General features: G+C 39.7%; 15 protein-coding genes and 6 non-coding genes across 30 annotated transcripts; 12 read left to right on the top strand and 9 right to left on the bottom strand.

The window, feature by feature from the left end:
- Nucleotides 1-284: 284 nt before the first annotated feature.
- ppm1e (protein phosphatase, Mg2+/Mn2+ dependent, 1E) lies at nucleotides 285-42,142 on the bottom strand. Of its 2 annotated transcripts, XM_020640518.3 has the most exons (8): nucleotides 41,627-42,142; nucleotides 41,301-41,494; nucleotides 13,286-13,407; nucleotides 10,920-11,119; nucleotides 10,357-10,545; nucleotides 8,713-8,856; nucleotides 8,378-8,471; nucleotides 285-8,277 (listed from the first exon to the last, which is right to left on the bottom strand). In XM_020640518.3, the coding sequence occupies exons 2-8, from the start codon at nucleotides 41,483-41,485 to the stop codon at nucleotides 7,346-7,348; spliced, it is 1,866 nt and encodes a 621-aa protein (XP_020496174.1). In that variant the 5' UTR covers nucleotides 41,486-41,494; nucleotides 41,627-42,142; the 3' UTR covers nucleotides 285-7,345. The 2 variants fall into 2 exon arrangements, with proteins under 2 accessions (XP_020496174.1, XP_029134427.1); XM_029278594.2 differs by having other exon boundaries at nucleotides 41,301-42,142.
- Nucleotides 42,143-44,565: 2,423 nt separating this feature from the next.
- Nucleotides 44,566-53,613, top strand: smg8 (SMG8 nonsense mediated mRNA decay factor). The gene is made up of 5 exons (XM_020640558.3): nucleotides 44,566-45,262; nucleotides 47,487-48,387; nucleotides 48,656-48,801; nucleotides 49,291-50,178; nucleotides 51,880-53,613. The coding sequence occupies exons 1-5, from the start codon at nucleotides 44,639-44,641 to the stop codon at nucleotides 52,090-52,092; spliced, it is 2,772 nt and encodes a 923-aa protein (XP_020496214.2). The 5' UTR covers nucleotides 44,566-44,638; the 3' UTR covers nucleotides 52,093-53,613.
- Nucleotides 53,614-57,232: 3,619 nt separating this feature from the next.
- On the top strand, nucleotides 57,233-60,440 carry kcnj15 (potassium inwardly rectifying channel subfamily J member 15). 3 transcript variants are annotated; one of them, XM_065962912.1, is made up of 2 exons: nucleotides 57,233-57,448; nucleotides 58,857-60,440. In XM_065962912.1, exon 2 carries the CDS (start codon nucleotides 58,878-58,880, stop codon nucleotides 59,898-59,900), a length of 1,023 nt encoding a protein of 340 aa, XP_065818984.1. In that variant the 5' UTR covers nucleotides 57,233-57,448; nucleotides 58,857-58,877; the 3' UTR covers nucleotides 59,901-60,440. The 3 variants fall into 3 exon arrangements, with proteins under 3 accessions (XP_065818984.1, XP_065818985.1, XP_065818983.1); XM_065962913.1 differs by having other exon boundaries at nucleotides 58,872-60,440; XM_065962911.1 differs by having other exon boundaries at nucleotides 57,235-57,448; nucleotides 58,847-60,440.
- Nucleotides 60,441-61,361: 921 nt separating this feature from the next.
- vps26c (VPS26 endosomal protein sorting factor C) lies at nucleotides 61,362-65,734 on the top strand. The gene is made up of 8 exons (XM_020640534.3): nucleotides 61,362-61,570; nucleotides 63,086-63,229; nucleotides 63,675-63,824; nucleotides 64,234-64,314; nucleotides 64,459-64,533; nucleotides 64,611-64,761; nucleotides 64,856-65,008; nucleotides 65,400-65,734. Exons 1-8 carry the CDS (start codon nucleotides 61,514-61,516, stop codon nucleotides 65,480-65,482), a joined length of 894 nt encoding a protein of 297 aa, XP_020496190.1. The 5' UTR covers nucleotides 61,362-61,513; the 3' UTR covers nucleotides 65,483-65,734.
- An 834-nt stretch (nucleotides 65,735-66,568) lies between these two features.
- On the bottom strand, nucleotides 66,569-97,339 carry ttc3 (tetratricopeptide repeat domain 3). The gene is made up of 46 exons (XM_020640545.3): nucleotides 97,200-97,339; nucleotides 92,683-92,759; nucleotides 92,555-92,600; nucleotides 92,253-92,412; nucleotides 92,076-92,151; nucleotides 89,771-89,824; nucleotides 89,074-89,206; nucleotides 88,850-88,935; nucleotides 87,789-87,883; nucleotides 87,315-87,377; nucleotides 87,146-87,200; nucleotides 86,639-86,795; nucleotides 85,506-85,533; nucleotides 85,316-85,406; nucleotides 84,469-84,523; nucleotides 82,237-82,297; nucleotides 81,759-81,846; nucleotides 80,895-81,047; nucleotides 80,666-80,746; nucleotides 80,170-80,279; nucleotides 79,519-79,645; nucleotides 79,056-79,178; nucleotides 78,848-78,949; nucleotides 78,628-78,720; nucleotides 78,453-78,517; nucleotides 76,875-77,011; nucleotides 74,527-74,853; nucleotides 74,154-74,429; nucleotides 74,021-74,064; nucleotides 73,064-73,114; nucleotides 72,895-72,971; nucleotides 72,655-72,810; nucleotides 71,858-72,515; nucleotides 71,700-71,768; nucleotides 70,791-70,940; nucleotides 70,557-70,696; nucleotides 70,306-70,374; nucleotides 70,121-70,217; nucleotides 69,092-69,195; nucleotides 68,710-68,794; nucleotides 68,331-68,432; nucleotides 67,935-68,131; nucleotides 67,605-67,719; nucleotides 67,298-67,432; nucleotides 67,009-67,101; nucleotides 66,569-66,914 (listed from the first exon to the last, which is right to left on the bottom strand). Exons 2-46 carry the CDS (start codon nucleotides 92,746-92,748, stop codon nucleotides 66,810-66,812), a joined length of 5,355 nt encoding a protein of 1,784 aa, XP_020496201.2. The 5' UTR covers nucleotides 92,749-92,759; nucleotides 97,200-97,339; the 3' UTR covers nucleotides 66,569-66,809.
- Nucleotides 97,340-98,385: 1,046 nt separating this feature from the next.
- Nucleotides 98,386-101,667, bottom strand: LOC136182403 (uncharacterized). Its single transcript, XM_065962973.1, has 3 exons — nucleotides 101,037-101,667; nucleotides 100,491-100,793; nucleotides 98,386-100,131 (listed from the first exon to the last, which is right to left on the bottom strand). The coding sequence occupies exons 1-3, from the start codon at nucleotides 101,481-101,483 to the stop codon at nucleotides 99,490-99,492; spliced, it is 1,392 nt and encodes a 463-aa protein (XP_065819045.1). The 5' UTR covers nucleotides 101,484-101,667; the 3' UTR covers nucleotides 98,386-99,489.
- Nucleotides 101,668-103,777: 2,110 nt separating this feature from the next.
- Nucleotides 103,778-114,623, top strand: rabgef1 (RAB guanine nucleotide exchange factor (GEF) 1). Of its 2 annotated transcripts, none has more exons than XM_020627491.3 (9): nucleotides 103,778-103,923; nucleotides 106,844-107,035; nucleotides 107,234-107,445; nucleotides 107,769-107,935; nucleotides 108,020-108,101; nucleotides 108,931-109,063; nucleotides 109,258-109,349; nucleotides 110,565-110,821; nucleotides 111,994-114,623. In XM_020627491.3, the coding sequence occupies exons 2-9, from the start codon at nucleotides 106,857-106,859 to the stop codon at nucleotides 112,411-112,413; spliced, it is 1,542 nt and encodes a 513-aa protein (XP_020483147.1). In that variant the 5' UTR covers nucleotides 103,778-103,923; nucleotides 106,844-106,856; the 3' UTR covers nucleotides 112,414-114,623. The 2 variants fall into 2 exon arrangements, with proteins under 2 accessions (XP_020483147.1, XP_029131964.1); XM_029276131.2 differs by lacking the exon at nucleotides 103,778-103,923 and adding an exon at nucleotides 104,031-104,051.
- A 427-nt stretch (nucleotides 114,624-115,050) lies between these two features.
- Nucleotides 115,051-129,285, bottom strand: kcnj6 (potassium inwardly rectifying channel subfamily J member 6). Its single transcript, XM_020640557.3, has 4 exons — nucleotides 129,133-129,285; nucleotides 128,455-128,658; nucleotides 118,038-118,958; nucleotides 115,051-116,253 (listed from the first exon to the last, which is right to left on the bottom strand). Exons 3-4 carry the CDS (start codon nucleotides 118,933-118,935, stop codon nucleotides 115,901-115,903), a joined length of 1,251 nt encoding a protein of 416 aa, XP_020496213.2. The 5' UTR covers nucleotides 118,936-118,958; nucleotides 128,455-128,658; nucleotides 129,133-129,285; the 3' UTR covers nucleotides 115,051-115,900.
- Nucleotides 129,286-131,190: 1,905 nt separating this feature from the next.
- On the bottom strand, nucleotides 131,191-142,456 carry kctd7 (potassium channel tetramerization domain containing 7). Its single transcript, XM_065963055.1, has 4 exons — nucleotides 141,898-142,456; nucleotides 139,388-139,557; nucleotides 135,746-135,924; nucleotides 131,191-134,278 (listed from the first exon to the last, which is right to left on the bottom strand). The coding sequence occupies exons 1-4, from the start codon at nucleotides 142,222-142,224 to the stop codon at nucleotides 133,902-133,904; spliced, it is 1,053 nt and encodes a 350-aa protein (XP_065819127.1). The 5' UTR covers nucleotides 142,225-142,456; the 3' UTR covers nucleotides 131,191-133,901.
- Nucleotides 142,423-156,485, top strand: si:dkey-183i3.6 (LAT2 domain-containing protein). Of its 4 annotated transcripts, none has more exons than XM_065963057.1 (13): nucleotides 142,423-142,560; nucleotides 144,984-145,122; nucleotides 148,888-148,992; nucleotides 151,559-151,601; nucleotides 152,660-152,703; nucleotides 152,820-152,853; nucleotides 153,891-153,925; nucleotides 154,039-154,080; nucleotides 154,213-154,243; nucleotides 155,452-155,498; nucleotides 155,615-155,656; nucleotides 155,761-155,814; nucleotides 156,265-156,485. In XM_065963057.1, the coding sequence occupies exons 2-13, from the start codon at nucleotides 144,993-144,995 to the stop codon at nucleotides 156,300-156,302; spliced, it is 645 nt and encodes a 214-aa protein (XP_065819129.1). In that variant the 5' UTR covers nucleotides 142,423-142,560; nucleotides 144,984-144,992; the 3' UTR covers nucleotides 156,303-156,485. The 4 variants fall into 4 exon arrangements, with proteins under 4 accessions (XP_065819129.1, XP_065819130.1, XP_065819128.1 ...); XM_065963059.1 differs by lacking the exon at nucleotides 142,423-142,560 and adding an exon at nucleotides 148,658-148,731 and having other exon boundaries at nucleotides 145,007-145,122; XM_065963056.1 differs by lacking the exon at nucleotides 142,423-142,560 and having other exon boundaries at nucleotides 144,939-145,122.
- A 267-nt stretch (nucleotides 156,486-156,752) lies between these two features.
- pgk1 (phosphoglycerate kinase 1) lies at nucleotides 156,753-169,326 on the bottom strand. Its single transcript, XM_020640527.3, has 11 exons — nucleotides 169,167-169,326; nucleotides 166,192-166,242; nucleotides 165,908-166,063; nucleotides 165,494-165,638; nucleotides 162,142-162,245; nucleotides 161,918-162,037; nucleotides 160,224-160,338; nucleotides 158,423-158,602; nucleotides 158,138-158,315; nucleotides 157,777-157,875; nucleotides 156,753-157,638 (listed from the first exon to the last, which is right to left on the bottom strand). The coding sequence occupies exons 1-11, from the start codon at nucleotides 169,229-169,231 to the stop codon at nucleotides 157,598-157,600; spliced, it is 1,254 nt and encodes a 417-aa protein (XP_020496183.1). The 5' UTR covers nucleotides 169,232-169,326; the 3' UTR covers nucleotides 156,753-157,597.
- Nucleotides 169,327-170,704: 1,378 nt separating this feature from the next.
- Nucleotides 170,705-173,323, bottom strand: cox7b (cytochrome c oxidase subunit 7B). Its single transcript, XM_020640543.3, has 3 exons — nucleotides 173,166-173,323; nucleotides 171,511-171,626; nucleotides 170,705-170,940 (listed from the first exon to the last, which is right to left on the bottom strand). The coding sequence occupies exons 1-3, from the start codon at nucleotides 173,200-173,202 to the stop codon at nucleotides 170,851-170,853; spliced, it is 243 nt and encodes an 80-aa protein (XP_020496199.1). The 5' UTR covers nucleotides 173,203-173,323; the 3' UTR covers nucleotides 170,705-170,850.
- A 172-nt stretch (nucleotides 173,324-173,495) lies between these two features.
- trnal-caa (transfer RNA leucine (anticodon CAA)) lies at nucleotides 173,496-173,606 on the top strand. The gene is made up of 2 exons: nucleotides 173,496-173,533; nucleotides 173,561-173,606. It is a non-coding gene; the product is annotated as a tRNA-Leu (tRNA).
- A 1,197-nt stretch (nucleotides 173,607-174,803) lies between these two features.
- On the bottom strand, nucleotides 174,804-180,052 carry pgrmc1 (progesterone receptor membrane component 1). The gene is made up of 3 exons (XM_020640528.3): nucleotides 179,714-180,052; nucleotides 177,960-178,115; nucleotides 174,804-177,497 (listed from the first exon to the last, which is right to left on the bottom strand). Exons 1-3 carry the CDS (start codon nucleotides 180,006-180,008, stop codon nucleotides 177,403-177,405), a joined length of 546 nt encoding a protein of 181 aa, XP_020496184.1. The 5' UTR covers nucleotides 180,009-180,052; the 3' UTR covers nucleotides 174,804-177,402.
- Nucleotides 180,053-181,771: 1,719 nt separating this feature from the next.
- Nucleotides 181,772-192,655, top strand: rab24 (RAB24, member RAS oncogene family). 3 transcript variants are annotated; one of them, XM_065963051.1, is made up of 10 exons: nucleotides 181,772-182,313; nucleotides 182,608-182,634; nucleotides 184,155-184,276; nucleotides 185,585-185,653; nucleotides 186,287-186,365; nucleotides 187,260-187,327; nucleotides 188,056-188,155; nucleotides 188,917-188,967; nucleotides 190,382-190,441; nucleotides 190,714-192,655. In XM_065963051.1, exons 3-10 carry the CDS (start codon nucleotides 184,160-184,162, stop codon nucleotides 190,782-190,784), a joined length of 615 nt encoding a protein of 204 aa, XP_065819123.1. In that variant the 5' UTR covers nucleotides 181,772-182,313; nucleotides 182,608-182,634; nucleotides 184,155-184,159; the 3' UTR covers nucleotides 190,785-192,655. The 3 variants fall into 3 exon arrangements, with proteins under 3 accessions (XP_065819123.1, XP_020496207.1, XP_020496206.1); XM_020640551.3 differs by lacking the exon at nucleotides 182,608-182,634 and having other exon boundaries at nucleotides 181,782-182,313; nucleotides 190,717-192,655; XM_020640550.3 differs by lacking the exon at nucleotides 182,608-182,634 and having other exon boundaries at nucleotides 181,785-182,313.
- Nucleotides 192,656-194,430: 1,775 nt separating this feature from the next.
- nsd1b (nuclear receptor binding SET domain protein 1b) lies at nucleotides 194,431-219,696 on the bottom strand. The gene is made up of 24 exons (XM_065963050.1): nucleotides 219,394-219,696; nucleotides 217,441-218,324; nucleotides 214,294-214,432; nucleotides 213,513-213,685; nucleotides 210,248-213,290; nucleotides 208,645-208,757; nucleotides 208,230-208,485; nucleotides 205,899-205,999; nucleotides 205,282-205,324; nucleotides 204,770-205,032; nucleotides 203,635-203,772; nucleotides 203,111-203,234; nucleotides 202,531-202,731; nucleotides 202,248-202,427; nucleotides 201,464-201,620; nucleotides 201,016-201,221; nucleotides 200,718-200,830; nucleotides 200,352-200,498; nucleotides 199,207-199,329; nucleotides 198,986-199,102; nucleotides 198,109-198,250; nucleotides 197,622-197,728; nucleotides 197,296-197,497; nucleotides 194,431-197,054 (listed from the first exon to the last, which is right to left on the bottom strand). The coding sequence occupies exons 2-24, from the start codon at nucleotides 218,305-218,307 to the stop codon at nucleotides 196,288-196,290; spliced, it is 7,722 nt and encodes a 2,573-aa protein (XP_065819122.1). The 5' UTR covers nucleotides 218,308-218,324; nucleotides 219,394-219,696; the 3' UTR covers nucleotides 194,431-196,287.
- Nucleotides 219,697-225,716: 6,020 nt separating this feature from the next.
- On the top strand, nucleotides 225,717-225,789 carry trnav-uac (transfer RNA valine (anticodon UAC)). Its single transcript has one exon. It is a non-coding gene; the product is annotated as a tRNA-Val (tRNA).
- A 341-nt stretch (nucleotides 225,790-226,130) lies between these two features.
- trnav-uac (transfer RNA valine (anticodon UAC)) lies at nucleotides 226,131-226,203 on the top strand. Its single transcript has one exon. It is a non-coding gene; the product is annotated as a tRNA-Val (tRNA).
- A 335-nt stretch (nucleotides 226,204-226,538) lies between these two features.
- Nucleotides 226,539-226,611, top strand: trnav-uac (transfer RNA valine (anticodon UAC)). The gene has a single exon. It is a non-coding gene; the product is annotated as a tRNA-Val (tRNA).
- Nucleotides 226,612-227,135: 524 nt separating this feature from the next.
- Nucleotides 227,136-227,208, top strand: trnav-uac (transfer RNA valine (anticodon UAC)). The gene has a single exon. It is a non-coding gene; the product is annotated as a tRNA-Ala (tRNA).
- Nucleotides 227,209-227,524: 316 nt separating this feature from the next.
- On the top strand, nucleotides 227,525-227,597 carry trnav-uac (transfer RNA valine (anticodon UAC)). Its single transcript has one exon. It is a non-coding gene; the product is annotated as a tRNA-Val (tRNA).
- The last annotated feature ends 59,297 nt before the right edge of the window (nucleotides 227,598-286,894 follow it).

The raw sequence follows: 286,894 nt of genomic DNA on the forward strand, positions 1-286,894 counted from the left end.
GATGAAAGATACAACAGAAAACTCAAAAGTACTTGGTCTTTTTTTCGATTCTCAGATTTTTTTTAAATTTTCAAAATCCCTGCATAAGTCGGAGCTCCAGTTTAGCCAACCCAGAAAAAAAAATGTAATGAAAATGTGATATTTTGAAACTAGAACAGGTTTAACGACCATAATAGCGAAATACATTCTTAGTACATATATTGGTAAGATGGAGTTGTTTTGTTTTAAGATGCAGCGACTTCACCTGAAGGGGGGAAAAACAAAAGACAAGGCAACATCCGACAACTTGTTCTAATCTTTATATACATGATAATTAGTCACCAGTTACATTACACATATTTATATACTACAGGAACACAGATATTACAGGTACTCAACGAGTGTTTTACTGTTTTTTTTGTCCGTTTTTTTTGTTACCTAACCTGCATGTTGAAGAAGAGCCAATCGTGGGGTTTGTCTTTTTGTCCTGTGTACATTTGAACTAATGTGAGCCGATCGTTTCAAATGTTACAAACCTGCTGAGGAATGCAGAGAGAACTGAAATGTCCTGCCTCTTATCACAAGTCTGCTTTATTGAAAAGAAGACAGCGTCTCATTCATTTTCCCTGGATGTGAAGATCATTCGGCATTTGAACAAAAAAAAAAATGTGTGTCTGAAGTGAACCTTACCACAGGCAGCACATTACCACTCCTAATCTAATCCTCTATGGGAGAGGTGGATGAGACGCTGACTTCAGGACCTCATTATTGATGCTCTGTGACCTTTCAAGTATGGCTGACAGAACAACTATTTTCATTGCATCCTCCAGCAGAAGACAAACCCTCAGAGAGTCTTTTAATATAACGTCATTATTGCTTACAGAGAGAAAGAAAAAGCTTTTTTTTTGTGTACATAGACACACAGTGCAGATTCATGGAGGGCTCTATAGTTAGACAGTGATTATGGGAGAGCAGAGCTGAACTTCTGCTTTGCTTTCGTCATCAGGGGAGGGAAACATCGGACTCAGAGGAACCTTAAGTGCAAGCAGAGCGTGAGTGAAGGGGGGGGGGACGTGGGTTTCACGAGCTTAGGTAGATGATTTACCACAAAGAATGATGGTAAATATTTTTTTTTTTATTGCTCATACAGTGACAACTTCTAGCGGTTCTGCAATAAGATGAGTAACACTGTATAGAACTATTTCACAGGGATTTGGTGAAAGCAACCCCCATGATGTCACACTCGTCACTGAGCAATGCTGACGACCCGCTGTGACACTACATCCGTGAGGTGACGCGATCGACAGTGAATCACAGAGGACAGAGAGCTACTGCTGCACTCACTGCACAGCTGCTCTCAGGTGTGGACACAAGTACAACATGCTTCAGTCTCTACAGAGCACATCTCTACAGTGTGAAAGCCAACATTTACAAAAAAAAAAAACAATCACAGATCTTGTTATGATGACAAATCGTCAAACTGTAAGAAGAAACACATTTTATTTTTTTTGTCGTCAAACAACCTCAGGGGACATTTATGTCGGTCAGGCCGCCGCTTTGTCCTGATTGAAAAAACTCATCAACTATACTTGATGGATTTGTACCAATTTAAAGATATAATATGCAACATTTTAAACATAAATAAAGCTGATTCCAAATATATCCTAATTAAAAATATCATTGAGTAATGACTTTCTAAAGGAGTGAAGTCAAACTCCCTCTGGGTTTGTTGTTGTCAGCTCTGTGTTCACACTCAGGCTCGCCGTTTGGAGAAGCATAATGACAGAGCGCCATCGCTTTAGTACAACTGAGGGAGAACCAACAGGCCGAAGAGAAGACTTTGTTTGGTCCAAAATACTTGAAAGAAATAAGAATTGTCTTTTGGCTTCATATGAGAAAACATCAGGCGTAGAAACGACAGCACTCAATTGGATCACAGAGTGAGGGGGGCAGTGGAGGAGGGGAAGCTGTGCACTAAGGGGACAGCTTTGTTTTGGTCTGACAGACTGGTGTCAGTGCAAAATCTAATGGATATCAGCTCTGAAAGTCACATATTACACCTTTAAGTCAATCTTCTCTTTGTGTCTAATAAGGGTCAGACTTTATGTTTGACCTAGAGGCTAATCTGTTTTAACCGGATTTTGATTTTGTTGTATTTTTTGTTGGCAGGGAATAGGATGACAACAACTCTCTCCGATGTTAAATTCAGAATCGTTTTACCCTAAAGCATCCATCCCAACATCTCGAGATTTTAAAGTCTGTAAAACAGCAGCATGGTACTTTCAAAGCTTCTCCATAGACCAGATGAACAAAAAGGAGAACCAAAGAAGTCCTGAGATTTACACCACTTGGTCCATCATTGACTTTTGTGGAATTTTTTTTTATGTAAACGAGATAACTTACATAAACAACCTAAGTTGTTTATAACTATGGCTTAAGACTATAAGCAAAGCTTTGTCATTAAAACAAGATCCTGAATGAATTGTCTGTTTCCCTGTGGCATCACTGCTTAAGATTACTATTCTTCATGATCCGTGCTAAAGATCAAATCTGTCATTTACGCCGTTCAGTCACTCGTGTGTTCCTCGTCTCTACGCTAATCCTCTAACATCTGTAGAGTTGGAATGAAAACCTACAAGCTACTGATATCATTTGATTGGCAAAATGTTTTCGTTTTAAGGCTGGTACTGATACACAAAATTAAAATGGAAGCTGCAAATTGGAGGTACAGTATCTTAAGCCGATATTTATGATCTTTATGTTTATTCTCCCCAGATTTGTATTCACATCAGGGCACGAAAGCAGTGTTTAACAGCAGCTAGACCACGATAGGACACTATAACTCTCCAGTGAAAGCCAGACTGGTTCAACACCTTTTATATACTTTAGCAGCTCTTAATGGCAGAGGCAGGGTTAATAGACTGATGCCCCCCAAAGCAGTTCAACAACATCACATCTCCACCTCTTGCTGGTGGGAGATTTGGGACAGTCCAACATCTGACCGTTTAAAGTCATTATCTTCCAACAACCAGGCCTTGTTGAGCATGGATTAAAACCACAGATTTACAAGACAGAATTATTATATGTACACTTCTCCAGCACTCGCTCAACTCACAATAATGACTCATAATATACATACGCTTCCGTGCCTTAGTGAATATATGAAATGACAGTGATTCCATTGTTCTTAATGCTTCATCTTCTTCTGGTATCAACAAGCACTTTTAGAGATAGTGAGGCGTGTTACTTCCACGAATGGATCCAGTGGCTTTAGTTATTCGAGTGTCTCGACGGTAGGCTACATTCCTCTTTGATAGAAGCCCCCGAAATAAAAAGGTAAAATCTCCCAAAGAAAACGCCTCCTCATGTCGACCCACTTCACTGAGTCTCCGAGGACGCTCTGGGACACGGGGTACATTCTGCTCCACTGGCAGTCTGATGCTCTTCACTCGTCGGTCCACAGGATGGTTAACAGGGTGGGCTGAGGTTGGGGGGGGGGGCGTTGATGAGTCTTCATAACTAGTGGGGTGGGGTTTGGAAAGGTTTTGACCTCACACCTCGTGGGTGTTTCATCGGGAAGAGATCAGGGCTGGAGAATGGAGGAATGAATATCAGAACCCAGCCGTAAACATAACTTCTGATATTTGGAAATGTATTGCATCATCAAGACTACATCACTGCATCTCCAACAATGGCATCATCGATGTCATAACGTATAGGAATGTTGGGAACAATTCAAAGGCCTGTTCAGTAAACCCAACCCCCCAAAACAACTGTCCAATTACATTTACAAATGAAGCTAAGCACAGCAGTTATGTAATACTTTAAAAGAATGGTATATAATGAGTTTTGAGGGTCTTTCAAACTCCAAAATACCACATAAAAGGGTAAAAAGGTAAATTTTTTGGTTGAACAGTGTTTGTCTGCTTTAATATAATTCGCAAAAACCCCTCAATTTCCAGCTAACTGGCTAACTGCACTAAGGAGCCAACCAGAATATCATTACTACAATGTTCGTGAAATTCAAGTAGTGTTTAAAAACGCCCCCAAATTAAACTCATCCATAAACTGTGTAGTATTTATCTACAGCATGGAAGCCAATCCTATATCCTAATGTTATCCACTGAAAGGTTAGCTTCTCTGTTCGGATTTGTGAAGTTTACATTTTAGAAACCTCAGCCTAGTGTTTTCTTTGCTGCTTGTCAAAGCAAAAAAAAAAAAAAGCTAACACCATTTGTTTCCTTTAGCTTAGCGTCCAAACTGGGTTATGACAAAGCTGAATCTGTTCTTGTATTTTTCCTTTCCATACCGTGAAGTTTGAAGTACTGATGATAACTAGCTCTACCTTCATTAAAAGACAATGCTACGCCTTCCTCGTCGTCTGTGAATCATTAGCTAGTAAGGATGCTAGCTTTTAAACTAACCTTGATGTTTTGCCTCTGTTGTTCAGCCTTATTTCAAGTATGTAGCATGAACCGTGTATTCAGCATATCTAAGATACGTTAAAAAGGTCATCTTGTTTAAAAATCACAGATCTTTTACCAACTCTTTGAGCTTCGGTCAATCAGCCAGCTAGCTAATTTGATCAAGTATGCTAACGACAGGGGAAATGTGAGGCTACTTTGATGGACATGGTGTGAATAGTTAACACGTCGAAGGTGAAATTCATTTGACGTTTGAGTCCCAAATTTGTCAAAATTTTGTTGCAAACGTGAAATGTGCTGCGCAAGAACGGAATCTAAGATCTGCATAGCAACCGTAAGTGGGCGGGGCTTAGAGAACAGTCATTGAATATTAGATAAACAAAAGAGTAACGGGGTAGCTCAAGAAGTTTCAACACATTGATTGATAAAGGGCAATTGTGTTACTTTAAGAACGTACGTAAAGTGAGGGGACTTTGGGGAATAGGGGTCAGGGGTACTTATGATTCATTTATGTGGCACCGTTGGTTAATAATCATTAAGTATGGTTAGATACAGTAATGTTATTATGTTACACATTCAAAAGTAATGTCTTTTCAAATCAGTCTCACAACGTTAACTAGGATATTTTATCACATACATTAGTAAGAGGATAAATATTTGATTATTACACAGTTGTTATTATAGAAACACTTCATTTGGGACTATCTTCCATATTTGGTGTCGGATTCATTAAACCTATAACTATCAACGTCAAACAGTTTTTTTTATGGCTAGGTGTTTTTAGTGAATGCAGTTTGAGTATAAAGAGGATTTTAAACATTCCTGTGACTTTCTTACATAACTAACACTATCAGCAACGTGTTAGACAACATAACGGGAGCACGCCATTGGAAAATCTGGATCATATCAGTGAAAGATTCAATTATAAAACACTTTGAGGCCATTAGAGCCCGCTTCAGTGGATTACTCTGACAGAGGGTGCTATCATGTGTTTGGTGATGATGGGATGATTTGCTTTGTTTTAGACAGTTGTTGAACCACAACTTTTTTACAGACAGATAATAAGCCTGCTGTTTTACGTCAGGCTTTTGTTTTGTTTTTAATCCCAATAGACAATGATTCTTAAAGGACATTTTTACAATTAATCTAACTCACTTTCTGCAAGAGAAGGTTGGTATCATTTTCATGTAAATAGCTCGTTAGCTTAGCTTAGCACAAAGACTGAAAACAGTCTTTATGCTAAGCTAAACTATCAAGCTCTGCCCAACGGTACTAACGAGAGAGTGTGCGTGAGATCATGAGGGTGTTGTCAATCTCCTCAGCTTACTCTTGGTATAAAACACATTTAAATTAATAATCAAAACTGTCTATTCTAATAAAATTCATGTAATAAATGTCAGAGAGTGATACTAATTTGACCTGACTGAAAACACAATCTAGACTTGTCCTTTATGGAGATATTTAAAAAGAATTGCATACTTAATAATTATATTGTATTTAGGAGGGAGGCTTTGGAAACACATATGTGATGCAATTTACTTGTTTTACTCATCAAGCCTTCTGGAATAAATACCTCTGTTCAGTGAGTTTTAAGACAACTTAAATACACGTGGAATTCCTTCAGTACAGTATGTGGTCAAACTATCAACTATAACAATTTTTAATACCCCTCCTTCCAAACAAAACGTTATTAAGGAGAGTCTCCATCTGGATGCTGGACTACATGATGCATTTATTCAGGTAAGTGACTGCTAATCTTTTATAATCCGATGGTAAGTGCTTTTATCTGAAGACAAATTGTGGCTGTGTAATGGCTGGGGCATTGACTGTATGAGACGGAGAAGAACAGCATGTGCCTTCAGTCTTACAAAAAAACAGGAGCCGACTATTGTTCAGGCCTCCTCCATGAACCTTATTCATCTGTTACCGAAGGATTTGTCAGGGGGCAAAGAAGCAAGCTATAGTCCATTAGCGTTTTATCTAATGCTTGGTCGTTCCACATTCTCACAGCAAGACAAACGATGGTGTGTGTAACCTCACCCTGAACCTGGTCAACATTCAATGCAAGAAAAGAGGGCTGTCCATTTTCTTGGACATGCAGAACATGTATGTAACTGCATTTTTCCAGTGATGATACACACAAGTAGTTTGTGTACTTCTGGTTAAGGGGAGTTTTTGAGGTTTAGTCTGGGACCTTTAACTCCATTAAAAATTCCACCTCTGTGCTGAAACCTCACAAATTACTACCAGTTCTACCCTTTAAACCAAACTTACTAACACTGTTGTGGCTAAAAAGGTGATGCCAAGTTCTAATGTCTAAATGAAAACCATCAAGAAGAGAATAGGCTGTTATTTCACCACATTCAATCATGTTCAGATGTCACATTTGGGTGCAATGTTCAGCGGTCCTGATAGTTTTGTTTCTGCAGATTCTCGAGAGCAACAATTTTGCTCTACAACACCTCTTTGTCTTTCACAAAAACATAATGTGTGTGGAACAACCAAGCATTAGAATGAAACATGGGTTCAGACTGAAATCAACTGAACTTTTTCCTTCCTCTCAACTAAAGATCTTCCGTTGTCCAACAGAGACTCAGTGCTGGAAGTGCAGGTTGATAAATTATGGTCATTACTGAAAACATCGCATCAACCTGCACATTCAGCTCACATGGTCACAATGGAGAGGATGCAGTTTTACACTTTACCTAAAACATTAAGGAGCAGGGCGTGTGTTTAGTGGGCCAGCTTACATTTGGAAACACTTTGGCTTAGGACAGAGAGCATCATTCCTCCAACAGAGAATCAATAATAACGTAAGGACTGCAGGAACGACCTACTATCAAAGAAATATGTGTTGTTGAAGGCAGAGGTTGTCGAGTGGGATGAGGGGCAGGGAGCAGGACTGAAATAATGAAGGGGGTGGTTTGGTCTGGGTCACCTCTTCAGATGGTGGCATTGTTGGGCAGGTGAGGCACTGCCACCCCAGGCCTGCAGTTGGAGTAGCGCTGCATTTGCGGCACTAAGTAGCCAGATGGCAACAGGCCTAACAGCTCCTTGGTTGTGCCTGGCCACCTCCGGCTCCGTCGGCGGCTACCATGATCGGGCCTGTGGCTTTGCCTCACTGCAGGGCCTAACAGCATGGCTGTCTGAGGCCACAGCGGGTCCGTGAAGCTAGACGTGTTGAGCTCATGAAAGGGGATACAGGACCTGTGCCTCAGTGGGCGTTTCCCTCGGTAGATATGGGAGGTTGTGAAGATGTTGGAGCTAAAGAAGGAGCTGAGCTGACGTGAGCTGCTGGTCAGGGAGATGCGGCCCTCCAGAGACGGCCCCAGCAGGCTGAGGCTGGTTCTGTCCGTGAACGAGTCTGTTCGGTCTTCGTAGGCCAGGTCAGCGGGGGCGGAGCACTGCTGCAGGGGCCAGCCGCCGCGATTCTTACCCCCGATGTCCGCAGTGCTGCCTGCCTCACCAGCCTCACGCTCTACCCTGACTGCCTCATCCTCCTCTTCCTCCTCCCCTTCCTGTCCCTCTTCTTCCACCTCAGCCCCCTCCTCCTCCACCTCACCTTCCATCACACCCTCCTCCTCATCTGTGCTGGTGGGGAGTGGGGAGCGCGGGTCCCGTAAGAACACCACTATGACAGTGATGTTATCACTAGAGCCTGCGTCTCGGGCAGACGCCACCAGCTTGTGGGCAACCATGGTGGTGTCCCCGCTGTTCTCCTGGAGGTGATCGCTGACCACCCGCACCGCCTCGTCTGGATTTACTGTGTCCCAGAAGCCATCACAGGCCAGAATGAGGTAGTCCTCTGTACCGTCGAATGGGAAGATACCGTGGTCTGCATCACCACAGATGTAGGGTTTATGCTCCGAGTCACCTGTCAACAGCAGGAACAGGTTATTCTGTGAGATCCTGCTCATACTGTTTACTGTAAGAGAGATATATACTACATCTGGTGGTCTGAGCGTCTAGTTTACCTATTGCTCTGGATACAGACAGACTGCCGTTAACCCTCCATGTGCCAAACCAGATCACACAGCCTCCCAGAGCCTCGATCCTCTGCTTCTCATCCTGCAGACAAACAATTAAGAGAAGTTGGCTGTCACATGCTACAGACAATGTAATACTGCCATTCCCTAAAAACCAGATTAAGTCCCTGACCTGCCTGTGAATGTAAAGTGATAGTACTCTCATGTCTGCTATATATGTACATATGCTGTGTTTGGGTTCACAGGGCTGCAGATGAAATTTCCAGCAAATTCTGAACACAACAGGAAAGGGAAGCAGTAGTGGGCATGTGTAAGAGTGTTACCTCTCGGTCTGGTTTATGTGGTTTCATGAGCTCCACAACTTGTTCTTTTCTGACCAGAATGACCTGCGAGTCTCCCAGCCACGCCACATACAACGTCCGGCCCCGCAGGAACGTCACCACACCGGTCGTGCCACAACGTAGGTGCTGCCAAACACAGTGAAGTAACAGTATTCATAGCATTAGAGTACTACTAAATATTGATTCATTAGGGAAAGAATAAACACAGATAAAACCAACAGGAAGTAGGAACATTAGATGTTGTTTGATGTAAGATTGGTAGCATTAGTAGCAGTGATAATAGATGTAGCATCGGTATTTAGTGACAGCTGTTTTGGTAGTAGCTGTGTAAGTAGCAGTAGGAGTACTGGGAACAACACAGCAGTAATAATGACATGAGTTGTGGTAGTGTTACTTTGTAGTGTGTAGTACGTCAGCAGTAGCAGAAACAGAAACAGTAACAGAGGACGCTGAAGCTGCAATACAAGTTAAACTACAAGTCACAGCAGTAGCAGAAACATCTGTACCGACAGTCCCATATTAGTTACCACTTACTGTACACAAATCAGTACTGTAGCAGTCTGAGCAGTGGTAGTAGTAGTAGTAGCACAAGTAGATGACAGTAGAAATGTAGCAGTATTAGTACTGATGCCCAAGAAATGCTTCTAGCATTATTAGCAGCTTTCAGACCGCTTTTCCATAGTTCTAGGAACTGTTGGAACCCTTCCCCTTTTTTATCGACTCCGCACCACAGGAACTATGAACTATTTTAGGTACTAGAGGAATACTTTAGCTCCTACCTCAGAGTAGTTACTATAGCGGTGTGAATGCAGACAGAAAGAAGTCCCTGTGATGTGTAGTTCTCAGGGAACTCCTTAGTGGATAGTTCCTCTTCAAAAAGTCCCCAGAACTGTTTGATCTGAAAACACCTATGGTAACTATATCATAAAGAACTGTTTAGTTCTGGAGCTTTATCAGCAATAGTGTGACTAATAGTTGCTATAGATAAAGTAGACAGTTCTGTCTTTACCACTATCAAATAACTCATCAAATGATACGATACAATGGACGATGAGATGAACGATAAGAATAGCGATACATGGCCCATGATAACCATAACAACATAATAACGGACAATCCTGTGATAATTGATATATTGTAAGATATTCATATAATAATTCATCATGATATCTGATTATCTGGAGAATATAAAATTACCCTGAAAAAGTAAAGTGCAGGATTTATGGATTTATTTACTGCAATTTGGTGTGAGTTTCTCCTCTTCACAGCTGTTCTGCATTATACCACTGTCTTCTTCTTCTTCTTCTTCTTCTTCCTTTACTCTGCTGTCAACTTCTTCTTCGGTCATTTAATTTCTGCTCACGTCACACTCATTCATTTCATAAGTACCAAAGTGAGGAGTCATAAAGTAGGAACATGGGGAGTCAAATTGGCAGTGAAATCTGCTAAGTGCCAGTTTGTTTTATGAGAGTATCGATATTTGGCACCAGTGATTCGATAATTGTATCACACGAGTCAGGTTGGTGATAAATTGCTGTATTGATATTTTGTCCCGCCCCTATTTACCACCGTCAATAACTATGAATGTGTTTGTTTGTTTGTTTGTTTGTCTGCAGGTGGGGTTACCTCTCTGGAGGCCTTCTTCACAAAACGCTCGTCTGTGACCTTGAACGCTTTGCAGAGCGCCTCGATCGGGTCCTGGTTGAAGGACTCCTGCTTAACTAAGTTGACGTGAAGATGGTTGGCGGCATAAATAGCAGCGTCAACGCCGCCATGGCCGTCAAACACAGCAAAGTAAGCCTGTTCCTCCAGATCCTGAGAGACAGCAACAGTCATGCAGTAACTTCAGCAACACTACAAGAGTAATTCATTTAAAAACTTTGATATATAATATTCAACACATGAACACCAAAGATCTGCAGTTAGTGAAGAAAGCGATGAAAAATGTGAATCCGTCTTAAAACGAGATTTCAATGCATTCCTGAAATAAGAGACTGAAGATAAATAATACAAATTATAATCCACAGATAATCGATGATGCATTCTGAAGGATAAAAGTCAGACATTATTGACCCCACAGGAGTTTACCAGCTGTGGTTTTTACCGTCTATTATCTGTACCACTTACCCTGTTAATGGACGAGGGGGGGGGGGAGCTATCATTGGCTGAGAGGAAAAGTCTGTGTCTACCTGAATGTTGAAGAGGGAGTTGAAGTCGGGGATGATGACGTGCTTGTCCTCCATCTTGCGCCTCATGTTCTTGATGGCGTGTATCGACGTTTCGTAGTACGGCTGTGGGCGGCGGCGGTAGGGCAGATCCTTCAGCCACAGACAGCACATATCAAACAGTCTGTTGAAGACCAGGCGGGCCAGCTTCACAGACTCGATCTCTAACACACACAAACACACAGAATCAGTGTACAGATTAACTAAGTCATAGCAGCACTTTGTAGGTTGCTGCCAATTGTCTATTTAATTGAATGTTTTGTTGTATTTCATACAGCTGCATGCTTTAAAACCGGGACCTGAGTACCTTATTTTGTTCCTTCACATGTTTCTACATGGAAGAATAAAAATAAATCGATAAAATTCACAAATACATTTTTCTATCAACCGACTGATTCATTTGATTATAGTTGAAAATTATAGTTATTTTAAGTTTGATTTCTATTAATTCCACTTTGTCTTCTGTTCATTTGGAAGGTGGTTTTATGGGGTTAACTTTTAGGTTTCAGGAGGAAGAGGATTTTTCTGCTGCGTCAAAAATCAGAAATGTGAAAAGTCCCCTTGCCCGCCATAGTTTTGTCCCTGAGGATTGTAAAACCAACAGGGACGTGTTTTACTTTTCCAGAAAGGCAGATGTCATTAAGAGTAAGTGGAACAGAGGCAAACCCAGAAGTGGCTTCCACTCTCTGTTATAAAAAAACACAAAGAGGTGTGTGTGTGTGTGTGTGTGTGTGTGTGTGTGTGTACATGGGCTTGACCCACTAATGTTCGCTGCAGGATAAAAAGTCTATCCTGCCTTTGTCAACTTCCAATCTCTCACTCTGTTCTCCCAAATATTGTACCTGTGAGGTAGAGACCGACCTGCCTGTCTCATCCCCTCCCTTCATCTTTCACCACAAACACTAAACTTCACCGTGTGTTCACACTGTGCCGCCCCTCCCCCTCTGAATCCTAATGATGTTTCAACACTGTGTGTCTGCGATCAAGGACTACCCATAAGACCTCGAGATATAAAACGAACAGTAGAGTGCAGTGAAGCAACATCAAACAGGATGCGATCAGCTGTTACACAACACAAGACGCTCTTACTTTGAGAGAGAGAGAAAACACAGGGAGGTGCAGAACAGTTTTAGCTTCCATCCAAGTCCATCAAAATTAAAACAGACTGCACAACAGCATGATTTATTCAGCAGGTATTTTTTTTTTTAATTACACCAAACTGAGAAATGCAAGATAACCAAAGATGTTTGTGGTTTAAAAATGGATTCAACAGATGTCATCAGTTCATGATGACGTGCACAATCCAAGCAGATTCATTATTTATTCATCTGTTATTGTAATTCTTTATATTCTGGGATAAACCAGTCATCCCTGTCCCGCCTGCAGCTGGTCCAAAACCGACAACACGGCTACTGACTAAGAGGGAGCATATCAGTCCTGTCCTAGCATTCCTTCATTGGCTCCCAATATTTCAGAATCCACTTTAAGGTAGCGCTGTTTGTTTTTAAAGCCCTGACTGGCTTCGCTCCCCTGGACATTACCGACCTCCTTAGCCCTTATCCCCCCATTATCTTGGCCCCTTAACATCGTCCGACATGGGCCTCCTGGTTGTCCCTCTCTCACGGCTCAAAGGTGACCGTTCCTTTGCAGTCAAAGCCACTAAACGGTGGAACAGTCTCCGCCTTCAGGTCTGCCCCCTCTGTCGACTCTTTGCCCCAAAACATATTTTTAATATGTTGGCATAAGAGTCCTGTGGTCCTGACTAGGCCGCTTCTATCATGTTTTTTCTTATACATGTTGTAAACTCCTGTTAATAGTTTCTTTAATGCATTGTACAGCACAGTCAGCTGCTCCTGTTTTTAAATGTGCTCAATAAAGAAATGTGACTTGACTAATCTCTGGCAATAAACCTAGCACTGATTTTAACTCGTGTGTATTTAAAGTAACAAACATAGCTGTACTAAGGCATCACTATGATACAAACATGTTCCTGTTGACTATCGTAATAAGTGTACCCTTGCCCGTGGCAGATGAATTTCCAGTACATCCTGGCTTTTAGCTGTGAGTACATCTGTGAGTCGACTTCCTGCCCTCTAGCGGTCAAACACCACTTAATGCAGCTTTGCGTGGGAGAACTGGGACAAAGCCCTGGTGGTTTTGTGGCTGTGTATGTGTGGGATGAAGCGAGTGAGAGAGAGACCTAATTTGTCTGTTCCTCTATATATACTACATATATGTGTGTGTGTGTGTGTGTGTGTGTGTGTGTGTGTGTGTGTGTGTGTGTGTGTGGGAGAGGGAGAGCAGTCTCGTGGGCTCCCTAGGGGACTCACGTGGTAATGGGTCAGCTCCATCTTCCACGGTCTTGGTGAGGTGGTGGATGGAGAGGTCAGTCTGCAGGAGGCTGTCTGCTGTGGCTCTGGCGAGGGCTGCGGCCAGGGAGCATGGACAGTTACTGTGGAGACGAGACACCGCACAGTTATGAATGGTTCGGAAAGAAAATCACATCACAGCCATCCTCTGTGGAGATCAACAATGCCTTTTGTTTAGCCAGTTTATTTGATTATGTTAAATGCTATTCTTAGAGCATCATCAGAAGACATGGCAGTTTTCACCTCCGCCAAGGAGGTTTTGTTTTAGCGGCCTTTCGCCTCTTTGTCTGCAGGATTATGAAAAAATACTGGGCACATAAAACTTAGTAAAAGGGAGTCATTGCCCTAAGGAGGGAAGTATTGAATTCTGGCACAGATCTTACAAACAAACAAAAAAATGCACTTCACTGATGTCTTCATTAAAGTTTACGATGCGGTGCGGGTGTGGAGTAAACACCTCTAAAGATAAATGCACAGGTGAGATGATGACTCTTCAGCATGGCACAGCCGTATCCACTTGTATGTGATGATGACTTTTCTATTTGGACGTTAAAGAAGCCTGGATTATCAGCCTTAATGGCGGTTTGCCCTCTTGGAGCGACCTCTCGTTTGTTGGTTGTAAGAATGTTTGCTAATAACTAATAAATGCATCACACAAGCACCGAAGCAAAGAGGTGTGAACAGCTCTACTATTCGCACCTCTCTCGTGTGTGTTAGCATGCTAACTATCTAATTAGTAATGCACACAAAGTAGAGCTTTAACGTGGTGGATTTACATCAGCTGTGAAGGTATTGAAATAATAAATGAAATATAAGAAAAGTGAAAAACTGCCAATAACTATCAGTCCAATCGCCCCCTTAAGAATGCGTCATTCTCTGAGACATGGAAAATGTAAATGAGCCCTCCCACCAACATTTTAAACATTTTTTACTGCTTTGTTTTTAGGACTTCCTGTGAACGTGCAGATCTCCCGTCAGCTGGAGGGAGCTGGTGCCAGTGTTCCCTTGAAGAGTGTTAAACTGTGATATAACGGCTCTGTCTGAGCGCAGCGGCACATCACTACATCTGGCCAGAGCTGCCGTGTGCCGGGGGAGGAGGCGTGTCTATTCTTAAGGTTAACGACAGTGTTGGGGAGGAGGAGGAGGAGGAGGAGGAGGAGGAGGAGGAGGAGGAGGGGGAGGAGGGGGAGAAAGAAAAAAAAAGAGGAAGAGGGGGGTCATTTGAAGGACTGTAAGCTTGCCGGTACATGAGTCACCAACATAACTAGGTCACCTCCAGATGCAGGTAACCATGGTAACCAAACTTCTAGATGTTCTCCCTCACATTCAAATTAAGTTGAAAATAAACCAGAACTGAACTGATCGTGTCTTTATTAAAGAGTGAGGGCCAACGCTCCCTTCACTGATGAAATCTAATAAAAGACCGTCAAATATTTATTCATGCTGCCCTGGATAAATATAATAATCTGCAGCTAGTCATACTTAAAATCCTTTTTCTTCATGCATTTATGAATTTAAAACTTCAGACTGGAGAAATGCGGTTTTATTGAAAAGCTTGATGCCAGGCAGCAGTTCTGTCCTGCGCCGCGTTTACAGAGGTTATAGTCTTCAAAGAAGGCGGCCAGGGCTGCATCTTATTCCCCTCTCTCTCTCTCTCTCTCTCTCTCTCTCTCTCAACCTAGTTTCCAACTGATCTGCTGCCCGATCCTCTACTAAATAAAGGCATTCAAAAAAATCACAAAAAAGCTTGTTTGCTCATGTTTGAAATATTTGAAACAACAGTTCATAATGTAGATTCATGTCAGGAGAGAACATGAATCTTTGAGTCTCACCTTTTTGCATGGCAGAGTTTTCAGGCATTATAATAACTAAATAAATTGAAATAGTCAATCTGGGTGTATTTTTTGCTTTTATAGGTCAGAAGGAGACATCAATAAAAATAAGTCATTTTCATCATGAGCTAAAACATCCTCACCGAGGCTAAAGGGGGAAACAACACAAGTAAGTCGAGCTGCTTTGAGTTTGAAGCTGCTATTTTTTATGTTATTAAATGTTTACACGCTCATGTTAAGTAGATTAGTATTGTTTTAGCTTAGCATGGTAGCACACCCCTTTTATAATCAGCACTACACTAAATGCAAAGTTTAGCTGAGGCTGATGGGAATGTCAATAGGACCGCTTTTTAATGTTCTCCTGATGGTGCGAGATCCAAGAGTTGCAGGGTTACCAAAATAATTGTGGCCTAGTTGTTAAGTTCTCACGCCCCATGTACAGAGGGAGGGAAGCCCAGATTTGAATCCGACCTGATGGTCATTTGCCGCATGTTTGCCCCCCCCCCTCCACTGTCCTGTCTCTCTAATAAAACGCCCTAAAATAAATGGAAAAAATTATAAATTGGCCCGCAGCAAAATATGAATGCCTGCACTAAATGTCCAGTAGCTGGTTCTACTTATAGTGACATGAATGAATGCTAACCACATAGTCCCACAAGGGGAACCAGTCAGGGAATTTCCAAAGTCACAGGGATTAATCTTCCATTCAGTCATCGGTGAAACATTTCCATCTTTACCAAAAATGCAGCAACAACAGATTCACCAACAGCCTGACCCGTGCATCGAGCTACATTATTGTAACAGAACAGATAAAAACCTGGACATGATTTATAATGATGAAAAAAAAACGGTCCCAACCCCCACCTAACACAATTTCAGTGGATGTTATAAACTATTTTAAACACACCCTCCATTCTGAAATAAGAACCACAACTTCCTTCAACTGTGCCGTTCATAGATTTGAACACAACACAACCTTTTAATACTTCCTCATGCAGCTCCATATTCATTTACACGCAGCAGTGTTGCAGCTTAATCCTCGAGGATAAACCGAGTAACAAGCCAGTTAGCATGATGTTTCATATTGGAACAGTCTCTGCTCGGCATTTAATTTAACTGAATAAATGAACAGGGATTGTCTGAGTGCAACACAGGGACACACTGAACAATTAAATACTTAGTGTTAAGTGGGAGAGGGCTTCAGTGACTCCTCAGTGAAATGAGATGAGTTTAATCAATTAAAAAGCAAAAACCAACAGCAGCCAGCGTTAATATCTTTAATGAACACCGCTCTTCTCTGACTGAGACGCCCACACTACACGAGGGTGGATTCTAAATCATTTCTAAACATGTGGACAGACACTGACACATTTCTGACACATATGAGAGACGTTAATGTTTACACAAGCATCAGAGACTGCTTTAAGTTATTAGTGTTGTTGGACAAACTAATTATTCACTCATTAAATCATTCTTGCATAAATGCTCTCTGTGCTTTTCCATTAGAAGTCCAAACTAAAAAGAGGAAGTCACAATCAGCCCACACAATCATGTGACATAATACAGTCTCTAAACTTGTTTTTGTTACCGAACACTCCTCTTTATGGAAAGAAAAAAACACAACTTAAAGCATATCTACATCTTTAAAGAGAGAACAGAAACACTTCAGGGAGCAAAACTTCTCTTTAAAAGAACATTTTCATCCCAACAGAATCAGTTAAAAAGACCATATATACAAACCAAATATAAGATACATGAATACAGTAAAAGACAAGAATGTCATGTAATTCACCAAAAATATAGATACTTTGACAAAGTTATCTTTTATTTAGTTTATATCTTTATTATTTGGGAGAGATTTTACTGAAAGACAATTAAGTGCTTTGACATCATTTTGAAAATGATTTTTTTTTAACTGGAACGATTTTCCTCGACTGAATATGCTAATGAGAGACACAACAAAGCTGAAGATTGACCTTCAAACTGTCACAAAATTATTTTCATTTGTACAAAATAAAGATTTACATATGACATTAACAAACTCCCCGCCTCCCTTTTTTTAAATTTTTTTTACACAGAACCAGGACCGGATTAGCGATCGACTAATTAAGGCCACCAAAGTGATTGAATGTATCTTGTTCAAAGAAATGTGTTTCCTTTTAGATGCATAGTAAAACTAGCTCTCTGTATACGACATCATACTGTATGGAGGAGTGGAAGGGAGAGCTCGAGCTAAATATCTGGGAGAGAGAAAAGAGATGTGATCAAGTGATGCAGGAGGGGGAGGGTCTAATATTTGGGTTTATTCATCTCAAGAGTCCTCTCCTCCATGTTTCCATTCATAGAAACTATTTTGCTCCTTCTCTCTCTCTCTCTCTCTCTCTCTCCTCACTCGTTTTACCACTGGCTGCCCTGTGGGGGTGGATGCTGAGCTGAGGCGCTCTGATTGGCTGCAGGTCACACAGGAGAACGCGCCGTGCACCAATGGCAGCTCCTCGTGGCTTGTGCATCACGGTGAGGTCATGTGGAGCGGAGGAGGATTAAAAGGGAGCTTAATCTTGGTTCACACTATCACACTGCAACAACACGACTGACGGCCAAGATGCACAACCAGCACTGGTTTGACTGGAACGACTGGGCCTCAAATCAAGAATTAGGGCTTACGTTCTTTTTATATCCTCATTTGAAGGCTTCTTAAGCCCTATGTCATTATGAATAATATAAATAACCATATAGTGAAAATGAATGTAGACTTATGCAAATTATGCAGCATCATAAAACCACAAAGAAAGACCTCAAATCAACCAAAGAAATATTTGTAATTTTTCCATCCATGAGGGGACAAATGTGACGCTGCATGAAGGTGTTTCTGTTTTGTAGTTTCCATCTCTTGTATGCTTCTTATGATGGACGACCTCTAAACTTTTCAAAGGACAAACTGGTTTACACACTGTATGTGTTAATGTGCGTTACACGTACAGATGCTAGAGATGTCACAGCTCCTGCAGTTTAGCCACTAACGTCACCTGCAGGAGCTCAGTGTTAAAGACTTAGTTTTCTTTACATAGCCAAATTGTGAGCGTGCCTTTTAGGGCTTTCCATATTTCCGACTTGAGAATAATTCTGTTAGGGTGTCACTGTGTGTCCTTGTGGTGTATTTTTTTTAGGGTGTCACTGTGTGTCCTTGTGGTCTATTTTTTTTAGGGTGTCACTGTGTGTCCTTGCTGTCTTTTTTGTAAGGGTACCAGAGGTATCCTGACCAGGTCTGAAGTGATAAAAAGTGAAAATGAAAACTGTCATTTAGGTAAATAAACCATTTCTTCAACATAATAAATACAGTAATTGTAGCCTGACAGCATTCCCTAAGGTAATAAGTTGGCATCAATCAGTTGTCATGGTAACCAACTGCAATGACAAACACGCCAATGTACAATTTACATATGGAAGCAAAACTATCCTCTCTGTGTGGAGTCTGTATGTTCTCCCTATGAATGCATGTTTTCTGTATGCGTGGGTACTCCTGCTTCCTCCCACAGTCCAAAGATTTGTTCGTTAGGTTAATTGGCGACTCTAAATTGATTCTGTGATTGACTGGCGACCAGTCCAGGGTGTTCCATGCTTCTCGCCTGACAGCTTAGATCAGCTCCAGCCACCCCCGCGCCCCCGAACAGGACAAATGGTAAAGATAATGGATAGCCAAAACTCTCGATTTGTATTCACAGATTACAGATCAGCAGCAGTCTTCTTGGTGGTTTATAAAACCCGGCTCCTTACATAATGAACAGTTGTGGTCCGAACTAATGAGGGTGACATTTTGAACCAGACTGGCTGACTGGTGTGAAAAAAATGGAGAAAGGCTAAAAATCCTCACATTCAGAAAACAAAAAAAACCTTCAAGAAATTTTGATTTATTTGCCTTAAAAAAAAAAACCTCATGTTGATTATCAGATAATTTGTGATTCATTGCCTATTTTGTGTTGGCTCTTGACGGGATGTTTTCCCTCTAATTATCACAACATTGCCCTCATCCCCTGCACTAGCTGCATCTTTGACAGTGGAGAGGCATTTTGTAGTTGAATATAGCGGCATGTTTGAGTCAGAGGCGATTACTGCCTTCTCCCTCGGTCTTTAGCACAGTCTGGTGTTGCTTTTGTTCTCTCCTGTGGTCTCTGCAGCGCCTGTGTTTAGCTACAATCGTGCGGGGAGCTTTGACAGGCTGCTCGCTGTGATAAAACTGGAGAGCTCTGAGTGTATGTGTTAGTAGATGACTCATGCATGCAGCCATGTTTTTTTTTTTTTTTTTTTAAATCTTTTTGTACCATTGCTCTCTACAAGCGTTTTCTTTTCTACAGAATTAGCCCCGGAGTGGAGCAACAAGGTTGTTTCCATGGTAACACAGAAGCAAGTGACTGACAGTCAATGGTGTCAGTTGTGTTGCTGCCAAACCCACAGAACTAAATCCCACTTCATTATTCCAAATATTGAATCTTTTCCTTGCCAAGTGGAGTTGAGAGTGTAGATGCACTGGAACTCGTACAGCTCGATTGATACGCTCCGTTTGGGCAGCGCTCCCTTGTATAACGGGCATTCCTCGCATTGAACCAGGAAGACAGCTGAGCATCGACAAGCAGCAGGAGAGAAAATCCTCCAGCTATTTCCATTCTTACTTTAAAAAAAAAAAAAAATCAATTTCTCCAAAAAAACGTGGTCAGAAACAAATTTCAGTGTGTTTCTAGCAACCCCCTGTTATGTGAACACGGTCCTCTCAAGAGGGCATAACAGGATTACATAACACGCAGAGCGCCAGTCACCCTTAAATCATAGCATTTTGCTGCTGCTTCTCCCTCAAGACGGCTTTCAAATGACTTTGATGAATTAATTTGTGTCCTCAGTCCACTCACACCATGTGGCGCCTTTAGTCTGTTGCTCGGCTTTCTGGCAGCTAATGGTGAGTGGCAGGAGTCCACTGATGCTGCGTCTGAAGCGCTTTCAATCGAGGGAACAAGTCTTTATTTATTGAATCTTTGTGTGTAAACCCTTTCGTTCTCATTTCTACTAATCAGACAGTTTAATGCAATAAAAGAAAAATCTCTGGATAAAAATGCACGTCATGTAATCCTGCAGATCCTACCTACTTCAAACCGGGTCATAAGTTAGCTTTGTTGTACTTCCCTGCCCTTTTAAATAAAAGTTTTAAATGTTTTGAAGACCTCTGAAATAAGGTCTTGAGTCATAAAGAACCAGAGACATTTATACATGTTGTTCTTCCTCATTTTAATACATTTTTAATATGTCTGTGTGACGGATTTAAGCTTCTGCTTGTCTTGAGAAAAGCAGTTGCCAACAAGTGGCTGAATAGCAGTAAAATGACGGGCTCACTGGTGATGTTGAAGTCATGTCTCCTTATTTATAGCAATTTATATTCAAACTGAGGTAAAGGCTGGTTTTGTTTGGGACTATATTCAGCCGTGGATTACGGCTCACTCGCTGCTCTGCTGAGTATTTAAGGCAGCAGAGCAGATGCCAGATACATTTACGTTACATACAAATTTATCACACACATGATGAGTATTAAAACATGTACTCTGAGATCGTGTGTGACAGACCTTCATACACATGCTTCTTAGAGCAATGCCGGGTGATGTGAGGTTGTTTCTGATCGGATTCAACTGTAGATAGACAACAAACTGCATAAGCATAGTGTTGGGGTGAAGTAAATACTTAAGCAGAGAGCATTTCAGCCATGGTCACAATCGTAAATGCATGATTCAGATTAGCATATTTGGTTAACAGATACTGTAGCTAACACATTCATTCAGAGCTCATCCTGCTTTAGCTTTCCTCCATGAGTCATACGTTCTGTGGTTTCTAAAGTTTTTATCATCTGAGTATGCAAATATGTTTGGAAAAGTAAAAGGGAGTTTCTACAGCAATTGCTCATCTTTCTAAATCAGGCTAATACAGTTCCATAGATTTATAAAACAGAAGGCTTTTTTTAAATAGTGACCAGAATAGTGACTTTAAGTATTTCTGTCAGGTCAAAGGTTTCTGCATCGAGCAGCAGAGGGACTCTTAATGTGGGATGGACTCATCAAACACAGTTTGTGTGTTTATGGTAATAAAGTAAGGTTGCACAGAGCGTAACAGTGAGGCTCATTGATGTGTGTTTGGACAACAATGGAGCTCTGTGGCACAGAGGAGTCACAAGGCTACAGAAAAGACTTGTTTGTAGCACCACATCATTGTTTGGTTTGTTTCTTTTCTTTGGATTTATCTCCATAAAGTAAAGTAAAGATTATCAAAAGGCCTTTTGACCGCTCATGCTTGACTAACAGAGCTGTTGATGTTGATCCTTCAAATAAATGTTTTAGAGAAACACAGCGCCTGGGCGTGAGAGTGAGAGAGGCTGTGGATGAAAAGTGGCTCTGCACAGATGTGTTTCCTCTCTGCTTGGGCGACAGCTGAAGATAACAGCAGATGTCAACATTAGGTGAGTGGCGGGGTTTTGCCCCCCTCAGCACTTCTTCTACCTTACAACCTGAGTACACTCCTGGATATTTTTTCGAGCCTCTGCTGATGTAACACCCCGCGTCGCCAACAGTGTGGAAATGATGGAGCAACTGTGACTGCGGACGTCACAGAGTGCTGCCGTATGCATTCGCAATGCCTCGTTCCACTTACGATGACATGCACAATGTTGGCTGCAGAGAGGCGTGTCTAATCTGACATTACATTAGAAAAAAACCTCCACTGCCACAAAGACAGTACATCCAAGGCTGTTGTGTGGGCAGAGAGTCTGCTATTTCAGCCGCGCACGACAGCAATTGTAGATTTAAAGGTGACACACTGCAAGGACAATGAGGTGTAAAGCTTTGGATGTATTGGAAATGGTTGTGTTTGGGTCGTATAGCGTAGTGTAGTCAGTTTCCTGATAAGCCTCCAGCCTCAGCTCTGTCTCCACTGATAGACTGGGGAAGTTGCATGTAATTCCTTCTGAGGTTTTTGAGCAGGCCAAGTGCTGCTCTGCACAGAGCCTTAAGGCAGTATTATGTAATGTACCAGCTGGATCATTGGTGGAGCGGTGAGAGCCTATAGGGGAGCAACATCATGTCCTAGACTGAACTATCTCTGGAAGCTATTTTAATTGAACCACTTTCACATAAACAAATGGTGCTGTCAGTGTGAATGATGAGGGTAATAAAAACATTAATGTTGCCACACCATGACTAGTTTAAGTGTCCTGAGTTATTTACCAACACTGCAGTAAACTCTCCAGATTATAAACTATCCGTCAACACTGATACACATCAAATCAACTGCTATTTATCTGCAAAACTCAACTTATACTCTCTCATACTTAGTCTGTTTGACATCAGATTTAGAATCAGTGTGAACTTTAGTGTTACTATACCAATATTCAATCAGAAAGAGTATAAAAATATAAATATATATATCAGTAAGTAAACTATAAAAATGTAGAAAACAACAAAAATGACTAATGTGCAGATGTAGGATAAAAAAACAAAGGTAAGGTGTTTCAGAACTGCTCCAATAGCTTGTATATTCTGAAGTGACAGATATGTATATGTCAGCATTTCTAAGTCCTAGCCTTAAATATAGGTTCAATATGAAGTCAATGAGCCTAGCTTTGCATAAAGACTGAAAGCAGAGGGGACACAGCTAGTTCCCTGATACTCAAAAATCCACCCACCAACCCCTCTAAATTCACTTAGTAGAACTAAAGCCAAACTTCCACCAAACACTTTCCTCGAGCTGCCTTGAACCCAGTGCAGAACCAGTACCTACGTTAACCTGAGGATCTAATGTAAGTGTTCATGGAGTCATTACAATGACCTACTGCCTGGTTGACTATTTTAGTAGCATAACATCACAATATAACGACGCAGTCAAAAGGTTTGCAACCTAATAATCATCCTCCAAAATGGAGTTGGTTGCCATCATGTAAATTGTTAAGAGTCTTTGTTGCCGTTGTCAAGATATGTTATGTTGTTGTTTTGGTAGTTTTTTTTTTTGTGTGTGACATTTTGACATTTAAAAAAATGACACCTTATCAAGATTTATAACCCTATCGTGCAGGAATTATAAAATCAGGTAGCCAGATTTTTTCTTTCTTTACTTCTCAGGACATGCAAAGTTTTTTTTTTTATATATTCATAATTCTGAAGAAGTTACTGAAAGTGTCCACCAATTGGACAAGGGTCTTCCAGAATAACAGGATTTGCAAGATATTCCTGAACCACCTGGCATTTGTTAATTACATCGGCCATCTTCATTTTGAATTTTTGGTACACTAACAGCCACTGGCCAATGGATGACAGTGTACGGGCTGACTTGATATATTCCACTGGAGTGGCTGATGTGAAACCACTCCATCAAAACCATTGCATTTAGTAGAAAATTGCTTTTTAATGGCTGTCCAGTCCACTGTAGTGACCAGTAAGTTATAAACATATTGAAAACCTTGTAAATCGTGCCCTTTGCTACTTCATCTTCTCTGGTGCGGCCATGTTGAAAACACAACCAGGATTCAAACACTCTCTCTCTCTCTCTCTGACTCATTTATCTTTCATCATACGTGGATACTACACGACATGGTCCAGCACACAAAATGTCTTTCAGGGCTGTCAAAAGGGAAATGTTCCGTATAGAAAAAAGTCACTTCAAGCCTCGACGTGCTGACTTGATCCTCACCATCTGTTTGAACGCAGTATTAAATTGCTCAGAGGATGAAATGCTGGTGATTGTGAAACACGTCCCGCACACTGGCTTAGAAAACAGCTGTTGTGAAACCTCACTTAAATAAATGCACCCTCAATGCCGTAATACTTAACAAAGTTTAATTACATTTAAAATCCGTGTTTGATCATTTTAATCATAGAAAGCGGCTCATTCATGATGTAATATTGTATTTCAGAGATGATCAGAGGATCATTAGATCGTCTCATAATTAAGCTTTCTGAAATATTGCTTTAGTCGTGCTTCTCCGTTGAAAGTCGTTGTAATTATTGTCATCATTTCATTTATTCTTTTTTCTTGAACGCAGCTAAGATAATGTTGCATATCTTACCACCGCCCGTCTGCTTATAAAAAATAAATGAATATACTGATCAGAACTACAAAGGAGGAATATTACAGCTATATTTATCATGGTGATGGACTATCTAACACATTTTTTTTTTTAAAGTAATTTCCATAAAATGAGCTGTTCACAGTTCACAGAGAGTCATTCTTGCTGTCTTTATCGTTGGTGAAATATCCGGTTTGGAGAAAGTCGTATCAAACTCTGAGACGTGATCTGTTCCCACTTGTAACATAACGTTCCCCAAGAGGATGATCCCTCCTCATCGTGCCACTGGTCTAAATGCCACACAACATGTTTCTGCATGTTTAATGTCATCAAATAATCATTCTTAATTCTTAAATTCTTTTATCAAGTCACTTTTTATCTTCCATCAACTGGAATATTAAGTTTTAAGTGTTTCTCTGCTTCATAGGGTTGTTCATGAAATATCAAACATGCTTTTTATGCTTTAAGAACTAAACATGATGTTTATGGCATATGACTGTTAGGAAGAACCCGAAACAGGAGTGCAGGACCAACAAGGTCAACAGGTGTATTATGATGTTGGATTGTGACATTTGCTTGGTTGGTTTTGTGATGATTTTGGATGATGTGTTCGCTGATACCGTCCTGTGAAGGCGCTAGTACTATGCTCTAATGAAAAACACAAAACAAAAATATTCTCCTGCTGTCTTTTCATTGATAAACGTCTTTGTTCTGCACCAGGACTTGAACCTGCAACCCTTCGATTCCCTACCGACTCAGCTTCTGCCCTGCCCCCCAGTTTTACATTTCAACAAACTTTAAAAGAAGAATTCTTCCTCATACATCTTTGAATAAATCTATATTTATACAACAATCATCAAGATTCTACCTGTATGAAATCTAACATCATAATACGACTTTTTTGACCCTAATTTGTCTTTCTTTTGTGCAGCTTCTCATTTCTAAAATTCATTGTATCATCATATTTCTGCTTTAAGCTCGATCTGCCCCTCTCGTCTCTTCATTCAGCAGCTCTCAAAGACATTTCTCAAGGTCACACAGGTAGGGATTCTGGACCATAACGTGAGCTGAACTGCTTTGCATTCAGTTCATCTGCCACAAACACATGACTCATCATTTGAATCATGGGCACTCTGTGTGAAGAGAAAGCCCGGCGCTGTGGAGCAGCAGCAGCAGCAGCAGCAGACCGTAAAAGCTGCTGCTAAAGTGTCGATCCATAAAGCTGAAAGCGGAAAGGAGGACACTGCACACTTTTGAAGGTCATTGCACTTCCAAAAATGGGGCCTCTCCAGAGCTGGAATTAATGAAGGCGCCTGTTTTAGAGACATCCGAGTGAGCAGCAGCTGGAAAGTCGAGTGATTTTTGATACTTTATGGTCAAGTGTTTCAAAAAATCAAAACCTTAATGAACCAAAAAACAAGCTTTCAAACTGCACCGTAAAAACAGATCCTCCTGCAGCTGTCTCACTGTCAACAGGAAACATCTTGATCTTCATTGTTCTTGTCAACATGTTTTTAATCTTTTAAAAACAGTTAGAGTGCTATAGATCATCAAACCACAGAGGTTTATGTCTACTTTATAACAACTGCTGTAGTGGATGCAGCTTTGTTCTTAAATTTGGATAAAGTCAACCTGAAGACGATGCTCCATTTTTTCACCAAGGCCAATAAAAACACCTGACTTACAAGAGCTGATGGAACAAGTCAGGCTCTATATCCCAGACTCTCTATATACGAGAGTTTATTTTCTCACATTATTTAAATAGTTACTCAGGCTTGACTTAAAGGTACAAATCAGTGGTGTCTGTGTGCTCCCTCACAGCAGTGAGAATGTGTTAAACGTATCAAAGCAGCACATGATGCCGTGTGTACAGTAGCACGTGACCTGAGCGCTGTAGATTTCCTGTCTGTGTGGAGTTTGCATGTTCTCTCTGTATTTGCATGGAAAGCCTCTGGGTGCTTTGCTTTCCTCCCACAGCTGCGGTGAAGTGGAGATCTTAAAATACTCCTGACTATGAGTGTGTCGGCCTGTGATGGACTGTCACCAATGTTTCCTTGTATGACAGATGATTGAGCAGTACAGCTCACTACACAACAACCAGACAGTATATGTTAAATGTGTTCTCCCAAAAAGAATGACGAGAGTAACAGACTGAGAAAACCTGACAGCCGAAATGGGTTTGCATTGTGTTAACTTCTACATTTTGACCTGGAGTCAGCCAAGTTAACCTTGGATGTGCACAATCAGTCGACTAAATGATTAAAAGGTTGGCGCCCTCGCTAGTGGGAACCAGTATGAGTATTAATTTAAACTAAGCTCTGGTTAGATGGTGTGCTCTCCCCTCTCTACTGCCTGGATGTAAACAGTGGGTGGATGGCATCTCGTAAGAGCAGCGCAGGTAATCTGGCATGTAACCATTGGAGCGAAGCAAAGCGTAACCACATTCAGCGCAGGCATGAGGGCATTAATCGAAAGCTGGTGGTGCTAGCTTACATTAGAAACTGTTCATCTGCAGAGTAAAGCACCTCCCCACTCCCCAGTGACCCACCTTTTTGGGCGCAAATAAAACAATGTGATGAACTGTTTTTCCTAGAAACTGATCAATTAGAATTCGTTTTTTTGGTTCTGCTTTTAACACGATTACTAATATCTAACAGTGGTGAATAAATCAAATCAACAGAATTACTTAATAAAGGAAGCTGTAGTCTGACTGCCAATGGCGCAGTGTTTATTAAAGTGACCTTTCATCCGGCGAGGTCACATTACTTCATATTAATCACCATGATTGTTTGTTTCATGGCTGCAACCCGTTGGCCGATGCCGTGTAAATCAGACACTGCAGGCTCAACAATTGCCAGTGGTGGTGGAGGGCATGTAACTGAGGCTGGCCTCTGTGGTAATCCCAGCGAGACGCACTGATTAAAGGATTACTGCTGCAACTAATTTCAAAGGCTGGGATAGCCCAGGCCGGAGCTAGAAGGCAAAAGAGGAGAGGAAACTGGACCGGATGACTCAACCGAGGAAAAACTGCCAAAAACAAAAATGGATGAAGTTTAAACACCAACAAAAAATGTTTTGAAGATAAGCACTGGTCACTCTTGCAAAGGCCTCCAGCACTGACTTTTTTTTTGTTTTGAATGCATTCCCAGGTCTGAAAGTCACAGAAAACCCCCTTTATGAGGAATCAGAGCCTTACGGGGAAATCAAACCGCTTCAATTTTCAGAGAGCTGCTCCACAAAGCCATACAGTTACTTCCCAGAAGCCTCAGAGGATCTACATCTCCAGGGGGATCAACTCTCCTGGCTTCGCATTGCTCTGATTAAACAGTGAAAAGCCAGTGGACGGACAGATGGTAGCGTGAAAAAGTAGGACTTTCAAAAAGTACCGTGCAAACGCGCTTTCTCTGCTGCTGTGTGTGTGTGTGTGTGTGTGTGTGCGTGTGTTGACTTTAATTTAAAGCTCAGGCTGCTCACAGTATTGTTCTTTGTTCATGATTAGAGAAGCTATCAAAAGACAGAAGTGGTGGCGGATATGCGTGCGATGCTGTTTTATATAAACCGAATGTGATGAAAGCTGTAAAGCGTTGTCTTTGAAACTAGTTCAGCTCAAAAAGGAGGCCACTTCGTTCTGAGACAGTACATGTGGGACTTCAGCGGATGGTCTGATTCGTCTGCTGTAGAGTGACAAAATCGTCCCAACATTTCCTCACTGCAGATCCATTTTGAGGTCCGGACTGCAGCTTGATTCGAGACCGTTGCTACCTTTATACACATTATTCCTCTATTGCTGAGAAACCTTTGGTCTGCTGGGTCTGCTCTGTGACCTTAAATGTTCTAATTAAACCAGAAAGAGGAACTTATTTTTGGATATGCTCTGGAGTCTAACCCATGAATACAGCTCCACGCTGCTAGTGGACGGCTAACGGACATCTTTTAGTAAATGAAAAGCTCAGGAGGCCCTACTATTAATGTCAGAGGAGCTTGTTTCATTAAAATCGCTCCTGTCTCATCACGAGATTCAGTCTTGTTTCTACTGTCAAATCTCCAGCAAAGACATAAAACATACCAAAAAGTATTTTTCATGAAAGAAAAACTTCGCCAAGTCGAAACCTTGCAGAAATCACATATTTGATTGAGAAAGCTTACCAAGATCAATCACAACCATCTTCAATCTAATCTGCGGTATTAATTGAATCCTAAGAAGGTAACTACATCCTTGAATTCCACTTTAACCATCCCTCAAAGCAGTTTCATAACAACGCAAAAGAGAAGCAACAACTTGGGAAGACCTGGAGAAATGCCGAGCTGAATCTGAATCAGCACCACAATCGAAATCAGGTTTATTGTTTACACATTTAGAATGTATTTTTGTGTTTTGGTGCAAAAGAGTGAACATGTAAAAAGCACAGGAACAAAAATACAGTACAGTATGTTCATACAGCCATGGGAAGCTGTTGTCAGACTCTTTGTGTCTTTGCTGCACATATTGAGTCAAGTGAAGCTGTGACAGTCACTTACAAAAGCATTACTGTCCCTTTAAGAGAGTAACTGTGTGTGGGACGCCATCAGGTGTGTGTTTAATGACTAACTTCTCTGATATCGGCTAGGGTAGGGACCATCACTAGTCGGCACCAGAATCATAAGTCAGTTAACTAATTATTAATATTTGATTTCATGTTTAGGTCCACAATCCAGGTTAAATGTTGTGTCTAAGCTGCAACGAGCCACACACCACTAGCTGGAGCTGTAGCCATTGCCTGGCTCTGGTTAACGGGTCTCTACTGCCTACATGTAATCCAGCAGAGTGGACAGATGATATCTCTTAGCAGCAGCACGGTTGAGCATTATTTACATATATCTAGAAAATGGAGAACACGTTTTATGCAGTCTGTGTCAGGCTAAAGTGGCATATGGAACCGGAGCATTACGTAACCTACAAGAAGGATTGACACTAGACACTAAACAATGTTGGACAGACTCTACAAACCAATTTGACATCGTCTATATACCGGAAAGATAACACAACTCATCACAACAACGACTGCACAAGATCCTGAGTTTCTATTTTACTCTGGGACATTATTCCCTAGGAACATCTCTAAAATTAGTCTGATTACATGTTGTGTTAAATGCCACCTAAAACGATGATCAATCATGTACAATGCTGTCTTCACCAGTGTTTCAAAGCTTGCTGGTGCTAACGCTAGTGGCAGCAATTTCATCCAATATACTTCTGAACTTATGCTGACAATACAGCGGCTGCATGTTCAGAGCCAGGAGTGCTATTTAGCCTAACACAAAGTCTAGGAATTGGGGATTCCCCTCCATTTTGTCTCTGTACATTATGGTTACACTGCTGCTCTTTTAGACTGTGACTTTTTTTGTTGTATATTGATGCCATATCATATGAGTTTGGGTGTTTATCTTCCTATCTGGGCAGGTTTGTGTTAACTATTTAGATTGTCTGCAGGTCTATTCAGATCAGGTCGTTCTTAAAGTTCCTTTGTGCTCTGGTTCTGGAAGATTTTCCAGAACCATCGTTTATATCAGGACAAACCTAATTATGAAGAATACAGGCCATTTTCTCTTCTGCTAATAAAACCTCATAAAGTCCCCCCCCCCCCCCCCCCCCCATGCAGCTTGAGCAGTCCTTCTATTCGTCTGGAGGGAGACGATGATTTGTGACGATCTTCACTCTTTACTACAGTGCTCTCCCACACAGAACCAACTGTGATCACAACAGAATCATAAATAATGACGAAGAGGTCCACTAGTGGGACATCATCAGACGTGATTAATACTGTAGTCCAGGAGGATGCGAGTGATAAAACACGTTCCTCTGTGACTAAGGCGTGTCAGCCAACTCATAACAAGAGATGGTTCATAAGAGAGAAAAAAGTCCCTGGCCTGCTATCCATACAACCAAAATCTAAACTCTAAGACTGTATTCTTTCAGTGAACTTCACTTTCCCAGTAAAGGAAGTGAACATGCAAATACAAAAATGCCTCTAAAAAAAACAGCTTTCTGCCTGTACATAACAAAAAACAAACTAAAGCAAGTGTGCTAAAACAACAGGAGGTATTTCAGTCTGTCATTATGAGGTAGAAGGACAAGCAGAGGATTAAAATCCCTACATAGCAAACATAATAAAAAAAACCACTCTTATATCCAAAACCAAAATAAATCTCTCATTCCCATTAAAATCGTGTTTTATTCATTAGTGAGCATTTCATCATTAATCAGCATCCGCTTTGTACAAAATGTCTCCGTTTGCCATCATCACATTTAATGCTGTTATATGGCTCAAAGTGCATTTACTGCTCATTAATTAGGATGTCTTTATTCTGTTCAGATTACTCTCTACTCTTGCCTTTGAATTGGTCACTTAGATGTTTGGGCTTGATGTGAACACGGCCCCAGGAGTGTGGGAGTGATAAGAGTGCGTGGGCAGGTGGACATTAATGCTGCTACACGCTCCTGTGTTGGCAGTATTTCCTCTCTCCTGTGCAGCATCCTACTTCTGCAGGACGGCCTGAGGGAAGTCCTCATTAATAAAGCCCTTTAGGGGGGTTTGCTTGTTCCAAACAAAGCATGCTCGACCTTGAACTGGAGGACACGACTACTGTTCCCACAGTCAATGAATATCCAAGTGGTTGATCATCTTAATAAATAAAAAAAAACATCTCAGCAAGGGGAGCAGGGTTTACTTTACAGCTGTGATGTCTCTTCAAGTCCGACTAAATACAATTAGCTAAGCAGTCAAGCATTTGTTTCAAGGTGATTTCTAACAACAATAACGTACAGGTCGGGGGACAGGCAAATGTTTATAAGCAGTGGTATTAAAGGGCACAAAAAAACAGCTGCAGTCTGCATCTAAAGCTGCTCATTTAGATTTTTGCAAGTTCCATTTCACTTCATCGACCCGCTCACTTCTGTACATTATCCTGCTTACGTCACAGCTGCTCACAAAAGATTTAAATAAGTGGAAACAAATCTTTGACTTGGAAATGATCTTACCGATCCCAAAGGATTTTTTTTTCTCAGTCTCTTTGGTTTTACAGTTAAATGGTTGACTCTGAAACCGTCTTTAAATGAGCCTTCTTTGCTTTTATTCTTTTCTACTGATGGTGAAGCGAGACGCGGTGAGCGAGGTCGCACAAATCGACAAGTCATATCGCTGTGCTTCAGTTCATCATTGATTAAATAGAATGGTTTCTTTTTAGGCCAAGTAATCAATAAGTCTTTTATACAAATTGCTCTAAACAAAACTACCTAACATGATAAAGAGGTGAAAAAGCGTCTGTCATGATGTCATGCTGAACACATCCACAGCATCATTGATGTCATAGTTTTACAGTCTGTGGTTGTTCCCTTAATTCCATCACCAGCAGCTCCTCTAACACCACCTACTCTTCTAATTGTGTGTGTGTGTGTGTGTGTGTGTGTGTGTGTGTGTGTGTGTGTGTGTGTGTGTGTGTGTGTGTGTGTGTGTGTGTGTGTGTGTGTGTGTGTGTGTTGAATGTGTCATGTGTGCCGGAGGAAGCCGGATCTACCCCCTAGATCTTTACAGCTGCGGGAGACATTTCTGTTTAATGAGGTCTAGAAAGGCTCTCCCCTCAATTACTATCCATCAGCTCTAAGTGTGTGTGTTTGTGTGTGTGTGTGTGTGTGTGCATGTCTCTGTGTGAGTTAAGGGTCATTTAACTCCTCCACTTACTCCTCTTCAAGTCATCATCAATTCATCAGCAGTCAGGACAAACACCGGGAGGTCGGACTACTGCACAAGACGTATTGTATAATTTATTATATTTATATAATCAAAATGTAATTACAGTTTATTTCAGTGTGATTGAATACAGGATGCTGGACACTGATCAAAGTCATTTTATCAGAATTAAACAATCTAAACAGATCATTTCTCTTAGCATACTTCAACCTCTAACACCGTCAGAACACCTGCTGTTAAATAAACTTAAAGGTGTCCTGTGGAGGTGAAAACGCCCCTTCACTTTCTGTCTATAAACACTTTGTGGGATGACTTGCGGTGCGACAGATGTGTTTAATTCATGTCTTTCTACATCAAACACTTGAAAAACCATGTTTTGTTATATTTTGAAGAAAGCAGGATATGCAGTTCATCCATGTTGACTTGCAAACAGTTTTCTTTTGCTCTGCTTTGATAAGCGCATTGCATCGTTATTCTCCCCGTTAGAGCTCTCACTGTTCATCAGTGAACAACATTAAACCTATTCTAAATCCCATGTCCTCACGTTAGAAAAAAAGATACTACTAGCAGTAAAAAATAATCCACAAGGTCCCTTTAGTTTAGTTTAAAATTACACAATGTCAAGTTTGCAGTTTCACCTGGCTTTGGTAATGCCAACTTGTGACCAATGGTTTAAAAAAAAAGCATATAAATGTAACGTCTGGAATATGAGTTTCACCAATATATAAGTATATATAAGTTTTGAAAGAAAACTGTTATCGCCAGGTGGAGATTTTAACCTGCTAGCTACTGGTGCGGTTGTTGAGCGCTTAGCCTACAGTGATAACGAAGTGAAGTACGGCCCAGGAGTCGGGATGCTCAGTTCCACTGGTCACCTGCTGTCTCTAGTTGAGGAGTCTTTACAATCAAACCATCACTGCTCAAGGTTTCTTTACCTATCCTGTACCACCTTTTGTCTTAAATGCATTATTATGAGCTAATGAAGATGAAAGCTTTTAAAAGTAGCAGCCTGATCTATGTGTTTATGTATCCCAGCTTGTTTTGAGCAGGGAAGCTGCCACATGTTTTACCTGTGTGGGGTTCATTTTCCAATGCGTCAGGTCATGCTTAGTGTATTGATGCGGGTTAGGGTTAGTGCATGTGTCCGCATTTTAATACTGGCATACTGGTCTCACTGTAACTTTTCATAGGATGTAGCTAATTTTTCAGAATAAATAATCAGTATTAAAAGTGCATTTTTATTCATTGGATTTTATGGTATGACCTTGAAAGTAGAAGTAAGTACAGTGGCTACACAGCAGCACATACGTTTTTACATGAATGACCAATGAAAAGTACATATTTTAATTAACATAAACATCTTAGTTTAAACTATTCAACTTGAACTTTTGGTTTACGAATAAGACAAACATGAGCCTTATAACTGAAAGTCTTGTGTTTGCCACTTTCCAAATCAGACTTTGCATTCTTTACACAAAACAGCTTGCCTCTTCCGTTGCTACCATCATACAACTTGAGGTTGTCACAACACCAGTAGAAGAAGATATGGGTCATAATAAGCAGCTAATGCAGACGCCATGAGTTCCCACTAGTATGTTAGCTTAAACATCACAAGACTTGACTGCACAAGAGGATATTCTGACAAGTTTTTGAAAGAGCCAAAACCCCTTCAACATTGCCTTCTCTCTGTTAGCTCGATAGTTATCTCAGGGTTAGGGTCAGGTCACGGGGCCTTAGTCCCACCAGGCAGCCGAGCACAGATACTATCAGCCTGCCAAATCATGTCAGGCTGTCATAACTTCCTTGGGACAGATTGAATATTATGTTAGCTCTTTATCCCTGAGTCATTGTACACGGAGGAGGACAGAAAAGGGGCATGGCTACAAATATGTCAACCATTACTTTGTGATAAACTGTCCAGTAAAGACAATGAATAACCGTAAAGATGAACAGCCCCGTACTGGTGGGCAGAACAATTCTGCTCATAAAGGAATGTAAGATATTGTTGAAAACGCAATAATTACAATGTCAAAAAATATATTTCTGGGGTACAGATGGCCTAGCGGTTAGACCGTGCCACATATACGGAGGCTATAGCCCACCAAGCAGGTGGTCTGGGTTCCCGCATGTTGTTCCCAACTGTCCCTCCTTGGTTTCCTACCCCGACCCATTGTCTTATCGAAAACAAAGGCCAAAATAAAATATAGAATAGAATAGAATTACTTTATTGATCCCAAACTGAGAAATTGTGGAAATAGAAATAGATAGAATGTTGCAATTGGAAATACTTCCAATCATGATAAATAATGTATGTTTTTTCTGGTCATTTCTATAAAAACAAATAGCATCAATTAACATTAGCTAACCAAACTGTACCTCCCCCTCTGACTGTGACCAGTGATCAAACTCCACGATCTGTTGGTTTGTCATTTAGTGGCAGTTCACTTTGACGCCATGTATACGAAACGATCAGTCTTTCACAACATCTTTTTGTCCCTTTGTCTGCAGACATCTGACTGCATCAAAAGCTAAGGAATGACTGATAACGGAGTAAAAGTTGTCCAGTGCTAGCTCAAAGTTAAAACCTTTAAAATGTCATTAAAAGTTTGAATTTTGTTGCTCATAAGCTTTATTTAAGAAGTAATGTACGGCTCAGTTTTCATCATGAACAGTTCAACAGGGTTTAATGTGTGAAAAATGGGAAATCTGTGTATTATAGTCTTACTTTATAAACGAGGTTAAACTCAGGAAGTGGAGGCTTCTTCACGTCCTACGACAACATTACTCTGCTTGTTTTATTCATACTGAAGCATAATTTAAGTCATACACACACACACACACACACACACACTCACACACGCACTAAATCCCATGTGTTCAGGAGGAGTAGACTGCATCCTCTTCTTTTCAGATGTGACTCCCAGCTGCCTGGAGGAAAACTGGATTAAAACCTAACTGGCGTCATCACACACACACACACACACACACACACACACTCTCACACACACACTCTCACACACACACACACACACACACGCTCTGTCCACACCCCCAAACTCATCCTAGTGCCTCGCCCGCCCCTTATTAACACTCCCTCTCACACAGAGGGGATCTCTCTTCTTGCAGAAGTCTATTATTAGCTGTTCAACCCAGAGACAAACTAATGACACGTTGGGATGAATCACCCGAGCTGCTGCCTCCGACTATCATTACACTCACGGTGCGGCTACTGTAGACATCCATGTAGGATGCTGGACACCACACAAACACGCGCATACCATCAAGTCTGCGACACGAACTGCAGTAAAAGTTCTGTTGGGTGAGCCGTAGAGGCACTCAAGCGTCTGCAGGTTTTTCCATCTGACACGTACCAAAACCTGATTCCACAAACACCTCGCTATCGGAGGTTCATCTCTTGCCACTGAAACGTGTCGCTGGCAAGAAGTTCACATTCCTCTGTTCTGTGATCTTTGTTATGGTTTAACATTCCTAGAATCACCCATGCATGTTCTTGCTGTTTTGTGCCTCTTTTATATGCGAATTAATTGAAATGCTTTGTTTTGTCTTCCAATATTTTGACGAGTTTAATCAATCTGTTAGTTTTTTCTCCTGTTCTTTACTTAATTGTGAAGCTCTTTAAACTGACAGGTGCTACAATAAGGTGCATCATTGTACTGTTAAGTAAGTAACATACATATGTTTGGACAAAGTCACAATCCAGTCACCTTATTCTTTGTAATGTTAGGTGTTAAAACCTGCATGATTCTCCAGAATAACTTAGAGAGTAAGCGTCTGTATCAAGGTGAACTTTTAAGTCAGACAGGATAAATAAATGTTGGAGGACTACAAGTTGAAAGGAAATCATTTAAACATTGAAAAAAGGGCATGTCACAATAAAGAAAGAACGTGAGGCCCTGGACGTGAACAGTGACGGGATTGTTGAGGAGAGATGAAGACTGATGAAGCACAAGATGAAGAAGTTTGTTGCAAAATGCCTTCCACATAATCTGGAATCTGACATTCACCACTTTACACAAACTGACTCATTCCCTGTCTCTCTAGTGATGACAAGAAAACAGTATAAAAAGAGTTTGTCGGTTATTTTATTCACTGCTTAAAGAAAGGTATCAGAACTCAAACTGAGGTATCACCGGTCCTTCTCACTGTTAAGAAACATTACGGCCACATGAAGCCAAATCTCTGATGGGTAGTTTAACATCATCTCCCAGTGTTCATTTCCATGTTTTTGTTTTTTTTATCTCTTCTGTGCACATGTAAGCAGTAAATTAAAACATTATCCACAGAACCCGGTCCACTGCTGCTCTCTAAAGAAATGTTATTAACCTGCCTGTGTGACTGAAACCTGGCCAGCCTGGCGCCCGCCGCATTCAGTCTGTACAACAAAAACACCATTATTATTACTCTGTGCAAGGACGCCTAGGCTGTTGTTACTATGACAACTGATGTACGTATATGTAAAGAAATGTCAAAGACACACAAGGATCAGAAAAAAAATGTTCCTGCAGACGTTGAGCAGAAAGAACATGGCTTTACCTGCTAGCAGACCGACGCTAATGGAAGCATAAGCGATGCATTAGATCGAGTATCGGCTCTGAATACGGGCTGATACATGAGCCGTGATCCCTGTTTCTCTTGTGTCAGGGGGAAGGAGGCTGCATGTTTTGACTCCAACCAAATACTGACGGCTCATTTTATTAATGTCAAAACACTTTAAACGGGCAACACTGATATCTGGAAGAACAGCTGCTGAAGTGATGAGATTTAAATCACAGTATGTCTTTTAATGTGATAAAAGTCTGTCTGTTTTTGTCCATTCAAGATTCAATCGTTTTTTATTGTCACCGTGGTTACACAAGTACGATCTTCTTTAACAGGGAGGCTCCATTTATTAAAGAGTATATCTTAAATACATGAGGTAAGAGATTATAACTAAATGAAAGCAGTAGTAATAAAACAAACAATAATTATACACATTAGGAATTATATGCAGTACATATTGCACAAAGGAGTTGGATTGCACTCGTGTGTTTATGAAGTTTTATTCATTTAAAAGTCTTATTGCTGTTCCTCGCACTCTTTGAATATGCAATGTGACTTTTCCCAGACTGGGACATCGATATTAAGACATTGTGGATCAATATGAATGTACAAAGACGTAATGACGATGGAGCTGCGTTACGGCACTATTCCTACTTCTCTCCAGACAGACAAAAGTCACACTTTCTACAGCTTCTTTGTTTTATGGGGAGTAAATCGTGGGGGTTTCAAAGATCTAAGAAGATGATTCCTTGTTATGTTGTTAAATTTTTCACCTTTCTTCTTGGCCTGTATTGAAAAACCTTCCTGATTAAAAAAACGTGCATAAAACAGCCTAAAAAGTTGTGTCCTTCTTGACCTTGGGAGCAGCTGGAGCAGCTAGCTCCTGGTAGGGTCTCTTAAGATAAATGACTCGGTGGACCGGGTCCAAAGAGTGAATCATAGACACCAACCAGCCAAATGTACTGTTTATGATGCTAGCCAGAAAAGAGAGAGGGAGGGGTAAATTACAAAGCTTGCTTAAGTGGTTTGCTGCAGATATTTTGGTATGTCTTGGGGAGATGGTTTCTTTAAATCTTTTTAAAATTAGATTGGAGGTGTTGGAGGACGATGCTTCAGGTTGTAGATGTTTTGACTAATGACCTTCTGCTCTGTGACGCAGGACATGTTGCTCTGTGTTTGTAACTCTGTGTTTTATGTCTATAACTTTGTGTTGTACCGCTGCCCCTCTTGGCCAGGGCCCACTTGTAAATGAGATTATTAATATAAAAGAGGTTTCTCCTGGTTAAATACATTCTACACAGCCAGACTGGATGGACTCCATTTAAAATGACTGTAGCAACTTCAGGTTTCAGCCAAAACCTGACCAGCAGCAGGAGCAACACTGACATCAGAAATCACACACTCATGTGGATTTGGAGAGCTGTCCACTAACAAAAAAAGATTACAACACCCAGTCATCGTGCAATCACACATTTTTTCCTTGTTTCAGCTTTGTTCAATATCAAAAGGACTGTAGTTGTCAGTGCGCCCGGAGAGCTGTTGAAAAATTAGCTTTTCTTTTTAGATTTTCCTGTGGTAATAAAAGAAGTACTCAGATCCTTTATTTGAGCACACTGAAAAGAGAAATGTAAAATAAACTCCATCACAAGCATGAGTCCTGAATGAAGCACTATCAGCAATTTACATATTGTAGGTATCAAAAGTACCTATTATGATACAGTATATGCCACTTTAATGACAAAACATTGTGTATTATATCATTTATGGATCACTATGATCATTAAGGATGATGTATATTGTTGGCAACGCTTGACTGAAAGACCTGGCTTGGTCTGCAAAGCGACAAGTTACAACTTCTGTCAGAAAAAGGTACTAAATCAAACAGTAATACATTTTATTCGGTAGTGGAGAAGGAGAAAGATAATGGAGAATAAGGATTAAGTAGCTAAAAATAAGTACGTCTGAGTTGTATAAGAGGAAAACAGTTGAGTAGAGGAACTTGTTGAAGTTCATACATGGTATTTACCTTACATGAGTCATGAGTTAATGCTCGTCAGAGTTGGACTAATTGGATGAAATCTACGATCATGGTTAATAAATTTATAACACATCAGCATTTGAGACACCAGAATATAAACTATAGGTGCCACTTGTAGAGCGCAGGTGTCCTCCAAGGCTTTGCCCCATGTGAGAGACTTGCTAATATTGTTATTGCTCATCTGTACAATGGATCTGCTCCCAGATTCAATGTCTTCCGCTTTGGCCTCTGCTACAACTGTCCACCAAGTCTGATGAAAATTGAGCCTGAAGTTTTTTCTTCTTCCATTATCTTCCTGACAAATAGACCCAGCTCATTTTAAAGTCAAGTCTTCCATTACTGATATTGGATCTGGACCTGCTCCAAAACTGAGTGAATACTTCCCATAGACATTCCTCTGAAGGCTTTATATACTTCTAATCTGAAGCCTTGTGTTTGGTGTTTTGTACAGCACCTTCTCGTTTTGGAGCCAGAAGTGACGATACTCATTGCCAAGCCTCTTACCTGGTTAACAGGTTGTCATGTTAGCGACTTGTCAATCAACAAGCCTGAAAGACCACCCTGCTTTGTTTTTGATTTCACTTTTAATAGGATCATAAAAAATCTAAGAACAATTGTGATTAAAAACATAAACTCATTAGGAACCTGCTTCCTGAGGTAATAAATCAAGTGATAAATAGGGTAATCTTCTGATAAGCATCTCCAGTCACCTCAGAATGAATGTAGATTTAAGGCAATTCTTCATTTGTCTCACTTTTAAAACAAAGACGACCACTTTTTATATAATATTGTTCCAGTACTTTTACTATAATCCTGCTGACAAACAAACAAAAGACACAGAAACTATCATGTAATAAAATACCTCCCAGGTGGATGTCTGTCTTGGCTGATGCCGTGAATCAAACACTCAGATATGCCAGACAGTCCCGTTGAGTCTTGGACACAGACACAATATCGAAACATCATGGGAGCTGTGTTAGTTGGATGAGTTTATAACAATGAATGGCCAAAACATGTTTCGGTACATAACCTAAAAAAAATCTCTTCCCATTTTTTCCATCACCAGGGAATAGGCATGTGTGTGTGCATGCTGTCAGCACATAATTAGAGGGGGAAGGGAGGCTAAGCTGTGCAAGATGTTGAGTGTTGGATGCTCAATGACCTTATATTCACTGGCCAATCAAGCCTGGGCATCGTGACAAAGGCAATATGGGTGTGTTGATCTGATCTGCTCCAACAGGTCGAATGTGTGTGAACGCATCCTCCTCTCCAGCTCGGTGAAAACACCTGACAGCACTACTGGCTGCATGAGATCCATCCTGCCATCAACATATGCTCTCTGTCACGGCTGGAAAGCAGCCTGACCTTCTGAGAGGCGCTGCATATAATGTGCCTATAGGTGGGTGGGTGGGGGCGGCAGGGTCTGCAGTCAAAGTGGGCAGTAAAGTCACTCTTTTTTTTTTCCTGGGACATACGTACATGCCTGCAGCAGCCCCCTTGCCACTGGTTGCCCTAGATGAATCCTTCCACCCTGTTCTTCCCAGCACAGTTTCTGCACCTATTTTGGATTCAAAACCAGGACAGGCAGCAGAGCTCAGGGCAGAACACTCTCAGCACCAACTCTTCACAGTGTGACTGTTTGTGCACATGTCCATCCATGTCTTAAAAAGATTAGGTCGTGCAGAATTTAGTTTAGTTTCAGCCAAAATGAAGTCATTGGCGCTTAGTCTTAAAAATGCATTTAGAGTGATTTTTTTTTTTTTTTTTTTGCCATAGCAGCCCCCTTTTTTTTTTTTTTTTTTTTTTAAGGAATAGACTATTTGTTAATTCACAAAAATGATCCATGTCATACAAACACTGTTTTTTCAGGGTTTTATTCAGTTGCTTTCAATGTGTCCTCATCTTTGCAGAGGTATTTTTTTTTGTAAGGAACACAATGATATTTTTTGTATCCAGGTTTGCACACGTCTTAAAAATTGTATTTTGCAGAATGCTTTTCATTTCCTATCAAATTTAAAGGATGAGTGCCCTTTAGGCTGATGATCTAGAAACGTGTTATTCTCATTTTTTTACAGGAACACACTGAGATCTCTTTGCAAAATGTCACGAGCAATTACTTCCAGAAATCAGCATCTCGATCCGTGACATTTCGATCTATCGTGTCTTGGATTTATATTTAAGAGCAGTAACGACCAGTCTAACGATTGAGGCTAATAACGTAACCGGTGATTCTATTTTTAGCCTGCATGAAGATGCGCTCAGCAGTGATGGCGATGGCTTCCTTCCCCCCCCCCCCCGCTTCTACACCATGATGACGTCGTACTGTTACGCAAATCCAGGGGTTCACCTTTTTGTGGACCTCCAGCACTGTCACCACTGGCGCAAAAAAAAATGTGTGGCACGACATGCACAGATATATGAAACAGTGTGTGATGCGACACAGACCTGGTGTAAGATCTTCACTTATGCATTTTTTTTTATTATTATTATCTAATTCCTTCAACATTTCAGTAAAGACACTTGTCCAAACTTGGTTTTGGACACACCCAGAGTGGAGTGAAGCAGGTGGAGGTTTGATATAAAGGGGACCCAGCTGGGGTCGCAACCTCCACTCAGCTCCTCACATAGTTACTGTCGGTCAAAACACACGACCGATAAGCCACCGCAGGGAGTTTAATTTCTTACACACACGGAAATAACAGCATGCAATGACAGAAAGTGTTCACTCAACTATTTGTAGAGGTGTTGGAGACACAGGTCGAGACATTCCCCCTCTACCTCGTCCTCCGTCACCAGGTCCGACAAGGGGCGCATCGGCACCGGGTCGCTCTCCTGCAGAGGCATTCTCATCTCCCGGAGGAAGAGCTCCAGGAACCGTCGGAAGGTTTTCTCCTCTGCTGTAGAGCCGGCCATCATTTATCATTCCTGGACAGACAGAAGACAGCTCCGCCCGTCAGTATAGCTGCTACTAAAACTTGCCGGGTTAAGAAGAGAAGAAAAAAAAAAAAAAGAGTCTAACCGAAGTAACTTCTCAAGAGGCAGTAGTGCAAGGCTAACCTGAATGAGTGTGAACTACCGGGAAGAGCGGAGTCGTTGACAACCGGTGTGTCAGAAAAAACAACCAGCGGGTCCTGACGGGATGGAGGGGACTGTGGCGTCTGCGGTTGCACTACCGGAGTCGGCTCGCTGTCAGATGCTGGACTGAGACCCCATTCAGAGCGGAGCGGGAGCGCGCGTCACGTTATCAGGGGATTTCGGATGATCAGACGGCGGTGACGTCAAAGAGGACGCAGCAGGGTCGAGGACGCGCACGCAGCGTCGTCTGACGTCTGACCTTTAAAGACAGGGCTATTAATGAACGCGGCCTATTTTCATGTCTGCGGTCCTAAACTAAAACACAATAAATTAATAAAAAGATGCAAAAGTGTTTTACGGTCGAACCTTGATTTAATAAAACACACGAATTCAATGAAGTTAATCAAATCATCCAGTTGGAATAAATCAATATAGCCTAACCTTTACTTTTTTTTGTTTTCTTCTTTTTTGAATAAATACCATCTTGTGCTTTTGACCATTTGTAATTTCAGTTTAATATATTTTTATCCTGCACTTTTTTAAACATCTAAATTACCTTTATGTATAGGCCTACCTAACGCTTAGATGTACAAGTGGAAATTCAGATAGACTAGGCCTGTATGTTTGTGAAATGCAGTAAATACTAGTCAGTGTGTGGCCTCCTCCTCAGCCTCCTTTCTGAGTCTTAACAATTGAGCAGCCTTCATTAGTGCAGGGCGATATATATAGTAAGTGATCATGTGACCTGTCTCAGAGGCTTTTAGCTGCAGCATTGGAAGTCTTGAATAACTAATGAAGGAGAATGATTAGGCTACTTCTTATCAAGTGAATAAACAAGGAGACGAGGTTCTACTTTTCTACTGTATTTTAGTTATTTTCACAGTTTCTGTCTTTACACATGGTACATGTTTACAAAATATTCATGCCTTTCTTTCTATTCAAGTGTTTGCATATGTAAAGAGGGGAGGGGTTTGTTCTGAACAAAATCAAACAGCCACTCTTTATACTGGTATATATATATATATATGTATATGTCTCTGTTAACTAATGTACAGTATATGTTGTTGTTTTGTCATTACTTGTTGTATTGGTTTTATTGTGGTTTTATGTAACCCAATTTACGTGTTTACCACCAACCTGCCAAGGGACTATAGATGGAAATTAGCCCATGGCTATAATCTGGCAGATTAACATGTTAATGTTCATTCATGTGCACCCCCTATTTTAAATAAATAACTAGACTTGAACTGAAAAAGGAGGCTCCCTTGTATGGAGATCCAGCTCAGTTACAGTTTAAAAATATGAATTAAAATGCCATTATTAGAACCCTAAATATCCATTAAGACTAAAGACTAAATCATCAGGATCCTGTTGGGATAGTTCAGGGCTTGTGTCCTTTTCTATCCATAGGGTGGTGGGGGGGGGGGGGTTCAGTTATGTCAGCTGAGGAGGCAGGAGGCAGAGGACTTGAGGTATACAGGGCACATGCAGACCAAGGCACCAAAATTAATAAAAATAAATAAATAAAACAAACAAACAAACAAAAAGGAAATGTGCTTTGTGTCTTTGTAAAATGTATGTTGTCAGTTTGTCTGGGTGTGTGCATGATGTGTGATATATGTTCAGGCAGCATCGGCTGGGAGGAAACTAGGTTATGGGGGGTTGAGTTGCTGGGGTTTCTTTGGTCTGTTGCAGGATAAATGACAGAGGGGTGTTGACTGTTTGTTGTGCTTCCATGATGGTTTTCCGGAGGGCGGGGTTGTTCCTGGCAGATGATAGATACTTGAGGGCTATTGCTTGGTGTCTTTGTGTAATGGTTTTCATGCCAGATAAGGAATGGACGTAGGGGTTGTTGATGTAGAATGGAAGTCTATGGGCCAGTTTCAGTGCTTAAATATCCAGTATGAGCATTAGCCTATTTATAGCTGGTAAAATGTGCAATACAGTGATTATGTCTGTTTTGTAATTGCATAGCTGTTATTAGATTATATGGCATACAAATGATCCTGGCTATTCTGCATACATTTTTTTTTCTTGTATACATTTTAAACAAAGACTATATTTTCCCACTACAGTAAGTAGGAAGCCTTAGTAGCCTAAGTAAAACTTTATTTATATAGCACTTTTAAAACATACTGTAAGAGAAAATGTACATAAATAAAACACATTTATTATAATTATTCTAAATTATTCTAAATTATTCTATTATAATTATTCTACAATTATTCTATTATTGTATTTTTTCTCCCTTTATTAAACTGATGTACATATGTTTGATTTCTAACTTCTTGTTATGTTTTATAATTATATTCCTGTTTCCTGTTTTCTTGAGCTGTTGTAATGAAAACATTTCCCCCATGGGGATCAATAAAGTTTATCTTTATCTTTATCTTTAATGTCAAACAGGGCAAAATAAAAATCATGCAAACAGAAACAAACACTGTTTGTTTGACTATTTTAGGCCAACTCTGCTTGGTTAACAGTTCACGGTCTTACTCTCACGTTATAAATGGTATTATAATGAAATGTGCTTACACTGTGTAGTTTGAATGTGTTAATGAAAAGATGTATCAGCCTTTTAGAAACATGTAGATCAGGGATGGGCAACTTTGATCACAGCAAGGAGCCACATTCATTTAACTCTCACTGCCAAGGGGCCAAATTGTAGTACATAACAACGATTAAAATCAATGATGTCTGAAATTTAACTCAACATACACAAGTGATCTAATATTATTATGGACATATTTCTGGTTTTCATGATAGATTTTGTCATATTTTCTTTATGTTTCCAATTAATTGATGTGTAAAAGTTGACCTGAGGGCCACGCTGAGGGCTGATGGGGGCCGCATGTGGCCCCACGGGCCGCCAGTTGCCCCACCCCTGAGGAACTGAAGTACTAATGCTGCATCCAGTCGGAGGTTTTAGCTCACGGACCCGGAAGCACACCAGGAAACGTCTGCATCGTTGTTTTCATCCCCCTGATTGTCACCATGAAGGAAGCGAACATGGATCTCCCTGTCAGCATGGGGGCCCTGCTGCAGGCGGACTTCACAGAGGACGCTGCTTACCGGGAGGACGGCCTGTGCGTCGTCGGTATCTTCGGTAAAAGCACCATGCAGCCCGGCCCGCTGAAGGAGTCTCTCCTCAACAATCTGTCGGACAAACACATCTTCTCTCTGTTCAGCGGGGCGGAGGACGGCGGCACCGCGGACAGCCACATCCAGGCGCTGTACCAGCAGGAGAGCAGGGTGCTGTACCTGATGCTGTCCTCCGTGTACGACAGCCAGCAGCTCCTGCGGGCCTGCCAGGCTCTGAGCGCCGCGGCGGGACACTCCGACGCGCACGATTTCTGGAAAGGTCTGGACCGACAGCACTGCCTCCACCTGCTCTACATGTTCTCCGTGTGCCACGTCCTCTTGCTCGTCAACCCGAACCAGACCTTCGATGTGACTTACGACCGGCTTTTTAGAGCCCTGGATGCCCTGAGACAGAAGGTGCTGCCTCTGATCCGGGCTGCCATCAAAGACTGCCCGGTGTCCAAAGAGTGGAAGGTGAACTGTCGGCCCTGTCCTCCACGCCTGCTCTTTGTCTTCCAGATGAACGGCACTCTGAAGGTCTCGGTTTTTATCAACTTTTTATTTATTTAATTAATCACATGTGGTAACGCTTTTTGCTGCTTTGGGGCCACGGACACTCAGGGGCCCCAACATCCTCATTTCAGCTTACTTATCTGACAGGGCCTCCAACAGATACATAATGTGTTTTTATTTATAAAGAACCAAATCTCAACAAAATGAACGTCATTCTATTTTAAATATTCACCACATAGCGCTGGGCGATATGGACCAAAACTCATATCTTGATATTTTTTCACTGAATGGCGATACTCGATATATATCGATATGTCTTTTATTAACAGTCAGTTGCACAAGTTCAACATGTGCATGAAAACAAACCACCTGTTTGTGAAATTAATCAATTTTCTGCATAACAAAATGAACACAGTTGTGTGTTTTGTTATCCATTTGGACTTAAGCTTAGTTTAGCGTTTAGTTTTTTGAGTTTGGCTCAGAGAGAGAGAGAGAGAGAGGAGCAGGGTGAAGAGAGAGAGACAGTGAGAGAGAGAGGAGCAGGGTGAAGAGAGAGAGAGTGAGGAGCAGGGTGAAGAGAGAGGAGCAGGGTGAAGAGAGAGAGAGAGAGAGAGGAGCAGGGTGAAGAGAGAGAGAGAGGAGCAGGGTGAAGAGAGAGAGGGAGAGAGGAGCAGGGTGAAGAGGGAGAGAGAGAGAGAGAGAGAAGCAGGGTGAAGAGAGAGAGAGAGAGAGGAGCAGGGTGAAGAGAGAGAGGGAGAGAGGAGCAGGGTGAAGAGAGAGAGAGAGGAGCAGGGTGAAGAGAGAGAGAGAGGAGCAGGGTGAAGGGAGAGAGGAGCAGGGTGAAGAGAGAGAGAGGAGCAGGGTGAAGAGAGAGAGGGAGAGAGAGACTGAGAGAGAGAGAGAGAGAGGGAGAGAGGAGCAGGGTGAAGAGAGAGAGAGAGAGAGAGGAGCAGGGTGAAGAGAGAGAGGGAGAGAGGAGCAGGGTGAAGAGAGAGAGAGAGAGGAGCAGGGTGAAGAGAGAGAGAGGAGCAGGGTGAAGAGAGAGAGAGAGAGAGAGGAGCAGGGTGAAGAGAGAGAGAGAGAGGAGCAGGGTGAAGAGAGAGAGAGAGAGAGAAGCAGGGTGAAGAGAGAGAGAGAGAGAGGAGCAGGGTGAAGAGAGAGAGAGAGAGAGGAGCAGGGTGAAGAGAGAGAGAGAGAGAGAGAGAGAGAAACAGGTGAACTGGCAGCTCTGCAGAAGAAACGTGTAACGTTATTTTAATGCAACATGAACTATATCGATATTAACGATGTAGTCCTATCCTATATCTGGATTGAAAATATATCGATATATCTTAAAAACTCGATATATCGCCCAGCCCTAAAAGACAATAACATTTGTAATATTATTTACAAAGATCCAAGTTCTACTAATGAGCACTTGGCTGCAGTCTCATGGACAAACTTCAGTTCAACAGGCAGAAACCTCAAGCAGCAATCTGCAGCAACCATGAGAGGTGATGACATAACATGGATTTCAAATAATGTTCAGGTCTATATCGTCAAGTGGTAGTTTTTTTATACATACAAACACACATGTTACGTCTTCTTAATTACATTAGTACTCAATCAAATAATTACTGACTATGGCAAACATTTCATAAATGATCAATTTATTTTTTCAAGCAAAAGTGCCAAAACAGTTCATTCTTTCATCCAAAATGACTAGCCATTTTTGGCTGGTGATGAATGAAGCAAATGTCACTGTGTCTGTTTGAATCGGCAGGCTGCAGAAATGATGCGACAAGTCAGTGTTGCCAGATTGGGCAAATTTGGCTGGTAGAAAATCTGGTTGGCTGGTAACTTTAAAAATCGACTTGCCATGTTGCCTGGTGATTAAAAAAAAAGTACATTTAAATTCCTGCTTACAATAAATTCTGCTGGAAAAGTACACAAAAGATCCTGGTCGCCTGGAAACACAAATAGGACCTCAGATTAAACTGGAATCACAAGTAAGAATAAGCAAAACCTGAAAACAGTTAAGATCCTCATAAATGAATTTACTGTAACAAAAACAAGCTACGAGTTGATCCTCATCTAACTCTTTGTTTCTGAGTCAACAGACTTCATCCCCAAAATGCTTTTTACTTTCAGTAACACATGTTATGATATAACAGCATTGGTTAAAGCTATGCAGTCACAGAATAGTCGAGTAAACTATAAGAAGTCACATAAACTCATCTGATGTTTATCTTGTTTTTTCGTCCTAAAGGTCTCCAATGGCTCCGACTCTGGAGGAAATCTGGACAAACCGAAGAAGCACTCTCCTCGGAGGAGGCTGCAGCACGCGCTGGAGGACCAAATCTATCGCATCTTCCGTAAAAGCAGAGTCCTGACCAACCAGAGCAGCAACTGTTTGTTCACCGTCCCCGCCAACCAGGCGTTTGTGTACGTGATACCGGCCATGGACGAGGACCCTGTGGGCACCTTGATCAGTCAGCTGCGATCCAACTGCATCCTGGGTGACCAGGAGTCCACCACGCTGGTGTCGGGGCCGAGGCGTTACCAGCAGATGCGGCGTTCGGCTCGGCAGGCCAGCTTCGGTTGTGAATCTTTCAGCGGCTCGATGGGCGGCCAGCTGGTGGACTGCAGCTTGAAGGAATTCCTCTGGCAGCACGTAGAGCTGGTCCTGACCAAGAAAGGCTTCGACGACAGCGTCGGCCGAAACCCGCAGCCTTCACATTTCGAACTGCCGACGTACTCCAAGTGGGTCCAGGTTGCCGGCAGACTCCACCAAGTCCTGATCAAAAACACAGAAGAAGAAATCGCAGAGCTAGCTACTAAAGTGCAAAGCCAGTTGAAGGTGTTGGAGGGTTTTCTGGACGCAGACACAAAGTTCTCTGAAAACAGATGTCAGAAAGCTCTGCCTCTGGCTCACAGCACGTACCAGTCCAACCTCCCCCACAACTACACCACCACAGTGCACAAAAATCAGCTGGCACAGGCGCTGCGGGTGTACAGCCAGCATGCCCGAGGCGTGGCGTTCCAGCGGTACGCACTGCAGCTTCACGAAGACTGCTACAAGTTCTGGAGCAACGGGCACCAGCTGTGTGAGGAGCGAAGTCTGACCGACCAACACTGTGTTCACAAGTTCCACCTGCTGCCTCAGCAAGGTGCACTTACATTTTACACTTTTGTTTCTGCATCAAGTTAAAGCCCGGTGAAAATGAAATTCAGAATGAATAAAACAGAAGCAACATGCCCGCTGGAATCTTCTTTGTACTTTTATTAACAGTGATCTCATAATAATGAGTGTTACACTTAAAGTTGAGAGTTTCAACAACGAGCAGACACTTCTAAAAGTTTGATTAGCACGCATGGATATATATTTATATTCAAAAGAAGTAACACAAGCATTTAATCTGACCTTTGTTTCTTTAGGAGAGAAGCCTGACATTGACCGCAACCCTCCCATCCTGAACCACAACAGCAGGGGGCGCTCCACCAGCTCCTGCAACTGTGGCAGGAAACAGGCTCCTCGAGAGGATCCGTTTGACGTCCAGGCGGCCAACTATGACTTCTACCAGGTCAGGATTCATGCTAATCCCAATCACAGCTTTTAAAAGAACGTGTCAAGCCTAGCAAAGGGGTTCGACCCCGTCCACTCATTGAGATCAAAGTTTATGACACGCTCAGAGGTGCTCTGAGGATATTCCCAAATCACTCCTTGCCCTGTTTTCTAAAGCTAAACTAGACGCTCTTTTAGAGAAATCTTAGAATATTTGTGAGCACAGAAACAAAGTATTAAGAGTCCTGATCACAGCAATGACATTCATAGTGAGTTAATAAAGAAAATTTGATTTAGGGATGAACCTCAAGATATTTTGGCCACTTTTGTTTGCAGAAAAACTTGTCAGTAATGATAATGCATTGGGGGGTTTAGAGCTTGTTTGTAGATCTTTTGTTATCAGCCTCTTAAATAAAAAACATTTTAAACACTACATGTCATTACATCTCTTAATCTCAAATATATTTTTCACATATATTTGTTGCTCACGTTCTGTAACGCTGTGTAGATACTGGACGAGAAATGCTGCGGGAAGCTGGAGCGGATCGAGTTTCCCGTGTTCCAGCCGAGCACTCCGGACCCGGCTCCAGCCTCCAACCAACAAGTTCAGAAAGTCCCATGTGAGGCGCCGGGGTCTGGTGAGACCGAGAAGCTGAAGGAGACGAGCACGGCCCAGAGCCACACCCCTGGAGACCCCAGCCTCAGCCTGGCTCTCAGCCTGGGCCAGTCCACCGACAGCCTGGGGCCATACGGGGACGGAGACGGAAACGAATCTCAAGTCCAGCAGAAGAGGCCGAGCCTTGTGGACCGCCAGCCCTCCACTGTGGAGTACCTCCCTGGTATGATGCACTCCGGCTGCGCCAAAGGCCTGCTGCCCAAGTTTTCCAGCTGGTCTCTGGTCAAACTGGGTCCAGCCAAGTCCTACAACTGCCACACGGGTCTGGAGCATCCAGGCTTCCTCCCCGGCTCCTCATTCCTCTTGCCGTGGGACTTGGTGATCCGCTCTCGGTCGGAGGAGGACACGGGACTGACGGAGCCTTTAGACGGGAGCACCTCGTCATGGCCGGCTCCTAACAAGACCCTGGTGGGGAAGCGAGGAAGCACCGGGGGGCTGGGTAGGAGTCGCAGGAGGGACGACACGGCTCGGGTCTTTGTTGGGTTCGAGTACGAGGACAGCAGGGGGAGGCGCTTCATCAGCTGCGGCCCTGATAAGATAGTGAAGGTTCTGGGACCGGGGGGCACCAAAGACCCCGCCACCAGGGTGTTAAACACAGACATGCCGCTGTACGTCCCCTCACCATCACAGGGACGCGGTGTGAAAGCTCACTTTGCCCAGCTCGCCCGCCTTTATATCGTGGTGCCTGACGCCCCGCTGGAGGTCACTCTCAACCCACAGGTAAGCAAGTGGCTACAAGTATTCACTGTATCACCTCTTTCGACACTTTGAAAAACCCATAATGAACTACACGATATCTTTAGCAAGTTTAGCTTATAAATTCAAATAATCAAAACAAAACTATCAGAATAACTAATAAACATTACTGGAATAAAAAGCGGTTCAAAAAGGAGAACATATGCAGAGATGATTAGAATTTTGTCTTGAAAAAGTCAAGCAGAGAAATTTAGCATCCCATTCTTTAAACCCAGATTATTCTCTTTGTTCATAGGAATATACAAATCTTTAAAGTCCCTGAAGAACATTTGATTTGAAAAGTTTCCACTTAAAAAGCCTCAGAGGTTATCCACAAGTTTCTACACCATTTCCTAAAAAGTTGTGTAAAATAAAAACAGAACGTGATGATTTGCAAAAAAGACTGAAACCCAATATTTATTTGAAAATAGCACAAAGGGATAGTGTCAGTGTTCTCAGAAAAGCAGACGCTCCATTTCAATTTGATGCTGACAACATGTTCAGTAACAGTTGGGATAGTGGCAACAAAAGCAGAGTAGTTTCAGATGACGAGGGACTGCTGTTTTATCAACCACGGATCAGACATGTCATTTTGATTCACTTTAAACACTTCAAACGCACGAATCAGAATTGGTATTCATTTGTTAAATGCAATTCATTTGGGTGTTTTGTTCATTTTTAGTGTTAATCCTAAAAAATAAGAAAACACTCAAATAAATTGCATTCAACAAATGAATACAGAAATGTACAACTTCACCAACTACCAAGCTGCACGGAGAGTGAAAGGCTTGAAGAGGTCAAAAAAAGCTCCAGCAACACTTACAGTGAAGATCAATTTGAATAACTTTATTGAACAGTACGCATTTCGATCTGTGGCCTTTATGACCCCGATGAAGGCCGGGTGGGACATCTCAGTAAGTTTAACTAGCAAACAGGTTGGTTACATGATTGGGTATTTTAAAAAAGAGTCCCAGAGGGCTCTGAGTCTTAACGAGGTAAAGATGTGGAGGGATTCAACACGCTGTGAAAGACTGCGAGGGAAAACTGTACCGCAGAGGATTTAATCGTTCACGGTTCATAAATAAAATTTAATACAACACCCCAAACTGTGAGGAAACGGTGTTAGGTTAAGTCTTAAATACTTCCTCTTGTCTGCCTCTTATATGGTGAGAAAATATTTTGGTCACGTCTGAATAGAGATATTAAACACTTGAGCTCTAAACATTTTTGAAAGATTTTTTCTGACATTAGATTTTGGAAGCAGGAGGCGGTTCGTTCTTTTAACGGGGGCTTTGAGTCAGAAAACACCGTCAGTGATGCTTCAGAAGCTTCAGAGCGGAGGGACTCGTCATGAATCTACAAGGACAAAGTGAACTTGAAGAATTCAGTATTTATCCATCCGTTTATCTGCAGCGATAAATTGTAGGTATTCAGGTAAACGCTGGTCCAGCCGAGGTGACAGAGATGTTTTGGCGCAGGTAAAGAAACTTGTTTATTTGAGAGAGCGACGCTGTCTTTACACGTTCTCACATTTTCTTGATTCTGAGCACAGCTCTGAAGCTCGGTTGTGTAAGTGTTCTTATATCATACTTTATGTGATCACTCCAGATATTGCTCAGGAATCATCACATTTTGAAGGTTGTGTCAAACTTCTTCTTATAACTTGTTCTTTATTTTGTTTTCCAGGTCCAGCCTGGTCCTCCTCCCTGCCCAGTTTTCCACCCGGAGCAGACAGATTTGGTGTTACCGTCCGACGGTCTTTGGGTGCTGCGGTTTCCTTACTCGTACGCGACCGATCGAGGCCCCTGTTACCCCCCCAAAGAGAACCAGCCACTCAACAACTACAAGGTGCTGCGGGGCATCCTGAAGGCCAGCACTGCTAACCCTCCACCACAGTGAGCTGTAACCTTTACAGTGAGGAAGACTTCATGATCCTGGACTGAGGACCCGAGACCAGCTGATGACCAACAGACCTCTTTAGATCCTCATCGGCGTCTGGCCTTGACCCACACTTTAGTCCATGACAAGTGTGTGTGAATTGAATGATTTGGCTTCTGTGTTCATGGTCCAACCTTTGAATGTACGTAAATATGAACGTCAAGTCGCCATCTCCTTCTGTTGTACAAATTTGAAGCCAAAATACCCCTGCAATGGGCGCTGATATTTTACGCTGGTGATGTCGTTTTTGAGGCAAGACATGCGCAGAGGGCGGGGGATCTGGCTGATGACATCACAGCAAACAAAGATCCTATCAGATCAGTACAGTCCTCGGCAGAACGGATTCCTTGAAGAGACACTCAGTAATGGAAGAAAAATGACTCTTGTGTTTGTATTGGTCACATCTTCTCCTTTACTCTGCCTATACGAGAAAGAACGCCGCAGGAGCCACAGAGCTGTCAATCATGATGTTGCGTCCTCTCTTCTTCGCGTCAAATGACGTATTAAAACTAAAGCTCTCAGAAACACATCGCTGGTTTGAGAAACATTTATTTGATGTTTATTTTGAGTTTACACTTTGACCCCTGTCCCATCTGATAACTTAAGTCCTTTTCAGACTGCCGGTGATATCTCTCATTTAATATGAATGTCACAGAGGCCTAATGTGAGGAGTGAGTGATCCCCCTCTGTGCCGCACTTTGGAGGTAGTAACACAGGGGTGAGATGAGACGTTGTGATGTGACACCAATATTCAGCCATTTGGGGAATGTACCAGAACTTAATGATGGAGGAGCTTTGTTTTACGGCGCTGTTGAAGAAAGTGGCTATAGAGGAGGCGGGTTTATGTCATACACTGCAGCCAGCCAGTAGGGGGAGCGCTTTTTGTTTCGTCCTTTTTTATATTGAACCCTGTTTACTAACAGAATAAATCAACACTTTTTATGCTCCCCTAAGGAAGGAGTCATCCAGCAGGGCCATCTTTTGTGTTCTTTTGAATGATAAATAGTTCTGGAGGAGTTCTGATGGACACTGTAACACAGCTTCAGGCTGCCTGCGTCTTCAGGACTGCCACTCTGTGTCCGTGTTCAACCGTTTCTGTAACTTTCTGAAACAAACTCTGATTTTCACACCGACTTCACACTGTGATTGGACAGCTGTGCGGCGGAGGCGTCGAGTCGAGCGGTATGTGAGCTTCTTTATTCAGTTCTTCAAACCACCACCGGTATGTCTGTCACTTTTCTCGTCAACAATTCGTCCAACCCCATTCACTATAAATCATAAATGTAAAATTAAAGAATGTGCAAGCTGCGTAGAAATGCAAAATAAGGCTCTCTGTAGTAAAGTGTTCCCTATACTGTGTGTGGTGTGGAACAGCGTTACAACACTTATTAAATACTGTACACAGAACTATGCTCTCCTGAAACACAGGGCACTGGAAGGTAACCTCATGTTTGTTTGTAAATAAAAAATATATGTTTGTCATGTGTTGTCAGGTGGTTTTTATTTACAGTTTGAGAGAGTAAAGCAGTAAGTCTTTCAAGTGTTGCATTTAATAAAAACTGAATCACTTCCACTTCACCAGAGTACATGAAGTTTATACTTTGAACTGTTATACAATCCAAAGGAAAAGGCTCTACTTCTCTCTTCACTGTATTTATTTTATAATTTGAAAACATGATTAAAGTATTAACTTTGGATATGTTGAGGGCTTCATAAATAAACACTCTGAAATGGGTCATGGTGCATTTGAGTATTTTTGATTTGAATACTCTGTGTTCATCCTGGGGCCTTTCTTCAGTACTGATGTGCAAGTAGAAATGTGAATGCAGAGTTTTTAATCTTTACAGAGTGTTTTTTATGTTGTTATGAAAGATTTGGAAAAAAATGACACAACATAGTTATACTTTAAGAGGTGATTCTGTTTTTCATGCTATCTTCATAGAAGCATTTCATTGTTATTTGTTGCTCCACTAGATGGGGTTAGAGTCGTTCATCTTTTGGTGAACCAACACGACAGCAAGCAAAGAAATAACCAAACTGAAACTGAAGAAGAGAGATAAAGTCTGCTGCTGATGAAGCGTGTTGTGCTCTTTAAAGTGACCATCAAAAGTAACTCATTCCATTCATACACCACCTATAGAGCAATGAGAGCAGATCTGTGGGAGGGGCAGTGGGGAAGGACATGCGGGAGAGTAGCCACAGGCCGGACCTGAACCTGGGTCGTCCGCCTCGAGGACTAGGCATCGTACATGTGGCTCGCACACTTACCACTAGGCGTCTCGGAATCGCACCTTCAATTCATTGGATACTCTGCACTTTAGTGATCTCTATGTCCCTTTTATTCCACATTATATGTATATGTATATATTTCCTATTGCTACATGGTGTATTTGAGTGACTGTAAGGAGAACATTTCCCCCCGGGATCAATAAAAGTATTTCTGGTTCTGACTCCAAACTTGTTCAGTAAAGTCTAATCTTTCTGTACAGTGAAATATTTCTCCTTATGATATATTTGCAGGACACAAACAATGATTCAAACTGCATCAATCAGCTTTTTGACATACTTCAATTTCCCCTACAAGAGAGCAGACACAGACTCATTCACTGATCAAAGTTAGTTAGTTTCTGTTCTCTGTCAGGTAGAACAGAGAGCGATCTGTATCTCTGGAGAAAATGAGAATCTGTCACATCGAGCTCAAAGCTCTCTCTCTCTCTCTCTCTCTCTCTCTCTCTCTCTCTCTCTCTCTGTCTCTCTCTCTCTCTCTCTCTCTCTCTCTCTCTCTCTCTCTCTCTGTCTCTCTCTCTCTCTCTCTCGCTCTCTGTCTGTCTGTCTCTCTCTCTCTCTCTCTCTCTCTCTCTCTCTCTCTCTCTCTCTCTCTCTCTCTCTCTCTGTCTCTCTCTCTGTCTCTCTCTCTTTCTCTCTCTCTTTCTCTCTCTCTGTCTCTCTCTCTGTCTCTCTGTCTCTCTCTGTCTCTCTCTCTGTCTCTCTCTCTGTCTCTCTCTGTCTCTCTCTCTGTCTCTCTCTCTTTCTCTCTGTCTCTCTCTCTGTCTCTCTCTCTGTCTCTCTCTCTCTCTCTGTCTCTCTCTCTCTCTTTCTCTCTCTCTGTCTCTCTCTCTTTCTCTCTGTCTCTCTCTCTGTCTCTCTCTCTCTCTCTCTCTCTCTCTGTCTCTCTCTCTTTCTCTCTCTCTTTCTCTCTCTGTCTCTCTCTCTGTCTCTCTGTGTCTCTCTCTGTCTCTCTGTCTCTCTCTCTCTCTCTCTGTCTCTCTCTCTCTCTCTCTCTCTCTCTCTCTCTCTCTCTGTCTCTCTCTCTCTCTCTCTCTCTCTCTCTCTCTCTCTCTCTCTCTCTGTCTCTCTCTCTCTCTCTCCTGTGATACCTCTGTAGCTCCATCTGTTATCTGTCATGAGGAAACAGAGAATCCTGTGTGAAGAACAGTTTATATCCTTCCTTAAGAAATCAGTTGGTGGTTCATATCTTCATACACATACACACACACACACACACACACACACACACACACACACACACACACACACACACACACACACACACACACACACACACACACACACACACACACACACACACACCACACACACACAATTTCCACAATTTCCCAGTTTGGGATCAATAAAGTAATTCTATTCTATTTACACACACACTGAGCCTTCAGGAATGTGGGTAACAACAATGAGGTTAATAACAAAGCTGAGTAGTGCGACTCAAGGTCATAAAACGGAACAACCATTGGTCAAGATTTAAAGAAACATTCAACATAAACTGTTGCTGTCATAGTCAAAATCAATCTTTGTGTGACGTGGACATTTTCGCTTAGTACAACAGTTAGCTTTGTTAAGTGATTGAACAACATGCACTTCTTGTTGTAAGCCACACTAACCTCATTTTTACACCCAAAGTTACATTAAAGAGCCATTAGACTTCATATTCCCCAACAATTCTTCCTGAATGTCAACACTTAAACTTCTGAATTGCTTCACCCTAAACATTGCTTTAACTGATTTTAGTTTTTATGTTTATCTGACACTAGAATCTAAAAGGGACCTGGCTTCTTGTTATTTAGCCCTTTAAAGATAGAGTCAGTTCGTTTCTTCCTAAAAAATTTAATATAGACCTATACAAAAGAAATGCCGCTCAATCATCACTCTTCAACCTCCATACATGTGTGGTGGTGACTGAGTCTACAGAGAGCCTGTCCTCTGACTGTATTTGGATGTTTTGGTTTGTTTTGGTTGACATGGGATGTTTCTGGGCGGGGAGCTGGTATGTTTCTCTCAGCCAATGACAGCTCGCAGGAGAGTTTAGGAGTAAATACAGGCTGATCATAGTGAGGAGAAACGCCACCTGGATAAAGCTCGTTCTAAAATGAGGGTGAACCTTGTGTCGGCTTTTACCCTCGGCCGCGCAGTTGGCCTTCTTTCTGATGGACAGGCAGGTGCTAACATCTGACTCCACCTTTAATGTGTGCCAAATGAAAGCAACTAATTCACCTGGAGTTGTGCCGCCCACTCCCCTAAACCACTTATCTTAAATTGAAAAAAAAAACCTCACAAATTATATTTTCTTAACAGAATGTCACAGTTATTTTAAAACACTAATGCATGTACAAAATCAGCAAAGAGCGAAATACTCCCGCTTTGTCCACAGGGGGCGCCAAAATTAACACAAACTGAAAATTCCTCACAGGAGCTTTAATTCCACCTAGTTTTTGTTTATAATGTGTTTAATGATTTAAAACAGTTTCTATTTTACATTTAGTTATCTTTGCTTTACTTTAAGAAATTGGATGGTAGATTTTCAAACGACACTTTAACTGACATCTAATTCCTGCCTTTGTACTTCAACTTATAGCAGTTCTTTTCAGGAATTCGATTTCAACTTTAGCGGCAATTTTTATAAACAGAGTCTGACCAGAAATTTGTCACCCCATATTTATTTGTCCCAATGATGTCATAATGTCCTTCAGAGAACAATCATAGAAGCAGTAAATGTGGGCGTGTGTGTTGAGCAACAACAACCTTAAATGGAACACAACAAACTTCAGCTGTTCATGGTTGTTGTTCCTACCTGTGGACAGGTGAGGGGGGAAGGCGGAGGGATAAAAGCCGACCCACATGCAGATCAGACTTTACAGCTTCGGCTTTTGTCTCTCATTTATGCTCTACCCTGAATACGACTGTGCCAAAGTTCAGTGTTCACACGCTGTGACAAAAGGAGAAAGAAGACACTGAACTAGATGTTCCCCAGCAGCTTCATCTTACAGATTGTGTGTGGAAACACCTGAGACTATTCGACGAAGTGAGTAAAATACACACTTTCAGATTTATCAAGGAATCAATAATTGTTAGGAGTTAGGAGTTCTCAGGCTCCTGTAATGGTTTACTTCAAGGTTAACTTTCAACCTTTGTCTTTGTTTGAACCCTCAGAGTAAAGGTAGGAACAGTTTGTTATTTAGACATGTATGTTTTGATGTTCATGTATTTTTGTGAAATGTTTCATTGTGCTAATATTTATTGTTTCGGGTTATTTCTGTTCGCTGATTTTCTCACCTTGAGAGGACAAACCACGATCAACTTGAAGGAACATTAAACTTTTTTTTTGCAGTTTTAGCCTTAATGGAATAACTGAGTACGGACATTGCATGTGTTGGTATTCTATTGAAGCATTTCAAATCTTTTACTTGTAACTTCTATTTATTTAACTGACACACAGAAAAAAAATGATTTTTTTATGTTTTTACTACATTTTTAAAAATCTGATTTTAGAGATTTCTCTCTGCCTGTATACTTATGTTAATGTCTCCAACACTGTGGAGATTGTTTATGTAACATGTTCAGTAACTTTATGACATTTGTCTTTGTAAAACTGAAGGAAGTAGTAATAGGCTTTAGTCATTGTGTCTGGTCCTTATGTAAAGCTACACTGACAGGAGTCTGGCTTTTGCTTGTATTGATCATAACGAAGAAGGATCCTTTTTTTGGGTTGATGCATAAAGTAGTGCCACTAAAAACCTCATAATTTGGTCTGTGGATTATCCAGAGTAAAAATGACAATTATTCTGGGAAAAGCACTGAATGTCATTCATAGGTTTTTCTGATTTGCCTCATTCAACATATATATAATATACAAATCAAAGCTGGACATTGAAGAGTTGCAGTCTCCCAGCAGAACACAGACTTTAGCACAAAATAAGCGCACAATAGTCTTTGAAATTATCCTTTGCATAGTATAAGAATATAAGTATAGGTATTGATTGATTGATTGATTGATTGATTGATTGATTGATTGATTGATTAAATGTATCTCAGACATATCAAATAAAATCAAACATATCAAAAATACAAAACAAAATGAAAAGCATGAAAATACAATAAACAAAAAACAATGTTCAAATTATTTCACAAAAAAAGAAAAAGAAAAAGCAAATTACATATATTCAGTTGATATGCCTGAAAAGGAGGAGGAAGAAGTATAAAACTTATTTAATCCTACTCCTTTTCCACAGCTCAATAATTAATATTTATTCAATTAAATTAATAAATGATGTGAGCAAAGGACATGACTGACAGTGTGATTAGTGTACATATGTTTATGTGTTGATAAGGGGGTTTGGGGGAACCACTGCTTTAGATGATATTTATTTTTTTGTCTGTTGTCTGTCTCTCCATTGGTGATGCCATTCTGAAACCTCTGAAGTCTTCCACAGTTTTATTTGACGCAGATCAACATGGCCACCAGGAAGACCGAGGTGCAGCGAAGGATCGTGTCCAAGGACGGCCACAACAACGTGCGCATTGACAACGTGGAGGGCATGATGAAGCTGTACCTGCACGACATCTGGACCACCGTGGTGGACATGAAATGGCGCTACAAGCTCACTCTGTTTGCCTCCACCTTCGTCATCACCTGGTTCATCTTCGGGGTCATCTTCTACTTCATCAGCATGGGTAACGGAGACTTTGAGGCCGGTCTGAGCTCCAACCACACACCTTGCTTAAAGAACGTGGCGAGCCTCACTGGGGCCTTCCTGTTCTCTCTGGAGTCACAGACCACCATCGGTTACGGTTATCGTTATATATCAGAGGAGTGTCCGCTGGCTATCTTCACCCTGGTGGCTCAGCTCGTCATCACGGGCCTGGCTGAGATCTTCGTCACTGGAGCCTTTCTGGCCAAACTGGCTCGACCCAAGAAACGAGCAGAGACCATCAAGTTCAGCCAGTTGGCGGTGATCTGCAGACGACAGGGAAAGCTGTGCCTGATGGTGAGGGTGGCTAACATGAGGAAGAGTCTTCTGATCCAGTGTCAGCTGACAGGAAAGCTCCTCCAGTCCAATGTGACCGAGGAGGGCGAGAAGACACAGGTCCACCAGAGCGCTGTGGACTTCAACATGGACTCCAGCAGCGAATGCCCCTTTCTCATCCTCCCTCTCACCTTCTACCACGTCCTGGACGAGCGCAGCCCGCTGGCAGGACTGAACGCAGAAAACCTTCACACTCGAGACTTTGAGCTCCTGGTGACCCTCAACGCCACCATGGAGTCCACTGCAGCCACGTGCCAGAGCCGCACTTCCTACGTCCCTCAGGAGATCCTCTGGGGCTACGAGTTCAAGCCGGTTCTGTTCAGCACCACAGGGGGGCGTTACGTGGCAGATTTTAACTTTTTCGACAAGGTTCAAGTGAGCAACGACCCCGCCTTCCTCAGCAACGACACCGAGAAGCTCAAACTGGAGGAGGACTACAAGAAAGAATAGAGGATAAACGTTTCATTACTGATGATGACTGTGAGGCCTGGACCTGTGAGCTACCTGCTGACATATTGTGACAGTAAAGTCACAGCCATGGTTCCATCATCTCACACAGTTTATAAATTAATTTTATCACTGTCTTTTTTTTTAAATATTCATTTTAAATACATCATTAGAAAAGAAAGCGGGTTGCAGAGTGGTTGTTTTAATAAGATTTTATTACATACTTTCAAACTAAATGGATCCCTTTAGATTCAAAAGCAGTCGCTCAAAGTAATTCAGATGAATGTTAGTGTCTACTTATAGTACGATGGTTCTGTTAGGTCACTGAATATGTATTTTACTTCCTTTATTAAAATCAATCAGAATATTTATGATAGGATTCTTTAAAACAAATGTAAAGCTTTCCCATGTTGTGTTGTTAAGAGATAAGTTGTGATGGTGTGATAAGAGACTCATCATGAGGCTTTATTATGTAGATTTATATGGTTAGTCAAATGTATTTGTTTTTTGTAAATTAATGTTTCTTTATTTGTTCAAGAAATGTGTTTTTTTTTGTTTTTTTTGCAAAAATAAATGTCTCCCAGTGTATACGGGGAGAACCTCCAGTCACCTTTGAGCCTGAAAAGGATTAACAGGTTATAGAAGAGAAAACTAAATGGGTCGAGCCTTTTTGAAGGACAAAACAGGTTCAGCCTGAAGAAACCGCCTCAGTTGTCGGTAGCTACGTTTAGCTTTTGTTGTGACAACACTGAGGAACAATCAGCCGCTCGAGCTGTTGTTGACTGTATCAGGTCCAAACAATCTTTCAATCCAACAACTCGTGCTGATGAAGAGGGGAAATGTATCCCTTTGCTGATTTTGTCCTGTACGTCTGTAACTACAGTTTTCTGACAAAAATCTCATCCTTCTTTATTTCAATGTCTTACGTACAATTCGACAATCGCCTATCTCATAATTTGGACTTTTTATTTTATAATTTGGACTTTTTATCTAATTATTATGACTTTTTATCTCATAATTTGGACTTTTTATCTAATTATTATGACTTTTTATCCCATAATTTGGACTTTTTATCTAATTATTATGACTTTCTATCTCATTATTATGACTTTATTATCTCATAATTTCGAAAAAAAAATCACAACAAAGCCAAATTGTCAATTTTTATTTTTCTAACTGGCGGAAATGGGCTTCCATAGCTTCTATATTATTATTATTATTATTATTATTATTATTATTAATAATAAAAAAAAGTAACATTATTATTATTATTATTATTATTATTATAATTATAAAAAATGTAACATTATTATTATTAAAGCATAAATATTTAACAGCCTTCAGTGGATTGAGGCGGGAGCAGAAACTGTAAAGGGCAAAGAGCACAAGACTCGAACTTTTTGCATCTATCAAGGCTCTTACTTTGAAGGGACAAGCTGACACTTTTATTGAGTCGGCCTCGAACCGGAAGTCATATCGTCGTTAAACTACGGAAGCCGAGCGGAAACACAGAAGAGAAGTACTTTTAGAAAGAAAAAAAACCCTATTTGTTTTTTTGTTTTTAATACGCCTGTCATCCGTTCTTTAAATGTGTGATTAATGGTTCATGAGCAGAGATGAGCGTCACTTTGGATATAAGACTGAAAAGAGCGAACAAAGTTTACCATGAAGGGGTGAGTACGTTAGCTACAACCAACTAGCTAACATGCTGCTTTAATTGTATCTCTCTGTTTATGTTTTAAATGTAAATGTCAATATTTATAGTTACATGTGTCGACACTAGATTCATTAAAAGACACAAACAAGGATAAAAACCTTGGAAGGAGGCGTCGTCCTCTCCACACATGACCAGCAGCTGATCAGTGGGTGTTACGCCAAAATCTGTCACCCTTTCAAAATGTAGGCCAGTTACTGTTATTAAATCAACATCAGAAAACAACCAACAGTTTGATGTTATCACCTTATTATTTACACTTTATGGTGATATTTTAAATGAAAGCATGTTGGGTCTTTACAGATTGAGATTTACTCTGATAAAATATGTTCCACAGAGAAACCTGATTTTAAAGTTAATACTATTAAAACTTGTTAAAATCGTAGATATACATGACATTCATATCATATTTAAAAATATATATTTTAGTCAAAACCAGCAGTTGGATGGTTTTGTTCATTTCCCGAAAAATACATTATATCCTGTTCAATTTATTGAAAATAATGTTATACATTTTATTTATATTTATCATAACTATAATAATAATAATAATAATAATAATAATCAATAATATAACTAAATACCCAAAGACAATTTACACAGTAACATTTTAGACAAAGACAATTTTAAAATAAAAAAAAAACAACATAGATTCACAAAACATAAAAAAAAGTTAATGTTGCTTTTTATGACATTTTAAAAATGTTTTGTTCTTTAATTTGCTCCGTCTTAATGTGGCAGGTTAGTGCAGTCTCAGATGTGTTTATGTTAAAATACAAGCTGAACTATATGCAATAATATCTTATTCATTTTAAATGATTTATTTTATTCAATGTTATTTTATTCCTAAATTCATTTTAAATGATTTATTTTATTCAATGTTATTTTATAAATTAAATTAAATTAAATTAAATTCCTAGGTAAATGAAAACTGAAATACTAATCTAAAGTATTTATAAGTGTTTCTGACAGAGATGACTCAAATCAAAATATAATGTCCATAAAAGTCACATTTTGGAAAACAAAACCTGTTCCTTTACACAGTTGTTAGTTGAGACTGTGACCTCCACATTTAACCATTTCAAATGAATCAATCAATGAGCTATAAAGTATTTGTACTGGCATTTAAAGCTACAGCACTTCTTTATTTAACATACATTTACAGCAATGCTAATACCACACATTATAATACTTATATTAATTTAGCTAGAAATGCTAATGCTGCCACTGTTGCTACTCTTAACTTCTTAAATTATAACATGATCTCTGGTAATAAAACTTTGATCATGACTTCTACTGCTGCTGTTTTTACACCGACACTGACTACAACAAGTGCTGCTGTCTTCATGCTGTCGATAAAATGGAGCGAAGGCAGATGCGTACGTTGTTTGTGTAGTCTAACACTGAATCTGTTTTAATAATAACAGTTAACAATATTTATATGGTGACCTCAGCTGTGTTGTTTTATGTTCAGGAAGTGGTGGCTGGAGTCATCCTGCTGGTGTGTAAGGAGGCTCTGCAGCATCATGGCATCTCTCTGAGCATGGAGGGACTGGTCAACCTGCAGCTCAGCTCCAAGAGTGTCGGCGTCTTTGAGGCTTTCTACAACTCTGTCAAGGTGAGCTATGAAGAAACGTTCACCTTTTAAATCATCAGATGTTCTGCCCTCCTAATGAAACGCTCTAAGAGAGATTAATCAGCATAAAGACAGATTAACAGAGCAATAGTCATCTATTTTGAGCTTCTCCACTGTGACATTTTTCTCTTTGACTTTATTCTAATCTTACAGACTTCTTCCTGTGCTCAGCATTAAAGTGATGGACTTTAGACCAAACAATTAATTCATGTTTACAACTCATTATAAACAATCATTTATGGAAATGATTAACCACTGTTTGACTTCAGCTGGTCAGCAGTGAGAGAGTCCCTGAATGAATGAATTAGAACATGATGAATCAACAGAAGCAGAGAGGAAATGAAGGCGGCTAGCAGCCTCAGTCTACAACATTTCCCAAACTCGAACACAAAGCGTCATGATCTAACCTTTCTGCCTCACGTCGCAGCCCATCCAGCTGATCAGCAGCAACATCGAGGTGGCCAAGGCGGGAAAAGTCCCAGGAGGCAAGACGGAGATCCCCTTTGAGTTCCCTTTGAACACTAAGGGCAACAAGATGCTGTATGAGACCTACCATGGGGTCTTTGTCAACATCCAGGTGAGAAAGGCTCACAGAAAAAATAGACAAAAAGACATTTATGACGTAAATAATGGATCATAACTTCATTTTCGCCTTTCAGGGTAAATCTGAAGAGGACTTTCTTATCACACATAAGCCGTTTTCATGTATTCACTCCTCAAAATATCTAGATCATTAAAGGAGATCAACATACTGACGAACAGATGACGTAATGCAGCCGTTAAATCACATGCACAGCGATCGAGCTGAATTCTCCAGATAATATCCTGCTGCGTTCTCACATCAGCTCAACCGGACATGCTGCAGAAAAAAAAAAAAGAAGAAACTGAAGAAATTAAATCTTAAAGTACATGTTGAGGATGTTGTGATGCAACTTCTTTCAAATCAGTTTCCTGTCAGTAAACCGTCCTGTGTGTCTTCTCTTTAGTACACTCTCCGCTGTGACATGAAGCGCTCTCTGCTGGCCAAAGACCTGAGCAGGAACTGTGAGTTCATCGTTCACTGTCAGGTGAGTCGCACTGATCTGGTTTGTATAACGGTTATGATATGAATAAGACGTTGTAATGTTGTAAGACGGTCTTTGTTTTTTTCCAAACAAGACTAATGAACTGAGATTTCTTTTTTTTTTTTTTTTGTGCGTTCTGATTTTCAGCCGCAGAAAGCTAAAGTCGTCCCCACACCAGTGAACTTCACCATCACTCCAGACACCCTGCAGAACATCCGCGAGGTGAGAAACACTTGGCAGCTTTATTTTGTATTTCCTGAAATATGGGCTGATGTGAAAAATTCGCTTTGTGTCTTCAGAGGAGTGCGCTGCCGAAGTTTCTGATCAGAGGAAATTTAGACGCCACCAACTGTGTGATCAGCCAGCCGCTGACCGGAGAGGTGGTGGTGGAGAACTCAGACGTTCCCATTAAGAGTATTGAGCTGCAGCTTGTGCGGGTAGAGACCTGTGGTGAGTTCTTGCTGTGAGATGATCAAAAAAGTGTTTCTGTCGTCAGGGCAGAGTCCTTTAAAAAAATAAAAAAAATGCCTGCTGCTGTGTTCAGGTTGTGCCGAAGGTTACGCCAGAGATGCCACAGAGATCCAGAACATCCAGATAGCTGAAGGAGACGTCTGCCACAGCCTCCCTATCCCCATCTACATGGTGTTTCCCCGACTCTTCACCTGCCCCACTCTGGAGACAACCAACTTTAAAGTCGGTCAGTAAATCAGCTCTTTGTACACTTCACATACATCGGCATTCTTGTAGTTTTCCTTTAGCTTTATTTCTATTTGAAAATCTTATCCAGGGGTTATACATCCAGCTAGCTAGATAGCTGTTTTTGGGACACGGTCGGTGGATCAGCAGCCAGTGAAGCTCCAGGAAGTTGTGATCATTTTTAGTTTGCAGGATTTTAATGTAATAAATAACATACATCATCAGTGAGGTTTAGAGTCGCTTCCTGTCAGGTTAAGGTGCTTTTGGTCAGAACTAGGCTAGTTGTTTCTCTCTATCTTCCTTATTCATGCTAATCTAAAAAACGATATTAGAAAATCAAGCCCTGCAAAAAAAACAGCTGTTGTTTTGTTGTGCTCTATTTTTTCTTTTAGAGTTTGAAGTCAACATCGTCATCGTGCTTCATGACGATCATCTGATCACAGAGAACTTCCCTCTGAAGCTGTGCCGAGTCTGAACCTGGACGACACGTCAAGCACTGAAACATGTTCTATATATCACGACTCTTCTGTTCACTGTTGGAGATCTTAACTCTGCACAATGTAAAAACATTTTCTCTTCAGCCAGAGAAGAGATCATGCTAACCTAGTGCAATTACAGGAGACTCCATTACTAAAATACACCTTAGTGTTTTCATACAGAGAACGACCAAACGTTCAATGAGATCATTCCATTTCTTTGTTAATAAATGTCATATTTTTGATGAGAATTTTGAGATTCTTTATTTTTGTTTATCAGGAACTTGAGCTGTGATTTAAGATTTTGAGCTCTCAGATTTCACATAAATGCCACAGGCTAAAGTATATTATCAAAATCTGTGTATTTGACATATTTAACCACCTCAGTTATTTATTTAACCTGTACAAAAACTCAATAGTAAAATCAGCATGTAGCCTGTAGAGACTTTTTCTCATCTAACTATTCCCCAAAGTTAAAATGTTTCAGAGGAGACTCAAGAAAAAAAATAGTGCCTACAAGTGTATTTCACAAAAACGTCAAACTATTCCTTTAGGTTATGGCAAATTGGGGCTAATTGCAAAAAAGGGCTCGACTCTGTCAGTTTCTTTAGCCCCGTCTCTGCCAAGCGCTTCAGTTCAGTTCAGTATGCATTTTATTGGCGATTCCAATATCAAAAGTGGGAATAACAACAAAATAACCGATCTGTATGTCCTACTTTTTGGCCTTCTGTTGGGGTGCCAAGCATACCAATCAGACCCTGAAGAGTGGAGCGAGACACACTGAAAAAAATGGCACCTCCTTGTGACAGCAGGAGTAAAGGAGAAACACAACATGTGCCATGTTACACACCAAGTAGGAGAACGGTTGGCTGTGAAAAAGCAAAGCAAGGTCAGAGTTTACCGAACTGTCCTGAACACAACCACTTGGAATTTTGTCTGTGGGGAGTTTCAGTTTGGGCTTTTGAGTTGAGACGACTCCATCTTCAGTTACAAACTTGTTTCAAATTCTTTCCCAGCTTTTGACTTCTGAAAATCCTAATTTCTAACCCTGAAATGTGACAAGTAAACATCACCCACACACAAGCTCAAACACAAGTCCTTTTGTTTATTCAAAGTAAAAATGGATGTCTTTCTTCACTTTGGAACATTTTAAGGATACAAATGACTTTTAAGATTTTAATCAAACTTGTGCTTACAACAATAAAACACGCTAAAAGCAGGCAGAATGAAAGCTGGGTATGAGGGGAGGGTTTTAATCAAACAAGTGGTTAAGATAATAATGATAAAAACATGCATGCAAGAAAAGAAGGGGGGAGGGGTTTATCATTATGGACGTCTCCGGCCGGTCAGCGCAGGGAATTCCTCCGGCAGCAGAGCGTGGTCTCTGCAGGTGGGACAGGTGCTCTGCTCCTTCAGCCACGACCGGATACACTGAACACAAACAGACGACAAACAAACCGCACATTAATCCAGAGAGCCAGAAAGAAGTTCTTCAAGGTTCTGTAGACACAGTTTCTTCACTCACCTCATTATGGAAGCTGTGTCTGCACTCCAGCACACAGATGTCGTCAGGACTCATGTCATCATGGCAGATGATACAAGGATCCTCAACATTCAGCTGCAATCAAAAAACACAATTTAAACTGGAGGAGTGGCAGACCACAGACTTGTTTCCATTTTGAATGTTTTATTCTAACCTGTGTTAATTTAGCAAATGTCAGCACACAATAGGTTTTAAATTTGTCTTGCTTCAGGTCAAACTCTTGCTCTAATGTCAGTGCAGTTCAGACTATGGGGGGATTCTTTTGACTTACAGCGCTGGACTGTGCGCTTCTCGGGGGTCCAGTTGTCTGCCAGACTGGGACTGAATATGTCAGAGGAGGGGTGACAGACTGAGCCGGAGTCCTTCGTCCTGTGTGGCTCGATATGGGAGCTGAATGAAGCTGCTCCTGAGAGGAAACAAAAACGAATAATGTTACACATTTATAGATGACAGTCAAGGCGAGTCAAGTTTATTGGATCACTCCAAATTAGAACAGTAGACGGTGGTCTGAGTCAAACCAGGTAAAAAATGATCTCAACATTAAATATTGTTTTTATTATCAACTATGAGGGACCTACTTGATGGTCCAGGATGAGCTGGCTCACTCCACCGACCATATCCTGTAAGGCCATGCTGCTCAGGGTTCCTCCGTTGGATGATCGTAACTCCTGAAAAAACTTCATCAACTCTGACCTGAAAACACAGAAACAGTTTGACGAGATCATTATTTGTGTCTGACAGAAAAGAAAAACTCCCAGATAACCCTTTAAGTGAGAACAAACATGAGAGGCCACAAAGATGTCTATGTGTACAGGAAAGCCAACACAAAGAATAACACAACAATCAAACTACAGAGCACAAATCAGATATGTGCAGACATTAAAACTAATGTGAAGACCAGTGGTTACCTTGTGTAGTCAGGGAACATGCTGGCCAGGTGCTCTATGGCTTTATTAAACACAGTGTTGCTGTGTGGAGGCCCCATCGTCCTGGTTGGAGGTTTGTTCTGCGCCTTTGGCGGAGCAGCTGAAGCCTCAGCCTGTTGGCCGAGAGGAGGAGAGCTGCTGGAGGCCTGGGCTGAGGGCAGGCCGGCTGCACCAGGCGTCTGCAAAAATAACAGAAAACAAGTATTTATAATTTGTGTGATATTCTGATTATGGAGATACATTTGTTCTGCAAAGGTGAAAATATTATCTTTTAGTTTTATATTTTAAATGACCAATAAGGAAAACGCAGCATATTTAGAAGTCTGAGGAGATTGAATAATTGCAACATGCGTGCTGAACCGGTACGACTGGTCTTACTGGTGCAGCTGGAGGTCCATTCTGCTTGCTGACGTTGACTGGAAGAAGCTCGTGGACTTTTCTGCCGTTCTTCACCTGATCCATCTGCTCCTTGAACTGAGTCTGAGGAACACACAGAGCAGCGTCTTTACTCTCCTGAGTCGAGTCGTCACACATCTCTCGACGAGCTCATCATTTCAGCTCTGACTGACACCAGCTCAATAGATCAGTCTAAATGAGAGACTTGTGATCTACTCATCATGATGAACACTCATCAAGACTGAGTTCTTTGATTTTATTGTTGATTCAATAAGCATCATATATTTAACAGCATTAACAGGAGCCTCTCAGTTAGAGATGATCTACATGTGCTTCTGTCATTCTGTAATAGTTCTTTTACCTCAAGGGTGGAGATTTTCTTTTCGATATCTTGCACGTTGGCTCTGCGTGTGTTCCTGATTACTTCCAGGTCTTGGTTTGGGTATCTGGATAAAAGAAAAACGTATGAAACCATCGTTTTTTTAAGGTCTATTTTAGGCTTTTTCTGCCCTCACTGAGAGGTAGGACATTAGATAAGAGCCAGAAATCCAGCAGAGAGAGAGTGGGAAGTGACATGCAGGAAAGGAGCTACAGGTCGGACCCTAACATGGGCCGCCCGCCTGGAGGACCATGGCCCCTGAACACTGGGCTCACCAACCACTATTCCACCGACGCCCCCCATTAAACCTGAATCTGAAGGTGGTCTATCTAAAAGCAGACTGATTTAAGTTGCGTCTTCTTACCTGTGTACGGCCTCGTCCAGTTTGGTCAGAAAAGCCTTGTTGTCCGCCAGCTCTCTCTGGAGGCTGTACAGACTCTGATCCTGACTGCTCTCCACCACAGACAACTGGAGATGCAAAACAAGTTCAGTTAACCTCACAAGCTTGAAAAAAAACAAGCCTTTATAATCAAAACTATTGTAACCTTTAGTCCATGTGATATTCAGAATTTCTGACTGAGAATACAGCAAACTCATAAAAAAAAATTAACATCACCACCTCTTCTACATCGATGGCTCAAAGCTACAAGGGCTGGACTTAAATGGTAGACTATATGTAAAGTTGTGATCAGGTTATCAGAGGAGGGGAAAACTGAACAACTGGATAATCAATGCAAGTGAAAGATATCATGTTCATGTTGAAACAGAAAGTCGGGATTTGGTTGGAGAAGAGCGTTCCTAAGATGATATGAAAATGCATTCAAGGTCATGAGGGTGTGTGTGATTCAGTTCTGGACTCTGCAGACCTCAGTCCTCATTGTTTAACTATTTGTTCAAAGTATTCAAAAATGTATCCCTGCAACGAAGAAGGCCGTCTCCTCGATGTCGCTGAAGATACCACGCTAACTTTGTCCCAGAGTTGTGTAATACTGGCAGCTTACCATCTGCAGAATACAGCGAGGGATAAAGTCGTGAAGTAACCGCCAGCTGGTACTGGCAGAGTAAATGCTGATCATAATTAAAACAGTCCGAAAGAAACTGCCAATAAGCTGGAGTCATTTCCTAAACCACCCTTGTGAGTGACAAATTACAAAAATACAGAAATAATTATGTTATAAGTTTTTTTTAAGAAGGGATTTTAAGGATTCATCAAGCAGATTTTGTGACCAGTTTTAGTGAAAAGGGTTCTTAAAAACCATACGTAACAAATATGATGGACTTTTCTTGGTTTGCAAAGTTTAAATAAATAAATAAATAAATCACACAGTAGGTTGCTTTCCCCACATTTCAGACGAGATCTCAGTACAGTAAATAAGTAAGAATTATGACCAACCTGAGCATTTTTAGACCTCCTGCTAGCCAAGGTTAATGAGGCCTTGCAGCGTTTGATCTCATCCTCCAGACTCATCTTCTCAGCTGCTGACTGGTTGCTGAAGGAACAAAAGGAAAGAAGTGAGGAATAAGGGGAGGGGTGCGTTCAGTTTATGCATCTACCTTCATCCTGAAACCAAAACTTACTTCAGCTCCAAGAAATCCTTCAACTGTGCGTCAAAGCTGCCTTTGCTCCCTCGGATATTTCGGGTAAGACTTCAGACGGAGAAAAAAAGAAGAGATGAATAAACAAAACAGTCAGGGATCACATAACGGACTGTTTTTATTTTATTACAGGTGAAACTCTCATTCATACAAACAGCAGGGAGAACCTTCTACAATAAATCTTCCCATAACGTTCTGATGTTTCAATAAACAGATGAAAAAGGTGACCATACCCCCTCTGCTCCTCCACCAGGTTTTCTATCTCCACTTTGAGGGACTTCAGCGCCTCCTGGTTGGCTTTCTTCTCGTTCTGGTCTTTCTTCACCTCCTCTTCAAGTTTCTGCTGGAACAGTGCCAGCTCTGTGTTCGTCACCTTAATGAGTGAAAACAAACAACAACAGAGGATTTAGTCAGATTCAGCTGATGAACTTGAAATCCACTCACACTGTTAATGGTTTAGGACCTACCTGTATGTTTACAGTGACCTTCTGAATGTCTTCCTCCAGGACAGCGAGGTCTTCTTTGTGCCTCAGTTCCACTTTGTCACGGCTGTTGGAGATTTTCTTGATCTGCAGCTCCAACATTTTGTTTCGCTTTTGTTTTTTGTTGAGGTCACCCTGGAGCAGTAAATAAAACCATCATCATCACCATCAACAAAACTGATTAAAGATGACTTAAACCTCCAGAGCAGCAAGGAAAGAGAAGCCGGTCCATTTTAGACAATGATGTAAAATGTTAGAGCTGCAACTATGGTAATGATTATTTGAATTATCAATTAACCGGTTGATTATTTTTTTGATTTATCCAATAAAAGAAAGGTTTTTATTTCCATCCCTTTATTCAAAACAGAACTTTTCTTTAAACTGGCATCAGTGCAAAAAAGTACACAAAAAGGTTGTTGCTAAAACATCCTTGAGCTGTTAAAATTATATTTATAATGTAAATAATGATTTTTAAACAACATCACAATCTACATTTTCGGAGGTTTTGGCTTTTTTTTTTTTTTTTTTTACCTTTCTGAAATTTAAAAATGAACAGACAGAAAACATAATACGAGAATAAAAGGGAAACACTCTTAAAACCTAGACAGGTTTCAAAACTTCTTTGTGATACTTTAACAAAGTGTCAAAATGTGTCTCAACACACACCTTATCCAGGTACATTTCTACTCTGATATTTTAGAATTGCATCTTGAGGCGCACTCGGGTGAAAGTTGTCCCATACCGCACTTGTCCCGCCTCCTCATTCCCCCGCTGGCCTGCACTCACACTGCTCCAGGACTAACCGGGCCTGAGCACGGTTACCTCTTGTACATGACCCAGTATGTGTCACACTCTCTCACTTTCAGATAAAACTGGAACCTGCAAGAAACTCACCTGACAGCTCTCGAAACGCTCATGAAGCTCTGTATTTACTGCTACACTCCTCATGGACTCCTGACTCGTCTGAAAGAGGAACAAATGGATAAGGACAATGCAAACTCGCACGTCATTTCTCATGCAAATATCTTAAGTTTTAAAACCTGCGTATTCACCTGAACTGCGACATGTTTCTTCAGAAGGCTTTCCTCACTCGACACTGAAGTGACTCCACCTGAAGATGAATCCGTTTCTGTGAGTCCACCTTCACCGTCACTGCAATATAGCTCCGGCTCTTCATTGCCGTTAGGAACAAAATAAGGAGCCTGCTGTTGACTGTCACCATTACTCCACTGAGAAAGGCAATCATAACCCACTGTTACACCACCAACTGACGGTACAAGTGGAAGAGGCTGGTGGCCAAAAACAAACAGTCCATATGGATTTGGGAGGATGGGATACACTTGAGTCTGTGAGGATGAAATACCATCTGGATACCCCGTAAAAGCAGCTTCATGACCAGTGTTTGAATCAAAATATGGATTTCTTGTCTGAGGATCCATTAATTCGTCTAGCTCATCCAGGTTATTCAGGTCATCCAGGTCGTCCAGGCTGGCTCTGTGTCCGACCTCCTGCAGGGAGACAGCGTGCTTAGTCAGGCCGATACACCTCCCCATCTGTATGAAGCGAAGGGACTCCAAGAGGAACGACTTGAAGCCGCCAGCTTCTTGGATCTTCTCCTGAGCCACAGGAGGGAAATTGTCCAGTTCACCCACCAACAAACGGTCCTCAGCTTCCAGCGGGCCGTGCTCCTCCAAGATCTGAGCAAAGTAGCTGCAGCAGGAAGGAGACATCCAATTAAAAAGAAAAAAAAAAGGATCACACTTATCCCTCATTTACAGCCACATGACTAATCTGATATATCCGACTAAGAGGGAATCACATTTCTCCACAATCTGAAGCTCTGACTTACTCATACAAACTCTCTTTAGTCGGGTCTGGGTTGTTGTCCAAAATATTTTTATAGTGACTTCCGTGTCGAGTGCTGTTGTACTGCTCCTCAAAATCTGCCACCTGCTCCCGAAGATGACTGGGCACACTGAAGGGATCAGCAGGGTGAAGAAATGATCTGTTGGATACACAATCTCTGTCTTATAAACCCTCATAGACACAAACAAACAAACACTGTTTTCATGTGGACAATGCAACTTACAAAGAGTCATCTTCAAAATAGTCTTGATCAAACTCATCTCTTGGCGTTAGACTTCTTGTAGGGAAAACAAAAACACCCTGAGAGGAGAGAGATGAGAGTCAGAGTGATGCTTCATGTCCAGTTTTCTCGCAATAAAACATTTGTGGAACATAAAACGACTTCTTCTTACCATTGGCTCTCTGTGCTTTTTTTTTCGACGTCGACTCTTCAAAGGAGAATTCTGAAAAAACATGACGGAGAGGTTAAAACCAACTTCAAGGGCATCGGAGGGCTTTATACAGAGTTACAAGGTTTAAAGCACATTAAAGGAACAACTCAACATTTTGGGAAATGTGCTTGTTTGCAAGTTGTGGTGGTAGTGAAGGCAATTCAGCTCTCTAATCTAAGAAGACCATCACTAAGCTGCAGTATGTTACGGGCCAGATGAAGGTAGCTTCCTATCCATCGCAGAAACCCCTCACTATCGTAACCCTCTGGGACACATGGCCGACCTCTCTGGGCCTCTGGATGGACTTCAGGCCAAGACTTCATTTTTCGTTGTTAACAGTCGGACTACTAAAGTGATAGACTTCATCTGAGAGAAATTATTTTACACTCCTGCACTAAACAGAGCAGAGCTGCACACAGTAGACAGCGGTTTAAGTACCAGTACAGTTACCATTGTTTCCGTTTGAACATGAGGTGCAGTGAGTGCAGTAATTAATTTCAGCGGTTATTTACTCATTTTCAGTTTTAATGTATTTAACTGATTACTGTTATTTACTCTGTCACTCATGCTTCATTCTCATGTGCAGTAAGAGGTCAATGGGTTGGGTAGAGGTAGGGTGAGATGGGGGGGAGTTAATGAAGAAAACAGGTATGGGGTTAAGATATTTGTCAAAATTCAAAACACTGACTACTTCATGTTTTAAATTTCCACCATGGAATTGCTTCAGTAACTAAAATACACAATGATTATCTTCCTCTTCACTATATAACCCAGACACTAGTATCTATTTTCTAATCCGTCTTGCTGTATGGAGGCACACTTCCCAAAATGTTGAATACGTTCTGAGGCTTTCATTTGCATTTGAACCTCGATTTCATCAAAGCAAGGAAACAACAGTCAGGTTTTCTGAAGACTTACATTTTCATTTTCATCAGACTTTTTTAAGACTGAACAATGTCCTTCTGAAAAACAAAGACGCTGAAATCAACTCTGAGCAGCAACAAGTGAACAGAACTTAAAATGAAAATGCTTAACAGTGTCACATACGTACCCATCATATCAAAATATTCATCCAGCATAGAGTGGCAAGAGACATAGTCGTCTCTATGCTCCTCCAGAGTCCAGATAAACAGTCTCATGTCATGAGGCGGAGCTTGTTTTAGGTACTCAGTCACTGTCAAGCCAATGCTTGAAAAAGGTTCCGGCCTAGTGCCGAACTTCTCTATAATCACCTCCTGCAACGGACTAAAGTTGAGCAAAAAAGCCAAGTCCAGTTGCTCCAGGTGTCCTGCGTAGCGTTCGATGAAGGATTTGGCAGCATTCAGACCTGAAGAAAGACAACAGTCAACATTTGTGACACGAGTTCTGTAGGTGCAGTGAAAGTCATATGACACACATTTAAGGAAAACCTAAAAAATGCTGACCTGCATCATTTAGATGGCACGCCCAGTTGTTGAGTTTAGGATTCAGGTCTTCACAGCTGCTCAGCACTTCAACAAAGACTCGCGCCCAAACCCGATTCTTTCTCTCCAGCAGAAGCTCAACCGTGTGACCCAGAGTCAGGTCAGGTTGCTCCTCCTGCTGCAAGTTCAGTATCCGCTGTGCGATCTGGTTTCCCTTCGACAAGTCCAGCTCCAGCCACGGCTTCAGAGTGCCGGTCAGGGTCGACACGTGGAGACCTTTCTCCTCCCTCAGCAGCTCCATGTTCTGGCTGATCTGCAGAAGAACTCGATCCCTGTACAGCAGCCAGGCTGAGAACAGGAAACAAGAGTCAGAACCATCTATCATCTGCCAGATGTTTGTCCTATAAAAGTACTGTGACTTAAATCTTACAGTAGTAACTCAACTTTCATTTTTTAGTCCTCGAGGGAAAATTTGATTTGCATCCAAAATGAGAATCATATATTATAAAGGTTTATAGACTCAGACAACAACATAAAACATTAAATACATCAATACAAGAGCAGATCAAGTGACAACAGGACTGACTGAGTGTGTGTGTGTGTGTGTGTGTGTGTGTGTGTGTGTGTGTGTGTGTGTGTGTGTGTGTGTGTGTGTGTGTGTGTGTGTGTGTGTGTGCTAAACCTGAAAAGACCTGACACTACAGAGCAGCACTCATGGTATATCTCAGACTGTACCGATACACCTCCCAATCTTTATGAAGCGAAGTGACTCCAAGAGGACAACATACATGTCCCTGTCCTTTTAAGGTTTATTTTTGGGCTTTATTTAGAGATAGGACAGTGGATACTAGGGAGAAAGAGAGTGAGGACAGACATGCAGGAAAGGAGCCACAGGTCAGATTTGAACCCAGGTCGCCTGCTTGGAGGACGTCAGCCTCCGCACATGAGGCGTGCGCACTAGGGGTGCAAACAAGTACTTGGGTACCCGAGTTCATTAAATAATAATCGGTTACAAAAAAAATGTAATCGATAATCGTTTTGTAGTCCACATTTTTGTAAATGTTTCTTGTTGCATTGTGGGTTCTAGGATAGGCCTAATTCAAAACAGAAAAAAAGGAGCACACTCGAACAGAAATAAAACTTCAGGTGCACGAGCGCAAAAAGAAAATAGATGACAAACCAAGCGCTGATAAAGGCTCTGTGCTAAAACACGTCCGTTATTGATCCGTACGCTGCTACCCTAACAAAAATAAAATGTACCCCTTTATGAATTCACAATAAACAAAAAGTCCCAAACAAATGAAATATGCAATATGATCTACAAAAGTACAGTTCAAATTGTCTTTTTAGTCCACAGAAAAAGAAGGACTTTCACTTTGCGATTACCGCTTTACCTCGCCAAACCAATGACGTTTGATCGTCCAGGACAGAGCAGCATAACTAGATGTTTTCCTTAATTTTGGAATTTTAGATGATTATTTCAAAATCTTTTAATAACTACAAAACGGAACAAACATATAGGGAGAAATAGCGGACGGACGAGCGAGATTGAGCGAGTGTGTCATTATGCACAGAGGAGAAAGATGAAACAGACAGACGCTTAAATCGTTCACCTGTTCTATTGTAACTTAATTTACCAGAGTAAAGTGTGCTCTACACTGCAGACTGTAGTCTTTGTTAACAGAATGCTGCTGTTAAAACAGCTTCAACGTGCGATGAGTGTGCATTGATGTCTGCACGTCCGCTCACCACACTCACTGCTCTAATATAATAAAGTGTTAAAACGGTCATAACACATCTGTGTGAATTTTTATTTGAGGTTTGCTGTCTGCTGAAGTAAGACATTTCACATTTGAACGTTAATACAAAGGCCTATTACTTACAATTATTAAAATCCCGAATATTCAAATTAATCAATAGATACAGTCGGCATCGTGTCATACTTGGGGGCGGGGCCTCCCGTGGGGGAAAAGAATCACAGAAAAAAAATAAAGAACTACAAAAGGATTACTCGAGTACTCACTTTAACAATGGGAAGAGTAATCGATTAGAGAAAATTTTGCATTCCTGCACCCCTAGTGCGCACCAACCACTAGGCTACAGGCACTCCTATTGTACCAGAATTTTAACAATATTAGCCCAAACATTGGTTACTGAAGGAGCTTTGTCTGCTGTAAATTCACTTTTAGATCAAGGAAGAAGCATCAAATCTCTAGATCCTGCAGCATGTAGAAATGTCATTATGATCTATTACTAGCACAGAAATGACAGATTACACTCTGAAGGTCCTTCTTACTGTGAAATTAAAAAGCCGACCTCTCGAGGACGAGCGCTGTCAGAGAGACAGTTCAGTGCGATTGAGGTTTTACCTTTCTGTTGACTCTGAGACGTTGAGTCTTCTTTCTTCTGCGGACTCTCTTCGTTGATCACCTGATTATTTTGGAAAGACTGCTTGAACTGCCTCCTCTTCTGTCGATGCTGCTCTTTAGATTTGAGCTTCTTCAGACTTTGAATCAAACATAAAAAAACAAGAGAAGCAGTTAATAAGAGTGAGTATGTTTCAATGAGCATGTGATCCAGTATAACGTCTCATTGATGCCGTGCCTCACAGAACAATCAGTCATTTGATAATAGTGTCATTGAACTAAATACAAGTATGATTTTAGATTTTGAATCATATTTAAACAGTGTTACTTTTCCTTTTTTTTTTTTTTTTATCTATTTTTTATCTATTTCCCAAAAACCTGTGGAGTTTATTTTCCCTCAACTTCAACATCATCTCCAGAGCTATAGGAAGTTTAACCAATGACATGGTTCGGAGAGCCTATAGGTGCCTAAAGCAGATTGTACGCACGATTTACACACAATTTTTGAGTCACATGACTAATTCTGAAATTTCAGCCCGATTGCACGTAGTTAGTCTTGCAGTATAGAGAGATGCATCAAGACATGGTCAGCTGCTCCCTACCGGTCAGAAGATTTTCTGGCATGTTTGAAATTTTGATTCTGCTCACAAATGCACAGTGAGAACAGAGCCATGACCTGAAGAAACAGTAGCTGCTGTGCACATGTTTCCAGTGGGCAATACTCTGTTTTGGTCCATTGCAGGATGAGATTAAAGTGTTTCACGGTGAATTGCCCTTTAAAGCAGAAAGCTCCTCAGCATAACCCTGCTTCAACATCTCTTTTCCCACGCGTCTCGAGAATTAAGATTTCAGCATATGTGAGGCATCTTCCAGTATCTGAACTTCTGCTATCAGTAAATGTTCCACTTCCTGTAATAAGCCTGTTTATCTTTTCAACTGGAGGTCACACAGTTAAAATCAGGCTCTGGCAATCTGTACCGTGCCGTACTCAAGCACGATTGGCCCCCCGCTGCACCATTCCCCAGCTGGCCAGCACGGTCACACTGCACCAGGACTTACCGTGCCTATAAGCATGATTACCTCTTGTACATTATGTCGTAATAAAACACATACATGTCTTATGTTATTATGAAACATGCAGAGTTTACAAACAGGTGGACTCAAGGAAAATATATATATATTTTTTTTAAAAGGACGTGCAGTCGAGTCTCAATGAACTGGACTTTAGGGGTGAAGCGTGCTTGGGCACGGTACGGATTACCAGGGAGGTAGTGGCTGCTCCCTTAGTGTGATTTCTCACCGGCCTTGCCTAAGTGTGTGTGCTAGTCTCAAGCCCAGAGACGATTGTGTGTGCAGCTCACTCATCTGAAGTTTGACTGAACTGTGTAAATAATCACGTATTCTGTTATTTGAATGGTATAAAAAGTAGCTTCTACAAAGCCTTGTTCAGTTTCTTTGCAGATAAATTCATTTGAATCTGCAGATCACAGGGTGCCTTTTCTCCACAGCTGAGCTTGACACACTCCATCTCCACCACAAACCGACTGAAGCTCCACCCATCCCACCTTCACACAGCCTCACCTTGTACATTTCTGGTTCACTTTTGGCTTCTTTGGCGTCTTAGGTCTGGGGACATCTGCTTCAAACTGAAGAGAGAAAAGGCATGGTGTAAAACAAAGAGGTAAAAACAATAATCCTGTGATAAATAAGCACAGTGGCTCTGAAATCTCACTTCACCTGGAGAGGTTCATCTTACCTTACATTTCAGCAGGCCTGTTGGACCATAGATTTTGATATTACAGATTTTACCGACACAGTCTGGAGTAAAACAGGACTCTAGCAGGAAATCCTGCAAAAAACAGAAAGAATACAAAAATAAGAAATGTACACATGGAGAAAGAAACATCTATTCTGGGAGTTTAAGCTTTGTGCTTCTTTAAGGACCCTCTCCTTTAAGTTAAAACATCTAGATTTACCTTCTCACTCTTTTCAAAAACTGGTGATGTCTTGAGTGTCTTCCAACAGGCGATGTGGTATTCAATAGTGCAGCTCTGACAGCAGCTTATTTCAATGAAGCCCTACAAAAAGAGGAAAATACATTTTCTTATACTCAAGTGTTTTTATATATAAATATATATATTTGAACCCCCTTCAAAAATAGATTTTTCATGGCTGGTTTCTTACCTTAAAATTTGGGTCTGTAATGTAGATTTCTGTTTTAGAATGACCGAGGCATTTGACGAGTCGACAAACGGCGTCAGGAGCAGGCGGAAATCTGCACAACTCTAAATTATTCTCCAGAATATCCTAAAAGAAAGAAAAGAAAGAACAAGCATTAAGACCCAAAAATTTTATCGTGCCTCATTGTTGAGTTTTAGTTTCGTGCAGTAACTCCATTATTCATTATTATTCGACCAGAGGAACAACTTGTCTTATCCGTGCAAAGCTTAACAGGAACCTTTTAGCTGCTTTGAAAGAGTAAATGGGAGTAACAGTTCTAGTGCTTTGGTTGGGAATGCAACTCAATGTTTCATTTAAGATGAGTAATTATGCGCTGTTTCCTTCTTCTGTTCATTATTCCTAGAAAGCTGATTACAGTCAGAACAATAAGTTTATTGAAATTCATTTCTTTAAGGCAACAACAAACCTTGAAATAGTCGGGCTGTGTTTCTTTGACGATCTCTTTGGTCAAAGGCCAGGTGAGTTTTCCAGGTGTGATTTGATTCTTCACCATCTGCAGGGAATCTGAAAACTGCTCCAGAGCAACTGCAAACCTGTTCCCAAGAGAAGATGAGTATATGTCGATTTAAAAACGGGGTGAAAAAAAAGGTACCAATTAGGGCAGTTAGCAGTAACTACCTAATCGCTTAAGGTCTAAAATTAATACAATTAGCCACATGCTATTTTGTCTCTTTCGGCACTTACGCTGAAAAGCCTCCGCAGTGTCTCCCTGTAGTGACAATGACGGAAAAGAAGGACACTGCTGCATCTTTCAATGTCTCATTTCACTTTAAAAAAAACTCTGACAGCTCAGCTGACGAGTCCAAAGTAATATCCACCTAATAACATCGCACTTTAACCTTTGTTACTGTGCCTTTGAGCTGTTTTACTTTGGTTTATGATCCGTAAAAGGTTTTGTAAATTCAACAAATGTCATTACCTTTATTTCAAAATAAAAGCAGGTTTGAATTTTACTTTATTTTAATTAAAAATGCAAATGTGATTAATTCAAAGTTTTAAAGTTTGACAGCCAAAATACAAATAAATGAAACTAGCTCTACTAGCTCTTGAAGTGTACCTGTTCTCTCTGAGATACACCCTCCCGATGGCGTAGAAAACCAGACACTGAAACGTCCTTTCCTCATATGATTTGATCTTCTGCAGAAGTCTTTGTGCTTCTCCAAGTTCCTGTTTGCACGAGGGGACCAAACATGATGAATGTAACACGGAAAACTGACAATCCTTTCAAGTCTTGAAATATATATATATATAAATGCAGAAAAAATCCTTTCAAAATAAAACCAACTCGATTTGAATCAAACTTGGTCTAAAGAAAAACATCAAACTTAACCATGGCTTCCTTCAGAGTTTTATAATTATTAATTCTTAGGAAATAAAATGTTTGTCTAACAGGAAACATTTTGTGGAGTTAGATCAAGAGATGAAATTGTGTTGCATTTCAAATGCCTTAAATACAGGTAAAGGTGAGGGTATGCACAGGAGAGTGTTTGGTCATTAAAAAGCTTAAACCTGATTATTGCTTCAGTTAGAAGAAGTCAAATAATCTGAGTTACCTCAGGCTGACCGATCTCTGTCAGGGCAGACGCTCGGCCGTACAGCAACAACAGCACATCGAGGGTGGAAAGTCCAAGTTCCTGATAAAGAAAAGAAAATGTTATCCTCTCATCTCTCACAGCACAGAGAACATTTCATAACGCATAGCACAAAGCTTTAGGTTTGTGTGTGTATGTGTGGTGAGGGTTGAAGATGACTAGGAGGATTGGAGATCAGTCACATGATTACCTTGGGGTTGTTGGCCTCCACAGTAACCAGAGCCTGGCTGAAGGCCTGCTCTGCGTTGCGGCTGCGGAGGTCGGTGAGAGCAGTGTGAGCATCATGCACCACCGATTTCAACTCTTTACACACGGCCGCTTTAACATTGACCACTTCAGGTTTCTGAAAGACAACAACAAACAAACATTAAAGACGGACATTTCAAACGATGATGCTGTTATGTTCACAGTTTGTTAAACTCTGATGTTAAGTGCATCTCTTTTAGCCACAGAAGAGTGCACATCCATCCGCTGCAGAAACCACACACTTCCTCACACTTCCTGCCATGCTACTGGTGGCAGTTTTCACATGTTCTGTTTAATAACTAGTTGTATTTGAACCATCATATATAATGACAGTATATTAGGAAGAGGCATGTCTCTGACACAAACTGAGGGAACCTTTAAATTCAGAGATCGTCATTGGAAGATAAAAATGATTAAATATCAGAACAAATATGAAAGATATTAGGCGACTCATTTCAAAGCTTATTAAATTATTATTTCCTGACAGCTTCAGCAATAAAGGGATTAAAAACCTGGTTATAATCAGTTTGCAAAACTGCAGGTCAGTGCAGAGGGTGATGGGGAGGTTGGGGGGGTAAGGGATATAATTTAAAGAACGATATTCAGAACAAAAAAAAAAAAAAAAAAAAAATCAGCTCATTTCCACTCGTCAGGTTTTTAATAATACACTGTTCTAGGAAAAGCTTTACATGTCCTCACAGCTCACCAATAAGATGAGGTAGTTTCAACATCAAATCAATCAAATCAAAGAAATGAAACTTCAAACAGGACTCAGTTACAGTTTCATTTCATGTAAACACGGCCTCACCTCATTCTGAGCCTGAGAGGGTTTGTTCTTTGCTTTCTTGGCTGCAGCTGTGCCCGACTCTCCTTGTGCACTCTTTGAAGGTAACTCACTGAAAACACAGACACTGAATCAGACACACACTCCCTGATGTTTCTCTAGTTTTGAAACTAAACACACTGAAGAATGAAAGGGAAAGCTCCTTTATGCTCCAGCTGTTTTTACCTCTTAGAGAGACAAATTCAAATTATCAGAGAGCAGGATGTAAAAAATCGTTCATCACATGAAACAACAACCAAAAGATACAAATACTTCACTGGTTATATTTTCTCATCTTTTGGACAAATAATCTCACATGAACTTATATTGTTGTGAAGAAAATGCATAATCATCAAAGGCTCCTAAACATCTGTTAACCTGCTTTATTTCAACACTACGAAAGAGCATTTTTACGAGCTGACATGTTATTTTTATGAGCACTAGTGTGAGGACTTCCACTCACCTTTTGGCTGCTTTAGAGCCTTTAGCTGCGCTCTCTGCCTGTGTCGTCTTCTCATTTTTACCTGAAGGGAGAAAAATCGACATAAAGTTTTGTAATGTCATAGGAATTATCTTTTTATTGTAGCGGTTTTAAAGATGAAGCTAATCGATTGATTAATCCAGAGGTTGGTTGGAGATTCTGGCTGGTTGATTCTCACTTGTGCTCAGAAAAACAACGTGAAAGAGGCACAGAGACAATGAAGACCCCGTTTTAGATACTGTTGAGTCGAGGAACTCAATGTGACCACAACATGGTCACAACACCGTGACCATATATGGCAAACCAGGCAGGGTGAAAATGGGTTCTTCTTCTGGTTTGTCTTCAGCTAACCGGAGAAAACCTTTTTCCTCCGGTTAGATAATTTAGGTACTAAGTAGGTAATAAGAGAAAAAGCATCATCCATATTTTATCTAATGCAATCATAGAAATAAAAGCTTCTCTCTCATTTTGACTGATGAGTCAACATTTTGGTTTTTCAGACTCACTTCACACACAAAAAAAAACTACAATCCGCCTCGTATGAAGAGAAAACTGAGCAACAGAAGATAAGATCTTTCCACATAATAAGCCCTGTCTCCTAATTGGGATGGGATCTTTCTGATTGGTCATGAGCAGGATTTTTGTTTTTCCTGTTTTCACCAAACGTTCAGTGAATATATGACACCAGCTGCAGAGACTGCCTCTCCTGAAATAACAATCAAAGCGACCCAAGTGTTCTGATATCTACAGGACAAGCTGGTGTTAGTCTGAATTCTCATGTATTCATTTATCTCTGTAACTGAAGGTTTTATTTTAAATCTGTCCATCATCTGAGTGTCATTCTTCCTTTAGGTCTGTGTAACTCTGTAACCTGCATTTGTGTGACAAGCCTTTCTGTAGCAGATCTATTTTTGGATCGATGGTCAGGCTCATGCTAGGAGCTTAAAAAAAAGGAAACTTGAAGCTGGGGCTTAAGAAATTCGATATGCCCGACATATTCAAGTGAAGGTAAAGCCCTCCTTCCAACCAATCAGAAGAGTACACAAGAGGAAAGGAATTTGTAGGCGAACGCCCGCTAACAGAATCTAATCAAAGGCTGTAAACAAACTATGTCACACATGCGCTGAATAAATCCGAAGATAATTTACAGTCTGTCTAATGATTTCATTATTTAATAATTAAAAAAGAAACACCTCAGCCTAACTGCCAATTAAACTCAGTGCATGCCGCGCTACACTGCTGTCTGCTGCCACTCTAGACAGCGCTCTTGTTTTCACAGCGAGCACTGCGCTACATCAGTGTGGTAGCAAGGCCACTACACTTACACGCTGCGTTTCAAATACGCTGCAGGTCAACTGAGCATGCATCAAGCTGGACAGAATAGAAAGACCACCACCAGAAGTCAGACAAGGAAACGCAGAGAGAGTCTGGTTAATTTCAAAATAAAACACTCACCATCGTATTTCACAAATTACACAAACACATGGGCGATGTTCGGTACCAATGTTGCCGTTGTGTTTGTGTAATGTAGTTAGTGCTCTCTTTCTTTCACTCGCATAGCTTTTAGTTAAAATATGTTTATATGATTTTACTAGAGCTTCAGTACCACTTGAGATTACCATTCTTAAAGTACTGTGGATTGTATAGTTTCATAAAAAAAAGGTTTGAATATCATAGACTTCACACTCTTATTTCAAACCTTGGGCTCGAGTACAGTGTGATATCTTTATCGTTTCTCCTTCTGGTGTGGAAATGTTTTAGTCCCAATCAGAGAAATGTTATCAAAAGCAGAGCAGAGAGATTTGGCCTTCAGCCTTGAATTCTCAGCAAAAGAAAGACTGAGAAAGACACTCTTTGGAAGAAAAAATAAGAGTACTATGTAACAATTGTAACAAATGGGCTGCATGTTTAAAAAAACAAATCACTGAACTCGGTATAGTTCTTCTCAGCCCAAAAGCTCAAAGATCCATTTGAAAAGAGCCGCCTGAATACTAAACTAGACTTTTAGCAGACTTATCCATTTTTACAGTTATCACAGAAGTGGTCCTGTTATACCTGATCCTTTTTGGTTTCTATAAACAACCCACCAAATCTACCCACCACCTTGACAGATGGGTCAAAAATCGAACGTGTGACCCTGCTGACAACAAAGAGACAATGGTTCTTACTGTACAAACATTCAGAAAAATTGAAGAAATGTTCAAACAAACTCACCAGGTTGCTTGTTGGTTTTAACGTCTGGTTTCTTGCTGGTTTTGACCTCTGGAGCCTGTCGAGAAAACACAAGTTAATTTACTAATAGATCAACGATGAATGACATCACACCAACAAACAAGATCAGCATAATAGACCGGTTAGCCGACGCATAATGACATAATGTGCACTAGAGCTGGGTGTTGTTCACAACCTTACAATTCTATTCCAATTCTTTTGGTCGCGATTCGATTCAATAATGATTCGATATTGGTTCAATATTACAGAAAGATGAGAGAAATACCCAGATAACTACTCATATTAGCTTCTTATGTTTGTTAAATAATGATGTGTTTGTATTTGTTTAAAACAAACTGAATCAAAAATGCATTTTATCGTTGCATTATTCTTTAATAAATAAAGAATAAAACATGAAAGTACAGTATGATCTAAAGTGCAACATTGTGCCTGACCTGAATTCACAGCCCCCACAGTGCCCCCAGTGGAGAGGGGTGTTATTACAACGAAGAAAAAAGATCTCTCAGGATTTCCATGAATCAATACGGAATTGGGAAAATAATAATTGCAATGCATTGATCAATCGATTTCTCTAACCAGCCCTAACGTGCACATTATGAAGGTAACACAAAACAAAACTTATGATTTAAAGGCAGAATGTGCCACATTTTACAAATAAATACAGCAGAAATCCTCCTTAAAGTTTATCCTCTTTAAATGTCTCTCTGATTCATGACTGTTGTTGTCAGAGACGTGTTTACATGGTCAGGACGGCCGACTCCTCCCCTTAGGTATAAAGCTGCTTTAGTCATGGACTCCTGAAATGCAAAATGAGTGGAGAGACACTAACCTTAGTCTGTTGAGGTATCTTAATAACTGCTCCCATCGTAAACGTCTGTGGTTTCGACTCAGCTACATTTGTTTTCTTAGAGCCGTCTGGTCTGCAGGAAAAAGCACAACCGGTTACTTGTAAAGTTTCTCAGCATTTAAAAAGAAAAAAATCATGTTTGACAATGTGAATACAGGAGAGTCACACTTACTGTTTATTCTGTGTTAAAGGTCGCTCAACTGAAAGTTAAGAAAATAAACAAGTTTTAGTCATGAGTGATGATGGCAATTTAACCAGTTTTTCTTATTTTCAAGACAAGAACAATTGAAGAAGGGAGGCCGCCATCGTTTATTAATTATACTCAACACAAATCAATAACATGACTTTCCCACTTCATGTGCAAATTAAACAGATTTTATCGTTGAAACATAAGAACTGAGTCTCGTTGAACAGTAGACACAAGCTTCTTTTTACCATGAAAACACACAAACATTAACACACAGAGGCCCCTCTATTAAACATCTGTCTGCTCAGCACCCTGCATTAGCTATATCTGTACGTCAAATCTCTCAATCAAGACATTCACAGCATTTGGAGACGTAGTCTATGAATTTTAAAGGGGGCAATGTGATCGTCTCTTTCATTCTTAGGCAGCCATTTTCAGCAAAACCTAAAAACACTTTTGGATTCAAGTTGAATGCAGCAAGTAAAATTGTGCAGAGTGAGAATGCAGGTCTATGAGTGGTTCCTGTGTTTGCATCCTTAGTGCTGCGTGACGAGCGCCTCTGTATGCAAAGTGTTGTTAACCAAGAGCTGGAAGACGTCAGGTTGTTTTGCCTGGACCACAGGGGCGGAGCAAGGGGGATGCTGCGGCAGTCTGGGCCCCCACTTAAATTATGATGTACCAGCCAAAACTCCCAAATCATCTATGTGGGCTTGAGCCACAGCAGACTACTAGTAGATCTCCTTGCATTTCGATGCGGCACAATACAATATGTAAAAAGTAAATACGTTCCAAGTTAATTTGTGATTAATCTCAGCCTTTACTGGGAATAATCACAATGACAATTGAGAGCACCGCTAAAAATAAAAGTGCTAAATGTAAGGTTTTCCATTTATCTTCGGATGTTTCTTGTTTTTCTTACACTTTCTTCTTTCCTTTTTTGATTCTTGAGTTTTATTTTACTGAGAGTATGTAGAGGCAGTAATGAGGCTGCTTACTGACACTAATGTGACTCTGTGAGGTGAATCCAGTGTGTTCTTAAATACTGATTAAATTCAAAACTAACCATTTCCAAAAACAAAGCTCAAACCAGTTTTAAAGAAAGTGTATTATTATAATACCTTCTCCCATTTCAGTGACAAACTTCTGGTATTGTTGTTCAAGGTCTTTGTACCCCTCTTGGTCACTCCCGCACAAATGCCGGCCTAATTTGTTTGCTTCAATTGCCAGTTTGCGCTCTCCCAACAAGGACAAGGCTTCACAGAAGCGGTAATGACCCTGCAAACAAACCACGAGAGAAAATGTAAGATAACACTGCGTCACAGTAATCAGCTCCACAGACATTAGAATTCACAACACTGACAGATAAGATGGATAAGTATCCACTGACTGAAACTAAGGAAATCTTATGTGTTTTTGTAGAGGCTGCAGGTTACAGCATGACTCTTTAGAGGCAGCGAGGTTTCAGGAGGAAATTTGTTTTTGGAGCGTCATACACTGAACAATCAGTTCAAACCATAATCTGTTTTTATGTCTAGGATTTTCAGTCTTTTCAAATTTAAAGACTTCCGACACATTTGAACTCATTCCCTTAGTTTCATTGTTTTGCTTTAATGAGACTCAATCACCTTTGGCCAGAGTGGGTCGATAAGAATGGCACGTTTCCCGTCACACATGGCTTTACTGAAAAAACAAGAAAAAGATCATGTTTGAGTCAGAACATTTCTTAAACTCAGGAACATCAGGAAGTGTTAAGTGTTTTAAAATGAAAGGTGCTCCAGAGTCTGTGATACTTACTGATAGTTCTTACAGCGGATGAAGCACAGGGCTCTGTTTCCATAAACCATGTGATTTTCCGGGCTGGAGGGAGAAGAAATTATTTTCAGTTACAACAGATTAACGTTGTTGAAGTTATTTCAGTTACACCGATACAATCTATTACAACGGCCCTGTGATGAAATGTGTCTGTGAATCTGTGGTATTTTTGGAGAAGACTCCTCATCCCGGGGAGAGCATCATACAACAAAACAAAAAGGAATGACAAACATAAGCGTCCTAAAAAGATTAACATAAAATCTGGTGTATGAGACGCACTCTTAATACCTATTTTTTCACATTAAAAGTTGGCTGCGTCTGATACACCGATTGAAAGTGTAAAAAGTAAACTAGTTACTCGTAAGAAAATGTGCAGTCTGATATATATTCAAATAAGAACATTAAAAGTGTTTAATAAAAGAAAAAGAGTCTGAAATATATTAAACGACTACTTACTTAAGTTTGATGGCTTTGGAATAAAACTTTACAGCTTCTTCATACTCCTGGCTCTGAAATTTCTCATTTCCTTTCTTCTTCATTTCTTCACATTTCTGAAAAGTGAAAGAAAAACATTAAAACTTGTCCAAAACCCTGAGGATAGTTTTTGTCTTTTTATCAATACTATGTCACTCTGAATGTTTTAATTTTAAACGAGGGATGGCAGGAAAACGTCTGTGTGACACATACAAATCTTCTTGGAAATTTGTGAAAGCATTGAAGGGTTTTAATGACTTAAGCGAGCAGAGGTGTCCTCTGGGAGCAGGACAGAGCAGTAGTAGTGACAATAATAATAAACGTTATTTATATGGTACATCTCTCTTCGCCAATTCAATCCTGTACATTTTTAACAGATGATATCCTGCTTTATTTTAATAGCTAAAAATATCACTGACTGATCTCTTATTCTCATTTTCCCTCTTCAGGGTGTGAACAGTCTTTTAACATCTTCCTCACTTAATAATTACAAACACTACAAATCTGTATTTTCATGCCCTAATGCATAAAGTATGTCCACACATGTTGGAATGACACGAGAGATCTGAAAATAACTTTTTAATCCTTTGATGTGAGGGAAGAGTGCTCTGTAACTCTGTGATCGTAGCTGAGGATAACGGGAATCCTGTGTACACACTACCAGATCACTGTGGACAAATGTGTCCCAAACTTCCTGCGTATGTGGCCTGAGAGCGATTGGATCTCATTGGATCGCGGGCCGGGATTTTTATTATTTTCTTTCAGATTTATTTTTGGGCTTTTTGTGCCTTTATTGTCGAGATAGGATAGTGGATAGAGTCAGAAATCAGGGAAAGAAATAATAATAATAAGGATACCTTTCCGATAGAACAGGACAGCTGTCATTAAAATTAACACATGAACACCAAGATTTCTTCCAAGTGTTTGTGTCGGCGTCCGTCTGCCCCCACCCCCCCCAAAACTGTATACCTAGGGTAAACACTGAAGTACAAACAGGGAGCTAATTCTTATCAGAGGGGATGTTCGGGTTTCATGTGTCTTACGTCTTTAGAATGTCCAGATGGTTGAACCAGCAGTGCGTTCATTGTCCTCTCAAAGTTGGTTCCCATTTTGTAAATAAACCGAGCAACTGATAAGAAGCAGAAGGAGGAGAGTTATTAGTTAACTATCTACATGTTGAACAGGCTTCAGTGTTTGCACAGCTCATCAAAACATTTACATTTCTGTGCTGTAAAAAAAATTATTGAGTGTGTGGACCGTATCTTACATTCTGTGAAGAGGCCCAGCAGGACACTGTAGCCCGTGCTAACAAGTCCAAAATCCTGTATATGCTGGCGAGCCAAAGGTTCTCCTGCACGCTCCAACCATCGTATGGCATCTTCGAACGCCTCAGGGGAGCGCTGTGAGGACACATTGCACACTTGGGTTAGGGTTTCAAGTGGAGAAGCATTCAACATCTATACTGACCAGTACAAAGAGCAGGGACTCCCACAGTGTTGCCCGCTGACTGGACAGTGAGGGTACTGCCAAACATTCTCAGCTCGCACTTTAAAGACGTTCAAACTGAATTCTAAGAAGTGTCCACAAAATGCAAAACCTTCTATATGATCAACAGTACAATTCCTAAACTTCAGTTTAAAAGATTTAATTTGAAAAACCTGATAGTATGCTGCTTTCTATTTGTATGTGAAGCCAGCACAATGCAATGCAATGCTGGGTTTACTACAGCATTGTGTAGCCTGAAACTTAATACCAACAAAAACAGTAAGACTGTTAGTTATGATGTGAAAATATAGAAATCAGTATCGGTATATGTATCGGAATCTGATCAGAACAAAAAAAAAAAGAGGATCGGTGCATCTCCAGTTTATAACCTTCTAAACAGAGAGTATGCATGATTAATTATTCAAAAAGGAACACCACTCTTGAGATATTCTCGTCTTTCTTTTTCTGTTCAGACTTACCAAGCAAAACCTTCTGCTGATCCAGAACACGTGCTTTGTTTGATCCTTTTTCAGCTGGAACAGAGAAACACAGACGTTTAAAAATCAGAATGTGTTATACATCATACCAGATAACTTAGCACACTTTGGCTGTGGGCTTTCCTTCATTTCTAAACCTAAATATACATTAACCTTAACTTCTTTATGATGTGAGAGCAACGACGGGGCCGTACACTGCTTCAACCATGATGTCTGACCCAAAAAGAAACATTTCCTCAAGTGATTTACAAACCGTTTAAACAGTAATACATTTCAAGTCAAGTCTTATTCTAACAGTTGATCAAAGCGTTATAACAAAATAGCAACACATCATGAAATCTTATCAAAAGAAACTCTCAGCAGCTTTAGTTTGTAAATCAAGCAGCAGTCAAAAGAACAAAGTGGTAGAATAACAAATAATGAGATCTTTAAATCACCGGTTATCCTGTGCACTTTGCCCATTTCTGCACTCTTCATTGATTTTATGCTGCAACAGACTTTAAGGCTCTGTTAACACCATCAGCTTCTTCAAGATGTCTCCTCACAGTCTTTAGTGTCAGTCTGAATACTTAAGCCTCTGTGGAGAGCTTAGACTCAGAAATATAAAAAGGCACATATCGTACCCAGCATATTAACTAGTTTAAAGAAAAGGGACAGACTAAGATTTCAGATTCCAGACTTTTAAATTTGATTGGAGTTCACAACTTTTCTGAAAGATTTTTTAGTTCTCAGTTGATTCTGGTCAAAACATCTTTTATTTTTTGTTACCCAACAGTTTTTTGTCTCCCGTTTTCATACAAAAACAAACAAAAGTGCTTCATATTTTAGATTTAAAAAAGCTATTTAGCTAAAAAAAAAAAAATAGCATGTGTGATATTCATTATACTACATTACTTGCATAGTACTATGCCTGGAGGTTTTCCTTCATTTTTATACATAAATACACATCTCATTCTCTGCATTCTTGATTTTATCGAAACGCTGACTTAAAGGGCGCACTCACACTAGGCAATCTGTACCTTACCTAAGTACTCTTCACCCCTAAAGTCCAGTTTGTTTGACCAGCGCTCTGATCCATGCTCAAGCACGGAACAAAAACTCCTCACAGCATCTTTTAGACTCTAGAAGTTGATTTAATTGAATTAGGGGTGCAAGTACCCGAGTACTCGTTCATTAAATAATAATCGGTTACAAAATAAATGTAATCGAAAATCGTTTTGTAGTCCACATTTTTGTAAATGTTTCTTGTTGCATTGTGGGTTCTAGGATAGGCCTAATTCAAAACAGAAAAAAAGGAGCACACTCAAACAGAAATAAAACTTCAGGTGCACGGGTGCAAAAAGAAAATAGATGACAAACCAAGCGCTGATAAAGGCTCTGTGCTAAAACACGTCCGTTATTGATCCGTACGCTGCTACCCTAACAAAAATAACCCTTTAATTAACCCCTTTATGAATACACAATAAACAAAAAGTCCCAAACAAATGAAATATGCAATATGATCTACAAAAGTACAGTTCAAATTGTCTTTTTAGTCCACAGAAAAAGAAGGACTTTGCGATTACCGCTTTACCTCGCCAAACCAATGACGTTTGATCGTCCAGGACAGAGCAGCATAACTAGATGTTTTCCTTAATTTTGGAATTTTAGATGATTATTTGAAAATCTTTTAATAACTACAAAACGGAACAAACATATAGGGAGAAATAGCGGACGGACGAGCGAGATTGAGCGAGTGTGTCATTAGAGGAGAAAGATGAAACAGACAGACGCTTAAATCGTTCACCTGTTCTATTGTAACTTAATTTACCAGAGTAAAGTGTGCTCTACACTGCAGACTGTAGTCTTTGTTAACAGAATGTTGCTGTTAAAACAGCTTCAACGTGCGATGAGTGCGCATTGATGCACGTCCGCTCACCACACTCACTACCCTAATTATAATTAAGTGTTAAAACGGTCATAACACTTGTGAGAATCTTTATTTGAGGTTGCTGTCTTAACGTAACGTAGTAACGTTCATATTTGAACGTTAATACAAAAAGGCCTATTACTTACAATTCCCGAAGATTCAAATTAATCAATAGATACAGTCGGCATCATGTCATAGTTGGGAACTAAAAAAAAACTACAAAAGGATTACTCGAGTACTCGATTTAACAATGGGAAGAGTAATCGATTAGAGAAAATTTTGCATTTCTGCACCCCTAAATTGAATACTTTCTGGAACTTAAAAGGTAAAAAAAAGGCTTCAAGGCTGAATTAACACTGAAGTACATTGTAAACTTACCGTTCCATTCTCCAGGGCTCTGAACACGGCTTCCACTATTTCTATCTTTTTCAGTTGCTTCATGCTGATATCATGACTGTAGGAAGAACGACACAGTTATACATCACAACAATGACATCTTTTAAGAAGGTTGTTTGAAATGTTTCTGAGTGCACATATAATAATAATTGTACCTACTTTGAGTTGATGAGACCGATTTCTAAAGCCCACTGGGCTATAGAGCTGGATTGGTTACGCTTCAGCAGCATGGGAAGCCAGTAGGCACAAAGCTTCATCCGCAGTAGAGCCAACATTCTCATATCGAACGGGATATTTATCCATCGTTCAATAACTTCATCTAAAGAACAGATCATAAACATACAATAGTTTCATTCAGCGGAGAGGAGAAGAGATTGTTTACAGTCTAAGTATGTTGGTCATTCTGTAAACACTTTTATCTGGTTTAAACTTTGGTTTATTAACACTTAAGAGCTCCTCACCTGGGGGATTGTAGGTGGTCATTCTATCTTGTGGAGCAAGATGTTTCTGAGGGGGACAAAAGAAGAGTTGGTCAGTGACATGAAGATAACAAGTCGGCTCAATTCTTGTTGATTGATGATTTACTCACAGATTTCATTTGTACATATTCAAAATGGTCCTCGCAACAGTCACTGTCCGAGTCTGAATCCCACATCTTGACAAACTCTGTGAACAAAGAAACATAAATAACTTAGTTTCACATAGCAGAGCAGGCTGTGGTGATTGGATGTTCATGTTGCTGGGAGCTGGTTTGGATTAACTTCCTTGTATTCACAAATATCAACATGCAAGAACTCCTGAGATCTTAAAGTTCATTTTTGGCCTTTGCCTTTATTAGATAGGTCAAACAAAGACAAACAGGAAAAGAGAGAGAGGGGGGGATGACATGCACCAAACGGTCACAGACAGGGTCAGACCTGGGGGTGGGGAGGGGGGAGGCGCTACCAACTGAGCTAAACCAACATCTTGGAATCCTCATGTCTGTTTTATGGCTTTTAAAGATTCATTGTTAACGTATGGTGAGGTTGTAAAATGTAATCTCTACAAATCACTAGTAAAAAGTAGGCATAGCTTTCACACTGACGGACAACTGAACAATCTGGTTTTGAGATACCAGGAAATGAAACGAGTCGCTGCAGACATTCAGTGTCCTCAAAGCTTTGTATAACGTTACTGAAGCAGCTATTTATGATGCAGTGTTTCCCACAGCACTTCAACATGTGCCCTCCATCTTAACTACAGTGATCAATTAAATCCTCCTGTGTCGCTATGTGAGATCAAACGAGGTCATTAATAGAACGCCGCACAAACACCCTTTCTTAGACCTTCCTCGGCAAAGATTCACTGACACATTTGACTCTTAGAAGACAACAGCAGTGTTTCCCCTACCATTCACTGGGGGCGGTTGACATTTGACACTGACCCATCACCCCAACAAGACCGTAAAATCCAAAAAATAAGACGCAGTCTGTTTTTGAGGGCCTCTCAGTTAGAGAAAAGTTTAAACTGTCTTCCTGTGTGATAATTTCCACTGTGTAAGGCAAACTCTACAAAGTGCAATTGTTCTTTTAGTGTCTGTTGTTTTTCACCTTGTAGAGTTCGCACTCCTACTAGCTACAGTACGGGAGTTGAGCTCTCGGCCTACTGTAAAAGTTCTTAAGTACCGACAGCTCGCGAATTGAAGAGTCTTTCAATCAGTCCAGCACTCTATCTGCCATTCTTTATGTTTCACACAATTCCTCTTTTCAACAAGTTTCTCTTGAATCCAAAGTAAATTCTAAAAGCTTTTTTTCCCCCACCAGTTAATTGGCACCGATTCATCCAAGTGTAGCAGATTGCTAGCTTGGGCTGCATCTAACTTCATCAAAAGGGTGAGAAAACATGGCCATGAAGCCCAGACTGCCATCCAATATACAAAAATCACGATACAGAAAGAATTGCTCATTTAAAAAAAATTGTGTTAAGTTCAAACATACAGCCTGTATTGTGAATGCCCACATAGGAAGATATAGATTATATTGCAATTAATTGAGCAGCCCTATTGGTCAACACACCGCCATACAGCATGATTCTGCTTAGGTTGTCTGTTAGAAGCGTTTTCTGCAGTGCCACTGCCAAAGCAATTATTTCAGTTAAACAAATTTGGTCTCTCACAAAGCATTATGTGTCACAACAAATAATGAATGCAGGGCCAACCCTTCACTGTCTCAACCCTAAAAGAAACACCTGGAAACCACACCCAGAGCTCCACATACACACACAGTCAGTCATGCACACACAGCGCTCTCCCTGTGGTTCTGGTAATACTGTCTCACCTAAAAAAATATATTTTTTAAGCCATACACAACTTTTACTCTGCTCTGTTTAAAACCATGAGACTTCACTGACAAAAACAATCCTATTAAACTTACAGAGCACAGCAGCTGCTGGTCAACCGCTGCCTCCATTGGTCAGTTTGTTTGTATAAATGTACGACTATCGTATTTTAAAGGTTTAGTTTGGTTTCAATTCAACAGAATATCTAGTTTTTAAACTGGTAAGGTGTTAAAGAGAGTTAAGAGTGTTAATAAATGAGTGTGATCCAGATGTTATCAAATTTGCGAGCAAGTAGAGGAGTTTAAGAATCGTGATCTCAATATCAATCGGAATAATCGTGATTATGATTTCTGCCATAATTGAGCAGCCCTTTTTCAGGTGAGTCTTAAAAATACCATTAAAGGGTGAGAGACAGATGTTGGGAGAAATTTTGGTCCAGCAAAAGAAAAAGCCAGATCCCCGTAACAGCTTGTCCTGGATCTATAGGCATGGACAAAAGGTCTGCGTCAGACGACCTTTGATCTCTTCCCGGCTGATCTGGGGACAGGAGGTCTGAAAGGTAAGTGGTCCATTTAGCACCTTGAACACAATCAACCATTTTTTAAAAATCAGATCTCAACCTGAAGGGTAGCCAGTGTATAAATTAGGCCTGTGGGCATGTGTTTTATTTGCAGCCAACATTATGCAAAGAGCAAGCAAAGTAACATGTCTTGACATGCCTTTGACAATGTTGTGGGTCTTGCTGATGCTTGTCTAGTGTATAAAGTTATTAATGGTCCTTCCCCACTAAAGGAGTTCATATCACCGCGTGCAGATGGAGGAAGAACAACTAGGAGCGCCAACAGAGGGGATTGTGTTCCACAGTACAGATCCTCTGAGTTTGGCAAATCAGCCGTCTCTATTAGAGCTACACACTTTTGGAACTCCATACCGGCTAAAATCAGAGAGTGCCGTAGCTTTGCTGAATTTAAATTTAAAATCATATCATGGCAATCAACTCAATCATGTCCTCATCACACATAAACACTTTGTCATGAACTATGTTTGATAATGTTGTAGTGTATTGGAGATATACAGTATGTTGCGGTATAGCTGTGTTTTTTTTGTGTAGTTTTTAAAGTTAAAGTGCTCTTAGCCTATTATTGTTTTAATATAATGTATGAATTTCACTGTGGACTAGTGTAATGCCATTGTTCAGTGGTTGTGTACTGTGTTACTGTTGTGAAGATGTTGTTAGTGTATGTTTTGTTTCTTCACAGAGACATTGTCTCTGTCTCCTGCCCAGGGACTACAGATGTAAATTAGCTTATAGCTAACTCTGGCACAGCTAATTGGCTGTACACTGTCCCTGTCAAATAAACAAATAAATAAATAAATAAAAAATGTAAATGAATGAAAAAGCTGTTTACAGAAAGGAGAAATATAGAATGAAATGTTGAAAGGACATCCTGGGAAACATAGTCTTGCACAACAGGTGCTCCTTCTAAACCGGATCAGCAACTATACACCTTTCATCCAGTTTATGAACTTGGTATTAGGGCTGGGCGCTATGGACCAAAACTCATATCTTGATATTAATTCGCTGAATGGCGATACTCGATATATATTGATGTGCCTTTTATTAACAGTGAAAAAACATGGAAAATAAAGAACCTGTTTGTGAAAAAGTAATATTATAAAATAAGAATGTTCCTTGAATACAATAAAAGAGAGAGAGGGGGAGGAGGGTTAAGAGGGACAGTCAGTCATCATCAGTGAGATGAGAAAAAAGGTGACCTGGCACCTCTGTAACGTTATTTTAATGCAAAAAAACCCTATATCGATATTAACGATATTGTCTTACCCTATATCTTGTTTGAAAATATATCGATATATCTTAAAAACTTGATATATTTCCCAGCCCTACATGGTATTGCAGGATATATATTTATTTTAAAATCATTCACACCACAAATTTAATCTTTACACAAGTTTCCCTTCAAATATTTGGAAACCATGCCTGACCAAGTCTAGATATGGTTTGATTTTAGTAGATGGTGATTTCTTACACTACATAACATAACATACTCTTACACTACATAACATAACATACTCTTACACTACATAACATAACATACTCTTACACTACATAACATATTCTTACACTACATAACATAACATACTCTTACACTACATAACATATTCTTACACTACATAACATAACATACTCTTACACTACATAACATAACATACTCTTACACTACATAACATAACAGTGACCTCCTACTTTGATTGTTACTGGAGGTAAAACAAAGTGAAGAGTTAGAGAACCTGTACTTATGGATACCTGTGGATACCTGTGGATACTCTATTTACAAAGCAACCGTGTTCACATCATGTTTTGGTTGTTAAGTTATTACAAGCATAGTCTTGCCTTCTAGAAATTACCAGGAATGAATCACGGTCTAGGTTTCGTTTGTTTGTCTAAACGTCATCAGGTCATCAAGCTGACGCCCCTCCTTGATTGGTTACATTTGTGTTAGCATGTTAGCCTGCGAGCTAACCTACGTAGTACGGTACAAACCCGGACTGTACTACGATTTATAATGCAATATTAACCGAAAGTACAATGTTTAGGTATATAAGCTTTGTCGGTGTTTGTTCTCCAGTAGCTGTCATCGCTTAATGACTTTTAACAAACGCTCCGAGACATCTTTTCGGTTTTTGTTTTCGCGCGAAACAACAAAGCAGCAGAGCAGCGCAGCTTGTTACTGTATCTGAACAAAGTAGCTTTTAATGAAAACCACTTACCTTTTGTCACTATTGCGTGAACGCTAATAGTAGTCTCAGCTTGCCCTGTTCATATCAGTGAAGTTACGGAAGTTAAAACTGAGACGTGCCCACGCACATCGCTCCGTGTCGTCAACACGCGTGAAAAGAAGGCGGCGGTTGAAAACTCTTCTTCGTCCCTTTTTTACATTTCTGGCAGACTTACGGCTGCTTGGCGTTTTATCGCCCCCTACGGTCTGACATGTTGTTTTCAATTTTAAAGTTCCTAATTATTGTACTGTACTTTTAATTTAATATTCCTTTTTCACGAGCCAAACCATTAACAACTTTTAAGTAGGAACACTCACACATTAATGGAAATAACTCTTTCTAGTGTAGATACTTATTATCCATTATTGTATTTTTTTATTTAACTGATGTAAATATGTTTGATTTTTAACTTCTATTTTTATTTTAAATAATTATATTCCCATCTCCTGTTTTCTTGACCCCCATGGGGGGATCAATAAAGTTTATCTTATCTTATCTTATCTTACATTAATTACAGCAATATTGTATGGTTTACATTTACATGTATGAGGATTAATTATCAAATGATATACAATATAAACTGTCATTCTGCAGGATGAGAACTACTTTGATTCTTCAACTACTTTTTGAACAAGATAATTATGTGTTATTATACGTTTAGACACAAACATTTTTTAAATTTATTAATATAAAACTTTAACAGGTATAGCATGAAAGAGATGTCCACAATAATGCATCACTGTAAATAATAGGGGCTTTATACTTTTGTATTGAGTCATTTTTCTGGATGAGCAGCTTTTTCTTTTGTACTTTGAGCAATCGAGCTTTGAATGCATAACTTAACTTGTACCAGACTAATGTAAAACTGTGCTTTTGTTTCTTTTCTTTCAAGTTAATTTCTTCACTACTTATGGAGAAATATAAGTGGTCTTTGGAAATACAGAATACTGTGTTTTTAGCATTTACACATACCTGTTACAAGTTTCCACAACTAGGGGGTAATGTTGCACTTTTAAGGCTTTAGAGACTTTAGTGTTTAGACTTTTTAAGTGTTTTAAGTTTAAATGTTAAAGTAATCTTTTTAAAGTATCTTGTTCTACAAAAAGGTGCATGATTTAATTTACTTTTCTTGTAATAAATCAACTGATTAATTAAATGATGAACGTGTCAGTTCAAGCAGTTTAGAAAGTTTTATATCATAACAGTACCATTTGGTTTACTCCAAGAAGGCAACATCGATAGTTTAAACAGTTTACAAAAGATTCAACAGAATAGTTTGAAGTAAGCATTGGAGAACATAGTTAGAATATCATACATTTCTTTAAAGGCAAATATGAGCAGAAACACAAAGCAATAAATGCAATTCATACTGATGAAATCGCTGTTAGCTAACTCCTTTCAAATCTTCCATTAATTTCATGGGATGTAACACTCTTTGAGCTTCTATCAGTTTGTTAGTCATGTTTCTAGTCTTTATGCAAAGCAAAGCTAAATGTTGTTTCAGTCGAAACGAGTGACCCAGTTAACAGCTCTGTGTTGTTGTAGTTGCAACAGATGTTGAAGATGGAAAGTGTCCTAAGAAATGCCTCTTTGTTTTTTATTATAGTCAAAATATACTCATATATGCTCATATATGTCTTTAATTCAAAACTCAACAAAGAGGCATGTGTTAGGACTCTTTCTGTCTGCAACATCTTTTTGTATAACCGCATAAACATTTGTCTGAAAGTCTTTAGTTAACATGATCACCTGTTCAATTTGTTTTGTTTTTGCTACCAGTGAAGTCGTATGGCCATTAAAGCTCTGGTGAGGAGTTTTAAACTGGTTATGAAACAGATTAAATTAATACTCAATGTCTCTTTATGACCTACAAAAGCAATCCATGCCGTCAGGGAGAAGATTACTCTGAACTTATTTCTAAAACTTGTAACCAATTGGAGTAGGTATCAGACAATCTAAATAACATTTTCCACAGCAAAGACTAACACTAAGTGACACTTTTGATAGTTAAAAAAAAAGTAGGATGTGATTTTTCATTAGAAAACATTGCTATCCAAGGATGGGACAAGATTAGCAAATAGATACGAGGTATCACTTTGTCCATAGGGGCGTCAAAATTGAAACCAAACCAAATTTTTCGAAAAACAGTTTCTGTTTATCTGCAATGGCTACACTGAACTCTTTCAGTAAGTCTTTGCTGATAAGCTGTCAATTTCCTAAAGTTAAAAGCAAATATTCTGTTAATTTATGGTACTTTTAAGAATATTTTATTTATGACTGTCTAATTTATCCTGAACTCAAAGTCTTCCCTCTGCTTGAGCAGACTGTGAAAGACGTTGTCAGGACAAAAAAAGAAGATTCTGTTTCGCTCCAGGTCCTGAGCGTTCATAATGCGCGTCACCAAAGCTTGTTGAATGACTGGAGACTCACAGGGATGGTGCAGCACGTTGTGACTCACATTCCTATACGGCTCGATCACTAACAGACCCTGCTTGTTGATTTCTTCACCCCTGCTGTATTCAGCAGAACTGTTAAGTGACTTCCTGTTTACCACACCCACAGCAGAATCGTTGCTTCTTTTTGTCACATTGAGTCCAAAGTCTTCACTGGGAGCAGATATTTTACAACTATTGATTACACCAGCTGTTGAGTTGGGTGTAGTCTTGTTATCAGGTGAGATACTTGGACTATCCAGGCTAACATTAAAGAGGCGATGACTTGAGCAGGTTATGTTTGTGATGCTAAACGTCTTAGTTCTTCTCAGTCCAGAGGCTGTCCTGGTTTTGGGTATTCCAGGTCTTGGAGTCTCCTGGATGTTTCTGTGCAGATAGGTTGTGAAGCCCTGAACCAGGCGACCCAGCCCTGACTTATAAGACCGACGCAGTGACTCAGCCGATCCTAATGGTACAGAGTGCAGACGGACCTGTTGGGAATAAAAATAACTTTTAGATCAGCCCAGTATCCCCCAGGCATCCATAACGGATGACTCAGCAGCTAATGATTTATGCCCTGGCCCAACAGTCAGTGCCAACAATGCAGGAAAGGAATGGGTGTGTACTAGCATATCTGACTTTCATGCAGGAGGCCAGAGTCTGCTCCCATCACAGGTCTGAAATCAAAATAAGCCTTTTTTAAGAAGGCCTCATTCTTTCCCTAAGCTTAACAACTCAAGAACTAATGTTTTCAGGTACAGTTTTTTCAGAGGACAGACAAACTATGTGCACTGTAGCATCAATATTACGATTCAGAATTTATGGACTATGTATGTTTGTGTGTCCTGACCTGGTGAATTCTCATGTGCAGATGAACTGCAGCTCCCACCAACCACTGCTGCATGGACACTGAGCTCATTCTCTTCTTCGTGGTCATTCTCTCATAATGGTCAATGAGCTCCAGTTTGAGCCAGGAGTCAAAGACCTCTGTGGTCTCAGCCATCTTTTCTGGGTTGTTGGCAATGCTGGGGATCAGGCAGAGGTAGCTGTGCACAAGCCAGCCAATTCGTGAAGAACTGCTGATGCCAAAAATCCTCTTAGCCTGGGGTCTCTGAGTCGACACGTCACCCTCTGTTGATCCATGCGCCCGGACCTGGCAGGGTGACAGAAAATGTGAAAGTCTGGGTTTCACTTCTGTTTAGCATTCTTTGTGAAATGGTAAGCCTTAGCTACTGCCATTTTACAACATTTAAAGGAATGTTTAGGTTGGGAAGCGTAAATGCTGTTACAGTGCCATACTACGAAAGTAAGAACAAGCTTTATGCATGCATAGGAAAATATGAAATGAAATCCAAAATACAAACAATAGACAAAGCAAAAAAAAGTTTAAACCCACTTGTTGGGCAACCTGGTCGAAAAGCATGGACAGAGCCAGAGCAACGAGCCCGACTCCTCCATGTGTGACCCGGCTGCTGCCTCCAAGCTCTCCGCTCAGACTGAGGCTGAAAGCAGTCTGCTGCTCGCTGCTCATGCCCCGCTGCAAAAAGGCATATTGATGCTGCAGTGCTGCCGACGAGTCCAGAGAGAGGAAAGTAGAGATGACAGGATCTAAGGAGATATCTGGGATGATGCTGGCATCTCGAGCCACAGAGAAAAGCTCCTGGACAGTGGCTGGAGAGGGGAGACACAAACTACGACCCATCAGGATCATGGCGACATCTGCCAGTCTAGACAGAGTGTGGTGGTGTATGTGTGTGTATGTGTGGGTGTTTGCAGGTCTGCTTGTTATCTGTGCTTCTGACCCTCTGTGTATATAGTTGAGTCCAAGAGGTGTTATCTGCATTACCGATCTACCAAAGCATTCATAAACAGAAATACATAACCCACATGTTTCAAGTTATTGCAAAACAGACATTTCAGGAATATTAGCCTCATTTTGTGGCTGTTTGTGCATTTTCATAAAGGTAATTTACTTTTTTTTGTGTGTTTGGTAAGAGACACAGCTGAGACGGTAAACTTACATTTCAATGCTTATTTGATATTAAATTGTAGTTGCATGTTTTTCTCGTTCTGTCAGCCTCTCATTTCAGACCCGAGCCAAAATTTGTATCCTTAGAAAGGGGACTGAGCTGCATGTGTTAAGGCAGCATTATACTTCAAAACCTGTATTTAGGTTTCGAGAGTGATTCATATCAGAAGTGCACTCTGTAGCATCTGAAAACACATCCAAAACCAGCATGTTTTCTGTGTCATTCTTTCTCACTCTGTTAAATATTCCCTCTCCTGCCAAAGGCTGAGAGTGAAGGATTTATCCGAGTGGCTCAAAGCATTAAACACATTCCTATGAAAAAACAACAACATAAAAAGTGTGACAGGGTTTTTGATTGGGCTTTATCAACTGGTGCTTGGTGTATTAATTACCTGTTTAGTGTAAAGGATAAATTGAACCAAATCACAGCACTTTTTGTGGTCCGAAAGGCGTTTTAAACCGAGACACAACCACTGATCATTAACCTTAAAGTCAACAAGCAAGCAGTCAGCTCACTGTGAGAATATTTACTCTGTTTGCCGTTCAGTCCACTTATCAAAGATCAAAATGAATTTTAAATTAAACCAAGTCAAACTGAAAAATAGGGAAAAAATGAATGAAAACAAAAAAACACCAAATGTAAAAGTTATTAACTTCCATATTTTCCAAAACTTGCCAAGTTTGATTTTTTAAATATTACTTAAAGTAATTCCTTTCAACCTTTGGGAAATTCCTCAGGATGTTTGTTTCTTCCATTAAGTTATGCATTGTTTGAGCAGAGACTGTAAACATTATTTAACACCCATCAGAGTAGATATTTAGAGTACACAGTGACACAAAATACAGTGAAATAGATAAATAAGCAAATTTAAACAAACTTGATAAAGAATCTTATTAATTGAGTCATTCTTAAATGACTAATATGAGAACTGCGAACTCCCACTTAGTTTCTGAACTGTAGTGAGGAAGTATAATGTAAAGAGACAAGAGATTAAAATACTGAGTTAAAAAAAAACAAAAAAACATCAAAGTAGTGATTGAGTGCATGTATTAAAATTCAACCACAATCCAAAACAGAATCATCTGTTAACATTCATGAACTATGTGTTATGAAGGGACGATGAAGGAATGATTTATCATTATTGTTATTATTACAACAACTTTTAGTGTTATTATTATTATTATCATAACAACTTTTAGTATTATTATTATTATTATTATCATAACAACTTTTAGTATTATTATTATAACAACTTTTAGTGTTATTATTATTATTATCATAACAACTTTTAGTATTATTATTATTATTATCATAACAACTTTTAGTATTATTATTATTATTATTATTATTATTATTATCATAACAACTTTTAGTATTATTATTATAACAACTTTTAGTGTTATTATTATTATTATCATAACAACTTTTAGTATTATTATTATTATTATTATAACAACCTTTAGTATTATTATTATAACAACTTTTAGTGTTATTATTATTATTATTACTACAACTATTATTATTATTATAACAACCTTTAGTATTATTATCATAACAACTTTTAGTATTATTATTATTATTATTATTATTATCATAACAACCTTTAGTATTATTATTATAACAACTTTTAGTGTTATTATTATTATTATTACTACAACTATTATTATTATTATTACTACTACAAATATTATTATTATTATCGTTATTATTATTATTATCATTACTACTACAACTATTATTATTATCGTTATTATTATTATTACTACTACTACAACTATTATTATTATTATTGTTATCGTTATTATTATTATTATTATTACTACAACTATTATCATTATTATTGTTGTTGTTTTTGTTGCATGTCTGATGTCTTTCGTGTCTCGCCGTACGGTCACTTGAAACTGTCGTTCGCTACATGACGACATGCGACACCGACTGATCCTTGAAAATTAGTCCTTGATGCGGATGTAAAATAGCCTGTTGACGTTAACTAGCCTTCCTGCCCACAACTATCCTTTTCGCTTGAAAGTTTCGCTTGAAAGTTTGTCCATACAACAACAACAACAACAACAACAACAACTGTGTTCCCTCTTTGAGTTAAAAGAAAAAGAAAGTGAGGAAATGTTCCCAGACTTCCGGGTCGTCATTATGATACGTCACGGTCTTGACCCTGCAAAAAGCTTCGTCATCTCACAGAACAGCAGCGAAGAGGAGGTCTCCTGTCCGTGCTTGTGATCGGTGAAAACACAATAGGTGAGTAACTAAGCAGCGCGTGTGTGAACATAGCATGTTTAATGTTAACATTAAACGAGTGTGCATTGTTTTACTCTCCAAACTAACTCTGTAGCTGTAGCTATGGAAACCAGCTAACTAACCTACAGGTAGGGTGACGAATCACAGAAACATGAAATAAAGGAGGAGAGATTCATATCGAGGGGTTGTTTACGGGTCAGGCGCCCTTCATACAAAGCAGGTTGTCACACCTGCGTGGGCACAATCCTGTGCATGGTATGTTTAGTTCTCTCGGAAGGTGTTAGCATTACACTGCTTTGTATGAATGAGGGACTATCTCTTTGATAAGAAACGTGTTTACCCTTCACCTGGAGACTGAACGACCTGACAGGTAGCACACCTGGGCTGAGCTGCAGGCTTGATGTAGAGCAGGGATGGGGCAACTTTGGTGACAGCAAGGGGCCACATTCATTTAACTCTCACTGCCAGAGGGGCCAAATTGTAGGATACAAAAACGATTACAGTCGATTATGTCTCAAATTTAACTCAACATGTAAAAGTGATCAAATATTATTATGGACATATTTCTGGTTTTCATGATTTCATGGCAGATTTCGTCATGTTTTCTTCATGTTTCCAATTAATTGATATGTAAAAATTGACCTGAGGGCCACGTTGAGGGTTGATGGCCCCCGGGGCCGCCAGTTGCCCACCCCTGATGTAGAGTAACACCTTTATTACACACTTTATGTTGTGTTTTCCTTTGCATTGTTAAAGCCATATGACGACGGAGACCTAGATAAATTACCCAACCGCTGCTAACTGTTCAATATTACATGTGCGATAACTTTGTAATTCACTGCTTTACAATTGTCTATTTATTTACTCAGTCATTGCACTTTAACTTTAACTGTCTATTTATTTATTCATTCATCCAGTCACTGCAAAATAATAACTGTGTATACTCTGTCACTGCACTATAACTATAACTTCACTTATTTGCAGTATATCTCTATATTTATATTTGTTTAATTAATCAGTCACTGCAAAATAATAACTGTATATATTCTTTCAGTCACCATGACTGTCTATTTATTTATTATTATTATTAATATTATTATTATTATTATTATTCATTCACTGAACAGCAACGGCTCTGGACACTTTTTACATGCTTCTCTTTCATATCACCACAAATATATTTTTGTTGTTGTTTTTGTAAACGCTGCTGTTTAGGATTGCTGCTAACGAAGTTTCGTTGTGTCCTTTTTTATACAATGATAATAAAGATTCTATCTATCTATCTATCTAAAGTAATTGATAGATTAATAGTTAATTAAATCCTTCCCCCAACACTCTGATCCACACTGGATTGTTTTGACTAAGCTGGATCAGGGTCCAAACACTCTCACGTTATCTGCTGGCATTTCTTACTAAGAACTTCTAAGAAATTACTTTGTGGTGATTAAATGTGTATGGATTTAAGCGTCTGCTAAGTGAACCACTTAGTGGGTTTCTAGGTAATATTGAGGTGAATAAGTGATTAGTTACGACCCAGTAGTTAGAGACTCTCTGGACTTGGACTGGTTCATTCCTTTGTTGTATACTACAGCGTATCTGTTAGATAAATAACATTGTAGTGTAAACTATGTGTCTGTAATTTATGTGATATATCCATTGTTATACAGCTGTACTACACAACATGTTGTGTTGCAATTCACCTCTACATGTCAGCTTTATATGATGTGTGCAGGATACATCATATAGTATAATCTAATACAGTATCCCGGACTGTGTTATGATTTTTCCAAGTTGTTTTAATTTGATTATATGATCTTATTAAATTTGTTATATTGCTTTATTAATACAGACAGAGGTATCATAATCTAATTAAATCCTATGATTCTGGTGTAAAACTGTTTACATAGACCAGTGGTTCTCAACTGGTCTAGCCTCAGGACCCACCACCAACTCCTTCATGAAAACCCGCAACACAGATTTCTGATATTCTTCAACCAATCAGATTCATTTAATGAATAAGTGAACAGTTTGGACCTCAAACAGTACAAAACATGTGACAGAATAAAGCTAACGTAGACTTTTTGACACAACTTTTCGCGCCCCACTGAAAACGGCTCCGGGACCCACTTTTGAGTCATGACCCACCAGTTGGTAAACACTTTTCTAGACTACCTGAATTACCACTGTCATTTTGCATCATAGTTTTGTCTTGAGTAGCTCTTCTAAAGCATCTTCTTTTTTCTTGTTTCCTTGTTTTATCTTATTTCCTTCTTAATTGTTTAGCACCGATACAACAAGTCAAATTCCTTGTGTAAATGTACTTGGCAATAAACCCTGATTCTGATTCTGATTTTTTTTTAACCATTTTTTTTTTCTTATTTCCTTTTCACATTCCACTTTATGTATTCTTTTTTGTTTTTAATATTATTTAACATCATTTTTAATATCTATATCTTGCCCTGGTGCAACCTCCACATTTTAACCCTACACTCACTTTTATCTCTGCTTTTGGTCTCCACCAGCTTCTGCTGTGTATTTCTGGCCTTTTAGCTTCTACTCGCTCCACTATGTGCACCAGTGAGTTTTTTGAGTTTCCCTGTCCGCTCTCTAGTGTTTTGTTAGTTTGTCGAGTCATTTTTGGGATGTATTTCTCTTTGAACACTTTAAGCTTTACCATCTATAAATGTTTTGCAAACAACTGCAATTAAATGTAAATTCCAGACAACATGACATGTGACATGTTTAGGCCTTCCTTTGTCCAAGATGTAAGATTTTTGCATATGAGATAGGGCGAGTAAACTGTAATAATCTAAAAATATCACGCTCTCACCGGGCAGACAGCAGTGTGGGCGGTACCTCAGTGCATACAAACAAAACTAACATCCACCACAACGACTAGAAGATTATTTCTTCATTCCAGGTTGTTCAGCATCATGAGTCAGCGGACGGAGCGACGGGGTATACATGTGGACCAATCAGACCTACTGTGCAAAAAGGGATGCGGTTACTATGGTAACGCAGCATGGCAGGGCCTGTGCTCCAAGTGCTGGAGGGAGGAGTACCAGCGGGTACGGCAGAAACAGATCCAGGACGACTGGGCCTTGGCAGAGAAGTAAGACCGTCTGTTGCATGAATGCATTTACCGTCTGGGTAGAAAAGAAGTTACATTTTATATTTTTTTGGGGGTAATTTTCACCACAGCATATTATTAGGATAAGATACATTTGTGATGAGTGAGTTTTCCTCTGTAAGATAAAGACGTTGGTACAATCATGATAATTTTTTTCTATGTAAATGTCCTTGGCTTCAGGTTGCAGCGAGAGGAGGAGGCAGCGTATGCAAGCAGTCACGGAGCACAGACGCAGTCTCAGCCTCAGTCCGCAGCTCCGCAACCTCACCCAGGACACGCCTCGCTGGGACCCTTCTCCAAGTTCGAGGAGAAGAAAACCAATGAGAAGACTCGGAAAGTGACCACCGTTAAGAAGTTCTTCAGCCCTTCGTCACGCACTGCCCCCAAAAAAGGTGACAGATTTACAGAAAAACAACATTTATTGATTGGACTTTGTTGTCTGAAGTTCGACCTGCGTCACAGCAGCTCCATTCACAACATTCCCCTGTCAGTCTGTGTTCAATGATAACGTTTCACACACATTATAAATAATAAAACTAGAAATTACCAAATTTCATTTAGCTACATCAGTTTTCATTTAAGCTCATGGTCACACCATCATGATGAAAAAAAAGCTCAATTTTTAACATCTTTGATCTTTTTTGAAGTCTGATTTGGCTCGTCGGCTTTGCCACATGTTGCAGATGTTATTAAAACGTTGATTTTTCCTCAACAGATTCCCAAGAAGGCAGGACACCCAGTCCGTCTCTTAGCCGCCATGCTAGCTTCGAAACAGACCAAGTGTCCAAGGACTTTATGGACTTCTTGAAAAACCTCCAGAAGCCGGGTCGGGAGATCCACAAGCAGTCCCGAGCGTTTATTGTGAACATGTTGAGCAAAAAGGTCTGTTGTGCTTTAAAATAAAAAGGTTAAGTGTTGAATGTTGATCATGACCTGATCAGCACTTCGAACTCTCGTTCTTTTCAGGACCTGAGTGCTGACGAGCTGTCCGAGTGTGTTCAGGATTTCTACCAGAACATGGCCGACCGCTTGATGAGCCACTTTAAAGGTTGGTTTGCAGAACTCGCCGGCTTTTAATAACATTCAACAATCATTTCCACTCCTCAGGTCCTATTTTATCGGACTTTTTAGGAACCACATCAAGTATTTTCCGCTGAGTATGGAGGCTGGATTACACATAAAGTCAGTTGACAGATAGGCATCACCCTGAGCGGATTAATGTATTCACTCGAGCTGACTAAAATGAAGTTGCAGAAAAAGAATCTGCATGATGTTTTCTTTGCTATGATCTAGCATTTTTAAGCTCGCATTAGAAAAGTTAGATCTGAACTCCAAATAACAACAAAAGCATTTTAAACTTAAATGAATACTTTTCAGAGTGCTCATGATGTTATCAGTTCGGACATTTTGTCCCCATGTCATGAATAATGATTCATTAGGCTGTGTGGGTTGTGCAATAGCGTCAAGGTGTTCCTATATGTTTTATATTCTTTTATCTTTGTTGTCTTATCCCTCATGCTGGTTTTTTTTCACATCTTGTGCAATCATGGGTAATGTGAAATATATGTTGTGTTGTTTTGCATTGGTATGTGTCTTTCTGTTTACTTGTGGAGGTGTTTCTCTTAATGTTTTTTTTAATTATTGATTTGAGTGGAAGCAGCTGAGTGTTTGGCAGCACTTTGAGTCCAAGATAAAATTCCCCAAGGGGACGATAAAGTGTATCGTACCCTACCGTATCGTATCCCTTTTAAAAGTTCATGCAGTCAAAAATCACAGCAAAACCTTTTCATATTTACCCACATTCAGGCAATGATTCAACTTTAAAAAAAAAACTGCAGCTTTAACTGATGCTGTCTGTTAAACCCTTTACTCACCAGGCTCTTCAGAGTCTGTGGAGCAGGTGATGGACCAGGTGGAGAAGTTCATCATGACTCGACTGTATAAGAGCGTGTTCTGTCCTGAAACCACCGACGATGAGAAGAAGGACTTGGCCACACAGAAGAGGATCAGGTGGGCCTCACAGGATTCAATGACATTGTTTAGATGAGTGTGATGGTTGTGGCTCAGTGGAGGTACAGGAGGGGTTTCTTTTTTCCCCTCACTGAGTGCAGTGAAAAGCCTTTTGAGTCGTGCAACTTATTAAATACCATCCCTTTGTTTTCCAGGGTAAACAAAGAGTAACTTTTAATCCCTTTGTATTTCAGGGCCTTACACTGGGTGACCATCCAGATGCTCTGTGTTTCTATGGATGAAGAAATCCCAGAAGTGTCCGAGAATGTGGTCAAAGCAATAACAGGTCAGAGTCAACACTTTAACCTACTGTTTCACTGCATTTCATAAGTCCAACTAAAAATAAACTGCATGTTTTTTTTTCTGCCGCGGCAAAGATGTTTGTTCTGTAAACCAGATGTACTGTGTTCTGTTTTACATTTTCGAAACCAAAAGGGATTGATTAATATTCCATATTAGTCACAAAGTTAGTTTTCTGAGTATGTAGAGGAAAAGATACCATACTGGCATGAAGCTGTCATGTGAGTCTATGATGAGCGGAACAGATGGTCACACTGAGCCGGAGAGCAGCTTGTTAGACTAAACAACACTCTGAACAACAAACCGCAGTGTGCTGAAGTTTCCTTCTTTTCAGACTTAAAAACATGAACAACTTTGTGTGCTGTAGCTGAGGTTGTTGAACAAACAAACAAACAAACAAACAAACAAACATCAATGTACTCAGCTGAAGCACATTGAAAGGAACATGCACGTTGCTAAGATAAGATAAGATAATCCTTTATTGGTGCAGTAAAAGACAAGAAGAAGAGCGTACTACATACAGTACTACAGTGTGGAATTACACTGATGTGAACCTTGCTGATCAAAACTAAAGCTAACAACATACTATCTTCTAACGACACTCCCCTCCAGATTGTTGTGATGAAAGGTAGCATCTCTTATATTTCCCTAAATACCTCTATTCTGCATTTGAAGTAAAAACAAGTGTTGAAGAAAATTACATTTTTACTCTGCTTAAAGGAACATTGTGTAGCTGCCATGTGGTGCGTGTTACGACTGAAGATAAATTATTCATTGATTGGATGCAAACTGTGAATAGGCATATTTACATTTTTACATATTTACACATATTTACATTTTAACTTTGACATGGAACCACAAACACACAAAAAGCCATTGAGGTGGTGGCAGTAATAGATGTTATACAGACGAGTAAATAGCTTGAAAAGAAGGTGAGCAGGGCTGCATGTACCAGCAGTGATGAGCCGGATATTTTGTGCATCATCAATTTGTCTTTAAAAAATCAGCATCAAAGTTTTTAACAAAGCCAGAGGAAACATTTTTAATCAAACAGTAAAAGCTTAAAAAGTCTTAAATCTACGCCCGCAGAGGAAAAAGAAAACCTCCGAGCAGCTGAGAACTTTTTTTAACAGGACATTAAGTTGTGATTTGTTTAACCTATCAAACTCATGAATTGTTTGTATATTTATTTGTGTTTCAGATATCATTGAGATGGACTCAAAGAGGGTTCCTCGGGACAAACTTACCTGCATCACAAGCTGCAGTAAACAAATCTTCAGCGCCATCAGGACTACAAAGAACGAGCCGGCCTCTGCAGACGATTTCCTCCCTGCACTCATTTACATCGTACTGAAGGCCAACCCTCCACGGCTTCAGTCCAACATCCAGTACATTACCCGCTTCTGTAACCCCAGCAGGCTGATGACCGGGGAGGACGGATACTACTTCACCAACCTGGTCTGTGTCTTTTTTTTTTTAGAGCTACATTTCAAAAGTTAATCACGATTAATCACATTTTAACTTGTATGTTTAAAATTCTATTATTTCACATTTAAAAATTAAAATTGTTTGACTTTTATTTTGAATGTTTTTCCTGTCTTAAGCTAAGAGTACGTTACCTGCTGTTTGAATTCAACCCTGCTTTTATTTTGAAATAAAGTAAGGAACTTCTGGTAGATCGAAGGTTACGACATTCACTTAACAACAGAAAAAGAAACTCATTTTGGATCAAGAACTAAATGAAAAAAGCTCAAAGGAACAGTACAAAGTAAAATGTCTGATGTCATGAGATGGATATTACTTTTGACTCGTCGACTGAGCTGAGCTTTTGAAAATAGAACTCCAATGATCCAACTTGTGCAAAATAATTCCCCTGACATGCATTAAAGCTAAAGTCTCCTAACTCAAATTTGAGAAGTAGAAAGCGGAGGTATTTGTGTAAACATGTAGGGAGTAGAAAATTAAACATTTTCGCTAGAGAAACCGGAAAACTACTTAAGTACAGCTAAGGGGTATTTTGACTTGATAACTTCCCTCGACAGTAGAAAAGTAGAAAATAATAAAATAATTTAACTTCACTTTTCAGGGGCTTTTAAATGGAAATGTGTGAATGGGTTTACAGTCAAACTGGGAAAATTTAAAGCTACCAGTCCCAACGATCTTAGTCAGACACGTAACCCCCATTAAACACTTACATTTTCTCATAAATGTTAAAAAACAAGATTTTACATGGAAATATTGAGCTGTAGATGTATTGGCCAGTATAAAAGTCTACTTTCCCCTACATGAAAATGCATGACCTGACTTAGCACCAGTTCCAGAGCTAAAACGATCCTTTGTGGGAAAGCATTTTTTTTTTTTTACCTTTGGAAGAGCCAGGTTAGCTGGATCCAGTTTTTATACTAATCCAGGCAAACAGGTTTCAGGACTACGCTTTGTTTAAATGAACAGATACGATATCCAAGATCTTTTTATCAAACTAATTGCTATGTAGTACGTACATAAGCATGTAGTTCAAAATGTCAAACTATTGATTTAATATGGAGGTTGTCCGTCTCAGTATGACTCAGGTGGATGCAAATATGCTTTCAGAGTCCTCATGTCTATCTATTGCTTTTTTTGTTTTTCAGTGCTGTGCTGCGGCATTTATTGAGAAGTTGGACGCTCAGTCACTAAACCTTTCCCCAGAGGAATTTGAGCGCTACATGTCTGGGCAAGCCTCTCCGCGTATCAACAGCTCTGACGGTGAGTGGCCCGGCGCTGGCACTGCACAAGATGTGGCTGCCACTAACCCAGTCCTGGCTCAGCTCAATCACAACCTGGAGCTGCTGTCGGGCCTCAGCAGCCGGCAGGAGTCGGTGATGGAGGCTGCTCAGAGCCTGCAGGCTGACCTCCTCGCCTGGCCTGTGGCTGTGCAGAAGGAGGTGCACGACATCCTGGAGAAATACCCTCTCGAGATTCTGCCTCGTAAGGTTTCCGCCATCGATGCCAACAACATGGACAATGACAACCTGCCACCGCCACTCACACCCCAGGTGTTTGCTGGGTAGTGGAGTTCTAACTTCATTTTAAATACAGAAAGGGTACTTTTCTGCCGTCTAGAGTCAGCTCATTTCCTGGTATTTCATTTTAACGGTAACACTAATCCTGAATAGTTTGGAGCCTTTTCTTGCTGAGCTTGTTTTGCACCTCAAACACACACCAGTATTTATTTCAGGAAAATCAGAGCATGATGGAGATTAGTATGCAGGGTTAAAATACGCCGCCTCGTTCTGTCCCTGGTTTATTTTGACCTTCAGATTTGGGCCTGGACTTGCAAAAATAGCAAACCATCCTGGGCTATGAAAAACTTAAAAAGTCTAAAAAAAACAAAAAACAAATCAAACTAAAAATTAAATAAAATAGAATACAAATTGTTCCACTCATTTAATTTCAATTTATACATAAATAATGTGTGCAAACATAAACAAATAACATGAAATAATGCTTTCTTTTACTCAGTATGTATTTATTAAATAGTATTTTATGCTACTTTTATTTACTTTTTAGAACTTTACATAACTAATCTTTGCTCAGCTTTGACATGTTTTTAAAGAACTTCCAGTCATGGATCCCATGAACTGGTCCCACTCGTACACACACTATGCACTGACTGGTCCGTTGACTTTTCTCAAGTTTTGACTAATTATAGTGCTTATCGTTTAATAGAAGAAGTTCTGTACTTTCCTCTACTGTAGCTGTTTTTGTTTGACGTGTTTATAGCATTATGGCATTTTAAATGGTCCGTACCGTAGATTTGAAGCTATCGTAGCTTATTTAATTTTATAGCTCCTATTCCATTTTTATTTAAACTTTTTCTGTTGAAGTAAAACTGCTTTAAAGTGGTTTGTTTTGTAGACAGTTTAAACCTTCGGTCCTATTAGCAACCACACTGACAAGTCGGCTAACTGACTGTTGTATGACAGCATAGCTAGCTACTTTGGGTGCTTCATTCAGCTTATAGTTTAGTAAGCATATGAATTATGCTAGCAGGGTTTCCCGCCTTTTAGATGTTAGATGTTACTTGCTAGCTGAGGACCTATTGTCCCAAAAGCAGTCTAAATAAATGTATGTATGTTGTCAGAAAAGGAAAACACGTTTTTTTTTATACTGTGTTAGTTGTAAAATAAACACTGCGCTTAATAATCAAATGTAACCTGCTTACAACACATGAACTGCAGCTGATGTTAGCCTGCTGAAAAAACTGTGTTAGCCTTTAAAAGCATGAGGAACTGATAACAATATAGATCCTCTCAAATAAAACATAAACCTCTCTTTTGTTGTTGGCAACACGTTTGAGGTTAAAGAGAATTTTGTCAGCCTAAACTCTTGATTTTCAAAAGTAAAAGATGAGAAAATAAACAAGTTTTTTATTTATTTTTTTAAACTAATGCAGTACAATAATAATAATAAAATACACAACACCCTCTAATGCATAAAGTTCATATTAACCAGCTAATGTTTAGTATCAGCATTAGGCTAGATGCATTATTGTGTCCCCTGTTGTCTGTGAAAATGATAATGTAGGTTGCAGATGTCTTTAAAAAAAGACTGAAGATAAAGTTTTTTCCAGTAATACTTGAAAACATTCATATATTTCACTACTTGTGTGACTTTTTTGAATTTTCATATCATGTGTTTTCTTTCACAAACCACATTTCATGTTTTGTGCAGATGCAGGTAACCCACAAAGAAATAACAGGTTTTTACAACAGTTATAAACTTGTACTGTATATTTATAAAGCGTTTGAGTTTCTGTTTGAGTTATAGAAACATTATTCCATTTCTTGTTATGCCTTATACTTTATGCAACGCTCTTTATGTGTTTTTTTTTTGTCCAGCTGTAACGAATCTAGAGATAAAACACTGAACCACTCCTGAACAACTTAACATTTTTCTCACTCTCACCATCACTTCAACTTGAAAAGCCTTTTTGTTTTCACTGTACTGTATTTTGCGGCGTGTTTAAGGAGGCTTTCTGTATGTTTACTTACATAATAAATCACAATGTTATACCCAAGGTATGTCAAACATTAATAAGAAAAATGTATTCTTTGTCATTTTCTGCTCTATTGTATAAAATTAGTTTGAAAAAATATGATTGCCTGCTGAAGCACTGCTGCCCTACTCCTGTTTTTTGTACGTGTGTACGTAGATGCTGTGTGTTAATTCATTAAATGACTAAAAGGAAAAAGGGTGTTTGACTGAAGAGAGAACCATGGCCCTGTTTGGTATATTTATTATGACTTATCCAAACAAACCTGACATTAAGGTTGACTCTGTATTCAAAATAATTTGAATATGCTTCACCTAAAGCTGATTCATCAGTAAAATCTTACACATCTCAGAATTTACAATCTAAAAATGTTATATATGAGAATATAAATTACTCATAGAGGAACATTTGAATGCTGAATGAGTATTTTGACTTTGCTATTCTGAGACTCAGGCATCCGTTGAGTGTACATTAGATTTTTGTCTCCTTGGTTTTTCATTTGAGGACTTGGCCTTGTATTAAATTATTTTAACTCTGAGTGAAGGCTCTCAGAATCTATTCTAACGCTGAAAAATAACAAATGCCATCAGAGAGATTTCACATAAGCATAAAAGTCACATTTATAAAATAATGTAGTCAGGAAAAAAACAGGTTCATGATCTGCAATTATCAGTTTATTTATTTTTGATACTGTTAGGTGACATGTGAGAGATTCCTGGAGAGCGAAAACTGCGACTTCCTTTCTCCACCAGAGGCCTCCAATGTGCAAAAGTGACGAGATGCAGTTTTAAAGGGCCGTTGTCGGAAGTCACTCAGCTGTAAACAGCAAGTCATGGCTTCTGGAGGAACGGTGTTGAAGACGTGTGGTTCTACCTTAAACAAACATTTATCATTTGGGGAAGTTTTTGTCATTGGTTTCAACTAGAGCTTGCATCCATTGAGATGTACGTGTTCCTTATTACATTATCATCATACAGTATATACACAATACAAGATAAATTAACAGCAGATAATGTTTATACATGCTAATATAGTTCTGAAATATCAAATAATCAAGGCTTTTTACATACAGTAAGGCATAGAATATATATGTACAGAACTAACCTAAAGGTATTAGTATCAAACATATGTCAAATATTCACACTGCAACAAAACAAAGAATTCAAAACATTTTAGAGTATATACAAAAATACTTATGCAAATGCCCCTAGGAATATCTTATAGAAAAAATAACAGGAATCTCATCAGGAGGACATCACATCATGTATGAAACATGCACTTTCCGCAGAGGGTTTCAGTTCAGCGGTGGGTCACATGTCTAGATGTTATGGGGTGACTGTGAATCACTGAGAAAAAAAGCATTTCTTGGTGCAGGGATACTTGGTCTACTGTGCTCATTGGTCCTCGTTTAGTACCTCAAACTCTCACCTGTGCTCTGAGATCTTGTTTGGTGAGTCCTACAGTACTCAGTAATAATCTCACATGGATCTCTATCGTACTCGCTACACTTTGGACTCGCTCTCTATGTTGGCAATGTCCCCGTTCCTCTCAGTCTGCTCGCTCTTCCCCTCTTTGTCCTCACTGGTTTTTGTCACTGGAGCCTCCTGCTCAGACTCCGGCAGTCCCTGCTGGCTCAGTTTACTGGCCAGAGACCAGGTGAGGGGCAGGCGGGTGCGGTTGGTCATATCAGCCAGCTCTTTGGCACTACAGGCGGGTGTGTTCGTCTCGTAGATATCATGGAAGCTGTTGTAGTCCACCTCGTAGAAGCCGTCCTCCAGCGTCAGGACCGGTGTGAAGCGGTAGCCCCACTTGATCTCGCTGCTGATGTAAGAGCTCCTAGCCTGGCACGTCATGCCTGGAGACATAATATAACAATTGGGATTGAAATGTGTAGATTTAGAGGGGAAACACGGGTTTGAATACACATTTACTAAATACCATAATACGAGTTTTATTTAGTCAGACTTTGGGTTTCTCTCACATTTCTGATTTTCCCAAAGTACAACAAGCACGAATGACTTTTCTTCCCATAATTCTATGTGAGATGTAAAGTATAACATATATTTAAGGCGGCTGTGGGTTACTTTCATTTAGTCGATTTTGGTGGCCCTATGTGTACAGAGCTCTTTGTCTTTACATTTATTTGACACACTTATAAACTCATAAACAATCATCGAAACAATAATTGAAATCACACTCATTCCACACTCATTCCCTACTCCCCATAGGGAGGTATGTGGTATACGAGGTATACGGACTATATAGTGCACTCATTTGGTTTCTGTTTTAAATTGTCCACATAAACTGTACGTGTTTACCACTACTGCAAACATCACTACCAAACCCTAACCCCAACCTTAACTCTACCAAACAGTAAAGTGACAAACTTCCTTTCTCTTTAAAGAACATCTGTAAGTTTACCTGTCTCTATGAGATCACAATCTCTGTCTCAGGTGACTTTTTCTGCACCTCTAATAACTCTTGATGGAAACCTGTGCCTGAGATAATCCAGTGAACTAAAAGTGTCATATTGACAACACATACAGTACATGTTTTCTGTCTTTTCATGTAGACCAACCACTTTTAGATGAAAACATATCGGCTCAATAATGCTAAAACACATGATATCAGTCTGGGGGATCTGAACACACTTAATTCTGCAGTTTTCCACATATAACCAAACAGTGACCACTTACAGGAACACAGCTCCATGTATCTAAAGGGGCGATGGGTTTTGATAGTTTCCCAACATCATTTACCCATGATTTATTTATAGTGTCATCTTTGGAAAGTCCTCTGTGAGCCTCTAGCAGATGCTTCAAAACACCTAAAGGCATTATGTAACCGGTTTATTCTACCTTGGCTAATAGTGAGGAAAATTACCAGATTAAGCAATAGGCAGCACCGGCTCAACACCTTCTGATCGTACATATTACTATGTATTTCTATCCAGGGATTGTTGGCAGGTGATGCAAATGTGAGGTGAGCACATGTCTCTACCTGTGGAGCTTATAGGGTATTTTATAACGCTGCAGGGCGACAGGATAGTCAAGGGATTACTATAGTTAATAGAATACATCCATTGGGAACAAATAAAGTCTTTACAGAATTGAATGGCGATTGATAATTATAGGTCAATTTCACATCAACATTGTCATCCTTTGTTTTATTTTTGTCTTATTGGATTACAAAAAGGATCAGTCATTGGCTTGGATTGTAATAACGATGCTGTTTTGCACACTGAACCTTCTGTAAATACAATCTTCTGAAATAACATTTCTAATAATAAAAAAGGGACCCTGGTTCTGTGGTTCACATGTTGCAGTAAATGAACGATTTCTTTTTTTGGGACAGCATTATGGACAAAGACACTAAGATTTTCTGCACCCGTCTTTCCCATGTCCCGGCGAAAAGGGGGACAAACAATGGACAAATACCTATAAGAGGATATGTGCAATGTAAATTATACTGTGCTTTTCCTAATAAAAAGAACATTTAAAAAAATAAAAATAAATAACAAAGGGTGACGGTGGATTTAAGATATTGCACAAAATCAGTAAATCAATTAAAAAACACATTTCACAATATTAGAACTTGTGCATCATAATATATGTATACAAAAATGTGATTTTTACTCACCTGTGGCCTCCACCATCCCCTCCAGAATCACGACTATCTCCAAGTCCTCATTTTCCAGGTATGCTTGTGAGATATCCCAGAAGGGGCTGTTCTGATTAATCTCATGGCAGATGATGAGCGGCGACACGAGGAAAAGCCTGTCATCTCCTGTGTTGTAGCCCACATTCATGTCTGTCTGGTTCAGGGGAATGAACTCCCCTTCCTTGGTCTGCTTTGACTTGATAAGCTTGGCCCTGATTGAAGCCTCAACGATGTGCGAGTTTCGGAGGTCTCCGACTCTGAACATCAGGCACAGTCGTCCATCTCTCATGGAGATGACCGCATTGGTGGAAAACACAAGAGTCTCGGCTCGCTTCTTGGGCTGTGAGATCTTAACAAACATGCAACCCACCATGAAGGCATTCACAATAGATCCCAGCACTGACTGGATTAAAAGCAGAACTATCCCCTCAGGGCATTTGTCCGTTATTACTCTGTATCCGTAACCGATTGTGGTCTCTGTCTCAATGGAGAACAGAAAGGCTGATACAAAACTGTTGAGGTTATTGACACATGGAGTCCACTGGTTGTCTGATAAATGGTCCAGATCACCGCGAAGGTAAGCGATAAGCCACCACATGAAGCCAAAGAAGAGCCAGGTCACCGTGTACACCAACACGAAGATGAAGAGGTTGAACCTCCATTTGAGATCTACCAGTGTGGTGAAAATGTCTGTGAGATAGCGGTAAGTCTCTCTAACGTTCCCATGGTGAACGTTGCACTTTCCGTCTTTCTGGACGTACCGCTGGACCCTCTTCGACCGTTCAACTCTTGCCAGCTGCTTGGGCAGGTCCTCGCGGGCCTGCTTCGGCAACTTTGGCTGTCTGATGATGGCCGGGCTCTCCACATCCTGCTCCATGAGGTTTTTAGGTGGAATCAAGCCTGGAAGAGAAGACATGAAGATAAATGGTGAGGTTAATTTAAGTCAGTCCAAGCATGGGGGAACCTTGTTTCTGCCTTGATTCAAAGAAAGTACAGATGATGGATACTTTATAAGTGGACTGATGCAAAGTTCTTTGACTCAAATACTTAAGTAAACTACTTCATACTTCCACTTCACTAAGTTTCAGAGGTAAATATTGGACTTTATACTTTGGCTGTCCCTGAAAAATCTAAGATATGCATATTTAGCAGGGTAATTGATTTTATTTGGAGATGTTAGGAGTGGGAAAAAGTAACAAATAGTTTTTCCATAGCTGAGTGGCGGCTACACAAACAGCACATACATGCTGATTATATCTTTAACAATAGACCTCCTCCTACTCTGCTATTGTTTCCAATACCCCCAGCACCAGTGTTTAGACTTACTAGTAGTACTAAACGGTCTCAGCATGAAACACTGCAGCTATGGTAAGGCTGAGAAAACGTGTAACCACCCACACCGCCAAGAGCGAGCTACACTTGGTCACAGAAACTGGCGCAGTACGGAGACTGAAGTTAGGCTGTGATGCATCGTGGGTGTTTGGGAGCTCCTCAGCACCCATGGGTAAATCATACTGTGATGTGGCCATATCTGAGAAATGAGATAATTACCCACTGACAATAAATAGAGGATTGGAAATGGTGTCAAAGCAGAGATTTAACTGTGACCTAAATTGTGCCCATTTCTATATTTAACTGTTTTGGTATGCCAACTGTCCCTGTTAGGTTTGGACCACTGAGTTTTCATACAGTCAAACATAGAAAATCATTTTGTATCACCTTCTGAATAGTTTACATCAGACTGAACTAGGTAGAACAAACCATTTTCTGGCTAATAGTTCAGGTCTCCTTTATTGCAGAATAGAAAAATAAATTACAACTTGTATCTTTAACATAAAACTTGACTTGACCTCTATGAAAAACGACATGAGGTCAAGGACAGATGTGAAAAGACAATAGAGCTGAGACCAACTCTACTTTTAGTAGAGTAGGTATTGATGCTACAGAGGTATTGTTGACATGAGTCTACTGTGAAGGAAGGAAGTTTTATTTTGACCCAATAAAGTTTTGCATATTCTGACTTACAGTTTTGATATTGGGTGGTTATTGTGGTCTCAATATGGCCCTCAATTCATGGCTTTCCCACAGGAAGCGTTTCGCCAAGAAGGACAAGAGACCCCGGTCCATGTCGACTATTTTGGTCCAGCTAAACCCAACCAATCTGTGACGGTTTTACAATGTTCAGATATACTTTGTTTAGGCACCTACAGTAAAGTTCTTTGCTCGATTTAGGAAGAGGTCATGGCTAAGCCGAAAATATAAATACTGTGATGGAAAAACCAACAAGAGTAAGCTAGGTTTTGTAAGTGTATGGACCCAACTGCAACAAAGATGATCCCCAACAACACATGCACTGCATTACTTATGGTGCGGGATGACTTCACAAGGGCAAATGATACAAGACTTCAAAGCATTGTTGCCAATGCTAATGGTTTCATAAAACTCCTCATCTCAGTTCTTGTGGGATTAACATGTTAGCTTTAGCATGTGGAAGAATCCATCCATGCGCAATGAATGCACACAGGTGGAAACATAAACAGGTAAACCATCCAATAAATTCCTTAGATCTTAAATAAGTGATTTGACGAAGTTATTGGAAGAACGTGACAGCAACAAATACCACATCCTTTGTCCCATTTTCGTCAGAGCGTTGAATTTACTGATAGATGTCAGGATGTTTATTGAATGTCACCAAAATTATAAAGAGGGGGGGAAAAGCCACACGGAAAAATAGCTTACTCTAGCTTTTAATATTGACATTTGACATGACAGAATAAATGAACAGTGAACTGGGGTAAAGTCCTGTGTGTAACCCCATTGGTAATGCTAACCAATCACAGCACAGTATGTAAGGACTAAGAGGAAATCTGTGGAGAGAAATAGTTATAGTTATAGTTAGTAATACTTATAATTTGTTGAAGCGGCAATAATTGAAGCACACAGCTGTTTATTTTTAAACAGCTGTGTGCTTCAATTATTGCCGCTTCAACAAATTATAAGGGTTATAATTCAAAGTAAGGATTGCTCTGGGTAGCTTAAGAAGATCAGAATTCAAGCACTGAATTACCTTCCTTAGCATTTAGATAATTTTACCAGCTGTTCACATGGCTGCCAAGTAGTTACTTGTGGGTCATTTCACTCAGTTAGAATATTCCCCCTAGGACAAATATATAAATATAAACTAAAAGGCTATAACATGCAGCTCTCTGCTGGACAACAAAGTAATGCTAGTAATATTTTCATGCAGTTTTTTGCTTAGTAATTGGTTTGAATTTAAAATTAATTTAGAAATAAAGACTAAAACATTAACATTTCAAATAATTCCACACTATGAATGGCATTTCTTTTTTTTTTTTTTTTTTTTACAAGGAAATACATTCATTGAGTGTTACTTCATTTCTCAGTTTGATTTTATATAACTTAAATCTTTGATAAACCAGTTGCTGGAAAAAAAACCAAACACGTGTTTTGAGTTTTCCCAAAATATTATCATGAGTAACTCTGTGTTACCGAATCAGACCACAGAGAGCTGAAGATTTCTCTGCAGTCACGATTAGATGTAAAACAACGTGTTGGTACTGCGCTGTTCTGTTTATGTCTATTTTGTGCTTCGTCCATGACCTCCACAGAGGCATAAATATATCTGACTCCGAAACACAGTCGAGTTACGTGATCCCTTCTGATGTGTCATTTTTTCTGCTGTGCTCTGTACTGTCAGATTTTTCCTTTACTATGCACATTTCCTAAGCCGCCATCAGTGTCCCCCCCCCACCCCCCCCCCCAGTTTTTCCTTCTGGTACAAATGTCTCTGTGTTGAAGCCGTTCTGCTCTCCATTCACCGGGGGAATATTATGAGCTTGAGCAGCGCTGGTTTCCATGACAACGCACAGCTCAGTCTAGCAAGTGCTTACAATATAGCAGGAATGTATGAGGATGAGGCCACACAGCGTTGGATAACATTTGTCTGTTTCATCTTGTTTCAGAGGGCCTGAGGAGGAACAATGTACCCGTGTCTGCTTTGTGCATAAAGCTGTCATTCATGTGACAGCTGTTTTTTTTTGTTTGTTTTTTTTTTTGCTCTGAATGATGAATATTTGTGAATAGAAACATAATTGCATACAGGCTTGTTTTTGATATGATGGTGACAATAAGGACTTATATAAAAACCAATATAAGAAAAATAATTAATACTTTTTTTGTATATTTTAGTTGAATTAAAAATGCTATATTGATATCTTTAAATTCATACATTAATGTGTTTGTGAAAGTCGTCCCCATATTTTGCAGTTCTCCTCGGTTCTATTGAGCATTTTTGCATCTTTCAGCTCATTGTTTTGGATTTATGACTCACTCCAAACACTCTTACAGCGTCGTTTTTTTGTTTTTTTTTCATCAGTAGCAGAAAAAGCTCCACTTTACGCTCCCTACAATTTTTGTTATTTGCTTAGTCGCATGATGGACTGATTAGCGGCTAACGAGCTACATACAGTATTTACTGTGGAGAAGAAACAGAGCTAAAGAAAGAGTGAATATTCAACTTGCATTTGCTGGTTCATAAAAAAAACCAACTCTTATTAAATGGAAAAATTGTGCATTATCTGCTGCATGTTTATTTTTCTGTTACAATTAACAACTTGAAGGAATATCATGTTACAAATGTTATCCCAATATGCTGTACTTACAGCTTGTTTCAGATGCCCCCATTGGGTAAAAAAAATAATTGATGCAAATTAAGACCAGGTAAACATGTCTTCTTTAGTGCGTGAAGTACTGACATAAATTCATATTCATTGCGCAGGAGGAGTTTTTTCTACTGAACTGAACAGAAAATACAATGTCATGGCTTTTGTGCAAATTTATCACATTGAAATAGAGTTTAGTATGTCCGTTTTTTTTCCAGCTAAATTCCAGACCAGTAAGGATTATGCTAAATGTAGGCTTAAAGCAGTGTAACAAAGCTTCAATATATGTAATCTCTTCTTGCAGATTCTGCATATTAGGATAGGTGCAGGACTCGATTTTGGTGTTGGAACTGTTCTGGTTTTGTTTTTTTTAATATGAGGAGTATCGTCCACTCGTGTTTCAGCAGGTTTTTGATAGTAAAACAAAAGAGGGCAGAGAATCTGTCGTAATGCAATCGAAGAAGCCATAGGCAGTCATCTAACAACCATTTAGATTAATCAATGTCCTTAAATTATATCTGCGTACAAATGCAACTAATACTTCTGTCTGTGTTGTTGTTTCCAGACAACAACTCCATTCTGGCTTCTCAAGTTCCTCGTCACACTGTCAACAATGGGGATGCTCTGACACAGATGCCTTTCTTGCTAACTGTTGGTTTCAACAGAACATGTTGGTCACAGAGAGTTTATGTTTTCACACGATAGTCCAAGGGTTCTAAGATTGGGATGAAAGTGATTTGACGACATTGATTGGGGCTTTGTGTTCAGCTGTCAGGTAGAGATAGAGCATCCGATAAATCAAATGAAGAGCAGGAGAGAGTTGTTACTCTTAGCTTAACCTTTAATAGCATCCAGTAATAGCCTTAACACAGTTGATATGTTTCAGTCCTGAATGTGAGTTTTGCTAATGCAACTGTTACATCCACTAAATAAGATAGTGAGCTAAGGCGTTGCTAATATAGCTTTGGTAGGCTAGATTCATGAGTAGTAAACTAATTAGCATGCTAACTTAAGCTGTTAAATAAGAGCAAACACACGCGCTTCCCTTCAATTTTGTTGTTGTGCTTCAGGTTTAAAAAGGCTGAAAATAAAAAGTTCACTTTTCAAACTCTTCTGAGTAACGCTCAAAAAAATGTCTGAGGGTATGATGTCAAAAAAATCTAAGGGGCCAGATGATTAGATTATTTGGTCAAGGGAAGGGTTAGCAGGCGGTTAATTGGATTATCTAAGCAGGTGTTGGGGGGGGGAGCTGGAGTCCAATCATGAACTAACTTGTATTACCAAATTGAATTACAAAAGGGTTATTGCATACAAGATTGGTTAGACTCACTGATGGTTATATAAGTGTAATGAAAAACCGTGCTCGGCCCTGAGACAGGATGTCGAGATTTATTGTGTCGGAGGAACCAGGACTTCAACGGATGTAGCTCGAGATGTGTGAAAAGATCAGCTGACACTTCAGTGATTGAATTGTCACCTCTTCTCTCAATGTCTCTGGGTAGGAAAGATTGTTGTAAACAGGTAGCGGGTTCCAGATGTGGCCAAAATTGAGTTGAGGCCGCACTGGGACACGGGCTATTTTTAGGCACTCGAACAGCTGAGCACAGGCGGTCTGAAAGTCACACAGAAATAATTTTCAAAGCGTACCACAGTATTCCCTACTTCTGTAGAAGTGTGGTCAGATGATTAAAAAAAGGAGCCTCATTTTACAGCTGTTTTTTCTTAATGAAATAAGAGATTAAATTAAATATAATCCATGCATCCAAGGACTGCAAGTGCATCTAAAGCTTCCAGAGGTTTTTAATGTGAAACATCTGTCCAGGAAGTATTGATTTGTCTTCAGCTGCAAATTAAAACAGGCAGTGATTACATTATAAAGGAACAGTTAGGTTATTATTAAAGTGTAGTCAAACTGATGTGATCTTAAAGTATTTACAGTCAGGTCACAGGTCTTTCACTTTATAATCTAAACTTCAGCCAATTGTTGATGAAAGGTCACACATTACATTTAAGTTAGTGACCAAGACTAGAGTCGTTATTGTTATAAAGTTAATAAAAAAGGGTTGATGGCTGACCACTAACATCAAGATGAAATTATATTATTGGTCTCTTCAAGAGGGTAGGTGGTTGTTTTTCTTAAAGGTCTCCACATTAACATTAAGGTTATACTTTATTGTTCCGCAGGGGCGGGAGTTCTGGTGTTGAAACAGCAAGACGGAGAATAATACAAAATTCACAGAATAGGTAAGATAAATACAAACAACAATAATAATAATAATAATAGGAGGTATACACAGAGAGTATAAATAGTGAGGTGAACGATACAGGACAGTTAAGAGTTATGTGCAGTAAAGCCAAACATGCAAAGGAGGATAGTTACTATCAAAATGTTTTTTTATTCATAACCTGACAACACAATTAAGTCTATTAACTGTTCATGGCTAATCTATAAAGCTAAGGATCATTTTATAAACTCTGTTATAAAGCTATACCTGACATTTTTATGTTTTATTCATTTTTATGATCTAATTGTTGGTACGCAACTTTTTATCGGCACAAAGTTTTATTTTTTGTAGCTCTCGGTTTGCAGCTCACAGTTTTTTTTGCATTGATAATGTCAAATGTGTAATCAGGTCACATCTCCAAAGTTAGTCACTGCAAATTGTCATGTGCAAGTTTTGCAGAGATCATCTGAGAGAGTCAGTTTGTGATCTAAAATAAGAGTACAATGTAAACATCTGTGTGCACAAGAACCTAATCATTTCTTCTTATTATCCTTTATCTATATCTATATCAAACTTCTCTGGTTTGCTGTTTTGCCTTTAATATATTTTCTAGAGAAGAATTACTATATGAAAAAAAATCCTTTATTGTAAAGAGAGGACAGTGGGTAGAATGGGAAACAGGGATGAGAGAGAGGCATGAGGCTCGATTGCCGTGGGGTGGAGATGAAACCAGGGCACCTGCTTCAAGGCCTATAGCCTCTATACATGGAGCACGACATAACTGCTAGGCCATCTGACGCCCCATATAAACCATATTCATTAAACTCTGAGTAGTGTCTACAGGTTTGACAAGAGTTTATCGGAGAGGTTTTTGGACAGACTTGAAGTGGATGCAATAGACAGCAAAAAGGGAAGGGAAGTGGATGGTGGGTGGATGAAGGGGGTCAGTCACAGGACATTCATCCAGGAGCTCCATGAGAATGCTCAAAAACAACAACAAAAAGTGTTGTTTAGACCGTAACCATGATCTTTCCCTACAAATATCAACAGATTCAGTGCTTACATCCAACCCAGGAAACCCCCCCAGGATACTTCTGGACAAAAGAGAAATAGCTGTCAGGCAGAAAGACCTGAAGCATCAAAATACTTCACCAAGAAGATACTGAATGCAGAGCAGCCTGTGAGGCAAACATTTGTGCAAAAAAGAATCCTCAACACTTTACTATGAGCGCTGTGTTACAAGTAAATGCACTCAAGAGCGTTTGTCAACATTTTTGTCAAATCAGATCGTGTCTTAGCTTTTAATTAAAAGACGGTGTTCAGAAAGATGTTGTGAAACAACCTGAAACTTTAAAATGGACGTGGACTGAAATAGAAATTTAAAAAAGTGAGGGGGTTAGCTCTTGAGCCTGTTGCCAAACCGACACAGGTAGAGTTCAGGTGGGTGCTATCAGCCCACAGACAGTGTTACTATACCAGGATCCATGAGTACAGTTCAATAAAAATGACTGTCAGCAGTTTAAAGATTTAACTGCTAAATACCAGAAAGAAAGGCAGTCCTGGTTCTTACAGAGGAGGAGGAGGAGGCTTTGAGCAGCAGAGGTTTAAATGAAAAACAAAGGCTTAATATATAACACTTTAAAATGAATACTGGAGATTAACTAAACATCTTTAAAATATTCTAGTATGAGGAGCGAAATGTAAAGTATCTACTGAATTAAATCATAAAATGACAATGCAGCACCCAGTATGTCCTCCTTCTAGTTTAGATTCCGGTCTGTTTTTGTTTTGACCAGAGAAGTAGGCGGTTTTAAGGCACCCCCACGAGGCCTTTTTGGACACCCCTTGGTTTACAAGATATGAGACCATTTATCACGCATACTGTGTTGCAGCGATGGAAGCGGGCAAGAGATCTAATTATAGATATGTCGGATTCTACCCGACCTAAAAAGCCTCTGCATTTTCCTAATAAGGAGAAAAATGGAGAGAGATCAGAAAGCAGAAAGGTTTCAATACCGATGTAGAGCTGGCTAAACACTGAAGCTTCAGTTTCCGCAACATGGCAACCCACATGGGCATCCACTCTAGGGAGGAGGCGGCGAGGGGAGACATTGCTCCTTTAGACTGTAAAACAATTATTAATTTAAAATAAAACAATGTTTAAATTATTTATTCTACTTGTTTCGTTCTAAGTGAAGAGTATTTACTTGAGATTAGAGCCCACAGAATAACAGGCTCAATTTGGGATTACATGGTTTGTTAGTCATGACAGAAACAACCTGTTATCTTCAACTCTGGGTTAATTTGGCTTTTGGTGATTTGTACAACTTTAGGGTCCAATAATTTAGTTTAGTTTTTCCCCCATTGGAAGATAACATACCTGAATAGAGACTTTTATCTGATTGACTTTTGTCTCGGTCAAGATGTTACTGTGCCTAGAAAATTAACTGGCATTACATGGTTTGGCCACTATGTCTAATTGGCTGCAAATCCTGGTACACTTCCTGAGGGCTTGGACAAGTCCTGCTCCCCCCTGAATAGAGGGTTCATTCAAAGGTAATAAAAAACACAACAACTGGTGTTCTTAGCTGATAATATACACATTTTACTGAACATTATTTTCTATTTCTGTTGATGAGAACTCGACAGAAACCTAGGCTACTATCTTAAACACTGGCGCTTTAAATAGGCTTATGTGTTCTACCTCTGAAAAAAGGTCTATTAATTTGCTTTGTTGGCAAAGGAGAATTGAAAATGATGTTTTTCCATCATTGAAAATAACCTTAAACTTAAACAAATAATAAAACAATTCTTTATAGTCAATCAGAATACACAGAATAACTAGCCCCACCTCATGAGGCTCTACTAATTAATGCAGAACACATGTTTTTATTATTGAAGTCTTCCCCAGCACTGTCACAGGATATGACCACAGAGCAGGCTGAAGGTTAAAGGCTATGTTTCTCTCTCCCTCTCTCTTTTTTTTTTTTTTTTGTTGTTGCTGGGATCAGGTGCGTCTGCAGGAAGAGGAGAGCAAACTAAACATGCTGGAGATTTCCCGTTTCCATGGAGACGGGAGGTCGATCCCGAGCAGGGTAATAATAAAAGCCTCCAAATCCGGGTCCGTTTTTATTTGCAGCTCTGTGGCTCGGTTTTCCCCGCCTGTGGTGGAGGGTTAAGTGGTCCTGAGGAAGGTGGTGGTGAGGCCGCGGGCCTGCTGGCTCTTTTCTCTAACACCTGCTGGTTTGTTTTATTTAACAGGCTGGTTTTCCTCTGTTATGTCACAAAAGGAAAAATCGGGATTTAAAAAAATTAATAGCCTATCCATGATTTTTTTACATGGTGATAAATCTCCCTAATCACTCTGTGAGTCGCCTTGCACTCTTATGTAACTACCCACCCCCACCGTCCCCGTCCCCCCCCCCCCACATATAATACATCATGATTACATTTAACGAGCTATCATCGCTACCGGGAAGAGGTGCGTACCTCGTGCAGCAGATCAACGGTCACTCCCCGGGTCATTTTCCTGAAAATCATCTGCGGAGGCTGAGATGATCCCGGCGCTGTCTGCGGAGCGAAACACGGACTGAAGGATAGCCACACTAATTCCCTCTTTCCTCCATCCCTCTCCACAGAAGAAGAAGAAGAAAAAAAAAAGGCACCGTCCGTCCGTCAGCCTCCACCCCTCAGCTGAGAGAGAGAGAGAGAGAGAGAGAGAGAGAGGGTATAGACTTACACGATAATGCATGTTTAAGAAAATATAATTACATCACTGTCCATTTATATTGTATTCTAGTAAAACCTTCTTAGACACATTTAATAATCACAGTTTGAATATGATAGTTGTTATTCATTAAGGGTTTCTGCTGCTCCCCCAACTATCCCCAGAAATATTTGTGTGTGCCAGTTATTGTTATAATCTCTTAGGATTAAATAGAGCAATTAAAAATTTCAACTAAATAAAATGTCATTTGAGCAAAGGCAAGAAACCTCAATCCATCTTTGAATCTACACATTCACTGGTTTATCAGCTAACGAAAAGAAGAAGGGTAGCGCAGGATGTTATTCAATATAAAAAGGTAATTTATGACTATGCGTACAGAAGTAACTTCACGACACAACAGTAGATACATCACAAGCAAAGTAAAAGCAGAGGAAACTCACATATCATAGACACAGATGGATTCTTCCTCAGACCAGCAAACTCTTGACTCTGAGACTCCGCCCATCCATCGCACACAGCGGCAGGTAGAGGAGGAATAAAGGGGGAGGGGATGTCACACAAATTGCTACATCCCGATGTTTTCCCACTCGAATCGCTTCCACTTGAAATCATTAGAAAGGAACAACTTGACAGGCACACATATTTTTAGTCTCCAGTTTAATTGGAACACCTGAGATGAGAAGATGAGTGAATGATACACGCGGAGACCAAACAGCGACTGCATAATTATCCATTTTATTACCATTGAATCTGTTTTTTTAAGACCTATACGAGATGTCTTGATTCAATGAAACACAACACATTTACTTACAGGTACATTCAGTGATTAAACATTAAAGTTTTTAGCAGGATCATCTCAGTGTTGTGGACATAGATCAGCACCATGGAGAGCTCCATGACACACAGTCCTCCTGATAGGAGGAGAATCTGACAGGGAAAAGGAAATCCTTAATTTTTTAACATGGGATTTACGTTCTCATTAATTCCAGAATTGTTCTAAAGTTCATTAAAATAATTAATAAAGTTCCTTAGTTGAAAAGTTACTTACATGATTAAACCAAATATTTATTTTTCTTTACTTCTTATGTAGTACAAGTATTGAGAAAAGTATTGTATATTTTTCTCCTAGAGTAAGCAATAAGGAAAGTGCAGGTTAACACATAATGAATGTGACAATGTATTTAAAATAAGAAACGGTTTATGATAAACTGCATGAACATTTTCATGCACATACAGAGTCACCAGAGTTAAATGTGAATTAAAAAGGAATACTGAGTGATAATAATGTTTTTAAATAGTCTTCATTAACTGCACTGTTGTCCATGTTTGTTTGGTTTCAGACTTATCTTCAGACTTATCTTATCTGCACCTTATTTTTATTTTTTATATGTAAATACATGCTGCTGTTTTTATCCTGCACTACAACGAGCCAAATGCAACGAAATTTCGTTCTTATCTGCTCTGTAAAGTACAAGTTTGAATGACAATAAAGAAAGTCTAAGTCTAAGTCTAAGTCTAATCAGTAAGTGCAGTTATATTGAAGCTTGCAGATATTGTTTATTACTTCCAGGTTTAATTATGACTAACATGTTGACCTGAAGCTTTTGTATAAATCATAAACTTGTCTTTTGTATTTTGAAAAATTAAAACATCTTAAAGAAAGAAAATCAAACCAAACAAAGCTGACGGGTAAAGAAAATTAAAATCAAACCAGAACACCATCTTCTTCCTACTGAATACACTTGAGGATATCCACATGATTTGACAAACTCAACATAAACCTCGGGACAAACAGAGGACTGTGTTTTTTGTATCCTAACATCTTCTGTTCATGAGGTGTTTAAATAGTCAGGTATGAATTAAACTCATACAAAACTTAGCCCTAAAAATACACATTTCACTTCCATTAACTTACTTACAATATTTAATGTTTACTACAAAATCATTTCTTTGAATGTTTGTACTGGACTCATGTACTTATCCATACTGGGATGAACTGGACTGATAAATGAGCTATGGAAAGGTTCAAGTAGTGAATAAAACTATTACAGTATTTTATGATCATGTGGTTTTTAAATAGTCATGAATTAAACTCATACAAAATGCTTGAATTTAAAAACCTACTGCCTCTCTTACCCTCAATGCACCAAAACTAATTCAGGTAATTAGTTTACTTCAGCGGGGGGCGCCGGTTGGCCTGGCGGTTTGGTCGGACCCTACGTGCGGAGGCTGGGGTCCTCAAAGCCAGCGGGCAGGGTTCGGTCTGACCTGTGGCTCCCTTCCCGGATGTCATTCCAATTTCCTGCTCCGTCCACTCTCCTGTCAAATAAAGAAAGGTCAACCCCCCTATCTCCCAAAATAATGCTTGCAGCTGATGTAGTCCCAAACCACAAATGCTACCTCAAGTGACATCACTTGAGGCTATTTGTCGGACAATAATCCCAAACATCTGTGAACAAACATCTGCTTGACATAAACGATGTAAGAGGGACACATCATGAAAGCATTAAACAATATTTTTTTATTTTTACCATAAATAATATAAATGACACATCTCTTGTCCTCTACAAACTTGAACCAGATATAGAACTATGGCTTCCTAGAAGCTAACGGAAACCGATGAGTAATAATATAAAAACACTGGAAACATTGCATAACGGTAAATCAACATGACCGGTTCTCAGAGGGAAGAATGTGGCTTCTCTCCTGCATACCTGTAAATATAAAATCAATAAAATAAGCTTGATGAAAGACAAATAAAGTGATGTCAGCGCTGCAGCTTTCCATAATTGATCACAACAGAGTTAAAAATCTTAAACTTACTCTTGAGGTACACAAAATATATATATATATATGTTAGTTACAATCACAAGGTGCTCATTATCAAGTACAGTAGGACAAAACATTGAACCTTGACACTCATTGTCACAGCTTCAGGGAACTTCATCAAGTGGAATAAAAGTCGACATTAACTCAGGAGTGTTTTTGGAGTTATTTGACTTAAGATTATCACTGTGACAGTGAATTAAAAAAACCATACATACATTTTCTAACAATGGACACATGTGTAAACAGCTGGATTTCTACTTTAAAGACAGCTGCAGGTATACACACTAGTGTTCAAAGCTTTAACTACCTTCAATCACCTGCAAAGGATGAAATAAACCAACAGAGTAATGCGAAAACTGCCAAACATTTCTTACCACCGACCTTTCTCCCATCTTTTAAAAAGACTCCTCTAGAGGTTGCATAATTAAAATATACTCTGTTTATCCAAAAGGAACAGGCTCAAAGTTATTCTGCGTCCTGAAACAAAACTTAGCCCTAAAAATACACATTTCACTTCCATTAACTTACTTACAATATTTAATATTTACTACAAAATCATTTCTTTGAATGTTTATACTGGACTCATGTACTTATCCATACTGGGATGAACTGGACTGATAAATGAGCTATGGAAAGGTTCAAGTAGTGAATAAAACTATTACAGTATTTTGTGATCTTACTGTAAAATGGGAACACTTCTAGTGAAACGATCATCTTAAATTAACGCTTTTTTTTTTTTTGCACAGTTTTTGTACGTTCATATTTTTTAATCTAACACTGTCTCTACACTGAGTGCACTTTTGATTGGCAGCTTTAATCCTGCATCTACACTGGATGTTTTCAGACACAGTACAGCTTGGGGGTTAAGATGGTAGACGCTCTCAGTCTCACACACAGAAAATGTAGTTACACTCTAAAAGACTGAAATAGAAAAATAGATGTAAAGACACAAAGAGACACTTTGGGTCGAGGTATACGCTGAACTTTGACTTCAGAAAGAGGAATGTATTTTCTCTTTATGAAGCATGAAAAGTTGAATGCATATAAAAATATGCAAAAACTTTCAAGTTTACTTTGTCTGCTTTTACAGACATCAATCAGACACGTTTCTGCATGGTCTGAAGATCCATCCTGAGCACTAAGATCACAAATGGTTACCACTAAATAAAGGTATAAACAACTAGACACATTATGTTCAAACCACTTGCAACTGTAGATAATGTGATGTGTAGATAATGTGTTAATACTACAAAAGGATGTAACAGGAAAATAAATACTTAATGCCAGGCGTGCTGCTTCTTTTAGTTTTCGTCTGGTCCTCTACGATTTTGCAAGTCAGAAAATACTTTTGTCTCGCCTTGACAGTTGAGATACCTCACATGAAAATCACCTCTCGAAACGTGTTTATATTTTAGATAGCTAGCGTGAAATAAATCCGGCACTTGTCTGGAGGCAGACTGATGCAATAGTTGTTTGTTTGTAAGGGTTTGGTAAACCGGACGCATGTAACAGAACTAATCTCTCCTCGCGATACTTTTCAGATACATGTATGCGTTTACAATCATTCCCTTTTTTTTTAAACATGTGGCCTGCTGTTTTTTTTTTTTTTTTACAGTAGATAATCAAACTTGAAGTGTCTTCTGTAGACAGCTGTACTGATTATTATGAAGCCAAGCTCTCATGTCAGAGTCAAAACAGGCTTTCTTTAACAGTCTGTTTCCACTGTGTCCAGAAGAGGACGATATCAGTTTTAATCACCACAGCCGTCTGCAGAATCGATACAACAGCTGGCCTCTTTAACTTGCAGGTAACAGCAGTTATTGTGTGTGGGCTGAGAGCGATGCTAAATTAAGACTAACCACAAACAGTACTGTGTCAGAAAATATCAAATGAAGACGCTGCTGGAGACAAAAGTTTGAGCCTCACAACTGATAATTAGGCTGAAATGAGTCCGACATGTTTTCTGTTAAAGGTATTTCTTTATACTTATTCTTGGAGCTTTTTAAAAAAAAAACTCTTAGAGGACTAAATTGCAGCATTTTTCTGCCCTCCTGATTAAAACTTTTAGGCCCTTATGTGTCAATAGTTGCACATATAACCACACCCTATAGTGTCCTGAAGTCCACCTGTGCATCAATGGATTAAAGTGAGAAGGTAAAGCACTGAAGATCAGAAAAACAGGATTATAATGGAGTTGATTCAACTGGAAAGTGTTGCTAATAAATTACAAAGCTTACTTCATGTGTACGACTTAAAGGGTGACATCGGCACAAAATATTGGCGACTTCAATACAAAAACCAATATCGGCCAAGTTTTAGTAAAAATGGAGCATCCGCCCTGTTTCTTTTTTTTGGTCCGATCCCTCGTGACCCTCCAGCTTCACCACCACGTGATCTTAAACTCATAGATGGGCCTCTTGCAGTAATAATGGTTAATGAGGTGTTTGTCACAGACGCCGATGCACTGCTGCTCGGCAGTGATGCCGCGCTCGGCCAGGTCGCTGACGATGCAGTGCAGCAGGTCGTAAACGTCCGCCACCGCCTCCCACGGCCCGAAGGAGACGTCCACCTCGCAGTGATGTTCAAAGAGCTTGGCCTCGCTGTCCGAGCGCTCGAATCGCAAAGAGTTAAAAAGAGGCCGCTCGTACGGCGTGATGGGCATCTCCTCCTTGTAGACGCAGATCTTCAGCTTGGCAAAGCGAGCCTTCTTCTGCATCGCCCTCAGTTTGGCGATCTCCACAATACGCTCCAGATTGTCTGAAATGTAAAACAGGAACAAGTCATCAATGCAATCTGTGAATATTATATTGAATTATTTATTTTTATTTCGCTCAGCAGAATGTTTTTTTTTTTCTGGTTGTACATAAATCAAACCTTCACTTACAATCTTTATGTGAAGGTCAAAGTCTTTAACAAACACACCTTTACTTATGAAGATGTTTTTCTTATGCTTTTAAAGAAAACCTGGAACTACTTTCAGTATGCAGCTCTGCAATCCACATGTGGTCAGTGTGAAATCAAAGAGGCTGTGAACACAAATTAAACTGCCACTCAACAATAATCCTCATAAACTTAATAAAACCTTTGAGTCGAGTTATTTTCCGTTTCATCTTAAAATTATGCTGGTTGATTAAGACGCTAAGGAAAATGCTAAAATGTAAAGAAACAACAGATAAGAATTTGTCTGATTATGAAAGGCTCCTCCAGCTCCGGCTTTCCTTAAATATTTTGCAGTGATAACAATAACTGGTTTCATTAACTGGCAAAGTGTTGCTTAGACAGTGACTGGACTGCATTGGGCTAACATGACTGAATCTAGTTCAGGAGAAAGAAACTGAACCAAAGTCGTCCTCTAAATAGACGCAGTTAATTACATCTAATGTTACACTTCAAACAGACAGCACTGTGATGCATCAGTCAGCTGACATCCAGCACTTTTCTCAGTTTCAGTTAGGTTCATTTGCAAAAACTTGTTGTGGATTTTTACTGGTTCTGGTTTGCTGAGTATTTGTGTGTGTGAAAATAATAGAAATAATGACCCACTGATTCCATCAAGTTATCAAGACAGTAACATGTGTGAAGCAGCAGCAGAAGACGTTAAATGCTTTTTATAGAGGGAACTGTGACACTTTAGCATCTGATCACACTCCGTATCAGAGTGACATCTCTGTTTAATTTGAACATACAGACGTGACAAACACGTTTTAGATCCAGGGTTACGTCTGTGATCTGTGACATATTCATAAGCTATCATCAGGGTTTCCACTAATGCATTGCAGTCTTGCTGTGGTGATATCTGTCTGTAAACACAGAGGTATATGCCACCCGTCAATCCATTATCTATACCGCTCGTCAGGGTCGCGGCGGGGCTGGAGCCGATCCCAGCTGTCATTGGGTGAGAGGCGGAGTACACCCTGGACTGATTGCCAGTCAATCACAGGGCTGACATACAGAGACAGCCAGACGTTCATGCTACAACAGTAGATGAATATCTAATTTAAGATACTTCTAGTGGAACTGAAATTTGCCATTTTGTGAACAGAAACAGATGCAGGCTAAAAGATAGGGTTCACATGTAGTTCACAGTGTCAGACTATACAACACCCTGCAAACAGTGAATCTGTGTGACCAGGTGAAGCTATGACGATCATGTAACATTTTGATTTTTAGATTTAACTAACTTTAACATCGCTGATTTATGAGCATGTGATGAAGATGGATTACCTCTGTAGTAGGGCAGCAGATCGAGGAAAGCTTGTCGGACTCTCTCCCCTGTGAGCGGCTGAGAGTCCTCCAGGTTGTCCAGCAGCGGGCCGATGGAGTAATACTGAGCCTCCCTATGCACCGCTCGCACCCGGTCCCTGTGAGGAAGCTCGCCTTCTCGGAGGAAATTCAGGATGTCCCTTTGGATGGGGGAAAAAAGTATCACTAGAACAAAATCCACAAACGACTCTCATCTTCCTAAATCTGCAGATTCAGATTTTTTTTTTTTTTTTATCGTCCCATCAGGGGAAATGTGTTTTTGCAGAAAGGAGCAACACAGAGGGACACAACGTACAAGGACAACATCAACCGTTAAATCAATCATACCCAATTAAAACCAAACCCCAAACATCGGACACAATGCAAGTGTAATGGAAAAATATATGTTATTGCCTTTGCATTTAACACACACGAAGTCTGGTATAAATGTCTCGATGTAACCGCTTCCGAGCGGGATTCTGCTACGCATTTGTGCTGATTGTCACTCCTGTGTAAGTTTCCCCCTTTTGCAAAAGAAACCCTTTATACTCGAGCAATAAGATAAACAGAGACAAACGGTTTGACTTGAGATCTTATGTTAAATACAGAAAAATCCACGACACAAGTCACACAATCTACAAGGACGATGACGACAATATAAAGAGTAAAATAAGAACTCATACAGATATGATCATTTTTATTGAGTGTAAATGTGCACGAGTGCAATGTGGAGGTGTGCAAATGCACAATAGTAATGCATGGAAAGCTACCTGAGTGCTCATTTGCATTAAGCATACAATTAATGGCAGTGAATGTACCAACTTTTCTAAATGAAAATTTGCATTACCTAATCAGTTCTCCTCCACTGAACAGATTTTCTTCTGTTACCGACTCAACATAAAGGAATGTTTTCAACCAGTAAATATCTGTTTTTACACCTTTTCATCAGAGTACTCTTCTTATACGTTTTTTTCTTTATCCTTTTTCAACTGTTTATCATTATATGACTCCCACTTTACATTTGTTCTCAGCAGTAAGCATCTTGACTCAGAATTCTCTCACAAACGTGGCCAATTAAGTTTGCTTTTTATTCTACTTCTCTGCAGCAGAACCTGGCGGGCTTGTAAACAAAGCAAATAAAATGAATGCAGAAAAATACAGAGAGGTCCTGGAGGAGAAGCTGCTGAAGTGTGCAACACAACAACAACAACTTGGAAGAAGATTAATTCTCAGCCAAGACAATCGCTTCAAAAACATGAAGTTGGCAAAAAATCACCAGTGTTTACATCCCAAATGAAAAGGAGTCGAGTCCACCTGCAGTGGGCCAGCAGGAAATACATCTGCTGGTAAGATATATATATATGTTGTGTATCTTCTACCTCTCCTTCTGTCAGATCCATCTTGAATACACAGACACACACAGGGGCATACATTCAGAACTGACCGTAGTAACCTCAACCCACTTCTTACATAAGCCCTACATTTTGAAAAGTCGGATGTTTTTGGAGCAGACTGAAATATCTCATGAAATGTTGTATAGAAGCAGCGGTCACTGACTAGAGGATCAAGCCTGTGAACTTTTGTGATACTCTGTCTTTTTCTCCAGCACAGTGTTGTCTCAAACTTTTTTTTAACAATGCACCCTGTTTAAAATGTCTTTTGACCAAGTACCTCCTGACTATCCTTTGTGAAAAGATGAACCAGAGCACTGCCCTGTTAGCGTGTCATTTTCTCAACAACACCTTGAAGAAAAAGAAGAAAAACACCTCATTAGAGCCCCGGCCTCATGGAACTGTTGAGTTCCTGCAGAAGAAATGCACAAAGCCTGAGGAGGATGTAAAAGAAGCAGTAAAATATATACACTAGAGGTGGGGGAAAAAAAAAGATTTATGTAAAAATCGAGATTCTTATCTTTTGAGATTTTAAATAGATTCAAACTTCCAAAATTAGATTTTTCTTTGGGCTAATCAGTCACTCCCTGCTAAGTGCTAAGGCTAGCTCTTTAACTCAGTAGAATGATAAATGGAGCAGCAAGATACTCAGCCAGCCTCACAGATGACTGCAGTAAATCCTGATGAAGTGTGTACTTATTCAAAAATACACTTTGAATCATGAATCCAGAATCTTTTTGAATAGAAAATAGATTCTCAAATCGAATCGTCATCACAAGAATCGAAATCGAATCGTGAGACACCCAAAGATTCCCAGCTCTAATACACACCCTCATACTGACTCATAGGCTTTGTTTTGTGTGTTTTTTTAACTAATTTGAGTCAGTCAATTGTGTTTACAATTGTACATGTGTACTGTAACATGTCAACCACTAATTAATGTTCTTAATATTTTTAAACTTTCTATTTTAGTGTTTCTTTTCTTTCCTCTGTCAGGATGTTTTTGATGTCTTGTGTGAAGCACTTTGAATTGCCTCGTTGTTGAAATGTGCTATAGAAATAAACCTGCCTTGCCTTAATTCACGTCAGTTGTTCTTATCAAAATGGGCTTTGAGCAACCGTAAAACATAACAGACATGAACTTAGGAGTTAGGAGACATACACAGCTGAGGAAAGGAAGGTTAACCTTAACATGGAGCTTACATGAACAAGTTAGTCGGTGAAAAACAGGTTTATAAGTAAATATCTGCAAAAAGCAAAGACGGCAAACAACAACATGTCTGTAGACACAAATGAGATCTGCAGAAAGAAAGTAAAAAGTAAGTTCATAATCATCAAGACAGCATTTGCATACAATATGTATACATGCACTGCAGATAACTACCAACTACTAGGTGCAATATTATCAAGATGACTAACATAAGAAGAGGAACATGGTGCTGTAAACAGTAAGCAATAGCAGATTTCTTATAGTGAGTAATTTGGCATGCTAATGTTAGCTTCAGGCTTGAGCTATGAATCCTGAGAAGAAAAGCTCGCAGTGTGAATGTAGCCTAAGAAAACCCTGATAATGTTCATGATATCAGTAGCAGAGGGGGCCACAGGGATAACCCACGCAGGCCATCATTTTTAATTAGTTGCACCTTTTTCACTCAGTTTGTGCTGCCTTAGCGCACAACTCTGCAGCCTTTCTTCTACTCCTCCTCCTCTTCCAGACACACACCCTCATCGAGCGCTACATACATCTGCTACTTTCAACCCTATTACAGGAACAGTTTGACAGACAGGCATGCATGTCAGCAGATAAACAACAAGTATGATAACAGTGTGCAGCACAAAAATAGATATGTAAATAGGTATAGAGCATTAGCAGAAGGCAGACTTGAACATTTTTGCACAGAAAATCCTGACTCATAAAAACCTTCTGTCAAAATATAATGAGCTGCCATCAGCATCTTTTCAAACAGAGCAGATTGCAGCATGAACTTTATTTAGAACTAAATGTAATCACAAAGTTGCCAGTTATAGACTTTTTATGCTCACAGATAATCCTCCTCTATGTTTCTGTTCATACTCATCTCAGAAGATATTCCAGCAACTGGTTAGTAGACAAATTAACAACCACTACATCCCAGTGGTGGTAGTGTAATGATATTTTTTGTCTGTTGTTAAAAACCATATTTTGATATCGTGGTTTATCCTGTATTATCAGCTCACACACTGTGCTACTCACCCAAAATGAGTCCCATCCCGATCGATAAAGTAGCGTCCGTCTGCGTCCCGTGGGATGTAATGACGCCCACTAAACATGGCCGCTAACATGGTGTCCTCAAATCGCCGTAGCGTGGACAGGCGGGTGGTGAAGTATGTGCCCCCGACATTCAGAGAGATGACCTCTGGAAACTTCACAACGAGAGAATTCAAATCAAAACGGGCACATTATGGGACAAAAGATATGAAAACACAGAATGATTGTTTAAAGCACGAACACTGTCAAATATATTTTATCTTATTTTTATTTATATTTTTTTTAGAGATGTTCTGTTAATTGTTAATACATGGGTTATTGTGAGGACAAAGAACATTTAGCAAAGTTGTTATTAATATTGTTTAAATAATTGTTAATAAAGTAAAATGTGTCTTCATCGTTCTTGAATTAGCTCCTTTAACTTCTAGACTTTCAAGCAAAGGAGCGACAAAATCAAACTCAAACATTTTCAGCGCCGTGAGAAACTGGGACATGTCCTAATAACATTTCAAAAACATGTTTAAGATTTTGAGGACATAAATATAATATAGGAGGGTGTAATCCTTTTCTACTTCAGAATGTAAAAACTTCAATGTTCTTGGTTATTGTTTCGTGCACTTGAACAACTTCAAATTGATGCAGCAAAGAAGCAAATCTGTGGTGGATAACTATACGAGTTGTTTTGTAGTTTTTGATCTCACAGCTAAATGTTCTCCCTGTGCCTGCGGGGGGTTCGCTCCAGATACTCCAGCTTCCTCCCACTGTCCAAACACATGCTCGTTAGGTCAATTGGTGACTCTATGTTTTCCATAGGTTTGAATGTGAGTGTGGCTGGTTGTCTGTCTCTTTAAACAGGCGCATGTTTACTTTCTGTATTTACATTAAAAACATAACAGAAACTAATTTTAACCTAGTTTCAATGAGCAACTTTTTATCTAATAATATCAAATATTGCTCTTTGGCTCTTTATTCTATGGCCCTTTAGTTAAATGAAACATAGAATAGAATAGAATAGAGTTACTTTATTGATCACAAACTGGGAAATTCTGGCGTTACAGCAGCAGGTTATCCAAACACACAATATGAGTAAAAAACACAATGTTAGCAAATCTAAACATAATATAATATTAAATACAAAGTAAATAAGTACTAAAAGATATCAAAACTAAGAATGTGAATATATACAACCAGGATTTAACTAAGCATTACTAGTCTTCAATAGGAAGATTAAATATGGAAGATTAAATGTAAATGTGCAAAAACAGAGTTGTAAATGGACAGTATTGACAAAAGTTAAAGTGCAGGAGTGTAGACATATAATAAGCAGAAACTATTCAATATAACGGCGAGTAGACAGCCAAATGAAGTGAAACATGTACTTGTTGATTCTTACCCATTGGGTTCTTCCTTGTAATGTAATTGTTCAATCAGATCGTGAATCAACTTATAGTAGTTTATCTTTTAATCTTGTTTGTTTACAACTGGAAGATCTAATTGACCTGAATTTCAATGGCTGCCACGGAGGTTTGGCTCAAACCCTCTGCTTGGTGGGTTTTCCCTGTAGGATATATTTACATGTGACAATGATGACCACGATTACGATACATATAGACCTCGATAAAGGTCTGAATACAGAAATTATGTTACTGAGGAAAGAGTGTGCAGGAGTCCAACTCTGAGGACAGTAAACTGTGTAACCACTAGGATGCACTGTACTGCAACCATGCTGTGTTAAAGAGGCAGCTTTAAATAATGTGACAGTATTTATACAGGGGGCTGCTTTTTCAGTACGTTATAAGAGTAAGATCATCTAGTGCACCCAACCCCTTATAAATGGAAACCCTATCTGAAGAGCAGAATGCTGATTTCGTCGTCAATGTGAATAATTCATACCGTAAGTGAACATTTGATGGACTGCATCCTGTGACATGACCAGACGTCCAATCTGAAATCCCCCTCCAACAAATACCACGTCTGATTACTCGACTGGCTTTTGAACAGCCTGTGCGAAGAGATGTGTGGGTTGATCTGAGTTTTTTAAGCAGCCATGACTTCGCTGTCACACCCAACAAATAAGAGGATTATTCTGCTGGAGCCATGTTGTGCAGGCTACATCCATGACCAGACTGGATATTCACACATGTGATGACACAACTGCGGGGCCAATTATCAGCTCAACAAACCTCTGACCCCTCTCTAAATAGACATAAACTGTAAACATTTTGTTAAAACCGTGTGGACTTTTTTTTTTGTATTTTTTGCACTGTTATCATGATAACTATAATGTAAACTTACAGTGTCCATGCATTTATAATAGTTTAATGTGGTTACTTCAGCTGTTCTTGGGTAATAAATCTGGCCTTTACTTGCATCATGAAGAAAGTGTGCTTTTTATGTTTAAATCCTGATGAAAGACACAGTTTGTTTTAGTGGTTGAAAGCTCTTTTTTTAATGCTGTTTCAGTGTGATTTAAATCCGTGTCAAAGCAGGCCTACCTCCTGCTCCTGCGAGCTGAGAGAGGGGTGGAGCGGCTTGCTGAGGGCGAAGTTCGGGGCTGGGGAGGCCGGCTTTCGGAGCTCGTCCTCCGCAGAGTCCGAGGTGGACATGGCATCGCCCGGTTTCTCGGTGTCACCTGCGGCCGAGAACACCACCATCACTCTGGGTAAGGGCAGCGTCCGCCTCTCCTGGATGAACCTCCTCACCCGTGTAGTAGTAGCAGCAGCAGCGGTGGGCAGCGGGCTGAAGGACAGAGACTGGCGATCCCTGCTGCAGCCATCGGAACCATCAGAACCAGTGGAACCACTCGAGCCATTCTGCTGCATGCACACGACAGGGGGTGATAGCTGGAGCCACAGTGCGCGACTTGCTATTAAAAACAACAACAATAACAACAACAACAACGTAGAGGGGTTAGGGGTAGGGCGCCAGAAGCTGCTGGGTACACACCCCTCCTTCAAAGCGAAAGCGGAAGTAGGGTAAATCCGCCTGCAATGAATAAAACGTACAAATCCTAAAGAGTGCTGAACAGCTGATCCAAACTGATCGGTTAGCAGCCACGACTGGGCCCGTGCAGTCGTCTGTCATACGTGCTGTGACGTCACAGAAGTAGGCACCGTCATCACGTAAGGAGGTAGTGGTGCCTGAAGAAGAAGAAGTCGGTATAAACATTTTTACCAATTTTTATGTTTTTTTTTTTTTTTTTTTAGTGGCCCGTCCAGCAGAGGATAAAAGCCTTTGTTAAAAAAGAAGAAGTGACATTTAGCCCACTCTTTCTGATTTAGTTAGTGTAGGTTACTCTGTGTACTAGCCAATTAGAGACAGAGTAGGAAAGGGGCGTGTCTAGACTTTTTCTTTGACTGTGGTGGCCCAACTGTGACACTAAACTTAAGCAGTGGGGGGGCCTGAAATTTGATGTGCGCACAAATAGAGCAGGAAACATGAAATAATTAAATTAATAGATGTGTTTTTACATAGAATGAATGAACATTTTAAATAATTATTTAAACATTTATTTAATTATTTATGTATTTCATAAATTATTTATTTATTTATATATTACCAATTTTAAATGATTAATGACACATTTAAATAATTATTTAATTATTTAATAACACATGCATTTAATTAATTAAATAATTACATATTTATTTATATATTTGTTGATTTATTTCCAATATTAAATAATTTATGACACATTTAATGATTTAATTAATTCTATATTTATATATTTCATTTTGGTATTTTTAGTCCTCCATACATAAAACCACACACACAGAAATACCAAATCTACCCTTTCTAACTTCACCAATCAAATCTACTTTATAACACAAGCTAATGGCAACATTAGCTTAATGTTTTAATGACACCAAAAGAAGATTTATGTTAAATTCAGAATTTAAAGTTTTTAATAATTTGCATGCAAACTCCTGCACAGTCAACTTGTAATGTTTTGGTCCCAACACATTGTCAGTTAGTTAGACATTGTAATGTAAAGAAAACACTAGCAGCCTTTCCAGGACAAAAAGACCTAATAGCTGTTTTTAAAGACTTTATATGTGATTTTTTGATCCAGCAGACGTCGCCCTTGAGCACCAGCATGAAACCAAAACAACTCACGCTGCATTGTTGTGTTAGCATGCTAATGCTAGCGATCTTTATTATGCTGGTATCTTCACACTGCATGTAAATTTACCTGAAATGAGCGTGATCTAGAAACACAGTTAAGCAGTGAGTACAGTATGTTATTCTTCTTTTCTCTAGTCCCTCAATTAAACAACTTTTATACACGAGGGGAGGAGTCAGCCAGCCGTCCTGGCGATGTAAACAAACTGAAGATAGGACTCGGAAAACTCGGAAAACATCACAGACAGTGGGACTCGGGTGTTGCACCCATTGTAGACAGTCATGACTCACAGAGTTATTTTCAGAGGATATACTTGATTTCTACATTTAAGTGTGAAAAATCACATATTAAGCCTTTAACAGTAATTCCCGCTTCTGACTAGAAAAATAGCCAACCACAGTTCAGGATTTTTGGGGTGGCATCTGTGTTGGTCAATCAGATTTTTAGAGGGGCCCATTACACCCCTGGACACGCACCTGGAAAGGTCATCGCCCTAGGAAAAAAGAAATTGCAGCATACTGCTGAATGTTGTTAATCAATCAATGGTGTGAATCAGAGGGGCTTTAGAAGTGGGTACTGAAAATATGTGGATATACTCCATGTACACGGTTTAACCTGCCCGACACTGCTGGTTGCAGGGAATAAAATCTGTTGGACCTGTGTGGTGAAACTTAAAGTCACTGTTGACATAGATAAATAGTTGATGATTAGCTGACAGGCTATGATAAAAACAACTATGTTCTTTGGTGTTTCTAGGCTATGGCCAAACAAGAAAAGAGCACTTAAAAATAGCCTTAGTGATAACCAGCAATAGCCTAGATAGGCTTACAGACAGACACACTTATTGAAAAAATCAAATTAATTTCTAGTCTTTCATCATCACTAAACTCAAAACATAACATTAACTCTCCCGGAAGTTTTAAAGTTTGACCCAAAAGATTAGGAAATATCTCTCTAAGCAAATCTCTGACATTACTATATCAAGTATCAACTGTCATCATCAATTTGTGTCAAAGGAAACAAGAATGTAATGATTAATCCAGTAAACAATACAATCCAGCCTGCTGTGCTTTCATTTAGTTTTTCTTTGCCATCCTTACCTTTTGTTTGTTGCATTAGCCATGAAGTAAACAATTCATGTTAACTTTGAATCCTAACTTCTTCCAGTTTAAATGGAAATGTAACTCGACTCCTTGCACATAAACCCAGTAATGTGTGACTTTATTTAATTCACATACATTTTTTATATTTAGGTTTATTTAGCTTGTATTGACATTAATAAGAATGACTTTTTATTCCTTCAAGGAGAGGTGTCACAAAAACAGTTTTGTCTGTGTTGGGCAGAAGATTGGCACACAGCTGAAAACAGCTTGATAACAAATTAAAGTAGGTCCAATGACCACACAGCACTAGCAGTAGATCAGGGGGATGTTTTTGTGTCCGTTTCCAACCGCACAGAGGCTGCAGATGTGTGCCTCTGGAAGGTCTTTAGTGTCTTCAGTGAACGGATGTGGTGGGCTGTTGAAAGAGGAAGCACAGATCTTTCTGCTGCTCTGTCTGAAACTGGAGCGCAATGAGGACAGTCGGACTACTGAAGGTAAAACTCAGACATTTATCACATTAAAGAATCTTTTGTTTGTGAGTGGAAGCCTCAAATTATCTTTAAGGGAATGATGATATTATCTGACAAGGCATACGTTTGAGGGACTGTGTCCAGAGAGCGTTATTAAAGTTATGACTTTGAGCTTTAAAAAAATGTCTACAGTAAAGCTGGAACTTTTTATGCATTTTATTTTTTTTTAATCAAAAGAATAGTTGGTCTGTATCAACGGGAAACCCCAAAATAAGAAGTGATAAATTACTCGTACTTCTGCTTTGCAATCTTTCAGAGGAACATGATGTAAGTTACTCATATTTATACAGCTGTGGTTGTCGTTATGATGCATGAGGCCAGCACCAATCAAAAATGATCAATTGCTATACAGGAACAGTTGTGTATTACCACTTATTTTCTCCTTAGATACACCTTAGCTTATGGGTTAGTGTTATTGAGTCCAATGATATTACACTTTAAAAAGAGACATTCTGTCTTTGGTAATAAAGCTCGGAAATATGTCAAATTAAACGACACGTTAATCAACTGTTTTCATGAAAAAATGATATATTGAGGGTATCACCAAAGAGAAGTAGAGAAAAAGCAAGGATACATTTGAGTTTTGGAGGGAAGGGTACATTACACTTTAAAACTATGAAATCCATTTTCAACTCCAGCTGGAGAGCTCAGACCTCCACAAAGATCTTGTTCTGAAGTTGAAGACATTTTCTAAATTCTGCTTACAGATTTAAAAACAAACACTACTTGTTCTAAAACCAACATGATATATAAAAGTATATTTTATATGCCAGCCATGTAAATAACTTGAGTATAATGTACGAACTTAAGAAAAGTAACACTGAAGCGTTTGTAAAAGGTGATGCTTGTTTAAAAAGTATTTTATGAGGGGCATATTATACGTCACTTTAGGATTAGAGAGTCAAACATTTATCAGTCTTTTGCACCTTCAGCGGGTTCAGTCACATGTTTGAAGTGTAGAAAAGGTGCTTGAACTGGTGCTGAAGTGGCTCAGTGTGTACGGCTGTTCATTTTCAATGTAATATTATATCACAGATGTTAGTCACACCAATAAGATGAACTAGATTTTAAATTAGTGTTTCTCAACTGGTCTAACTTCAGGACCCATCCCACCTTTATATAAAATAGAGACCCAGATTTCTGTTATTTTTAAACATTAAAAAAACTTAAATTGGGGCACCAGTAATCTAGAGGTCTAGAGGTCTAGAGGTCTAGTGGTTTGTGTGCGCGCCTGTGTACAGACGCTATAGTCCACCAAGCGGGCGGCCCAGGTTTGAATCCTACCATGGCTCCTTTTCCAGCATGTCATTCCCCACTCTCTCTCCCTGATTTCTGACTCTATCCACCGTCCTATTTCTCGAATAAAGACACGAAAAGCCCAAAAATAAAATCTTTAAAAAAAGGACTTCACAGACATTTTGACACCTTGTTTTTCCATTCACAGTTGCTTAGCGACTCACTTTCTATCCCGTTGAGAGTTGAGAACTATTGAAATAAACTCTTTCGATCTAATTTAGCATAATGTATAATATAAAATTACAGTCCTGCATTAAATACTTTCAAGAAGAACAAAGTCTTCAGATTGTCTAAAAACAGGGTTTTTAAGAGGCATTTTGCACTTGATGTACATTTTGAAGCCTGTAGTTTGTTTGACTATTGAACAAATGTGTTTCATTAGAAGCAATATAAGCACAATTTATAATTATTAAATTTAAAAAATACATATAGAGTGTCAAATGCAATTTAGTTGAAATCCATTCAAGTCTAAATCTTAAATTTCTAACTTCTTGTTTCCCGTCCCTTATAATGACACTTGTTTAAGTACAGATAACCCTTTAGGATATCTCTGCCACCCTTCTCTTAAGGAGCGTCATCCTTTTCAATGAAGCCACGTTTCTCTGCAGCAGGAACTTAAAGTCACGTGAAAATGTGATTCAGTCTGACAAGAGAAGAACGACCGAGGCTGCATTTACTTTCCAGTAAAATCCTGACACAAGACATTCAACTAAACCCACACCAAGTTTAAAAAAAACTCTGACAACATCCAATGTGAAAAAAGCAGAATCTGTGGCTGAAAACTAGAAATATGTGTTACCACACATCCTTAGTATTTAAAACCTACAGCAGATATTGTGGATACTGCGACCACATATATCAAATCAAAGCTTTTACATTTAAGCTTATTTCGATTACACAGTCCAAATGTCTGGTGTTGAGAGATGGACGTACAACATGCATTAATGTTACGCTCAGCCGGGGACAACTAGACGTAGCATGAAAGTGACCCTCTCTTTCCTCTCTCCCAATGATGAGTCACAACCAAACGAATGTGCAGCTCACAAAAGATAATTTATATTTCACTAAACACAAAATGATTCAAACTTTAGAGAGAGCACCGGACAAAATAACAAACACAACATCTGAGTTAAAAACCCAAATGACCTTACCTCAAATAAGATAAAGTAAAAGGCAATCCTCTTACCTGTAAATGATTATTAACTATATTCATCACTCTTTCAATGCATTACTTAATGCACATAATATTTCAAAGAGTTTGAGATTAAAATCAGTTCATTCACATGCAGACGTCTTTGTCTTTCATATTCTTGGTCAGTAAATTCACACAGATTTGTAGTTTTTTATCCAAATGAGCGTCTTACTGACGGTCATGCTTGGCTGTTTGATTTATAGCCCAAGGCAAGATTTCAGCTGGTGTCCCTTGTATTGCAACCAATTTGACATTCAATCCCTGAATTTAACAAGGATTTAATAAGTCTACTACTATGGATCTTAAAATAACTCAACAGTGCAGTTTGTCTAACAGAGCAGCCGCCTCCTACATTAGAGATTATCTGGTTATCTCCTTACAGCTAACACAGACAAGACTGATTGTTATCCTTAAACAGAAACAAATTCCCACATTCATGTTCATCAAAGTCAAACTAAGTACAGCACGTCTCCAAGTTTGAATCTGCCCGCTAACTAAAAGCTCCTAAAGTGAATACAAGATATTTCACTAACTATTAATCTGTGGATTTAAAAACTTTAATCATTGTCATAAACCCGTAAAACAATGTAGACTTTAATCATACAAAAAATATAAAGCGATAAAGTCCACCCATGACACAGTTTTCTTTTTGAGTATCATTTTCTGTTTGCCTCATCCAAAAAAATGCAATCAGCTGCTTGAGGAGAAACATAATTAATGGAGGTGGGTGAGGGTCAACAGTGGGGTCACTTCAGAAACGCTAAAGCTCCAAAGTCTAAGAAAATGTCAAGATTTGGTCTTTATTCAACTTCAATTCAACTGAGAGCAACATTTGACTCTTTATTAAAGCCCTTCCCCTTTTAAAAGCTAGTGAAATAGTTTAGCCCACGTGTGAGGTACTTTCAGCTTCTTTAACAGCCGAGTACCTGGGTGTTCAGTTTCATTTACAGGCTGCACTACACTTCAGTTTTCTTTGGCCAACCACATCCTCTGCTTCACACTGTCTTTCAGTGAACAGGAAAACAGCAGTCGCTTCAGCCATGACAGACTGAATAAGTGATCACAACTGACCAGTAAACCTCACGGTGAAATACTTAAAGCTGCCTCTCTTAATTATGTTTAAATTCATTTTTAAAATTTGATCATAGGGCGGATGTTTTAATCTGTAAAACAGTCTTATAAGTCCACTTGGAGGTCTAATTGTAGTTGGTTATCTGCGTCTTTTGTGTGTCTTTTTTAAGGAATGGTAGGAAACTTCAATGTGCCGGCTGCAGTCCTGACTGTCATGTCTGTGCTGTCTCTGAGTCTGCTCTCCATTTTCTGTCTGCGATGCAAAAAGAAATCAAGTAAGTTCATTTTAATCAGCAAAAAAAAGGACAGAACAAAATGTTGTCTGTTACTGTATGGGTCAAGGGGGTCCAATGCTACTATATGTGATGCCTTCAGGGTCAGCTTTTAAAGACATGAAAACAGCAGTAGACTTTGAAATATCAACATCAGCGACTAATGCCTACTCCTGTAGGTACATGTGCATTATGTGTAACACCGGACTGAAACCTCGCTACCTGACCTGCCCAAACAAAACCATGAAAATCTATACAATGTTTTTTTATTGTTTAATGAGAATTTTGTTGGATTGCAAATTAAAGAAATTTGTATTTTCTGACTTACTTTGAAATGCACGATCAAGACAAATCCTGTTTGGCTTCTTGTAATGTACAATTAAGAGAAAGACTGACGGGGAAGGAGAAGGTGAAGGGTTCAAATTTGTGTTTATTTGCCTGTCAATACTTAATTGTTACAGTTAAAATTATATAACTGTATGTATTGTTACTTTCTGGATGATGTACGCCTGCAATCCTCGTCAGAGATAGATAAAAAGTTGGTCGTTGTGCTGAGAATTGAATCGTAGAAATGGGGATAACAGCGCTCATGCATTCATTGTGTTTCCCTTTGTTGTTGTGCACATAAAGTGAGTTGACCAAGAGTCTAAACTCTGCCGTCTTTCTCACCTCCAAACACTGGCTGTAATTTTGTGTGGCTGTTTTGAAAGCTCAAAAAATGTTGCCCAAATAGGATCTTGCGATAGCTTGAGTGGAAGAGTTTTTAGAAACACTTCAGGTTAATCCAAATGTCATCGTTGTTTAGTGCAAAGTTTTTTAAGTGTTTCCATGAATGTTGTAAATATAAGGAGATTATTTATTTGGTGGAACAGGTGGTGCTTATTTTCCAGTTTACTGACAAGAAATGAATGCAGAAGAAGTAAACATAAAAAAGTGCTGGACAAAAAAACCCTGTAGGATCTAAAGAAAGGGCTTTTTAATATTTATTTTGGAAATACACTAGAGATACAGCGCCGATGATTGTTGTTTTTTTTTTTATTAATTTGAGGAGTTTAACAAGTTTTTAATGTTTAATTCTCTTCAGCGGACTTTTGAGTCATGTGCTTGAAGTGGCTACGTCAGGATTACATGTTTCTATTGTTATAGAATTTTTACAACTAAACCAAAACCAGTCTGCAACCTGCGGTGTTGAAAAATGACGCCAGTCTGAAAGTACAATAAAACTGCAGTTCCACAAGTGTCCACTTGGGGCTGGATGTAAAAGCCCCACACACACCCTGTATTAAAATATTTTTACAGCAGTTATTAACATGCTTACAGCCTGCTGCATAAAACAACTTTGGCCTGAATAGTTAATTTCTTTATCTGCACACACTGTACACAAGTTTTTTTTTCCTTTTAACTCATCTATTTAAGAGTTATGAATATTTAGGGGCGTGGCTGATATCACTGCAATCAGGATCGTTAAAGCACGGAGGCTTAAAGGCCCAGAAACACCAAAGGAGGTCGCCGGCCGTTGGTGTGCGGTCCTCGCCCTAGTTTTTTGCGGTGTGTCCCGTTCCATTGCTACCCATCGGCCCCCGTCAGCCTTTTTTCTGCTGATGTTGAATTGGCGGTCGATGAGAGGAAGCTCTCTGATTGGCTGTTCAGAGGTTTCATTTCTCTCCAGCTCTCGACACAGGTTCAAGAAAGCCCCTTGAGCCTGCTCTGTAGTATCCATGATTTCACCCATTAATGCGGTTTCTCCTTATTTGTCTCCTCCGCCTCTTCTTTTCTTTTTCCACTGAAAGACCAAGGGCTGACAACGCCATCGCCATTTTCAGCTTTTTATCAGTTTTATCTCGATTAGTAGGCTATAGCTATAATATGAATGTTGCACGACAGCGGTGTGAAAATGGTCTTCTCGTATCATAACAACGGACTACCACCGCCTGCTGGCATGGAGAGTTGTTTCCTCTATACGTACGTGGTGGTTGGCCGTCGGCTGTAGTCTTTGCGGTGTGTTCAAGTGCAACTTATTGGCCTTCGTCGCCTCTTGTTCTTTGCCGTCTGCTCGGTGTGTCAGGACCTTAAGGCCCGCCTCGGCTCCACAGCTTTGCCTGTTAGTAACGTTAAGTTGAGACAACATTTTCAATATGGCGACCGCCATCATTGGGCTTCATAACACCTCTTCAGTCACCTATGGGTGAGATCACTGAGACTACCTCTATGATTTAAAAGTTTTATACTTTTTACTTATCTGAACCCAGGGTGCCCACTCAGAGGACTCTGTACACGGGGCGCAGCTTAACCGCTTAAACAGTTCATGGTTAAGAAGAAGAACAACACACACATTGTGGGTGACATGGGCACTCTGAGTCATACTGACACCTCATCCTGTGACAAGAAGCTGTGAAGAAAGCAGAGATGTCACACTAAACTGGAAAGCTGAAAATGTGTTTTGGTTTCTCGTGTTAGCGTCTCTAAACTTCTTATGAAGCCAAAACTGACGAGGAGCAGCTTTGTTCAAAAAGTTAAATATTACTAACAAACTCATATTCCTCTGCTTTGTGTTTTCTTTCTTCTGCAGGATACATTCATGAGGAGCATCAAATCTACAATCCACAGATGTTGTGAGTATTGGATATCATTGAGCTCTCTAGTAAACACAAACACAGGAAGACAAAAACAGGAGACATAATCAAACAGACGAGGTCGACCTGACTTAGTTTCAAGAGGAAGATAAGAAGTAATGATCCATTAGTTTGGATAAGTTTTTCCTTTTTGGATCCTTATTAGCTACCTCCAAGATTAATGCTTATTGGACTTGAGCTTACATAGCGCTTTTCTAGTCTCCTGACCACTCAAAGTGCTTTGACACTGCAGGTCACACCTACACATTCACACACTGATGGCAGAGGTTTCTATGTAAGGTGTCCATCAGTATTAAAAAAACGATTCATACACTGCTGATGAAGCAACGGGAGCAACTTGGTCTTGCCCAATGACACATCGGACGCAGGAGCTGGGGATCAAACCCGGGCCTTCTGGTTAAGAGACACCAACTCTTCCATTGAGTCTCAGCTGCTCCATGCTTTTATTAAAAAAATCTAACGATATGGACACCTGTTTCGATACCATGGCAACAAAAATACATGTCCTACAATATTGGCTTAATTTCTTGTTTTTGATTACCAAAAATTCCGGCAAACTGCTTCACACTGTCTAAATTTCACAAATGGGGAGCGCTGACAGCCTACGCCTAACGGTTACTGTACGTCGAATGCCCCGTGTACAGAGGATGTGGTTTTCATTGCAGCAGCTGTGGGTTCAAATCTGACCTCTGCCCTTTGTTGAAAGTCATCGCCCACTCTGCGCCCTTTTAACATTTACTTTCTCTCGTCCGCTGTCCCATCCAATCAAGAAAAACAAAACGAAAAAAATAAAAAATAAATACAAATTCACGAGTGCATTGGCAATGCAAAGGTACCAAAATGTGGCTTATTTTCAAAAAGTGCTCTCTCTCTTTCCTTTTTGGCAGTCAAACATGATAATAATGCACGTTTGTGAAATGTGTTGTTCGCTTTGTTACTGTTCAAATGTTGTCTTTTATGAAATGTTAACTTTGATCTTAAAACCACAGAAGTAACTTCACTTCCTCTTTAATAATACTGACATGTTCCTGACACAGCCAGCGTGGGGGGAGCAGGTTCGCTGTGACACGATCAAAAACAGGTAAAGTAGAATAAACGACCGCTGGTAAACTCAACCAACTTGTCATTTGGTCCACATGCTGATCTTATTTTATCTTTTACTAACTTTAACTTAATTTTTGTTGCTTTTTCTTTCAGTCACCAAAACCAATCAGATAACTACACCCACTGTGTACGTACACATCACATCATTACTGCAATTATTATCTATGTCTTCAAGTTCTCTTTCAGTTAGAGAACCCCTCTAACACATGGCTGGTTATTGGCTGATGTATTATTTATTGCAAAAAGGTTTTGTAAAAACTTAATGACCTTTACTCCTTGTTCAAATCACTTTTTGTTCTTAATTGAAAACAACAAATATGTAAATATTAATTAATGCAAATTTAACAATAGTAAAGATGTCTTTCACTGTTGTTATCAAAGAGAGCTTCTTCTGTACATCTCTTTGTAACATACAAAAGTGTTTTCCTAAATTTAGTTTAAAAAAAACAAAACTCCTCACATATTTTGATTGTGTGGTTATGTCGTTATTTGATTGTTTCATCAGCAGCACTGTGAATGAGAGTTACTGATTTATGATTTGATAAGCTACACACACACATGTTGCTTCAGGAATCACATAAACACTTCTCATCATTAGTGCAGCTGTGGCTCAGTGGTAGAGTCAGTTGTTTCTAAACTGAAAGGTTGGGGGGTTCAATCTTCAGCTCCTTCAGCTACATCTCCAATGTGTCCTTGGGAGAAACAGTTAACCCCAGGTTGCTGTGTGATTAGTTACTTCTGATGGTCTCTTTACGTCGCAGCCTCTGCCATCAGTGTGTGAACGTGTTAGTGTGAAAAGCGCTTTGAGAAGTCAGATGACTAGAAGAGCTCAAGCCCATTTATCATAGGTGTAATTTTACATTCTTCTCCTGCTGTTATTTAAGAAAATACACATTTTCTACTTCTAGTTAGACTTACAGAAACAGTTTTGGCTTAGATGCCAGGAATAAAATTACACACATTTGAATGGGGGCCATTTTTGTAGTCCAGTTCCTTTACGAAAAAAAGATAAAGAAATAAGCACATTACTCCTTTTAAAACTTCACATTGATAGTATTTACACGTCTAATGGTGTACAGATTAAATACATGAGATACAGAACGATACTGACTTTAAGTGTTAAGTATTTCATTAACTCTTTTCATGCATGTTTATTTTTTTCAGGGAAACTCGTAACCAGTTTGAGGAGATTGCAACAGGTAAGTTTGTGTTATATTTAAGGTAACTCAACATGAGTTTAACAATTACAGCAGACGTCGGCCTTATCGACATAAACTTAATGACTGACAAAAGATGAATCCTCCTGTTACAGAAGAGATTGATGAACAGTCAAACTATGAAAACATCACAGAAGGTAAGTTTAAATATAAGTACACAATAAATCCAATGTGTGAAAATGTGTAATTAAAAGAGTGTTAATATTTATCACTATTTCCTGTGTCATTGCTGTGACTGATTTAAACTGGTTCATACTGTGTTCCTCTAGCTCACACGGGATGCACCGAACATACATATGTGTAAGTATTTTCGCCGCTTTTTAAAACAGTCTCATTACTAACATACTAAACAGACTGTTTTCACCAGATGGACAGCATAAGTTATGTGTTTTAATGTGTAGGCTGTGGTAATATGACGTAGTGTTAAATCGTTACAAGGCCGATATATATGTTTGGACAAAGGTGCTCAGCATGTTTGTCTAATATGCTTTTGCTTCTTTAATTCAGTGTGTTTTCATAAGCTGCAATGGGATGAAAAGTCTGGGCCCTTAATCTAGTTTAACTAAATGAGTGAATTTGCACAAGACAAGACGGGACAGCAGTTGCTTAGTCTGTAGGGACTTGAGTTGGGAACTGAAAAGTCACTGGTTCTAGTCTTAAAGGTCACATATTCTCCTCTTCTTCAACCAGTTTAAATAAGTCTCAGAGCTCCCCAAAACATGTGTGTGAATCTTCTTGTAAATAATCCACTCTGATCCTGTATTTGATCATGCCTATAAACCCCTCTATTTCAGCCCTGCTCAGAACAGGCTGTTTCTGTGTCTGTACCTTTAAATGTAAATGAGCTGTGTCTGACCACGCCTCCTCTCTGGAAGGGCTTTCTTGCTCCATGTCCTATTGTTTACAGTGAGAAGGCAGACTCAGAGGGCAGAACAAACACCTAGCTGTGGGAGTGTCACCCACCTGGGGGTTACTGCCCTTTGTGATGTCATGAAGGGAAAATCTCCAAACGGCCTGTTTGAGCACACATTTTCTGAAAAGTGGAGCAGGATACAGACGGACAGGATGGACTTTTCTCATAATTGGGGGTTTGTAGGCAGGCTAGGGACACATATTAGTGTCAGAGAAACATGGTGAAGTGTATTTTGCAATATGTGTGACCTTCACTGTAAGTCTGCAAACTGCTATTTGACATGTTGGCTGCAACACACAGCTGCAGTAGTTTTAAACTATCAGTAACCTTTGCACCAACTAGCTGAAAGTAGACTTAGCTCTATAAAACTAACTTGCCAAAGCTGATTAGTTTTATACGACTGTTTTGTAACTCCACAGAAGTACAATGAGAACCAGATCCCTGTGTATCCTTTAAAAAAAAAAAAAAAAACTATCTCACACTCAGGCCTTTAAGAATAGAGGAGGTTCTGTAAGTTATGAATGAAAATATTAACATTATTTAACATCAAACAGAACAAAGGTTAAACAATGTCAAATGTGCATTTGTTTTGTAGAGCTCCTCTCCCGATCATAATATATGAAAACGACTGGACTGAAACTGGTGAGAAATGTCTTCCTCTGAATTAATATTCCACATCATGTTAATGGGTGAACTGCAGACTCTTTGTGAATTGAAATTATGCTCATCAATTTGTTCTTCGACTTTTGTTGTCTTAGGTACAAATCTGTCTTCATGTGTGTACGGAAATGTAAATGATGGTAAGTTCAATCTTCATTTAATATTCATCATGAGATTTTTTACAACTTAAGTGATGTTGTGAGAAATGTGAAAGAGATAGCGTCAAACTCTTGTCATCAAACAGACGATGACGACTACGAGAACTCTGAATTCCTCAAGGAGCAAGAAGAAGAAGAAGGTTAGTGATCCATTTATTTGATTGTTTAATTCACAGAAAGGTTGATTCTGTGTTTCTTAATAATGTGAGGCATTTCCAGTGGGGTGACCAAGAGTGGTATGGGCCCCCCTTGAAATCTGATTGGCCACCCTAAAAAAAATCCAGAACTGTGATTGGCCATTTGCCCTATCAGAGGATTGATTTGTCTTAAAACTGACTAGTAGGGCTTTGATGCACAAGTGTAAATACATTTGTTGCACATCTATTTCATGAAACCGGTGCATAGGAAAGTAACACACTGTCTTATTGAAATAACTGGCAAAGTGTCACAATGACAAAGTTGCCAATAAATTGATTTTTGCATGTTAGACATTGTGCAGGAGTTTGAATGCAATTATTTAGTACTTTAAATTGTGTCTTTGAACATTTGAGACAAATTGGAACCCTTCATTTGTCCTCTTTTGTCACCAGAGCCGGATTATGTGAATGAAGATAGCAACTGCACCTGACAAGGCCAGAAGACATCGGCCCTAACTGTAGTTTCTGTGTTAGACTGACAAAGTTTCTGTTTTAATTCCGCTCGGTGTGATGATGCTGTATGTTGTGAAATAAATGCTCATGAACCTCGACTGTGATGGAAATGTTGACTGCCATCTAGTGGTGAAAATAAATCTATGCAACTATACAATTAATGGACAAAGGGAGTGTTTGGAGTATTTTCTGATGTTTGTTTTGTGTATTTAGGGGTCTAAATAAACAAAGCAAATAGTTGACCTTACATAATATGAGCTTTGATTATCCAGATGTTAATTGACAGAAGACTCTTCTTTATGGCTGAACCACTTTTGATTTTTGTGTGTCTGCATGGTTAAATAGAAGATGTAAATGAAGTAGCTTTTCTTAAAGTATAACTTTGTGTTTCTCATATTTTTACAAAACAATAAGGAAAAAGTAAGAGAAAGGTTTTTACACAGAGACAGTTTTATTAACGTGAACATATCGACGTTTCAGACTGAAGCCACTCAGAGACAAACAACCGAAGAGGACAGAGGATAGAGCCAGATCAAACACACTCACATGAACCGTTACTATATATATATATACTGTATGTGTGTGTACACACTCAGGATGGGGGTGTAACACTCCGAGGGTGACTAAGCAAAAGAAACCCAGGTTCCAACTCTGATCAAATCCAGATTCAGACTCTGATTGAAACTCATGTTCAGCCTCAAGGATCCCTGATTTGGACTCAAATCAAACCCGGACTCAGACAAAATTGTAACCCTAAATCAGACTCAGTTTGAACCCAAGTCACTCAGTCTGAACTCAGATTCAGTCTGGACTCAAACCCAGATTTAGGTGGAAGTATCACTGTATCTGCTGTGTTTCAGCGTCCACTCAGCAGGACAACATCTGGGCAAAAAATAGTTTCCATTTCATTTTTTTCCGTCTTAATTTTTCACCTTTAAAAAAAAAAAGGTCATTCAATGACTTGCAGCTTGACTTGAGGAGTTTCTGTAAGGCAGACGGCTCTCTGTGTTACAGTCAGTGAGCGTTGACACATCGGAGGGTAAAGACATGATCTCCTCGAGGGTCAGAACTTAAAGAATAAAAACTTAACACCAGATTAAATGATCGGTAAAGTGGAGGCATTTTTGCTAATGAAGTCGGTTTTCAGGAGTAAACAGGAATCTGGCTGAGGAGCTACCCACCTCTCATACACACACACTCTTCCTCACACATATGTCCACACACACACACACACACACACACACACACACACTGCAGTAGTCTGATTGGAAGTTTAGGCACTGCTCAGTGCGTCCACACCTGGCAGGACTTTACCTGAGGACACAAAGAGAACAAACTCACCGTCAGCATCACTATCAAGCTTCAGCGCAGAAATAGTGGAATAATAATAATAATAATAATAATAATAATAAAAAAAGGTCATTTCAGCGGTCTTTGTTTGTCGTCACTCACCCTCCAGCAGCTCCAGGCTGGCTCCGCCTCCTGTGCTCACATGGCTGACCTTGTCTTCTGTGTCCCACTTGGCACAGCAGGTGGCAGTGTCGCCCCCACCTGGACAAAAATACATCATTAAAATAAACGATTTAGGGGTTTATTAAGCTGCACAGCTCGGTTAGATTTTTACTGTGATAGCTTCAAAAAAACATAAGTAATGTTATATAATCTTCAAAGGCATTACGATGAAAGAAGATGTGTCATAACTTGGATTGGGTTCATTAAATGCTGCAGTGCTTTTACATTTCTTTCTTCTTTTGGGCTGTTTGGCAGATTAAAGGTCTAAAACTAACATTAAAAATATTAAAAGTTTTCTCACCGATGATTGTGATGCAGCCTTTTGCGGTCACCTCGACCACTTTGTCCATCAGGCTCTTTGTCCCTTTGGCAAAGTTTTCCCACTCAAACACACCCACAGGCCCGTTCCACACGATCTGCTTGGCCCTGCCCACCGCCTCGGCGTACGCCTTTGAGCTCTCCGGTCCACAGTCCAAACCCTGCAGGGAAAATCATCACCAAAGCAGAGGAATTAAAGATTTAAGAAAAAATGAACAGCACAACCTTTAATTCCTCCTCATGGTGCAGGATAGATCTGCTGTCTCACCATCCAGCCGGCGGGGATGCCATCAGCGACCTTTGCAACGCCTGTAGTGGCGTTCTCGTCAAACTTGTCGGCAGTGATGAAGTCGACGGGCAGCGTGATCTTGACGCCGTTCTTCTCAGCTTTGGCCATCAGGTCCTTCACGATGCCGGCTCCCTCCTCGTCGTACAGAGAAGTACCGATCTGACAAGAGAGCGAGAGGGAAGTACAAAATGAATAAAAAACTGTATTTGGAGAGAAAATATTCACTGAGACTGAGAGTACTTTTCATGAAGGTGGAAACACTTCAGGTGCAGACAGACTGCAACAATAAGATTTCAATTCTGGTTCCCACTGATATTAAGAAAACGTCTCTGCTTATAAATTCTTTACGCAACACAGTGTTAAGAATTCTTCTGAGATTTAAACATTTCTTGGTCACATTTGCATTTCCTCGTTGACTTTTTTGTCATTTGATTTCGCCATGTGAAAGGTGTCCTTTGTGTGGGCCTGAACCTCCTTTAAAAAAGGAGACAGATTTTATTGGTAAAAGTGATAGGTACAAAAAAGGCTGTCTTTGTTTTTGATAATCAGGGCTGTTGAACGTAGACTGAATAACACAATCACTGACATAACCTCCATTTGAACTCAGATTTGAAAGGACCAGCTTTTGTTAGAGGTGGGTCAGCACATTCTAACAACTACAAAAGGCCCCATGTCCACACTCCCCCTGTAGTCATGCAGATAGCTTTGTTTGATTTGTTTGTGATTGAAGGTTAGCAGAGTTTGAGATTCCTGCCTCCAGAGCAGTAAAATGAAGGTTGATGGAATTTACTTTACTGGGCTAAAAAAAAAAAGAAAGAAGAGGAAACATTACACTGAACACAGCAGGCACAATATTCCTCCACAAAGAGTTTGTCATTTCTTATCTTTTTGTTTCTCAGAGGTCAGACTCGGGTAATGAACGTGACTTTATGGTCTCTGCTGTGAGACTGAGGAACAAAGCAGTTTCACAATAAGTCTGTTTGAACACCACTAACGTTCAACAGCAAGTGGTGATGAAACAGAACTTATGAAACACCTCATAACTTTTTACGCTGCATTCAAAATACGTTCTCACCCTCTCAGCGGAAAAAAAAAAAAGGTTCAACAGAGAGCATCACCTGTTTTCAAATCTGTATTTATAACGGGCTATTTGGATGTAAAATGATTCAAGATGAAAGCTGCTATAATGAATGTTTTTATCTGCTGAATGTGAGTCAGACATTCACTCTCTTTCAGCTTTGTTTTTAGTTGTTTACAATTTCATTTTGCTCAAAATTTTCTCCAGATGTTGAATTAAATGTTGCTAAAAGAGCACAGAGAGTGAAAAGGAAAGTCAGGAAAGTTGCATCCTGTGGAGGCGCCGGTAGCCTAGCGGTTATGTCACACGCCCCGTGTACAGAGGCTGCAGTCCTTGCTGCATTGGCCGTGAGCTCGATACGACCTCGGCCCTTTGCTGCATCTCATCCCCCTCTCTCTCCTCCCAACATTTCCCGTCTCTCTTCAGCTGTCCAATCTAATAAAAGGGAAAATGCCCCCAAAAATTATCTTAAAAAGCTGCATCCTGTAACTATTCGTTTTGAATGTTCTCCTCCTCTGGACATCTGTGTGAATGAGCCCTCGATGATTTCTCTGGATTAAATAAAGGTCGAGTGAATAAACAGACCTTTTACATAACTGTTTCCAGTATGAAGTGATTGATCGGGCGTCTTTCACAGATTCTTTGTGATTAATTTGAATGTTCTCTCAGTGACCCTTGTGTTCTCTGCGTCGTCTTCCTCACCTCCATGTTGTTGAGGACTTTGAGGAAGGTGAAGGCCATGCCGCCGCCGATGATCATCTCATTGACTTGATCCAACATGTTGTTGATCAGCTGGATCTTATCCTTCACCTTCGCTCTGGAACAGAGAGAGAGAGAGAGACGAGGAACGCATCAGGAAAGACAGGAAACCGGCTGAGACGGATTTGTGCGGAGAGTTCTGCACTGACTTATTCTTTCAATTAAATGTGTGAGCTCGGCTGCTCTAACAAAACTCAACACAAGGACTTTATAACACCTACATGATGAAGAGCAGTAAAAAAATAGTTAATCTAAGTATCCTATATATCTCAGATTAGTGCCCAAAATAACAGATTATTGAATAGATCTATACATTGTAATAAATCTAACTTAACCTACAAAAAAAATTAAATCGACAAATGATTGAAGACAATTTCCTATACCTCTAAACACATGATGCGTTTGTTTCACTGCGGTCAAATGAACGTGGTGCGTTCACTGACTTATCATTAAACATTAATGACCGATGTACTTTGTCTGAGAGCTGCAACGACGTGATTGGATGAAGATGGAGAGAGTTGCACAATGCACTTAAAATGGACTCTGACTCGAGGCCAAATCTCACATGTGATAAGTGACAGCTCGTGTGTTTGTTAGTGCAGCTTCACTCCGTGTTTCCTTTTTTTTAAACAATGGAACAGCGTGTACCAACAAATAACAGGTGTGGTTATTATCTGGGATCTTTTTCTTATTGGCTACACTTATTTCAAGTATTCAGAATCCTAACTGAACGTGGGAAAGTTCCTGTAAAACAGAAAGCTGTCAATCTGAGCACGCTGTCATTACTGTAGTCCTGTTGGATATAAAAGAGTGGATTAAGTTTTTTCACTTTTTGAACACAATTATAAACTTTGATATGATACTTTAATCGTAACAATCGAACAATGTTTAATTTTTCCATATCACTGCAACATTTTGTTAAAAATACGAGTGAGATCTAAGGTTTATTTTAGCTTTTGTAGTTTTTGATTTGTTTTAAAGAAGTCTGAAAACTTGAGCTGATCTGTTATTATTTATGAAGATGGTGAATTTCAACCAAACCGTAACTTTAACCTACAAAACCTGCCCAGCAAGCAAAATGGAAATTAATTAAATTAATACAAACTAAAAAAAAGGCAATCTGTATTTGACCTCTCATCTCTTCCAGCCGGCTCCGGACTTAGTGCTCAGTGTTCCTCTTAAAGAAAGGAAGCGCACAGTCACACCAGCGATTACATAAGGAGCTTATTGTCTCTATTCCTGGACGTCCACCAGGGTGTTTTAAGAAGCAGCTGCAGTGTGATGATACCAACACTGCAGCAGAGGGAAAGGACAAGTCTTATCAGCTGAAAACTCTTTTTAAAAAAGGCATTTCATAAAAAAAAAAAAGAGGTATTTAACCCTAGTTTTGTTTACAGGAGCAGCAGAAACTACTTGTTAGTGCTGGAATCAGTTTTTATGTAAAACAGAGAAGAGGTTAAAGATTATTGTCCAGATAGGGGTCTCTGAGGTGTGTTTAGTGAGACTTGAAGGACTACAGCCTCCATACATGGGGCCTGCTTACTAACCACAACGCCCCCCCCTGCATTGTTTTAATGCACGGCCGTTTACAGGCTGAAGTTCAGATTTGATGAATCGTCGTAATGAGCTTTTCTCACCCTCCGAGGATGGCCAGGAAGGGCCTCTGAGGTTTCTCCAGAGCCATGGCGAAGTAGTCCAGCTCCTTCTTCATCAGGAAACCGGCCGCCTTCTGAGGCAGATTCACTCCCACCATGGAGCTGACAACACAAGGGGAGAAGGAGAGTTCAGTTTAAAACCTCTTTTTAAAGTATAACGGCTCTTGTCCCGCATTATTCATCGCTTTAACAGACAGCCGGCTCACCTGTGGGCTCTGTGAGCCGTGCCAAAAGCATCGTTGACATAAACATCTCCGAGTTTGGACAGAGACGCCCTGAAGGAGTCGATCTCCGCCTGGGAGGCTTTGGTCTGAGGGACACAAATCAGACAGGAAAGAGTAAGAGCAGGAGAGAGGAGGATGGAGAAAGTTCCTTTAACGTGCCTCACATGGCATCATTTCCTTTTTTTTTTTTAAAACCACGACTAGTAAGCAGCACCAGCATGGTTCCAAAAAGGCTTTCCAGGTGTTCAGCATTTATGAATATAAAGATATGTTTTCATTTTATTTCAAGAAACTTGTTGGATTGTATTGGATTATTTGGCATTCAGTGAACTCATGAACACAAACTAGCTGCCTGTGATGACCCTGCTGGTTGCTGGTTTTGCTGGTTGGCTGTTTGTGTGTTTCGGCTGCCAGGTGGGTGTGGCTGAATCATGTATTGGAAAACAACTGGGCCCGGCGTTCTCCAATCCATGAAAGCAGGCCCCACTTCGGAGAGAGGAGAGAGAGGCTGCTCCCCTATGCTCCTCGTTCCTTTTGTTAAATTGGTTAATTAATGTGGTTGTGAATAAACGTGAACCTGTTTCTCCCATTTGTCTGGCTTTGAGCCGCTCGTGACATTGTCAGCCTATTCAAGGGCTTAATTCCTTTGCCTTCAAATAAAGTCTAAAACACACGTGTGTACTCATTCATACAATCACAAAGTCATGATTATTTAGTACCAAAAATGAGCTGGGAGCCTTTAAACCTCTGTTTGCAATGACATGCTTATGCTAAAAAGGAGCATCTGTAAAAATGTAAACATGAGAACACCTCATCCGAGGCTTACTGCCTCCAAAAGTTGAGTTCTCTAAGATGCATCTATTAAAGAATATGTTGAATATACGAGTCATGGTGGATCAGGTTAATGCTGCACTTTAACAGGTCAAAGTCGTGACTGTGTTCCTGGAGGGGAACAAAAAGGTCAAGAGAGCTCTTCAGTGTCGTTCAAATGTCAGACGAGTGCTGCACGCTTCAGTCCTGCTCCAGACATTTAACCCTTCTGTCCACGAGTCAGATCATAGACAGTTCAGAACTAGTAACAAGTCAGAAAGGACTAAAAACTTAACATGAAATAAATCTATTTTAAAAGACAACAAAGGTGTTTCTTCTTATGGAGCTAGAACAAACTTTAAATGGAACAAAGGCTGGAATCTAAGTAGTGACTTATTCTGTTTCTGCCTCCATCACTTCAAAGTGTTTGTAAAATAAACCAAAGTTAAACTTTCCTCACTGGTACAGTGCAGCAGTACAGTAGTAACCCACCCCGTGTACACACACACACACACACACACACACACACTGACACTCTGCATACCAACCAGGCCTCTCAGGACAGGAAAAGCAACAGGTCCAAGCGGGACTACCCCGCTGACCTTCAGGATAAATGTCAGCGGGTCAGAGCAGCTGAACCACAGCAAACCTCTGGGATCCACAGTGACACACGTCTAGTATGAAGCCTTACTCACAAAATGTACTTTTTGTAAAACCGTCTGCATCACAGAATAAATCAATGAGAACGACACCTTTGGTCAGCATCCACATGTCAAATCTCTTCTTTGATACGAAACAGAAGAGATGCTTTCAGTTAGAAGACGAGTTTTCCAAAAGCTACGCGTGTCGGACAGATATTCAAACATTTCAAGGCGACCACTTTATTATTATTATTTTAATTCACTTCACTCAGTTTTTACTTTACACATGAGACTCCCCCAAAGAAACAAGCAGAGCTAATGTTTGTTCCCTGTCTGGATTCAGCATCACAAACACGTATCACTGCACTAATGTGTGATCGCTCATCTCAGTGTTTAAGTTTATTTAGAATAACCAAGAAACAAGCTCAGTGGAGTTTAGCAGCAGATCACAGAGCGGCCTGACATCCTGTGTTTCTGCTCAGAGGTCAGGTGTCTGTTCATTTCAATTATACTGACAAACTTGTTATACAGACTTAAATAAATCAATGATCAAATGTCTGAATTTGAAAAACATTTAGAGCATATTTTTAAGCATCAGAAGCTTCTGAAAAACGTTAAAATGCAAAGCGTCACCTCCCAAACATTCAGTAAATCTTAAACTTCATAGACAAGTATTTAAGTTTTTACACTTTTCTATAAATGCCAGAGTATTTGAGGCCGACTCTCTCACTCTCATTCACTATTTCCTGAATAATAAACAGCAAATCTTTAAATTTTAAACAGTCTATTAGGATTCTGACACTTGTGAATCACTGTGATTGACAGGGGCCGTGCTTTGAAGGGTTAATTCACAAGACTTGTGAATGTTAAGATCTACAACTGTTAAATATATAAAGACACTATTTGGTATAAAAATGCTGCAAATCAAATAAGAGGATATTAAATGATGCACTACAGTAGTTTGAACATAGGAGTCTCTGCAGCTCTTGACCATGACATCATCAGACGGTGACTCAGCTTTCTTCAAAGGGACGCTGCAGCTGCAGTGACTTTGTGTTTTTCTTCCAGGTGACCCAGCTTTGAGAAACAATACTGAGGGGTCTGCTGCTCTCTCTGACAGGTAGAGGAACATCTCTAGCATGGTTATAAAAGTAAGAGATTTAAGTCCATGAAATCTATTTAGAATAACATCACTTTAAACTGAAATGGTGATACTTGATCTGCATATTTTCTTATTGGAGGAGACCGAGAATCTGTGCATTAGAGTTTGTCATTTAACTTTTTCATGATAGAAACAACTCAAATGTTAAAAAAAAAGATTCTAAATGATCACAAGTCGACTCTGTAGCTGTTTAGGATGTGACACGTTTTTACACGTCACATTGTTTTTTAGCTTTATATGCAACATAAAATATATTATTAGCTGATTAGAGGTCATGTTAGGAGGTCGTAATTCCATCTTTTATATCTAACAGTTATACTGCTGATGCCCTGATGCAAATCTTCAAATCAATACGTATGTGTAAAAACCAGACTCTTTGCACTGATGACACTTTTTACTTTTAACTCAAACTCAGCAACAAGAAGCGTCTGTCACTGTAAGGACAGGACAAAGTCAAAGGACTTTAAATCGACACACTGGAACACCATCTTTTGACTAAGTTAGTGCCTTATATACATTTATACAGTTTGCACCGTGGTTGGGTTTTTTCCTGTATGTCCAGTCAAATGGCTCGTTGGAAAGAATCTATAGTAGCATAGATAAAGACTCGGATGTGTAAGGAGTCTTGAAAAGGTTTCAATAAATTATACAAATGAAAGATCCCCATCCCTTTGGATAACTTCTACACATCATTGGCCAGACGTCTTTAGCTGTGTCTCACCTTGTTTCCGGAGGCGTCCTTGCCCTTCCCCTCCTCGGCCACGTGGAAGCGGAGGTTCTCCAGCAGGATGACGGACCCAGCGGCGGGGTTAGCGCAGGCGGCTTCCACCTCTCCACCCACACAGTCCTTCAGGAAGGTGACGTCCCTGCGGAGTCACAGTGAGGATTTCTGACCGACTGATCTTATTACAATCTTAACAGAGTAAGCTCTGTCTTCTTGTAATCACATGAAACCACAACAGAGACAAAGTGATACGCTCACCCTGATGCTCTGCGTTACGCTGCCTGACAGAGAAGCTTGCCTAAGTTTAGTTTCAATAATTCAAAACTCTGACTGTTCCTGAGTGCGTTACTTGATTTATCTGCTTAAACATACTGAACGCTCAAAATCAAAAGTTTCAGTCCATCCACTCACTTCCCCAGCAGGCTCTTGAGCTCAGCGGCGACAGGCTCCAGGGAGTATTTCTCTGGCATGGCGTTTCCGTCAGGACGGCCCAGGTGGCTCATCAGGACCACTGACTTGGCCCCGTTGTCCAGGCAGTGCTGGATGCTGGGAACGGCTGCTTTGACCCTGAAAAAGAAATAGAATTCTCCAATAATTCACTTTTTATTAAACTGTTGTTTCATGAAAATAACTAAGCACCTTCTGCTGCGAGACTTTGATTATTAGTAACAGAACAGACACAGGATGAGTCGTACCTCTGGTTGTTTGTGATCTGCTTGTCCTTCATTGGAACGTTGAAGTCAACCCTGAAAGAGGGAAAAAAGCAATATTAGAAGAAAGAAACACAACAGTAGTGACATTTTTAAAGCATTTCAAGTCATTTTGGCATCGTAATTTTCCACATTACCCTCAAATTTAAAAAAATGTTTGGTATTCCTCAGCTTGTGATCAAACAAAGTCCAACATCATCAGCATTTTTAACATCTTATGTAAGATAAAGCCATTTTACTTTCTGCATCTGTGGACTGCATCCATTTAAGGTGTCAATTTTTAAACTAAATACACATAAAAAAAAAAAACAATGTTGGGTTTACTGTGTTGCATTGTGCTCCCTGTGTGATCATGTGCATCATTAGAAACTAAAGTGTACATTGACATGTTCAGGCTTGCATTAAAATGGCAGCATCGTGTCTCTGTGTTGCCCGGCCCAATGAGCTGGTAGCAGCGATGCACGCTCTCAGCTCCTGAGAACATGCTGCATCCCTCGTACTTCACTCAGTTACGTAACCACCTCCCTCCTCTCCCACTGAGACCCTGATACACTGACACACATGATCAGCATGCACACACACACACACACACACACACTTCATCCTCTGCCATAATAACAGCCGTCCATTGTCTTAATCTGGATCCCTGCAGTCAGCAGTTCAGCCGCTCAACGGCTCCTGTACACAGACAATGCTCAGTCATCCAGTAACTACAGTCGGTTTTTGCTTTTGTGATTTTCCACCTGTTGCTGCTCTCTCGTCTGCATGGGCAGAACATGACATTTTTGCTGCATCATTCAGAGCTAAATGTGATGATCAAAGAGGGAACAAAGTTTATTATTACAAACCATTTTTGTCTATAAGTAGCTAAGAAATAGGCTTCACACCACCAACATCTTTTTCTTCTGTTGTCATTCATCTGGGATCCAGGCAGTGACACTGACCTTTAGCTGCCTCTGTGTATTAAAATAAGCTTTGTGTCTCTAAGAAAGGACTTTACACCTGTAGCCCTGACACCTTACAGTGAGCTACATGCTAACAAGAAGGATGAGTGTATATGATGCCTCTACAGAAAAACACTTCCTGCAGGATTTGGCAGCTGAAAAGAATTCAGGCAGCACGCTGCTGGATCTCTACAGCAACGTCCTGCCTTTCCCCTTTTTAAATTCTGGACCAGCAGCTCACATAAGACACTCCTCTGCAAGCTCTGAAGCTGGAAATAAAACAAGACAGACTGCAAGCTATAACAGGCCCAGGCAGGGTGTGATATGAGGCCACTTATCGTCTAATTGTAAGTCTCTTAACACAGAAAAACTCAACTTGGAGCAAAGTTGACCTTTTAGCACGGAGCACAGTGAGCTGGGGTCTGGTGCTGGTGAACCTTGTCCTATGCTGCTTGTCATTGCATCACTACTCCCTGACATTTCCACACAGGGTGTCAGTTTCAAGTGCACTCCCATCCTCTTTAGCCTTCACAATCTGGAGGCAAGTAAATGGCATGAATATATTCTATAATGATAAAATACCCATGATGCATTTGAAGGACTTTCTATTACTCCGACATGAGTTCAGGTTCTGCACAGCCAGGCGGCAGGACGTCCTTCCAGGTAAAGAGATTGTACTTCAGGGGATTAAAACCTCTGTGGACTGCAATGCCTTCGAGCAATACGCTAAATCAGACCTCAGCAGAATCTGTCCAATGACCACTAAATACAAAATTACATGATTCCTCTTTGGAAGAATAACCAAAGATTCACTGCTGTGGCTCTTCTCCCAATTGATACTGCAATAAAGATGATGATTGCAACTAAATCTAAAAAGAATGCTCAATTAAATATTAATTAATCTGGAAGTATTATTATCGGCATAAAAAATGTTCAATAGTGAAGACTATGTACCAGTGTATTTCTTCATTTGGGGTTGGACTAGGGCTGGGAAATATAAGATATATCGATATAGTTCCAAATAAGATATAGGGTAAGACAATATCGTTAATATGGATATAGTTTATGTTGCATTAAAATAACGTTACAGAGGTGCCAGGTCACCTTTTTCTCATCTCACTGATGATGACTGACTGTCTGTCCCTCTTCACCCTGCTCCTCCTCTCTCTCTCTTTTATTGTATTTAAGGAACATTTTTATTTTATAATATTACTTTTTAAATTCACAAACAGGTAGTTTATTTTTCCATGTGTTTTCACTGTTAATAAAATACATATGGATATATATTAGAGTTTTGGTTGATATCACACAGCCCTAGGTTGGACTCTTGAATTAAAAAAAAAACAGGCAATGATCAGATGTTCAATCAGACTCTGGAAACATACAGATAAATGGCTTTACCAGCATTTTTAAGCATTTTATTTATCACATTATTTCCATGTTTAAACAAATAATAGTTCAATTTTTTAGTTCTTTATTTGACACCACGTTAGCCTTGTTTTGAGTCCCTGAGGGCTCGGATAGAGAGCACACTTTCAGTGTTTGAATCACTTTTATAAGCATAATTAATAGATGACGTAACCAATTAATTAATTAATTGTTTAAAAAAGGGGGAGGATACTAAATGACTACTGAATTTTCTCATATAATTAACGCAGTTAGTGACAAATGTGTGACGCAACGTAACAATATAATACATTTAATTATTGCAGTAATGCTTCTGTGTTTAAAGGGAGAATGACCGACGGATGCAGCCGGTTTCATCCATGCTGCATCTCCTCACAGGCACGTAAACGTAACATGACTGGAAAACGTGACAGCCAGCAAGTTCACTTCCTGTCTTCTGCAAAATAGTCTTTTCTGAGTCATGTTCATCTCTGACAATCGTGTTTTTACACAGCGATTAAAGCTGCTTGAGCACGGAGCAGTTCAGGATATGTTTGATGAACAAAACCTCTCCAAAGTGTCAGGTCGCTATCTAACGTTAAATAATACAGCTAGGCTTTAAAGGCTCACCTCATGACGACCCTCTTCCCCTTCACGTCCACCTTGTCCAGTGTGAGTTTGTTAGAGAGAGACATGTTGCTTGTTTTGTTTGGTCTTTCCTGCACCTTCCTGGCTGGGTGTCCTCCGCTTCTTTGCTTCGGCTAGAGAGCGACCGAATGACAGCAGTGACCTTAGTGCAGCGCGGAGGAACACCGGCAGGGCGGGACAGAGCACACCCCCGCTGCTGATTGGCTCCGAGGAGAACACAGATCCGCATTTCATTGGTTCTTATTGTTGTCTGTTCTTATGACGTAAGAGTCTTACCCTCTGTTACTCCCAGTCAATGATTGCCTTCTGAGTTTTTCATCTTTTCTAGGGTGTTATTTAGAATTTTTATTTATTTTAAGCTTCACCTGGAAAATGTTTTTTTTTTTTTTTTGGCCATTATTTCAGTGTGACACATAAATGAATATTTTATTATAAATCTAACTTTATTTCCAGAAAAGTCTTACAGTCATAAATGTAAATTTACCCCACTTTTCTCTTTTTCAGAAAAAAATGATTTATGAAAACTATTCCTTCAACCAAAATTTAAAAAAAAGTTATCAAAACTGTGTGTGCCTCCAATTTAAGGTTGTATTAAACTAAATTTACCTTCTATGTTATTTTTGTCCCCTGGCTTCTTTGATTTTGTTTTATATGAATTATTTTATCTGTATAATGTCTGTTTCGAATGTTTATTATCGAGATACCTTTTTGTAGTTTTAAACATGTATCATTATACTGTGGGTTTTCTACTATGTGTACATTTTTACTTTGAAATAAAGTTTATTACAAAATCAGTCAATGGTCTGAATATATAGAAACTTCATGTATTCACGTCTTAAATACAATTAAGTCCTTCTCACTGGTTGAACTGTTCACCCTACTTGATGACAAATGATAAATACATTTACTCAAGAACTCAGTCTGGTATTTATACTTCAGGCTACTTCAGTTTTGACCTTTTATTTTATATTTCCTGCACAACCACAATGATTTGATAACTACGATCCCTAGTTACTTCCCAGGTACAATAAGAGAATGTAAATATAACCACAAAACACACATTTACTTTGAGTTTAAATAAACTTTATAGGTTTTTTTTTTAATCTTAGTGTGAAAAAGGTTAAAAATATATAATGGGAAAGATTGTAGTTTTTGCATTTTGTTTTGCTTTGTTTTCATTCTGTGGATTTTGTTTTGGGATTGTTCTCACCAAGGTGGGTAATCTGTTCCAAGGTCATGATTTGAGTTGTACACAAACAAGAGCAAAAATGCCATCATCAAACTTTAGGGTGTCAACATTTCTAAAAGCAACATTTGTTCTGTTTCCATTTGCTTTTTATAGATAATTCAAATATTCCCCCTCTGTTATCATCTAACTCCTTCCATTATCAAACGTGTATAGATTACAATGATTATTAATAGAATATTAGTTTGAGGAACCAGACTTACCGAAGCATGAGGGAAAGGTGTGAAGGACAAATTGGAAGCTACCGTGTCCACAAACAAGAAACACGGCTCAATAGAATCATACTTAATTTATTTGGACAAAGTAACATGTTGAAATAAACACAGGAATCTGCTGTCAGAACATGCAGATAATTGTCATTCATCTGTACAACCAGAAAGTTTATTAGGAGGTGAGAGATTGGTTTGTCATGGCGGCTTTTTACTCTTCAGACTCGGGCTCTCTCCACTCTTTGGGCATCACCTTCCCAATAGGCGACAGATTCCAGGTGATGCCAGTCTGAGTCAGCACCTGCACAGAGACGGGACAAATGTTTTTAAAAGGGCAATGACACCATCTGCATCTACAAGATCAAGAAGTAAGTAAGGTCTTTTAGTCTGAACAATGCCAGATTTAGCTGAAGACACTACACTGGTACATCTGGCCTTTGTATTTGATGATATCTGACACAGCAGTGTGCATTTATTTAAATATGTTTGTTTTCTGAAATAACTCAACCATTTAAATTCTTTATTTAGGAGTGGGGTCACTGCAAGTTTTTTTTGTTTGATAAAGATTCTCATATATTGAGCTCAGTTGAAATTGTCAGCTCTATGTTTCTTAAGTTTGTGTTGTTTAAAGTACCCGTTCATTGATCAATAAGGAGGAGAATTATAAAATACTGATAATTTCAAGTTTCCTGTTGTTAGCCTTGTGTGTATAATGTGGAAGTATATGTGTATTGTTCTTTTCTTCAACATTTACAGACATCACAATATACATTTTTGTGACATTTATATGCACCACATTGTGAGAAAACTGTCTTTTCAGATCTTACATAAAAATTAATATGATGTGGCAACAAAGGGAAACACTGCTTACGTATGCCCACACAGCTGTGCAGAAGGCCGCTCCACCGACCATCAACCCGTTGCCGTATTTGACGTGGAAGTTTGAGGCGACAAAGGATCCATGCCTCACCTGCCTTGTGGCCTGACCTGGACAACAATCAAACACAGTATTTATGGTTATGACCATCAAAACAGACTGCACTATGACTAACTTGTGTTATTATTGTGCCCTATGCTGGGGTTTGAAGTTTTCTTCAAAAGGACAAAATCACTAACACAAATATGAATATTCCCAGGGAAATAAAACAATTCAAGATACAGCTATAATAGTGCTGATCATGTCACAAAACTGGATCAAGATTATCTGTCCTTCTCAATGTTTGGAAATCTGAATTTGCCACTTCTATAGAGAAAATAATATACAGATTACAAGACAACACAAATATCAACTTTCTTATAAATCATTTGTCTTTATGATCTGTGCATGTGACATGGTTTGATTTGATCTCATCATAAGATAAGATAATCCTTTATTTATCCCACAACGGGGAAATTTACATTGTTACAGCAGCAAAGAGTCAAGATTGCAAACAGAAAGTGAACACAGTACAATTTAAATAAAAAAGTAAAATTAAGAATAGATAGATTTAAAAAAATAGAAAAATAGATCAGCTGAGCTGCAGTTTTGACAAAAATGTAGTCAGAATATTCAGTGTAACACAGACAAAGTTTAACATGTTATCATTACACATTTTGTCCTTATAGTGCCATGATGAACTTGTGCATACAGCTGCACATTAACCTTGTATGACTTCCTTAACACTGAGAAATATATTGTAAACTCATAAAAGACATTTATAGGCTGGACAAACATTATAAAAGTACTAAATGAAACGTGCAATTAGATAAAAGCTGTTATCAAATTTTGTTCAGATATCAATGGATGTCTGCACACATCTTTGAGTAGTGAAATGTTGTCCTTTCTTAAAATCATAATAAATAAATAAATAATATATTATAAATATTTATAATAAATAATGGTGATACTAAAGAAGCGTCTGAAAACATTACTGAGTCCGAGTTCAAACATACATATATACATATATATATATATATATATACATACATACATATACATACATACATGTGTGTGTGTGTGTGTGTGTTATGTTATTAAGTTTAATACCATGTCCTCTTTTGACCGTCCTCTATTTATCACATGGTACAATGTCATGGACATCAGCTGGAGAGTTTAGCTCATCCTATTTCTGAAAGTATCTGATGTTTGTTTTACTTCTCAAGAAGAAAATAAGAATTAAACACAAGTTATCCCATTAAAAACACGTTTTACATGTCAGACAGTTTGACATCAAGATATAAAAAACAAACAAGCTATTTAAACAGGCTGCTCCTTAAAGACAGATTGTGCAATTAAAACTCAATCTGCTTCAGCTTGCATGTGATAATTAAACTCAAATTAAACAGGAATAAGAGGAATAAGTGATTGAAGACGTAACACGACTCCTGCAGGATTGCTCATGTTAGCTGCTGATGCTAACAGGCTAAACGCGGTCACACACTGAGCTCGTCTGTAAAAACATGAAACCGACTCCAATTAAACTTCTACCTACAGCAAATACATAAACAATACACATTCCTGTAAAGGGGGGGGGGGGGTTTCCTTACCTGAGAGGTTCACTGCAGCTTTAGCAAACCGGTACATGTTGCTTAGCCTGGGTTGTTTCAGTTACCCTTGAAGATGTGAGTAAAACGTTAATATGGCCGCCGCACGTAGTCACAGCGGAAGTAACCGAAGAGTCGCGCATGCGTAGTGTCAACATGAAGGAAGCAAGTTTCAGTATGTCGTGAAAAACGTCATGTAAGAGATAAAAAGACTTCATAATATAGAGACAAACTAAACATCTATTCATGCCTCAATCGTAACATCCTGTAAAAATACAAATATTTGGTGAATTTAATGTTATAAAGTCTGCTGGTGGTGTATTTTAGCATCGTGTCAGGATGGCCGAGTGGTCTAAGGCGCCAGACTCAAGGATCAAATCCTTCCGATTAACCGGGACTTCTGGTCTCCGAATGGAGGCGTGGGTTCGAATCCCACTTCTGACATCAACTTTTTACTTCTTCATTGTTTATCAAGAAACAGAAACACAAGAAAAAGAAGCCTGTAGTTACAAAAATACATTTTGCTACGTACATAAGCAATTTTAAAAATCTTCAAAAAAAAAAAAAAAGTTGGACCTTTATTAAACCTTTTTGAAGTCTGTGATGGGAGATGCTTTAATAATCTATCAGTGATTACAGTATCACTATCTCAGCCACTGGGAACTTATTATCTTTATTATTAAAGATTATTTATCTTTATTTTAAACACAATAAAATCACGTTCCATATTAGTACCCTCCTCATGTGACATCAATCTGTGCACACTGCTCAATGTAATTACTGTAAAAAAAAGTCTATATTGAAAATTAACTCATCTGTTACATAATAACATAATTTATTATCATGTTTCAGCAGTCCTCACTACTGCAATAATGGCTTAGATATTAGTTAATTGTTTAATGCCTGTACATTGACAGCACAGTTTAACAGTCACATATCTTGAAGGCATACAGCCAATAAACTGAACTTGTTGTCATTCAAGTACTGGGAAAGTGGACAAATACATTTCTGTGAACTGTCTAGAGAAAACTTGAAAGGAAAACAGGGCTGGATACTATTTCAAGTTCATTGTTGATTTTAGATTTTTTCTGCTTTACATAATCATAACTGCAGATTTGTAAAAACAGCAGGATGGGAGTAAGAGGAGAACAATGCAGTAATGTTACTCATATCAGTATGTGGTCTCACTGGTACATCCTAAGAAACTGAAAAGGCCCACCAAGTTTCTTGAAGGCACTTGCTTCAGGTTTCACATGTAGCCTACTAAAAAGCATCAAATAGGGGCTCAGATGGATTAGCGATTACGTCGCGCACCATGTAGGAGGCTATAGTCCTCTGAGCGGGTGGCCTGGGTTCAAGTCAGGTTGTGACTCCCTTCCTGCATGTCAATACCCACTCTCTCTCTCTCTCCCTGGTTTCCACTCTATCCACTGCCCTGTCAATAAAAGGCAACCCCCCACTCACAAACAAGTATTTAAAAATAAAAATAAAAGAGAATCAAATAAAAACAAGAGTAATTCTACGTATTCCTAGATTTCCTTATGTACTGTATATATTTTGTGTTGTTTCTGCACTTTAATAAATCTGTCCCTATAGTCAACACAACTCTTATAAAGGTATTGAAATGAAATGCTGACAGGCTTCATTCTACAGTTTTCTTTATTAAATCAAAACTTCATTTTTAAGCAAAAAGTATTATGACACTTCGCTTGCGTTTGTACATTATGAAGCTGTTCCCTCATTAAACATGTTTTAGGGAGACTAACAGTTGTGGTTCAGAAAAAATACAAACAGATGTTTTCACATAGCAAAGTTTCTTTAGTCAGAAAAATAGAAACTTCTTCCACTTAACGTCAAAGTTCAAAGTGAACATGAACAAAACAGTTTCTGCAGAATTTTATAAACACAATTGTGAATGTCAAGGTCTTTTCATTTGTAGTCTTAGACCGTTAAATATTGCAGATTAACGCTTGGAGGGGGCATTTAAACGTGTGTTATTATCTAACTAATGTTCGACTGAATGCCCTCATGTTCAGGGTTAAATCAAACTGTGTGGTAAAAACCTTTTAAACCTCTGAACCTCGACACGTTCTGTGCTTCAGAGTCCTCTGAGAGAAGCTCTGAACTTTCAGTAAGTGTTTAAATTGATGATTTAGTGCTGAAAATGTGAATAACAGAAATGAAGAAACTGTAAAATAACATTAACTGGCTTCAGTTCAGACTCTCTAGTCTTTCATTCAACACTTTATCTTTGAACTATGAACTTTGTGACATCTCCTCTACTCACGGTGTAATGAACTACAGCAGTGGGACACATCGCTGTACATGAATAAGGAGCCTTGTATTCTGTCATTTTCTTTTTTTCCCCTGGATAAAAATCATTACACATGACTCTCCTGACCTACAGCCCCAAATCTGAAGTAATTCAGCTTCTATTGAGAAAAGAAGAGCAGCAAAACATTCTCATGTGAGACACTAAAACTCAACACTGGTTATATATATTTTGACTTTTTTTAATAGTTAATTGATTAAAAAGTTACTGTCAAATGTCTGATACTTGACATCACACGACCTCACCACTGTGGGCCTCTTGGTACAATAACATCGATTGTCATTTCGTCGTAAAAGTTTCAGATAAAACTGAATAAAACCTGTTAATTAAAAACATCAAGTGTGTTATTGGACGGGAGGCTGAGATAAGCAGATACAGTGGATGGTGTTAAATGATACAAACATCTGTATGTCATCTTCATCTTACTGTATTAAGAGCAGAAAAACGTTAAACAAAGGTGAGTGAAGTCAGAGGGATTTGACTTGTAGAAATGTTCTGTACAGATCTGTTCATGTGTGTGAGCAGACAGTGTTCAACTCTGAAGATTTTTTTACATCAGCTCATCTGCTCTCTGTTCAGTAAGCGGTGCTGCAGCTGTTTCAACTGTTAGACTGGAGTTTATTATAATCATTATTTCTGTCCTGAGGGTTGGTCATTATAACTCTTGCTGTTTTCATTGTAGAGGCTCAGAGCCACTTGCGGTGTTATTTTTTTTTAGTGTTTTGGTGGACACAAATTGAATATCAGCGCCACAAAGGTGTGAGGGATACTTTAGTGTCGACTGTTTGTGCAGCACCTGCTCCTATTTCATTGTACAATATCATTTTTGCACTACATCATAACACGTGTGCTCTACATACAAAAAGGGATACGACTGTAAAGGACTTGAGGGGATCGGCACAAAGGCTGATCTGAGAGTCCGACAGAAAGTGAAGAATTTTTTGAGAACGTTTTGTTTTGGACAGCTAAGTGAGCTGGCTCTCACAGACGAAGGTTTCAAATGATTCATGGTAAATGTACGTTTGTACTAAATAGTGAAACAGGCCCATGCTTCTTGCTCTAACTTAGAGTACTGGTGTTATTGACTTTAATTTAGTGTCCTACACGGGGTGCCTTGGTGGTTGTTTTTTTTTATAGAAGCTGCCTCCTTTCTTCTTTGTCCCTTGTTGTTTTCTTCAATCAACTATGAATCTTTCTGCATGCTTTATGCCTCATTTATTTTTGTATTTTCGTAATATACTTAATTTGATATGTTGAATAAAATCATAAGAGACAAAAAAAAAGTCCCTGATTCTAATAATAGAGATAGCTAGTGCACAGTTAGCGAGACCTGTGATCAGCACAGGGTGAGTTTTGATAGTTACACCAAGGTTGGAAAAAAAAATACAGCATTTTTATTTCTATTTGAATCTGTCCTCTGGCTCCAGTCCGTTATTTTATTTTTTCACTTTAAACCACACTACTTCCTGAGATGATTCATTTCATTGTGAGCTGAGCCGACCCTTGTGAAGGAATGTGTACAACCTGCAATACGAACTTCAGTGATATGAACAAAGTTTACAACAGAGCTGCGGATATTAAAAACAGTTCTCCTGATAGCGCGTTCGACCATCGGTCACTTCCTTATATGCTGGAATTGGTCCGTTAACAAGTCAATCTGAGGATCAAGTTGACAGGATTTAAACTCTAACAGCACTATACGCCTCTACATCAGTATGTGGTGTATATTTATATCATTGTTATTGCCCTTTAAATTTACATTAATCAATTCAGTCAGCTTGTAAAATCCAGTATCATGATGGTCCAAAAATATGAGAATGTTTGAAATGGTTTTAACGGGAGGCATCAAAACTTCACAGAAACATTAAGGCATCTATCTGTGTTTCCTTCTTGGTCACGTTTCAGCTTCTAGTCTGTCTTTTTGTCCTTTCCTTCCTCGTCGTCGGTGTACTCCGTGGGCTCCTCGCCCGGCTTCAGGAGCTTACCCACATAGTCGTACTTAACTGCAACAGAGGAGAAAAATAAATAAATTCAAGCCTGAAAACAGCTGGGCCACCCAAATCAAAACAGTCTGGATACACCCCTGCTGGCTGAACCAGCGCGAGTACTTTCAAGCATGTCATGTTACTTTGCTAAGCAGCAGTTGGATCCAAACGGGACAGGGGGGTTCTCGTGATGGGACAGAGAGGCCAACAAGAACATCCGGAATCCAAACTAACTACATAAAAACAGTAAGATAAGAAACTGTAATTTAACACCCAGAGGCAGAGACTCAACTTTCACCCAGGTAAAGATGAATCCATCTGCTGCTGAGTATTTCAACTTAAACAATAACGACGATAACCTCGCATCCATGAGACCTAGTGGACTTTTTGTAGACATTCCCTTCAAATATATTCCAGAGACATTTCATCCACAAGACTGTGAGAATAATTAGAGCGGTACAACTTGATTCACACACTCACAGGTGAACTGAGACTCCCACTCAGACAGGCTCTCCTGCTGCATGGCGTTCAGGTCGGACAGGTCGTCATGTTCGTTCTTCAGAGCCTCCTTATCCAGGCAGAACGTGGCCAAACCTCTGGACGCGTCTTTGCCTGCAAACACTCCGTACGGCCCCTCTGCAATAAAGTCGAGACACAAAGAGAACACTCTGTTACATGCAAGCAACACAACACCAGCAACAATAACGCAAACAAACTACTGAAGATGGACTTCTCTTTTACACGGGAGGTTCTCTCTAGTAGCCTGATGTGAAGCTGGGCATAGAGAGCCTTTATTCCCCGTTCAGGAAGCAAGAAACGACCAACATCCCTGCTCATTTTATACTTCACAGGAAACCCGCTAAATCCGCTATTGTATGACATGTATTTAACTGAAACTTATACTTTTAGTTTTATTTGCATGCTGCAACAGACACAGCTTGGTTTTCTCCAAATGGTTAAGAGCTTTAAAAAATGAATAGTGATTATTTAAGGGTGTTTTTAATTTGTATTAACAACAAATTATTCACCATTCAGTTCACAATGCGGCAGGTAGCTGGTAGACAGCAAATTCTCATCTGATATATTTATTTGTGCAGTGTGAGTGTGCAGCAGTACAGTGAAAACGTTTGCATGACAGTGAGTTATCATGTTGGTCAGAGGTTACAGGCAACAGAGGTAACCGTCTGAGATATGTTAAAAAAAAACACGAGGTCTCACACGGCATCTGATTCCAGGAATCACTATGTAGCGTGACAAGGCAGATTCTTATTTCAGAGTTTTAACTTCATTAAACAGATATTAAAGTAAACCATTTTGTTTTATAGATTCAGCTCCTTCTCTTTTTGAATAACCTGCTGAAAGCATTTTTTTTTTATTTATTTTTTTAATCTTTACTATTGTGTTATAAATATTTCCATACATCTTACTGGATGTGTTTTTTTTCTCATCTCTTTATGCAAAACTTAACTGTAAAATGTCCTCCAGGGTCAGGCTGCCTTTCATTGCACAGTCATAAAAACATGACTGCATCAGAGTTATTTACTTTAAAAATAAACAGACTTAAGAGAAAAACTCTCCTACTAATTAGGAGAAAAGACCTTTGCTGCTTGTATCTTGCATTTGGTCTTTTCTCCTAATTAGTAAGAAGAAAAGACATGACACTTGAAACACTAACACAAACAAACACATAAAACAACATTGACATAAGCTAATGCACTCAAACAGACATACAAACACCAACTTTAAACAGCCTTTGCCTACATGTAGAAGTATCTTTACCTACATTAACAAAGGCTTCTTGTTTTCTCAGATTTTTCCTTTAATTTTATGATTTACACGTTTTGAATTGGTTTAACTTTTGCTTAACTAAACCAGATATTAGCGTAATGCTTGACAAAATTGTATGCCAATAAAACACATTGTTTGTATCTACTACGGAGTAAGTCATCTTCCAATATACACGATCTCTGACGTCAAGGCTACAGTCGCTGCTCTGTTGTGAAACGGGATCTTTGCAAACTTGAGGGGGTGTGGCGTAAGCTTCCAGTTACAGCTAAACTAAAAAAAACTGCCAAATTCCGACTTCTATTTGTTAATAATGTTAATTTAATGATAACAGAGATAGTAAATGTTTGACACGAATGGCTGCTTCACGCTAGCAGCCCTTAATGACGTCGGAACAGGTCGTACCAGCGTCATTGGGGGGGGGGTCAGTTTCTGTAACGTTCACGTACCTGGTCCGTAGAACTTCTTTCCCCGGGTCACGTCGAACACTTTCCCGTTGACACCCATGAGGATCCTCGGATCTTGCAGTCCATCGTAGGGACTCAAATCTGCGAGGGTAAAATCTCTCTTTTTCAGTTTGGGCAGCTGTGGCTCCACCTCGCCGAGGTCCGGCTGTTTGTCCCCGCGGAAGATTTTGTAGAGGAGGAACAAGCAGAGGCTCAGCAGCGTCAGGTTCAGAGGAGACGTGAAAATCTCCTGGAAAATTCCTCCAGAAGTTAGCTCGCTTTCCTCCGCTTCAGCCATGTTGGATTCGCTCTCTCTCACCGCTCGTGTGTGTGTGTTAGGTGGGACTGGTGGAGCTCATGAAACAGGAACCAATCACAACACCAGCCTCTCAGGGGCATCGACCAATCAGGTTCTGTGTAGCTGCGTGCCAAAAAAAAACAAAAAACCTATGAACCTATGCTCAGAACATATCGTACCTGACACGGTAAATGTTATTTTACTCACAAGTAAATATCATTTATTATAGAAGCCCATTTCCGCCAGTTAATAAACTAAAAATGAAAACTTGGCTTTGTTGATATTTTTTTTTGCCCATTAAAAATCGAAATTATGAGATAATAAGTAATAATTATGAGATAAAAGGTAATAATTATGAGATATAAAGTCATAATTATGAGATATAAAGTCATAATTATGAGATAATAGGTCATAATTATGAGATATAAAGTCATAATTATGAGATAAAAGGTCATAATTATGAGATATAAAGTCATAATTATGAGATATAAAGTCATAATTATGAGATAAAAGGTCAAAATTATGAGATAAAAGGTCATAATTATGAGATAAAAGGTCATAATTATGAGATATAAAGTCATAATTATGAGATAAAAGGTCATAATTATGAGATATAAAGTCATAATTATGAGATATAAAGTCATAATTATGAGATAAAAGGTCATAATTATGAGATAAAAGGTCATAATTATGAGATATAAAGTCATAATTATGAGATATAAAGTCATAATTATGAGATAAGTCAAAATGATGAGATAAAAAATAATAATTATGCGATAAAAAGTCAAAATGATGAGATAAAAAGTCAACAACATAAAACAAACATGCAATCCTAAACAAGGCAATTCAAGCAATCCTAATTCTGCCAAATGTAATAAACGTTAGATGCATGATAAATAGTTTTTCTTTTAATCTGGTTGTCGTTAAAACTAAACACATTACATTACTGTTTAAGTAGCATTGACCGTTTAACTGTCAATGTACCACACAGTTATTGTGTAGGCTAAAGTTCACGGTAGTAGATGTTGTCCCTGACTTTTTATCTCATAATTATGACTTTTTATCTAATTATTTTGACTTTTTATCTCATTATTATGACTTCATTATCTCATAATTTCAAATCTCAACAAAGCCAAGTTTTCATTTTGATTTTTTTAACTGGCAGAAATGGGCTTCCATAATATTCACTGTAGTAAGTGGAGAAACAGCAAACCCTCCTTTGACTGGTTTATAAATGATTTCAAATATTTTTTCTTATCTCTGATAAAAACTAAATCTAGCAGGATTGCTAGAAAGATTAGTGCTGACTTATCGAAATTCTTGCCCTTGTTGATTTTTTTTTTTGTCCTTGCTCCAGTTTGTTGTCTGCGTACATTTGCCTGATGTTTTCTTTTGGAAAAGTTTGATTTTTATTTATTTATTTTTATATATAACCCCCTCTAGTCTTGATTTATGTTTGAATTAACTTGTTCCTGTGTTTATTTTGCTGTTGTATGTTCATCCTCTTTAAGAGTTTGTATAAACATTTTTTGTATATGTGTTGACCTTCTGAAGTTGTGTTGTTTATATATGTACAGCAATGTTTAAACATCAGATCAATACATTTAGGTAATACATAAGTATACTGAAGAATATACAGTTTGAGTAAACCTTTTAATAAACAAAAAAATATCTTGTGGATAAAAATATATGTGACATTTAAACAAGAACCTATAAACAAATCTGTAATTAGACCTGAATATATATATTAAAAAATAAATACTTTTATAAAATATTAAACAAATCTATGCGTGCATGTAAATGTATAAGATGTACATGTTTTTGTCAGTGAAAATTGATAAAATAATCTTAACAAAAAAACAACAGCAACAAAAAACAACATCCGAAATTGTGTCATGTCATTTGGGCACTTCCGGTTCCTGGAAACAGACTCTGTTATGATTTTAGTTCCAACCCAAACAAACAAAGCTCAGATGAAGATTTCTTCCCCTCAGAAACGTTTTGAGAGTCCTCTCTTCAGTCGGCTGACCTCCGTCTGCGTTGAATCTTTTTTTAAGACAAACATAAGTGACTGCCACAAGGCTTTTATGACGCTTTTTGTTGTACGTTATTGACGTTATCTGGGTTGTTGCGCCACAGCGGCAGACAGTCCCCGCTGCAGCTGGAGCTGAGCTGAGGCTGGGCAGAGATGACAAGCGATTTGACTGCTACCGTCTGTACTTGAAAACCGGGTTGACAGCCTCGGCTTTGGCCCCTGCTTCGTGTGGATCAGATGTTTACAAAGACTCGTTGAGTCAGCCAGCAGGTGAGTTTTGTTTCTGTCTGTTTCTGTGGTTGTGCTGAAGTGAGCTAGGTGAGCTAACGTGAGGCTAACAGTGATGACATGTTTGTACCTTACATGCGATTTAAACAACATTTTGTTTTCATTTAAAGTACAGTACGGTACAGTACAAACATAACATGTAACGTTTTCAGTTTCGCTTTCATATTTAGCGCAAAACCAGATTACAAAGTGAATAACAACAACAACAACAACATGTTTCTTTTAATTCAATTCAATCGTTTGTTTTTGTGCTGACTTTGTTTTTGTCATTTACAGCTTTGTGACTATTTCCCCCTCGAAAAGGTTTCATTATTATTATTATTATTATTATTATTATTAAGTGCTTTGTCAGCCACATCTTAAATATTGTTTACCTTTTTGTCATATTCATGTATTTATTATTTATGTTACAACACTTTATACTTGAGTTCTGATGTTCTTGTTTTCCAATACAGTGTTAGACTTGTTTACAATTAAAATCAAACTGACAACTCAGATCCAACTATTATAACATTAACCTAACTAAATGTATTAGATCATTAGGTAACGGTAACTTTGCCTATTGAGCTAGATCACAGAATAAATCATTATAATGAATTATAGTTCATCTTACAATAGGTAGCTGAAAATAGACATTTCATTTTAAGCATCAGTTTGCGTTGACAACTTTAAAACAGAAGTGTGTTTCTGTCATTGGAATTAAATTGTGGAATTCTTTAGATAATGACTTGAAGGGTTGTGTTCAGATATTTCAGTTTAAGAAAATGTACAAGAACAAAGTTATCAGACGGTATGAAAGTGGCAGTTAGTTTGTTTTGTGTGTTTTCCTTCTACTTTCTGAGGAAGTAAAGACTGAATTGTCAGATTTGTTTTCTGTTGGCATGATATTCATTCACTGACTGTAATTGGACAGACCATCCAGATGTTTCTTGTTTGCTTTTTGAGTAAGGGGGGGCAGGCAAAACAAGAATTCTTCTTCTCCCTGCTCCTTTCTGTACATGGGATAAAGTGTGAATTGTTTTTTTCCTTTTCCTTTTTTGTTGTGTCTTTTGACATGTACAAATACAAAAAAACAAAAAAAAATGAAAAGAAACTTACAAGCTACTTTGCAGATATATTATTTTAATTCCTTAACATATGAGGTGCACAAAGGTAATAGGACAAACACAATACGTGACCTTTACTTCTGTTACAGTAAGATAAGATTCATTTGAATGGAAATTTGTCTTTCAGTGAAAGCTCAGAAATCCTCACATCACAATCAGCTCACATGTAGAAGACAGAACATAAAAACAGCACAAGTTACATTCAAAATCACAAAGTGAAATCCAAGTCCCTGAGTGGGTTCATGAAAATATTACAGTGTTCACAGTCCATGTGCAGTCCAGCTCAGTATTTATTCTCAGAGGTATTGCTGCTACTTTTAAAGTATGCATTCTTTGTACTTTTTCAGTCTCTGTGTTTAACATCTCAGCTGGCCTGTTTGTTGTTGACATATTCCTCTGTGTCAGTCCTAACTCACAGTTAAGAGGAGAGGCTCGATTGTGTTCATGATAGTTTGATTCCATAAGAATGAAATCTATAAAACAATGTTCAAGTTGTGTAGTTCAGTTGCTTCTTGTCCTCTTAAGTGTGACAATAAATCCTTCATATTCAAAGACAATAGATAATACAGATGGTAAAAAAATGTTAAGGAGTGTTTTGTAATTCTCAGTTGAAATAGTATTCATGCCATCGTTGCCACACAGCACATTTTCATTAACTCCCCCTCCCCCTCTTTTTTGTTCTTCTGTTGACCCCGTCCTGTGCATTTCCTGTCCCAGTTACTATGAGTGCAATGCGTGTGGATGCTAAAGTGGTGATGCTGGGAAAGGAGAGTGTGGGGAAGACGAGTCTGGTGGAGAGATACGTTCATCACCGCTTCCTGGTCGGCCCCTACCAGAACGTGAGTGTCAGCTGCTCTGCTCTATTTTCCATGTCGGCCCGTTGCTGATTCCCTCTTTGCACGCTGCTCAGATGAAAGACATTATTATTAAATGTCCCCCCCCCCCCGGGGGAGGTCGGGGGTCATAAATGCTCAAGTTTGTGATCATCTTCAGTCATGTTTCTCTATGTAATGCATTAGACAAGCACTTTTCTTAGAATCTTAGATGTTAATGTTGAAGCTTACTAGTCATGCCTCTCTTATGTCCTCTTTAAGAGTACACCATGATATTTGTATTACTTTGCACTAATTTATTCAATGGATTTAGAACATTTTCAAAGCCCTTCAGCCTTCATACACTTAAAGCCGTTAATGACCTCTCTTTACGATACATTTTTATATTTCTGATGTATAACTATCAAGTCATAAGAAATCCAAAATTAAAATCTCTGACTTCTATCAACACTCAGTATCACATATCAAACCAAAATGTTTAAACATCAAGTTAGGAGTTCCTTCATTACTTTGCCATTGACATATTCTGAATAGTTTAGTTAACTTTTAGTTTACACTTAATAATACATAAATGTGAATATAAACATGAATCACAGGGCAGGAAGGACTCGCACAGACTTTTAAAGAATACTCCTCTTAATTAAACACACGACAAACATACACAGCAGTAAAGTGCAGAGACAGAAAGAGAAAGAAACTCAAGACACAAATCTGTAACAAAATGAAAGAGAATATTATTGGTACAAATGAGGATTCCATTACTGAATCAATTTTTCACATCTGTTTGTATGATCAGCTGCTTATTATGTTCTCTGAGCTTAATTTACTACACACAAAGAACTGCATGAACACATGTATTCCTAATCATTCTCTCATCTGATATGAGGATGTGTGTGCAAGAACAATAAGATAAGATAATCCTTTATTGATCCCCAGCGGGGAAACTCAAGTGTTGCAGCAGAAAAAGACGACAAGAAGAACAGATAAAATAAGAATATATAGGAATCAAATTAAAGATAAAGGTACTATGAATTTAAAATAAGCAAGAATTAAGTAAACTATACACCAATTAAAATCTTAACTTTACACTAAAAACTAAAAAAAAAAGTTTAATTTAAAGCGGAGTCGACAGAGTAACTGCTGATTCCTCACTTTTTTTCTCAGCCAACTGGAATTAAAATGCAAACAAATCCACCTTTATTTCAAGGTTTTAGTACAAGCTCCATGTTAGCAAACATGAATTGACTTTTATTTAAAGAAGAACTGAGAGTATCTGCAGTCTGCCTCACTGCTCCTGTGTTCTCTTCCTGACAGACCATCGGGGCGGCTTTCGTTGCCAAACCTATCCAGGTGGGAGACAAAGTGATCACCCTGGGAATATGGGTGAGTAAGTTAAGACAAACCTGTTATGTAAGAGAGTCTGTGTGTACCAGTCAGATGTGGCTAGTTGAGATCTGATCGGTTAAAGCCAGAATAAAATGTGCTTCCATCGAGGGCGTCGGTTGACAAAACTTGTTTTAAAGTTGTTGATCTAACGATTAAGATAATAAAGATTAATACAATATTATCTCATGAACACTTTAACCAATTAGACATTAAACTGTTTTTTTAAGTGTTTGTGTAAAAAAGTCAGCTGATGCACAAAAGAAGAATAATTAAGATAACTTATACAGCAGATGTAGATAACGTTCGACTCTGATTTACGCCTCTTTTCATCATTTGGATCTTGATTGGACTAATAAAGGAGGGAAAAAAGCGATTTATATCAATTTAAGTAGCGAGAAGAAACAGTTCAGCAGCACCTCAGAGCTACGAGGGGAAACCAGCCTTTTTTTTTTTTTTTTTAGAGCTTTTCACACTGGGGATTACAGAGCTTTTAAAACCAGTATGGGGGTTGAAGGAATGTTGACTATGTACAAATACTGATATATTCAAACAGAAAGCAGTTAGCACTCTGGTGTGGTTTCTTTATTGACTGTTGATGCATCATCTCAGCTTCTTTTCTTCCTCTTTCAGGACACAGCGGGATCAGAGCGCTACGAAGCGATGAGCAGAATCTACTACAGAGGAGCCCGGGCAGCCGTCGTCTGCTACGGTACGATTCTAATCATCTTCTAGTCTTTCTTAAGGGCAGTCAAACGATTGAAATTCCATTATTTCACATTAAAAAAATTAAAATTGCTAGGCTTTTATTTTGAATGTTTGTACTGCCTTAAACTGAGAGTACTTCAGTTGCTGTTTGAATTCAACCCTGCTTTTATTTTGAAAAAAAGTAAGGACCCTCTTGTAGAACGAAGACTACAACATTCACTTAACCACAGAAAAAAACAAAAGTGGTTACAGATCAAAAACTAAAGTAAAGCCGCTCAGTGAGGCGAGTCCCAATGAAAGTGAATGAAGATATTAATACGGCTGTGCATCAGCGTTCAGATGAAACGTGATCACTTTGATCCTTCAGAGGATGCAAACAACAATCCGAGCAGCAGGAAGGAGTTCTTAAAGAGGATTGAAAGATCTGACTTATTAATGATCTCCACACTGGTTCTGGAAGTATTGCTCAAAGCCGTATTTTCTTTAGAGCTTTTGTGTCTTTCTCTTTCTCCGCATCGGGGAACTTTGTTATTTTGGAAATAGCTGATGGCATTTCCCAGAGGATTACTCACACTGCTGTCATGTTCATGTTATCTCTGTTTCCTATCCGGTTGTTTCTGCTTCCCCACTGTAGTTTAGAATCTGTTATGTTAGTTTTATATTATTTCACACCGTATCGGCTGGATTCTGTGATTTGGTCAGGGTTTTATGTTCTTAATATTTATGTTTTTAGAAATGCTGTAATATGAAGAACTGGTCTTATTTTATGTGGATTTTAACGTCTGTTTGAAAATCACTCCCTTTGCTTACTACATGATGTTGATACAAACATAAAAAAAAGTGTGTACACACGGGGTCAGACTGCTGCTGCTGACTAAATGTGTTCTTTGTCTTACAGATCTGACTGACAGCAGCAGCTTCCAGAGAGCTCGCTTCTGGGTGAAGGAGCTGCAGAACTGTGAGGAAGTAAGAGCTTTTTTTTTTTTTTTTAGAGATTTTTAGTTTTTCTCATAGAAAGTAACGAGACAGTTATCGTCCTTTTTTTTTTTTTTTTTTTTTTTATTATTTAGCTTCTTTAAGTTCAACAGGAGAAGTAAAAGTGTTTCTTGATAATTTTCTGACCTGTTGTCGCTGTGGAGTTTATGGAGAAAAAGTGGTTGTTCCACTCACAGTCTGACGTTCAGCTGCAGTTGAATACACAAGGGTCCGTACAGATGTGTTTTTTATTTAGTTACATTATCTTGATTAATTCAGAAATCCTTGATATGTTCAACAATAGAAGGAAAGAAAACCCTCAAATGTTGAATGTTGAAGAAACACAATATGCTGCATGGAAAGTTTGCCTGAAAGATTGCAGTCTGAAAGTTGATGATATTTTAATAAAACCAGGACACGTCTGATCTAAAGACGGTGCAAAGATGAAGCTTGAATCCTAACAGGGAGGCTCAAATAGACTTTCACTCGATAAGTGTTTCCTGAATTGACAATGAATCACAAACCGAGGACAAACTGAGTGTCCAATTTATAAACGTTTAATAACAAAAAGAAACCGAATAGTCACCGTCTGTCTGCAACTTGAGCTGTAAGATTCAATGTCTTCACTGAACAGCCAAGGTAAAAGTTCCCCATCAGAGGTACACATTGATCTCCTGTCACACACTGTGTGTTTCATTTGATCCCGTGTGTCACTGCAGCACTGTAAGATCTACCTGTGTGGCACTAAGAACGACCTGGTGGTAGGAGATCGCAGCCTGCGCCAGATCGACTACCACGACGCTCAGGACTTTGCTGAAGGTACGCACAGTCTTTCACTCATCATATACTTGTACTCTAACGTTAGATTCATGAAGGGAAAATCTCCAAATGACGTGTTTGAGCACACATTTTCTGAAAAGTGGAGGCGCAAAAGACGGAGAGGATGGACTTCTCATCATTGGGAGTTTGAGGACAGACACATATTAGTGAAAAAAAACATGGTGAAGTGTATTTCACATAACATGTGACCTTTAAGTAAAGTAAAAGTGTAATAAAAAAATATAAATGTTGAAAGCCTTCTTTAAAAGTATCACAGGTTGTGGTGTGACCTAAACCGACGGGGAGTGAGCTGTGTTTGACTTTAGGATCAAACTGTGAGCGTTTCTGACGAAGGCTGTTGACTAGAAAATAGTTACAAAAAGATATATGTGGAAACAGTTTCAATACTGAGATTAAATACTGAGTCCCAGAGTCACAGTGAATTGTGCACACAGGTAAGTGTAAGGTTTTCCTTTGACCCAGTGACTGAGTGAGGTTTAAATCTTTAAACTGAAAAGAAAAGCGTTTTCCTGTTACACTGACTGTTCTGAGATTGTGTTGCTGCCCACATTGGGAAGTAACACCATTACTTAAGTCTTTGTAAAAGTCCTGAATGTGATTAAAAGGATATTAAGAAATCATTAAAACTACATGTAGGATTTGTAAGAATTCCAGCATCGGTCAAATTTCTCCCGTCCTGCGCAATTGTGTTCCTCAGCCTGATTGACACTTAACCTCACTCTTCTGGCTTTCTTTCACAGAGATTGGGGCGCAGCTTTTCGAGACCTCCAGTAAAACAGGAAATAATGTTGGTGAGTCACACCTTCAGTCATCTGAGGGCCACATTTAACACGAGGATGCCAGCTGCAATCACAGCTGCTTTTATTCATGGTCTGCCTGTCACGGTTTTAACTTTGAACCATAAACATTCTGGGACCATTTGGAGCAGAAAATCACTGCATTGTTGAGTGAAGGAAAAGCTGTTGAATGCTAACACACGATCAAGTGTGCAACATTGCATTTAAAGAGACATACACACCAAAACGGAGCATTCTGAGAGAGCTGGTTTCTACAGGGTCACAAACCTCCTCTGGTGCTTGATTCATGTTATATTTTGACCACAGCACAGCACAGATGTTTCATTTAGACCACAGGGGACTGTTTGAAAAGGTGGAAGAGGGGTAAAATATGTCCTCTTTAATTGAAAATAATATGGCCAATTAGCTCACCCTATCCCTACTTCCCGACTCCTCAAGATGTCACTTTTGACTGAAGCAAGTTTAACATGACTGGAAGTTTATTGGCCGACAAAGACGTTGACAGCGGGTTAATGTTGAAGAGCAGTTAAAAGGATGAAGCGCGATAAGAGGTGACCTGACACCAACTAACGTTTCTTAAGCTCACTTTGGGGCGTTTCTGAAGGCTTTGACTGCGACATAAGTTTTAGGAAGGAACAGAAAACACTGAGCTGTGACAAAGCTCCCTCTCATTTACACAGGTTAATTATTGCACAAGGCTCTTTCCACAAAGGCCTAGATTGAATTCAATCATGCACAAGATTGACTTTATGAACAAACACTAAACCTTTAAAGATGAATAAAGGCAGAAGTTCTGGAGTAGAATAACTGCATTGAGGACCTTGATGTCGTATGAGCTTTACTCAACAGTAGTATGAATGCAAACCAAACCTGAGAAAATACAACATAAATCATCCCTACATGAACCTTTGAACACTCTAAAAGAGGGAAACATTGATGCTGTTACTCTTTGTTGGTAATCCTGTGACACTGGAGTGATTGTGTAAAAGGAAACTGCATGTAATCAGTCAGGTTGAGACATGAAGAGAATGACCGCTTGAAGAGAAGACAACAGACAGGCAGGGTACACGAGGTGATTTCTAAAGACGCTTTTACTCTTTAAGTCAAACATTTTTTAATGATGTGTCAAGTCCAGATCACCCACACCTTGTCCTAACCTCACCGAGTACATCTCAGACTGAAAGTGTGTATTCTAACTGAGATCTGGTAATTGGTGGAAGCGTAACAAGCTCGGTTCTCGATGGGTTTCTGAGCCTCTCCGACCAATTACACTGCTGCTTTTATACGAGCTGTTGCCCTGTTGTTGACTGTTTTATCAAGAACGTGAGTGGACTTGTTTTCAACCAGATCGTGATGTGTTTATGAGCTGATGGAAACTGACAGGCCTCATTCTTCTTCTGCTTCACAGATGAGCTGTTCCAGAAAGTTGCTGAGGATTACAACAGCACCTCGTTTGAGTATATGACAGGTGAGGCTTGTTTTCTCTTAAACTCACAGAACCCTGTTTGTATGAATCCTTCATGGTTCTGCCCAAAATCGACCTTCTGAAGTAACAATTCATCACATTTAATTTTAATTTTTTAATATAAACAAAAGTCAGAGATTAAACACGACTGGTACTGTGCCAGTGAAATTTATTTAAAGGGGGAAGGCTTTTTTCTGAATAATAGAAAATCGACCTCCTGAACGCAATCGAAATCTGCTTAATGCAAGAATTTCAACTATTTGTCTCCGTTTCAGCAGAAGAAAATAACGTTGACCTGGGCCAGAAGAAAGACTCTTATTTCTACTCCTGTTGCCATAACAACTGATGTTGAACTAACTGGAAGGGAAACAGAAATGGTCACCTTACCTGGACTGTAGTAACACCTGAATATGCTGGATGGATGTCGGATAACTCTTGATGATGAACTGTGATCCAAATCACAGAAAAAGACGTGAAACTGGTCTGTTTACACCTCCGTTAAAGTTTTTTTTTTCTTTTGTGCCATAAAGAACTGAGAGCTGCAAGACTTTATGGAAGTGTTTTAACATATCAGTTGAAGAGTGAAGAGGGATCTACATACAACACTTGTCACACTCTTATGGCCTGTTTTTTTGTTTTTTTTGATTGTCAGCTGGTCCCTTGTCTCCTGTCACTTCCTCTAAACTGGATTTAACTTATCTTTAAGGCTGCAGTGTGAAACACTCAGGAGACATGCTTGGTGAAAAGACGACCTGCAGGTGAGAGGAAGTTAACAAAGAAAAGAGACCACTGAATATTGACTGGCAGAGTGACTTGATTGAGTGCTGTTATATTGTTGTGGCAACCTCAATGCTCCAAGAGGGTGAATTGTTTGTTTACAACAGGAGATTTTTTGTTTACCTCCAACTCTATTTAACCTTGCTGTGAAAATAGTCTTTTAGTCCTCGGAAGCCCAATGGAGAGAAGCCAAATATGAAAAAAGTCTCTAAAAAAACACTCCTGTTTTCAGGCATTAATATCTAAAATGAATTAATGAAAATGAATGATACACCAATGATCTTTATGAAAGCCTTATATCTGCGCTAGAAATAAAAGGACAGAGTAAAATTTACTTCCCTTTCGTAAGCAATGACCAAGTTTTGCCATCTGACACCATGGATGTATTAAAAGAGAGGGATTCTCAGCCTTGCTAGTAATTCGCCCCAGTGGCTAAGCGTGGTACTGCGACAAAAACCAACACTTCTTACTTACTGGCCGCCCCTATGAAACTGTTGACAGGACACCTTCAACTGGGAAAAGGATTTGATTATGACCCTTTGTGCAAATAATTTTTAACCAATGGAGGGGGTGCATTTGTAAAACTTTCCAACTTTTTTTTTTTGCATGATTCCGATATATGCTGAGTGGGAACATGTGGGCAGGCCCAGCAGGAGAAACACCAACGAGCATGCACATTGGGCCACACACAGCTTAAATAAACCCAGAAGCTGAAAACTTCATTTTGCTAAGATGTTCATTGAGCAACTTTCACTCAAGGTCCAGTATCCAGTCCTAAAAAAAAAACACACCAAGTGACGCCACATTCAACACGTATGTGGTCTGTTCTGTTTTGCAGCATAAGCTACGATTCTGTTAAAAGGCAACATATGATTGTCATCATTAGATGATGGTTTCTACAATGCATTTATCTCTGTTATTAAACTGCATGGCCTCAGCAGACTGAAAGAAAATGACAATGACAGTTACTTTTCTGCATTTCAACTCTAAGATCTCTATTTTGTAATTTCAGATGCAATGTTCTCATGAAAACACGACGGTTAGATTTTCTTTCAGGCTTCGTTCAGAGCTCTGAGACGATCAAAGGTTCAACCTCTTATGTGTTGTGAAACTGATTTCAGCAACTCTGGAGAAAAACGCTGTGGGTGAATGTTGTAACAATGTACACACCGTCATCTCGATGTTCTCAGAACTGTATTTACAGCTTTATCACACTTAAAGACTCAAATCACTAATTTATTGCCTTTTTAAGTTGAGCTGCCAAGAAGACATGGATGAATAAGTGGACACGATATCAGTTTCCTCCATGTTGCTGCTTTGATGTGTTGATGTTTCATGTGTTGATCTCTTGATGCACAATATTTTTTATTGAGGTCTGTTCAACACAGACCAATGTAAAGTACAAATATGTTCTGTAAAAATAAAAGCTTGTTGAAAGTTTCAAGGCTCGAGCGCATCATCATGTCAATTTAAATTAGAAATGTTATAGCATATTGCAAATAATCAAAACTCTCACCATTAATACATCTTCATATCTAAGTCCCTGGCATCCTTAGAAAATTTTATTTTCTAATCGATATGTCTGTGTCCACTTTTAGTTTACTGCTCAGACCATTAAGAAAAGTTTAAACAAATCTATTCACTCAAGTCTGAATGTACGACTGTGATACAATTTAAATTGTTTTGTTCTTTAACCTCCGCCTGTGCTTCATGATGCAACCCTTCAAAATAAGAGCTATATTTTCAGGGTCCTTCAATGTAACATTTGAAAAAAAAAAAAGCACATTTTCTCGTTGCATTGCGAGATGATCCGACATGTTGGAATTGATCATTTTCAAACAGCTCGAATTTGAATTCAGATGAAAAAAAGATGTTTGGGAAAACTGAAATTCTGCAGAAAAAGAGGTACATTAGATTTTATAAACATTATACCTTTAGGATCTTTATGCATGATACCAGGAGACTTTATCAATTAGTATCATGTCACCTGATAGTGAAGGAGTGTGCACACAGCATGTGTTAGAGTTTCAGACAGAAACATCAGACCTCTTGCAAACACAGACCATAACTGTCTGAAAGATCATCTACCAAAACACAAGATTCAATTTTAGCATGAATTCAATTGATTTATGTTGTAAAATGTTGATCCATCCATGTTTGTTTTTGCTGCTTAACAGGGTTGATATGGTTTGAACTTATTAATTAGTAATGACCTCATTATGAACCATATACCATAAACCTTCACATAATTTATAATTTATTTACTTCAGTCTATAAAATGACCCTGCTTATATTTGAGACGGGCGTCAATAAGAGATGGGCCTTTGATTATTTTCAAACAGAAGTTGTGCACAACAAAGACGAGAGAGACTATAAAATACTAAAAATGTACACCAGAAAGAATATTTAACTTTATATTTAACAATAAACAAATTAAACTACAAATCAGTAATTTGATCTTTCTTTGTAAGATCTCTGCTGACCTGCTGCAGTGTGTGAAGAGAGAGAGCTCTCTAAATATGATCACTAACGAGTGCTGGGCTGGCCTGTGGAGCTGTGCAAACACATCAAATTATCTAAAGGTCTTCAAGCAGATTTTAAAGGGTTAAAATTTCACATGTGAGATGGAAAAAAAAGCCTTTGTTTTTCTCAAATTCAACATTTTTTAAAACCAGCACAAGCGTGTGTCTTGCTGCTTTTTCTCCTTATTTCACAAACTTTCAGCACCAGTAAAGGAGCCTGGGCCTTAAATTGGGATGAGCTTTTATTATTAGTTTTACGGTAAAATTCTAATTATACACAGCTAGAGGAGGGTTGGGTTTGTGGGGGGGGGGTTACACACAGATTTATAATTCTAAACTTAATTTAAACCAAGTGAAAAAAACTCCACTTTGAATGCATTCAACAACAACTCATCCAGGGAGGCTAAGTACCATTTGAGGAAGTTAATGGAAAACCTCTCTTCCCATCCCGCCTTTTTAATAACAAGTTGAAAGCAGCTTCGTGTTTAAATAATAACATTTATGGTCACTAGATCTTCACGTTATGTTGATGAATAAACATCCATGTCGGAGCAGGATTGTATGATATACAAATATGTAAAATATACCGCATCATCAAGCAGTCATCTTTCTTTACAACTCACAGACCTAAGTGTTCCCTGTAGCTCTACTGTATGTTAGACCGTTAAAACAAAAACAAGGCCAGTACAAAGATGATTTCATAACTTCTTTTTCTCATATATTTATATAGCGGTTGTTTGAACAGGTCAGTGGTTGAGATCTACAGGACATAATTACACTGGAATGAAACATTGCTCGCTGGGCAGCTGTAAAAAGGCATTAGTAGGGACCCTTGGCTCTCACAGGTGCCAAACCATTCCTTCAAAAATTATCTCCACACAAATACACTCTAAGGCATTGGCAGATAACACACGGACGATATTAAGCTTGAAGACACAGCGAAATACATGTGGCAAGAACACAAACTGAAGTGCAAGCGTCATGGCAAGAGTTCATCTCTCTCTCTCTCTCTCTCACATCTGAGCACCGGTCTTTTTTCGTTCCCCCCCCCCTCGAAGAAGTAACAAGAAGATGAGGGGAACGAGGGAGTGAATGCCCAAACCTCTTCCTCGTCATCCTTTGTGCGTCACAGAACATAAAGTTTATAAATAACGACCACCGGAGCAAACTTTCTCTGCGTTGCCTTCAGATAACTTTAGAGCGACCAAGAGGCAGGGCCAACTTTTCCGTTCGTGTTACAACAGGGTTAGATCATGGGAGTGTCGTATATGAAATCTGTGTCATTATGGAGCTGCTGAAACACCTGCGAGAGAGCGTTGATATCCCATAATGGTGCACACACTTCCTCTGTGTCTTTCCTTTGAAAATCCACTGAATCCTCATCAGTCTGACATTCCTTCTTTTGGCATGAAACGGTCATATTTAGAGAGAGTTCCCTTTTGCTCCCAACTTTCGATCCAGAACTGTATTTCTCTTCATCAAGATAAAAGGTTCACTTCCATGAAAAACAACAACCTCAATGTTGCAGTTACACATTTCTGTTGTCTTGTGAGCTCGTTGTGAGGCTACACCAGGCAGCCAATCATCTGGCACTATCACATTTTGGTTACGGGGTCTGATTTGGAAACCCTCAGCTGAAGAAGCTCCGTTTATTGATCACAGAGGAAGTGCTGAGTCTGGGGAATAAAACCTTATGAAAACATCAAAAACACATGAGCCAGAGTCCACTGACCACGGGGACAAACTGCATCCCAAAAGACGTATGTGTGTCAACTGGAAAGGGAATAAAACTGCTTTGTTTACAGATAAATAAAAGCTTTTTTTTTTTTTTTTTTTTTAAATCTAGTATGTTTGATAACCACAGATTCCCACTCATCTCAAAGGCCATCCTTTGCACCAAGTGGAAGTCATTTTTACAGGTTGACTACCTGAACCTTTTACCCTGCCTTTACAGAGAGCTACAGCGTGCTCTCTTTTTCTAAAAGAGTGTAACACCCACACTCTGACCTTTCAGTGCAGCAGATAGTAAAAAAAACTGTCAGTGCTCACATGAAGCTTTAGGAGATCAGCTTTCTGACGTGTATATATGACACTTGAAATTGTACCAAAAGAATTACCAGCAGGTGTTATTGTTGAAAATGTGAGGACGAAAAACAACTATATCAGAGTGAAATATGCTCACAGAGTTCTGAGTAGCAGGTTCGGCTCATGTTTTTTTTTTTTTTATAGACCTTTCACGTGAAGGTGCAGTCTGTGTGCAGAGTCACTGATAATGAACCGTTTTACTACAGCGAGTGTGTACAGAGGGCGGGGAGAACGGAATGGAGGAATAGCTCGGGACAAAATTTAAATAATACTCAAGAAATATCTGTCTTTTTTTTTTTATATATGACTCTATAAAGTTTTTCATTTTATTTATATAGATAATTTATTTTTTGTTGATTTACTTTTGTCCTCAAAATTCCCCCGAAACAGTGGCTACTTGAGTATTGTGATCTGCTTCCCATGATTCAAGTTCCTCCTCCATTAATAAGAATAATCCACTGTATGTCACTCCTCTTCTTCTTCCTCCTCCTCCTCCTCTTCCTCATCTTCATCATCTTCCTCTTCCTCCTCCTCCTCCTCATCATCCTCGTCGTCGTCTTTGATCTCCAGGTATTCTAGCCCCACCTCATCCATCACCGCTTCTCCTTCCTCATGGTGACAATCTGATTTCTGCCTCCGGACCTCGCTCTCTTCAGCTGACTCCTCCTCCTCCTCCTCCCCCTCCTCCTCCTCCTCCTCCTCTTCCTCCTCCTCTTCCACTTCTGCAAGCAGCTCCTCATCCTCGTCCAACACGTCCCTCTCTTCTTCATACGAGGAGATGGGGGAGTAGTGAGGGAGGTCGAACACGTGTGGGCTGCTGGGAGGTTCCGAGCTGCTGGGTGGAGGTGAGGCGGGAGGTGCGGAGACGGGGATAGTGATGGGCACCGGGATGGAAAAAGCAGGAAGTGACTCCGAGGCGCTGGTCACCTTGCTCCTCCTACTGGTCGGGTTCAGACTGGTCGTAGGGTTAAGAGGAGCGGAGGGGATGACCGCCATGCCCAGGCCCGAGGTCAGGGCTCTGGGTTGGGATGTGTACTCCCGGATCTCCCCCGGCTCCAGAGGTTCTGGTCCACAGGGGTCGTGCTCGCTGCAGCAGAGTTTCCCGTCCAGCTTGGAGATGAAGAGGAGGCCGTCGCGGTGCTTGTTGCAGTACGAGCTGGGACACATCTCGCAGAAGGACGCCGCCTCCTTTCCGCATATGTCGCACTGATGCCAAGGACATTCCCAACGACCTACAAAGACAAAACGGACGAGCCCCATTTTTACAGGTAAAAGAAATCTGAGTAGAAATGCAAATAATACAAAAAAAGGGTATTAAAAGATATTAAAATTGGAATTTTCTGTCAAAAAAAAAAATGCCTCTTTTGAGTCAGTCAAAATAAAAATAAGATAAAAGGTAAAAAGTTTACCATGTAGGGAGTGACTGCACATATTTCACCCAAACAAAAGGAGGGTAATCGGGTTGTCACTGACCTGCAGGCCGCTTGGTGAGGTTGAGACAGTCGGCGTGGTAAACTTTGGGACAGCCGGGTCTCTTACAGGAAACCATCTGTCCTCCGTCTCCGCAGCTGAAGCACTCGTCCTCTCGTTCTTTGGTCACCACCGCCTTCTTCTTCCTCTTGCCCCTCCTCTTGAACTTACGACCTTTGTCATCGGACGGTTGGGGGGGGTTGTTCTGGATGAGAAGAGGTTTGAAAAGTACTTTTATCAATGTTGAGAGTTCACCTCTTCAAAAGGAAAACTTCTAACTCGGATGCTTGAGACATAATTTAAGTATTTCATGTGTAAAGTCTTTTCACCTTCGGCCTGACGCCAAGGAAGCCGCTGCAGTTTGGTGCTCCACATTTACACACCGTCTTCCCGTTCCCCAAACACTCCAGGTTGTAGTTGAAGGTGAGCTCAGTGCCTGAACAGATAAACAAACACAAACATGTAAAAAACAGGCTGCAGCTTTGCGTTCTTTCACTTCAATAAATTTAGCATGAGGAGTTTAAGAGGCAGTACACACAGATGTTGAATACAGTGACCTACAACTTTTAAAGTTCGGCATATATTATTGTTTTAATACTCAGCAAATCTATCACTGAAATCCAAAAGTCAAAGTCAATCTCATTTTTTTCTTCTTACAAATGCATAAAAACATTAATCAAACACAGCTGCAATGTGTCAATAAGACTCATCTTAAAGGTGTAGATGGTCATTTTTCCTTGTTGACCAAACCTCCAGGGTTTTCACCAGTATCTTACATAAAGTATTCATGTTTCAGCCTTAAGTGAGCCGGTGTACCTGCAGCAACGTCGACGAGAGCGAACAGTCCCACCCGGGTGTCTCCGCTCACCGTCCACTTCTGCGTCTCACAGTTCGGCTGACAGCAGTGGTTCATGAAGCGAGCCTCGTTCCCCTTTGGCCCAGCGTCAATGATTCGATCCTAAATGCACACAAAACATGAGCACACACACACAACACCAGACTTTTTAAGCCTTGTTTTTTTTTTTTTTTTTGGTGGGTCGCCAGTGTTAAAACTTTTCAACCAGTGCAAATAACTGCAGTTCCTCAAGTGTCCACATCAGGGAGGTTTTAAAAGACCAGACGTCCAATACACACAGTTCCTTATTAAAATGTCTGTTTTCAGGGGCGCTGGTGGTGCAGTGGTTAGTGCGCGCGCCCCATGTATGGAGGCTGTCGTCTCGAGCGGGCGGCCCAGGTTTGCTTCCCACCTGTGGCTTCTTTCCCGCATGTCATTCCCTACTCTCTCTCTCCCTGATTTCCTGCTCTATCCACTGTCCTATCTATCCATTAAAAGGTACAAAAAGCCCAAAAATAAATCTTTAAAAAAAAAAGAAAAAAAAAAAAGTCTGTTTTCATAGCAGAGATTAAGCATGTTTACATCCTGGTACAAACATTGGTCTGAATAGAAAATGTCTTTAACGGCACACACTGTACAGAGGTTAATTTAAAAAAAGACTTCTCAGTTTTGATTTTATTTATAGTTAGAGGCGTGACTGGTCTTTCTCTCAGGTGGACGTGCTGTAGCTGTTTGTCAGCAGGCTGAAGGCCCGCCTCCGCTCCACCTCTCAAGTTGAAAAAGCATTTCCAATATTGAGACCGCCATCGCTGGACTTTAAATTTGTACTTCAGACACAGACACACTCTCTCTCTGTACCTTGTCCAGTGTGAGCATGTAGAAGTTGCAGATGTCGTTCTCCTGAGCGTGTCTGATCCTGGACCTGCACTCCTCCTCGTCAATCATCTCCCCGACGTACTCGCTCACAAACTGACCCTGAGAGAAGAAAAGATCCATAGTTTAGGCTGATCCAGTCCCTGACCCAGTCCCTCTATGGGGTACAGTCGTTTGAGTACTATTGATGACAGTGATGTAGTTACCTTCTTGATGTCGTGGACACAGCGGAGACCCCAGCCTCGAGAAAGCGTCCTGAAGATTTCCACCTGGCTGTACTGACGCTTTGTGAACGCCTGGTTGAGACACCGCTCACCAGCCGGACAAACCTGCAAGTCGAGTCATTTATTTTTATACAACGAAGGAAATATACCAGTTTTATATCATAAACACGATTACACACATGAAGCTATTCCTTAAACAATATATTAAAATGAATATGACAAAGATCATTATTATCGCCTGACTCTGCAGCTCACCTGAGCTTTAGAAAATGTCTTTTAGCGATTATTTTGGTTTCTAAAACACAACTTCACTGTTTTAATTCACCCTCAGTCAGCACTATCTTAAATGTGTGTTTTGTTTTACCCAGCACATAACTGCTCCCAAATAGAAGTTGGCAACTAGAGTCAAGTTTTTAGCAGCTTAATAGCCAGATATGTTCACCAGTAGTGGGTGGAGACCAAAACAGAGCTAAAAAAAAATGAGGAACTACTTCGCTTCAATTTTCAAATCAGCAGAAACATAACTCAATATGTTTTTTAGCGTTGTTATGTAAAAGCTAATAGTTGAATGTAATAAGCTAACACGTTTCCTGTGTCAGTTTTATAGGTGAAGTAGTTGTGTGTTGTTAAAGCTTGTTTATGCTGCCCCCAAGTGGCCAAAGTATTAGTTAGTGCCGCTTCAAAGCTTCAAAGCTTCAGGTACATTTTCTATTTTTGTGTCTACATAAATTCATGTCTAGTAAAATTGTCTGGTATTTATCCATCGAGATGCTGTTCCGTCACTCAATCTCTAAAAAAAAAAAAAAATCATAAAACAATTTGTCTTGAGAAGATTTTGTATCCTTGTGCAAAAAGGTTTAGTAAGATTCAAGTAACAAATACCTCCAGAAGAAAAGTACTAAAGCCCCTCTGTTTAACTCAATATGTATGTTTTATATTGCTGTTTTGAAGTAAAGCTACTCCACGCAGTGACAGGGTTGAGACGGTGCAGATAAAGGATACAAAGGTACATAGTGAAAACTTATGGTATCTTGTCACTTCAATGTTTTGGAGAAATATTTTATAAAACATTTGTAAAGTAAACAATGTTCTGATGTAGAGCGCGCTGTTCAATGAGACTTCTGTACCTGCGGGTGGCATTCATAAAGCAGCATGCGATTGATGCACTCTGAGTCCATCCCACACGGGCTCTCGTCTGACGCCTTACAGTTACAGCGCGGGATCTCTGATAGGTCGGCCGTGACGATCTGCACCTTTCCTATTGGTCGATTCACCTGAATGAGTCAGAAAGGTGGAAGTAAACGATCACATTTCTGAACGATGTTTACATTTCTGAAGAGGTAGAAAGTGACACTTAAATGTAGAAAATGTATTAAATGACATTTACTCAAGTACCATATTTAAGTAAGCAACTAACACAGAGACAGATGAAAACAAACCTTAACATTGAGCCTTTTTTGGACTAAATAGAGACAAACAAAAGAGGTTGTAACCTTTATATGTTTGTAGGGAGGAGGCTTCCTGTCGTTCTTTCTGTCCTCTTGAAGTTGACGAAGCTCCTTCTCCGCCTGCAGCTCCCTAAACCGCAGAGCAGCCTCTTCAAGAGCTGAGGACGAAGACCAACAGTCACATAACTCAACCATGATAAGTCATCACAGCAGCTTTAAAGTGACGACACAACCAACAACATAAAAAAATGACATGAGAGAACACTAAAAAAGAAAACTCAAAATGACGACTCTCCCTCTCTGCACTGCTTGAATTCTAATTTCGTTGAACACACTGGATTACCTTTCTTGTAGGTGGCATCAACACCTTTCCCCATCTTCTCTTTGCTGATGGCGTCCACGTCCATGTAAGGGAAGACCCGGGCCTGATACGTCCACAGGTAGTCATTGGATCCGAAGAAGTGAACAGGAAACTCCCCGACATCGTGCCTCATTCTCTGGATGTTCTCTGGGATCGTTTTGGGATGACTGACCTCCGCTGGCCACCACCTTCACAAAACAACACAAAAGACAAAGAAACAGAAACACTTCAGTAAACTTTGAGCCCTGAGAAAAGTTTGACAAGTCTTTTTTTTTCTGGGAAGTTACAAAGCCTTTAATATACTGTATGTTCAGCTCATTTTTGGATGAATGTCCACATACAGAAATCTATATTTCTGGCTGTTTTTGTATCTCTGGTTATTCCTTTGCTGTAGAAATGAGACAAACTGTGTCTCCAGTTAGACACTGACCTGTATCGGCCAACCTTCACCCACAGGATGTCTTTGTATCGAGGTTTCTTCCCAGCCTTGCAGTCGTTGCAGTACCAGCTGCCTTTTGGCATTTCCATTTTCAGACACTCCCGATGGAACGCAGCAGGACAGGACTCACAGCACAGCAGACTGCCCCCTACAGCACAGGAGGAGGTACGCACAGTTTATAAAAAATACCAATCATTAGTGTGTGCTGCGGACGAATGTAAGCAATAGTTTGGAGAGCCACATTAACGTTACCACTTTCTACCATTTATATAAAATGTCTATTGAACATTTTAGCCTCTGTAAGCTAATTGTTTGGTTTTAATTAAAAATAACCAAAATAACTAAAATAACCTTGCATGTTAGTCACAGGACTTTATTTACAATTTCCTGGAGTTTCAGGTAAAATTCCCAGATAGTAGGATTGTTCGGTTCTTAACAGTCAGTTTTAATTCTCTACAAATTGTAAATATTGTAACCTGAAATTAAAATGTACAAAGGGGTGTCTGTGTTTGAACTTTAAAGGAGGAGCGTGTTAACCTCAAAAAGGATGATAAGTTTAACTTTCAGGAATCATTACGGACAGACCAAAACGACTTTGAAATTATGGAAATGTGCTTTTTAACTTTTCTTTTCTTGTTTTTTTACTACAGAGGGTCAAGAGTTGAAACTGTATGGTAATTATGAAGCGCTGGACAGTTAGCTTAGCATAGCAGAAAGAGAAACCGTTAGCCTGGACTTGAAGCTAAAGTTCCTCCACATGTTCTTAAAGAAGCACCTTCTGTGCAGACAAAGCACCAGCTGACGTTGACGTGTTCGTGGTTCTTGACGCCGCGGCGGGCGGTGAAGTGGTTGGGACAGATGATGCTGTTGTTGGAGAGGACCACGCAGCCGGCTGCCATGCAGAGGTCATTAGCATGATAAGCTACGGGGCAGCGTACACATCGTACCAGACGACCTACACACAAACACACGAGATTGAAAACAAAAAACAGTCAGAGCAATGGACACAACAACACGAGTATTTACGGTGAAATATCTTGAGTGTCTTCTTGGTTCACCTTTAGAGATGGACGGGCTGGTGGGGTTGCTGATGAAGCAGGTGAGACAGACGTGGATCGAGCAGCGGAAGCCCCGCGTCACAGGTGCGGTCGGGGCGAAGCTGGCGATGCACTCCCCGTGATAAAACTTCCCACACACAGGAATCATACAGCGCCGCACATCCTCACTGCGCTTCTTACACACGAAGCAGGTGTGAATACCTGGGCAAAGGAAGTATAAAGCATCACCTTGAATTCCTTCTGCAAAATATGTGAAAGTCTGTCAAATGATTTCTTATTGAGGAACAACAGAACTCCCATCGGCCGTCCAATATCTCCAAAATGAATACATTAAAACATTATTTGGCAACTTCTTAACAGCAGCTGGCTTCAGGATAAAACAACAACTTTATGAATATCATGTAAACAAATAAATCATGCAACAAGACGTTAATCTGTTCTGAATGAAGGACAGGATTTAGGCCTCACTGTCTCTCAGTATTACAACATGCTTACTGTATCTACTGATTTAATTTAGTTGTTCAAATTCTTGCACAGCAGCTTCTTCTTCTATCCCGTACAGCTTAGCTTAAAGACTAACCTGATTTGCACTCTGGACACACAAATTTCCCTTTAGGTGCTTCGGCCAGAGAGATGCAGGCGAGGTGAAACGCTCCACAACACTGACCCTCACAGAGCAGCAGCTCCCCCGTCTTCTCACACACCTGGGACAAACCAAAAACATCAACTTACTTTAAAAAGCAAAGTGTTATAATAAGAGGAATTCAAATTAAGTTTAAAGATCATTCTGCATATTTCCCAGGTGAGCTGGTGGCTTAATCATGGTAATATCATCTGAATTTCCCCGGGGATCCAAAAAGGAAAACATGACTTTGTATATGTAGTAAAAACTCTAATCACAAATATCATTTAAGTTAAGGTTGAAAGTGAAAGTTTTCTTTAACCCTACTACACCTGACACTAAAGCTGCATGTGTTTTCTGTGTCATTATAAATGAATAGAGAAGTCCTGATGGTCAGTAGTCTGCCTCTGTGGCTGTTTGAGACTTATCCTCTTCTCCATGTTGATAATCATTAGGAAAAAGTCCTATAGGGGGAAACTCACCTGACAGATGTTCTCCTTCATGGAGGCGGGGCCTCCTCGGTCACCTATGATCTTCCTGGAGGGTAAAAGTTGGTCGTCACAGAGAGACAACTCATCCTTCATGGAGGAGAAGCTTTGATCCAAGCTGGACTGTTCACCCTAAAAAGAGACAAAAGAAAGAATTCAAAGAATAAAAAAAAAAACAACTCAGAGTCATTCCCTGGATCGCAATGAGAGAATAATATAAACTAAAAAGTGCTGACTGAGCGTTACTCAGGACGTTTCCTGTCTTTTCAGCAAGAAAAGAGAGTTTGCTGGCTTTCCTGTTTTAAGACACTTACAGACAAATCTTTCAGCTAGGTCTCCTTTAACTTTAACAGAAGTTTAAAATGGTGACAATAAACTATTTCTCTAATAAGCTTTGGGAAATCCATTCAAGCAGACAGGGCCAGTGGTCTAATTTTTTTAATAAAAATCCAATAAACTATATTGGGATTTTTATACCTATGAACGGAGGATTTATAAAGGTAGTTCAGTCAGACAACTCAAGTTGTCCTCTTTAAAAATATTTATTGCAGCAGAACATAGTTGTGTTTGGCGTTTGGCATCTCCGACCTAATCACTCCTCAAAGTTTTACTTTACATTCAGAAATTTGAGGAGTGATGGGATGATATCTTAAAACGTCCTCTCGGAGCCTACAGGTGGTTATTGATTGACAAAATAATAGTCAATTAAAATCTCCTTTTTCTTTTCTTTTGTATATAGTTGAAACCTTCAACAGTCATCATAAACGTCTTTCCCCACTGGGATTGTGCACTTCAACATCGTTTGAACATGATTTTCCAAAGAGATTTGGAGCTTTCCTTTAATTTACCAAGGGCAGGATTAGTTTAGCTTCCAAAAATACCTTTTTTATATTAATTTATAAGCACAAAAGTAGGGCCTCATATTCCAAATATGTTTTGGATATGTCAGTTTTGACCAGTCTAAGATCGATTTAATTCCCTGAAACGACTGATAAAATATGAGTCCTGATACAAGAGCACAAAATAAGCTGTTGGCACATTTATAGTAGATCATTCCTCAAAATAGTTGAACTTTTCTTAAAAACAGAAGGAACAGACATAGAGCAGTTGTCTGACTATGATGGCTGACCTCTGACTCTGCCGTGTCCTTTTTGACCTCTTCATAATCCTCTGCTTGAGGTGCTTCAGCGTCAGCCTCTGCCGTCTCCACCTGGGGGTGTTCAGGTGGGCTCGGTGCCTGAGTGGAGGGAGCAGGAGGAGCAGGAGGAGCAGGAGGAGGATCTGTCTGAATGGAGGAGGTGGGCGTACAGGTGAGAGTCTCGGTGGCTGTTGGAGCAGAGCTGGATGCTGGTTGATGTTTACTCTTTGATTTCAAAGACGCTGCTCCAGGATCTGGTCAAGAAAAAATGTGTTTTTAACAATTTACCACAGAAAACACAGAAAACAAACTCAATAGGTTATTGACAATTATTTAATAAAGCCAAAACACTAATGTACATTTATCAACATTTCATTCAAATTTAGCTTCTCTGACATTTTAAACTACTTTTTTTTTTCTTGTGAGCAAGAGCAATACTTTTTGGTTTGGATGAACAATTGCTCTGTAGTATAATATTCCCTGTTGTGTGATGATTCACTGACCTGACTGAGCAACAGGATTTACGTTGTTCTTCAGTGCTTTAACCTGTAAGCAGAGAAAAATCAAAATCTTCAATGAAACCAGTCATAAAAGCATATTTTAGGAACTTCCTAATTCTTTTTTTTTTTTTTTTCAATAAGAGGAGCTCAAATAAATCAAGTTATAAAGTTTTTTTTCTCCTTCATCTTCACAGATCTTGAAATGTTTTGTTCTTCATCATCACCTCAAGGTCTGTAGGCAACACTTTGCTTTTTTTTAATCATGTCTGTCAAAATCTGTTGATTTCATTATCTCATTTCCAAGTTCTTATTCCACTTTATTTGAATGTAGTTATTTAAAAAGGGATGATGCAATTTAGCATAGTTTCAACAAAAGCTTGAAACTGATGAGCGGCACAGAGATTTTATAGCTAATGCTCATCCAACTCGTGTCCCTAGTTGGGCCTTTGGGAGAACAAACAGAGCAGAGTAAGAAACATTTGATCACATCAAACCACATAACACAACAGGAGGATACATTTAGCTAAACAGAAGAGAAAGAGAAAATATCCAAGCTGGGAAAAAAAAAAAAATCTTAGCTCTGTAATACAAAACTGCATAAAAACATGTAAATGTCTTACCTTCTTCTTTGGGACTGTCGAGGCCTCGGCCTCCAGACAATACTCCAGGATCTTCTGAGTAGGTTTCCTCTTCCGCTTCCTCCCCAACACAGGAGCCGATACTGTCAATAACAAGCAAGTGAATAAGGCTCAGTTAATCAAGGCCAGGTCTTTAAAGCTTGTGACGTCCTATAAAAGAAAGGGTCTTTCTCAAACTGGTCCCTCTCCACTCTGAAGTCAGGCTCAGAGCTAATGAAGCACCTTTTGTTCAGGTGGAGGGATCAGATACACATCAAGCTTTGGGATGAACTCCATTCACTCCCATTCAAACTTGATGTAGTGTATTCTAACCATGGTTTCATGTCACACAGTTGAAACAGTCCTTTAAAATCTCTCCACGTACCGACAAAAACATTCCTATTATTTGGTGGCATTTGTTTTAAGTGAACATCTTTTTTTTCAATCCGATGTTTTTATCAGATGATTAGTTTTTGGAAATCCTTGCAAACATAAAAAAAAAAGGTTAAATCGAATGAACATATGTACGGGCTGTAGATGGCCTAACGGTTAGGCCACGCCCCATGTACAGAGGCTTTGTAATCCACGCAGGCGGCCCAGGTTCAAGTCCGACCTGCAGCCTCTTTCCTGCATGTCATTCCCCTCTCTCTCAATCTCCTACTCTATGGACTGTCCTATCAGATAAAGGCAAAAAGAATCCCCCCCCCAAAAAATAAAAAATAAATACCATATGTAGCACTTTCACAGCTAGAAATGGTTGACCAGACCCTAAATATGTTCTTAACTTTAAGATTGTTACATACTTGTAGGTATGATACTATTAGGAAGTAGTAGTACTATTAGGGTAATAACGCAGAACTTTCATTAATGACGCGTCTCCCATGACGACAAATAAACTGAGTAACGCCTGTTCAGTAAGTCAGCTTTGGTGCAGACTCGCTGTTGGAGGGTTTGGAGGGTTTTGAGGTCCCCCTCCACCCTCAAAGGTTTTGGACGGCACTCTGTGGAGGACCCTCTATGAGAGCATGCAGGCGGAGTGTTAAACACTCTCTGAATCAAAACACTCAAGGTCTCCCTTGAAAAAGAGCTCTCTGAATTCAATGGGACTAACCTGGATAAATAAAGGTTAAATACAATTACAGTTAAATATCCTTGCAGCCTTAATTTCCATAAAGTGGAATCTTGAGTCTCCAGCGCTCATCATGTAACACCACTGTGAGCTTCAAACTTTAAGGCAACAGACCAGTTAAACCCGAGCCCTGAGCTTGACCTCATTCAACTTTGGGACGACAGGAACAACGTCTACAGGTGAGACCTCACTGCGATGCGATACAATACGATAAGATACGGTTCATAAACTATACTTTATTGTCCCCTTGGGGAAGTGTTTCTTGGACTCCATTGCTGCACACACTCAGCTTCCTCTTCAGGAGAATCAATAATTAAAAAAGAAAAAGAAACTAACAACAATCCTCTTGTAAACAGAGCCATGCATACCAATGTTAACCACAAACAACATATAGTGCACGTGCACAAGAAGAAAACAACCTAAATAAAGAAAAGATAGAAAACAACCTAAATAAAGAAAAGATAGAAAACAACCTAATTAAAGAAAAGATAGAAAACAACCTAATTAAAGAAAAGATAGAAAACAACCTAATTAAAGAAAAGATAGAAAACAACCTAAATAAAGAAAAGATAGAAAACAACCTAATTAAAGAAAAGATAGAAAACAACCTAAATAAAGAAAAGATAGAAAACAACCTAAATAAAGAAAAGATATGAACACCATGATGCTCTTGCACAACCCCTACATCCTTAAGACACAATTGAGTTTTTAAAGCAATTCAGTTTGCAGAGTGGAGGATGTGAGCTGAATCTAAGACAATTATCTCTGTGCTGGAGGACAGATGGTTCATATACTGAGTGGAGGGAGAGGTCTTCAGTCCTCCCCATATCCGTCATGGCAGTCTGCTTCAGATGAGCAAGCTTGGCTTTTAAACTTGCCAAATATAAGTTGCCCTACATCAGTGTCCAGCCTCATTTATTGCTGTGTCTGAATGAAAGCAAATCTCTGCAAAAAATATTTTAATCTAAAATCTTGTCTTAAGTTTTCTTGAGGAGTATGACTGTGATAACAGTGGACTCATGCTGCATTTTTTGGAATGAAATGTTCAACAGTCACATAAGGATTTAATGTTTAGATGTTTACTTTTTTTCAGGGGTCCACATTCCTTCAGTCACATTTACCAAGATGACTTTTCTCCCACCTACAGAAGACTAATTCATGCAGCCTTAAATGCAGCGAAGTTGCAAAGAGAGCTACTTTCTCACCATTGTCTTTGACGAGCCCTTCTGGCAGAGAAGGGTCCGCTTCAGGAGGCGGGGTCAGTGTGTCAATGGAAAGCACCGGAGCCTCTTTGGGAGATGTGATTTCTGGATTGGAAATTTGAAGTTCAGAGGGTGTTGTTGCAGCCATTTCCTCTGGAGGCGGAGTCTGTATTTCAGGAAGCAAGTCCACTGGTGGGTGGTCGTCCGTGTCCTTGTCAAATTCTGGGAGTTCAGACGTTGATGTAACGGGCTGAGAGGCCTGGGGGGAGAAATGATGTGAGTTTACTGTTAATCTGTGGTTAAAGCTCAATGTTTAGCTGCCAGAAGTGATATGGGCTGCTTAATGCTTGTGTTCCAAGCACATGTATCAACACATAATTATAAAGTTACATAAGATCTTACTTTGTAGGATTTTTACCTTTCCAATTAACTGGAGAGGCTTTTTGGTTTTCTTCCTCGTGGAGAAAATCTGATCATACTCTTCAGTCCATTCAATCAACCTCTTGCTTGGTTTTCTTACTCGCTTATGTGCTGAAAAAGATAGAAGATAGTCACTTTTTAATTCCTTATTTTCATATTTTTTTTAGTATCTGTTTAGGTCTACTCCACCTTTAGGTCTAGTTTTCGCCTGGTTACCTACCATAGGCAGAAAAATGTATTTTTATCTGGATTAATGCAGGGTTAAAGGCTTTATATACGATTTTTTGATCCAGCAGGTGTCGCCCTTGAGCACCAGCATGAAACCAAAACAACTCGCGGTGCATTGTGGGTTAGCATGCTAATGCTAGCGGTCTTTATTATGCTGGTATCTTCACACTGCATGTAAATTTACCCGAAATGAGCGTGATCTAAATGCAGTTAAGCAGTGAGTACAGTATGTTATTCTTCTTTTCTCTAGTCCCTCAATTAAACAACTTTTATTCACGAGGGGAGGAGTCAGCCGCCATCCCGGCGATGTAAACAAACTGAAGATAGGACTCTGAAAACATCACAGACAGTGGGACTCGGGTGTTACACCCATTGTAGACAGTCATGATTCACAGAGTTATTTTCAGAGGATATACTCGATTTATATTAAATTTAAGTTTGAAAAATATATAAAGCCTTTAACTTAATCTGTGAGCGTTAGCACTAATAAATACCAAGCAGAAAATAAAAATGTGTTTCCTTGTAAACAGTAATAAGTAAAAGTATTCACCCAAATTGAGAACCAGTTTCTTTAATTTAACTGTTAGTAGTAGTAGAATAGGTTCATGAACAACATTTATAGTGATAACACCAGATTGTGCTTTAACTGCGCTTAAGCTACGTTTTGTAACTTTCCTAAAGATGATTGAAAGTTATCTGTATAAAAACCCTAAATGTTGAAGGTGTATGTGAAAACTGGTTTGAAATGAAAGCTTCTGCATTGGTACACCAACCGAAGTGCAGGGACCAGAGTCAAGTTTCTTCATAGTTTATTTCCTTTGCAACTTAATTCCACTTGTAGTGATGGGCATGGTATTCAGGTTATTTTAAAGCTGTCATGCAGCTCAGCATACTGCAGCAAACAAAGAGAGTGAGCATGGCCTTCTGCAGGCATCATAATTACTCAGGTGTGGCCTAAAAGGTTCAAGACAGGTGTAGGCTTAAAGGGGAAGTGGGACCTGTAACTATAATAGTGTGATTGGTTATTCCAGTCGCTAGCTTGGAGTAGTGCCTCATTTGTGTTGTATAAAACCAAAATGGGTGATTATACTGGGTCTTTACTAATCCCTGATAGCCAAGACTCTAAAAAGATAAAATGAGCTTAATATTATTAAAGTATTTGGGGAATATGCTTATCGGGTTGGAAGATCAACTTTTAATTGATATTGGCCAAAATGATAGATTTTTACAATCTGCACAGATCCTCAGGTCCAAGGAAGCAACATTTACAATTTTGGTATCTCATATATACACTGGAATGCATCTGTTGTTTTAACATCCATGAAAAGAGCTTCGCCCCCATCCATCTCCCTCTTAACAAGACTTAGACTCACCTCTAGGTGGCTTGTCACCTTCTCCAGCTTTGTGCCTCAGACTCGTGTTTGTCTCAGTGCAGTCTGCAACAAGGCCATTCGGCTTTTCCAGACCCAGTGTAGTGTTGCATCCCGTCTGCTCCAAAGGCACCGTGTTTTGTAGATTCCCATTTAGTCTGCCCCACCTTTCCTCCGTCTCCTCAACTACTCCTCCACTACCCCCACTCTGCCTCTCCCAGCTGCGGGTCTCAATGCCCGACGGGGACTGAACACTTGATGAGCAATCCGCTACAGACGAAGAGTCCCTCGCAGGTAAGGGCTCCAATCCTGGGAAACCAGGTCCAGACCTGGCAGGATGACAAGGCACTTTGCGGTTTGCTTTCTTTCCCACCCCCCTTCTGTTATAGGACCTCTTTGATGTTTGATTAGTGTTGATATTTTGTGTTATTTCAATGTTGCCTGGACTTGAATTTGAATGGTTATTGACATTTTCCATTGGTTGATCATGGCCTGCTGGTTTAGCCTTCCCAGGCATCACCAAGGGTTCCTCCTTCACATGAGCACTTGGTGGCCCAATTTCCAATTCTAAAGGGGTCCCATCTCGCTCCCTAGTGTCGTGCAAGTCCTTGAGCATCATGAGAAAAGTGCTGAACTTGTAGTTTGTGTCTGCTTTGAAAGAGATGGGTTTACCATCGCCATCATTTGTCAGGGACTGGAAGGATACCTCCTCCACGTTTTTTAAGGCATTCATAAAAGAAAAGGGTGAGGATGGAGAGGATGAAGAGCTTACGTCCATGGACTGATCTTCATTCTTGGCCTTCACCCTCGAAGTTAGGGGTATAAAGTCCATTGGTGGAGTTGAGGATATTGAAAGGTCTTCATCTTCACTCTTGACATCAGATTCAAGGTCAACTGATTGAGACGACATCAAAGGGGAGGTTTCAAGTCTAGAAAATGTGTCCTGATTGCACTCGACATTGTCTTTACAGGGAGATTTAAGTGTGGCCCCAGGAGTCATGGGGGATTTATCCCCAGATTGGCACACAAGGTCCTCAGCTTTTCTGCATTTTTTTACAAGTTCTCTCTGCTCAACCTTTTTTTGGGCCTTTTCACGCTTCTTCTGTTCCAACTCCTGCATTGCCTTCAGGGCTCTGGTCATCAGCCGACCGCTGGCCGGGAGGTGGGCAGGCTGCTCATCAAGAACAACTTTATTCACCTTATCTGGAATTTGCTTTAAATTCAGGACGGCCGTCTTGGATTTCTCAGGAGATAGGCTAATAGGCACAGGAGCATTCCTACTCGCTAAATGTCTCTGCCGATGGAGAGGCGGAGAAGTGGAATGAAAAACTGTACAAGAGATGGAAGAAATCTTTTTCTTGGAACTGCTTAACTTGTCAGAGATCATGCTCGTTATAACAGACGTTGAAGTCTTCTTACATTCTAACTGGTCTGACTGGTTAGAGGATGAAGTCTTACTGTTTTGGCTTACATCTAAAACTGATATCCTTTCTGCTTCTGGGCTACCTAACCCATCAGTAATACTTGCAACATTGGATGCATCAACAGATGTCTCTTGTGACGATTCTGATGAGAGACGAAGAATACCTGTCCCACCACTTGCTTTTAACTTTTTAACTGAGACCTTTTCTGGTTCTGAACTGGTTGCCTTATCTATGGAAATACTTTCTTTGCTAGCCATGCTATCTGAAACTTTAGAGAATGTTTCAGTCACTTTCGTATCTGCCGTTTTTTCTTTCTTTGTACATCCGGGTTCATCAGTGGGATGTATGGTTAAACTGGAGTTCAGGAACTTCTTTCCCTTTATGTCCTTACGTATCAATTTGACAAAAGGCAGTCTACACTTAGAGACCAGACTTGCATGCTTTTCTAGCCTTGCTAATTGATCAGTAGTGTCAGTATCTAAACTCAAGGATGGTGTCTTATTGGTCTGTTTTTCTTTTTGTTCAGTCATTCTGTCAGTTACCTTTTTACTAGTCACAGTTTCTGTTTTTTCAGTTTGACTGACACTCTTCGGACTCTCTGACAACCTAGATTGGTCATTGGGACTGACTTTCGTTCTGGGCTTTACAGCCTTTTTAACACTTGAGCTACCAAGCTGGTCAGATGCTGCTTGAGTCAAGATGTCACTGGTGTTACTGGCTGTCTGTCTTACTTCTAAATGAACAGACTTGTTAGAGGATACGATGGTCTCAACAGGGGTTGAGGATTTTTGCTTGTTTGACATTCCTGTCTGGCAAGCGGAAATGCCAGTTGTACCTAAAGACCTGGTTTCAACTGGAGTGCTTTTACACGGCAAGTTTCCTGATGGTTCAGGAGGCAGATTAGTTTCAGCAGGCGCCACAGTCTTACGCTTATCCATTAACACTGATTGGTCAGTGGGCCCACCACTTGATGAGGAGACACTTGGAACCACTGGCTTTTTACTGACAACAGATGAGCTCTTTTTCTTACAGGGCACTTTACAAAAGAGAGTGCGGTCTGGCATTGGATTGGTTGTTTTGGGTCTTCTGTCTTTGCCTGATTTGCTGAACCAAAGACCACTCTGAATCTCTGGCTGCTTCTTCGCCTCTTTGACTGCTGTCACGGTTGGATTAGTTGGAACCAACTTTCGCTGACGTTCAAGTGCTTTAGGACACAAAATCTTCGGGACTGAGTCAATGTCAGAATATGGACACTCTCCATTGTCTTTATCTGACTGATCAGGGCTATTATGCAAAGTCTTTTTGGAGTTTTTTCTACTCATGTCCTTTGACAATTTACTTGGTTTCTTCTTGCCCGATTTCTTTAAAGTGCTTGGTTTTGCTAGAGTTGTTATTGGCGATGAAATGGAACCATTGGTCATCAGCGATGTCTCAGAGGGGGTTGGGGAAGTAGAGGGGGGAAAAGTTGGATGGGACTTGTTCACCATCTCTGGTGTTAAGCTGTAAAGGAAGGTTTCATCTATGAAGGAGGAAGAGGAGGAAGCCATTTTTGGTCTCTCTTGTAAAACAGATTCAGCATCAGCCACACTTGAATTCCAAGAGTCCTGGAAACGCTTCGCAATCTGCAACAAGATAAAGAAAATTATTGCTAAGCCTTTAACCGCATATGCATTTACAGAATTATTTATCTCCAGCACCATTGTAATATTTATCATTTTTTATGGTGTGCAACCTAAACATTTTTAGGTCGTCCGACTAAATGTTCTCCTAGCATTGATGGTGAATTAAACCAACTTCTTTAGTGCATGCAAGTAGCGATTCATCATTCATAAAATTGTAATTACAGTGCATTTGATGTTCTGTTCCCTTTGCTTCCCCCTCCGGCGCAGTAAGCAGAGCTGTTCATATTCAAAGCCACCATGAAAAGGGTTAGTGGCTTTGTCCTCCACCCAGGTGACCTCCACAGGCTCCCCAAAGGTCCTAACATGGTAGAGTCGACAGGGTCGATCACTGGGCTCTAAGACAACAAGGAACATCAGGTTGAATCTCTTTAAACACAAATTCAAACTCCATCATGCTGCACAGGAAGCTTAGGAATGTAAAGTGGAACAGGATACTCTAAAATGAAAGTAACTTGACTTTCTACACTGAACTACAACCAAATGTTCAGCATGATGTGTTGTGTTGAACCAAAAACACCTTCATCAGGTGAAAAAAATTACTTTGGACTGAATTTCTGATGAAATGGATATATGATAATCAGTAAAATCAGAAGAAAAACTGCAAAGTTACACTTTCAACATTCAAAACATTAAATTCCAGCAGTTTTTGATATTTATCTCAACCCATTAAGACATTCCACCAATCAAAGGAAGGAAAAACAATACAGTCATCATATTTACAATTTTCTTTGTTCTACACTCTGTACTATAATATAATTGGATTTTCATCTCAAATAATATTAATATCAGAATGTATTTAATGCTATTCAACTTTGATGCTTTTATCAGCAGGAGATGTCGGTAAACTGGGGATGAAAATAATCCATAGATCTTAATAAACTGCAACTCATTTACAATGCAGTGTCTGAGGAATTACAGCAAGTCAACAATGTCTCAGACCCACCTTTCACTCTGTGATAGAGTCCCTGTGTGGGGTCAACGATCACCTCACACGGCCACCACGGTCTTCGGTTGAACTTTGCCCAAATAACTTCACCCTCTAAAAACTTCACAGGTGGCAAAGGCTTTTTCTTGAGGCTGTTCTGCTGTCAACATGACAAGGAAGGAAAAAAAAACTGCTATAAGATGTATGAAATTACCCAGGTAAGTATTTAACAGGATTTGTATGACCTTGCTTGACCTGTTTAGGCCTCTGCGTGTCTTTGCCTAAACTGTTGTGGCAGATAAATGTAAACCACCTGTGACAATGTCAGAACACTGAAACAAAGCTAGTTGTCATATTTGCTGTTGTTAATGAGGAAAATCTATGCTCACACATATGCAACAACTTCTGTACTCAGTGCTGAGAAAAGGCCAAAGCATTTAAAGCTATTAGCTATATTTTTGTGTGTTTAAATTCTCTTCAAAATACTCTGTTCCTTAAAGCAGGGGTTCCCAAACGTTTCAGCCCACGACCCCCAATATAACAGTGCTAGAGACTAGGGACCCCCTATTGTACCTGGATGTGGTTTAAACATTTAACGTTGCAATGCGTACACTATTAGGAATATTAAAACACTGGCATTGGAACAACAGACAATAATTTTGGGGAATTTATTGTAAGAAACACTAGAAGCAGAACACACATAATCGCTTCAACTTACTTTTTTTGTATTTTCACCATTTTAAACCTTTTATATGTTTTCGGAAGGAACCTTGTGACCCCCCGGGGGGTCCAGAGCCCCACTTTGGGAACCCCTGCCTTAAAGTAATTGAACTGAAATTGAAATAGCAGCCTGCTTCATCGGTCATATTGACTCAATTCAAATGGTACAGAAGACACAAAAAGAGAACCAGTAGACAGACAAAGACAATAATTAAATAAAAGTTTGAGTAAAATCACCTGGTACGTTTAGACATTACCACAGTTTGTCGTTCAATTTGTTGGTTTGTCATTTCAAACATAAAACTGCATGAAAATATGGTTTGGTTTCTTTTTTTCTGCTGTTCATAATGGAGTCAAAGGTTTTGTTTTCTCTGCTCTAATATAAGCTTGTTTTGCTTTTGTTCCATAACACTGCCACAGGGACAACACTTTGGTGGCACTTTTTGCTTCTAACTATATCCTTTGTGTGACTGGGACCAACCGCTCACAGCAGCAGGTTGAGTGGACTCGCGGGGTAAATGAGCAGGCCTGAGTTATGGCTGGCATGTAGCAGGTCTGGCCAGACGGCTGATTCAGACTGCTGCTATGATGTAACTGTGGCTGGCCAGTTATTCACTTTCTTGCCAGGAGTTAGGTAAGGAAATGTAAAATAATATGTCTTATGTATCAGTTAATTAATAAGCTACATCCCATACTGCGAGGTTAGCTTTAGGATCAAAACAAGAAGCAAAGGCTAACAGTTAGCATGTGGAGTGGTTAAGTGTATGTAAGTCACTAATTCATTTTTAAAAGGCAGCGAAAGCCACAGAATAGGATTAGATTATGGGATAAAGCTCTTGTTCCAGAGAGGGTAATTAAACAGTAAATGCCACTCTTTACTGATGTGATGTGACAGCTACAACTGGCAACAAATCTGAACAAACGTCTGAACTGTGAAGAACATAAGGGCTGAATATAACGTACCTATGAATAGTTGATGCATTCACCTACAGTCAGTTATCGAGGATCTTTAAAAGTAACTAACCCAAAGTTCAAATCAGCAAAATAATAATAATAAAAAAATCCTACCAGCACCTGTAAAACTCCAGTATTAACATGTTTGTATCTTGTTTGTTACATTCGTACAAACCCAGATATGTGAAAACAACAATGTGTACTTTATGGGATTGTTTATTGATATTACTACTTCATCGTCAGTGCCATTCAGTGCCATCCATTAGATCTTCGTTATGAAACTTGAACAAACCTCCAGGAACTAAATGTAAAGCCACACTCTGTCACTGTCTTTTCTAGGTATTTTACTTTTGTGCTTTTAAGATCATAATTCCTTGTCTTACAACTTATGAGGAGCAATACTTAACTAAATTATGTTGAACACAATTCCCATATTTTTTTTGTATGATGTAACTAGAAAGTAAAGTGTTGCCATGGGGGTCATTCGCATAGGTCAAATACTTCAGCCCACTGCTAACAGACCCTGGCTGAAGTTATGGTCCACTGTATCTTTATACTTGTTTACATTTTGGCAAACTGGAACCACCCAAGTAGCTCTGGTCAAATGTTTGAAAGTTCATGTTTGTAAAGTAGCCATGGAAGTGCAGGCGATTATCGCTTGATTATCTCTACACAAAGAAATCTCAGAGCTAAGATCTTCTTCAGGCAAATTCTGAAGTTGTGAGGAGCATTTTCTCCTACAGGTTTTTAAGTGGCTTTTTGGGTGTGATTTTGATTTTTAATGGACAGTTGAGACGGTGATGTCCTAAAATGAAGCGTACAATACATTAATCAAAATGTACGTCTGTGAGTTAAGCTTTGATCGAGTGCAATTTTTGGTGCAATCAATTAAAAAGGGGTGCATGGGAGTACCTCAGCTTTAGCAGTGAACCAACACTCCTGCATCTGCAGCAACTGCAGGGGGACCGCACCTGTCCCTCTAGCCCCATTCAGACTGCTATTTCAAGGCGTGATATTTACGTTTAGCCTCCAATCTGAATGTCTCTGAGGCTAATGGGAGGACGAAGTAATCCCCCTCCCTCTCCCTCCTCCCCCTTACCGCCTTTGGAAGTAGTAACAGATGCATTACAAGGGTGATACAGGATCGGTGGAGAAGCATGACTGACTGCGTGTGTGTATGTGGAGCGGCCGCTGTGACGTGCTCTCTCACGCTTCTGCACACCTTGAGGCAAAGTGAATTCACAGACTAGGTCCCCAATATTACGTCATTGTGGAATTAATAGAAATGTTTTAAGGTTTAATTTACGATGGAGCTTCTTTATGGAACAGGGGAACAAGGCAACAGGACTACAGTTATGGAGGCATGACTTGTGTCTCTACTCCAAAAAAAGGAAGCTGTGTGTTGATTGTACTAGGTTGTGGATATTGCTTATGAAACACTTAAAAGCCATTTGTGACAAGCAGACTTAGGATAATAAGGGTACAACTTGCCATTGAAGGCCTTGAGAGACTATCATCAAGCAGCAACAGCTCCGTGTCGCTCTCCCACTCGTCTTCCGAGCCATCCCAGTATCTCCTGCGCTGGCCCGACGACTGGGACCGGGTGACCACCTTAGCGGACGACACGTTAGCATCCTTACAGTCTGTATTTAAATCCTTAGGCGGAGACTGAAGAACTTTCCCCCCACTTTCCCGTTCGTCCTGTAGGCCTCCCACAGGTGACACGGCCTCCTGCTCTTCATCGTTGTCGTCATCCTCGAACAAGGACGACTCAAAGTGGAGGAAGCCGTTAGCAAAGGGGCTGTTGCTATCCAGAGAGAAGGCTGGGCTTGGCGGGCCGGAAAAACAACCCTCTGACTTTTTCTCCGAGACAGCAGAAGAGCTCTGGTTGGCTGCTGGAAAGTCCGTACTTCCTGTTTGGACCACCAGCTGTTGCTGTCCAGAAGAAGACCTACCTAAACTCTCCCCTCTGCTTGTACCAGAATAATCACCGCTGGTGCAATCAGCCCAGGTGCCCCTCTCCTTCCCCCTCTCCTTCTTGTTCAGCCCCCACTCCCAGCTCCTCTCCGGCTCCCTCGCCGGCAGCACCAGGTCAGGCTGGCTCACCATGGTGGTGAGGTGCTGCAGCCTTCTGAGGGGGCTGTAGGAGGAGGAAGAAGAAGAGGAGGAGTGGTCCCTTTGTGCGAACCCATAGATGGACGCATGCTTGAGGGAGGAGGCGGTGGCAGACATGGTCAGGCCGATCTTATGGTCATGGCGTCTGGAGGAGCTGGAGGGGGCGGAGAGATCATGGCCTGGGGTCAAAGGGCAGCTGGACTGATGAGTCTCCCTGCCAGGGCCGGTATACAGCCCACTCATGCTGGCATGGTTCCTCCCTGAAACATAAGCAGAACATTTTCAGAGTGGAGACTACATCTTATGGATAAAACAATCATCAAGTTTGGTTCACAGTGAAGTATAAACATTTATAACTGTCCTTACACCAAAGCTCTATAATTTTCTGCAAATATTCTTCAAGGCTTCAACCAATTAGTTGTTGAATTGTGTGGAATTGATTGATTTTGTTCCTCATCATACCATAATATTCCTTCAATAGATGATATATTGGGCATGTTTCTATAATCCATTCAATAACATGCCCTCAAAACCGCTGCATCGTATCAAAAGTAAGCCAAGACATCTGGTAGATGAGACATTTCTAATTGTGACCTTAACTGATAAATCAATCCAGGTATAAAAACAACAACACCCTGCCTTCACATGAGGATAAAACGTTAAAGACTCACGAAACGACGAGCGGATCGACCTAATGTGACATTTCTGGAGGAAGATTCTGCGCAAACCACTGCAGCCTCACTGTCGAGCCGTTTCAGGAAGAATTATCGCGATATGATGAAAATGAATGACATGAAGTACGATAAGGTCAGCAGCCTGTAAACTGACACACACACACATACATGCAGAGTGATGTGCACCCACAGAGAAGCCAGTGGGGATTATCACAGCGCGTCATGATGATAGAAAAATAAAATAAAATAAAAAATAAAAATCCACGCGACGTAAACACGCCGCGCGCTGTAACCACGAGCTGGAATTAAAATGGACCCGTTCGTGCGCGCGCGCGTGCATGGGCGTGTGTGTGTGCGTGCGTGTTAGACCTCTAAGTGTGTGCAAGTGCATGTCTGTGACTGTGTGTGTGTGTGTCGCTCCTTGCTCGTGGTTTTTACAGTGCCTTCATGAAAGATACACAAACGCTGTGAGATAAAAAAAAAAAAAGGAGACGACGACACAACACAAGTTCACCTACACAAACTGACACACACACTGACTCACACACACTTCCACAGGCTTCCCCTCCGACAGATGCAGGCTATGTGGGGACCAAACAACAAAAATCACGGAGAAAACCGCCAAATGACACGGGATCTGGCGCGAGAATCTTACCATTCCAGTGTCGGCCACCGCACACGTCACCCTGAATCTGATCATTTGGGCGTTTAAATGTGCCAATTTCCAATTTTTTGAAAGCGGATGAGGAGAGTCCCAGCGGCAATACTACTAGGCCTGGATCCTGTGAAACGTACTCACTCACTCCCCCCCCCCCCCTCCAACCTCCCTCCTCCTCCTCCTCCTCCTCCTCCTCCCCCCTCCTCTTCTCTACATGCGCTAAAGCCTGGTCCAGCGGCCCCTGGAATAGAATATTCAGGCGTGTTGTGCTCCTCCAGCGACACTCCCCCTGTCTGCTAAGAAAACTACAACTTTAAAATTCTCCGTTTTTTGGGATTCCTACTCTGTTGAATGGCTGTTTCCTTCCTGTGCAGACTCTGCCTGCCTCCTTCAAAGTCAGTCTCTTTCTGCTGTGCGCACTGCCAGGCGTCACCACTGCCTCCCTCCCCAGCCGGTCCACAGCATGGAGCACAGAAGGGGCCGTGAATCTCTCATGAAGAAAATAAAAATGCAAATCTGAGCTGACAGTCACCGGAAAACGGACCGGACAACCCCAAAACGACACCTTCAAAAATCGCCCCGCCCCTCTTCTTAATTAAAAGCATCAATTATTAACCTAAAGCCGGCTGCCATCACTATTCACCAATGACATGTCACATGCCAAACTTGTGCCAACAACTGGCATCTTTGACACCACCAACCCCCGGTACGCACATGCGCCTTGAAACGGACAATATAAACAATTGGAAGTCATTCAAAAAAAAAAAAAAAAAAAATGCCCCCATAAAACACTACACATGAAAAGCAGTGAAAATGGTGCAAGCAAGGCTACCCGGAAAAACAGGCGGGTTTTCTTTCCTGAGACGAGTTGCTGTGTATTCTCTGGCTGCTCACCCGGTCCCTTCAAAATGGAGTCCTCCAGCCTTAGAGGAGGAAAAAAAAAAAAAAAAAAAAAAGCAGGCCACAAAGTGTTAATATATGCTCGATATAAAGTTCACCCAGCCACGGAGAAAGTGAGCCTCAAAGCGCACCTCTCTTGTGTTCTGGAGGTGTTTGTGGAAGCTGATCAGTCCTGAATCCCCCCCCACCAACCCCTGTCTCGATAGCAAAATATTCTTAACATGTTATGCCTCCCAAAGTCACTGTCTAATGAGCGTTTCTGCCACGATAGGGGGGACTGAGGCACACTTACCCTCTGGTGTGTGCGTGTGTGCGTGCGTGTGTGCCAAACGCACAACGCCACAACATTTATATGAACTGTAGGCTTCAATCGAGCTGATTTGGTTTGTTTTGTACATATGGAAGGGGAAAAAACACACGGCCAGCTTCCCTGTTGTACAGAAACGAGGGGGTGAAACAGCAGCAGCTCTCGGCCGTGGAGACTCGAGCTTCTTCTGCTGCGAGATTTCAGCCTTGGTGTGTTTTGATGTTATAGGAAAAGAAACATCCACATTTGCAGATTTTTTTGGAGACGATATGTCAGAGATGATAATGACGGGCAGGAGGGGGGGGGGGGGGGGTGGAGGGGTGTTACAGGGTTTTTTTTTAAACCTCACTCATTCACACTCTCACTCTTGTCACCGGGAAGCGATGAAGGGGAAAACAGCGTTTGTGTTCGTCACGGCCGTCCTCTTCTTCTTCCTCCGTGGGAAATAACTGAATAACGAAGTGAAACAATAGCAGCTTGTTTGGATCTCTGTTGAGCTTAAGAGTCGCTGCAGGATGTTAATGCTCATCTATTTTTACATTTTAATGCCACACACACACACACACACACACACACACGGCTTCCCGGTGAATATCAGCCCCTCACTTTCCCCCGGTGCTTCCTTTTAGTCTGACTCAGCTGTGAAAGGGACACAGGCAGGATTTGAACACCCTTTTTTCATTCGATTCGGTCCTTGCAGAGGGAGTTCGTCGTAAAAGGGAGAGACAGACTTTTTTTTATAAAGCCAGACAGGAGGGAGAGAGAGAGAGAGACAGACAGGCAGGCAGACAGGACAGGGCCTGCTGCGGGTTAGTGAAGCGCAGAACAGCGCCGCGAACCGGCAGCACCGCGCACTGCTCCCGTTGAGCGGCCGTCATTGGTTTCAGTATCATTACACCTATGAGTCGGTTAATCTGCAGAAGTTTCCACCTCACTGGGTTTCCACGGTGTAGTCAAACCGGGGTTTCTCTTGACAAAGCAACAATGATGAAAATCTGAATATACTCTAAAGCTATAGAACATGTGACCATTAAGAAAAAACACTTAGGAATACATTTTTTAAATCACTGTTATGTCTCAGTAGTATCAGAGACGTCAGAAAGGTCTAACCATCAGTTATGTTTCAACATGACTTAGTAGACACCAAGGTCAAGCATTGCGTCATGGACAGCACCTCACTCCCTCTTTTGGCATTTTGGCTGTTGAGTTCCTTTAATCTGGAAATGACCATATATGGACAAGTAGGCGGAGCTTGAGAGGAGCGAGTGTGTTTGCTCGATCAAGGTGAAACCATAGACTGTAAATATTAAACCCGTTAATGCATGGTGCCTTTGTTATTCATTTTGATGCTAATTCTGGCTAACATAAATAAAGACTCAAACCAGTGGCGGTTCTAGACCATTTCTACTGAGGGGGCCAAACGGGGGCCAGTTGTTTTATCAGAGGGGAACATTAAACACAGGCGGAAAATAGACAGATGATCGCTTTAAAAAATATATATTATGCCAAATAATAGCGCACATCATAAAATACCTCAACATAAAATTCCATGATTTATTTACCTGTTGGTTTGCCATTTAACTGGCTACTAAATGATAGTGTGGGGGCGCCTTAAAACCGCCTACTTCTCTGGTCAAAACAAAAACAAACCATTCTGGAGCAGAATCTAAACGTAGATTTATCATTTAATTCAGTAGATATATACATAGTGGACTTTTAAGACTAGAGACTAGAGAGACTACCATGACTGAAAGACTTTCAGAGTTGTACCTGATAAACACTGTGTGTAGAATGAGTTGAAAGAAATGTGTAAGTAGAAAAACAAAAGTATAAAATATAACGATTATGGGTATTATCAGCAAGAAAAAGTAAAAGTACACATACATTATCATTCTCTCAGCTTTGACTCCTGTTCATAAATCAAAAAACAAAATTCTCCAGTAAAATACGAAAGCCTTACCTCATAAGATCGTAGATTTGGACTCCTTGTGTAATCTAGTTATTAAAAACTAGCCAAATGCGAGCAGCTAAAACAGTAAAGTGCTACTCACACATCTATAACTCAGTATTTAAGATTTGATAATGTTATATATAGTGAATCAGTCACAGGGACATTGTTCTTCAAAGTTTGGACTTTGATAAAGCATAAAGAGTCAATTATTTCCACTATCATGTTGGGAAGTCCCACCAGCTGGATTTAGCCTCCATTCTAGTTAATATGCTAATCCTAAACACAATTAGCATATGATCAAAGTGTCAGTGTTACTGACTAATCAAAACACTCGGTTCTCTTTCCCCCCTATGCATGACTCAGCTGAAATAAGTTTCTGTTCTGGTAATATGAGTCATCTCACCTCAGGCGTCTGAATGATTTAGTCCCATTTTTATCTTTGTAAAATACACATAATGATTAAATCGAGTGTTGTGGTTTCCTGAAACTCTGTTTGTTGATTGCTCATCTAAAGTAGGCAGACTATGTACGTAGCTGATGTAAGGAATAATGTTTGAATGAAAGTCAGATTTCAATCATGAGCAACACGACATCTGATTTTTTAAATGACAGTATTTATTTGATCTTGCAGAAATCTACCAAACAATGGCCTAAGCCACCTCTGTTAATGTAAAGCTCATTTTAAAAACAGTTAAAGGACATAATCCAGATTAAAAACACTGTAAAAACCACGGCATGTTTACAAAGTGGAGGTTATCATGATGCACTCATTGTTTTACAGTTTACCATTTTGAAGCATTAAGTTTGAGATATTTAGTTTTCTTTTCAGTAAATAAAGATTTTTATTTTGTTAAATTCAGGAGGATTTAAAGATTATAAAGATTCTTATATTTATAAATATTTCGTAAACATCGACACAGTAACAACTTTTACTAATGTTTTTTTTTTTAAATTTCTGGAGCAGGAAACAGGGAGCCACCCAGTCAGCCACACTGGAGTTGGTGTGAAACTCTGGCTGGATGTCACAGACGTGCGGCAGCAGCTCGCCCAACACCGCTTCTTTTTAGTATTTGTTAAAGGGTTACTTCACCCGTTGGAACATGAATCTGTATTGACATTGGGTCATATATGTAGTAAAAATGTGAAATAAATTTTGAAGTTGGTGCCTTCTTGGCCGAGAAAAGGCAGAATGTGTCTTTTTGGCTCATGTTGATGAAAGACACCAAATCCCAGAATGCACAGCACCGCAGGCCACACAGAAATATAGTAATAAAAACATTTACAGACATATTTACTTCAACACAAAAGGCCATTTCCTCAACTGAGTCCGAGATTTCTTTCAGAATTGATCTGGGAAATTCCTGTCAGAAAACAGACTCTATGTCTGTGTCCATAGACAAACAGTGAGAGCACCGACACTACCAGTCCGCCCCAGCTCAAGCCAGCCCCGGCTCCTCGTCCTCACCGCCGCCGACAAGCAGGCCTTATGTCTCGGCTGCTGAGCTGGCAGCGACCGGCGGCAGCCAGCAATATAGCCGCGAGACGGTTGCTGCCGACAGGCCGGTCTTGTGTCGCAGCGGCCCCGGCGGCTAGCGCAAAAATCTTTATTTTGCGTCACTGGAAGCTCCTTTTCAGACTTAAAAATACAAAGATTTCCCATCTCAGGGGAAAATGAGGGCGGGATGCACGACCATTCAAAAATATTACCAGGTTTCTAATAATACAAAGCTTAATGCAAATGGATGAAGTATCCCTTTAATAGAAGGGCTCTTTACATACAGCATCCTCTGCCTTCAGTGTATGAACGTGTGAATGTGTCACGTAGTGTAAAAGCGCTTGGAGTGGTCAGAAGACAAGAAAAGTGCAGTCCAGGTATTATCCCCCGAGTCATCCCATGACCTTTTGAATTTCTGTTGTGACCTTTTGGAGGGACCTGAATCTTATCACATTGGGACCACTTGACTTTAACTAATAAAAGTTTAACCTGCTCCACTTATTAGGTTACAAAAGCATAATGCACGTTAACCTGGATGCATCAAGATTAACATAGAAACTAAAACATTTTACAACGTATGAAATGTAATCGTTTTACTCTTTTCATTGTTGACTTGTATTTGAGAATAGATTATTATTATATTGATGTTTGTTTTTATTTCAGTAAAGGATCGGAGTTACAGTGATCCAATATGTAAAAAAACGGACATATTGAATAATACTCATCTCATCATGCAGAAGAAAACATATTTTTGCTACTTTAATAAAGGTCAACATTTTCTAGATTTAAAACCATCCCTTGTAAGAACCCGTCAAGTCCACTAGAGGGCAGCACATCACATGCTATGAGATGGACCCTTGAAGGCGCCGGTGTGAAATGTGTCCACAAGCAAAGCTTTAACAGTAACCACATGAACTGGAACATGTTTTACATCCTTCACAGTCTTTGCTCTAGGTTCAAATCTTTTCATAAATGTATGAGTGAGAGTTTAAGTGACTTTTGATTGAATGAAATAAAAATCCTTGGACCGTCTTTCTGTTTTGAAACGCTAATCTAAACATCTGACCTGCTTTCAAGCATCACGTCTTTAGATGCACAGATCACGTCTGTTTTGAGCTGCAGATGTCTTGGAATTTTAATTGATGAATCTTTTTCTTGAGAATAAAATCCTGCCTTTTGTTTAGTCCAAAAAGGAGACATGTTTCTGCCTCTTTGATGTCTGTGCTGGACTATGGTGATGTTTCATACATGCACGCCGCTTCTCAAAGCTTACATCCTCTGGTCACTGTCTCTCATGGAGCGTTGAGGTTCATCACTCGTCATTGTTTGTTGTATGTAAGAGTTGGAGGGTCAACACGGGCATATTTTTATCTACAGGGTCTGCTTCCTTCTCTCCTTCTAACCTCCATCTGAAGGAAGAGTAAATGAATTTACAGTCTTCTGTCCCAGGACCTTTTCTTATTCTGTCTGTTCCAAAGATCTTAAATGAACTGGGAAAAAAGGCGTTTAAGTTTGCTGCTCCCTTTACTCAAATCACTTTACTTTAATGAGAGACTTTCAAATAATAAAAGTAATATTTGATTATATTCTTCAATCTATTCTTATCATACACAATAATTCAGACATTTAAGAACAGAAAATAAAAGTGAAATGAAACAAACCCATCTGGTTTCATGGTGTAGTGGTCATCACGTCTGCTTTACACGCAGAAGGTCCTGGGTTCAATCCCCAGTGAAACCTCTACTTTAGAGTTAACTCTTTCACTATGTGTATTTTGTGCACAAGGAAAATATAATTTGTAAGACAAATGACATCATGTTGGGTGATTGTGTTTCTGACTCTGATGACTTTAAAGGAATTATTTGTCTCTGCTTTTGAAACTTGCTCGATGTCTCAGTTATCACTGCTGAAAAGAAGAGAAAAAACTTGTGTGAACTTGATGCTCCACTCTTTTTCAAACATCAAATTGTAAATAAAGCCTTAAAAGTCGTGTTATTATAATCATTAATTATTCTTATCATACCCATTAATTGAGACAATTATGAACAGAAAACAACAGGAAAAGAAAGTACATGTCATGAGGTTTCATGGTGTAGTGGTCATCATGTCTGCTTTACACGCAGAAGGTCCTGGGTTCAATCCCCAGTGAAACCACAGCTTTGAAGTTAACTCTTTCACTTCATGTATTTGGTGCTCAATGAAAATATAATTTCTAAGAACGTATGACATCATGTTGAGTGATTGTGGTTCTGATTCAGATGACTTTAAAGGAATTATTTGACTCTCCTACTGAAACTTGGTCGATGTCTCAGTTACTGCTTTTGAAAAGTAGATCATCGTTTTCAAACGTCCTGTTTGCTTTGTGTTGACTTTTACAGTCCTCATTGTTGTTTGGTTTTTATGTTTCATATTGTTTTTATCATCATCAGACACATTTATTCTAGACATTTAAGAACAAAAAAGAACCGTAAAAGAAGTTAGAATCAAGAGGTTTCATGGTGTAGTGGTCATCACGTCTGCTTTACACGCAGAAGGTCCTGGGTTCAATCCCCAGTGAAACCACAGCTTTAGAGTGATCCCTTTCACTATGTGTATTTGGTGCTCAATGATTAATATGATTTGTAAGACAAATGACATCATGTTGAGTGATGGTGTTTCTGACTCTGATGACTATAATGGAATTATTTGTCTCTGCTATTTAAACTCAGTTGATGTCTCAGTTGTCACTGCTGAAAAGAAGATCATTGAGAGAAAACCTCACGTGTAAACTTGAATCTCTACTCCTTTTCAAACGTCCCGTTTGTGTTGAATTTTACAGTCCTCATTGTTGTTTGGTTTTTATGTTTCATATTGTTTTTATCAGTGTGTCCTTGTGTCTGCATGTGCAGATATATGCACACTAAAGGAGGCACATTGAACACCATTCAACATTAAATCAGGTACAAGAACTACAGTAATGGAGGGCACCACTGATATTTCACCAAAGCTAAATTATCATATTTTATAATAATCATCAATCTATTCTTATCATACACATTTATTCTAGACATTTAAGAAAAGAAAATAACAGTAAAAGAAGGTCATGAGGTTTCATGGTGTAGTGGTCATCACATTTGCTTTGCACGCAGAAAGTCCTGGGTTCAATCCCCAGTGAAACCACAGCTTTGAATGTAAGCCTTTCAATATATTTACTTTGAGCACAATACAAATATAAAATATGATAATTTACATCATGGTCAGTTTCTGATGATTATAAAGGAATTATTTGTCTCTGCTATTGAAACTCACTCGATGTCTCAGTTATCGCTGATGAAAAGTAGAAAAAAAACTTGACGCTCTTCTCTTTTTCAAACATCAAATTGTAAATAAAGTCTTAAAAGTTGTAATATAATCATTTATTAATTGTTCTTATCATACCAATTAATTCAGACATTTATGAACAGAAAACAACAGGAAAAGAAAGTACATGTCATGAGGTTTCATGGTGTAGTGGTCATCACGTCTGCTTTACACGCAGAAGGTCCTGGGTTCAATCCCCAGTGAAACCTCTGCTTTAGAGTGATCACTCTAACAACACAGTACATTATGCACAATTAACAAGTTAAGTAAGTCAAACTACATGTTCCGGTCAAAGTGTGCATGCTTCTGGTCCATGTTTATTTCAGGACGGACGCTTTGTTCCTCATCATTGATTTATTTCTGTCCTTTGGGGAAACCTCTCAGGTTGCTCTTACACCTGTAGCTCGTTTGCTTTGTTCTGATTCAGATGATAACACATTGCTGCATTTTCTCCTCGGTTCATTTTGTGTTCACACTACAATATTGTAAAGCGGGCAAGAGCACACACCAACGCATGGCTGTCTTAACGCCATGACGTCATACTGCATATAGCGTACTGGTCGCACTTTGCATCTTGGGACGGCTTCCAGAAGTCAAATAACGTTAGCAAGTTAACTTACCAACAAAATAGCTAAGATAGGTTGCTGGTTTAACTCCGGCTCGAAGGATGTGCTTTTCCTTACAGTCCAATATAGTGAGCCTGTTTGGAATGGATCGATGCTGAGTCATGAAAAACTTTGGATTTCATGACTCAGCTTGTTGAGAGAATAGAAAAGTCGTCCCTGTCAGGTGGATTTAAATGTTTTGTGTTTACATTATGGTGCTAAAGACATTTTTGTGATCATTGTGTGTGGCCCTTCTCAATTCTGTTTGGTTTTCCTGCAGTGAGAGAGTTTGTTGACTATTATCTTATGAAAAAAATCTCAGTTTTTCCTTTTATTCGTCCGAGTGTTTATTTTCTGAGCGGTGTAGTTTCAATGAGTCGTTTGATGCTAAAAAAGGAGTGAAACGTCATGATTGACAGCTCTGTTGATTAATGCAGCCCTGTGTGGCGGATCAGCAGAGTCGAGGAGGAACGGTGTGAGGAAATGAAACAAGAAGAGTTATTAAACTTTCCATAACCCAGAGAGTCTGCTTCACATCGATGTAAGAATCTTTCCTGCTGTGGACTGTGCCAACCTGAGGAATCTGTGACGTTTAATCGGTAGGTTAAATGTGTGTTTTAGTTAGCAGTAGGTGCTTTTTCTCAGTGTGGGATTATAATAAATTAAAATAGAAGTTATACATAAGAACACACACACACACACACACACACACACACACTGGATCAGATATGTGGGAGGAAGTACACACCACACTCTGATGAAGTTTTAGTGAACTGTCTGTCACACGAGAGACCCGGACGAACGCCCACGCTCATCTCCTCTCCCGGAACTCTCTCTCTGTGTGTGTGTGTGTGTGTGTGTATGTGTGTGTGTGTGTGTGTGTGTGTGTGTGTGTCTTCCTGTTGTTTTAGATTCCTCTTCACTCCCCCACTGCTGCCAATCCATGACCTCTGACCTCTGCTGAACCCAGCTGTCAGCTGTCCTGGTCTGCATGAGACAACTCTCTCTTTCTCTCCTCATCAGCTTTTAAACGTGTCTCGATTTCACTCCTCTCTCTCTCTCTCTCTCTCTCTCTCTTTCTCTTGTCAGCAGTGTAAAGTCGTCGAGCTTACGAGGGAGTCATTTACCCGAGGGAGGGCTTGAGAAACTCAATCATTTATATAATCACTTTTCTTTTTTTCTTTTTTTTTACAATTTTCCGGTTGATTTTCCCACGATTACCTCCTGAACATTTTTATCTTTAGACTTTCCAAAACATATATGCAACAAGATCCGAGCTGATAAATATGATAAACTCCTCAGTTAATATCTGTGTCCAGAGAATCAACTAAATGAGCAGCAGACGTGTGTCAAGACTTGCATTAATTTGCATTATCTAAGTGAAGATGTTTGGGGTGTATGTTACTATAGGAGGACTATAAGCTACTACACTAAGATAGTGCTTAAACAGGCTAAAAACAAACTTTTTTCCCAGCAATATATATTTTTTAAAATCTGCACCTGAACCATCACTGCGGAAGTTTTGTCTCCCTCTTGTGGCGAGAGGGAGTAATTCCCTTTTTTTGGCCGTTATACAGTTTTCCACTATTGCACACAGTTCCTGAAACTTGTGCCTCGACATACACAAACCAAAGACAAACACAAAATAAAAAAATCTTACATCTCTACATTAAAAACTCTATAAACTTGTAAAATAAAACTTTTTCTTCAAAATGTTACACACAAACACCAAATAAATAGATCTCTCCATCCCAAACTGCCCCTTCCTGTGCTGAATCAAAAACATTTTTAACATTTCTGTTTTTCTAATGATATATGCTAAGTATTAAAACTCTTTAACTGTATGCATTTGTAGCATACTGTACATATAAACACATTTTGAAGGGGAAACATATTCCCTTTGTACTAAGATGACATCTCTACGGTTTCTCCCTCTTTCTTTGCTCCTGACATTTCGCGTTTCAACACCGGTTTATCATATTTCATTTTAATGGGAGTTTTTAACAAATATTATAATGATGTTGTGTTCACGGCAGCACGCAGGGAGGCCGAAATGAGGACACACCACCAGGGGAAACACATTTTTTTTTTTGGGGGGGGGGTCAAAAGCAGCCAGAAAATCTCAGCACCTGGAGTTAAGCCCGGATGCTCAATCACAACATCGACATGAAGTAAGATCCTTTAAGGTCACGACCATCATGTGACCCACAGCGTGCAGCTCACAGGCTCTTTATCAATCACACTCACACACAGGATCCAGCTGAAGAGACCTGAGGAGCTGCTCGCTGCTGTCTTAACACAGGGCCGCTCTTCATATCTAAGTCAGCTTTTGTGACTTCCTACAGAGGAATAACGGAGGGATGGTGAATGAAACGCAGCACCACATCAGGCTGAGGACAGCTGAGCCTTTTGAGACGCTCAGATAAAGTCATTATCTGTAATTCAAAGCTAACATGACTGATTAAATCTGCTGTATTTGTTTCCTCTTATAGGCGGTGATCTACAAGCAGCAGACACAGAAAAACAATTTAAGGTTGACAAACTTCTGTTTTCACTCTGTAATTATTCTGATTTTTTTTTTTACTTCCAAAGAACAAAATGAAAAGGAAGAAGAGAAGAGGTTAAATAAGAAAATAACGAGAATAAAGAAGGCAAAAAAGATTCATACGGCTTCATAAAAGAAGCAACAGATTGAAATAAAAACTGTTTGTAAAGGTCTAAAAAAGAAAGAAATGTCTGTTATATATCCTTAACTGTTTCAACAAACCATGGCAGTATGCATACAGAAAACTGTTTAAGTGAAAAAATGATTTTGTTCCATTTGATATTGAGTATTTAAAGAGTTAAAGAGGATTTGAATGCAGGGCTCATAGACTCTGTTTTGACTTTTTCTTAACAAATCAGACAATTAAAGACAATTATGACCAGATGAATTGATGATGTTCTTTATAGAAGTCATCGATCTGAAGATAATTGTCAGGTGGATTCAGTTTTCTCACAGGATGTTCTGTGAGTGTTTGAAGTCAGATTTGGACGGACGAATAAAGCGTGAAGCATTTCTCTTTTACATATTTTTAGATAAAAATCACTCTCACATGTTTCATCACCTTCATCTCATCATTAAATAAATAAATGAGAACTGAAGTGATTCCAAGATAAAACAGGACGAGTGAGGCGCAACTGATGACTCACTGGGATGTTTTGAAATCTTACACTAAATATCCTCTCTACTCTCATCAAAACTCATTACCTCTCCTCATATACATAATCCTCATTAATCCCACTTGTGCTCATGAACAACGTGTGAAAAAAAAGAAGAAAAAAACACCCTTTGAAACGAGAGTCCGCTTCACTACCGCTTTGGCGCCTTCGGACAAAAATATCTCAGGATACCATTAAAAAATGTCAAATTCAATTATGCCTTTCTCTCTTTTGGATCTTATTAGGCGTCTCACACACACACACATGCACACACACGCGCACACTTGTGTAAAAAGTGAATGAAAGAAGAGGAAGTCCTGAGGGCTTTGAAAGCCTGATTGGGAGAAGGCTCTTGTGCTGCGGAGAAAGGAGAAGGTGAATAACAGCTCTGGTAGCCGGCAGCCAGCACAAAGTTGAGTGGAGAGCTCCATTCTCTCTGCCAGAGAGGGAGACCCCTCATGGGGGGTGGGTGACGGACCAGAGGGCCCTCGGCAGCCCGGGAGCCTCGCTTAATGAGAAATTCCTGGGGATTTAGAGGGGCGCAGAGGTCTTCATTTTCTCACTGCGCCCACGGGCCCCCGGCAGCCGGGTGCTGAGGGTTCTCTTTCAGCCCCCAAAACGTCCCCAGAGGAAGAGAGAGCCCCCTCCCATTCAACAAGAGCAGGGGCCCGCCTGCCTGCTGGATTATGTATATGAGATGTGGGTTGTAGGATCACAACCTGCCACCTTTTTGCACACTACAAGAAATGTCAAGTCATTTAAAGCTGCACCTGCCCTCCCAAAGTGGGGCTTCAGCAGGGAGCAGCGTCCCATCCCCGCTAGTTAAGATGCTGCTCATTCACACTGATGAGTGATCGACAGGAAGATCAGAGAAAAACACATCTACCCAAGATGAAAAACAAGATATGTGCCAGCTTTTAAGCACTCCTGGTCTATCCTTTATCATTTATTTTCTGTTCTATGACAGATTTTGGCTCAGTGGTTCTCTATATACTTCAACACAATAACGACTAATGTAAAGGAATTTATAAGCACCTACACACACAAAAATCAGTAAAAATAAAATTCAGCATCATCCATTTTAGCAAACATGTATACAACTACAACAACAATGAAAGAATAAAAATGAAAACTTTCCTCAGAACAACTTCTCTTCCTCCACTTTTCCATGCTGGGATGTTGATCCATTTCTTGTGTCAGCACTCAGTTAATGAAAAAAACAAACAAAAAAAAACATCTGTAATTTTTCTCTATCATCGGAAAATTTGGCAATATTATACATTTCTAAGAAGGACCAAATTGTGGCTCATGAGGAAATCTTTTTTGTTAGCAACAGTATGGTTCAAGGTTAAAAAAAAAAAGAAGTTCAACGTGACCTTGCCAAAATGTTGCAACATCATCGACATTGAAAATCAATCCTTGAATGGCAAATGGTAAAGTATGGTGGTCTGATTATTGAAAGTGCTTTTGAAGATTAGAAAAAGCGTTATATAAGCTGAAGTCCATTTACCATTTACACACTGATGGCAGAGGTTGCTCTGTAAAGTGACCATCAGAAGTAACTAATCCCATTCATACGCCACCGCCGTTGCAGAGGGAGCAACTTGGGGTTCAATTCAATTCAATTCAATTTATTTTGTATAGCGTCAACTCATAACAAGTGTTAACTCAAGACACTTTACAAAAAGCAGGTAAAATACCTTACTCTTTGTCTGTTAACATTACAAAAGAGCAGGTAAAAAGACAGCAAAAGTTACAGTGGTAAGAAGAAACTGCCTTATTAACAGGCAGAAATCTTCGGCCAGATCCTCGGCTCATGACGAAACAGCCTTCACAGGCCTAGACTGCGCCGGGGTTGGAAAGGGATAGCGGGAGAGATGGGATAAGATGCAGGAAGAGGGATAGGGAGCAAGAGGGTGGGGGGAGGCAGACCGTGGGGAGGGGGGAGGGGGGGGGTGGTTGAAAGTGTCTCGCCCAGGGAAGCATCGAACATGTTGCTGCAGGAGCTGGGGATCAAACCCTCGACCTTTTCATATCCTTCATAAATGTTCCAGACACAAAAACTAAACCCCTTGACAATCCAATTTGTTCCTCCCTCACGTCTTTGAGAATCACAGGAATAAAAAAGAGATGCAGTTAAAACATGATATAACTGACTATTTAAGCTGCAACTGTCTATTCCTTATACTGTGTAAAAAGATGGACGATATGGCAGCTCACCATGAGTGAAACCAAGACATTTAGAGCTCCCCCTACTGACTGGTTGCAGTATAGGTTACAAGCTCCGCCTCCTCCATGTAAACAGATGGGACATGGGTCAAACTACAGAATAAAAAAAAACACATCAAATGAATTCTAAATTAAATTTGAATTAATTATTCTGGTTATTGAAGGGGAGTGTTGAAGCCCAGTGATGACCGTTGACATATTGAAAATGGCATCTCAACCTAACCATGGTCAACCGAGCAAAGGCAAAGAGGTGGAGCTGAAGCGAGCCACACCCCCCGATTATGAATAACTTTAATCCTTCATTAAATCAAAACGAGTTCTGAAAAAATTAAACCTATGTACAGTGTGTGTAGATAAAGTCACAAACTATTCAGACTAGTGTTGTTTTTACACCTGACTGTAAACATGTTTACTTCAAATTGAGATTTAACGTGTGTGTGTGTGTGTGTGTGTGTGACTTAAGGGGCTTTTGCAGCCAGCCTCAAGTGGCCACTTGATGAACTGCAGTTTTGTTTTGCACTCCTGCATTATCTTCATTTTTCTACCGCAGAGGTTGCCGCTTGCATATTTCATTTCATTTTTATTATTTAGTTATTTTTAAGCAGAACAATAAGCAGAAATACTTTCTTTCCTTTTTGTGCTTTACAAATACGACAAAGGTTCGACCGGAACATTTAACAAATGGAAACCTCGCTATTAATGTGCAAAACCATATTGATTAAACTGTTATTTAATTTTGCTCCTGTAAGCAAACTAATAAGAAAGATGCTTGATGGAAAACAGACAAAAAGGAGAAAACCAGCTTATTAAACTTTAGCTCTTAAAGTGACAATTGAAATATAAAAACTTTTCTAAATGGTTTTACTCCACACCCTCCTAGCTGTGGAGAACAGCATGAGATCTAAACCATCAGAGAGTTTTTTAAACATCTAATTATAAGAATGAGGGGGCGTTGAGGTGCTGCTGGGCTTCAGCTGCCCCTGTCAGAGCCTCACAGCACCAGCCCTTTGGACCCACTCTGTCCCCGGGACCCCGGCTGGGATGCTCTTGCAGCCGGCCCCCTCGGCTGAGCGTCAGATCAAGGGGCCGGGGCGTTGGACATTGTGTTTTGAGAGCTCTTGCTGAGGAACGACTCGGCTGCCGACACAAACAAACCCCAGGTGGCTGTTTGACGGCTTCACAGGTAGAGGCGGCGTCCTCTCTCTGGGACTCGACTCCTCAGAGGGCAAGTATTCAGGACAGAGCGTCAGGAGAGGAACGCTGCCCCCTTTTTGTCTGCATTCACATCTTTTTCACTCACAGGGTCTTACAGTGGGATTTAACCTGGATTGACCTTCGCTGAGACAAACATGGAGAAGATATGAGTCGAACTTAAAATGAACGAGACTGTGAATATTATGAGCTGGTAGAAGAAAGGTGGAGTGTGAAAAGCACAGAATGTTTATCCATTAAGACATGTAGAACTGCCTTTTAACAAACTAAAAAGCTCTTTAGATGTCAGACAAGACAAATCACAGCACACTGGAGAAAAAAAGCATGTTTTGCTGCGATATGTTCGACTGTTAAAAGAAGGCAAAATGAGAGTTTTTGTCAGAAAACACTACTTACACATACTGATATATGCTGGGCGAGATCTGTAAATTCACAAGACATTTAGCTTTGTCCAGAGGGGGCGCCAAAACCAACACACAGCAAAAAGTTCCTCACATTTAAAGTAGCACACCATCCAATAAGATCGTATTGTGTGAAGTTGAACATGTAGAAAAGTTTTGAAATATAAAATCTGACTGATTTTTGTCCAACAGAATAAAACATCAATCAAACATACATGTGGAAAAACTAGATTATTACTCAGACTTTAAAGTTTTCTTTTTTTATTATAAAGATGATTCATTGATGATTAATGATTAGTCATAAACACCTCAAGCAGGACAGTTGAACTCTTACACACACACACACACACACACACGCACACACACACACACACACACACACACACACACACACACACACACACACCAGTCGGTCAGTATCGTTTCAGAGCCAAACTGCGCTCCTCCTTTTTAAACTCAAAGCACAGCCTGAGGCCTCGGCAGGAAAAAAAAAAAGGTCTCCAGTGTAGCTCTCAGCTTGATGTGGACTCGTCTGTGGAGAAGCTTGGGATCATTAAGCGTCTATTGTGCTGAAAAAGAACTTTCACTTAATTGTTTTTATACTGAAATAGCTGCTTCACCTTCCTCTTGAAGCTGTTTGGGTTAAACCTCATGAGTCTCTGGATTTAGAAAGTCTAACAGTACTTTGCACTAAATGTACAAAATGTATTTTTTGTGATGTTGCTCATGGAGTGGTCACCCATAATGTCTTTCTATTTCTCTGTTTATTAGAAGATCGTATTTCTTGACACACATAAAATCACAGGGTTGAAACTTGACCAAGCTTGGGTCCCAATGCTGATTTAACTTCCCCAACTTGTTTAGACCCAGCATTTGCCACAAAAAGCTCAGATTTTACCTTAAAACTGTCAAAACTAATGGGTTCATTGAACAAAGCATTGTTTAAAGATGATCCACAAATGCAATGAATCACATATTTGATTTAAAATTGGTAACAAATAGTTGCATGTCAATTTAGAAACAGGAAGAGTGGATGGTTTCAATGCCGTATTAAAGATCTGGTAAAAACAAACAAAACAGTAAAGCAATAAACTGCACTTTACAATGAAATGTTATGCATTGGATATGCATTAGTATATAAATGACAGCTTTATTTTTTAAACTAAAGCCTCTGTGGCTTAGGTTGTGCTGGTACATCTGAATGTTTTGAGCAGACATGTAACAAAAGTTATGTTAGAAGAAAATATATTATTGAACTCATGGCCAAAAAAAAGGAAGTCTGTTAAAACAAGAAGCTCAACTCCATGAAAAACATTTTTAAAAGGCTTATGACAGGATGAATCAGCCGAACAGACCACAGGACTGTGGTTGAGCCCCATCACTAAACCTCTGCATGTCTGAATTCAAAGCTGAACAACAACCACCAGGTTTATTTCTGTTCTGTGGACACAGTGACCATCAAACACAGGCTTTGAATCCTCGCCTTCTGAACAAACCACTTTGAGATCCTCGAGGCACAAATCCAGGACACACAGGGGGAAAAAAATGCTGTTAAAGAACAGCTTTCTCCCTCCGGCTAAAAAAACTAAACATCCGAGAGCTGCTTGTTCACTATTTAGCAGAAGTTTAAAGAAGTCGTCTTTGCAGGAGAAATGTCCGGCTAATTGGTTTGTTAAGACCAGAGAGGGTGTGAGGGGAGAGAGAGGGAGAGAAATTTCCCCTTTCTTTCAGCCCAGACAGGTTAAATGTGCAGTTAGGCCCGCACAATGGCTCCGTCTTTTCTCATGCAAAGATGAGGTATATGGAGCGAGCCGGGTTTTGTGGCCGGTGTTCAGACTTCAATTGAGAGGCACCAAAGCGTGACAGTATCCCCTCCCCTCCCATGCCTCCCACTTTTCCCTCCGTCCTTCTCCACCTTGAATCCACATTTCCCTCCATTCTCTCCATTTCAGATCAGCATTTCTAAGAATGATGTTTATATTTGACGATTTTGCACCTCATGATTTGACAAGTTGTAGAGAGCCTGGTGGAGGACGGGCAGGTAGAATTTCTGACTTCAAGAGAGGGGGTTGACTTTTGTTTCCTGTCACTCACCTACATTTGCCTTTGTAATAACATTAACTATTTGTAGAACCTCTAACACACTGTTGTTATCATGAGCTGGCTGCTTTAAAAGTTTTACATTCAAATATTGCACAAACATTATTAAAATTCCTCAACACAAGAAAAGAAAATGCCAATGAATGTGTGTTTCACATCTGTTTTGTGAATATTAGAAGATCGTTCATTTGGAGGAAATGTCTTCACTGAAATACTTTTATTTTCTTGCAGAAGAGGAGACTAGAAAAGCTTGGATTTATAAAGAGTTGGAGTAAAACCTGAATCTGTGGAATACCACAAATCAATATGATGAAACATTTATTTTTGGCTCAGTCATTTGAGGAAGCTTACAGTCTCCCTATTGCTTCATTTTGTTAAGTAATGCTCTGCTGTTTGAGGCACTCCTGGATTTCTGACACTCCGGGATTTCTCGATTTTGGAAGACAGGGATCAATTATTCATCATTTCCACGTTGCGTTCCTGTGCCTGTGCATGAGCAACTGTACCGTGCCAAAGCCCACCTCTTCCATTTGTGCCAAAGGACATTAGTCAAAACTGGACTTTGGGGGTCAAAGGTGCCTAGTGTAAGTCTATCGTACCGTACCGTATCATATCGTTTGTAATCAAAACAACTTTTCTGCCTTAGTTAAGCATTTTTCAAAGAATGTGTTTTCACAAAGTTGTTTTTTATATGCTCATTGAAATTGTGCATATAAACCTTAATAGATATGTTAAGATGGCACAGACTCAGCCAACTAAAACACAGCCGTATGTTTGTTGTTATGATTGCTCAAAACCAAATGTTCAACCTAACTGTGTGGCCAAAGTTACATCAAATGTGTCTTTCCTGTTTCTATTTGCAGAGTATTCTTGTCTGTAACCTACACTTTAATTTTACAGGTGAAGAAAGATGTAGAAGAAGAGCATTAATAATTGAGAATCTCAAACCTGTCATGAAACAACATCATTCAATGATGCAGCAGATGATTATGATTAATAGCTGTTTCACTTCAAATAACTGGAGATGGAAAAGTTCCTCCAAAAGCGTCACAGCAGAGATAGGACAAAGATAAGGCAGGGAGGGGGTTTATCAAGAAAGACATAAGGAAAGGGTAGAACAACACAGTGGGGTGGGAGTGGAGGGATATTTGATGGTGTCATCCAAAGACTGAAGCCATGAAATGGGGCTTGTAAAAGCCTGGCGCTGATCGCCTCATTGAGTTGTCAATCTGCCCGGCAGGTCCCCCGTATGATGAGACCTGTCAAAGAAAGAGCTAGGAGGGGTGGGGATGACCTAATGCTAAATCACCTCCCCAGCTTTCTCCTTTGAGAGGTTTGAGTGACACCCCCACTGGCCCTCAATACGACCCCCCGTGGTGCCCTGGCAGCAGACGGACCAGACCAATGAAGACACTGGACGCTGGCTCACTGGTCAGCGGGGAAGATTAAACACTGGAAGAGACTCAAGAAGTACAGGTGGCAGAGAGAATAATGACAACACTTTGTAGAGAAGGACTTTTCTTAAACAACAAGCTGAACACGTGCTGAACCAGATTAACTACAAGCTGATATCCTCGACAGTTTAAGAAGTCTGATAGTCAGCTTCTTGAGTTTTAAAACACTCGGTTAAAATTATGTTCTGAAATGTTTAAGAGTCTTTCCTTTACAAATGGCTTGATTTCCCTTTCAGAGGATGACATTGAAACGTTCGTCCTTTGCACCTTAATACATTTATTCATTCTGTAGTCACTTTTATACCTGCTGCATAGTATACAGTTTGAATGCATGATACCATTTCAATGATCTGGCAATTCATTTCTGAGAATCACCCCACATTAAAAGTCTTTCTCATGGTTTTCATAAATATTAAAGAAGACTAGGTATAAAACAAACCAAGCTTTATTTTTGAGTAGAATATTAGAAGTAGAAGATTATTTTGACAACTGATAGTTCTAGTGTGTACCAGGGGATCATGGAGAATTAAGATCAAAGATTGTCTCAATGATAACTTGAATGGAGCCTACCTGGCTCCATTGCGATCTCATTTTTTTGAATCATTATCGCTCATGTTTACGTCTAATGGTCTTAACGTAGAGTCACCTGGGAACTTCTCTTGAGTGCTTCAAACTCAAGCTTAACATAAAAGGGGACAGCCAAGTACCCTAACCCACCAAGCTTCAGACATAGAGGCTGGCTGCAATCAACCACAGTGTGCACTGACGGTCACAGCCTAATGAAGCAAACAGCACTGCATCATCAGCAAAACGGCAGATACACACTAATGAGATCACGCACTGCCACTCAATTCAGCCTTAAAACAATAAATAAAATCTGTAGGAAATAAAAGGAGGAAAGAAAAGAGCAGTGAGAACTTAAACAAATTATTACCAAATCCAGTGACATTACTGTTTTCAGAATAAAAGCATCTTCTGCAAACATTTAAGGCCTGTGTCCGGTAATTTCTCCGATTTGCAGTTTTTCAAAAAGCAAGATGGGGAGGGGGGGGGGGGGGGGGTGGGCAGGTGGGTATACAAACAGCCTCACCCATTGGCCTTGAGTTCACTGTCACCTCCTCCACCTATCACACCATGTCTTTGTCTGTCTCCATCTCCCAGAGTTCAGCTCTGAACCAGACGTATTGTCCTCTTTGATGACTTGACGTCTCTGTCTGTTACTGAGACGCGGTCACAAAGACACAAACACACATAGCAACACAGCGCAGTCACAGTCTGGCATCCTGACAGATTCTCAAAGGTTACATGTCAATTTGATTTGACAACCATGATAGAGACTCTTAATGGAGGTCACTCTCAGCTGGAATTTAATGTCAGATGAATGTTTTAAAGGCATCATGCATGTCTGTCAGATATTAAGGTGTTTAACAAATGTGTTACTTGAAGTCAGCAGAAATGAACGGCGAAATCATAGCCTTCAACCAATGAAAAAGACTAAAGCTGAGATAAAGGCCCACGTTTCCATTTGTGTCTTTAGCCATAATGATACAGTCTGAAAGTTTTTTGAAAGAAATTCAAATACACAACAAATATAACACTCAAATCAAACATCCATTTTGTTCCTCTTTAGGGTAAACACTGGTCTCATGTATGTCTGTGCAATAAATCATCTGTGTGTTGTGGTTGGGTTTCATGTAAATACTATCATTTGTTTGTAATGTAAAATAGAGACTATACATTTGGGATTCAAAGTTGTGGAGAGATCCTGGACAGAGAGACAGAGGGAGGGAGGATTTGCATAGGTCAACGAGTGTGTACAGATTTATGTACGACAGAAAAAGACTAGACAGTTCTCATATAGTATACATTTTAGTGTTAGTTCTACCCCTTTAATATCACACACATCCTACAGCACAGACGCTAAGTTACCTTCTGTATGTCAAATCTAAAAGCTCTCTCTGGTTTTGAATTCAAACTGACTGTTCTTTTGTCTCGGCTGAAACAAAAGCATGACAAGACAATTTAGGAATACTTGTTAAAAAACAAAGGGCTAGTAAAGTTTTATTGTGAATTAAAATCCTTGCGGCATATCTTTTTACAAGCATGGTTTTACTTTTTACTTTTGTCACTGCCCACACACACATGCACGCACACATGCTGTTTTTATCCCACTGTCACAAAACAAATCGTTTGAAACATCACAGAAAAATGTGAGGCTGACTGAATTCATGTGGACTCGTCTACTCTATAAGACTTCAGTTTATTTGAGCCATAACTGAATCAATCCCAGCAGTTTAACATAGTGTCAATGGGTTAATTTAAAAAAAGACAAAGGTAAGCTATCATCTTAGAATATAGGATACTCTTCCTGCAATTAATATCAGAAGCAGCATTTGTACAAGGCAGATGTTTTTATATTTTTTTCCAGCTTTCCATTCGTATACTACACACCTCTATTTTACAGCTAGAGGGTGGACACCCAACATGAGCCCCCACCAGAACCTGACAGGCTGAGTCAGGTTTGAGAACACATTTATAAATAATGTTGGGTTCTAGTCGGGTTTAGTCCCATTGGCTGAACAATCAGTCAACATTTCACCTGGAGCTACTGGTGAGTATAAGCTTGTCTATAGTTATTTTGTTTAAACAATATACAAGATACAACTGTTATACAAGCAGAAGAAGGTATTAAAAAGAAAAAATCAAAAAACTTTTTAAAATTCCACCAACTAAACTAGTTCCACAATTTAGGCTACAACTGATTTATCCAGACATGCTAACACATTTATTTTGAGAATAAAAACACATTTACGTTGGTTAGTTTTTGGTTCTAGAAAGTCCAAAGAGTATCGCTATCTTCCTTAAGGTGCTTTCACAGAGCTTTTAAAACCAAACTAGTGAGGCTGACTGCTAGCATTAGTTGCTAAGCTATGACTAGAGAATAATATTGTTTGTGAAAGATTTATAAATGTTATATTTATCTGATTCTTTGACGGTGTACTTTCTTCAAAACAAAGACAAATAAGTCCTTTGACATTTAAAATGAGGGTCTTTCAAGGAAACAGGCAGATTCCACAGACGGTTCGTTCCACCTGGACATCACAAGTGACAACAACACAAGTTATACCAAAACATGTGGAACCACTTTGTTTTGTGACTCACTGAAAAAGTATCTTGTTCCTGGAGCTAAAAATGGAGAGTCTATATTTTAGGACCGTCAGAGGTGTGCGGTTTGTCGCGCTTGGCTTGGCTCGGCACGGCTCGGCTCGGCTCAGGAGGCCCATTGGGACTGGTGTTGTTTATTTGGACAGCAGGCTGTAATGTGGTGAGCTGCAGCCCAGGAGGCTGAGCAGGAATGTGGCTGAAGGTCTCATCTGGCCTCATCAAAAGACGACCGTGAGCCTCTCAACACTGAGATTATCGCATGACCAGCCAGACACACACAGAGCAACATAATGTATCCAGTACACTCATAACTCTAGACAAAGTAGGAAACATAGCAAAAATCCAAAACTAAAGTATTACTTTTTATCTTGTTGTATGGTGTGTTGAAAATGATGTTGACATAATGAAACGTCACATGTAAAAATCATTAAAATAAGTCTGGGATTTTACACAACTTGAAATGGCAACTTAATAAACATAAAACAGAACAGGCAAAACACCTTTCTGGAGCTGCTTTCTTTTAATATGACTCCTATATGTTTGTATGGTTCGGCTGTGGCAGGAAGGCTGGACATGTAAAAACAAAATGCTGACATTTTTAACCACTTGAAGCCCTTTAGAGGTGTGATTAACCTTCATATAGTGAGAAATATACACATAAATGTCTGTTTTTGACAGCTGCTCTGCCTGTGTCTGTCACAAAAGCTTGTCATATATCGAACATTAAAATACATTTATCTTTATAAGCTGGCGGTGAGAATGTAACAGTAAATCATAACACTTGCCACTTGCGCCACTTCTTGTACACATCTGTTGCGGGTTATGTGAGCTACAGGAAGATCTTTGACTGAAGACTGAAAACCACCTGATGGTCAGTCAGTCAAAAAAGGATTTACAGAACAGTGTTAAAGATAGTTGTCACGATGCTCACTGCGCTCCTAGCTAACATTATGGATATGTCTATTCATCTAACCATTTGATTTACTTTAAGGTATTCTAAGTACTGAAGGTGGGTTTGATTCATAGCATCAGAACAACCAAATCAAACTGACCAACTGCAAAAGAAGGAACTAAACAACACTTTCCATACTTTTAAATCTGCCTCAAATGTGACTCAGCTTAAGACTCATTTCAGTGAAGAGTTTTATTCACTGTCACCTGTGATCTTCTCTAGTTTTCCTCTTCAGCTGATCTTCAAGTAACTCTGAATGTGATTATTTAACAAACTAAAATGATATCCTTTGCATGTTAGCATTTTGCTAATATCGGAAAGAGCCAAATGCCTGATGTGGATCTTTTGATGGAACAGAGACGCTAGATTTTAATCATTACAGCTATCTAAACTTTTTAAGACCATTCACAACTCTGTGTGATTAATGCGCACAACCCCAACATAAACAGTTCTTCTTCAAGTATGCCTTTCCTTTTACCCTTGTGACTTAAGTAACTGTTTCTATACTTTGCCTTAACGCTTTCCCTGTAGACTTGTGCTGCTGCTTCGCTAACAGGTTTCTGTTGCTCGGGTGGTTGTGTAGATGTTGTGTAAGACTCATTAGCTGGTTTTAGCTTTCAAACAATGCTTATCATTTCTTTGTGAGGGTGTTACTGTTGCATTAGACCGGCTTTAACTGCCAGTCCTCCTTTAATGTAATAACCTGTTATTAAATGTAGGTGTTGTAATGCAAAATAGACAAGTAAAAAAAATCTGTTGCAATTGAAGTTACAATAAGCTCCAGTACAATACAAGTACCTCAGGAACAGCGAGTTTAAGTATCACAGTGAGCTCAGTGTTTCAGGGGAGTCGGGGCAGCTCTCCGCCCGGCTCCTGACATCCTGCTCTTCCTCCCCTCTCACCTTTTAATTGGTCGGAGCAGCCGCCGGCCTGTCAGGACGTCTCGGCGCTGTGTGACGCCTGTACTTTCCCCCTCACAGCTCACACAGAAAGGCCTCTGTCTGCCTCAGTTTCCACGAGCCCCAGTAAGAAGAAACTTACCTGTTCTGTTCATTTCTATTGTGAGTTATGAGTTTATGAAAGTCTGCGCCGGCCAAAAGGGTCTAATTTTAGCTGCAGTAGACACAGTAAAAAAAAACAACTTTCACATTATGTTGGGCTATTTTTGCTGTTTCCAGGACTTTACTGTGTGTTGGATGTTGATCTCATTTTTGTAGGCAGATTCTTGCAAATGCTAAATGCTTCACTTTTTCCATTAGGGACGTGTTATTGATCTATTGTCATTTTCAGTCGCATGTAATGCAGTCCATGCAGAAAGTCAGGTTGTCATTAGATGTCGCACTTTAGCACAAGTCTATCAAACCAAAACAAAGCTGTCCCTTCAACCTTTAAATACATGAGGTATTCAAACCAATATAATTATTTGAACCAGGCTGTAAACATGTTTATTTCTGCTGTATAAATGGGCATTTCTGAATGAGTGTGTATGTGACTTCAAGGGCTTTTTCAGCCAGCCTCAAGTGGACACTCAATGAACTACAGGTCAGACCTTCAACATTGGCTTCAGTTTCAAACACCAGAGATTGCAGCTTGGTTCTTAACTATTACAACAGATAAGGTTTGACTGTCATCTGCTGGAAAATGTTTTTTTCCCAGCATCACAATATCTAGACTTTGTCTTGTCCCAATTAAAAAAACAATCCCAGTAGTTCACATGTTAATATTTAGTTAAGAAACCTTCACAAAATTCTTCATTTGCTAGCAGTGTAACTCCTCCATTTGTCCACTTTGTTCAAAGCAGACTAGGGCTGTCTTTTAAAAACCACCAACAACTTTGATCATATTTCTAACATGACGCTGTAATGTTACCCCCTCCTGTGCGCCACTGCTGCACAGACACAAAACTTAATTACTTCTTTTTACCAAAGAAATGATGAGCCTATAAACAACAGCCCAACAGGGTTGACAAGTCTATTAGCCTGATAATTATTGAGTGCATCTCTCTTTTTATTTACGATAACCCCTGTTCAGAGCACACAGATGTTCCTGGTAGACAGAAATATTTGCGAGCCAGCGTGGAGAGTTGCGTGTATGTAGTGACCCTGTGTCTCTCCACTAAAGCAGTGAGCTGTTACAGAGAGAAGAGTCTCTCCTGAATCGCTCCCCCGTTGCTTTTACCGCAGCATTAACGTCTTCATTTACCGAGATCACACAAACGTAACAGGTTGCAGACAACTGAGCATTTTAAGGTTGCTTCTTTCCAACTCTTCGACTCTATATTTTTTTGTTTTTTCTTACACATCAACAAGTAATTTATGAGAGTTTAGGTAACTCCGCCTGGAGCCACAAAAACTTTGATAGACAGATCTGATCAGTTGAGCCAGGTTAGCTTAAAAGTTATGTCTTAACCATAGAAACAGCAGACAAACAAAACAACAATTCTTGCCTCTCTCTCTCTTCTTCAAATGAAGTACAGCACAGTTGTGTGATTGCTTTCTCTACTTACTTCAGTTCAAAACACTTGAGAGCCATAATTACACACTGCGGGGCATGTAAAAACGTTAGCATACCCAATTATTGTATTCATTGTTGTAAAACTGTTGCTTTATCTTCTTAAAAAGCTGGTTTGACTTCAGAGCATTATAGAGCCATAATTGTAGATTGTGAAGCATGTAAACACGTTACTGTATCCAATAATTGTGTTTACTGTTAACGCTTATGTGCTCCCTCTGGGAATTGTCATCAAGCGGATAATACTGGTGCCTCCAACAGCAGTCTGTGTTTGTCCCTGTTCTGTTTCTTTGTCTCTGGATCATTAACGTCTTCTGCTGGAGACCCCCGGACTTGGTCGACGTCTCCCTGTCTGTCTCTGTGTAGACTGACCCGTAGCTGTGTGGTCAGATGGTGGCGACAGTGTAAGCCTCCCGGTCACCGGGGCTCTCGCCAGACTGTCTCGCCCCCACGGTGCTGGGCATAGCTCGGAGACAGACAGGTGCCTTTTCTGTAGCTCTCGGTTTGTCTCAGAGAAATGAACCAAAACCCCATTATGATGCTGCTGGAGCCTGTGACAGAGATGTGTTTAAGTATTCAGTTCTCAAGTAACAGAGGTTGGGCTAAATGTTTGAAGTTAGATCATTTTTTTGCCAAGATTCAGAGTAATTCATTTCATGGGGTGGTTAGTCAAAGGAAACCAGACATAATGTAGATTTTGCAACAGTCTTCTGACTAATCTGATGGTATGTTAAAGGCAGAAACCAAGTCTTCATTTCAATAGTTTGTATTTGAAAACTTAAACCTCTGAATTATAGCTTTGCCTCAGAGCTTTTTCGCAAGGATTTTTTCCCAAGGCGCCCATGAGGAGGAGTGGTTGACCACATTGCTCTGGATGACAATAGTTAATCTTTCCACAAACAAAAAAATTACAAAGAGTGGGAGTAAAGCCTCTGTGGCAATAGTAGAGGTAGGCTGACCCCATTGTTGTGCATGACATTTTAATGAATCTCTACTGTGATTGATTTCCACAGCACAGATTTCTTTTCTTTTTTTTTTTTTTTTTTTGTTGCAGCCAGTGATGTGCATTTCACATTTTAAGTAACAACCAAAGGAGCATTTTTGATTTCTGAAGCTGAAGACTGCATTTTCCTTTCTGGTGACACTTGTGTAGAGGTCTGGAAAGTATCTTGGACAGTTAAACGCTTTTAAGTCCCAAGGGAGTTTTGAAAATACAGGCCAAGTTGCAAACAATGATTTGACTCATTTTTGTACCCAGTGAAGTGAAAGGCAAGTTCCTCTGATCCGGACATCTGAACTAACATGTTGTTTCAAATGAACTTCAAGTATTTAGGACTGCATTTTTAATTTCTGTTGAAACAGTCCTTACTCTATGTCTGTAACAAAGACTCCTGAAATCAAAAGTAAGTGACTGGATCATTTCTGTTTGGATGTAGGTTAGGTTTAGGATAACCTTGTTCTCATTAAATCTAATCACTTAAGCATTACATTCCCTTCAGAACATATTTGCTGTCACCAAATAACAGGATATGAATGTATTTTTACATGCATATCCTGTTATTTGGATGCATGCATGTATTTTTTTAAGGTAAATAACCTTACCCTGAAGTTTTAAAATAAAGACATTTGAAAGTTACTTTGGAAAAAAAAGCCAACCTCATGTTTGACCTGCGGGTGAGAGCTGAGGGTCACTTTCTCTGCCCTCCTCCTCGGATCAGGACAGCTGCTCCTTGTCTTGTCCCTGAAGGTTTGTTGTTAAAAGTAAAACAAAGTCAAACAAACACAGGGAGGAGCGCTCATTTGTCATCACTGATACAAACATAACAATCAGCGACATACCACAGAGATCAGCGTCACAAACATCTGTCCGTGGTTATCAAAATGTCCATGTCTCTGATATGGATGGATTACAAGCCGCATTCTTTCCCCTCTTTTTTGGTATTTCTAGTTTTACTTAGCTGATGTTTTTTTCTGAAAAAAACTTCCAATTAGAGGAGTTTGAACATTGATTTATTGCAATGGTGGTGTTCAAAATATGATAACAGTACAATATACTGCTGGGAAATATATGAAAATCCTGCAAACTTTAAGGAAAAAAACAAGATGTTTCCTGAAAATCAGAAATGGGTAAAAAAAAAAATTGCAACCAAGAATGCCTAATATTTTACCAGCGACATTAAATCACATCCCTTTTATGCAATTCTGAAGATGTGACCAATCCTTGATGAATCATCACACAACAGTGATTGAATTTTAGCAAGAATTGTAATTTAAAGGGCTGTAATCTTTTTGTTTTTCTTCACTATCACAGTTTTCATCAGCCTCATAAATCAGCAGTCAAAAGTTCTAAAAACAAAATGTGGACATCCTTCCCAGACAGCAGAGACACAGATTTAGATTATAGTGAACATTTGAGCATTATGCAGATAGAGAGACTGATGTTTCTCAAGGGACTCGGTGGAAACCGTATATGAGCTCAAAGGTGTGTAAATGATACATGTGTAGATAGACTCCTCAAAGAAACCTGAAAGTGATAACATGTCAATGGGGCGATCTCAATTTGTTCATGTGCCCTCGTGCTGCAAATGAAAACGGACTTACCACTGATGCAAATAAAAAAAATACACATTTCAGAAATATGGATGCATTATCTTCATTCTGAAATAGATGTTATGTGTGAAGCTAAAGCAAAACATTTTTTACTAGTTTTGGATTTTTATAACAAATCCACAAAAAATTATATTTAAATATATTTAAAAAACAAACTTCGATCACAAAATCGTTCTAATTCAGCCTGGTGTTTAAAAGTCATGTTCGCATGTTTTTGAGACTTTTTAGCTTCTGTCCTCAAAAGTGTTTTCTAAATAAAAAATGATAGGATAGTTGGACATGATACCTGCAGGAAGTTTTATATTAAATGTAAGAGATAAGGCCAACCGATGTCGCTTTCTGTTGTCACCTCACTAATGCATCTCGGCTGTATGATGTTATAATTGTAGATTGATAAACGGATAGATGTTAAGGTTTTATTTATTTGATATTGGCTTGGTAAAGGTAACATAAGGACCTCATTCAGTTTTCTAATAACTTAACACTGAGACATGGAGAGTTTTATATAAAGAGTCAAATCATTCTTTTTAGTAAATAAATAGTAAGTGAGAAAAGTGATGGGACTGAAAAGGTTTAAAAAGGCTCTTTACATTTTATCTCAACATAAAACTAATTGATTAGATAAAACTTTTTCTGACCAATTTTTAAATAGCAGATAAACATGTCTTCATGTGAGTCGTATGAAGAGCAACATTTCTTTAGTTTGAGACTTTGCGGCTCCAGTTGTTTCACCTTTGCTTGTATGACAGCGCTGCCAGTTTGTTTTAATTAACCTCCTACTGGGATCCTCTCTGCTCTCCAATGTTTAAGCTGTTGCTGCCCATTTCTTTCTTTGGGGGTGGGCGGGTGTTTGGGGGGGGGGGGCTGACAGGACACCTCCAGGTCTGGATCTCGACTCCTAGTTTCAAAACAGTCTTAAAAAGCAATCTTAATTTTTACCTCAATTTACAGAGTAACTTTTACCACAATGTTCTGGATGATGATTTAGTCATATTGAATATTTAAGTAAAAGTTAATTGTTGGACCACAAAACAAGATAAAAGGAAAATGTCTCTTCAGGAATCTGTCACAGTCAGAGTCTCGATGCCCCTCTCAGCAGGAGACGGGACTCTCGGGGGGAAATCCTTATCTCAAAGATCCTCAAACATGTGTGACTCTGCTCCAACATGTTTGACTTACTGAGGGCGTGTAAACAAAAGCTGATTTGAAGTCTTTATATTCAACAAAGGCAACTGTTTAACTTGTTTGTGTGCCAAGGAAGAAAACACACAAGTTTCCAAAGAGTTTCCCATCAGGTCAATTTGGATCAGCCGATTAACTGGTTTGCAAGTGTAAAGCCATTTAAAGGCACGGAAACAACGTCTGTATTTTAAGTAACAAGGACCAGCTTCTTTTGACTAAGACGAGTTGGAGATACATCACAATGTCATTGGATCTTATTGTAATTAGATTTGGCCAGGTCCAATCAACACAGTGAGACTGTATTTGCAGCATGTGGACATGTCACCAGTCGCCTCCTCCTGCTTGCTAAAGCTACAAGTTGTAGCATTAGCCAGAAATATAAGCAAGCTAGATGATTGGAAAATTCAGGTTATGACTTCCACAATAATGCTACTGGAGCAGTTTGAGGGATTCTTGAGCAAAGCCATGTTTTGACCTAAATTCTAACATTTTGACATCAAACATGTGAATCATTTATATTCACTGTCTAAGATTAGCATCAGCATGCTAATGTAAAGACAAAGTACAGCTAACGTGGATTGGAATGCTTTAATTTCTCTAACTCTCTCTGTGTCTTTGGCAATCAATTAAAGTACATATAAGAACACATTTAACACATATTTCAACCAGATAAAAAAAATAAAATGTGCAATCTCTTCTTGGATTAGACATCATCGTGATGTCGTCATGTACATGAAGGGTCAGTGAGGGCGCTAACAGGATAGATAGATAGACAGGATATCCTCCTGATGGAGTCTAGACACTCGTGGTGGTAAAGGAAGTATGCAGGATGTGATGAGGAGTAAACTTCTGAGGAGCTGGAGCCTGACACAGTTGAGATGGCATGGAGGTGACTGCGGTGGAGGAAGGTTGAAGCCATCAAACTGAAAACGACAAATGACAGCGAAAGAGAGAAGAAAGGACTTTCCAACATGACAGCAGCAGGATGATGACTGGTCAATAGAGGTAGTAGTGGAATCTGGTTGGTTTAGTACTTTTAACAGTAAACGTATAGCTGATCCCCTGAGCAGGAAGAGAGAGGAAGAGTAACATGAATGAATGCATGAATAAGATAAGAAAGGATAACACTTTATTGATCCCCAGAGGAGAAATTAGGCGATGCAGCAGCACAAATACAGAAAAAAAGTGAGTCGGCAAACTGTTGCAGCAACTCTGACTCACTTTTTTCTGTCTTTTCTCAGCACCCCGAAGTGAAATGTGAAATTATATGAAACATCTTCCCATTTTATTTTGCGCTGAGCCTCATTTCACAAGATGACTGCACGGAAAAGTGATAAAAAGTTTCATCCTCAACAAATTAATCTTACAAAAAACTAAATGTTGTGGTATTATCGAAACATTATAATCACAAATGTCTCCACAAAATGTTTAAATCCATCTTGTAGATGCTGAGATGCTTCATGGAAAAACTAAAGGTTTTGAAATGCTGTGTGTGCTAAATAGATCCCTGATGTTCATGTGTAATTCTTCCTCTATGTGGTTCATGTTTTTTTACAACAATACTGTGCCTGAGGCTGGCAGTCATTTTTAATCTATGCAAAGTTTTTTTTTTTTTACTCTGAGGGATATTTTTATGGCAAATCATCTTATTTTTGATGAAATATTTCACGTGGGGTCTAGGAGGTGGATCATCTTTAAGCCTCAGCTGCTTTCACAATGTGCACAGACTGTTGTTAGATGTGGGAGGAAAAATAAAAATTTTGATTTATGTGGGAAAACGGCGCACTGAGGCAGTCATGCGTTTGACAGCTGATATTTGTATTTAACTTGAAAGTCCCTTAGACCGCATCAAAGCTCAAGAAGGGATGATGGGTTTCTGTTAATGAAATGTGTAATGATGAACTCTGTGTGAAAGAAAAGAGGAAAATGTTGAACGTGGCTGAGAAAACAAACACGCACACATTCACAGAGAAGAGAGAGGAAGAGTATAAACAGGAGGCGGACTGATAATTACATATTACACAGATGGATGAACAGTGGATGTTGATAGCCTTTTTCTCTTCTTTGTATTTACATCCTTTATTATTTTTCCTGTGAGGTTCTCATGCCCAGCAAGTCCTTCAGGACCTTACTGTATAATGGCATTTCACCCAGAAATCAAGTTGAACCGAGGTCGCCTTCTTGGAGGTCGACAACCTAAAAACATGTGTTTAACTTTGACAGTAAATCTGTCACATTTTGAAAAATGAAGCTGAAGTTGGTAATAAGTCCAAGCTGTAAGCATGGCAGCGTAATCAAATTTTTGATGCAAATTTACAAGCGCATTAGTCCTTTAGTCCTGACAGACATTCAGACAGCGTTACAGACACAAAGCGTTTTGCATTTCGTTGTTTTAAACACGACACCCTGAGCTCTTTGTTGTGTTCTGTTCATGCTGTAAAGTTCACCCATAAAACAGCCTAATGAAATCACAGCGCTGTAAAATCCTGCACAAGTCCGTCGTCTTTGAATGTGTTAATTACCTCTCAAAAAATGTACAAAACACACATTTACAGACCCAGCCCGACACCTCCTGACTGGATTTAGCTTCACTGTGTTTTTAAAAATATATAAAAAAATGATATCTATGTAAATCGAGCAAAGAGACGATTTCATTTACTAGAGTACTCTGCTGATTTCATCTCAATATACTGATTCAAAGATTAATTACTGTGACTTTAAATTCAACAGAGTGATCTGGATCATCTGAGTTTGGTGCCTTGCAGTCCGTTCCATGGTCTACAGGTTAATTACTTCAGTTTTAGCTTTCAGGTCAGACTGCGAGGACTTTTCACGCTCCACAGCTCCTGAACACAGCACAAGATCCAAACAAACGAAAACAACATCTGTTGCCTCAATCTCAGACATGCTGCTGGTTGGGAAACCAAGATTTATTTTAAGGTCTGGTCCTGATAAAGACCACAAACCCAGCCGCTGAAATTAGTGCAATTCTTTTGCTTTTCTTTTAATCAGCCGCCTGCACCGTAAGATAGACTCAACACCAAATCTGAACTAAGACAAGGGAAGCAAATTGATCACTTGCAGTCTGGAGAAACAGCTGAAATTCAAGCCCTGAAACGTGGATTTGCAGTTAAAGGAGCAATATGCAACTCTGAAACTTAAAAAAATGGGTACTGCAGTCCAGATCCACCAACATCTGAGCTGTCTCCCCCTACCGCCTCCTCCCTGTAGTCGATATGCACGCGGGCTGCCATGTCCTGGACACTGAAGCTTCAGTGTTTATCCAGCTCTGCATCAGTCTGTAAACCTTTATGCGTTCTAACCGCTCTCCATTTTTAAAAAGCATCTCCAATATTTATTGTAATTTTCCGCCATTTCTGCTCGTGGAGCTTATTAGAAAATTGTCGAGGCTTTTTTTTTAGGTCGGGTAGAATCAGTTATATCTGAACCAGTTCGCTTGTCCATCGCTGCAACACCTGTTGGTTTGCGATTTGCGAGGCGAACAGAGCGGTGAGGGGCAAAATGGATGTGTGAGGACATTGTAACAAGGCTTGAGCGCTTTTAATAAATACTTGAAGCCTGGGGTCCTCTATTGCACACGGGCATATAGCTGTTGATACATATCTGGAATTAGCTTTGGTAATGTCTTTGACCCTCTCTGCTTTTACATGCAGAGGCATTCAAAACCCGAGTGGATAAGCTTTTGGAAATCTTCTTCTTTTGCGTTGCTACGTTGATTGCCTTACTGGGTGATGCCGTCAAATGATTATTAGCACGATTTGTTTCCAAAATACTGCACTGAGAACCAAAATCTCCCAACACAACTGATCTAAGATCTAAGGAAGCAGGCTAGACTTGCCCGGGTTTTTTCTACACTCTGATGTATTCATCGTATGACTGCATGCACTAAACTGTGACGTCCTTAAGTGACGGTTTGAGATGAGTACAACACGGTTACACCTCTTAACAATGCATTTATTTTTAAGTATGACTTTGAACTCAAGTAAAAATTCATGTAAAGAGAGCTGAATTCTGACCACATGTCAATTTCAATGGACCACTGTGTCTTTGGTAACGTAAGGCCTAAATTATCACCTCTTTCATGAGCTGCCCTTTGAGGAGAAAGTGTAGGGTTGAGAAATAAAAAAAGGGAGTTGGACTGTAATAAGCTTTCTACATGTCCGTTGACGCACATTCGACATAATGACATCCAATCAGTCACATCCTCAGGGCTCCACACGCGAACAATTACAGGCCTGCTCGACTGCAACAGACGGTAAACGTTCACATCAGCTGAGTAATGACTGTTTGAAAGAGCAGACAACCTGTTACTTTTAAATGAGACTTTTTACATTATTAAAGGAAGTGGGCTGCTTTAACAGTGAGCGTCCAAACTAATGCTTCCTGCGGCTGAAACAGAAGTTTACAGTTCTTTCAGTTTACTGTGCTACACACACACACACACACACACACACACACACACACACACACACACACATACACACACACACACACTGCTACTGCAATACATTCCACAAGTACAGACTCGTCAATGATCTCACAGTGACAAATACATGAAGATAAATCAAATCTAAAAATCTAATTCCCTAATCATTTTGGGGAATATTTGTGTTCATATTTTACTCTTTAAAATTAAAATATAAAATGTTTCCCTCAAAACAAAATTCAAAAAAATTATATGCTGAAAAGTTCCAAAATCAATTTGAGTATCTATCCTTATTTGTCACTGTACTGTTTCCTGGTGGTGATCTTATAACTTTTGTCGGATATATCTGCAGACCTTTTTAGTCTCTGGGAACTGACCATGGACTTAATAAAAAGATGGACGACGGCAAAAGTGAAGCCAAAAACTTTAGAGCTCCCCCATCTGGCTAGCAGCAGTATAGGTCATAGAACCCATTTCCTCCATGTTTACAGGTTGGACATGGGCAGAACTATTAACATCAAAATACATGTCAGATAAATTATTCTCAAACATGGTTTCTGTCATTATTGTAAAGTTGGTTCATATCATCCATTATGATGCCGAAGTATTACTTTTTTCTAAAAAGTTGAGATGTAATTCGACATTTGGTGATATATAAAGGATGTAAAATCCCATAGAGACTAACAGAGTAGAGGACGAATAGCGAGAGGAAACTACTAGCAATAGGCATTAGACTCTCCATAACTACGAGTGTCTGCTTCAAATTTACACAAGAACCTGTTCTGCTGTGCATTATACCGACCTGTAGCATCTTTGCTGTTCTATCCATAAGCTAAATGTGCGTTTAGGTTAGAGGAAGAGATAAGGCCGGGACTTGAACATCACATGAGAGTCTCTTATGCGCCACACTGGCTCCAGATGACATCGCAACGGCAACAGAAGGAGGTTGAGATGTGTCGTCCATATTTATATAGCCTACAGTAAATGGAACTGGTTTAGTAAACATCTTGAATGCAAGAGCAAATAATCTTTTCAACAAAATATGGCCCTGATTGTCTTTTTTTCAGATTTTTAACAGAATGAACTCCAAGTTTTTGTAAAAAATAAAAATAAAAAAAATAAAACAAAATCAATGAATAGGGGAAACATTTTAGTTTTTTCTCAAGCAAGTTTAACATCTGTGCGAATTGTTTTTCATAACTGAAAACATTGCAAACAAATGTCTGTTCCCAAGGCAGGCTATCAATCCTACTACAGTATGTTTGGTATGTTAGAAAATTAAAAAGCAGTTCTGTACAATAAATGTGATTTGTAGATAATGGGCAAACCAAACCCCCCACCATGCTCTTTCACCACCTTACATTAATTAGAGACAACACGATGAGACAGGGAATCAAAACTTCCTGCAAACAAGAGCATCTGTTGTTTTCATACCAACAAGAATTTATGCTCCTTGAAAATGTTTGCTACTTAAAGGCTTCAAACCTCAAAACCCCTGAAAGTGTCTCGCTCTCTCTTCCCTCTGTGGACAAATGAGACAAACATCCGACTCGGTTTTTAAAGATGCCCCCTCTTAGCTTGTTATTTGCAGCTTGTGGTTGCCTTGTAGGAAGTGGTTGTCATTTGTTGCAGAAAGTGGGTGTAAGTGGTGCATTTTTAAAAAGTGATTTATGAGACCTCTGGGTTCCTCTTTTGTCTTTACAGCTGCAGTTTCCTCACGACTGAGTGTCTCTCAGACACCACACTCTTAAAATGCCCACTTCCTTTGTGCCGTTGTCCTTGAATGTGGAGGGCTCGAACCTGCTGAACTGGGACAAAGAAGCTTGGAGATACACTGGACTCATCCAACAACCTGCTGATGGTCACAGTGCTCGTCTTAACTTACATTTGTATTTTAGGCAAAAGCTCAAATTGCTGATATGTTAAACAAAATTTGATCTGCTTTTATCGTCCCTTTATTTAACTTTATAGGCGGACATTTTTTATCAAAGATCAGGTTGTTCTCTCTACAGAGTCTGTCCCAGTCTGTGAATCAACATTGCGTTTCGGTGTTGCAGAGGCACGGCTCCACATACACGAACAGTCAGGCATGCGATACTTTTCCCCGCGTATTGTACAAAAATGTCTCCTTGATGTAAAACAAAACAAAATAAAAAAACACCTGTTGGTTGCATCTTATGGTGAAAACCTCATCAGCTCAAGGAATCTTTAAGCCAGATGTGTGACTGGATGCATTCAGACTGCTGTCACATCAGAAGTGAAAATTAGAAGCTCATTGTACTGATGTGTGTCGTCACTGTGGAGGAAGGAATCACAGAGGGACAAAAATGAAAATGTAAACATCAACACAGCCTGAGCAGAGGACTGAGTGTTTCCTCTCGCTTTAGGAGAAAACAGGTTAACACAGTGAGTGGGTTTATTGCTCCCCCATGGGGAGCTTAGTGTGTCTGAAATGAGTTATCACCAGGTCCAGGCAACATAAATCTAAGCTGACAGAAGCTCTCTGCCAGCCAGGAAACAAGTCAGTCAGTCAGCGGGTCCAGTTAGTGGTTCCAAGCTGACAGCAGAGCAGACAGGTCGGCCGGCTCGGAGGCCAGACGAGCAGGATTCAGGACGCCTGCTGCTCAGTTTGTGCTGCACTCAGTCAGATTAAAAGCCAGTTAAGAGTGTTTAGGAGAGACTGATGATAACCAGTCAGTCGGGGGGGCTTTCACACCGTCAGCAGAAGTAAATCAGGATAACAAAGAGAACCACAAAATGTAAATGATCGAGGGAATAATGCTTCATGTGGGCTGTAGATAAATCCAATTTGAAGTCCTCCAGAAAGAAATCGGAGATCTTTACTCTTAGATTTCAAACAAACACAATGAGAAATGTGTTCAAACTACATGTCAAGGACACAAAAGCAACCAATACATATCATCTATATATTAATGTCACAAGCAGTTGGTCCAGAACGGGAGTTTATAAAAACAAAAGTGGAAAGAAAAGAAGGAAAATGAAACAATCAATGCAGTCAAAAAGATTCCAAATGTTTGCAAAGAGGAGTCCCAAGATTTCTCCATGTGGACACCGAAACCAGTTCATGCAACCTTTTTCTGAAGCATGGTGAACTTGGTGTCTTCTAGGCTTTGAGAATCAGTTTTTTGCAAATACCATGCCCATCAATGGAGCTATTTGAATGTGTGAAGGGAGAGCGAATGAGCCCTCTGAGGCACAAAAAGAGTAAAGTCTCTACCAGGAGAGAGAGAAAGTCCTAAACCCCAGAAAATGAAGAAACAAACTGGAATTGATAAATTAATGGATGGTCCCAAAAGAAATGCAGAAGTTATCTTTCATTTGATTCAAATTTATCTCAACGTGGACACACAGAGGGTTGGAGTTTCTCTTTTTAATATATATTTTTTTGGGAGTCTGCCAGGAGTCTGTCTTATCAGTTCATTTAGGTGAACATAAATCCAGAGTAATTTGCGTAATTATGAAATTAAATCAATAAAGAATTCACTGATAGACACATACAAGCCTTTAACATTGGAGCAGATGAACAATAATTTGATATGTATAAGAAATAGTCAATGTGAAATGGCTCAATCTAAAAGATAGGTCCAAAGTTAGTGGAGAATTTTAGGAAAGATTCATTCAAGAATTCAGGCTTGTATAACTTTCTGTCGGGGAAAACGACTGGAATAAAAACATCGCTCTATTGGACAGGAAACGGAAAACCAGTGTGATTGGGAACTGCAGAGCAAATGTGGCTCTTTCCTGTCTCCAACCTCTCATCAATTAACGATAGGGCGATTCAAAAGGTCCAGTGTTGGAGGTAAAAGTGTGGACAGAAGGCTACACAGAAGACAAAAAAACAAATAATTTAAAGAAAAGTCCCTTTAGATTAACAGGAATGTACCGGGGATAAATCTGTGTTTGAGTGTGCGGGCCTCTATAAGTCATCCAGCCAGCGCTGAACAACTGAGTGTCTCATTGGCTGACTGCTTCAGCGGCCGTCTGGCTGATGGGGCGATCAGGTGATTACAAGGACGCCATTTGGTTTTACTGCAGAATAATATGGCCACTGTTCGCCCCCTTTTCCTTTCTCTCTCGCCCCATGAGGATAGAGAGGGGGTCGGCTGGGGAGTGATTAAGATTTTAGAGAGCTGCCTGGCTGGTTCAGGGGTTAGAGGGTAAAGAGAGGGGATTTATTAGGGCCATAAATTAGACCCAGACGTCTTCCCCCTCATCGCTTTCTCCTCCCACAATCACCATTATGTTTAAATCCCGCCTTTTTTTTAACCAAATGCCAAATAATATGGAAAAAGATAGGTAGATAGATAGATAGATAGATAGATAGATAGATAGATAGATAGATAGATCGATAGATAGAGTATTCATCCAGCTGAGAGTTTGAAAACCGTCTAGTTACTCTTCTCTGAAAAGCCACACAGACAGCGAGGCTTTCGGGTCAGACCCACAAATCTTTCTCTAATATTTGTGGATGTGTCAGCGCCACAGAGATCCAACTGTACTGCAGCCTGTCCTGAACGACCTCTGACACCTCAGAGTTTGCTTTAAGAGGAAACAGGCCTGCTCAGTAAATACAGAGACCCTCTTTCAGCTCGGGGGTCCAAGGAGAGAGATGCAGTCTGAGCAACGCCTGTACTGGATGTGACACGATGACTAACTGATATTTGAAATGTGACTTTTATTCTCTGAACTATGCAGTTTAATTCATTTGCAGACGAGGTAAATTATCACTTTTTATATATTCTTATATTAAAAGCTACCTCCAGATTTCTATACCTCCATTTACTTCAATGATTTGGTAACATGTTATTTTATGCAAATTGCATACCTTATCGTATGGCATCGAATCGCAACCCATCACGCTGTATCATGCCATATAACATTAACAGAACTCGTGCTCAATCACTGCTCCTGTACACCAGTAAAAGGCAGAACACAGACACACAGGATGGGACATTATAACGAGGTTTGAGCATTTTAAAAAGACACTTGCAGCTGGGGTCCTCTACTACTGCATTTGGGTGCAAAGCTAATGAAATGTACAGTATATGCAACAGAAAGGGCCTTGGTCAATTGGATTGCGCTTTTTTGCGCTGGCAGTGCCCAAGACCTCAGTTTCAGAGCGATTCTCAAATAGCGCTCATTGCCGCTGTGATATGCTTCTGCAACACTGAAACGCAATTTGAATTCACTGACTGGGACACCGATCTTACGCCCTTGTGGAATCAATAGGGAAGTACAAAGACGTGACGACAGCTGAGCTTCATTATGACACTTTTGTGAAAAAAGAAGTCTGAAAAAGGGTTTGTTACCACCACCAGGAACTAAAGTAGTATTCTGTTTCTAGCACAAAACGGTTAGTTTATGAACGCCATGTTTGTTTTTTGATTTTATATTAAAACAAGTTGAATGGAAGGGAAGTAAGGTTAGGTTTGCCCGCACACTTTTATGTAGGAAACATAACTTTCAGGACACAGTGTTACCAAAAGCTGTGACTACATTTATACCGAGCTCAAACCCATAAAGGTAAAGAAAGAAAAATGTTTTTCCTGGTTAGAGGGTTTAACCAAAGAGGACAGTAAAATAACTTCAGAGCTCTTCTTCCACCACCGGCCTCATCTGCTCAGTGTTCAGACGCTATTTTTATCATTAAAGACGTGGACCCAGAGCTCTGTGGGTGTGTGTTGGTCCTTCGATTACAGGGCATCCTTTAAGGAGTGTGTGTTTTGTGGTCTGAGCCAACGGTATGCAGGACACCATATAAGTCCCTGGACTGACGCAGCGGCACCACACTGAGATCTGAGTGTGTGTGGTCAAGGGATGGGGGAGAGGTTGTGGGATGGGCGAGATGGGTGGGCAAAATTAAACTATACGTTCATAGATACACTAATTTTAATCCTTATTGTTAATATAACAGAGGATTATTAAGATGTAACGACTGGCTATAGAACTTCTTTGCCAAGAAAAGTACTTATTCAAAGTTCTTCATCAAAGAACAGAAACTCAGACATTTTCAAAAAAATGTTTAGTGCTAGCAAAACTCTTTCCATTTCTATTCTTTCTATTTTCTATTATTTGGAGTGGTTTTAAAAACTGTCAATTGAATTGTGAAAAACCAAGCTGCTTATTGACCCAGGGAATGTTTTAAGTTGTAAAGCATCTCATTGACCACATGATTTTCCAGTAGTAGATGTTAATATGATATTTCGATTTCCTTATATGTACAGTTGCAATGTAACCTCTTGCCACTTACGGCAGCCCTGAATTCAAGTCATAGAAGGAAGAAATACCGCAACAGCTTTGATTTCACATGGGATGTGGGGACCGTAATGAAACTTAGTCCTTATTAAGCATGTTTTACACCCCCTGATGTGGATTTTCTCCTTTTCCTATAAGCTACTTTAAGGATTTCCTTTCCTTAATCTACTTTGTATTTTCAACATTCTCTCTGTCCATGCTTGACTGAATTTGTGACTGTGGGGAAATAGAAATTCTGAATTTACCATCCAAGTCTTAACAGTGCTAATAAATAATTAAAATACTATTTCATTCAGAGAAGTCACATTTGTATTTGTTTAAAACATTTATTGCAGCAGCAGAACACCGTTTGTGTTAGGCGTCAAGGCTCCGACCTCATTACTCCTCGCAGTTTTATTTTACATTCAGAAATTTGAGGAGTGATGGGATGACATCTTAAACCCCCAGTCAGAGCCTACTGGTGGATGCTGGGGGTGATGGTGGGGCTGCACAAGAGTCCAGTTCTGGTGCAGGTCAGAGCTGGCAATGAATGAGCATTGGGAGAGACTGGAATTTTTTCAGCTTAAATGGACCACTAACTTTGAAGTAGGTGTTGTCAGGTGATTGTGGATAATGACGCATCAAGTTTGAAATCAGTACAGTCTGAACTATCTGGCAGGTGTCGACTCATTAATCCTAATTCTATTTGAGTTATATGGTATAGACAGAAAATAGTAAAGGACCCAGTATACTGCCTTGTGGCACACCAGTGTTAATTACAGTGGTGGGATTGTTTAACAGATATAAAACATAAAATCTGTTTGACAAGAAAAATAAAAAATCAAGTCAATAAACTTTTGAAAAATAAAAAAAATCAAGCAAACAGTGATTCTGTAGAACATAAAGTTTATGTTGTAGTTGTCTTCACTTCAGTCTGAAAAATGTTATCAAAGTAATACAGTGATTCCTCTCTCTCCGTTCACAAACTGTATAAACCTTCCCTGTATGTTTTCCCCACACTTTCTCTCCCACTGAGTGGCCCATTGACGCACCAAGGGCTTCTTTCAGCATGTCTTCAGGTCTGTGGCTCTTTTCAAGCAGCCTGCGTCTCCAGCCAGTGTGGCCTGACAGAGGACGTTTTCAAACCAACCCTGACATTGATGAAACGCCTCCGGTCGAGTCCTGGAGCTGCAGTCAAAGACACACTGGTGAGAGTGTTGACTGAGACCAAGAGTCTGTTTGTGTGTGTGTGTGTGTGTGTGTGTGTGTGTGTGGCGTGTGTGTGTGTGTGTGTGTGTGTGTGTGTCACTGTGTAAGTAGTTTTCTAAAAGTCAAACAAGAAACAGAGGACTATTTGATGTCTGACACTTTGAATCTCCTCATATGTTCAGAAAACTTGTTTCTTCATGGCTGCCCGATACAATTTGATATTCTGTACACAAATTATGTCTGAAAACAAATTTAGGAAAAAATATTGATTGATCCAACTACAGGAACATTCAGTGACATTTTCATATCAGGTGCTTTCTAGGTCATAACAGTCATTCGAGGTACTAAGATGATTATCCACTGGGTTACTATAGACGGAACATTTTTTGGCCTTGGTCTTTACCAAACATGGAAATTTAATTTGAGAAATCAAGAAACAGTTTCAGCAAGTATATAAAACCTTTATTGAAGCAAAATGTCTAATACCACATTGTGAAATACTACACTAAAAGTTACAGTCTTGAATTTTAAAGTAAAAGTAAGATAGTAATAATACATAAAATATTCCCTCTAAATTGTTTGATCCCAACAGATGTTCAAGGATGTGCTAATTTAAATAACTTTACATTCTGCCGGGATGTATGATCTTAAGCATTGCTTCATATTGTATAAATCATATTTTTATCATCTTTACAAAGTCAACATTTTATTTGAAATAAGTTCTGTTTAAGGAACTTAACTTGTTGATAACTTGATTCCAGGACAAATTTCCCTAAAGGGACAATAAAAGTGTATCAAACGAGGCGCTGAAATAGCTGACATGATTGACAGGTGGACGCGATGTAACGGTTCATCAAGCGGCTTAAAACTCGGCTCCAGCTCTCAGTCTGACTGAAAGTTAGGCTGCTGATGAGCCTCGATGGGTAATCGTATCGTACTGTACCATAACCTAGCACATCGTACTGGTTGTCATGTCGTATAGTATCATATTCATACAGTGTTGTACTGTATCATACCAGATCATAACATATTGTATCAATACTGGATCATATCATACCTTTCTCCATTGTTCCATATCATGTTATACTTTATCATGCTGTATCACTTACATCACATCGATTCATGTCGTGATATAATGAACTGTATCTTATCACATTCTGTAGGCTAACAGGGGTTCAATACTTTATCTAGATGCTGGAAGATTTTTTCAAACCTTATTGTCCACTCAGGGGCATATTGTATATTTAACCACTGGCCAACTGTTTGCATTGAAGTGGGCTTGTATTCTGCAGGACAGAAGACGAGGAGGAATCGAGAAAGGAAATGAAAAAAGAGAAAGAGAGAAAGAGGCAGAGGAGGGTCTGTGTTTGGGTGGATGAAGGAGAGGAGAGATGGACTCAAAGAGGAGGTGGTGGTTTACTGTAACAGCTCTCATTAAGAGCTCTTGAAGAACAGGAGGCACAGGAAGTCAGGCACCCGCTGTCCTGCTCTGCCCTGCTGCATGCCTTTTACTACTCTGTTATGGTCTGCTCTGTCTCAGCTCGTGTGTGTGTGTGTGTGTGTGTGTGTGTGTGTGTGTGTGTGTGTGTGTTAGTTTGTGTGTGTGAGGGAGAGTGAATGAGCTACACAAAAACAACAGACATTTGGTCAGAGTGGGCGTGAGTGTAGAGTTAATGTGTGTTTGTTGGGGTAAAATTTGCTTAGTGAGAGAGCTGTACAATATACACATACACACACAAATTCACTTATACACACACATACACACACACACACACACACACACTCACACACACACACACACACACACAATGTCCCGCATACGTACATAGTGGGACCAGAGCAGTAGTTTCCTGGTTGTGGAAGTGAATGTGACTATTACTGAGGTATTAATGTCTCCAGATTGCAAGCCTTTTCCTGCCCCCGCATCCGCCGGCACTCCTCCGTCCACAACCGTGAAATTGGGACCATGTGTTGTTGATGCCCCCCTCCTCCTCCTCCACCTCCTCCTCCTCCTCCTCCTCTTCCTTCACTCCCTCTTCTTCATCCACTTCCATTGGCCAACAGCAGGTTTCTTAGCCTTCCTCCTTTTCTGATACAGTAGCACTTCTCTTCCTTCAGTTTCTATCTTCCTCCTTGGGGACTCTGCAGCTTAGCATACTCAAATAATACAAACAACAGTTCCAATAAACATAGCATAGAAAGAGATTCATACAATTAATGAACAACCAAACAGACACTACCCTAAAGGACTACCTAATGTTGTTGTGTGGAGACTGAGGGAAAAACTTGTGACAGAAGTTAAGGCCTTGTTTACAGGAAAACTGAACTGTTTTTCGTTTGTGTTTTCAAAGAAAGTTAGGATCAGCAAAACAGCTAAACAAGCATTAGTATTACATGCCAGGCCAGTAGTTTGAGGTTGTAACTTTGAAATTAAACACACATGTGCACATACTCTTCCTTCTTCAGAGCAGCAAGGTGTAAAACATTCAAAAATGGCTATCGCGCAAACGTGTGTGTGTACTGATGATGACAGAGACGGTGCTGGTTTCAAAAGTTTGCACTCTGGAACCTGTTTCCAAAGGACCCTAAAAATCCACACACAAAAACACACAGCCAAAGTAACAAAAGGTTCCTGTTTGTCCCCTGAAAACAAAGTTGTGTAAACATGGCGTAGAATACCTTCATCACCTCAAACACACCTGACCAGTTGCTGCATGCAGGTAAGGTTTTTATTAAAATGTAATATAAATGGTTTGAAATTGCTCTTTGGAGATTTTAGACAATATTGAAGGATCTGACTTGGTACTTCATATTGATGCCTTCACCAGAAACATAAAGCCTTCATTGTAATTGTACAACTTAGAAGAAATTCAGAAATGATGCACCTTCAGTGCAAGTCAAAGCAAATTAACACTTACGTTGTGTACTTTCTTCTTCTTCATTTTACAATATTTGAACAGAAGACTTCCACTTATGCTTTAGCCTTATTTACTACAGCCACTACAGGTCAGCGCCTAACAATAACCATAAATACAGTATGAGTTGAAACCAGCTGAAATAAACAACGGATGACCAAATGAAATTCTGGCATGGACACAAAAGAAAAAATCAGGGAAAGAAAGAAATCCTCAAAAGGGAAGAATGAATGTTCGTACAACATTTATTAGCAATGCAATGAGTAGCTATTGACCGAGTGAAACCAAAGTGGTGGACTGACCATCTGACTGAACATCCAGGAGCGACAAGAATATAACAGATGGGGTGATGGAGAACAACCTGACAGAAAGTAGAGATTTTAATGAAGCGGTCGAAAAACTCAAGAGGAGGAGAGAGACGACTGGAATGAACGAGAAGTGGCTGTGTGTGTGCACGTGTGCTGTTGTGTGTGTGTTTAGGGGTTGCTGAGGTGGAGAGGTCATCTCTCGCCAGGATGCAGGGGTCAAGTTTATTTTTCCTGCCAGGGGAGACGCTGACAGAGTGGAAGACGGAGGGATGAATGGGGAGGAAGAAGGGAAAGAGCCGAGTCAATGAGCCCCAGACATACTGAGAAAACAATTCATTAAACTCATTTACTTCTTTATTTTGTCAATTTTCACCATTTGCAAGTTTTATATTGATTCCTGGAAGTTTCTAAATCATACATAAAATACAATGTGCAGCACAAGTCCAAGAAATGTTCACCAAAAACTCCAAACCAGCTTCAGTGTTTGTTCCCCAAACGTGGTATTATTATCAGTTTGTCATCAATCAGTGTGGCTTTTTCAAACCTTCCCATCTACATAGATTCCGTACACACACACACATACACACACACATACGTACACACTCACACAAACTCAGATACACACACTCTCATATTATCAGACTCCTGAAGTACTTCCTTCCACTCGAGCACAAAGAGAGGCTCATCCAGCTGGACGTTCCTTTATCAGGATACTTCAGCAGTGCACGCAGACAGTCGCATACTCTCTCTGCAGACACACACACACACACACACACACACATAGGACTAATCAGGGTCTATTTAGCCATATACGCACACACACACACACACACACACACACACAGCCATACACACAGAGCAAAGTGTCAGGATGCACTGAAAAGAATCCACACTCACCCCAGGTTCATCTTCAGGGGTCACAGCAAAACATCCTACAGGAAGCAAACACACACACACACACTCACACACACACCTTCTCTTCCTCTCGTTCTTTCTCATGTCATACTCAAATTTCACAGCATAACATCCTAAAGGAAGGAGAGAGTTTGTGTGTCTGTGTGTGTGCGCAGGTTAAAACTACAGAGAGGTGACGGATGGGAATGAAACATCGCACTTTTTTAAAAATATAAAGAATCAGAGCCATACGTTCATGAAGACCAACGTTTACATTTCCGGTTTTGAGCTAAATTCAAGAGTCAACCTCCAGTGTTGAAAAATTAAGCCAACGCAGAAGTGCAACAACTGCAGTTCCTCGAGGGTCCACTTGAGGCCAGCTGCAAAAAACAGACAAATACAAATCAAAAACAACCAAGGAATCCTCAATCAGTCGCTATTATATTATTGTTAAAGTATGAATTCGATTCCTGACTGCTTGTCTGTTTGGCACATCTCCCCCCTAGCACTGGTTAATTAATCTTCCATAGAGAAAGAGCAGGTTAAAGGTTCGTTGAGAGATCAACTAAATGCAGGTTTATTTGACAAACTTCAAACCAAAGCATTCTTTTCCAACTGTGAAGCTGCTTTCTGTGTGACCCTCTGACCCTGAACCTTCACATCCACACACCCAGGACTTTGTCTGTGGGGTGTTTCTATGGAGACCGTGTGAGAAACCACAACATGAGCCTGAGAAGTATGTTAAAAATGAGGGCATATTTGAGAGGGTGACACATGTCAGAGGAAGTAACACAAGTGTTTCAATTTACAGAAACCAAAGTCATATTTGCTAACTTACTTCTTACTTCAAGAACTACACCTAAATCATTTCTCCCCCTTTACTTCCCCACCCGCTCCATTTTTTTTCCAGGCCGAGAACAATTGTAACATACTTGACAATCTTCTTTTATTTTCTTTGTAAATGACCTCGAACCATGGTACTTAATGTAAATGTAAATTTCCCTTGAGGATGAGAAACAAACCAGGTGTAAAAACAAAAGAGAAAAGACGAATCAAGAGAATCAACAGTGACCTTTTCGATATACCAAACACACAACTTCAGAGACTTAAGACTAAAAACCACCAAATTAAACAAAATGAAGTTGTTAGTTATTAAATGCTATTTTTTAATTTGTCACTCTGGCCTGGTGGAGACACCTTTACCATATTAAAATGTGTTTAAAGCTGCTGGTGCAGGCTGCCTTTCCACCTGAAAATAAGAAGATGAATTCGGGGTGATAAGGATTACATTTTAAGTGTGTGTGTGTGTGTGTGTGTGTGTGTGTGTGTGTGTGTGTGTGTGTGATGCTGAGGGGTCTGTAACACAACACAAAACAACGTCCCTGCAGCTATTCCTGTAATCTCTCTCAATTTCCCTCCCTCTCAATCACTCTTTTCTCTTTTCCTTCTCAATCACTCTTTCTTCCCTCCAGGATCCACATCAAAGAGAGGAGTGTTATCAGCGCTCCGAGCTGTGTGTGTGTGTGTGTGTGTGTGTGTGTGTGTGTGTGTGTGTGTGTGTGTGTGTTGGACATACCTCAGCTTATCTGTGTTAGTTGCAGACCTCCTCCTGGTTTATCTCTCACACTGCTGGCTGAGGTTCATCAATAGGAAACAACAGGAGGAACAAAAGTCGAGCCAAACTTTTAAAACTTCTGCAGTCAGAAAGTTTCTGAATAATTCATTCTACAAAATATTACATCATCCTGTTATTGCTCTGAATAATAAGCGGCCAAATATTGATTTAGTTTCATTCATTTGTTTCACACATATAGGTTCAAAGATACAAAACACATGAAGTCAAATAGAAGCAGAAGAGCCAACATCCAGAAATAATAACACTGTCCAAAATGTAGACACAAAAAAAGTGTTTGATTTTAGTTTTTTTTTTAAAACATCGAAGGTCAGAATTTTAAATAGCAGACATAAATTCAAGTGAAGATAATTCCATCAGGTTCAGCAATATTTCATAAAAAACTGTTTTATAACATCCTCAGCTTTATCATTTTTACTGACCACTCTATCACAGCAAAGGCATAAAAAGTGATTTCCACACCCAGGAAATCCCAGATCACAGTAATTTGATTGTCTATGAGTCCGTTGTTCTTGATCTTTACAGATTAGCCGACACAGGTGTTTAAGAGAACAAACTTCTCCTCGTCGAGCTTGTTAACTTTTAAGCGTGCGAGGGAGTTTAGAGCAGCCATCAGCGTTTGTTCATCCAGGTGGGATGAAAGCTCTCACCTTGTCTTCAAATCTTTTTATTGGAGGAAATAATCTTCAGCAGCGGCACAGATATTCTCATTCCCTCCTCCATCTCTCTCTCCTCCCTCCCGTCCCCTCGCCCACAGATAAATCTGCCCTCCTAAAGGGCGTCTTGGCCGGTAACCGGGGTTCGACCCTCCTTCCCTGATAGCGGCCTGAGGGGCCACATCACTGGAACATATGGCCTGTTTGATAAGCCGGCCTGTTCCAGCAGCTGCAGACAGTCGGTGACCACAGGCAGAGCTGATAGCAGCGACACTAACTACACTCTTAAAATAACATTGAGGACATCCGAAACACAACACACACACACACACACACACACACACACACACACACACACACACGTCGACAATGGACATCAGATATAACATTAAAGAAGAAAAGATGTGTGACTTGGGGTTGACCATGAGTCTAGTCCTATCAGTATATCACTGTTTTTATGAAATAAGTGATTATGACCAAATGAGGGAGAAAAGTATCCCAGCACACTTTGTGCAGAGAAGCAGCTGTTGCATTACACAATGAATGAGGACACATCTTCAGGTCACATGCAGTTGGTGATGGTCGCAGCAGCACTTGTCTCCATATTATTTGTTAAGCCCCACCATCAGGCGGCTCTATGGGGCCTAACAACAACCCACAAATCGACCCAATAAAACACATCATACACCTTATCCAAAAGGGATAACTACGGGTTTTATTATCAATAGACAAGCGACTAAATCAACAAAAACAACAACACACAAACTGACTGAGAGGCATGACAGAGCCAACTCCAGAAGCCTCTCCACTTGAAGCCAGCACTGGGCTTTAAAGCTCTGAGGCCAATCTGTAACTTCACCTGGACTGGAGACTACAGAAGGGGAGGAGGGACAAATGGCACAGTGAACAACACGCAGTCGTTTAACGGATTGAGACAACTTTTGAGATTAAAAAAAAAAGTAAATTCATTTCAGTAGCGCTTCACTGTCACTTTTTGCAAACAGTACTCATACACGAGTTTAAATGGTGGACTATTTTCAGCAGCAGTTAATTCATATGTGATGTATACACAGAGATGACTTATTAAAGGATCAGTTCATTGTTGGTGTCATTAGACATTTGACTAAGAGAAGAACATACGCAGAGTAATCCCTGTCTGTGATTCTTGTCTCTCTCTCTCTGTGCAGTTCACTGATTTGCTGACAGGGTGTTTGTTCTGTTCCAGGCTGTTAGAGACTGAGTTCACCTGTGTGGCTTCACGCTCAGTTAGCTGTGTATGAAGTGGAGAAAGAGAGGGGGGGGGGGGGGGGGGGGGGGGGTGTGAGATAGATGGAGGGGGAGGAGGAGAGAGTCTGACGGAGAAAGGCAGAGAGAGTGTTTAGTTAGCAAGAGAGGGTGTTAGTTTTATATTTGCTTATATTTTTAAAGTGTCCAGTCATGATTGTTGTCACTCGTCTAGCACCCTCCCCCCCCCCCCCCCCCTGCAAGAAATGAATAGAGCTTATATCTCCTCATGTTAAGTCCTTTTAAACGTTTTCACTGTTTTAAAGATTTTTTTCTACATACACAAAATATACACCATATTATTGCTAATCTTCAGCACTAGTTTCTAGCTTCTAGTTTTTCTTCTACCTGCCACTGGGACTTGTTGATAACAAAAAAACAGTCACTCATTTTTTTTATCAGCTTCTGTATTTCAACCGGCAGCTTAATTTAATAACGTATAAAATCAAATTAAGGCTTACAGTATTCAATTAACAGACTATTTTATGAAAACACATTTTTCAACTATTATATTTTTAAGATTTACTTTTGGGCTTTTTGTGCCTTTATTTGAAAGATAGGACAGGATAGAGTCAGAGAGTTGGGAATGACATGCGGGAACAGAGCCACAGGTCAGATTTGAACCTGGGCCACCTGCTTGGAGGACTATAGCCTCTGTACATGGCACACGCACACTAACCACTGTGCCACCAGCGCCCTAAATGTTTCAACTATTAAAGAAAATACTGACATGCTCTCCTCATAAACATAGAAAAAGTTGATTTTTATTGTATTGAGGCTGGTAAGAGTTTCCATTGCAGCCATGTCCTCAAATGTTAACTCATTTAGCTGATTTAACTGCAAATGAACCTCGAAAACAAGATAATCAATTTGAAGCATGAGTTTTTAAAACACTCTGTTATGTATCTTTTATTCACCAGACACTATGACTGGTAAGTTGAGAAAATTCACCCAGTCGCTGCAAAAAAAAAAACACCCATATTTTTGGGTGTTTATTTCCAACCCTGATACACACAGAACGTTTCCTGCCAGAAACTATTTTCAGTGTAACATACTCATCTGTAACATGATGGAACATAATGTGGACCATGACCTGAAAAGTCGTCATCCATCCCTCTAAATCTCGTCAGAAGAGGCCTGAGGTCTTAATCAGTTAGAAATGGAGCCCATAAAACTGCATGATGCTGATATAAGATATTAACTATCTAAGAAAAGTTTGTTTTGGAACTTCACTTACACACAGTTTGTTTTTAAACTCTGGGAAACGGCCAGTCATCCATCAATGCTGTCCAGTTATTACGTAAGAGATTTATTTTGGCCCAGAGATGAAGTAATGACCTCACCTGTGAGGTACAGTGCCGTCTATCATAGCTGTTTATACTTCTCTACGTCTGGACTGTAGACACTGAGAAACAGATAAAGGTTAGACAAGTCTGACGTTAAAGCACCTTAAAAAAAAAAGATAACCCGGAGCCAGCTGAAAGTCTGCAGGGAGACGCAAAGAAGCAGAACTTTCCCAGAGTTCATCTGAAATACGACTTGTTGTGAGATTTAGCTCAGACTGCTTAAATCCTGAGTACACGAACATGAATATATCATCCACATCATCTCATAAAACTGAGACATCTGAGCCCAGAAATGATGTAGGACAAAACCAAACAACCCAAATACCATGACATGGGATTTAGTGAAAACTTTACTTTTAATAAAAGGAGCGACCTGCAGGATTATTTAAAATGGATTTTTCTCTGCTTCTTTAATTTGAAAAGTCAAGAATTAAAACGGTTGTTTTCCACCTGTAGTTTATTGTAGACGTAGTTAACATAAATACACATTTTGCTTTTAGATCGTCCTGCTTGTTTTACATTTACCTCTGCACAACTTTAAATCCCTTCCTTCACTTTGATCACTCATGAAATATATATATATATATATATATATATATATATTTTTTTTTTTACAATTTGTTAAACTCCTCTCATCTCATTTTATGCTGTGATGCAACTATTTTCACCCGGCCTTCAATTGTGTTAAATCACAACAGATAGGAAGACGTTTTAGATCAGTTAAAACTACAAACTAAATAGTTTATGAATAAAAAATCCTTTCCATGAAACATGACACTGTGTATGCCTTGTTTTTGTAAATAACTTTTTATTCTGAACCATACTTTTGGACATTTCTAACATATGATTAATACATTTTTTAACAATCTCTCTAATAAAAATCTCTAAAAAAGAAGATCATTTTGGTGTTATTTAAACAGGAGAAAATAGTTCCTTTCTGCATGTCTTTATATATTTGTTATTCTTTACATTTCATTAGTTTTGAACTTTAATTTGACATCATAGTTACAGTTTAAAAAGTGAACCTGAGAAAGAAAGCAGTCGTGTGCAGCAGACGTCTTCATCCTTCAGAGGAGGGAGAAGAGGAAACAGAGGGAAACACGCAGAAAGAAGATGCAGACAGGAGTCGGTGGAGTGTGACAAATATCTTCATCCTGTTGGGCGGGGGAGAGAAAGTAGTGAAAAAAGGCGGGGGGTCTGAGAGAGGAGATATACAAGATGGACAGAGGGGCGAGTGAAACAGGGAGACAGAAACTTCTCAAGCCAGGAACAAAAAGCACATTGATTGGACGTGTCAGTCAGTGGAGGTGAATGAAAGATGGAGGGGGGGGGGGACTCCTGCCGTCTGGGCGACAAGGAGGGAAGCAGAGAGAGGAAGCAGGATTCAATCAAACTCTGTCAAGGTCAGTTTGCAGTGAATGGACCTCTCCACCTGGACGCTCTTTCACTGAGACGATGCATGGTGCTGCTGGGGGCCTCGCTGCAGTGCATGCTGGGAGGGGCCCGGCCACTCTAAAGACAGTCAATGAGACAAAAGTACGCTGCAGTTTTATAATGTAAATCCAGGAAGTGAATCATATCATCATGGGAGATATGATCTTTAAAGCACAGCGGACGACGGTGTTGATGAAACAAATGATTTTGTAAATTTAAATTAATTTACCCTCATGTTGAAGCTGAGGCTTTCCAGGACTTCTGTACGGAAGTGCATTTAATTCAAGTCAGAAATCAAAATGTTTTTTATGAATGAACAAGACATTATCTGAGAAGTGAGAGTTACCTTTTGTGAAAAATACAATTCTGTCCTGTTTTATTTGAATGAACAAGGATACCAGAAGCTCAAAATCCCAACTGAAGTAGAAAACGTTCCCAGACTGTTCAGTCTAATCCGGCTTTATTTTGCTTTTGCTTTTTGGTAACTTAAATCTTCAGTTCAGACTGAAACTCCACTCTCAGATTTTCAGGCTTTAATGAAATTATAACAATTTGGCATTCCAGCAAATGACAAATGTTCAATATATATATATGAATATTAACCTTTTTATTTTGGAAATTCAATAAAGCTTAATGAAAAGTGAAAGGTATATTTAAAAAAAATCCTTTTTGTATTACTTTTCATGAGTGTGCCATTGTACGACTTTATAGTGACACTGTGGTTTTTCATGTTGTTGACATTCCAATGAAAACATAAACTGTAACTTTACCTCTGACAACAAATAGCACACGTTGACTCTTTGGGCTGATGCTCAATCAATCGTCAGACTATTGTCACTTCTGGCTCCAACAAATCAAGAAGACTACAGCAAAAGAAAATGCAGATCTGAGTGCTTGAAAATGTCAGACATCAAACACAGAGGTGATGCAATGTGGGGCTGTTTATATTTTATTATTTACAAAATTAAGATCGACTAGAGGACTATTTTTTCTTTATTGAGCAGTGTTTGTGATGAAGTTGCGTCTTTGAGGATCTCCCTGTGTGTGTGTGTGTGTGTGTGTGTGTGTGTGTGTGTGCGTGTGTTGGTGTGTGTGTGTGTGTGTGTGTACCTGCAGTGTGACGCTGTATCTGCAGCCACAGAAGCTGCTCCCTGTGTGGTCAGAGTATCACAGACATATTTACTGTTGGCCACTGTGTATAAATGAGTAAATACAAGTTGTGTGTGTGTGTGTGTGTGTGTGTGTGTGTGTGTGTGTGTGTGTGTGTGTGTGTGTGAGTGTGTGTGTGTGTGTGTGTGTGTGTGTGTGTGTGTGAGTGTGTGTTTGTTCATGACTCAGTCAATTAAAGTGGTTTCAACCAAACCAATGAATTACACATGTCTCTGTTTTATACACAAGCTCTTACATTTGTGTGTGTGTGTGTGTGTGTGTGTGTGTGTGCAAGTTTTCTCATAAACTAAACTGTAATCACAACAAATACAAGTTCATATTCAAAACTTTCAAAATAAGACACGATTTGTGCTGATATAGATCAGCGTCTAATTCTTTGTTTTTCTACTTTTCTCCACTTTTTACAACAAGAAGACTATTGTAAGCTGTCCTAGTCTAAAGAGGGGTTTTTCTTCTCTTACAATCACATTAAATCAATGTGGTTTATGTGCTAATGGGCTAAAATATAAAACCTAAACGTGTATGCGTGCTTTGCCCTGGATATTTGGCCCCGTGGCCTGATGCCAATCCAAATCGCCTGCTGGCAGCCTGAATGCAGCAGGCCTGCGTCTGCCTGAGAGCCATTTCACAGGTAATTAATGGACATAATGACGGCAATTCAGGAGGAAAAAAAGGAGAGCGGGGGTTTCTCTTATAAATGCACGACATGGCAATCCACACACAAAGGCAATTAAGAGGCAAAAGGCCGGGATATGTTGTTTATTATTATTCTTCAAATGCAGCTTCATCGCTCAGTAAATCTTACATAAAGGCAGCGTTTAAAAAATATTTAAACCTTTCAAAACATGCTTGCAAAACATTTTGCAATCAAACATCCATATGGAAAAAAAATAGAACTAATTTTCACAATCGGATACGCCAACCTAAGTGTTTCTCTAAAAAGATACGAGCTAAAGAAGACAAACACACACATGCAGGTCTGCCTGAAGAGCTTTCTTTGGCTGGATCTGCGTCATGGCGCTACCACACACGCCTGGAATCACTTATGTCGCCACACATCCATAAACCAACACAGGAAAGACGTGTGGCACCACGAAACTACACGGTTCACCACCGAGGCCAAGAGCTCAAAGTGCTTCCATACTGAACTCTGAAACTCTGCCTCACTTGGTGGGTTTGTTAATGTACCTGATTACGCTGCTCAGGGTTTAAAGTTACCTGTATTTTAGGTACAGTATGTTCATATTAATAATGAGATTTAAAGGTTGAAAGATCTCTTTGTCAGGCATCCGGCTGCAGACTTTAGCAGTGATTCTTTTTTATTTTCTTCAGATGCAAAATGAGTTTAAGTGATACAATTTCAGGAAAATGTTCTTCCTAAGGACTTAAAACTCACAAGTGCTTTGCCTCAAATGTTCTGTCATTAAAAATGCAATAAATTATAGATTACAGCGACCGGCTGATAAGACAAGAAGTGTTACATCTCCCTGATCTGAAAAAGAGATTTAAATGAGCAGTTTGAAGCAACAGTGTGGGCTGTAATCATCTTAACTTGTTCCAGTTATGCTTCTATCTGCAAGAGTTACCTGTAACACACAAGTCTTCCACGGGATTAAGTATCCGCTCTATCTTCTAAAGAATAGGTCAAATAGATAACCTGTTCTGTTGCATATTTTTGTGATTTACAAATTACATTGCCACTTTCAGAGACTTCAGCATTTCAGTGGTAAAAAAGTCAGATAGTTTTAGCAACTAAAGAGCAAATGTTTCAACCATGTCCGCCTGTCTGCTCGTCTGTAGAGCATGGCAGTCTTAATATAAGGGTTGTGGGTTCAACCCCCTACGTTGGACACCAATGTTTGGGTGGTAGTAGCTCAGTCTGGTGGGACTTGGGTTGGGAATCAAAGGATCTCTTGTGAAAGTCCCAGAACAATCTAAAATACGGAACTTGGGACTGGATGCTGGAGAGGTGTCGGTTCACTGCCGGAGCACTGCTGAGCTGCCTTTGAGCAAGGCGGCAAACATCAGGACCCTTTCCTGTGCAGTCCCTCACTCTGTATATGTGTATACCTGGCCTATGTGGAGCATGTCCAATAACAGAATGAAAAAAGTGATTTCCCCTCTCAAAAAGTCCCCTCCCCAATAAAGTCTACCTTCTTACAACATGATGCCAGTCCATTACAAGGCCTGCTTGCTAAGCTAACAGCTAGGTTTGTGAAATCCAGGCTTATATTTGAGAACTTTTCATTTTAGGACTGTTAGGGACCAAGCAGTAAGGCACGAGACACAGGAGTAATTTTAAAGAAAAGGTAGGTTTTTATTTTACCCAAAAATAGAAAACCAAGTTTACATACCAAATTATGAGAACTAGGCCTATAAAAAAAGGTTAACTTAATCTAACTTTAAATCAGCACGATGAAAACTAAGGTATCAACTCAAAACACAGACCTAACACAATGAGACAAAAGGGAACTTATATAGTGGTTTGGCAAAACCAACTCCAACACAAGGGGTAGACAAAATGGACACCAAATGAACTAAATACAAGGGAACGCCAACTAAACCCAAATCACCCCCATGACCTCACAGCATGTGGTCTGCTCCAATAAACTGGCTTCAGCATAAGATCATGGTCTACCCTTGGACACGCCTTTTGCCCAGATCCGGAAGTTCCCTCCCCCAACATCCAGGTAACTCAAAAGAAAAAAAAATTATGATGAGTACAACTGAAATTAACGTTTAATGTTAAATCTTAAAACTTAAACTGTGCGCACTAAATACAATGCAAACTAAATGCATAAATAAACTAATAACAAATCAAACTAGTAAGCGTGTAAGCTGTTTGTATGGTTGACTGCTGAATAAACATGTGCTGGTGAACAATGAGGTGAGTGATATTACCCGTGTGGCTCGACATAACAAAATAAAATCAAGCTTATTAGAAAACAAAATGTAACATGGTTCTTAAAGGTTTATGTTGTTATGTTTTGACTAAGCCAAGCTAGCTGTTTCCTAACTATTGTTTGTGCTAAGCTAGGCTGCTAGTGTTCATTTCATATTCAGTATAAAGCTATGACGGTTGTACTGATCATCTCATATAACTTAACGCAAACAATCCAGTATATCTCAATGTGTAAAAACTGTCTTTCAAGTTGTCAACCAATAGTTTACCAAACCAATGGCTGCTGCTATGAGGACTATAGCCTCTGAACATGGGGCCTGCAACATAACTGCTAGGCTACCCAGCGCCCCTGCTACTTAAACTAAAACTATACTAATATAGTAATAATGTTAGCTATCATCAGACTTTGAGTAAATTAGAAGTTTCCCTTTGACACCATATCCACATTCCCATTACATTTACATAATTTTCCTTTTTTTAGAACAAAAATTTCCTTGGCTAACAGTTGTATGTTTCACAGCCAGGACCACATTTCCCATAAATCCTGTTGCTTCCTGTCCCTGGGAGGATGCTGCTACTTATCTTCCAACTTTGCAATGCATCTGTTTGTTTTTAAAAAAGTCCAAAAAGACTCGATCTGTGTGTGAGTGTGTGCTCTGTTTGACCGGACAAAAAGCTCCACTGTTGTCTTCCCAAAGGACCAATCAGCCGCACCGCAGCTGTGCGTCTGTACACACTGATGACAGCAGTCAGTTATTCACACACAGACACACACTGCAATGTTCTCAAATGTGTGGACGTTGAATGTGCATGCACATGTGCAAACATATGCACACTGACCTCTGATCTCTGTGACCCGAGATCTGTCCCGGGAGAGCTCAGCTGGACAGCCATGACCACCTGCCCCGAGTTACCCGCCTATCAGCTACTCTCAAAATGCACACACACAAAAACACACACAAACATGTGAAACTGTGCACACCCAATACAAGCTGAAGATATGGAGAAATCCAGTAAACACCCAATTTGTGGATTGTTATGAGCATGTTACACAAGTTTAAGTTTCACCCCACTTTCCAACATCAGGTCAGACTTAAAGATGATAGTAACTATTTATTTAGGTCTAAATACATGTTCTCCACATCTATCTGTCTAATTTTAACCTTATTATAAGGACTAGATTTGGGACTGTTTCTATTTATCTGGTCCTTTTCTAGGCTTCTTACCACTCACAGCGCGTTTTACACTACATGTTTTATTCACCTATGCTACATAGTGCCCATCAGCATTAACTAATCCCATGTTTTTGCCAAGGATACTTTAACATGAAGACTGCAGGAGCTAGGCGCAATCCACAAGCATTTAGATTGAGAGACCAACAACTCTACACTGAGCCACGGTCACCCCAACATACCCATGAGTCTATTAAATCCAAACCTTAAACTACTTTCTTTCCCCTAAAAAGGAAACTCAGTAAATTTCATACATAAAGATGTCAACGTGTGTAGTGTTGGCAGGAAGGTAGGACCCAAGTGCAGATGATTACAGGTAGACTGGCACCACTTAAAGTGCATTGAATGACTTAAGGTCAGGTATGGCATGGCTGGCAGAAAATGGGTTCTCGTAAACAGGCAGGCAGAAGGTAAGCAGGCAGGTCCAGAAATGCAAAATAATCTCCTACCCCCGGGACGATTTGCAAAAATAAACACATGCGTCCCAATCTTTGAGAATTTTTATTTTTCTTCTGTTTCATTATTGACAGAAAAAAAAGTAGGGTTATGCCTTGCGTGTACAGAAATCTGCATTTTGTGGACATGGTACATGTTTTGTGTCCTTAACATGATGCCAATTAGCTCTTACCATAATCGTGATAAATACTTTTGCTGTTGTTAAAAATAATTTCTTGATTTAATTTAGCAGTTTTCCGATATTGTCCAGTCTTGTAAAAGGAAACCAAACTCGACAGGTGATAACCTTACATAATGAATGCCAGTGAACTTTGAAAGACCATACTTTTTTTTTTTGTCTTTGCAGTGGTGTGTTAGCTCGGAGGGGATTTTAACTCAGAAAAACTTTGGGTGACAGGTAGGATAGCAGTGTCACCCGAGGGAGACAGATCAGGTGAGAGGCTCGGGCAGGTCAGGCAGGGTGAGCAAGGTTAGATAAGCAGAGGTCAGGGGGGAAATACTGGCTCTGGGAACTCAATTTTCAACTTACCCAAAGACAACTAAACTGATGCTAGAATAATTAATAACCCACAGAAATGCAGTCACCATTTTTAATTCCGCTAACATGCTAACTTACTTGTTAAATTGATCTGGTCTTTGGCAGTTAGACAAACAGGAAACACCTGCAGTATTTCTAATAGCCAACAGGGGGAGGCTTGGCGGGTTGCAAGAAAAAGTAATATCGTTAAGTTGTCAATGAAAAATGATCTTAGTTCAAACTTGATTTATAGCCTTTCTAAGAATTTCAAAATAAGTTATTTTGATTTTTAAGTTTCAGAATTGCTTTGCAACAGAATTGACTTAGGTCTTTTCTACATATTCCAAAATGTAAATAGTAATGACTAAAAATGTGGGTCCACTGAGTAAAGTAAGGGGAAGTTAGAGGTGCTGCTGCATCTTTTCCTTACACAATGAAACTCCTAATTAGAAAGAAATCCTGCCTCCAAGGCCTGAATGGACCAAGCTAAGTAAACCTGTAATTTTAGAGTTAAGAGGACAACGATCTCTTTCATTGACACCATGTTGTGTGAGTGCAAGGATAAGTCTCTGTTCATGTGTAAGAAGAGTTCACGTTTAGACTGACATGACGGATCCCCCAAAAAAGTAAAAATAAACTAGAAAAGAACAAGGGTACAGTCCTCTTTGGTTTAACACATCATTGATCGCAGACTCTGTGTTATCAACAAAAAGAGCGTGTGATTATGGAGTCCCCCAGGGATCTATTACAGGGCCAGTATCATTCAACCTGAATAAGCTCCCTTTAGGTCAAATCACACAAGCCAAAACCAAGAATAGAAAAAAAATGCATCGCTGTTATGCAGATGACACCGAGATGCTCTTTCCCTGAATAATTAATCTATAAGAAACAATATTTAGAGCAAAAAAAACTGCTGCATGCAATGAAATTACCTTCAATTAACTAAGTCAAGGTAAAAATATATAGATCTATTAATATACTGTATTGTATATAGACAACAGAAAAATAGACAAGTAGTTATTGCTCAGTTGTGTTTAAGAGCTATTAAGACAAAACATTTTGTAAGAAACAAGAACGCTTATCTGTAGAGAGCTGTCAAGTTAGCTGACTGAACTTCCTACATTACAGAAATAATGATACGCATCAGTGTAACTCCTGCAGTCAAAGATAGTTTACAGGATTTTAGCTGAATAAGAAATAAATAACTTCATTATGGATAAATGAATACTTTATTAAGAACACACTATAATGTATTTTCTTATTCTGAGTGATTCTATGTAAAGTAGTTGTCACATTCACAGTCTTTGGTTCTCTACACATTCACATATTTTCTGTAAATAAGATCCACAGTGACTGTAGAAAGTATCTGCAGATGACATTGACCAGACCTAATACAAGTGGATTTTACTGATACCCTCATCAATAGACATATGAATAGACATATTGATTTTACACAGATCTCAAAAGATGAGAATTGATGTTTTTAAAAAAATCCACAAGAACCAGTATGTATGAATTAGCCTGAACTCAGCATTACAAACATAACATGTGCCTTCCATACATTTAACATCCACACCTCATTCTGTATCTCAGACCATCATTCTCCTGCCTGCCGAATGAGCAGCGAGCACGCCTCTTGCCATAAAACGGTGACAAAAAAGCAGCTCCTAATTGTTGAGTTTAACACCTGGTGATTACAGAGACTCATAAAACTCCCCTCTCTGACAGAGCAGCCCCTCCCTCCTCTCCTCCAAGGCCACACAGGGCGCCATTGCCAATCAGCAAGTCCCTTTTTTTTAACACCGTTTTTTTTCCTTTTACAGCCCAAATAGGGGAGGAGAAGTCTACTCTCATTTAGCTAACGGAGACCAATAAACATTGAGAGATTTAGATTAATTGACCATTTACAACCAGTAGAGGAGGGAGGCTGGGTAAACTTTGCGTACTGAATGGGCCGGGATGACTTTGAGCCGTTTGCCGTTGACCTCTAAACTGACAGAAATGACTAAAGGCCAAGACTGACAGAAGGCAAAGACACTCCTTTTTTTAACACAAATATTAGAGCTGTCTTTTTCAGAATCAGAATCAGAATCGGATTTTATTGCCAAGTACATTTACACATACAATTTGACTTGGTGTATTGGTGCTAAACAATTAACAAAGAAATAAAGCAGAACTAGCAACAACTTAAATAATACAATATAAGAAGCTTTTACAATACATAAAATAGAATTTAAAAATGTAAAATATAAAATAACAAAAAATAAAAACCACAAAATGTACAAAAGGTGCAATGTAAGGTGTATTTTTATCTCTTGGTTCCACAAGAATGATATAAATATAGCAATTATTATGAGTTAAAATAGTACAAAGTTTAACTCAGATGAGGTGAGTCAGCAAGGGAGAAAAAATACAATTTATCACTTAACTTTAATATTTAAAATCTGTGATTTTTTTCCATTAAACAAATCCTCTTCAGATGAAACAAAAGCATGGCAGCATATGATGTCCATGTAAAACAATCATTTGCTTACATTTTTTCTTCTCCTTTCTGGTCTTTAAGGTTTTTTTAAATGCAGAGTGAATCCTCCTCCTGCACAAGAAGCAAAGCACTAAAGATCAGCCTTGCTTAGAGGGGAAAAACACAATTACATGCTTCAATATAAGATATGAAAAATCACTCTTTAATGAGTTTATAATTTACCTCTTTTCATGGCGGAGACTCCCTTAATACTTTCACACAAAGTCACAGTGTGCCTGTTTTTTTTGTATCTTGAATTGCATTTTTTAAATAATTTGATTTACATACTTACTTGTGTTTTACCTCAAGATTAAACCTACAGGAGATCTATTGCCAAATTCTAACCTCACGCAGAGTTGCTGTTTTATTTGGGATCATTGATTAAGAAGATACATTTATCGTCTTGTCACATGACTTCCAATAGGATTGATATTTGTCTCTACATCCAGAAGATTTTCTGTCTTTTACCTGATTGTTAAACTCTTTGATTTAGCATCAGTGTATTGTAGGCGATGAAGAACTAAATATTGCTAAAACAAAGTTTACATTCATTCTTCAAATGCATCAAAATGGAATCTGTGCTTACCCGTGTACTTTGTCTTAGTGTTCAACCTTCAGAAACACTTACTGTTGTATTTTGCCTCTAAGTGGAAACTGGATTTTCATCGAAAGAAAAACCAAATGAAGATCCTGATTTTTGTTCCGCATTCTTACATGACTAAGGATAAGTTGGTCTTCAATCCTTTCTGCTGCACTTAGGTTGATTTAAGCACCGAAACTTCTTTGCTACGTTCAGGGAAAAAGATCTCAGTTCAGGCAACAAAAACTTAAGCTGTGACTCTTTCTGCCAGAAATACACCAGGGATCTCCTTGGTGAAAGACCTTTGATTTTGGGGCGACCCCTTCATTGAGAGGCATCATTGTTTGTCTGGGATAAGTTAATTTGAAGCTATATATGATGTGTTTGTTTCAGAACAGAGAACTTTGTAAAATGACCAAATTACAAGGAGAGTTGGAAACAAAATGAATGGAGAAAAACGTCAACAACCTGGAGACAGAAGAACCAGCTCAGAGGTTTAGTCTCTGCAGTGGTTTATCTGAACAATAGAGTTACAGATTTAATACCTTTGGAGAAAGTCAAGAGAAAGTCAAAGATATTTAAGAAGATCACTAAACAACATATATGACTTTGACCAAAAGTGGTGGAAGCAGAGTAGTATCGTATAAGATAATTTAAACTATTTGGGCTCTTCTCCAAAATGTGATGGCGTCCTTCTTGGACCATCATAAACTAATAACAAGAAAATCTAGACATCAGTTATTTCATTAAACTGCTGCCGAACAAACCATGAGTGAAAAGTAACTAAATTAGCTGAGGTGTTGCTTATGTTTTTTTGTTTTTTTTGGGGGGAAGACATGTAACTAATGTGTGGGCTGGCAGGAACCCAGGTCAGCTGCTGCCGAGCAAAACCTGGGCACCAGCAGGCGATTTAAAAACAACTACTTTTTAGACATGTCCAGGACAAGATGAGAGATTAGAGGTACCATTTTGTCCACAGGGGGCGCCAAAATCAACACTAGCTGAAAGTTCCTTTTAGAAGATAACCCCAATGTCTACCTCAAACTGACCTTCAACATTCAACTTTACAAGCCACTTAGAAGGTCCACCCAATCTGTCCACATTCCCACGTTTAAACTAAAATTGGCCCTCACAAAGATAGACCGACACACACACACACACACACACACGGCTGGTGTATTATGACAGAACCATTGTTGTCTGCGTCCAGTGAACTGCTCTCACAGACAGTGTCAGTGTAAAGGACTTTCAGCATGTGTATTTGTGAGTCTGTGTGCGTCTCCTGTGTAATTTTATTTCACATTTATACACAAAAGGCCTCTCAGTCTCTTGGGGAGGTGACCTTAACAGCAGGCTACCACACATGGGAAAGTTTTTCAGTAATTTTACTTCAAAAACAGAGAATCACAAGCTACCGTTAAAATTAAACGATCAATTGTGAAGCTATGTTTTCCCTTTAATTTTGGCATTCAGTAAATGTTGTATTTTATTTTGGTTCCACACTGAGCCTTTATGTATTTTTCAGTTTACGTCTAGTCCAGTTAGTTGAGGCCTTTCCCTGAACATGAGAACCCATACTTTCCTCATACTTTGAGTATATTTCTCTCTCTGCCTGGATGTTTTGCAGCGGTGGCAGCTTTCTGTCTCATAAAATCTGGAGAGAAAAACACTTGTGTAGTGGTTGTATAGCGTCTTTGTCAGCAGGGTCCTCCAGCCCGGGCTGAAGATGCCTTCTCATTAATTCGGGGGGTGCTGGGAGCTTATTGTTGTGCTAATCAGGCACAGATGTGGACACCCCGACTCCAGAAAATCATCCGAGCAGTCTTGACAGCAGACGCCTCTCAGGAGGAAGGAGGGGTATGCCGTCCTGCGGGGACCGTTATAATTGTTTTTGACAGCAATCCAAACCAAATATGTACACGCGTGAAAATGAATCAAGCTTGAGCTGTCAGCCTCTGAACTGAGATATTTATGACGGTGGTGTGGAGGGAAGAGACGGGCTTCTTTTGTGTGAGATGGGAATAATATCATTCTTAATGACCCCAGAGAAGCTCAGACAAGTATCGATGGGGAGAGAGAGAAATATAAGCTTCTATATACCCTTGAGTAAAAACCTATACTCTACCGCTCAGGCGGAGCTTCATTGTTCATACGGTGGTATGGAATCGTATGCTAAATACTAGTTTCTCATTGGTTGTAATTAGTCTGTCAAGTCCTTTTAAAGTAAAGACACAAGGAACAACTGATACAGTATTTCCACTTTGGGCTTACTGTTGCTTTAGATTATCATGATCATGACTTCTTAGCAAATCAAAAACCTTTGATTGACAACCACATTAATCTCTTAATAAGGGGTTATAGCTTTACTCCATCTTATAGATGTAGATAGTACAAAACTCCTGAAAATCTCCTGAATTTTTCAGTTTGAGTTGCACGTGTGAAGGCAAACAGATCTGGAGTTTTACCTGCCAGCCCCCTGAAATTTAGTGAAATGAGTAAGGTGATTTGGGAACGGAGCATTCAGCTTGAGTGAGTGTGAGGGGGTGGTGATGTTTATCCCCTGTGATCGATTCACACACTCAGAGGAAGGTGTGTTTCCTCCTCTGTCAGTGACTCTCAGTCAGTGTGTCAGAATTTAGCTTTGTGTTGGTGTGACTCTAAAAAAGTAGAATTACATGGTAGTGATTGGGAGGTATGGACACACACAGTCACACAGGCTGTGTGGTAAAATGACGGGTTTGTCTGTGTGTGTGTGCTTGTGTGTTTATGTGTGTGTGTGTGTGTGTGTTTGTTGGTGGTAAGCATGCTCTTTTTATTTTTATAAATTGTGCGACTTAGCCCCTCAGAAATCTAAGATAATGTAGACGTAGATATATCCTAAACAGACAAGACAACACATTTGTTTTTTAAGGTGGAGAGATCGTGGTTAGTAACGTGATCATAAACTAACTGATCACCTCCAGGGGAACCGTCTGAAGACAACAACCCCCCCACCAAAACTACAAATGGATGATTTTTCATGAGATGAGATAGACCTTAATCAATCCCAAAGATTTTTAGAGAAGATTTACATGAACATCTTTGATTCTAGAAGTGTCTTTTTTAGTTTTAACATTTATAGTCTTTTAAATCTTTCAAATTTAATCAATTATCTTGAAAATATCTTGAAATTTGAACCCATGTTTATGGTATTTGTGGTCCACATTTTTAGAACAGCAGTCAATCATTTAATTGACAAAGTGTGATTTCCTTTACATATGCAGTCAAGCTTTTTTTTTTTTTTCCACCGAAAAAGGATGGTATGAAAAATGTACATTTGGACAAATTGCTTTGTCTGCAGTGATGTACAGTCTAGCTTCCATATCAGCACCCCAGCTGGTTTCACATAAAGCCGAGCTGACCGTCATCTCCTGTGGATAACACATCTACTTTTGACAAGAACTTCAAACAACCCAACTTCAAGAAAATCAAACTATCCCTTCAAGTAAAGGATCTCAGTAGTTCTTCCACATGTGCTAACTGCCAAAAGATCTTTAAAAGTTTATCAGTAGCACGAACCTGAAGAACTCAATCAAACTTATATTTATCCCGAGGTTTCTGTTTTAAAGTACTTAGTTACATTCCTCCTCTGCCGGCTGGACATGAACACATCCTCCTTAATTTCTGTGATTCCTTATTTAGTGAACCATCTGAAGCACGCGGACATTCCTACACATATTCTCTGTCATCCAGCCAATCAGCAGCTACGATAAACAAAAAAAACTGCCCGCTCTCATTCCAGCCTGACCAGCTTTAATTAACCCTTTGTGTGTCCGCTGATAGACAAGAGAGCCCGGCTCATGTCGGGGAATGAATGAGCTGATGCCAGAGACACTGTGGGATTAAGAATGTCCCCCTGGAGGATGATGGGACATGAAGGGAGGGGAGTCACTCTGTTGAGATTAACACCTCGGTTTGCTTTTCCCACATGGCCTCTCAATCCCTCTGGAATGCTGCATCGCTGTCCCTTCAAACTAACGTCTTTCTTTACAATCCAGGCTAATTAGAATATGAGGCAGGACCTTAAATAGTCATGGGTTTGATTCTGTCTCTACATGAAAATATGCTTGTTTTTTGATAACCAAAGGCACGGTGCATTAATGGAAAACTATCATTTTAATCAACACAAACAAGTATTCCAGATAACACCTGTTGTAGTTCTTGAAGGCGCCTGCAATTTGCAAACAAACCATTAGGTTTTCTGCACGGTGATATTGCAAGTTACATTTTTCTTGGAAAGCTTTCTGTGCTCCCCTCACTGTGTTTCAATTATGCAATAAACAAAAAAAATCTTCTCTCTCACTTGCCACTTGCTACCTTATGAGGCACCAGTAACCTGTATTCATGTTAATCGATGGCTTTTTCATTCTGACCCAATAACAGCAAACTCTGTTGGCCTACAAAATCATCTGTCTTTCCTCTGACATTTCATCTGTTGATTTCCCCAGAAGAGACGACTCAATAAAATGCATCGTTTCTTATGGGTAAAAACATTTTTGGAAAGTGCACTAGTCAGAAGTTTATGTATAACAAAGGTCTAGTTAACAAAAATAGAGACAGCAGAAGCGCTTCATGTATCCATCAAACCACCGGATCCTCATGGAAGGAAAACTTGGGGGGAAAAAGGGTGGAGGAAAACTGAAAACCAAAGAAACATTGGTATAAATGATCCAGGTCCAGGTATGCAGGATGGTTCGAGAAGTATAAAAGGCCTTTAAGTCATAGGCCTGGAAACACTTGAAATACACCAACGCGTATCGGCTTTAGCCTTGTTCAGGGTGAAGAAATGTGGGGCTCTTAGATATTAGGGTACGTTAACATAACAGGCAAATGTTCTCGTATTTATACTCAGATCTGTTTTTTTGAACAGCACAAGTCACATAGAATCTGATCTTTTGAAAATCATATAAGCCGCCTTTATATGGTGTCCTACATTTGTATAGCGCAAGACACTTTACACTTTATAGCGCAAGAGCAGATAAAATACCTTACTTTTTGTTATATTATCTACAAAGACCCAACATTAATCCATCATGAGCAATAAGCAACATTTAGCAAAGTTACAGTTTCAAGAAAATGTCCTTAAAGCCAGACTCATGTTGAACAGAAATCTGTCAAAACCGTGTTGAGTTTAAAAAGTGGGATAGAGGGAGATGCAGAAAGAAGGAATAATACAGGTCTGAATGTATGAGACTTTTGTTTTGTTAGAAAAAAAAAGGCTTTTATTTGATTTACTTCATTAAAACACCATTTACATGAACGATTTATTTTCCAAATCCACATACACCTTTAAAAGAAAAAAATCTGAACACATAACAAAACATTTTGAAACTTAAAAAAATGCCGTCAGAATCTTAAAAGGAAAGTTCAGGGGGACCCAATAGAAAACCTTGTGGAGCTCCATATTTAAAAGAAGTTGTTTAAATCTTCATGAAGTTTGATAAAAAAAAATGACTCCTGTCTTTATCAGTTGATTTTTAAAAAAAATAAATTAAAAGATAAGATCTGCCTCTTGTTGATGAAAATGCACATATTGACGTGATTGAGATGTTCCGATTTGATCGATCACTTTTTATTGAGATGTTGCCTTCAAGCTGAAGCTGCTCACTTCACATCTAAAGACGGACTATGACATCACCAAGCCGTAGACAAACTGATGGCCACAGGGCTGAAAAGTATGAGCTTAAGGTTTAAATCCCTCATCGTCTAACAGCCCATTGTCCTCCAAATCCAGCCTACCTTTAAAAGAAACCTTCTCTGAGCCCTGCAACAATGTGGCCCATAAGACCCCCCCAGACAAAAAGAAAGAAAGAGAGATCCCCTCTCTTTCTTACCCCCAGCTCCTTCTCCTTCACTCTGTGTAAAAGCCTGATCCTCCGGTGTGAGAAGCTCTTAATCAGGGGCTGAACAATGAGACCCCAGATCCCTGTTCTTTGACAGGGGGCCTGATCTAATAAGCAGAGGAGGACTGCGATGAGGGGGAGCGGCTGGCCTGATCCAAGAGATTACTGGGAGAGATCTACCCCGGAGTGGGGGATACGAGAGGGAGTGAGCAGAGAGAAGGAAAAGTTAGTGTGGATAAAAGA

This window comes from Labrus bergylta, chromosome 14 (genome assembly GCF_963930695.1).
Source record: "Labrus bergylta chromosome 14, fLabBer1.1, whole genome shotgun sequence".
Lineage (NCBI taxonomy): Eukaryota > Metazoa > Chordata > Actinopteri > Labriformes > Labridae > Labrus > Labrus bergylta.

Coding starts and splice junctions, on each gene's coding strand:
- ppm1e (XM_020640518.3), bottom strand. CDS start 41,485: ATGATGGCCGGCTCTACAGCAGAGGAGAAAACCTTCCGACGGTTCCTG. Junction 8,857..10,356: donor TGAAGAAGGCCTCCAGAGAG/GTAACCCCACCT, acceptor TGTGTTTGGCAG/CACCTACGTTGTGGCACGAC. Junction 8,278..8,377: donor GTCTGTATCCAGAGCAATAG/GTAAACTAGACG, acceptor TGCTGTTGACAG/GTGACTCGGAGCATAAACCC.
- smg8 (XM_020640558.3), top strand. CDS start 44,639: ATGAAGGAAGCGAACATGGATCTCCCTGTCAGCATGGGGGCCCTGCTG. Junction 45,263..47,486: donor AGATGAACGGCACTCTGAAG/GTCTCGGTTTTT, acceptor TTCGTCCTAAAG/GTCTCCAATGGCTCCGACTC. Junction 50,179..51,879: donor AGGTCACTCTCAACCCACAG/GTAAGCAAGTGG, acceptor TTTGTTTTCCAG/GTCCAGCCTGGTCCTCCTCC.
- kcnj15 (XM_065962912.1), top strand. CDS start 58,878: ATGGCCACCAGGAAGACCGAGGTGCAGCGAAGGATCGTGTCCAAGGAC.
- vps26c (XM_020640534.3), top strand. CDS start 61,514: ATGAGCGTCACTTTGGATATAAGACTGAAAAGAGCGAACAAAGTTTAC. Junction 61,571..63,085: donor ACAAAGTTTACCATGAAGGG/GTGAGTACGTTA, acceptor TTTTATGTTCAG/GAAGTGGTGGCTGGAGTCAT. Junction 63,825..64,233: donor GGGTCTTTGTCAACATCCAG/GTGAGAAAGGCT, acceptor TCTTCTCTTTAG/TACACTCTCCGCTGTGACAT.
- ttc3 (XM_020640545.3), bottom strand. CDS start 92,748: ATGTGGGATTCAGACTCGGACAGTGACTGTTGCGAGGACCATTTTGAA. Junction 79,179..79,518: donor CACAGCCCGACTATTTCAAG/GTTTGTTGTTGC, acceptor TCTTTCTTTTAG/GATATTCTGGAGAATAATTT. Junction 68,433..68,709: donor AGAAAATCTCCACCCTTGAG/GTAAAAGAACTA, acceptor TGTGTTCCTCAG/ACTCAGTTCAAGGAGCAGAT.
- LOC136182403 (XM_065962973.1), bottom strand. CDS start 101,483: ATGCAGATAACACCTCTTGGACTCAACTATATACACAGAGGGTCAGAA. Junction 100,794..101,036: donor TCGACCAGGTTGCCCAACAA/GTGGGTTTAAAC, acceptor TCACCCTGCCAG/GTCCGGGCGCATGGATCAAC. Junction 100,132..100,490: donor TGCACATGAGAATTCACCAG/GTCAGGACACAC, acceptor TATTCCCAACAG/GTCCGTCTGCACTCTGTACC.
- rabgef1 (XM_020627491.3), top strand. CDS start 106,857: ATGAGTCAGCGGACGGAGCGACGGGGTATACATGTGGACCAATCAGAC. Junction 107,036..107,233: donor GACTGGGCCTTGGCAGAGAA/GTAAGACCGTCT, acceptor CCTTGGCTTCAG/GTTGCAGCGAGAGGAGGAGG. Junction 110,822..111,993: donor GATACTACTTCACCAACCTG/GTCTGTGTCTTT, acceptor TTTGTTTTTCAG/TGCTGTGCTGCGGCATTTAT.
- kcnj6 (XM_020640557.3), bottom strand. CDS start 118,935: ATGGAGCAGGATGTGGAGAGCCCGGCCATCATCAGACAGCCAAAGTTG. Junction 116,254..118,037: donor GGGGATGGTGGAGGCCACAG/GTGAGTAAAAAT, acceptor TTATGTCTCCAG/GCATGACGTGCCAGGCTAGG.
- kctd7 (XM_065963055.1), bottom strand. CDS start 142,224: ATGCAGCAGAATGGCTCGAGTGGTTCCACTGGTTCTGATGGTTCCGAT. Junction 139,558..141,897: donor TCAGCTCGCAGGAGCAGGAG/GTAGGCCTGCTT, acceptor CTCGTTGTGAAG/TTTCCAGAGGTCATCTCTCT. Junction 134,279..135,745: donor TCTGCTGCCCTACTACAGAG/GTAATCCATCTT, acceptor TTTACATTTCAG/ACAATCTGGAGCGTATTGTG.
- si:dkey-183i3.6 (XM_065963056.1), top strand. CDS start 144,954: ATGTTTTTGTGTCCGTTTCCAACCGCACAGAGGCTGCAGATGTGTGCC. Junction 153,926..154,038: donor GTTTGAGGAGATTGCAACAG/GTAAGTTTGTGT, acceptor CTCCTGTTACAG/AAGAGATTGATGAACAGTCA. Junction 154,081..154,212: donor CTATGAAAACATCACAGAAG/GTAAGTTTAAAT, acceptor GTGTTCCTCTAG/CTCACACGGGATGCACCGAA.
- pgk1 (XM_020640527.3), bottom strand. CDS start 169,231: ATGTCTCTCTCTAACAAACTCACACTGGACAAGGTGGACGTGAAGGGG. Junction 162,246..165,493: donor AGGACGCCTCCGGAAACAAG/GTGAGACACAGC, acceptor TGTGTCCCTCAG/ACCAAAGCCTCCCAGGCGGA. Junction 162,038..162,141: donor ACGGCTCACAGAGCCCACAG/GTGAGCCGGCTG, acceptor TTGTGTTGTCAG/CTCCATGGTGGGAGTGAATC.
- cox7b (XM_020640543.3), bottom strand. CDS start 173,202: ATGTACCGGTTTGCTAAAGCTGCAGTGAACCTCTCAG. Junction 171,627..173,165: donor AGCTGCAGTGAACCTCTCAG/GTAAGGAAACCC, acceptor ATTGTTGTCCAG/GTCAGGCCACAAGGCAGGTG. Junction 170,941..171,510: donor GCACAGCTGTGTGGGCATAC/GTAAGCAGTGTT, acceptor GTCTCTGTGCAG/GTGCTGACTCAGACTGGCAT.
- pgrmc1 (XM_020640528.3), bottom strand. CDS start 180,008: ATGGCTGAAGCGGAGGAAAGCGAGCTAACTTCTGGAGGAATTTTCCAG. Junction 178,116..179,713: donor AAAGAAGTTCTACGGACCAG/GTACGTGAACGT, acceptor ACTTTATTGCAG/AGGGGCCGTACGGAGTGTTT. Junction 177,498..177,959: donor GTGGGAGTCTCAGTTCACCT/GTGAGTGTGTGA, acceptor CCTCTGTTGCAG/TTAAGTACGACTATGTGGGT.
- rab24 (XM_065963051.1), top strand. CDS start 184,160: ATGAGTGCAATGCGTGTGGATGCTAAAGTGGTGATGCTGGGAAAGGAG. Junction 186,366..187,259: donor GGCAGCCGTCGTCTGCTACG/GTACGATTCTAA, acceptor TTTGTCTTACAG/ATCTGACTGACAGCAGCAGC. Junction 187,328..188,055: donor AGCTGCAGAACTGTGAGGAA/GTAAGAGCTTTT, acceptor GTGTCACTGCAG/CACTGTAAGATCTACCTGTG.
- nsd1b (XM_065963050.1), bottom strand. CDS start 218,307: ATGAGTGGGCTGTATACCGGCCCTGGCAGGGAGACTCATCAGTCCAGC. Junction 201,222..201,463: donor GTGAAGGTTGGCCGATACAG/GTCAGTGTCTAA, acceptor TGTTTTGTGAAG/GTGGTGGCCAGCGGAGGTCA. Junction 200,831..201,015: donor TGATGCCACCTACAAGAAAG/GTAATCCAGTGT, acceptor CTTCGTCCTCAG/CTCTTGAAGAGGCTGCTCTG.